Genomic DNA, 288,358 nt, shown 5'->3' with positions numbered 1-288,358 from the left:
GTGATATAACACGTTAGTTTCGCGTAATAACGCGTAAGTTTCGCGTTATTACGCGATAGTTTCGCGTAATTACGCGAAAGTTTCGCGATATAACGCGTTAGTTTCGCGTAATAACGCGTTAGTTTCGCGTAATAACGCGTTAGTTTCGCGTAATAACGCGTTAGTTTCGCGTAATTACGCGAAAGTTTCGCGATATAACGCGTTAGTTTCGCGTAATAACGCGAACATTTTTTTATTTTCTTCTACGAAAATGGTCTCAACCGGCTTTCGTATAAATTCTATACGAATTTTCATGAACAAAATAATACCGATATATATTAATCACACTATATAGCCAGGAATAACAGTTTCCGACTTGTATATCATTCGTATAACTAACATATCGTTCGTCGCTTTGCTATTTGTTTGATGTCAAAAAGATTGATTCATATAATTCAATGGGGACCTATTTATCCGAATGTCAGCAAATGGTTCATGCGTTTCTTTCCGTTTTCTCCTCAAGGGTCATACCAATTATATAATAATCATCTGGGCGCGGTTGTTCAAAAGGTGATTAGCTTAATCACTTAATTAGTGAAAATCGCATTTTCCTTTACTTCAAATTATATGTATGTATACACTTCAAAAGCAGCAGGTATGAAGATACTGGTAGGTGTTATAGTTTCAGAAATTTTGTCAAATACGTTTTACCAGAAATTATTGTATCAAGATTAGCCTAATCACCTTTTGAACAACCGGGCCCTGGTCGAATATGAATCAAGAAAATTCAACCGAAATTCAAATTACCATTTCTCATTAACAGATGGTTTCCATTGTTATGACATTAGAAATGAGTATCTCCTTACAACCGAATCCAGTTTTATTTACAACATTAATTGGCATATCTAGATCTATCTATGAAATCAGGTACACATTGTAGTTTATTTTCTGGATTAATCACTTTCTTTTACGGACATTGCCATATATGCGAGCATTTTATTGCTATCTTGAACAAGTGTGAAGTTGTCTGTAGGAATATATTTATCTTGCATCAAATACGGACGCATTGCAAACATTATATAACTAATGCCATACATACCTGTACAATATCCACTAGCCTTATCACATACATTACTTCCACAGGTATTTGAACATTCTGATTCACATCTGTTTCCGTAGTAACCGTCTTGGCAGTCTGTAGTGTAATGACCAGTGATGAATATGCAACAAAAGGAAAATAAATACACTTGAAAAAAGTAAAAGATGAGTGTTTCGTAAATGGAGGAATGTTTTGAGTCATCAATAATACCCGCCTTGTTCGCTAGATATCGAATAAAATAACATAGCGAGATTAAATTTGTTAGTTTTTTTAATGTCATATTTACCCATTAGTACGATGTTAGGGAGCAGATCATAACAATAATCAGTGTTTAACAGATTGATCACATGAAACATTTCATCAAGTCCCAATGTGACACAGGATTCATCATGTTCCTTCGCTCTTAGGAGGAAGAAGTATGCGTGCTAACCAAATTACTTTATTATCAATACGTTTTTATTTTTCGATATTTGCTGAATAAACGGTATGTTTATAGCCCTAACAATACAGAAACACATTGGTAGAATACCTAATATGATCCCATAATCCAGCAGGGTTTTCTACGTTCTACTGTTACCTCAATGATATTTATCTTTATCATGATAGTGTAGATTTTTTTTTTCGATATCATTAGATAAAAGTTGAATATCACAACAGAATTAAATCGAATATCTGCATATAATACCTAAACAATGTCCAGAACTGGGGTTACACAGGCCGCCCCGACAACTGGAGGGACAGGTTTGGTCACAGTTTCCAGATCCGTATTTCCCTACTTCACATCCTGTAACATAATTAGCAATATTATAGTTTTCTTATGATATATCTAACTTCGTTTATGATACATTTAACTTACTTTATGTGTTTATGTGCTATCTATACTTTGTAAAGATTATACATTGTTTAACCAGGGGAAACATTTCTCTCGGACATGATATTAATTCAAGAAGGATTAACGGGACTTTCCATGTGATATCTATACTTTGTAAAGACAATACATTGTTTAACCCGGTAAAATACATAGAAGGATTCTCTATAAATTTTATAATATCCAGTTATGAATGCATCAAATGCTGGCGTTTCCCCCCAACCCATTTGGAAAAAAATTAATGGTAAAAAGGGCGTTGGTTTTCCCCCTTTTAGTGGGGGGAAACTTTTCGAATTCCTTTGGGTAAACCCCCCCGGGGAAACGGCCCCGGTTTTGGGGGGGATAAGGCGCCGGGAATTTAAAGTTTTAGCCCCTAAAATCTAACAAAAAGTTAAAAAAACCCAAAAGGTTAAATAGGGAAAATTTTTTTCCCCCCCTTTTTGGGGAAAAAACGATTTTTTTTGAAAGGTTTTTAAACCCCTGGAAGAGGGGGGTTTTTTTAAATTTTTTTTTGGGGATTAAAATGACCCAAAAAAAATTAAAAATTTTCCCCCGGCCGGCCCCTTTTTAAATTTTTAAAGTTTTCTCGAGGTTTTACCGGAGCCGCCGCGCCAAAAATTAAAAGGTGCCCTAGGGCCCCCAAGAAACCCAAGCGCCAAACACGGGGGAAGGGGCGGGAAACCCGGGGGAAAAAGGCCCGGTAAGGGGCCCCAAAAAAGGTTTTTCAAAAGGAAAACTTGGGGAAACCCGGGGCCCCGGGCGGGGAGTTTAAAACTGTTGGGGGTTTTTCCCAAAAAGAACGGCAAAATTTTTTTTATTTTAATTTTTAAGGGAAAGAAAAACCGGGGGTTCTAAAACGGGTAAAAAAAACCCCACCAAAAACGGGGGAAAGGGTCAAAGGGGGAAAACGAAATACTTTTGTTTTTATAATAATTGGGGGTTTTAAATGTTATTCAAAGTTCCCGGAGGGGTCCGGTTTCAAAACGGGTGGTTGGGGGACGCCCGGGTGAAAGGGGACGAAGGGAATTAACCCCGGGGGTAATTTTTTGGGGTGTCGGGAACACCTTTTTTGAACTCGTGGGGAAAAAAAGGGCCCCGGCCGGGCCCCCGGGTTTTAAAAATACACCCGGGGGCCCTGTTTTTCCCCAAAGTGGGAAATAAAAAAAACTTTTTTTAGAACTCTAAACCCCGGGGAAAAAGGGGGGGGTGTTGGGAAAGGGGGGTGGAAAACAATTTAAAAACAAACCAAACAAGGGGGTTTTGGGGGCCACGCCTCAGGAAGGTTGAATGAGGTCAAAAAGCAAGGGGGGCGAGGTATTAAAAAAAAAGGGGAAAAAAAATTATTCCAAGTAAGGCATTAAAGGGGGCCGGGATTTAAGGAACTGAGAGGGAATTGGAAACAAAAAAAACAAAATAAAACCCCGAAATTCTGGGAATTCCCAACCCCTTGGTTTTTAATTTTAACCTTTAAAGGGGGGAAAAAAAGGTTTTTGGTTATTTTTTTTTTAAAAACAAATCCCCTTGTTTAATTTCTTGTATAGAACCCCTAAGTTTAAAACCGGGAAAAGGTTTTTGGGTTTTAAATCAAAAGGGAAAAAAAAAAATCCCTTTTTAAAATTTTTTTTTTTTATTAATATAAAAAAACCCTCCGACGTTTTCCTTAAAAAAAAAGGGGGACTTTTTCTTGTAGGGGGGGGGAAAACCCAACAAAAAAACCTTTTTTGTTTGGGTTTTCCCAAAAGCCTGAAAGTAACACACGGGGGCTTCTGGTCCCAACTTTTTTTTTTGGGGGTTTGGGTTTTTGGGGCCCAAAAATTCCAACCGGGGGGGGGGAAATTTTTCCCAAAATGGTGGGGGAAACCAAAATTGGAGGGAAGGGGTTTTTTTCCCCTTTAAAAACCTATAAAAAAATTGGGGCCTTGCTTTGGGTTTTGGGGGTTGGGTTTGGGGGGTTAAGGAAAGGAAATTTTCCCCTGAAAAAAAAAATAAAATTTTAACATTCCGAAAATTTTGGCCAAAAATTTTAACCGAAAAGGGGGGGAACAAAAAAATTAAAAAGTTTTCGGCAAACCCAAAAATTTCCGCAAAACAAAACCGGGGAAAAACAAAAAAAAAAGCAAAACTTTTCCCTGCAAAGGGGGTTTCACAATTTAAAAAAAAATCTTTGGGGGTTTTAAAAACCTTTTTAAAATAGTCCCGGAATTTTAATCAAGAGGTATAAGAAAAACCTATTTTACTTTGGTACCCAAAAGTAAAAAAAAATAATTGGGGGGGGGTTTTTTAAAAAAAAATTGGGGTGGGATTAAGGCAATTTCCCCCGGGTTTAATTTATTAAAAAGAAAACCTTGGGGGGTTTAAAAAAGGGAAAATAAAAAACTTTTTTTTTTTAATTTGGGAAAAAAACTTGGTTTTTTTCCAAGCCCCCCTTTCTGGGTTAAACTTTTTCTTTTAATTTTTAAAAAATGAAAAAGGTTAAAAATTTATGGGAACCCGGAAACGGGGTAACTCCAAGGGGGAAAAGGGGTTTTTTCGGGGGGAAAAAACGAATTTTTTCGGGGGGTTTACCACTTTGCGGGAAAGGGAAAATTGGGGGGGAAAAAAACCCCTTGGGTTAAAAAGATTGGGGGGTTAAAGTAAAAAAATAAATTAAAAACAATTTTTAATTCCTTTTTAAAATGTCCGACCATCTTATCATATACGCTACTTCCACACTTTGGTTAAGTTTATTTATTTAACGTCCTATTTACAGCCAGAGTCATTTAAGGACATGCCTGGATTTGGAGGTGGAGGAAAGTCGGCGTACCAAGAGAAAAAAACCACCGGCCTACGGTCAGTACCAGGCAACTACCCCACTCGCAACCCAAAGGTAGAGCTAGTGTTAAAGTGTTGGGGCACCTTAACTAATCGGCCATCTTTGTCCCAATTCCACACTCAGAAGTGCATGACTAGTTTTAGTCACATATTTAATCATTAAAATAATTAACAAAAAATCAGAAGTGAATTTGAACGCAATACCTGAGCTTGAACGAAGTATATCTATATTTTCATCAACCATTTAGGTATCTGAATTGATAATGAAATAAAGAGGCGTGTTTATATTTGATACTATGATAAGTTCATGGCTAGATAGTAAAACTTCGCCGAATGTTCTACTCTCAAACTGCTGCAAATATATATATGTGTACCATGGATACAAAGTTTGTAATTATTTGTTTAGATATTCGCAGTATCAATGTATGATATGTATAGGGGCTCTATATTTTAGTATATTTTATCAATACCATAATAATAGTATAAATGTATCTAATGTATCTCTAACTGTAAACTTGGCTATTTGGAATTAATAGGCTGGCAGGCATTGTAAACACAGTATCGGTCATATTTGGTACAAACCTATATAAGTTCTGTTTTGCGGGTCACCTTGGTCTTTATTTAGATATATGAAGTACACTCATCATTAATCTAGTATGACTGGCAAAAATTCCAGGAATTTTCGACTGTCGTGGATTATTACGTATATATAATTAAAACACACACACACACACACACACACACACACACGGTTTTTTGTATAAAATGCCCAAACGTTTTTTTCTTTTTCCTTTTTTTTTTTTTTTTTTTGTTGTTGTAATATTTTGATTACTATTGTAATATATTGCAATGGTGAATAATAAGTATTACAACATCCGTGTGAGTGCGGTTGATAATAAAACAAATAATATGTCATTTTCCCTTCATTAAACACTATAAATCCCTCTGCCTGATCCAGAAACATCGCTAAAAGGGGATTCGTTTATAAACGACATACCGGTGTTAAGGTTGGGATCGATGTCGATTTATTTCTCTACCTGTCAACAGTACATTTTAAACATTTGTGTGCGTTAAACTGCTAATATTGGTAATGAAGCTTGATACGAGTATTATGAAAATACATGTAGTATATTAGTCCCCTGACCAAAATATAATGATTTTATATTGTTGGTATAATCACTATGCTTAACACCTGTTGTTCATAAAAATTGATTAAGAAGTTATCTTCATTATTTGGAGGGATGACAGCTAGCATTGTCTATATTAGTAATGTCTTATCACTGTGAGCCTTATCGTAATAAAAAAAATTCTCACCACCTACCCTGTTTGTCATGATAACAGCTTCTCATTCCTAGCTTTGCTTACTTAACTCTAGTTTCTCATATCTAGCCTTGCCTTCCAAACATTTCTTCATGACCAATTTTTTCGTAATAAAACATTCTCATCGTTATTTTTCGCTTGTGATAATAAAAAGCTTCTCATTTCTGATAAAAAGCCTTGTTTGTTGTAATACTATCTTCTCAAAGCGAGCAATACTTATCGTAATACTAACTGCTTATACCTTGCTAAGTCTATCGTAACGACAGCCTCTCATACTGTAGCGGGCGTTGTTTATCGTAATGCTAACAACTCATAACTGGTCCTATTTATGGTGGTAACAAATTCCTATAGCTGTCCTTCTTTTGAGTAATCATGAAATCTGTACATAGCTAGCCTAATTTCGTAATGATAGTTTCCCATCGATGGTGTTATTAATCATAATTGATACTTTTTATATTCAAACTAGTTTAACTTGATTATCGCTTCTCATAACAAGCCTTATTTATCTTAACAATACGTAATACATAGCCTTGTTTATTTTAACAATATATCTTCAAAAGCCTTGTTTATCATCACAATACACCATAAAGAGTCTGGTTCATCCTTACAATACATCATACTAAGCCGTGTTTATCCTAACAACAATACATCCTAACTTGCCTTGTTTATCATAACAATGTATCATAGCTTTCCTTAGTTATCGCATGTTAAGTTTGTCACAATTGCTAGCCAATATATAACAAAACTAGCCGTACTTTTACAGTAATTAGCATTGATTATCCTAACGATATATCATAGCTAGCCTTGTTTATCTTAACGATATATCATAACTAGCCTTGTTTTTCGTGGCAATGCACCAAAACTAGCCTTGTTTATTTCTACAATACATCATAAATAACCTTGTTAATCCTAACAATACATCATAACTAGCCTTGTTTATCTTAACAATACACCATAACTAGCCTTGTTTTCCTAACATTACATCATAACACGTCTTGTTGTTGTTTACAATACCCAAATAACTACCTTTGTTTATCCTAACAATACCCCAATAACTAACTTTGTTTATCCTAACAATACCCACATCACTAGCCTTCTTTATCCTGACAATACCCCCATAGCTAGCCTTCTTTATCCTCGTATTACAGCATAACTTGTCTTCTTTATCATAATGGTACACCATAGCTTGTCTTGTTTTTCCTTACAATACCCTTATAACTAGCCTTGTTTATCATAATAATACATCATAACTTTCCTTGTTTGTCGCATGTAAAGTTTATCAAAACTGCCAGTCAATATATACCAAAATTAACCTTAGTTGAACATTACACCGTTCAAATTTAAAATAACTTGTTACATTATTTTGAGTTCAAAACCGATTCCGTTTAGGAACAAATATCAAACGAATACTACTAGTAATGGATATCTAACACAAGTTCAAAGGATAGACATGAACCTGTTGACGGTATAATGAACTAAATATACATACACTGCGGCAAAGACAAGGCAGGAAACATCGTGGAATATTTGGATTAAGGAATGTTATATACTTACTTGATAACTCAACAACTCTAACAAGACTGACGAAGACACAGATCGCTGTTAGGAAAATGTACCTACATCCAGCCATTTAGAATGTCACAGAAGTTTCATTCAAGCCATGACGTCCAGGAAAAAAGTTAAAAACTTATACTCGGAAAGCACAGACAGTCCAGACATACAAGGAAGTTGAATCAACGACGGGATAGCTCAGGGAGACGTGTGATATACACATACGAGCTACACATCAGTGGACAGTGTGTATAGACAATATACAGTGTAGTGTGGATGTGTGCCATGAGTGGGTATTTTAATTTACATTAGAGTTCAAACATGATTGTTGGCTTCAAGACTTTGACCTAGAACGATGTATGTAACCGCAAAATAACCAATGTACTATTAACATAATGAAGTTACAAGAAACAGTTAAAATCTGGTGTCTTATATGTAGTTATAACAATATCCAGAAGGAACATAAAAATGCTTAATTTGAACATGTAGTTATTGTTCATACCATCTAACATTTAATAATTATAGATTTAATGTATAACCTATGTGCCATATGAGAGCTACATCACCTGGATACACAGTAATGTTAGAGATCTATGTCATTCCCTTGTGTGTCCTATGTGCGTGTTTGTATATGTGTACTCTATATAGATAATGTACCCACGTTTGTTTCAGGCCTACTACCTTGAACTCCATTTCGAAAGTGTTTCAGTGTTAAATACTTTGATTTATCAAACGCTTTTTGAATAATTGGTTCTTGATTGGACATTAATTGTGATGTTTCATTTTTTGTTTTCTTCTTTCCATCTAAGGTTTGACAAGAATTTATTTATCAAGAAAAGTGAACATTTTCGTACGAACCACATATGTTTTGCCTGAGAGAGAGATTCTAATAAACTTTACGGTTTAGAGGACACATAGTTTGTTTGGTTGTTGATTCAAACATTTACAGCTGTAAGATACAAGTAGGGACTATAAGGACGTATTAATTATCTAAAAATGATGTGATATAGATACGTTGATATGATTCGCTGGAACAAAAGATAACAACAACAATGTTTATAATTTATAGTTCTATCAAAATTAAGATAAAATCCGGAAACTTAAAATCTTACTTAATACTATTACTTTGTTAAAAATTCTAGGTGGTGGTAACAAAGTGCTTAAAACAACGCATTTAAAGTTATGATGTTCCAGGTTGTCAGCTAACGCATTTGATGTGAATATTACGATAGGGTTTTAATTCTAGTGAGAAAGTATGTAAACACACCGGAGGGTTCCCTCTCTCTATACGAAGTTATATTGTCTAAGATACAAACGGGATAATGTTTCTTCCTGTTTAAACAATTACATTGGTATACCCTTTATCTGTCACGTTTAAAACGCAGATATATTAAGTTATTTAAAAGTATCCGAATGAAATCAATCAAGTTATTGAGTTGACGCGTCTCCCCTTTACATTCAAAGTCACAAGGGCATTGCTATGATATAAACAATAACACACTTAGATTACATCCTCTGACTAACGTAAAGTACATCGTACAATTCCCTTCTTAACTTAATGAGGTAAAGCTAGGCTACGTTTTTTAATTGATAGGTCGACTTTGTTTGATAATTCTGATAACTTTTACTGATATTTGGTCCAGAATAAAAAGGGAAAAAGAGAAAAATTAAAACAAATTAAAAAGTATAAAAGGAAATTGAATCTCAAAGACATTAAACTCATGCCAGCTTGATCAACTCTGAAGGTCAAAGGTCAAAATGTTATAACATGTTATAATATAACATGTTTTCGATCAGTATCAAATAACGGCCAATTGGGTCTCTTACTCTATCATTTGATTTATTATAAGGAAGTACTTAAACCCAGTTTTAGATTAGATAATCAGACTAGTAACATCGAAAGATGAACTAAGATAGGGTGCTACTTGAAGACTAGGATGCACGTGGTCGGGTGGCACAGTGGTAACACACTTTCCTTTCACCTAAGCGGCCGGGGTTAAATTCCCCGATCGGACGTGAAAAGGTTAGGGGTCACATGCCCGACCACGTTGGTTCTCCGGTTTCCTCCCACAGTAATGACCCTCGCGCGCTGCCCTCCGGGCTAACAGGCGTGATTGAGATACGTTCATATAACTTGTTTCGCAATTGTTGTAAAATAAATAAAGTTTACTTGAAAGCTGAGAAAAGAAGGATGGTCGTTTTCCGCTTATCCTGACCTAGGCCAAGTACATCTGGGTTCAAAATACAGGTAAAATATCACGTGATCCCCAGAGACTCCTACGGTACCTAAATAGTTCGCCATAGTCGGTTGGCGCGCTGTGCGTTATCATCAAGCAATACAATATGAAATAAAGTTAAATTGTTAATGTTGAAAATATCTTTCAAAATGATGTCAACAAATATTTAAATGCGGGGGAAAAAAGACCTCGAGAGTTGCGCGATGATGTAATTTTACGGCCATTTAATGAAATTTCCCTTACAACTAACAAACACAATTTCAGCAACTAAGAACATTGGTGTTATATAGGTTTTAGCTTTGTATTTAAAACCTCAATTTTTAACATTTAGTTTTTATTTATTTTCATTTTTAAAACGATTACCGTTGGGTCGAAACAGGCCAATAAGAGCCATACACCTTTCGTTTATTGCGAGGTTTGTACTTTGTATCACGGTTTTATTAACAACATCTATGCAGACCGCACGGTTGGAAACCGATATCAAAACCCAGATGTTAGGATAATTGATCTAATTTATAAATAGAATCAATGATTTTGTTCTTATATGTAAAATAAAACTGAACTATACCACCTAATATCGCTCTTGTAGGCCATTGTACATTGTTAATGTTACATTGTTTTAAACATTATCTTTATCTTCTCTATGTACACTCTTAACCTGATGCTGTATCCCCGTCGCCACGATGCAGGAAGTAAATGGATATCCATTTAAGTGTTTAAGATTGTTTTGAAGTGCTGACGTACCATGATGACGTTTGTAATTAATCAGAGTTTAACGTGCAGTGTAAAATGTACAATATGAAGACGATAAAAGTCTTTTTTTTAAATGTTTATTAGAACATTTTATATTTGTAAAAGTTAATAGCAATGGTACAGCAGGTGTGTCACGATAGTCTAACAACCGAGAGATACATTTGAATGATGTATAGCTTACATACCATAATCATTTCATTCAAACTAACGTTACTGAAACACGATGACCGATACTAATATATTTACTCTCCAATAACAGTTAATTTGGTGGACAAGTAATATACATACTACGTCAAGTGTCTATGTATCAATGGATCAATGCAGATCCACTATTGAATTCACTTTTCTAACTAAACAACGAGTGTGGCTCCAACGGGGCCGGATGGGCGGGCTATAGGGGTATTTGGATTAATCTTTTAAATCGCTACTTGTCCTGAACAACTAAAAGGATGTTGATGAAATGCAGTCAGGAGCATTATTGGTCAAGGGAGCTTAGTGTTTTCCGTGGCTATACTGGCGATGAGAACATGACATTTGGTTTGAACTCTCGACCGATTGTTTTACATCACAACAAGTACGCTGTAAAGCACTATGTGGCCTCCGCTAGTGACGTGTCATACTGTACCGGACTGACCAATCAGAAAGAATCTTTCAAAGTCGGTCACTTGGCCACGCCCATGCTTGCGAGAGTTCGATCTGTATGTTGCAGAAGCGATGTATTTGGATTGTTGTGAATGTCGTGTTAACGACATATATTCGGATATATTTTGCAGTATGAAAAGCAATATATGCGTTTTGGCAAAATCAGTGTTGATTTGTTTTTATACGCCCCGCCGCTATGTGAAGTTTCGTGCACTTGACAATGTGAACAAATAACTGGCCTAGAAATAAACCAGGCATGATAAAGGGGTAACTTCTGGTGAATTAACCTAGTATAGGGTATCCTTTCTTAACAGATGAATATTTCACCAATAATATTTATAAATACTGCCATTTAAAACTATGAATTGCAAAGTATAATTTTGAGAATTCTGAGACTGATAATTATGTTGACTGCTGAGTGACGTCAGACGCTAAAAGGCGAAACTGACGCCATAGTGTTTTGATTAGAAAGGAGCGTGGCTTAACACGATGTATTTGATCATGGTTCTATCGCAGATAAGAACATGGTCCGTATCCAATCAAAAAACGCGTTGCAAACGAATCGTGTTAGAATGTTGTATAAACAGAAGATGCTCATCCCTTGGTAATGGTGTGGTGGGGCCAATAGGGAAAATTACAGGTAAATCTTTGAAACGCTACTAGTCCTGAACGACTGAATTAATTTTGATGACATTTGATCTAGATCATAATTTGGGAAATTTACTGTTGTATAAGCAAATGGTGTGGCTACTTTGGGGCCAGAGGGGCGGGGCCAAATAGAGAAAATCCTTTATAAAACCTTTAAATCGCTACTTGTCCAGAACGACTAAATAGATTTTAGGCCAGGAGCATCATTGAGCAAGGAAGATTTAATGTTGTGTAAATGGATGATGTTTCCTTCGGGACTGTGGGTGATACAAATATACGAAATTCGGGCGAATCTTTTAAATCGATGACTACAGGCTGCATAGATTATGATGAAATTTTGTTTGGAGCACTACTAGGAAAAGGATATATGAACAGGAGGTATGGCTCCCTTGTGGCCGGAGAGAAGAATTTAATATGGGAATTATTGAAAAAAAATCAATAGAAAATAAAAAATAAAGATAAAATAAACAGGATTTGGTCCTCATTTAAGTCAAATCATAGGCGCGGCAGCAGGAAATAGTAGGGAAATAGTGTTAATATAACCTCGACGAACGTACTTTTCCACGATTACTAAAATATCCAGTTGAGCGAGGTGGGCTTATTTATTTTTTAGTTAGTGATACGAACGAAATCACAACTCCTGATGCTAATTATAGGTATTCTATCACTGATTTTTAACTAAAAATAGCATTATCTGAACCGGGAAGTATCAAACGGATGTCAGTTTTACCGTGGGAACATCTCAACAACTCAATATATGCACGTTTAAAATATAAAGCAGGTGTTGCGTTCACGTCTTTGTAAGACATTGTATAACAAAAGCCATTAACTTCGGGATGCAATATTGGTCTCCACTACCCGGAAGTGATAACAGTCAGGCGTGAAATATCTAACACTATAGTCGTGATAATGTTTTACAGGAAGACCTGATCACATTGAATGAACGTGCTTCTCATAAAACATTTTACATAATCTTTCATTCAATAAACATATCGGTTCAGTCATCCGTTAAATGTTTTATATCGTAATCCGTACAGACAGTAGAATTCCGTACTGATTGTGTTCAATGTCGGTTGACTGGAGACGATAACGTGTCTATACTACGGAGGCATTCTATATAAACAAAACCATTAATCACATACCTATAGAGATTTAAATCGAACCCTATATTCACGACAGGTAATTGTCTATTGATATGCTACTTTTGAATTTGTTCCCGAAATCTTTGAAACGAGTACGAGCAGGGTCCTAAACTAAACTGTTACAGACATGTATTCTTATATTTAAACGTACATGTTTAAAGTCATAGGAATTGCGATATTCATGTATAAAGTGTACACTGAATTGCGCTTTTTTTTTACATCATTCAAGCTAGCGAGAAGGATGAACATTGTTCTTGCCATTTTGATCGCCAGAGGAACACAGTCGAGAAAGGGGCATCAGAAAAATTATTAAAATGAGAAAATCACATGTGACTTACCAGACGCCAGTATTTTCCCTCGTCAATGCTGTCTCTGATATTTGTTCAGATTATAAATCCTGCAATGGGAAAGTTTAAACCATGATAAGGGAACTCATATCTGAAGTTCCAACAAGTTAGTTCGATTCGTTATGTCCAGCCATAATAAAAACATGTATCTCTTAAGTCAAAGTAAAAAAAAGGCTACTGGTAGCACTGTTCTACACCCCCGTGAGCCTGTAGTACAGCTATCAAATGTATCTCTGAGTAATTTGGTTAATCATTGTTTAAATACAACTAGTTCCTATTTTTAAGAATAAAGACATGGTAGCTTTTACATTGCCTGAGATTCTGTGAAGAACCGTGTGTGACTAGTCAGCAATGTTTACTGATAAGTCTTATTCTGCCATTGCAGCCTTCAGGCTTGGATTAGGATGTCAGTTATGTCGCGGACTGACGTATGTCTCTGGATAACCATAGGTATGTCATAGCTTTACTGATGGACCTCGTGTCAAAGGCCTTCCATATATAACCTTCTGATCTGGAACTCGGTGATCAATACTTGGCCCTATGCTGTTTAATGTGCTTGTAAATGATATGTTCTATGTACGTTTATTTGAACTGTTCAACTAAGTAGATGACAACACAATTGTGGGTTCAAATAGAGACCCTTTAATTTTAACAATCCTATAAAAACTACTGCAGTAATTGGTTAGATTGATTTCAAACAAACCAAAGCAGCTCAATTCTGACAAACTTATGGCCGTTTATGCAGGGATGATATTCAATCTTACCGTTGCAGGTGTAGTCGATACAAAAAAAGAGTATTACGATGACATGACATTTAAGGTTCTATGATAATAAATCAGCTAACAACTGATTATATGCAATACTTCGCCAGGGTCAGTATTTCCAAATATGACACCAGGAAGGAATGATATCAGAAGCGAACGAGCAAACACTTAATTATAGCTAAAGGTAACTTTGTTTCGAGGCCTCCCAAGTAGTGGAACAGTCTTCCAAATAACTTTTGAGGCCTCCAGGGGGTGGAACAGTCTCCCAAATAACGGTCGAGGCCTCCAGAGGGCATAAACAGTCTTCCAAATAACTTTTGAGGCCTCCAGGGGGTGGAACAGTCTCCCAAATAACTGTCGAGGCCTCCAGAGGGCATAAACAGTCTTCCAAATAACTTTCGAGGTCTCCAAATAACGTTCGAGGCCTCCAGAGGGGAGAAACAGTCTTCCAAATAACTTTTGAGGCCTCCAGGGGGTGGAACAGTCTCCCAAATAACTGTCGAGGCCTCCAGAGGGCATAAACAGTCTTCCAAATAACTTTCGAGGCCTCCAGGGGGTGGAACAGTCTCCCAAATAAATTTCGAGGCCTCCAGAGGGCAGAAACAGTCTCCCAAATAACGTTCGAGGCCTCCAGAGGGATAGAACAGTCTCTCAAATACTCTCCCAAATAGCTTTCAAGGCATCCAGAGGGGCGGAACAGTTCCCCAAATAACTTTCAAAGGATTGAAAACGTTAGCGATTTGTTCATGTACTAGACTCAAAGAGCTTGTTAAATCGGGGCTCATTTTATAATCTGTGGTTTGTAAGAGCCTTTGATAATTTAGTTTAACATAGTTCAATGTATAACTGCTTTTATTAATTGTTTCTTGTTCTATATACTCTGACATATTATTTGATCGTTTCTTGTTCTATATAGTCTGATATATTATTTGATCGTTTCTTGTTCGATACAGTCTGATAAACCATTTGATCGTTTCTTGTTTTACATAGTCTGAAATATTGTCTGATCGTTTCTTGCGATATATGATTTGATCGTTTCTTGTTCTATATAGTCTGATATACCATTTAATCGTTTCTTGTTCTATATAGTTTGAAATATTATTTGATCGTTTCTTGTTCTATATAGTCTGATATATTATTTTATTATTTCTTGTTCTATATAGTCTGATGTATTATTTGATAACTTTTTGTTCTATATGAGTCTGATGTATTATTTGATAACTTTTTTTGTTCTATATTGTCTGAAATATTATTTGCTCGTTTCTTGTTCTATATAGTCTGAAATATTATTTGATCATTTCTTTTTCTATATAGTCTGGTGTATTATTTGAATCGTGTACATTTACTGATAGTCGCATAGGATAAAGCAGAATTTCTATCGCTTCCCTGTGTCCAGAAGGAAGTAACACCAGACATCTACATTGTATTTAGTTCAAAATGAAGAGGTATATCTAATGCCACTTCCGATCGTGGATTGTACCATTGAACCGAAACACTCAACACTAACATACAGGGTAAGTGTTACTGGAGTATAACAGTGATATGTTGGAAAATAACAAATAAATCAGCAAAACCAGGAAATATTTTGTTTTAAAATACATAAAATTATTCCGGGAACGGAAAGCTTATACATGTCATTTTTAGAGGAAAAATAATTTTAAGATGTACGAACGAGATAAACATGAGTATTAACGAGTTAAAATGTCGAACGAACTGATTTTTTTACCCTAACCCTAACCCTTTTCTCTAAAAATAGCAAGAACACGGTTTCTTTCTTACTACACCTTCCCGTCTTATTTTATTTTACAATGAATTAGTGTCAATTTTCACTCTTTTGCTATCTTAACATGTATGATAGCGAAACCTGTATTACTTACAATGTCATTTTAGTAGAGTATTTTGAATTTAAAGCAATTGGTATATTAATATATATGCTGCTATGTTATTGTATGTTTTATTCGCTGCTTGCTTTCTGATTATGTGTTAAATCTCTGTGATAATGTATACTTTGTATGTCAGGAATTGGACTAGACTAATTTGGATACGTTAACTTATATTTTTCAAACAACTAAAGTGAGCTAATCAATAGATATAAAGATAAACAACTTGTAATTAAATCAATATTTTTCTTGATCTCATGACATCACAACTGGGTGTGCACACGGGTATTGTTAGATAGCAGATTACATTGCAATATGCCTCTCCGTAATCGATCAAATTAAACATTTTAACGTTAATGGGCCATCAAATATCATAACATCTTTAAGTTTAAGATTTTATCTATATTATATGTAGCATTACATCTACTTACATATGTATGTAGTACATGTATGTTTCAAAAAGAATTCACTGTACTTTATGCATTCTAACAAAAAACTCTACATGCCAAAACAGGATTAATGATATCTCTGGACAAATTTTGAAAGCTGACATAGAAACATTTATATCCGTCATCACATGCCGTTTATCACTTCGCTAACTAAAGGTTTATCCCTTATGTTTTGAAAAAGTCTAATGTTTATCGATTTTAAGATTATGTATATCTTGGGGGAAAAAACTTCAGACCTTTAACAATAAAACGCAATTATGCATTATGCAGTTAGGTGTTACACTGTGTCATTCTGTGGAGGTACCTTCCAAAGCTATGTGGGTGAATGACAGCAGCAGTGGGGGTACCTTCCAAATCTATGTGGGTGTATGACAGCAGCAGTGGAGGTACCTTCCAAAGCTATGTGGATGAATGACAGCATTAGTTGAGGTACCTTCCAAAGCTATGTGGGTGAATGACAGCAGCAGTGGAGGTACCTTCCAAAGATATGTGGGTGAATGACAGCAACAGTGGAGGTACCTTCCAAAGCTATGTGGGTGTATTACAGCAGCAGTGGAGGTACCTTCCAAAGCTATGTGGGTAAATGACAGCAGCAGTGGGGGTACCTTCCAAAGATATGTGGGTGTATTACAGCAGCAGTGGAGGTACCTTCCAAAGCTATGTGGGTGTATTACAGCAGCAGTGGAGGTACCTTCCAAAGATATGTGGGTGTATTACAGCATTAGTTGAGGTACCTTCCAAGGCTATGTGGGTGTATTACAGCAGCAGTGGGGGTACCTTCCAAAGCTATGTGGGTGTATTACAGCAGCAGTGGAGGTACCTTCCAAAGATATGTGGGTGTATTACAGCAGCAGTGGAGGTACCTTCCAAAGCTATGTGGGTGAATGACAGCAGCAGTGGAGGTACCTTCCAAAGCTATGTGGGTGAATTGACAGCAGCAGTGGAGGTACCTTCCAGAGATATGTGGGTGAATTACAGCAGCAGTGGAGGTACCTTCCAAAGATATGTGGGTGAATTACAGCAGCAGTAGAGGTACCTTCCAAAGATATGAGGGTGAATGAGAGCAGCAGTGGAGGTACCTTCCAAAGCTATGTGTGTAAATGACAGCAGCAGTGGAGGTACCTTCCAAATCTATGTGGGTGTATTACAGCAGCAGTGGAGGTACCTTCCAAAGCTATGTGGGTAAATGACAGCAGCAGTGGAGGTACCTTCCAATGCTATGTGGGTGTATGACAGCAGCAGTGGAGGTACCTTCCAAAGCTATGTGGGTGTATGACAGCAGCAGTGGAGGTACCTTCCAAGGCTATGTGGGTGTATGACAGCAGCAGTGGAGGTACCTTCCAAGGCTATGTGGGTAAATGACAGCAGCAGTGGAGGTACCTTCCAAAGCTATGTGGGTGTATGACAGCAGCAGTGGAGGTACCTTCCAAGGCTATGTGGGTAAATGACAGCAGCAGTGGAGGTACCTTCCAAGGCTATGTGGATGAATTGACAGCAGCAGTGGAGGTACCTTCCAAGGCTATGTGGGTGTATGACAGCAGCAGTGGAGGTACCTTCCAAGGCTATGTGGGTAAATGACAGCAGCAGTGGAGGTACCTTCCAAAGCTATGTGGATGAATTACAGCAGCAGTGGAGGTACCTTCCAAGGCTATGTGGATGTATTACAGCAGCAGTGGAGGTACCTTCCAAAGCTATGTGGGTGAATTACAGCAGCAGTGGGGGTACCTTCCAAAGCTATGTGGGTAAATGACAGCAGCAGTGGAGGTACCTTCCAAGGCTATGTGGGTGTATTACAGCAGCAGTGGAGGTACCTTCCAAAGCTATGTGGGTGTATTACAGCAGCAGTGGAGGTACCTTCCAAAGCTATGTGGGTGTATTTACAGCAGCAGTGGAGGTACCTTCCAAAGATTTGTGGGTGAATTACAGCAGCAGTGGAGGTACCTTCCAAAGCTATGAGGGTGTATTACAGCAGCAGTGGAGGTACCTTTCAAAGCTATGTGGGTGTATTACAGCAGCAGTGGAGGTACCTTTCAAAGCTATGTGGGTGTATTACAGCAGCAGTGGGGGTGCCTTCCAAAGATATGTGGGTGAATGACAGCAGCAGTGGAGGTACCTTCCAAAGCTATGTGGGTGTATTACAGCAGTAGGTCAGACTGTCATCAGACACAAGCAGCTCTGCTGATGTGAAGTTAAATGGCATCAATAGGTATATTCAAGGCCCCGATTTTCAATAGTTTTACATTTTTGGTTGTTTGGACAATCCTTTATATTGTGAAAGTGCATATTGCTATATGCTGTATCTCTTTTGCGAAAGATTTTTTAATGAAACAAATTTCTTAAAAGGCTATGTACGGCTACCTAAATAAATTCCATGCACCATTTAATTCCAAATAAATCTTAAAACGTTACAGACTTACAGATGTTGAGACTACAATGGGATCATTTAAGTGTTGGTATTGAATTTTTGCATATCTCCCGCCTTTCCAGAACTGCCTTTATCATGCTTGTTGTTGGGTAAGACTCATAATTTAACAAACGGAATGAAAAATACAATATAAGTCATTTGAGTTGTTCTGTCTGATTCAACTATTACTTTCAAAGAAATTACGTTGATTGATAAATACAAGCAAAATAGAAGTGTTACTAAGCGATCACTTGAAATATATCGTTGTTGAACACATCATCTAGTTCCACGTTCATTAATATCAATTCACTTAGGGATATAAGTTAACATTAGTGATGTAATGCTTGCCTTTCTTAATCCTAAGTTAGGTAAAGTTGATGAAGCTGGGACTAGATATCTCATAAGCATTTATTTTGTTTAATCAAAATATACATTGACAATATCTTTTAGCTTCATTAATTATTCTAAATATTAAATCATTTTACAGCAATAAACTATTTAGATTATGCATAAGTTCTGTATCTACTGCTGGCTTCAATTACCTCATTTTATACACATAGCATTTCACGTATATACACATGTACCATGATGTTTATCTTGGTGTATATACCGTAGTGTTTTAGCCTGGTGTAGTACTAGTTTATGTGTATATCTCGCTAATACATTGTAATAATGATTGCACAAATGAAAAACGAGTCAATAACACATTTAAATACCAATTTAACAAAAACCAAAAATTGAATATAAATCTACATCGGTAAACAGTGTCGCCGTTGGAGTCATCAGTGATATTAGGCGTCACCGTGTGGAATTCAAAGTAAAGTTAGGAAAATGGACAAACACGTGTTAAATTAAAGAGAGTTACACTACGTTTTGTAGTTTCATAATCTAATCGATGAGATATTATTAGGTTGTTGGATAATTTCAATAGAACAAGGAATTCGTGCGTAAATTCTGACTGTTTGTATATTTTATTTTTGTTACACTTGTGTGATAAAAAATCGTTATTAGATAAACCTTTATTTTTTGTAACACGTATGTGATAAAACATGCGTTATTATGAATGCTTATTATCTTTATGTCGTTGTTGCTACGTAGTTTCAAACCAAAATCAAAACACGGAAAACTTTTTTATATTTCTTGATGTCAAAAGCGCACTAAAATATTTACTTGACACGTTGTGTTGTTGTTGTTGTTGGTGTTGTTGTTGGTTTTGTTGTTTTTTTCTTGTTGTTTTTTTTTTGAAAAAAAAAACAACAACAATTAGGCCTGCTTGATAACCAGGGTAACCCTTCCTGTACAATGTTCGGTCTTCTTTAGACAAACTTTTTACAAAGCTTTCATACTTATTTCATTCTTTCAAAATACCGGATATTGAGAAGAATGCGGATACACCTCGTCTATACTTCATACGACTGTGAATCTTGAATAATCTATTGATAATTGTTTAATATCTACTTCTAAAAACGTTTTTTTTTTTCAATCAAACCGTTATATTTTCCTACATTTTACACTACAATTCCCAATTCAAACCTAAGGAACGCCTTCGTTCCATACAAAAGAGTATTCTGATAAACGTACGAATATAGTCAATAGAAAACGCACCAAAGGTGAAATCATGAGAATGATTGAATTTCTTATCGTTGTTGAGATTGAGCTATATTGAAGATGTATTGCCTTTAACAACGAACTTTTTGACCATATCAACGGGATATACCCTGTAATACTTGAAAACAGGGAAAAATACAAAACCTTTAACGTCAAACCGCTTACCTTGACCTTTATTAGCATCATACCTAGAACGGACAGCTTCAAAATAAACCGTATGATGAACATGAAGATTTCCATATCCCATTTGATAATTTTCCATTTCCGAATTAATTTACCTGCTTTCCCTACCTGCGGTGTTTACATGTTTCTTTTGATTTGGTATTCAAGGACTTCCTGTTATCACGATTTCCTTGACAGATGTCGTCTCCAGGTGGATATGCAGGTTAATGAAGACAACCGGGACGTTATATAGGAACCACAGAACCAAACCAAAAACATGTGCAGAAGATTAAATAGGAAGGCGAATGCCTCGGGGCCTACTGATTGGATATTCAGGTGAGAGAAGTTTCCAAAGGTTTATGTGTGGGCTGGGCAATACATGTAGATGTAAAATTTATGAGGGAAAAATTTATTTAATTAAGTGTGTAATTCGCTGTAAATCAAAGTAGATTTTTGGTGCTGAATTCAATACAAGATGGTTGTGACCCCTACATATAAAAGTTCAAATTTTTAAGTATTGTATTTACAGGTTGGCGAGATTACATTCTTCAAAATTATGGCTAGTTGACCAGTGTTGTAAACATTATCGTCTATTGGAAATCATTTGGTTCCATGGTTTAAGGCAACCTCATGATCTCATATACTCTATTGTTCGAAATGATTTTTTTTTTTTTTTTTAAATGTTAGACTAATGTCGTCAATGATGCAGAAGAAGTTTACACACCTAGAACGCCTGATCTACTCAACCTTGTAATTCTTCAAGGGTCACCATACGGATCAATATTTTTGTTCATAGTTTACCCTAGTTTTAGCGTCTCTGAATTACTGTTTCGTAATTATGTCGCTATTTTCTTTTGTTGTTTTTGTATGATTGTATATTTTTTTCTGCATCCCTGGAATATGTCAAGACAAAATCGAATGCACAACTAGCTGTTCGATTGGTTTCGCTAAAACAAATCCTGACCAATCGCTTAGATAATGCATTTCTTTGAATGAAGTCCGTGACTCTAAGGTATGGCGACCCGGATATTCGAAGTGTGAAAATGAAAGTAACCTCTGGAGTTTGAAGGATGTATCGCCATGCTGCAGACACTCAACCTAATATGAAAATATAGTGCACCCTTGCTTTAGCGACCTCAAACACACAAACCAGGTCAAGGTTCTATATTAGTTCCTGGTGCACATTGGACTAACGCTAGATACGTTCTAATTGACTACTAGTGGTAGCAGTCAGAGGTTGTAACAACGCTTATTAATTAAAATAAATCCGGGTTAGTATGCCCTTTGTATTTATAATCATCATAGCATATGGCGGTAAATTTGTATTGCTCTAAGCAAAAAGACAGTTGCCTATCTCTATAATTCCTTAAATTAAATACATCTCATCACCGATGTATTATTTGCTTTAATGGAATCTAAATATCAACAAATATAGCTTGGAATAATGATAATACGAAACACTTATTATACGGTTGCAGTTTAAAATGTGACAGGGTCATAATACACTGAACAACCGTGTACTCGTTTTTAAAGTGTACTTTAAACAAAGTACGATGTGCTATACCGTGTACTCTGAATAAACAACGACGTGTTATACAGTGTACTCTTAATAAACAACGACGTGTTATACAGTGTACTCTTAATAATCAAAAAAACAAATAGTTACTCGACAAGACCCTTATGAGAGCTTCTTGTGTGCGCGGAAACACACTCATTGGTTGGATAATGAGCCAATAATATTGTATTACTTTTAAGATGCCCGTATGATGCGTTACCTTATATAACGGTAAATCATAGCTGACAAGACAGCTTCCAAATGAGAACTAAAAGGTAAGATTTTTTTTATTACATCTTTGTTATGATATATTAGATTCAAAAATTGAATAGCTTCCTGTATTAGTCTGAAAACATTATTATGTATAATTGATTAATTAGAACATACATTTTATTTACTACAATCTCTCTCTTTAAAAGAACAACTGTGTTCTGACTTCGTTTTTAATTGAATCCCGAACCTGTGGTTCACTCGTCTGGCACTCTTAGTTATTGTACTGTGTTTCTTGAATATAGGTATCTTTTGCTGCAAAATGTATAACGATTCAGTTGTTGTCCATATATAGAAACTAATCAAAATGAGAATGTTGTAATTTGGACCCAACCAAACTCTTTTAAGAACCCTCTATGGCGATCATAGATGAGAAAGGGAGAAACTAGAATCTCCTTGAATTCCAACATGCAATTTCCTAATCTTCAGGAGATCTTTAATCAACTGATATGGTTCAACATTTTGTTTTCTTTTGTATTAGGCCATTCATCTCTTGAAGTACTATATGGTCACAAAAGTGATACGGTAGTGACTTTTCTGTTATACACCAAATACACCATGGTAATAATCTGGAGTGTTGCTGTATGAGGTAAAAAGAGGAATTCTCAATCGTGCTTGATACGCGAGTGAAACATCGTCTATTGCATACTTAGATTTATGTCTGGTCTTTAATTGGAAAGCATTAGACGGATGCAAACATACTCTGTCTATTTATATATCTTCTATCGATATAGAAATGAAAATGTTACATTACTAAGATAGATAATAAAAACCTAAAATGTATGTAATGATATCGTTTTCAAGGTTTAAAAACAATATTTTCAGAGGAAAGATTTTTAATTTCGAAGATTATAGCTTAAGTTTTTTCTCAGCATGAAAGCTAATCACGGACCTAATAACTGTCTAATATCAATGTTATACTTAAAACCTAAAAACCTAGAAATGTATTTGTCATATTTGAAATAGAATATAATTTAATCTGCAGGAGGCACATATATTGCATATTAAGTCAATTAACATTTGTTGTCAAGCGTCTCGTATGGACGATATATTGATTTTGATTTTAAAGTTTATTTGTTCAATGTAACAAATGATTGATATAATAAAAATCGGTATATATTTTTGTAATCTTGTAATTTACAATTGTTAAAAAACGTCTGTAAATAATACTTAATGCACAGCTGTTCATTATGTTTTAATGCTTTAATTCTTTTGATATTTCTTCATTTATTTTATACACAGAAGACAAACATGATCGACTATTTTGGTTCCCTCGTTCTTATTCAATCATCTAGCTCATTTTCAACTTGTTCGTATTATAATAACGCGGAATAACTATATACACTAAACGCTTTTCATCAACAGCAAGAATTTAACATTTCGTCGCTGAGATGTATTTTCTATCGGTCACATAATTTTGTCTTATATAACAACGTAAAAAAAACAGCTTGGGTATAACATTTATTATTTATTCTCTATTTCAATCTAGTTCATGTTTTCCATGGAAGCTACTGTCCAGGGTATCGTTTCACAAAGCTTCGTAACTTACGAACGTTAGTAAATATTTACGAAAAAGTTACGCAAAACTTACGAAGCTGCTGTCATGGTAACTATTTTCCACTTCTTTTTTTTCAATGGAAACTAAGTCAGTTAAGTTTTTTCCATGGACGTTACTGTCCAGTTAAGTTTTTCCATGAAGTGTAGCTTGATTATTATGATTTCCTTTATCTCTTTCAGAAAATGAAAATTTACAAATAAAAATTACACTATATTTACATTTCAAACACACTTGTAATCTCACACTCATACTCACACACTCATAATCACCCACTCATACTCACACTCTTAATTACACTTATAATCTCAAACTTATAGCCATACCCTCATACTCATACTCACACACTCTTAATTAAACTCTCATACTCACACTCTCATACTCACACTCTCATACTCCCACACTCAAACTCACACACTCATACTCACTCATACTCACACTCTTAATTAAACTTATAATCTCAAACTTATAGTCATACCCTCATACTCACACACTCATACTCACACACTCATACTCACACTCTCATACTCACACTCTTAATTACACTTATAATCTCAAACTTATAGCCATACCCTCATACTCATACTCACACACTCTTAATTAAACTCTCATACTCACACTCTCATACTCACACTCTCATACTCACACTCTCATACTCCCACACTCAAACTCACACACTCATACTCACTCATACTCACACTCTTAATTAAACTTATAATCTCAAACTTATAGCCATACCCTCATACTCACACACTCATACTTACACACTCATACTCACACTCATACTTACACACTCATACTCACACTTCATAATTACACTAATAATCTCAAACTTATAGCCATACCCTCATACTCACACAATTATACTCACACACTCATACTCACACACTCATACTCACACACTCATACTCACACACTCATACTCACACTCTCATACTCACACTCTTAATTACACTTATAATCTCAAACTTATAGCCAAACCCTCATACTCACACACTCATACACACACACTCTTAATTATACTTTCAAACTCACTCTCATACGCACACACTCATACTCACACACTCATACTCACACTCTTAATTACACTTATAATCTCAAACTTATAGCCATACCCTCATAATCACACACTCACACTCACACACCCCTAATTATACTCTCATACTCAGACACTCATACTTACACACTCATACCCACACTCATACTCACACACTCATACTCACACACTCATACTCACACTCTTAATTACACTTATAATCTCAAACTTATAGCCATACCCTCATACTCCCACACTCATACTCACACACTCATACTCCCACACTCATACTCACACACTCATACTCCCACACTCATACTCCCACACTCATACTCACACACTCATACTCACACACTCTATCCAACACTCATACCACCACTCATACTCCACACTCACTACATACCCTCCCACCACTCATACTCACACACTCATACTCACACACTCATACTACACACTCATACTCACAACACTATACTCAATTACACTAATATACTCCACACTCTTATAGCCACTACACCACCTCATACCCAACTCAACTCTATACTAACTCATACCCACACTCATACTCCCACACTCATACTCACACACTCATACTCACACACTCATACTCACACACTCATACTCACACTCTTAACTACACTTATAATCTCAAACTTATAGCCAAACCCTCATACTCCCACACTCATACTCACACACTCATACCACAACCACTCTAATACCTCTCCACATACTCACACTCATACTCACACCATACACTCATAACTCAACTATAGCCAACCCTCATACTCCACCCCTCTAATCAACCACCTTACTAATCTCAACTTCATAAGCCATACCCTCATAATCAACCACTCACACTCACACACTCACCATATTCACACTCTCATACTCAACACTCATACTTACACCTCATACCACACCCATACTCAACTCATACCAACACTCATATACTCACACACTCTCATACTCACACTCTTAATTACACTTATAATCTCAACTTAAGCCATTATACCCATACTCACACTCATACTCCACACTCTTATTACTCAACCACTCCCTACCCCACACTCATACTCACACACACCAACTCAACTCACCACACTCATACTCACACTCAACCACTCATACTCACACCCATACTCACACTCATACCCTCTACCACCCTACACTATATCTCACTATACACCCTCATACTCCACACACTCATACCCACACTCTAATCATTAACTTTACAACTCATACTCACACACTCATACTCCCACACTCACTCACACACTCATACTCACACACTCATACTCACACACTCATACTCACACACTCATACTCCCACACTCATACTCACACACTCATACTCACACACTCATACTCCCACACTCATACTCCCACACTCATACTCACACACTCATACTCACACACTCATACTCACACACTCTTAACTACACTTATAATCTCAAACTTATAGCCATACCCTCATACTCCCACACTCATACTCACACACTCATACTCCCACACTCATACTCACACACTCATACTCCCACACTTATACTCACACACTCATACTCACACACTCATACTCACACACTCATACTCACACACTCATACTCACACACTCTTAACTACACTTATAATCTCAAACTTATAGCCAAACCCTCATACTCACACACTCATACACACACACTCTTAATTATACTCTCAAACTCACTCTCATACGCACACACTCATACTCACACACTCATACTCACACTCTTAATTACACTTATAATCTCAAACTTATAGCCATACCCTCATAATCACACACTCATACTCACCGCCCCTAATTATACTCTCATACTCAGACACTCATACTTACACACTCATACTCACACACTCATATTCACACACTCATACTCCCACACTCATACTCACACACTCATACTCACACACTCATACTCACACACTCTTAACTACACTCATAATCTCAAACTTATAGTCATACCCTCATAATCTCACATACTCATAATCTCACGTTTATTATCGCACACTCATAATCTCAAACATACATAGTGACACATTTACAAGGTCAAACACATACAACATAATAATAGTACACTCACCATGACATACCATACACATGGCGCCATCATTGTAATAATTATGAGGAAAGCCAGTTTAACACTCTTCACACATAAACGCTTACACTGATATACTAGCACGTACTAAAGTATTATTCAAAGGAAATGCATTTTTACTCTTAACCTGATCAAGGACTTAGGCACTTTATCATGGTCCTTATGACACTTATCATGGTCTCAGATTCTTTGAAACACATCCTACAGGGAAATATTATATATACATATAGTATATACATGACTGTAAATCTCAAATGATAGCTGTAAGTTTATACGTTGTATATGTGAAGGGCCGATGGTATCATCGAGCAACAGCTACTCGCTTAGTCAGATCAACTTCATCATCTAGAGCAAGATAAGTGTTGATATCCCTGTTTCGTACACCGCTTTGAGTAAACGGGGACTTCCGTATCAACCCCTGTTTCGTACACCGCTTTGAGTAAACGGGGACTTCCGTATCAACACATGTCAACAGAAAGATGTTATCCTTTTTCTTTTAAATGACAGATGAAACACACCAAAACCTTTAAATTTCAATACAATCCAATTCAATACGATTCTTCGATGGTAATTTAATTTTCATTTCTTTGTTGTTCAAAAACAAATTACAAAATATAGGCACCAAAATGGCATGCATCAAATGATGGCTATGGTTATATAGGAACCACGGAGCCAAATGATTTCCCATAGACGATAATGTTAACGTTTACCACTGTCCTGCTTAAATGGAGTTTTCAACACTGGTCAACTAGCCATAGTTTTGAAGAATGTCATCTCGGAAACCTGTAGATAGAATGTTTAAAAATTCTACCAATTTGAACTTTTTTTCTTGTATTGAATTCAGCACTAAAAATTCACCCAAATTTACAACAAAATACCCACTTAATTAATGCCCCCTGGCAAAAACAGGCTAGAAAAAAAATCTATATATTTTACATCTACATGTATTGCCCAGGCCACACATACATATATAATCAGTAGGCCCCGATGCATTCACCTTCCTATTAAATCTTCTTTCCAAACGGGCAAAATCCACAATCTATTTTTCGGCATAGCCGTATAATTTTCTTTTGTTCCCGGATATGACGCAACAAGTGGCGTTATTGGTCAAGATGAAGTATTTTGTTGGTCAATGTAGCGGTAAATGCAAAATGCAGACATGGAGTTAAATACGAAACAAAATTAAGATTGAATGCAAGCTGAATAAGTGGATATATCTATTCAAATGACACATTAATAAAATCATATTTCTGATTCAAATGCAGTCTTATTATCACCAAAATGATTCAAACTGATATAATTTTGTTATCCGTGCTGAAACTGCGCATTAATTGATTAGTTCGTTAATTTATTTCACAAGCAGTTTTACATTATAACCACCAGCATTAAAACTATGCCGTTTATCTTATTAAAGATATTTCTTGTTGATTTGGTTCTGTGGTCCCTCTGTGTGTACGATTTGCTACATGTGTACAATCACGATAACCAGAAGAAATTATTTCATGATATGTACAAAGCATAAGCTTTCAGCTTTGTTAGAGAGTTCCGCTTTCGTAATCATTTCATATTGGTGCTACCATAATATATATTATGGATTGTGTATCGATATAACATTGGCACAGTAACAGATTTGTCTTCACCAGCCAAGGCTTCTGATTACGTTACACTCCAAGAACGTGTAGAGCTACCAAAGATGTGACAGATTTGGCCTACCACAAATTCTATTGTAGTTTGTATAATAAAATAATACTGGCACAGTTCAATATATAGTTTATGTACGAATAAACGTACAGAATAATACCAACATATGGAAAGTTGTCTGGTGTAATATGTTTATCTAATATACTGTTTATTTTCAGATTGACAACTCAACAATAAATCATTGTTCATCGTCAAGTGGGCCGCAAAAGAAAATGGCTAAGAAGCTTTATGTTTCCAAGCTTAGCATTGCGATAGCTGCGTCCTTGCTTGGAGCCATCGTCTGGATTGTGTTGTATCGGTTGTCATCTGACGACATACAACCAAGTATCTTATTCAGCGTTTCAATAAGCGCATCGTTTGACATTGAAACAAAAGAGCGGAAAGAAAATGATTCCGGGAAAAGTCATCTGAAAATCGAATGGAATCCGACTACAGAGAAAATTAATTTTCATCAAACAGAAATAATTTCCTCAGACATCAATTTCGAATCATTTGCCATCAAGGCAGATGGTAGACAGACTATCGGTTTCTCCCACATGAATATTACCGAAGCATTCTGTGTTGAAGACGTTTCACCGCCACAATGGGTTGGCATTATAGAACATATTGCGTCAACGAACAACTGGCGTAGGGGTGTACCAGTAGATCGCTGTCACGGAAACGTCTGGTATACATATTACAAAGGTAACATCACTGAAATATGTAGCAATGCAAATCAGTTACAGTATGTTACCCACCAAAACAGTCGCGCCGAGGTAGCCACTTGGACCAAAACCGAAAAGCAAAATATACATATCAGATCCGATGTCCTAAATGGCCAGTGCCGCAATATCAGTCAAGCAAATTACAAAAAACAACATAAACCTAGAAAAATTAAAAGAGATTCTGAAGTTTTGCCGATCACGTGCTTGTTTGTACACGGATCAGGTAATGTGAATTCTGGCAACACGATCCTTCCGGATCTGACCGAATATTGGGGAGACGTACGGGATTACACACCAAAATGTTCCACGCATAAATTTCTTAATTACAACAGTAGAGACTATGGCTGGGATGCGGACAATCTCCACCAAACATTTTGTGATGCTGCTGCCCCTAATGGAACCATTCACAATACCGTAATATTTTCACACTCCATGGGAAATTTGGTGGTCGCAGCCGCCCTGCACAGAAATAATTGTACCTTTAATCAGACAACAAGTCGTTGGTTCTCAGTGCAGGGTTTGTGGTCAGGAACTGCTGCAGCCAACTATATTTCAGAAATTTGCAGAAGCTATCCGGTTCTAGGATACGTATTTCAGAAGTTAGGCTGGTACTGTAAGGAAACCGAAGGCAGTGTATTCAATGTGTACAGTACTTTGAGTACCGATTACATATCACCTACTGGTGTCACCTTTGCCAATCTAACAGACGTCGGAAGGAGGTTTGTTTCGGGAGTGATGTGCGGCATGAGCAGTTGGGGTCAGATGGAGTATTTCTTCGAGAGTTGGTTTTTATCTAAAGTGCAGGATAGTAGTCACTTAGGGGAGCCCAATGATGGAATGGTATCTTTCGATTCCTGTAACCTTAAGAATGAATCATTCGATAAAAGAACCTCGCAGCCGTATTACGCAGCTAAAATCAACCACGCCGACGGCACTTGTAAAAATGGCGGCGATCCATGCATGTGGTACCATTACATGCAGGATTATATGCTTTGATATCCTCGATACCAAGGCGGTTATGGTCACTTTCGATACCCTAGAAGGTAGATCGAGGTGAAGTTCAACTATGAAGTAGCGAGGACGTCTCCTTGTAGAGGGAGAGAATAGTCGCCGACTCAGGAAGCAGATGGTTTTTTTTACGATAAATGTATCATCTAATTTAGTAATTTAGTAAAAATACTGCTCATTGTGAATGTATGCAACGCAGAATGCAATGTGAAGTTATTATCACTTTCAATGAATTTACACGTCTGGCATGTGTTATTGCCTTATTTAGATATATAATTATATATATATAACTATTTGTCTCAACCAACCAAAAATGTGCTATATTACTGAAATCCATTGCTTTACCAAGTGAGAATCAATATTGAAATGCAAGGTTGATTGTCTAATCACAATAAGTACAATTTCACGTTATAGCAAAATCTACAACGTTTGAAAGGAATGGGTTGAAAATTGGGGGCACAGATCAACATATATCAACATGAAAGGCAATAGTTTTGTTTTGCAATAAGTGAACTCAGGGACACACAACATAGCTGGTAATTAAGTCAACTAGGATTCAAAGAGATTTGTTAAAAACCGTAAGTGAAGATCTATGGAATACTTAAATAAACAAAAGGCGTTGACTTTTGAAAAATATTGTCGAATCAAAATGCTTCTCGGGGAAACACAACTATATCAATCTGATTAGAAGCACCTGTTCATGACTTCGTCACTGTGTTGCTATGTCTGTAGTGCAAGCCATAAGCAGTGATTGTCTTTGTTATATTTACATTATAAATTACATGTTAATCTCTTATTCTGGACTGGTTGGGGTTAACAAGCAGAAGAATGTAACAGAATGAGTTTTTAAGCAAAGAAAGTGGCTGAAAGCCAGTCTATAGTTATACTAGTGTATGTATTTTCATAAGGGAATGCTGACAATACATTTTGGGATGAATTGTATTTATTTTAAATGGAATTTATCAATATTATCATTGTAAAATAATAAAATTATTTGTTGGAAAATTAACTTGTAGCCACTGTTAAATCATCGGCGTGCTAGAACGCGATGTAATGTCACAACGCTAACACGGCACATTTACCGGTGTACCATTACATATTATAGCATCTTGTCGCCTTCACAAGTACGTGTCACTTAAGAACAGTTTAACATCGCCGAACCTGTTAAGGAATCATCGTGGTATGGAACAAGTGTACCATATACATGTATCTCATTTTTAACCTTGTTTTTATCCGATCCGACCTTCCTAATGATTACGGTGAATTTCAATATGAACTGCATAATTATTGCAATTACGAAGAAAGTCTTCAAAAGAAATTTTTAGCATACTTTAACTGTTCTTAATATAGCAAAGTTAATACACTCACATCTAAAGTGAATTGCGACAGTGGGTGTATTTCATGTACAAAAAACAAACAAAAAACAAAAACTTATCAACGAAATATGGATTCTTGTCGTTATTATAGAATAAAAATATCAGAAGAAAAAAATTGAATAGGTGACTTTGCTGTTTTTTATGAAAAACTACGAGTAGATATGTTAAACATTTGTCTATGATGGTTGTCCTTCCTACAGTTATAACTCTATATCAATATATTTATGTTTTCTTTTAAGAGTTAATCTTTAGTTGATCATATTACGGCTGTACAAGGCCTGTGTTTCATTATACAATCTATTTTGTTCACAAAATTTTAGATAGATTTTTTTAGAAATAATGAAGCTAAAACGATTTAGAATTCTTCCATTTAACAGTTTTATGTAATAATTGCGAATCCCTAATTATGTGTTTGTAGTATTCGATGAAATAAAACTTGAGCTAGGACGTATTTCTGATCCAATATAACAAACACTCCGCGAGGGATTACTGGGGCTGGTGTCTATAGTATCTAACACATGATGCTGCCCACCTAGATATCATTGAAATAAATGTATACAATGAAATATCTGCCCCGCCTTCTAAACATATTTAGAACATAACAAAAAGTGTTGCCAACAGCAGATGACCCTGGCAACATCAAACATTAGCTACAGGTTTAATAACAGGTTATTTTATTATCAACCATAACTATCATTATGGGCGATATTTTCTTTCAGTACCCGGCTAATTCCAACGGGAATTAAAAAAAAACAGAAAAAAGTACTAACTTCACTCATCTACCACACTTGTGGCCCAAGAAGTTCAAGAGGGATTTCCTTCTGTAAGGCAACCCGATTTCCCGGGTAACACCTCACCTGACATTTGATTTTGATATCATTAAAAGGAATATTGTTTTGATGCAATAATCTTCCCCTTGTATTTCAATGTACATAAATGATTTTTATTGCTATGCTTCTTTAAAAAATGTATACCAGTGACAATTCTCTCTCGGTGAGATTCATGTCACTCTATTACATTTTTTGTTTGTTTTGAATTATGTGCATCATGTAAGTCATGTACGCTTGCTTTCTGAATAAACATTAAAAACAGTCCCTTTATCAAACTCACGTTTTGAATATGGATTTTTTTTAACCAAGGCCTATAAACGCAATCCCGGTCGTCAAAATAAAAACATCATTACCTTCAATACATTATAGTGGTACGGTTATGTATTCCTTCTTCGGACTGGATGCGAATCTCATTTCTGAATTAGTTTCGGAATCTTACAAAATATTTAACGTAAAATACTGGCACGAAGTACTATTATATAATTTATATATACAGTAATCGAGTTCTACGACAACAAAGTCATTTTACCAGAAAGTCTCTTAAAGTGAATTAAACGAGGACAATTATAGTGTACTACAAGAGTGACAATGTCTATGGTACCGGCCAGGTTTGTATTTCCCCTTTGGTACTACGACTTCCACAAGATCTGAAGTCTATGGTGGCATGGATCTGCCATCACATAACGAGATGATTTTGTCAACATAGCGAGATAAAACAACCGACATAGCGAGATAATTTAATGCGTTTACGAAGTCGCTATCTCGACATCTCGCCGCATTAGATGCTACTACTGACATGGATATTTTTCTTGTCAACGTCACGTGACCCCCATTCGGAAGTTCAAATAGGGAAGCTTTGCTATTGTTCAAACATTTATTATACACTCCAAAAGATTCTAGAGTCACTGATACACGTCAAACATCACATTCTTATAATGTGTGCTTTTTATATGCGCAATATCTATACGTACCGAAAACACCATACCATACCACGGACCTGGTTACCGATATATATAAGGTTGTAAGGTTGTAATTATTTCGGTCTTGCGGTCTTGCATAATACATGTGCAAATATACTTATATATATATATTATCAAAATAATCCTATCGGTAAATCCATGTAACAGTTTCCTCTTCTCAACCCCACACACTGACCTCCCCTCCCCCGCACCCCCTCGCTATCTGTAGTCCACTTATTTTGCCAATATCTTACAACTTATGGAGACAGATTGATATAAGTATACTGTACTTGTTTCTGAATCCGACCATTTTCATTAATGTTGCTGTACTACATGTTGTATTGAATCACAAATAAAATAGAATTTAAACTAAACAGGGGAGCTGAACGGCCCAACACCTACAACAAACAGGTAGCCTCGCGTGCACTGGCGCGCTGAACTACCGAATGGGGGTCACGTGACGTTGACAAGAAAATAATCCATGTCAGAGGTAGCATCTAATGCGGCGAGATGTCGAGATAGCGACTTCATAAACGCATTAAATTATCTCGCTATGTCGGTTGTTTTATCTCGCTATGTCGTTTTATTATCTAGCTATATGGTATATTTATCTCGCTATGTTGACAAAATTATCTCGTTATGTGATGGCAGATCCATACCACCATAGAAGTCTACACCGATATGAGTGTAAAATGTAAAGGACATATTAAATTACGTCCTCGGAGATACCATCAATTCACGCATTACATATTCGCCATTCAAATAAAACACACTATATAACCTTACAAGATAACAACTAACATATTATGGCGAGGGAAGGATGTCATAATTAAATATTTTTGCCTAGGCAAAAATAAAATATTGCCTAGGCAAAATTATTTCTGCCTAGGCAAAAATCGAATATTGCTTAGGCAAAAATATTTCAGTCTAGGCAATATTCGATTTATGCTTAGGCAAAATTATTTCCGCCTAGGCAAAAATTGAATTTTGCCTAGGCAGAAATCGATTTTCGCCTAGGCAATATTCTACTTTTGCCTAGGCAAAATTCGATTTCTGTCTAGGCAAAAATATTTAATTATGACATCCTTCCCGCGCCATAACATATTGTATGCCTATGGTATAGAAGTTAGGCTTTACGATTTTCCGTACCAATTTGTTCAAACATGACGAAGATTTTTTTCTGTAAATCTATTAGAGCCCAACTTTATTTACCTACTTAACTAGTTTTCCTAATGGTAACAGCCTAATTTAGATTTGGTAGCCTAGGCTATAGGGCCCTACATTCTTTCAAACTTAGTTAGGGTCATAATGGAGCTAAGTTCACTTTTAGTATGAGCCAAGAGAGTAGACATTAAATATTTGTAAAACAACAAATACAAAAAAAATAATAGTTTTTTTATATTTTACTTGAAAGAATCACTGTTGATAGATTATTTAACATCATACAAAACAAGGTATTGACATTTTAACATTCGGATGAATGATATAGCTGGTCAAGCCAGACTGTAGGCCTATATAACAAGCAATCCCGTGCACATAACAACAAGATATTATCATTTGCATTTGATTTATTGGTCATTTTCGTCAAAGGAAAATGGTATATGGAAATCGATGACAACGTTAACGCTATGACCAGTCACCCTGACCACAAATGCCACCTAATTGTATGCCTATACATATGTGTACAGTTCTTTCTCGCAAACACGTACAGTAACCTATAGTATGATACAATGTATCGTCTCGTATGCCGTTATTGATATATTTCTTTCTCTAAATTATAGAAATACACACCTAGTTGATAATGATGTAACATTCTAGAATATACATATTACACATTTAAGTAAATCGCGGACATATTTGCAGACCTATGCTATAATGTCAGCCGTTTTGGAATGAACACAGAAGAGCAAAACTTTCTAAACATCCGGAGACGAATGCGCCTGCGCAATAGTTGTTTACATAAATATATTGACCTGGAGTTATTCGCAAAGTTCAGGTTCATTTAGTCTTCACATTTGGCCAGCGTTATGCATTTCTCAAATCGTATGCATCTTGAAAACATCTACTGAATACATTTGAACATTTTCGGTAAAACTTCTATATAAAACGAAGATGTTTTTGCAAGTAAATTATTTGAAGCTTAAGGCAATAGGGGCAGAAACAGACAGTAGATGGCGTATTGGTGAATGTGGTTACCAAATATGGTCATATTTCTCAGTCCAGTTCTTGATTGCAATAACCGAACATTAATGTTCGTTTAAAAACACAAACACACATACAATTCAGTCAAAGTCGTTTGATTCCAAACTTTCATCCAGTATTCCAGCACATGCGCACAAGTTTATCCTTAATACCCAGGTGAACTGTATCCATAGAGATCGTGATGTCACCAACAAAGTCAATGCTTCCAAGTATCTTTTGAATTTACTACCATTCAAAGGCACACATTCTCCTCTGCCTTGTGTGTTCCTCGAGTTGTCTCCCTTTACACACAAAATGACTCTCACACCGGCATTACAAACAATTTCGTCATGAAGCAGCAACATTTATGTCTTCACATGTTTTGTTGAGTTGATTAAGTAGCTTCTTTTTCTTCCATTGTAAATACCTGAGTCTATAAGTCTTGACCTTGTATCCCACAAACACACCCAATCCGAATGTAAGTCCAGCTATGATCAGAGCGTTTCTAGCGGGTATTGTGTCACTCGCCATGATTGTTTGCAATTTCCTGTTTGGCGGGAAGGGAGGTAACTCTAGAAAAAGTGGACTTAAGGTTGCTAGGTTTATCAACTTAATTGTTACTGCTGATTGAAATATATGTTGTATTTCATCTTTTTTATTTATATCAAAGTTATGGGGGAAAAAAATATTCAATATATTTTTACAAAGAAATAAAATCAGGTGCGCTGTTTATACATATGTCCCAATATGCCATATTTTGTATTTTTGGAACTATGAATATTTAAGATTGATCATTATGGAAAGCAAATTAGAAAAAAAAGATAATGAAAAAAGCGATATAAAAATGAAGTGAACAACAATGAATCCCGAAAATGCTACAGTTAGCGGTTGCCGTGTAACTTTGCAATACTATTTGGTATAAAAGTAATATCAGAGATTTTTTAATCTGTATTCTGTAAGGCATGTGAAGAAATTGCATCTTACTTTGTTTAATGATTTAATTTCAGAATTTGTTACATGTTGAGATCTCACGGGACATTTATTAGCATCAATTTGTTTCGATATCCTTATAAGGAAATTGACCTTGACATTTTATCAAACATGACGGTTTTTATTTAAACGGATTTTTGTTTTGTATTTTACCATTCATTGTCAAAGAGTTGACGTTATGTGAAGGTTTGTGAATTGAATTTTGACCACGAGTAGAAAAAACATATCAATTTCTATAAAATTAGTTTTAATCCGAGAAAACTACATTATAATCGTAGACATAATCACCCGGTGTGAATCACATCCGGGCTTTTTACACTATCGCTAATGGGACCGGTTATACCCTGTCGGAGAGCAAGGCCACGTCAACAATATATCGTATCGTTTTGTAAACAGGTTATGAGTCATATAGTAACCATACATATCAAGTGTTACAAAACGTGGTCCTGTGGCCGGAGCGTAGTCTGGACATGGTATGAATATTCTTTCTAAACGGCAAATGTAGTCTTACTTGGATTGTAATTTTTGCGACAAATCTTAATTCTTATACCGAGCAACCACCATGGCAAGTTTGTAAGACTTTTTGCAAACATAACCAATAATAATAAAGTCAATCCGTTTATTCTATTAAACGACAACTGTTTAGGAAAATACTTTCATCTTCAAAAAGTCTTAGATGGGGGTCGAAGCCCACCATATCACAACCATTACATCAACCATGTAAAGGATTCAAATTTAAGAAATCAATCACAATTATGAACAACGAAGCATTAGACATTGTGCTAAACGACTTCAGAAAGGAGGCTGTAAGGGAAGGCGGTGGACAAAGCTGAAAATTGTAACTACATTTTAAACAACAATGCAAAAGTACAATTAATGAAGTTGGCCTTGGCCGTACGAACCTTGTTCCGCCATGTTTGTTGTGGTCAGCTTCTGAGTTAAACAACAGCGTAATTGATATTTATAGTGGTCTAAAGTAATTCGTGATACGATTGATCGCATCACTCTTCTCTAAAAGATCCCTCCTTCCATAATTGATAGAATATTTATTTCTATTTTACAAGAAAAATAGTCTGTCTCCATCAATTACATTACAATAAGTTTAAATTAGTATATATACTTTGGCAGGAGTGGATACTTGCTCAGGGATTCGAAAATTTGAACATTTTTTTTATTGATTCCGATAGTTATGATGGTATATCCTACAGTGGAATAACCATTTGTCGGCTAATAATGTCATACAAAAAATACTAAATTATCACTCGCCACATATTCATAGTGATATTCTTTAAAGTTGAGTTACCATTTATTTTCGCTCATTTTTGCTCCCGATAAAAAAAATGTTAGTCAGAAATAAAATTGAAAATACGCTAGAGTCTGTATTTAAACTGAAGTTGTGATGATATCATTCATAAAACCATGTCAACACCACATCAAGCACCACTATATCGATCATATATCTGTATCAATAATGAACTACCCATCATAGATCAAAGTCAATAATTACAGATGAAGGGAGAATGTGATCTATAACCGTGACGAATGACATAACCAGATGGGCGCGAGTGGTCGGCGTGTAGTCCTAGTATTAATGGCGACACTGCATTGGTCAGTACCGGGAATGTCAAATGGGTGATATAGAAAGAGGCCACTGGGGATTTTATAGAAGCGAATTTCCATGTTGTGGGTTTCTACAGCTTTAATGATTTTTATCGATTACCAAAAGACAGACCAGCATGTGTAAGAACCAGCAGGACTCATATCTATTGTGGAATACCTGGACAACATTACCAATAAAGTAAGTACTGTGGTGTATAAATTGTGTTTCTAGAATGCATTGTTATGTAGATGATTTGTATTTCCCACCTGGTATTTGAAATATTTCGTATGGAGAGACATATTGTCTGATAGGAATAGTACCGTAATGAAGTAGAATCGGAGTATATACATACGAAATATTTCAAATACCAGGTGGGAAATACAAATCATCTACATAACAACTTCAAAACTTCAAAAGCTAAACAGTAGTTTAATTTGAGTTTGTCTTTAATGTTTCTAACTTTTAATTAAATTGAAAGCTGCTAATATGTTACGTGTATTTTCGTTCAATCCTTGGAAGCTTTACACATTTTAACAAGTATATTACTGACATTAACACGTAGTTATTTGTTTACAGGTTGTGTCGGATATTGACCTATGGAAAATAATGTATATTCGGAAAATTACATTATTTTAAACGATGGAAAAACACACATCAACTCAAATATTTCTCCGACTTATCTTTATTTACGGTGCTGTACAATTCCAAGGCAAGTACAATTAAAGAACATATTAAAACAAACATTATTATTTGTTGTTAGACCATATCCCCTTCAACAACTAAATGTCCAAATCATGACTTATTAATGATTTATTCCTGCTTGCAACAGGCTTTTCCGCTGACTTAAAAAAAATCATGTTAAGTTCCAAAACGTAGGATATGACGTCGCCGTTCTTAACGTCACTTGTGATTGGTTGAAAAAGCGACGTAATAATTTCTCAAAGAAAAGAGTCTATCAATTCGAAGGGATTGTGTGCTGTATATCAAATTATAGGATTACCTTGAATATGTTTTATGTTATGGAGCTATAGCTTAAAAACCGGAGTGTTTATATTTTACACCCCAGTTTTGTGTTATGGCTCCAGATAATATTGTAAAACAAATAATACACAATAGTTTATCATAAGTTGGTTATATTTCCCCATGTATATAGAAGTTACGACTCGTAGATCTTGTATTCAGATACTTATCTAGGTGATAATCATATGATCATAAAATCTATTTAGAACGTCCATTCTGTGTGCTGGACATGGTTGCCATTATTAACGCGTGTTGATATTTTATACTGAAACAGGTGCAATACTACATGTACTTTCAGTAAAAAAAACACGTAGAAAGGTATAGTTAAAATTGTGTGGTAACCTAAACTATCTGTTCCAAATGATATCAAGTACTGTAATAACTATGTGTCTGTTGCGTTGTTACGATGATTCACATGTATATCATCTATACCTGGGATTTAATTGTGTGACTTGGTAAAGCTTTTAATCTGTACGTTACTTTTTCAAACGATTGCCAATCTCCAGCATATGTGTGTATATATTCCCACCTAGCAGAGCAGTATATGATTTTACAGTTTTAATGTTAACTAGCTGAATCCCATTTGAACTGATCATCACGAAAAGGTTTAAAACTGAATGAAATTCATTCGTTTAACATCAAGAGCGGTTGTACGTATATTTTCTTACTTTACACTTTTAGCAATATCTTCGAGTACACTGGCATCCTACATCTACTCTGATTCAGCATCAACCACAAGTCAATCACAGGAACAGATCACTCACACGACGTCTGATCAAAGTACTAAACTTCATAGCGCAACATCAATGGTACTGACAGGAGGCTCCTCACATAGCCCGACAAGGGACACCACCTGGTCAGGTACTGTTACAGTCACGACTTTCCTACCAACTAATGAAGACATGTCTACGTCTAGCGCTGAAAGTGCCCCGTCTTCTAGAAATATAGACACCACAACCGAGGCCGATACACAAACCTTTACTACTATAATGAAAAGAACAATTTCCGACAGCAAGTTTGACGTTACTACTTTTGAAGGAAGAGAAGAGCAGACCAAAGTTAAAAGCAATATCGATACCAATAGGTATGCCGACAATGTGCGTACCGGCACCTCTCCTACCAATGTAGACACTCAAGGGTCGTCTCAAGTCAATGTGATTACTGACCCATCTACTACCAATACTGACACCCAAGGGTCGTCCCAAGACAATGTGAGTACCGGCACCTCTGCTACCAATGTAGACACTCAAGGGTCGTCTCAAATCAATGTGATTTCTGACCCATCTACTACCAATACTGACACCCAAGGGTCGTCTCAAATCAATGTAATTACTGACCCATCTACTACCAATACTGACACCCAAGGGTCGTCTCAAAACAATGTGATTACTGACCCATCTACTACCAATACTGACACCCAAGGGTCGTCTCAAATCAATGTAATTACTGACCCATCTACTACCAATACTGACACCCAAGGGTCGTCTCAAATCAATGTGATTACTGACCCATCTACTACCAATACTGACACCCAAGGGTCGTCTCAAATCAATGTAATTACTGACCCATCTACTACCAATACTGACACCCAAGGGTCGTCTCAAATCAATGTGATTACTGACCCATCTACTACCAATACTGACACCCAAGGGTCGTCCCAAGATAATGTGATTACTGACCCATCTACTACCAATACTGACACCCAAGGGTCGTCTCAAATCAATGTGATTACTGACCCATCTACTACCAATACTGACACCCAAGGGTCGTCCCAAGACAATGTGATTACTGACCCATCTACTACCAATACTGACACCCAAGGGTCGTCTCAAGTCAATGTGATTACTGACCCATCTACTACCAATACTGACACCCAAGGGTCGTCTCAAATCAATGTGATTACTGGCCCATCTACTACCAATACTGACACCCAAGGGTCGTCTCAAATCAATGTGATTACTGACCAATCTACTACCAATACTGACACCCAAGGGTCGTCCCAAGACAATGTGATTACTGACCCATCTACTACCAATACTGACACCCAAGGGTCGTCTCAAATCAATGTAATTACTGACCCATCTACTACCAATACTGACACCCAAGGGTCGTCTCAAATCAATGTGATTACTGACCCATCTACTACCAATACTGACACCCAAGGGTCGTCTCAAAACAATGTAATTACTGGCCCATCTACTACCAATACTGACACCCAAGGGTCGTCTCAAATCAATGTGATTACTGACCCATCAACTACCAATACTGACACCCAAGGGTCGTCCCAAGACAATGTAATTACTGACCCATCTACTACCAATACTGACACCCAAGGGTCGTCTCAAATCAATGTGATTACTGACCCATCAACTACCAATACTGACACCCAAGGGTCGTCTCAAAACAATGTAATTACTGACCCATCTACTACCAATACTGACACCCAAGGGTCGTCTCAAAACAGTGTAATTACTGACCCATCTACTACCAATACTGACATCCAAGGGTCGTCTCAAAACAATGTAATTACTGACCCATCTACTACCAATACTTACACCCAAGGGTCGTCTCAAAACAATGTAATTACTGGCCCATCTACTACCAATACTGACACCCAAGGGTCGTCTCAAATCAATGTGATTACTGACCCATCTACTACCAATACTGACACCCAAGGGTCGTCTCAAAACAGTGTAATTACTGACCCATCTACTACCAATACTGACATCCAAGGGTCGTCTCAAAACAATGTAATTACTGACCCATCTACTACCAATACTGACACCCAAGGGTCGTCTCAAAACAATGTAATTACTGGCCCATCTACTACCAATACTGACACCCAAGGGTCGTCTCAAAACAGTGTAATTACTGACCCATCTACTACCAATACTGACATCCAAGGGTCGTCTCAAAACAATGTAATTACTGGCCCATCTACTATCAATACTGACACCCAAGGGTCGTCTCAAATCAATGTGATTACTGACCCATCTACTACCAATACTGACACCCAAGGGTCGTCTCAAATCAATGTGATTACTGACCCATCTACTACCAATACTGACACCCAAGGGTCGTCTCAAAACAGTGTGATTACTGACCCATCTACTACCAATACTGACATCCAAGGGTCGTCTCAAAACAATGTAATTACTGACCCATCTACTACCAATACTGACACCCAAGGGTCGTCTCAAAACAATGTAATTACTGGCCCATCTACTACCAATACTGACACCCAAGGGTCGTCTCAAATCAATGTGATTACTGACCCATCTACTACCAATACTGACACCCAAGGGTCGTCTCAAAACAGTGTAATTACTGACCCATCTACTACCAATACTGACACCCAAGGGTCGTCCCAAGACAATGTGAGTACCGGCACCTCTGCTACCAATGTAGACACTCAAGGGTCGTCCCAAGACAATGTGAGTACCGGCACCTCTGCTACCAATGTAGACATCAACGAGTCGTCTCAAGACAATGTGAATACTGACCCGTCTATTACCAATGCAGACATGCATGGGTCGTCTCTAGATACTTTGAATACCGACATATCTACTACCAACCTGGATATTAATGAGGCGATTACTGACAGTGTGAATACTAGCAACTCTACAATCAGTGGTGCTTTAAATGGCTCGTCTACTGATGTTAAGGATACTGGTAAATCTACTAATGGTGGTAATGGATATGATGACAATATGACTACCGTCACCTCTACTACCGATGTGGACATTAGATCCTTTAGTGGCACTTTGACAACATTAACTAATGACAACATCCAGGCAACGGCAAGTGGTGGTAATGTACACACGATGACAACGCATGTTCAAACACCAATAACGACAACTAATGATAACGATCACACGACTGTAACCAATAACAATATTCCCACGACTAAACCCTCAGCTAATGATAATGTTCACTTGACAACAGCTGACGACAATATTCCCACGACTGCAATATTTATTCATGATAATGTTCCCATTACTAAATCCACTGATAATATTCTCACGACTACAACGTCGACCACTGGTAATGGTCATACGACTGTATCTGATGAAAATGTTCCCACGACCAAAACTGATAACAATGTTCCCATGACTGCAAGCTCAACCTATGATAATGTTCCCATCACTGCTACTGAAAATGTTCCTAAGACTATAACTGCTGGGAATGGTCCTACGACTGCATCTGAGGAAAATGTCCCCACGACCAAAACTGATGTCAATGTTCCCACGACTGCAATCTTAACTTATAATAATGTCTCCATGGATACAACTCCTGACAGTGATCCTATAGTTCAGGCTGGTGATGACGTTCCCACGACAACTGCTGACAATCGTCCTACGACTACAGTTGATGACAAGTTCAAGACTACAACCTCAACGTATGGTAATGTTCCAATATCAACACCTACTGAAAATGTGTACACGACTGCAACTGATGACAATGTCCCCACGACTGCAACATCAACTAAAGATAATGTTCTAATGACTACAACCGTTGACAATATTCTCACGAGTACAACTGATGACAATGGTCCATTAACTGCAATCTCAACGTATAATGATGTTCCCATGGCTATTTTTACTGACAATGTTCCCACGACTGCAACTGCTAACAATGATCCAATGACTACAGCTGATGACAATGTTTCCTTGACTGCATCATCAACGCATAATAATGTTCCCATGACAACAACTGCTGACAATGATCCTAAGAATAAAACCTCAACTGAATACAATGTTCCCATAACCACAGCTACTAGGAATGTTCCCACGACTGCAACTGCTGACCATGATCCTGCGACTATAACTAGTGACACTGTTCCTACAACTTCAACTGATAACTATGTTCCAACGAGTGCAACCACAACTAATAATAATGTTCCCATGATTACAGCTACTAACAATATTCATACGACCACAACTGCTGTCAATAATCCTACTGTTACAGCTGATGACAATATTCACACGACTTCAACTGATGATAGTGTTCTCTCTACTACTACTCATGTTGGTAATGTTCACATGACTACAACTAATGACAATGCCTCTGAGACTACCACTGATGATGAAATTCCCACAACTACAGCTATTAATAATTTCCCTACAACTGTTACTGATGACAATTTTCCCTCGAAAACCTCTAGCAATAGTATTCACACGACTACAACATATAATCTTGAAACAACTTTAGCCGATATTGATATTCACATTACTACCACGGATAACAATATCTCCACGACTACCACTGATAACAATGTCTCCACGACTACCACTGATGACAATGTCTCCATGCCTACAACTGATGGCAATGTCTACACGACTACAACTGATAACAATCTATCCACAACTACAACTGATGACAATCTCTCCACGACTACAACTGATGACAATATATCCACGATTACCACTGATGACAATGTCTCCACGACTACCACTGATGACAATGTCTCCACGATTACCACTGATGACAATGTCTCCACGATTACCACTGATGACAATGTCTCCACGATTACCACTGATGACAATGTCTCCACGACTACAACTGATGACAATGTTCTCACGACTACCACTGATGACAATGTACCCAGGGCTACAACTGATGACAGTGTCTCCACGACTACCACTGATGGCAATGTATCTACGACTACAACTAATGACAATGTATCCACGACTACAACTGATGACAATGTCTCCACGACTACAACTGATGACAATGTCTCCACGACTACCACTGATGACAATGTCTCTACGACTACAACTGATGACAATGTCTCCACGACTAAACTGATGACAATGTCTCCACGACTACAACTGATGACAATGTATCCACGACTCCCACTGATGACAATGTCTCCACGACTACCACTGATGACAATGTCTTCACGACTACAACTGATGACAATGTCGCCACGACTACCACTGATGACAATGTATCCACGACTACCACTGATGACAATGTATCCACGACTACCACTGATGACAATGTCTCCACGACTACAACTGATGACAATGTCTCCACGACTACAACTGATAACAATGTCTCCACGACTACAACTGATGACAATGTCTCCACGACTACAACTGATGACAATGTCTCCACGACTACAACTGATGACAATGTCTCCACGACTACAACTGATGACAATGTCGCCACGACTAAACTGATGACAATGTCACCAGGACTCCCACTGATGACAATGTCTCCAGGACTACCACTGATGACAATGGTTCAACGATTACCACTGCTGACAATGTATCCACGACTACTACTAATGACAATGTCTTCACGACTACAACAGATGACAATGTATCCACGACTACCACTGATGACAATGTCTCTACGACTAAAACTGATGACAATGTCTCCACGACTACCACTGATGAAAACGTCTCTACGACTACAACTGATGACAATGTCGCCACGACTACAACTGATGACAAAGTATCCACGACTACAACTGATAACAATATCACCACGACTACAACTGATGACCATGTCTCTACGACTACAACTGATAACAATATCTCCACGACTACAACTGATGACAATGTCACCACGACTACCACTGATGACAATGTCTCCACGACTACCACTGATGACAATGTATCCACGATTACAACTGATAACAATGTTTCCACGACTACAACTGATGACAATGTCTCCACGACTACCACTGATGACAATGTATCCACGACTACCACTGATAACAAAGTATCTACAACTACCACTGATGACAATATCTTCACGACTACAACTGATTACAATGTCTTCACGACTAAAACTGATGACAATGTATCCACGACTACCACTGATGACAAAGTATCTACAACTACCATTGATGACAATGTCTTCACGACTACAACTGATGACAATGTTTTCACGACTACCAATGATGACAATATATCCACGACTACCACTGATGACAATGTCTCCACGACTACCACTAATGAACACGTCTCAACGACTACAACTGATGACTATGTCGCCACGACTACAACTGATGACAATGGTTCAACAATTACCACTGCTGACAATGTATCCACGACTACTACTAATGACAATGTCTTCACGACTACAACAGATGACAATGTCTCTACGACTAAAACTGATGACAATGTCTCCACGACTACCACTGATGACAACGTCTCTACGACTACAACTGATGACAATGTCGCCACGACTACAACTGATGACAAAGTATCCACGACTACAACTGATAACAATATCACCACGACTACAACTGATAACAATGTCTCCACGACTACAACTGATAACAATGTCTCCACGATTACCACTGATGACAATGTCTCCACGACTACAACTGATGACAATGTTCTCACGACTACCACTGATGACAATGTACCCAGGGCTACAACTGATGACAGTGTCTCCACGACTACATGATGGCAAGGTATTCTAGACACAACTAATGACAATGTATCCACGACTACAACTGATAACAATGTCTCTACGAATACAACTGATGACAAAGTATCCAGGGCTACAACTGATGACAATGTTCACACGACTACCACTGATGACAATGACTCCACGACTATAACTGATGACAATGTATCCACGACTATAACTGATGACAACGTATCCACGACTACCACTGATGACAAAGTATCTACAACTACCACTGATGACAAAACAAAATTTTTTCCACGACTACAAACTGATGACATGTCTCCACGACTACCACTGATGACAATGTATCCACGACTACCACTGATCACAAAGTATCTACAACTACCACTGATCACAATATCTTCACGACTACAACTGATTACAATGTCTTCACGACTAAAACTGATGACAATGTATCCACGACTACCACTGATACAAAGTATCTACAAACTACCATTGATGACAATGTCTTCACGACTACAACTGATGACAATGTTTTCACGACTACCAATGATGACAATATATCCACGACTACCACTGATGACAATGTCTCCACGACTACACCTAATGACACGTCTCAACGACTACAACTGATGACTATGTCGCCACGACTACAACTGATGACAATGGTTCAACGATTACCACTGCTGACAATGTATCCACGACTACTACTAATGACAATGTCTCCACGACTACCACTGATGACAATGTCTCCACGATTACCACTGATAACAATGTCGCCAAGATTACCACTGATGACAATTTCTCCACGACTACCACTGATGACAATGTATCCACAACTACAACTGATAACAATATCTCCATGACTACAACTGATTACAATGTCTCGACGATTACCACTGATTACAATGTCTCCACGACTGGAACTGGTAACAATGCCTCCACGACTACAACTGATTTCAATGTCTCCACGACTCCCACTAATGACAATGTCTCCACGACTACAACTGATAACAATGTCTCTTCGACTAAAACTGATGACAATGTCTTCACGACTACAACTGATGACAATGTCACCACGACTACCACTGATGACAATGTATCCACGACTACCACTAATGACAATGTAACCACGACTACCACTGATGGCAATGTAACCACGACTACAACCGATAACAATGTCTCCACGATTACAACTGATGACAATGTCTCCACGACTACAACTGATGACAACTTCTTCACGACTACAACTGATGACAACGTCTCTACGACTACAACTGATGACAATGTCGCCACGACTACAACTGATGACAATGTCGCAACGACTACAACTGATGACAATGTCTCCAGGACTACCACTGATGACAATGTCTCAACGATTACCACTGCTGACAATGTCTCCACGACTACTACTAATGACAATGTCTTCACGACTACAACAGATGACATTGTCTCCACGACTACCACTGATGACAATGTCTCTACGACTAAAACTGATGACAATGTCTCCACGACTACCACTGATGACAACGTCTCTACGACTACAACTGATGACAATGTCGCCACGACTACAACTGATGACAAAGTATCCACGACTACAACTGATAATAATATCACCACGACTACAACTGATGACCATGTCTCTACGACTACAACTGATGACAATGTCTCCACAACTACAGCTGATGACAATGTCTCCACGATTACCACTGATGACAATGTCTCCGCGATTACCACTGATGACAATGTCTCCACGACTCCCACTAATGACAATGTCTCCACGACTACAACTGATGACAATCTCTACACGACTACAACCGATGACAATGTCTCCACGACTACCACTGATAAAAATATCTCCAAGACTACCACTGATAACAATATCTCCACGACTACAACTGATAACAATGTCTCCACGATTACCACTGATAACAATATATCCACGACTACAACTGATGACAATGTCACCACGACTACAACTGATGACAATGTCTCCACGACTATAACTGATGACAATATATCCACGACTACCACTGATAACAAAGTATCTACAACTACCACTGATGACAATATCTTCACGACTACAACTGATTACAATGTCTTCACGACTAAAACTGATGACAATGTTTTCACGACTACCACTGATGACAGAGTATCTACAACTACCATTGATGACAATGTCTCCACGACTACCACTAATGAACACGTCTCTACGACTACAACTGATGACAATGTCGCCACGACTACAACTGATGACAAAGTATCCAGAGCTACAAATGATGACAATGTTCCCCCGACTACCACTGATGACAATGTATCCACGACTACCACTGATGACAATGTAACCACGACTACAACCGATAACAATGTCTCCACGATTACAACTGTTGACAATGTCTCCACGACTACAACTGATGACAACTTCTTCACGACTACAACTGATGACAACGTCTCTACGACTACAACTGATGACAATGTCGCCACGACTACAACTGATGACAATGTCACCAGGACTCCCACTGATGACAATGTCTCAACGATTACCACTGCTGACAATGTTTCCACGGCTTCTACTAATGACAATGTCTTCACGACTACAACAGATGACAATGTCTCCACGACTACCACTGATGACAATGTCTCTACGACTAAAACTGATGACAATGTCTCTACGACTACCACTGATGACAACGTCTCTATGACTACAACTGATGACAATGTCGCCACGACTACAACTGATGACAAAGTATCCACGACTACAACTGATAATTATATCACCACGACTACAACTGATGACCATGTCTCTACGACTACAACTGATGACAATGTCTCCACAACTAAAACTGATGACAATATCTTCACGACTACAACTGAACATGTCTCACACGATAAACTGATACAATGTTTCAGCTTAAAGTACTGTTGTACCACTGATACAAAGTATCTACAACTACCATTGATGACAAGTATCCACGACTAACAAATATACCAGTTTCCACCCACAACTGATGACAATGCGCCCGACTAACACTGATGACAAGTATTCCAACTAACAAATTAACAATTTTCACACTACCCTGATCTTTCACGACCACCAATGATGACAAATTATCCACGACTACCACTGATGACAATGATTACCACGTAAGTATCCCCTTACAACGATAACAATGTTCCACGATTTCAACTGTGACATGTCTCCACGACTCAACTGGGACAATTCTTTACGACAAACTGATGACAAGTCCACGACTCCACTGAACAAAGTTCACCACCATGGACAATACCAATCCACTGATTACAATGTCTTTACGATAAAACGGAAAAAAAACTACGGAACCACGTGAAAAAATTTCAACTAAACCATTTATGACAATGTCCACGACACAACTGAAAAAAATCCAGGCTACAAATGATGCAATTCCCCCGACTCCACTGATACAAAATATCCCGACTACACTGAAATTTTCACACTCAACGATACTTCTTTCCACGACTCAATGAACATGTCCACCAAAAAAAGTGACAATTCTCCACGATACCACTGATGACAAGTCTCCAGTACCCCGATGCAATGTCTCACGACTCCTGTGACATGTCTCCCCCCGACTACCAGATCCGTCTCTCAAAAAAACTGATGACAGTCCCCACGATAAACTGATCAAGATCCACATAACATGACAATGCCCCCCGAACCCCTGAGACAATTATCCCGCACCCCTGATGACAATGCCCGATCAAAAGTAACATGTCCCACTTTCCCTGATGACAATTCCCCACTACCACATACAAGTCTCCCCGAACCACTGATACAATTCCGATTTAAAGAGAAAAATTCCCACGATACCACTGATGACAAGTAAACCCCCAACTAAACTGATAAAATACCCTCCAGACTAAAATGATTACAAGTCCACGATTACCCTGATACAATTTCCACGATAACTGGAAAAGCCCACACTAAAACGATTTTTAAAGTCTCCCAAAAGACTCCCCCTATGACAATGTTCCACGAAAAACTGAAAACGTTTCCGACAAAAATGAGACAATGTCTTCACGCAAATGAGAAACCCACCCAACTGAGACAAAAGATCCACGACCCACTGAGGCCCAAAACCACCAAAACCAAGATAAAAAGTCCACAAAATATGACAATTTCCCGACTAACTATGAAAATTCTTACACTACCAAAAGAAAACAAGTCTTACGACTACATTAGACAATGTTTTAACCCCCGACACAAAGATAAAAAAGTCCCCGTTTCCCCTGATGACAATGTTCCACGAAAATATAACAAGTTTCACGACAAACGATGCAGCTCCAGACTAACTGATGACAATGTTCCCCTACACTTAAAACAAGACATTGGTCCCCCACACACCACTGATTTCAATTCTCCGCAAAATGTAAATTCCCCCAAAAAATACATGTGACAATTTTCTCGACTACAATAGCAAGTCCCCCCGACTCCAAATGAGCAAGTACCCCTACAAAGATAAATTCCCACGACTACACATACCTGTCCTTCGACTAAACGATGACAATTCCACAAATCCCTGATACAATGTCTCCCGAACCCACTGTGAAAAAGGCTCCGCGATTACCACTGATGACAATTCCCACGACTCCCACATAAGGGCTCCCACTACAACTGTGACTGCCCCCAAAAAAACCAGACAATGTCCCAAACCACGATAAAATATCTCCAAGACAAACCCCCCGATAAAATAAACAATTTTCCCCCAGCTTTACAACCAAAAAAAAGAAAAACAATTCTCCACCAAAAAGATACCCGATAAAAAACAAAATCCACACACAGATGACAATTCCACGACTACAAAATATTCAATTGCCACGTAAAAAAATGAAATTTTTCCCCCGAACCACTGATACAAAGTCAACTACCATGTGAAAATCTACGCTACCAAAATATAAAATTTTTCCCCCTAAACTGATGAAAGTTTCCACACTACACGTACAAAGATCCAACTACCATGGGTGACAATGTCCCCACTACCAAAAATTTTTAACACCCGTCTTTCCCCGCTAAACGATAAAAATGTCCCACGATTAAATGGAAAAGTTCCCCAACCCCAAAAGAGAAAGTTCCCCCCAAAATGGCAAGGTCCCAAACCACTGATACTGTCCCCCGACTCCCAAAAACAAGTTCCAGATTTCACGTACAATTTTCCACGTTTAAAATATGACAAGTCTTTACGACTACAACGTAAATGTCCCACGACTACCTGAACAATGTTTCCCCCTAAAATTGACAATGCCCAAAGATACCCCGGGAAAAAAGTTCCAGTTTTAATATGACAATGTCCAAAACACACGATGGCCCCAAAAATGTTTTTTTTCCCCCCCTTTCCCGACTACAAGATACAAGTCTCCACATAAAACTGTACAATTTCCACGATACCCCTGAGCAAGTCCCAGATCCAAATATACAATGTCCCACGACTAAATACAATTCCACGACTACACTGATAAAATTTCTTACAAATAAAATGATGACAAATTTTTCACCCTACAATTTAAAAATGCTTTACAATAAAAAAAATGACAAGCCAGACTACCACTGATACAAGTCCCACGTTTCCTGAGACAAGCCCACACTCAAATGACCAATTTTCACACTACAAATAACAACTTTTCCACGACTAAACTGAGACAATTTCCCCGATACACTGAAAAATGTCCCAACTCCCATGAAAAATTAACAAAAATTAATTTCCCCACAACTGATACAATGTCCCCCACATCCCCTAACCAAACCCCCCGATTTCAAATGATACAAAAGTCCACGACTAAAACTGAGCAATTTTCTCAAAAACAAAGTACAATTTTCCCCCCCATACAAGAAAAATGTCCCCGACCAAATGATGACAATGCCACGACCCCACAATGGAAAAAAGGGGGTCCCCAGAAAAATCAATTCCCGCACAATGATAAAAAGTTCACATCCAAATGATAAATTTCCCCCGACTAAATGATTTCAATCCACCCAAATAAAACTGATACAAATTTCCACAACTACCAAATATACAATTTAAACCCGATACAAACGTAACAAATTTTCCCCGAACAACTGATGACAATTTCCCGACTACAACTGTGCAATTCCCCACGACTAACGATGACAGTTCCCGATAAAAGATAAAAAGCCCCCCCCTACACTGTGAAATTCCAGACCAAACTGATACAAGTCTCCACACAAAATAGACAATTGCCACGACTTACCCCGGTACAAAATTTCACAATACAATGATACAATGTCCCTTTTACGACAAAAGAGGGCCATTTTCCGACCCAAAATGATGACAATTCCCAATACCATGATGACAATGTTCCCCCAAATCCCCCTGATACAAAAAATTTCCCGGTACCAAAAGATCATGTTTCCACACTACCACTATGAAAAATTTTTCCAACGACCAACAAGACAAAGTCTACGACCGATAATGCTTTACATGTACAAGTTTTAAACCAAAAAATGATAAAAAGTTCCACACACCACTGATGACAACCTCCACCTTTAAAGTACAAATTTCCCCCGACTAAACTGATGAAATTTCCCCAATACCAGAGACAAGGTACCACGAACAATGATGACATGACCCACACAAAGTACAAATTTCCAGGGTAAATGATGAAAAGTTCCCCGACTACATGATGACAAACCCCCGAACAAAATGACCCGTCTTTACACTCAACGAACAATGTCCCACACTACACTGTAAGTCCAGAAAAACTGATACAAAGTCTCCACACCAACGAGCACGTTTTACGAACCCGGGGCAAAGCCCTTCACAAACTTTTTATGGGGCTGTTCCCCACAACCCGGGGTACAAAGTTTTTAATCGTCGGGCCCACTACAATGTGTTGTTAAAGAAAATGCCCACTCCCCGAGACAAGGGAAACATAACTGAGACTGTTCCCCCCCCCGAACATGTTTTGCCCCAAGATCAAATTTCCCGGGGCACCACGATGAAAGGGCCCCCGTACCAAGAAAAAACCCCGAGACAAAGGGCTGTCCCCCGACTACCCTGGGAAAAGTTAAAAATAAAAATGAAAAAATGCTAGACAAAATTTTTAAAATGTCTCCCCTCCCCTGAACAAGCCCACGACTTTTAAAAACGATATACCTTCTCCCACGACCCCACTATGACAATGCCCAGAAAACGAACAACTCCATAAACGATACAAGCCACGCTAAACTGATGACAATTTCCCCGCTTAATGATGACAATTCCCGACTACCACTGATGAAAAGTCCCCACGAACACGATACAATGTTCCCCCCGATTACCATGCAATTTCCCACATACAAATGATGAAATTCTTCAGACCACGTCATTCCCACGATTTTCCACGGGTAAATTCCCAAAGATTAAAAATGATGACAATTCTCCACATACCTATACCCAGTTCCAACACAACGTACAATTTCCCCGACTACCACTGATTACAAGTTAAAAGAGAAATTAAAACCACTGATACATTTCCACGACTGGGGAAAAATGTTTTAAACATACCTCCTCCCTACACTGATCAATTCCCAACCCCAAATATGCAAATGTCCCGATCCCCCGAAAATGTTCCCAAATAAAATGATACATTCCAAAAACTCATGATGAAATTCCCAAAAAACCCCCTAGACAAGTCTCCACATAAATGATCAATGTTCCCCTACAAAGATACAAAGTCTCCACGATCCCCCCTGAACAATTCTCCACGACTAACTGTACAATCTCACGACACAAAGATACAAGTCTCCCGACTCATTATAAAATTCCCCCGCTCAAAGATAACAATTTCCACCTACAAAATGATACAATTCCCCGATACAAGATAATTTTTACGACTACAAAGATGACTGTCCCACGACTACCAAAATGAAACAATGTCCCACGACTAAAACATGACAATTTTCCACCTCCCCTATACAAAATTTTTCACTAACTGAACAATTCCCGACTCCACGATTAAAAAGTTCCAGATAAAAACAAAGCTTCAACTACCAAAATGCAAGTTCCCACACTCCCCCTAAAGACAAAGGCTCCACACACACATACAGTCTCACGACTACAATGATGACAAAGTCCCAACACACTGATGACAAGGGTTCCCCCGTACCATGAAACAAGTCCCCGGGGTAAAAAAAAATTTTCACACTGGACAATTCCACGCTCCCCCCATACTGCTCCACGAACAATGTGACAGCTACCCTACAACCTTTAAATTTTCCCCACTAAACCCCGATAAATCTCAACACCCTGAAACAATTCCCCCCAAAACTGATACAATGGCCCAGGGTCCCCACTGTACAAATTTCCCCAGAACCAGTACAATGTTTTAACCCAACAACCCCACTACCCCGATGAAATGTTCCACGACTAACTATGAAAATTTTATTCCACGCTAACCCCGATAAAGTTCAACTAAAATTGACAATTTTCCCCCATACAACTGAACAAAATTTACGACTAAACGTAATTTTCCACGCTACCCTGATGACAGTTCTCAAATAACAGATACAAATTTCCACACTAAAAAGATGAAAGTTCAACATCCACGATACAAAGTCCCACATACATTGAAAGTTCCAGAACTAAACAAATTTGACAATGTTCCCCAAACCAATATGACAATTTTACCACCAAAAAAACCACACCCAAAAGACATGTCCACGCACAAAAGATAAAATGTTTCCCCCGATACAACGATACAATTTCCCCCCGATCAACTGTTTAAATCTTCCCCCCCCGAATAACTGATCAATTTTCACGACTTTCAAAAAAAAAACCAAAAATGAAAATGTCCCCACACAAACTAAGCAAAAGCCCCCGGGGCTCAAAGATACATTCCACGATAAAATTACAAATTTCCCCGCCCTTCAAACTAAACCAATTCTTCCCCGACTCAAGATCAATTCCCCCCCACACCAGAGAAATGTCTATACAAAACCTATACAATGTTCCCGATAAAATTTATAAAATTTTTAGACTAAAAATAACAAAGCCCACGATACAAGAGACAAAGTTCCAACCAAATATTACAACCACGACTACCACTGATACAAAATTCACACACCCTAACAATTCTCCCCAAATAAATGATTACATGTTTTCCCAATACACTGTACATTTCCACGATTCCACTGAGGCAAGCCCCCCATAAGGGGCAATGCCACAAAAACGATACAATTTTTGACACCAAGACAAATTTTCACACTCCCTAACAATGTTTCCACGATACCACGGACAAAGTACCCGAAAAAGAAACAATTTTCCCGATTTTCAAGATACAAGACCCATACAACGATGAAATTCTCCACGCAAACTGATCAATTTTCACATACCACGTACAAAGGCCCGACTACTACAACTGATACAATGTCCCCCGGGCTAAAGAACAATTTCCCCGACCCAAACTTTAAACATTTTCTTTCTTACGATAAAAATACAAGTTTCCAGCTACACTGATCTGTCCCCGTAAAACGATACAATTTTCCACGACCCCTAAAGACAATGTACCACCACTACAATGTGACAAGGCTCAACGACTAAAAAAAATGTAGACCCCCTAGAAAACCCACGATACACGAAACAATGTCCACGACTAAAAACTGATACAAGGCTCCACGACACACTGATACAAGTCCCACGATAAACCCGAGACAAGGTTTCCCCGTCCACTAGACAAGAAAAAACCCCCAAAGTGACAATTCCGACTCAATGATACAATTCACACTAAAACTGATGACAAATCTCCACTTCCATTCACTATACAAGTTCACACTACCCCTGAGACAATGCTCACGATACATGATACAATTTTTCCCAAAAACCAAAAGATGAAAAATTTCCCGATACCACTGATACAAATTTCCAAAAACTAAACCATGCAATGTTAAAAACCCCATCAAATGTACATGTTCCCCCACGAACTGATACAATGCCCCCCCACGACTACAACTGATCAATTTTTTCCCCGACTCCCTATGACAATGTTTCCCCGACACTTTAAAAAAATTTTACTTGATGACAAATCACACACACCGATACAATGTCCCACACTAAAACTGTGACAATTTTCCACGATACCATATGCAAGTTAAACTCAGTACAATGTCCCACATACAACGTAAAAATTTTAAGACTACATGATCAATTTTCACAACCATGTACAAGTTCCCGAAAATACATAGACAATTTTTACGACTACGTAAAAATGCCCCACATACACTATGACAATTCTTTACGACTAAACTGATCAATTCCCACGACTACCCTGATCAAAACCACGCTCCCAAAAGGACTTTAAAACCAACTGATACAATTTCCCGGGCTAAACTTACAAGTCTCCAAAACTGATAAAAAACTCCACGGCTTTAAACTATAAAATTTCCCCGATACAATTTAACAATTTTCCAACTTAAAGATACCAAAGCTCCCCCCGAAAAAACTGATACATGCTAAAAACCACTGTGAAAATTTTTCCCAAACTGTAACAATGTTTTACTTTTCAACGATGCAATGTCTCCCCGATAACGATGACAATTCCCCCTTTCCCCGTAAATGTCCCCCCCAAGATTTCCACGTCAATTTCTTTTTTCCCCACTACAAAGATCAATCCCCCAACTAACGAAAAATTTCCCCGAAACCTGATTCAAAATTTAATACCATGATACAAGTCTTCCCAAAAACTAAACTTACAATGTTTTACGACCCCAATGTTTCAAAAGCCCCCCCCAAACCCCGACTCCCCCAGAAAAGTTCCACGACTCCCCCCCAACAAGTTCCCGACAAAATGATGACAATTCCCAAAAACTAAACTTGACATGTCCCACGACAAAACGAAGACCCAATTTTTCCCGCTACCCCTGAAACAATTTCACACTAAAAGAGACAATTCTTTCCCTCCCAAAACACAAAACAAAAAGGAAAAGAAAGGTCCCCAACTCATGATGACATTTTTTCAGACTAAAAACTGATGACAAGTCCAGATACATGATGCAATGTCCACGACTAACCGATACTGTTTCCCCACGATACAAATGACAATTTCAGACTCAAAATGCAATTTTTCCCAACTCAATGATGAAAGTCCCGATCAAATGTACAATTCCCCCGACTCCAAACCTACAAGTCCCAGACACACTGATACAAAGTCCCAACAAAAACTATCATGCCCCCGATACCCTGAGAAATTCCCACGATACACTGTACAAATTTCCACCAAAGGGGGCAGTCCCCCGATAAAACGATACAAATTCCCCGACTAAAATGATACAATTTCCACAACAAAAATACAGTTTCCCGTACAATATACAATTCTCCACGAAAAACCAACCCCATACAAATATGACAAAGTCTCCCCTACAAAATATAAAAAGTCCCCCCATAGCTTTCCACGTAAAACAAGATCACAAATACCCCTGATAAAAAATTTCCACTGATCACAATGTCTCCACGACTACAACGATGACATGTCTCCACGACTACAACTGATGACAATGCCTCCAGACACCACTTAGACAATGTTCTCCACGACACCAATGATGACAATGTCTCCACGACACAACCGAAGACAAGTCCTCCCACACTACAACTGATGCAATGTCTCCACGACTACCACGAGACAATTTCGCCAACGACTACAACTAAAGACAATGTCTCCACGACTACAACTGTTAACAATATCTCCACGACTACCACTGATGACAATGCCTCCACGACTGCCACTGATAACAATGTATCCACGACTACCACGGATAACAATGTCTCCACGACTACCACTGATGACAATGTCTCCACGACTACAACTGATGACAATGTCTCCACGACTACCACTGATGACAATGTCTCTCAACTCATGATGACAATTTTTCTCACAAAAAACTATGAATGCCCAGAACACCCCTTCTTTCCAGCTACCCTGTGAAAATTTTCCGTCCCTTTGGTTTTCCCCACGCTCCCTTCAATTTATCCACGTTTTCCTTAAAAATTCCACCACTCCCGTCTTTCTCCACCCCCCCCTTCTGCCCCAAAACCCACCCCCTAAAAAGGGTATCCACGACTCCCACTGATGACAATGTCTCAACGACTACCACGGATAACAAGGTCTCCACGACTACCACTGATGACAATGTATCCACGACTAACACTGATAACAATGTGTCGACGACTACAACTGATGACAATTTATCCAGAACTACCACTGATAACAGTATCTCGACGACTACCACTGATGACAATGTCTCCAGGACTACCACTGATGACAGTATCTCCACGACTACCACTGATGACAATGCCTCCACGACTACAACTGATGACAATGTCGCCACGACTACAACTAATGACAATGTCTCCACGACTACAACTGATGACAATGTCTCCACGCCTACAACTGATGACAATGCCTCCACGACTGCCACTAATAACAATGTATCCACGACTACAACTGATGACAATCTCTCCACGAATACAACTGATCACAATTTCTCCACGACTACAACTGATGACAATGTATCTAGAACTACCATTGATAACAATATCTCGACGACTACCACTGATGACAATACCTCCACGACTGCCACTGATGACAATGTCTCCACGACTACAACGGATAACACTGTCTCCACGTCTACAACTGATGACAATGTCTCCACGACTACAACTGATGACAGTGTATCAACGCCTACAAGTGATGACAATGTTTTCACGACTACAACTGATGACAATGTTTTCACGACTACAACTGATGACAATGTCTTCACGACTACCACTGATGACAATGTCTCGACGACTACAACTGATGACAATGTCTCCAGAAATACCACTGATAACACTGTCTCCATGACTACAACTGATGACAATGTCTCCACGACTACAACTGATGACAATGTCTTCACGACTACCACTGATGACAATGTCTCTACGACTAACATTAATAACAATGTCTCGACGACTACAACTGATGACAATGTCTCCACGACTACAACTAATGGCAGTGTCTTCACGACTACCACTGATGACAATGTCTCTACGACTAACACTGATAACAATGTCTCCATGACTACAACTGATAACAATGTATCCAGAACTACCACGACAACCACGGATAACAATGTATCCACGACTACAACTTATGTCAAATTCTCCACGACTACAACTGATGACAATGTCTCCACGACTACAACTGATGACAATGTCTCCACGACTACAACTGATAACAATGTCTCCACGACTACCACTGATGACAATGTCTCCACGACTACAACTGATGACAATGTCTCAACGACTACAACTGATGACAATGTCTTCACGACTACCACTGATGACAATGTCTTCACGACTACCACTGATAACAATTTATCCACGACTACAAGTGATGACAATGTCTCCACGACTACAACTGATGGCAGTGTCTTCACGACTACCACTGATGACAATGTCTCTACGACTAACACTGATAACAATGTCTCCATGACTACAACTGATAACAATGTATCCAGAACTACCACGACAACCACGGATAACAATATATCCACGACTACAACTTATGTCAAATTCTCCACGACTACAACTGATAACAATGTCTCCACGACTACCACTGATGACAATGTCTCCACGACTACAACTGATGACAATGTCTCCACGACTACAACTGATGACAATGTCTCCACGACTACAACTGATAACAATGTCTCCACGACTACCACTGATGACAATGTCTCCACGACTACAACTGATGACAATGTCTCAACGACTACAACTGATGACAATGTCTTCACGACTACCACTGATGACAATGTCTTCACGACTACCACTGATAACAATGTCTCGACGACTACAACTGATGACAATGTCTCCGGAACTACCACTGATAACAATTTATCCACGACTACAAGTGATGACAACTTATCCACGACTACAACTGATGACAATTTATCCACGACAACAACTGATGACAATGTCCACAAGACTACACCTGATAATTCACACACATTTAGTGAGAGTTTTTCACCTACAACTACAAAAAATAGTGACACAAAAACGATATTACCATTAGCTACTACGAGCCTACCTGCACCACCGCACATATCTTCCCATCCACTTGTGGCCACCACGATTTCATCACGGCAAGCTTACCCAGCAGGTTGGTTCATTATCTTGAAAAAACGTGCAAAGGATCAGAACCGTTTATAATCAAGTATATATGTATATCATCAGATACTTGTATCATTGTGATCATTGTTAATTAGAACGTAGTGATTTATTGTATATGGCAGTGGTATCTATATCATGGTGCATGCCTTCATGTGCGACTACTTCTGAATTTAACAGTGTAATTGTTATCTAGGCTATCGAAGTGTCCGGACTAACGGAGACCTGTATAGTAAGGTTTTATTTCTTTTTGACCATCTTATATCCTTTTCAGGTGGATCGGTATTAGTCTGTGAGAACGACACAAAGAAAATCATCTGTACCCTGCCGTTTGTGATAAATATCGTGGAGGCGTGGTATGGCAGAAATGACACAATGACATGCCATACAGCATCACCGTCAATGATGTGTTATTCCGACGTCAGCGTGACGTATTCAGTCACGGAAAAGACTTGTCAGAATAAGAATACATGCATATTATCAACAGTTCGACAGATATATGGAAATGCTTGCGTTGGTAAACACGCTTACCTCATGCTTACGTACGAGTGTACCCTACCAGGTAATATGATTGTCTTCATCACAATCTTGAGCACCAACTGTATTAACGTCATATCATTTTTCAGTAAAGGAACGCACCGTAAACTGCTCGTATTTTGGTGTCAGGAAGCGACCTTTATATAATCATATTATTAGAAATTATATAACACAAACGCATGTTTTGTGTCTTATGGTTGTTGATATACCTAGTGGTTTCGATGTCACCATACTAACTCTCGTTTGATAGTGGGACTTAACCCGGATTTTACCTAGCATTGTATGGCGGGCGTCGTCTATAAAGTAGGAGACCCTTATTCTTCCGGAACACCTGGTCGTATTCTCCTTATCCTTTTTTCCGAAATATTTTTTAAGGTAAATCGATTTTGAGATCGAATTATGGCTTCGTTGTTATGTCATTTTCGTTGTTGTTTTGTATCCACTTTTCCTCTCCATTGATCTAGGCAATGCAATTTTTCCGCGCGTCTTTGTAAATTTCCGTTTACATATAATAAGTTTTAATTGACAACCTCGATCTGTTTTATCTGAAACATGTTTGTTGTCTTAACGCAGACTCGGGTGCACAACAGAAGCCAAAGGTCCAGCTTAGCTTCCATGCTCGATACACAAACATCAATATGACGGCAGACATTTTGTGGAGAGTACCGGTGCAGAACGTGGGGCTATGTGGCATCCATTGTCGGAATGACCGCACGTGCTTGTCTTTTGCATTTGACCCAAAGTATCAGATATGTCAAGGCCACAAATCCGCGATTTCAAACGAGGTTAAAGATCAAGGTTCTCCTGGAAATTCTATGTTCTATTTTGAATGTAAGTGGTTTAACATTCCCTCCGTAAGCCTGACAGAATGAACAATTTACTTCAATAACATATTCTAACGTGGACAATTCGTTCTAGTTTGAAGCTATATAGTTTATACTATATGGGTAGATAGTGTATTTTAGTTTAAACAATTCAAGCTTATCATATTTTAGATTCCATCAATTAATCCAATCTGAATAAAATTCAACTTTCATACACATGTATTATCTCTGATTACACTAGAATGTTTAATGAGATATATGCTTTTAATTAGATTGGTACATTAGCTCGATGAATGCATCGCCAAATATTCCAAGACATATATATATTGCAGTTAAATGGTGCGAGAGTGCCGGTTTCCTGTATGACATTACGGGTGTATGTTATGGGATATATGGTGTTCATCAGACTCCGGCTGACTGTCAGAGAGAATGTTCGCAACACAGCAGCGGAGATGAAAAAGTGGTGGGAGGTTTAATGGTCCTAGACACCCCGCAAAAACTACAAGAAATGTGGCTCAAGACGCGACAGGATTCCTGGTTAGGTTAGTTTCTATATGTGGTGGTAAGATATGATGTATTTTCATTTGTAGTTAATTGTCAAACTGTTAGAAAATTGAGGAAGTAATATGTAACTTATCTCGCATTGTCTTTAAGATGATCATGACCTACTAGTCTGATCTTAATCTGCAATGAAATGGTGAGCTCTATGAGAGCAGATCTGGAAGTCAATCCTTTCCTGGTAAATATCTCCAGTACTTCCTAGCATATTCATGATGAACTTCCATTATGTTCTTTTTCGAATTCCTAAATCTGTGTTATTTGAAAACTTTTCGGAATCAGAAATCAATGTTTGCCACGCGTTGACCGGTACAGGAAGTCAGTTTTTTTCATGTTTTGACAATACCGGAAGTCTATCTTTACACCTCAATTTGATAACAGGCGTTGTATTTCCAGTCTGTCAACATCTTTCCAGAAAGCACTGCCATCCGATACCAAACTATGACATAACTCTTACATTCATATATGAATTAATATAAAGCAATTTTGTGTTGTAGAACAAGAAAGTTCATTTATTGTATCCGGAAGAAGAGATGAGGCAGGTAGTTGGACATTTTTAGACGGAAATATCATTCCGAACAATGTATGGGATCCAGGAGCGTTCGGAACACGCCCTGGAGACTGTGTTTCACTGACTCGTGACGGACTAGTTCCGATTAATTGTGCTACCACCGGGTTCTTTATGTGTGAAAAGGTCTTATTCAAACCTTCATCGTGATGTATAGCGTATGTATGTAGTGACCTAAATTTGTATTGTTCACGCGAAAAAAATATTTTTTAAATAGAATTTCTAATATAATTGAAGAATCGCACAAGTTTTATGCATGATAATAAAACAGCTGCTACCAGACAGCTGATTTTGTATAATATACGGTCTTTTCTCTCAGAAGCAGGAAGTGGACTAACACCCTGCATCTCCGAATGGTAAAAGTTTGGTTTAACAGATGAATCGATATTCACATAAGCCAACAAATTGTGTGGAAACCTTAAATCAGGGAATGAGAAGAGAACACAAACGCGGTCTTCTGTGCCCTATACTCCGTGACTATGACTACGGAGGTTTATCTTTGTCAGTATGTGACCGGATGGAGCGTTTTGCTACTAACCGGGTCTATGACTTCTGTTTGATGCCATTTCTGTGCCTTATGTGGCCCAGTCACCAGTGTGCTCGGACGCCTATTGCGAGGACACCGGCAAACACACCGACGTGTAATTTCAATCCAAAATCGCTGATTACAACAGAGACGTATTCATCACATGACACGTACGTTTCTGATTAAAAGTGGGCCAAACTATGATGAAATGAAAGACCTACACGGACACTATGAGATTAAGACCGGTTGTTCCGGAAGGGTAGGCGTCTCCACTTCACCAATGACACAGGACAGGAAGCTATCTAGCTCAAATCAAATTAATACCACGTTCTGAAATTATCGCGATATTGAAAACAGGAAATGATGAAAAGTATCGCGGTAATGAAAACTTCATAATGAAACTTAACCAGTAATCAAAACGAAACAATAACAAGAGGCCCATGGGGCCTGTATCGCTCACCTGGTTGGATTAGACCAAATGTCGAAATAATGTTCATATTCAATTTGTTTTATTTGTAAAACTCTAACAATGCTATATATGGTTATAGTGTGGGAATCCGAACTGCTTTAAAGATTAATGAAGTCCAGACTCTCTAAGGTCTGAAAGACCTCAAGAATTGTTTATAGAACATGCATTCATCACTTTATGACTAGTAGCGATTTAAAAGGAATTACCTCTATTTCACCTATTGGGCCCCGCCCCTGTGGCCATTCGGGGGTCAGAGTCACCATTTATGCAAAATCTGTTCCCCTGTTTCAGACCAAATTGGGTTCAAATCCATTCATAACTTGATGACTAGTAGCGATTCAAAGGAATTACCTCTATTTCCCCCACTGGGTCCCGCCCTTTTGGCCCCTTTAGGGTCAGAGCCACCATTTATGCAAAATCTCTTCCCCTTCCCCCAAGGATGTTTCTGACCGAATTGGGTTCAAATCCATTCATAACTTTATGACCAGTAGCGATTCAAAGGAATTACCTCTACTTCCCCCCACTGGGCCCCGCCCTTTTGGCCCCTTTAGGGTCAGAGTCACCGTTTATGCAAAATCTGTTCCCCTTCCCTCAAGGATGTTTCTGATCAAATTGGGTTCAAATCCATTCATAACTTTATGACAAGTAGTGATTTAAAGGAATTACCTCTATTATCCCTATTGGGCCCCGCCCCTTTGGCCCCTCGGGGGTCAGAATCACCATTTATGCAAAATCTGTTCCCCTTTTCCCAAGGATGTTTCAGACCAAATTGGGTTCAAATCCATTCATAACTTGATGACTAGTAGCGATTCAAAGGAATTACCTCTATTTTCCCCCACTGGGCCCCGCCCTTTTGGCCCCTTTAGGGTCAGAGCCACCATTTATGCAAAATCTCTTCCCCTTCCCCCAAGGATGTTTCTGACCGAATTGGGTTCAAATCCATTCATAACTTGATGACTAGTAGCGATTCAAAGGAATTACCTCTACTTCCCCCCACTGGGTCCCGCCCCTTTGGCCCCTCGGGGGTCAGAGCCACATTTATGCAAAATCTCTTCCCCTTCCCCCAAGGATGTTTCTGACCAAATTTGGTTCAAATCCATTCATAACTTGATGACTAGTAGTGATTTAAAGGAATTACCTTTATTTCCATTATTGGGCCCCGTCCTTTGGCCCCTCGGGGGTCAGAGCCACCATTTATGCAAAATCTGTTCCCCTTCACCCAAAGACATCTCTGACCAAATTGGGTTCAAATCCATTCATAACTTTATGACAAGTAGCGATTTAAAGGAATTACTTTTATTTCCCCTATTGGGCCCCACCCCTTTGGTCCCTTTGGGGTAAGAGCCACAATTTATGCAAAATCTTTTCCCCTTCCCCCAAGGATGTTTCTGACCAAATTGGGTTCAAATCCATTCATAACTTTATGACTAGTAGAGATTTAGAGGAATTACCTCTATTTCCCATATTTGGCCCCGCCCCTTTGGCCCCTCGGGGGTCAGAGCCACCATTTATGCAAAATCTGTTCCCCTTTACCCAAGGATGTTTCTGACCAAATTGGGTTCAAATCCATTCAAAACTTTATGACTAGTAGAGATTTAGAGGAATTACCTCTATTTCCCATATTTGGCCCGGCCCCTTTGGCCCCTCGGGGGTCAGAGCCACTATTTATGCAAAATCTCTTCCCCTTCCCCCAAGGATGTTTCTGACCAAATTGGGTTCAAATCCATTCATAACTTTATGACTAGTAGAGATTTAGAGGAATTACCTCTATTTCCCATATTTGGCCCCGCTCCTTTGGCCCCTCGGGGGTCAGAATCACCATTGATGCAAAATCTGTTCCCATGCTACCAAGGATGTTTCTGGCCAAATTTGGTTCAAAATCCAATAAGAACTTTATGACTAGTAGCGATTTGAAGCAAATGTTGACGGACTGACGACGGACGCCGCGCCATGGCATAAGCTCACCGGACCTTCGGTCCAGGTGAGCTAAAAAGTATTGCGGTAATAAAATTGAAACTACTAACTATACAAATGAGAACTGAACACATAAACAAATCTTCTCATATTGCTAAATTTTATTAGATTCAATGACAAAGTTTAACACATTAACAACAACAACAACTTGTAGGCATAGTGTTTCGCCCTGAGATAGTATGGGCACAGTTCAACATATGATCTGGATATCTTTCTTCTGAAAGCCGATGAGAAAAGTCTCTAGTTAACCCTCCAGTAGTGTGTGGTAATAACCATAAGTTATTGAACTGTATAGAATCTCAAAAATAGCCCAGTTTTATGTTTGAATATGAACATTCTTCTTTGATCAAAGAATTTCCAGAAAACCCTTATTATTACTAATGGATGTTTTAGTTTAAACAATATTCTTTATTCAATACTCAAAATACAAATATTTCATATGGGATGATTAACAAGCTTAGAGCTTATATCATTTCCTATCCAATGATTAAGATTGTTATAAGTTTGCTTCTCCTAGCACCTGTTGTAAAATTACTGTTTAAGATATGATTCAGCCATGTGTAGCCTTAGGTTTTATTTGACAGACCAGTTAAGAGATCGTTATACAATTTAAAGTGAATGAAAAAAACAACAGTATATGTAGTCTAGGTGAAACTAACTCATCTGGTTGGATGGCACCTGAATCCTAACTCGTATTTGATGCATCTTTACATGTATGGCAGAACTACATAACACGGGGATCTTCACAATTTGTTTTGATACCACACTCAAACCAAAAAACCCTATCATAAAGCGATTGTGGTACATTTGTAACTTACAATGTAAAAAAGATAACCCTTGGAGGGACAGAGATCAAAAGAGTCATGTGACATGTAGTCACTAATACAAGAGTCAACAAACTGATCAAATTCCGGATACGATTTTCTTTACTATAACAATCATAGGATTTGTATACAAGTGTTGTTCTGGTGTAGGTATATTGCTTTGGTAAAAAATTAATAAAGTATTTCAAAAATTGTAAATCATATGAACCATTTAAACAAAGGCACAAGTTTGGACATTACCTAATGTGTTCATTTTTTTGTTTTTAAATATTTATCAAATTTTAATGAAATGATCAAACTTCTGACAAACTTAATTTGATATGAAAACTAAGAAGTCAACATTTCGGTTTCCATATCCATTGTCACATCAATAACGTGCATTAACAGTATCTAATATACAACATCGATATACAGCATGGTGTAAATGTTTCATTAAGTATTTTACCTCATTAACCTTCAGGAAGGACAATATTACAATAAAAATTCACTTGAGTAATACTCTCGAGTCTTGACAAACATAGCAGCATAATTTATACCAAAGCAATTATTTTAGAAAAAGACAAATTCAATTTGATTTTTTTTTCACAGTGTAAAATTTAACTGTAGGGAAAATGTTAAAAACCAAACATTTACAAGTTCTGTTTATCTTTACTGTTGTGTATTTAAAAAAATATCAAAAGGGTTTAGGACAAATTCAGATGGCAGTATCCATGCTTAAAGCCATTTTGGTACTAGGGACTTTGTCAGTCCTGGATTTAGTCATATACATGCACATTGGTAATAAACCTGTGTTAACCATTTTGTTTTAAAATTAAATTTATTTCTCGATTTTGGACATAAGAATATTTGTCAGCCATTTCCAACATATAATGATCGCTTTTTAGCCTCATTTCAGCACATGGGCAGTTGATTGATTTTTTGAGACTGAAATCATTGCTCGGTCAATAATTAACACTTAGCCAGATGATTACCTCAACATATTACATTACAGTGTAGATATTACATTTTATAACTTTGATATAAACACTAATGAAACAAATATACACTTTTTGAACTTGATATTTGGCACGTGGAATCAAATAAAAAACATCATCCTTTGAGAACAATAAGATAGAAGATAAAATAAAATATGAATTTGTAAATTATAATAATTCATAAGTGAACATGGATTTGTTTTTATGATCGATGTCCCATAAATATATTACAGGTAGTGTTGCACACATTCCTATTTTCAAAAACTGAATAGGAAAATTCTTGTGAAGAATAAACAAAAAATGGCTATTTATTTCCTTCAGCAAAAATAGTACGTCTCAAATTATGGCAGTATTGATACACAGGATATTTCTTATGAAGTTAGAGGTAGCTACACTCCATAATTTGGACTCACAATAATAGCATTAAAATATATCAACCATTCTATCACATACTGGCTTATTTATTCAAGGTCATGCTAATCAAGTATCAGTACTTATAAACTATGAAGAGTTTGGTCCGTTCACACATCTAGATCTGTCATAATGCAGAATGTAGCATTGGCATATTTGACATCAGTTTAGTTTCTGATTTGATGATAATTGTGCAAAGCATAGGCATCTGTTTATAACATTTCATGCATACAAAATATAAATTCAACAATGAATTCATTTTTTTCTAAAGAAAACCTGCATTTGCAAATTTTTTTTCTGATGGACCCACAACTTAATTTTAATGGGCAATATTCTTTTTATTAGCAAAAACAATTACAGAACTTAAATGTAATGATTTAGAATACATTTCAATTCATAAGCAGAAAATGCCATACAAGCAAAATTCTGTTTAAGAAAAACCTAGTACGAAATATTCAAGAATTTACAATAAATCTATATATGAAAATACCTAATTTGCTTACAAAGATAAGCTTTTCAAAATTTTTTAAAATTATTTTTTTACAGTGCTGTTGTATTAAATATAGAATGTGCTTCAAATTGATAAACGATATAAAAATTATCTTAAAAGCCTTACAGCATAAAGAAAACATGTCTGTAGAATAGCAGTGCTATTAAAAAATGGCTTCAATATTATAGATACTAGAAGAAAACTACAAAATGACTGATGTCATCTTTTGTCAGAAGGTGTAGGCCCTCTGAAGAAGGATACAAGGGAGGCTGCAGCTGAGGTGACAAATGCACTGGCAGTGAGATGAGCTGGGTCAGAGGTCGGAGGGCAGTATGATGTAGATTGCAGGGTTGAACTGAACACTGTACGATTTCCTATTTCACTCTCATCAATATTATGTGGTACTTCCTCCCAGTCTGGTGGCAGTCCAATCTCACCTTCACGTGTGAAGAGCTCTGCCTGACATTCATCTTCTTCTCGCTCTTCATCTGTTGACACAGTTATCTCCCCTACAGACTGGAGCAGTTCTTGATTCACAATAAAGGACTGCACTCTGTTGGATTGTAAAATAAAACTTAAATAATATGACACTAAAATGGATAATCATCCAAAACATATTCCTTTTCTAGTTGTAGTTCATCTTAAATAGAATAAATATTTCAATGATATTTATAACTGCAATGAAATTATCCATAACTATTTATTTGTGATTCTGTTAATCAATAACATACAATGTACTCATAATTATTCACAAAAAAAAGTAAAATGACAGATATTCTCTCATAAGGATACCAGTGCTACATAAATTTCTATTTACTTTATACAGATATACATGTACCCTCGGTAAAGTAAAAGATGTCAAACTTGACATATTCATAATGAATTACAAAAAGTAAATTTAATGTACTACACTCTTATTAAGATTTGTCTGAACCAATAATTAAAGAAGTCATGCATAACCTTATCAAGCATCAGCTCTACATTATTTGTCATGTTCTTTTTACATGTATGCCCTCGGTAAAATACAAGACATCAAAATGGATACTAGACCACTCTTTTTTTTTTTAATTCAGCATCATAAGAATTTACCTTCCCAGACTTGTATGCCGGACAAGGAGGCAGATGTTTCCTAATGTATTCCTTGGATCGATGAGAGGGCAGTCTGCCAGTCCTTGAGAGAAGCAGAGGTATAGCACATTTTGGTTGAGGCAAGCAACAGAGTTCCGAAAGTTCTTCTCTGTCACCTCGGCACCACAAAATATACTGAAATACACAGGTGTAAAATCAGGCTACCATACAGTAGCTAAATGTTTATCTTTAAAGGTTTGACATTCAGAACATTAAAAGTAAAAATCATAAATAGCTATATGCATTCGTGTAGGTGTAGTGCTTGGAACATGATAATATAGAGTGATATGATTATAAGACATGATGAGCTGGTACTACCTGTAATTCTATGATCATAACACAGATGACGTACCGGTATTCTTACCTGTAATTCTGTGATCATAACACAGATGACTTACCGGTATTCCTACCTGTAATTCTGTGATCATAACACAGATGACTTGTTCCTACCTGTAATTATGTGATTATAACATATGACTTGTTCTTACCGGTAATACTGTTATCAAAACACAGATGATTTGTTTCTACATGTAATTCTGTGATCGTAACACAGATGGCATGCTCTAACCTGTAATTCTGTGATCATAACACAGATGACTTGCTCTTACCTGTAATTATGTAATCATAACACAGATGACTTGTTCCTACCTGTAATTCTGTTATCAAAACACAGATGATTTGTTTCTACATGTTATACTATTATCATACCACAGATGATTTGTTCCTACCTGTAATTCTGTGATCATATCATATGATTTGCTCTTACCTGTAATTCTGTGATCATATCATATGACTTGCTCTTACCTGTAATTCTGTCGATGAACTAAAGGTACGTCTAACAGAGATGAGAGAATGGACACCAACTGACTGGCATAGCACAGCGCTGCACTGATCCTGTGACCAGGGTTACGTAGGCTGTTGTCAGGATCACCATTGTTCTCACGGCTTGTGGCCACTGCAAAACAGATTATATTTTATATTATGGTATTTCTTGTTTACATGCTAACAATGAAAAAACAGTGATTGATTTCCAAAAAAAGTATCTGTATAAAACTCTCCTTAAAACTTTCTAAATATGTCTTTGTTAAAGGAGCATTCTGTCACTGATATGAGTTTATAATAATAAAAATTAAACGGTAATCTTGCATTTTTCTAAAATAGTAAAAGTTATGAAATTTACCACCAAAAAGTCCAAAGATAACCAAAGTTCTTGAACATCAAATTTTTTGAAAAGGTAACTTCTACCTGAAGTGCGACAATCACCGCCAATGGCTATAAATAAGAGCATGGGCAGACAAGTTCACGAATAAAAAGGAAAATGATGAACTCAGCTCCATGAGCTAGCAATTAACTAATGGGTCACTGAAATCGGAATCAGTTAGAAAATGCGGACAAGACAATACAGCGAACATCCTAAAATATTTACATTCTGTGTTGCATTTGCCTATATGTCGTTAGTAAACCAAATTGTATTCATGAGACTGTATACTACAATTTACAGTGATTCGATCTGTGTAGGAATACAGCTTCAGGTATAGGTTAAAACAATGGTCCACAGTTACATTCGGTATAGAGAGCTTTCGAATGCTGGCATTTATCTACATAAACCACTACAAAAAAGCAACGCAAGTTATGAGAGTAAAATTTAATAATAAAAAAAATGACACAAAATTATTATAAGCTCTATATTCCTGATCTAGGCCTATAGGAAGGAATCAAATTGTCACTGTCATCACACAGGGGCTCGTTGTCGAATTGTCGGAAATGCTAGACACGACAACATTTTAAGTCCAGCATTTATAAAAAAAATCTTGTGAAAAATCGACAGTATTGACATGGTTTCTGGTTGTGTATGCATACTGAATTATAGTTATGTGGTTATTCACTGATGTCAAAGGCCTTCCTTACTCCAAAATCGAGCCCATGTGAAGTTGAACATCGTCTGCTAAGTTAGCGACACTGATGTGGCCGGTTAGACTGGATTCTGTTTCTAATGAAATATCCTTAGAAACGTTTTCACCTACTGTCAAGACGACGTACATTTAGAATTTAAGAGATGATATTCCTCTGAAAATAACGCTAATCCAGTCGATGAAACATAAGTGTTTCCGAGGAATCAAGTCTGTCCTGTGCAATACCCGTTCAACGCCGCATCACTTCTAAATGTTAACCGTATATCATTGCGCCGAAAAAAGGCTTTATTTTTAAACAATCAGATATTATGCAAATGTGAACAATTTGAAGATATCTACAAACGTTTATAAAATATAATATAAAGCCAAATTGTGCAAAAAACATTTCATGTGATTGCTATTGATAGCGACATGAGGGACTATATTATTCCTTCTGGAAATTTCGGCTGTTCCGGTATTTGAACTTGATGACGTCAGTGATGGGAGAAGCGTCAAATTTAAATGCGTCTTAAGCTACAGTAAATAAGATAAAATTATGAATGTAAATATAAGCATTGAACTGTTACCAAATGGTAGTATACAGTCGATATGAATACAATTTGGGTGACAAATAAATATTTCATGTCGTCCTAACGGGCGACATTCTATTTATCTGTCACCCAAATTGTATTCATATCGACTGTATACTACCATTTGGTAACAGTTCAATGCTTAAATGTCATATAAATATCGGAAACAGATGGGAAGATGGAAGAGGAGCAATGGAGTCTGTGTCAGTCGAGTCAAACAAGGAATTTACATTGTTTTTGCAGGATTCTTGACTTAACAGTCTGACACAGTTCATAACGAAGTTATGTTTCAAGTTACACCTGCTACGTTGCTGTCAAATAACAGACATTAAAACTAAATATTAGCTCATTGAACCACAATAAAAGATTTTTCAAGTATACTGTGTATTTGTCTTATCTTGGTACGAAGTCTATTGCCATTTCCTTCATTTACATGCATGTTATATGTTTTGTTTACAAGTGAAAGTTCGTTTTTTTATGTAATATCTTTGATGTGTTTTGTTATTCTTAACTCATTTACTAAGTATGCATATTACCCTTACATAAGTAATCAGGGAGGAACGAATTAATATTGGGGCTTATCATCACCAAAAACAATACACATACATCACTCGCCATGCTGTGATCTGTTTACGGTGGTCTGTTGTGTCATGTGATATCTAAAAGAAGCGAAGGAGGCATGACAGAAAATTGCAGTGTAGGTGCTCATTGGCAGAGTTATGTGGATGTTCTGTACACATTCCATCACAGTTAGTCACAAATATGAGTGTAAGTTTCTTTCATTTATAAATCTTATAAAATTACTGTGTAACTCATATCTGCTGATGGAAGAAAAATGCCCTTTTAAACAAATGTTTAAGTTTTCAAATGTCAGGAAATGTAATCTTATCCTTTATTGTGTGGACAAATCTCCTTGACCTTACCCCATATATTGTAGGGTGAGTAGTCGCCTGTAGAGGGAAGTGTTGGTTCTACAATCCTGAAATCACCATTGTTACCATCTGTGTACACCCATTGGCCGCGGATGTATGTCGTATGGGTAGCATCCCGTAGAGCCTTTTCTGTACTGGCAGAGTTTGCACTTTCCTCAACCATACTGTAACACAGGATGACACATTTATTCTCTGTTTGTGGAAGATGAAGACAGTAAATACTTTCTTTTATAATTTCCATAATTTTTCATACATGCATTTGTTAATTTTATATTGACTTTATATAAGCTTTTCATAACATATCAATTGCATTTTTCAGTAAATAAAGGAAATGATATCCTCACAGATAGATAATAAACAACTACTGCACTGTAGAGATATTCTAGGAAATCCCCATGGACTTTAGATGATGCTTTATCAAATGCATAATACAAAAAAGATTAAGTGAAAAGCAAACTTGATGAAATTAAATATCACCTGTCACGTCTGACTTCCAGTACTGGAAATATATAATGTGTCAGGTCAGCTACATGTTTCTTCCTCTCCTTTGAAAGGTTCTCCAGGACATCTCCTAGAGTATTAAATTTCACTCCATTGGATGTCCTTATAAGCTTGATATAATCCTTTATTCTCTGCTTTTTCTCCTGGTGATTGCGACCCTTTACACGCCTTGCATGGTTTTCTCTGCTGATCACATCTAATGCTTGCCTTTCTAAAGAAAATAATTGTTGATGTGTTTTAAAGGTTCATTTGTTCTTTATATAATTTTTGATAGTTATGTGATAAATAGACGGCCTATATAACTTTGTCACTTATGTCCTGAGGGTCTGAATGTTGCTATAAGGTATCATCTCTTATCCTATTTTTCACAGCAAAAGAGAAATATTTCATATCAGAAAAACTGTTACTTTTCACCATCGCTTTATCATGAATTTGATATGTATTTGCAGTTTAATCAATTAATTTTCGATGCTTGTACTTGTTTGAAGAGGTTTCAGGTATTAAAAGAAAATGTACTAATTGCAACACTGGTGACATTTAATGGTGAAGCTTCAGCACTGACAAAGATTTTCTATAGATAGAAATAGTGACCTTATCCCCCGAAAACAGAAAATCATTCAAGGTTTATATTCTCACCATTGTATGAGATTTTATCCAAATCTGTTTAAATGAAGCTCCTAGAGCAGTGATAAAACATGTCCCTAGGAGCCTACATATGAATGCAATGTTATACATCCCCTGTAGCTAATTGAAGCCTACTGTTCATGTCACCATTTTAACAATGACTTGTTTCATAATTTGATTACTATACATCTACCAGCTGGTAATATACATTATGCTTTTTCACCATTTTATCTACTTTTAAACATACTTTGAAGACAAGATATGCAAAAACAAAATCATTAATTATAGCAATCAATAATACCACATATCTACAAATAGGTACATACATTTTGAGGTTGAAAATGACAAAGCATGGAACTAAAATTAAAATTATCACCACTAGTAAGATTTCAACAGAAGCCACACATGTACATCTACAACTAAAATAACTTGGTTTATATAGTAAAATACCTGCTGATTTCATCTCCTTAGAAGCAGACAGTGTTAGTTTGAGCAATGTGATCTTTCTTTTACATTCCTGGATTTCTTGTTTCTGAAAATATCAAACTTCAGCTGTCAAACCTTTTTTCTATCAAGAAAATAAAAACAAAGATAAATCATTCAATACAGATGTCCTGATTTACTTTCACTAGTATGATTGATGTCACTTGGATGCACTCCCAAAGGTCTTCCTATATCGAGACTTTTGAGTAGAATTTCACTTAAGAAACAGGGGGAAAGTTTACCAATTATCTTTGATTTATTTCCATACTTTTTTAATTTGTTTCAAAGAGTGATTGAATCATGAATAATAAAATATGGGAAAAAAGTAACAGATTAAGTTGATACATGTGATTACCTTTTGATCAATGACGTGCTTCTTGTATACTGATTGTTTCACTCTAAAATAAAAGATTGCATGTACTGTCTTTTTCGTTTGGTGTATGGTTGATAATAATTACAGATAGTCATTTATTATTATCTGAATAATTTATCATATTGTTGCTTAATAAGATCAGAAGCAGTATTTCATATCGTTCTGCGAAAATCATTAAAAATTTTGATAAAAAAAAACTAAAAGGAAAAGGTATAATTTAACCTAATTTCAATATGCAATTTTTCATGTTTGAAAATATAACATTGATGGATTTTTTTCCTGTTAAAACATGGAACTTAAACTGAATCTTACTGCTGTAGCACCGAGTCTCTCTCCTTTGTAAGGATTTCTAACTTGTGACTTTTATCTGTAAACCTGAAAGTTCAAAACAACATTTAAATTTTAAGTTAATTCCAATGGTTATCTAAAATATCATTGCTATAGTTGGGAATTTAAAGACACGTTTTAAATATTACCTTGTCCAGCTGGGTCCAAGGTGAAAAGACTGTAGAAGTTAAGTATTCCTATAATATATACAGTACTGAAGACACCACGGGCTCGGTTTCGGGATTCTAAATACAACATATGTGTCGTAGGGTCAATCGTCATCTTATTGTATTGTCAAGTGTATTTATATGCGTTACTGGTTACAGAGAGTGTTCTCTGTTTACCTGTGTGTCTATTTATAGTGTCCATGTGCGTTCAGTGGTCATGTAATATTGTGTCTATATTTGTAACCTGTTTGTCCGGTTGTGTCCAGGTATGTCAAAGTGTGAAGCGCATGCAAGTGAGTGTGAACGTGTAAAAAAGGCGTGTTTGTGGGTGTATTTAAGTGGAGTGTTTGGGGGGAGCGGCGCACTAGCCATGTTATCGACGGACAAGTACGTTCTACGGGACCACGTCGAAATACAAGATATATACCAGTTACGATTGACTGACATTATCCTGACTACATGTCACCACGATAGTTAAAGGTATGTAATTCCTGTAATTGCCTAATATTGCGCGGACAAATGTTGAATAACAATTTTACGCGACTATTTGTCATGCTGGTACAGAATGTCTGTTCATGTAATTATAACTTGGTAGCATTTTAGATAATGGCTTTTATTTTCCAGGGTTTTTTTCCCTATCTCCTGAAATATATATGTGGCGACGCTCCTGTCAACTGAGAAATAAACTGATAGAAAGAAGCAAGGTTTTTGGTTGTTTCTGCCACCTATCACATATGACATCAGTTAACAGCCACAACACTATAAATTATAAGTATTCAAATATTCCGAAACCTCATAAAAATTGAGATTATCGATGTATGCGTTTTAACAAGGTTTCAGAATATGTTATATGAATCCTTGATTTATAGCGTTGTTTTTGTTAACTGATTTCATATGTTACTTAAAATATCGAGCCCCTGTGTATATATATGACTCACACTCGCCTTTAATTTGATTGTATAAATTAGAACCTTTTTCATAAACAATAACTTTCCAGAAAAAAGAACAGTTATCTCAATTGCACAATACAAAATCAAAAGCATATTGACAAAACGGGAAGTGACCGTATGTTGTACTGTACTTTCTTTTTGTTTACATTGTACCTGAGATATTATTGGCACCATCTGTCAAACTACGCACCTTTCTGGGTATGTGCCTTTGGAGTGCACAAACAGGCCCTGGTTCACGCATATTTTACAATAAAATGGTCTTTTGCTGTATTCACACACTGGACAACGTTCTATAGCGATTTTGAGTCCGGATGAACTGCCAAATGACGACGATAATTCAAACTCTGTAGGCGCCTCTTGTTCTTCTAAGCTCGAGGCAGCCATGTTTACTAATAGAGAATTCTAATTTTGCATGCGGAAAAGCGGTGACGAAAATCCGGAAAATATTTATTTCTGTGATTACAGTTCATGTAAATTATCCTTTTAATGATACTTTTAAATTAATTTAAAATAAAAGTATAACAATAATAAGACTTAAATGCAAGAGTATCATGGGACAAAATAATATACGCCCATTGAATATCATTAATCTTACAGATGTTTTAATTATGTGGTTTTTGTTGTTGTTTTTCTGCCTTGATTACTTTTGAATTGATGGAACTTGATGTTCGTCCTGAATGGCATTTTTATTTATTCATTTAATTTTATTTTCATTGTTGTTTTTCTTCAAAAAAAAACAAAACAAAACAAACCAGTCTCTTTAAATCATGGTATAATTTGATAAACTCTGGATCTGCAATGTAGATTGTATTGCTCCATTTGCAATTATGCATTGTTTGTACAGATGTTTTTCTTTGTTTTTAAACACTTTTCGAAATCTTATTTGATGTGTACAGTGTGTGAAATGCCTCCTGCTTGTAAAGACAAAAACCTTGTGTGTGCGCCGAATCAGGACCGGGCCGGTCTGACTACACGCGCCAAACCAACGTTTATCGAAATGTGAACGTCAATTTCGTACGTGTAAGGCCAAACAGAGAATACATACAGGAAATCTAAATACAGTGTGTATAGTTACAGGCACTCGACTTGTCTGTCAATACACCCAATATATATACAGGAAATTTAAATACATTGTGTAATCACAGGCACTCGACTCGTAATACACCCAATATATACAGGAAATCTAAATACATTGTGTAATCACAGGCACTCGACTCGTCTTTCAATACACCCAATATATACAGGAAATCTAAATACAGTGTAGTTTAAACAATATTTATTCATATTCAAGACAAGTGTACATATACATTGCAAATTATACATTGGTGAGGGATTTAGAAACAAGCTTAAAGCTTATATTAATCCATTTCCCTCTAAGGTTCGGCATATTGGTGATTAGTATGGTGGTACAAATACTGTTTCATAATAATAAACAGAAAATAATTATTTTGAAAAGAAAGGTAAATTATGGTGAAAAGTGATGAACAGTGGCGGAATACAAATAAATCTATGTTATAGCAATCTAATTGGAGAATGAAATACTTGGATACATGTATATAATTATGTAAATTATTTATGTTAATTAATGATGTCGATGGGGATGTGGATAAATTACGATTAAGCTAAGTAGTTCATAAATATTTAGTCGAACCTTTTGGAATGTAATATAAAATTATGTACAGCTTCAATATTATTTCATTTTCTTCATTTGACAAGTCTGGGTTTCCTGATAATAGAATATCAGTATTCAGATCAAAATTTAAACTAAATACAAACTGATTACGCTGATTAATAAATTTTTCACACATGCATAAAAAGTGAAAATTATCTTCAATATATCCACATGAACAGAAAGGGCTATCCGTTAGATTTCTGTTAAATAAATGTTCTTTCAAGTTACTGCAATTTAAACGAAGTCTAGTATGTAGTATTTGTAAGTTACGTGTGCCAAAATTTCTATAACATGGTGGGGTTTAATGTCTTTATTTAGGTAATTTTTTTTATGATAATCAGAGAGGGGTTGTTTCTGATGTCTGCCGGTATAGAATTCCAAAGTTCGATTGTTGAAGGTAAAAAGGATGTTTTATAATAATTTGATTTAGAATGAACAGTTAATAATTGATTGCCTTGTCTGCTTCTGTAATCATGCAAATCTGAATGTTGGGAAGGAACAAGTGAGCAGAGATATTCTGGTGTTATTTTGTGAAACATTTTGTGAAACTGAATAATTTTATGTTTTTTCCTTCTATCCGATAATTTTTCCCAGCATAGATCGTTGTATAATAATTGTATATTTACAAGTTTAGTGGCCCCCGTTACTATTCTACCGGCCTCTATTTGAACATGTTCTAGTCTCTCAATTAAATATAGTGGTAAAGAATTCCCAGACGACATCCGCATATTCTAAGATTGGTCGTATAAAAGATGTATATAGAGTTTGTAAAGAGTGTCTGTCGAGAGAGAATTTTAATTTCCTGAGTATTCCTAGACGCTTGGAAGTTTTACCTAGAATATAATTAATGTGCTTAGTCCAGCTAAAATCAGCAGAAAGATATACACCAAGATGTTTATGAGAGGTTACGTTTAATACAACTGTATTGTTCATTAATACTGGAGGATGGTTTGGCCTGTTTAATTTTTTACTGACTAACAAAGACTCTGTTTTAGTAGGATTAAAGGTAACCAGCCAATTGTTAGCCCAATTATCTATTTTCGCTAAATCGTTGTTTATCAACTGATTTGTTATTATGGGATTATCTATCATCATATAAAGAGTGGTGTCGTCCGCAAAGAGTTTAATTGTGCTGTTAATGTCGTTAGCAATGTCATTAATGTAAACAAGAAATAATAGTGGTCCTAGAATGGATCCCTGGGGAACTCCTGCTGTAATTGTTTTGTAAGATGATGATTTCCTGTTTATAACAACCCTTTGATGTCTGTTTGATAGATAATTTTTGAACCAATCGATTAGCTTACCAGAAATTCCCGCCCGTTGCAATTTGTAAAGTAGCCCTTTGTGCCAAACTCTATCGAAAGCTTTACTTATATCACAAAATATAACCTGAATTTCTTTACCATTATCAAGAGCCTTACCGATATCATTAGTGATAGAAATTAATTGATTTACAGCAGAATCTCCAGGGATAAAACCGGACTGTGACTTCGTGAAAAAATTATTTCTGTGCAGAAAGTTATATACATATTTAAAAACACATCGTTCCATCAACTTGCCCAGAATACTGATAAGTGATATCGGCCTATAGTTGGCAGTATTACTTTTGTCACCTTTTTTTTTTAAAAATAGGGGTTATATTAGCATTTTTCCATTTGTCAGGATAGTAAGACGATTGGAGAGATTTAATTAAACAGCAAACATAATGGTTCAGCAAGCTGGTTTACACCTTCAGTTAGAAACTTAACACTTATCAAATCTGGACCAGAAGACTTAGAGGAATCTAAAACACTAATTGCATCTTTGTACAGTGTAATCATAGGCACTCGTCTGTTAATACACTATATATACCATGCTTACATCATCTTTCACAACAAAGTCAATGTTTAATTTTCTAACCGTTTGATGAATACTGGAGTAATCGGAGATTAGTCTCCAGCTCATAACGCACAACTACATAGCATGATTATAAAGCGTATAAAATAATTTTCAAAGATATCAGTAGACAACCGTAGAACATCTCGATGGACAAGACTAAAGTAAAAAAAAAAAAAAAGTAAGGGCACTGTCTCTTGCAAAATTGGTAGAATTAAAATGCCTCTTAAGGAAACAGAACATTATTTATTACATTTTTACCAGTGAAATATCAAAAATTATTCATTCTATAAAAGTTATATTTTTCACTAGTAATTAATGATTAGAAAATACCAAAATAATTGACCAATCAGAAAGCCCGACATATATGTCAGCACCTGGACAGGGGGAACTACTTTTTTTGTTTATATTAGGCCTAGTTAGCATACGGGGTAGGTTTTTCGTTGATAAAAAATGTAATAAACAGAATATCTAACAGTGTCTTCAGTAATACCAAATATATTTCACTCGTGTGGCTAATATTTTGATATGTTTCACTCGTGCTGCGCACTCGTGAAAAATATCAAAATATTAGCCCCACTCGTGAAATATATTTGGTATTACTGAAGACACTGTTAGATATCCTCTATATCATAATGATAAAATTATCATAATCATATTACAAAGCCTATCATTTTTGATAAAGAAACAGTAGAAAACTGTTTGAGAGATATCCAGTTACCATGCTAGACAAAGAATGGAGTGCAGTTCTTGAAAACTCTACATGTATCTACGATTTCTTGTCTGTATTTCTTCACCTACAGTGAAAAAGGTAACACAAAATGTTCCATTTTTTCATTTCATTTTTTAGAGATATAAGACATTATCATTTTAATAAATTCCAACTGACTTTGTCATAGTCGCATAAACTTTCTGCCTCCCTGCTATATATAATCGAAATCATTGCGATTAATCTCACTGGTATAGGGAACTATTCTATTTGCATATCTTCTCTAGTGTTCAGTCTAGCGTATCAAGTGGGATGATCGTTTAAATCGTTAAAAACTTTTACCGACGAACATTTTTACCTCATTCACAGACATATATGTAATTGATAACCCTTTTCTCGAATTGTTGACTCTTTCAGTGTTTTGGTAAATGCCGTATACCAAGCCCTTACTAGCTGCTTCCTGCCAACTCGGCCAAGGAGAATTTCCGTTCGCCTCATTCAGTAGGGTATTAGCTTAGTAAACCGTGGTCCTAGGTTCGATTCCCAGTGGAGATATTAGACGCAAATCCTAATCCTATATAACCTCTGAAACAAATGTGGACAGTAGACCAAACCCTGAATCATCAACCATGGGGTTCTAATGTAGATATGTATAATGACTTTTTCTTAAATTCAAATCAAAATTCAAGCATGTGCCTTTCATAGATAAGTCGTTATTTTCTTTGTGATCATTTGCATCACTAAACCCTTTCTAATGTGTTCAACTTTATTTCTTGTGTAAATGCTGTACATTTTAATCATGTCATGATAGATATTGTGTTTTTACAATAACACCAAGTCAACAAATATGAAAACATAGTTTATTGTAACGAGCAAAAACGCATTGCAGTCAAAGAGGTTGGACATCAATGTTTTTATCAACTCTGTCCGAAACATTACTAGGATACATTCAGCTGCGGAAAACAAATTAATGATCGAAATAAGGTGTTAATCTAAGACAGCACGTCTCAAACAAGGTTAACATCAAATCATTATCCTCGGAAATCAGCTTTCTAACTTTCGTCGGCAAGGAGTAATATTTTCCATGGCTAGAAACACTACTCTTATTGATCAACATGTTCAACGGATTGATGGCTGAAGAAATGACAATCAACGCCATTTGCATCAGCGTTCATCATCATTCTATGGTGGGTTGGAAAGGACAAGCAAGCGAAATATTATTGTGTGTGAACGAATCATCATCGCGTGAGAACGCATGGGAACGCAATGATCACGTATCTATCATGTAATTCCCGAAGGTTGAATTCGGAAGTTCTTTAGAAAGAAATCTACGATACATCCACGATGTACTGTATTTTGATAATGTTTCTTTAACCTGTACTGTCAGGATTTGAAACAGCCTTTTAATAATGTTCCCACAAAACAACGTTTAATTTGAGGGAAAATCAGGGAATCAGATAAATCTGCAACGGCAATTTATCATTTGTATAAAATCTGCAAATGTGTTTGAATCATTACTGATTTGTATTTTTGTAATGCTTATTTATTTGTAATACTTATTCATATTTTTTTAAATGCTTATTTGTATTTTTGTAATGCTTATTTGTGTGTCTATACATTAATTTCATGTTAACATCGATATTAGCTGTATCTTGCGCGTTAATGCATTATGTATTCTGAAATGAGAATTATGTTAGAGAGAAGAGTGTACGATTTTGCATTTGAAGTTTGCGGAATGAAATGATATCAGTAAGGATGAGTACCCGAACTTCTATGAAAATGTTTGAATGTTTGCATTGAATGTTTCGACATTATATTTGAGGCGTGGGTAATGTATTAATTACGCCTTCATACAACACCTACGCCAAGTGAAGCTCGAACGCTAGAAAGGGATAGCAACGGTCAGAGAACACTATGGTAAACACAAAGTTATTTTTAATTGGGAGGTTATGCGCTCCCATTAGTGATATAAATACGTTCCAACGCAATAATAAATCGTTCGCATGTAACATTATTGTGTTAATAACATTCCGTTTGCATGCAATACTATTTTTTTACGCAATAGCATTGCGTTCCGACAAAGTGATATTATGTTCGCACGCAACAATTTCATTTTGATTAACATTACGTCCGTTTCCAGCCACCGTACTATTCTAAAAGGTCTGATGATAATAAACAGTTTATTTTTTAAGGACGTCCTCTCGAATGCGCGATGCATGTGCGAAGTGTTTTTGTGTGTTTTGTTCATGTTTGTCTCCTAGTGATAGCACGAATTAAGCTGATGTCGACTCAAAGGGGGTATAAGCTTGTTTCACATAGATAATATACACTTGATACATTATAGACAAACCAATTGTAAGACTTTAAAAGGTTATCTGACTATTTATACAGTATAAGTCACAATCTAGTTGATTCATCCTTTTTGAAATTGTCCAATTTTGCAGCAACTGACGGGACTGCATTAGTTGTGTCTTCAATCGCAGGGGGAACATAAACCTTGTATGCAATCGTGGCAAATATGACGCCCATAAGTTTAATTGCTGCAAACCACACCATCAGACGAATACCCAGATCGGACTTCCGGTACGTCCAACAGGATCCGGTCTTTCCACAGCTTTCCTGCCACACGGAGCATGCGCTGTCTATTATGGCTCCTAGCAAAATAGGACCAGGCGTTGTACCTGTGAACGTTCATTAAAAGGTCTGATATACTGCAACAAAACTATTTGATCATAATTCATTTCGTTTTAGGTTTGAAGAAGTGCACGAAACAGTCAATATACTTTATATATTTTTTCATGTTACGTTTCAGTTAGGCTTGAATTTTAAGAACACTGTTTGGATTTTCTAATATTACAAATCTTCAGGGTATGTAAAACTCGATGGATTTTGATTATCTCTAAAATCCTAGGGTTGGTAAATTTATCTGATATAATCCTGGACATACGTATACAAACAACCATGAGCTATCTATTAGTCTGTGGAAACTACACTGAAAATAAGAACTATTTATCAAGAGCTCCAAGACAATGCACAAAATGTCTGTAAAATGGCGCCACATACCACATACATACGGTACATTATTCGGTCATTGGATAAATTACCTAACAATCTAACAACCAACAGCTCCACCCCTATGGCGAGAGATCTCTGTTTCGGTGGAACGCATCTGAAAACAAAACAAAGTCAGTGAAATATGACACAAACACCGACAAAGTTTGAAATTTTGTGTAAATTATTCTTGATATGGTTGATCCGATTTGAAACGAGTCTTTCACTCTATATGCAACAAAGTTCAGCTAAACACTGTTGCTGTTATTATTAATTGATATGATATACAATATGATTTAAAGTTATGAATTGCGTCATTGTCAAAACGCAAAGTGGAATCGACACTTTGTGATAGGACAACTTACCTGAATGTTGCCGTTGTACTTGCAGGCATAGTCATAAATGTAAAGAGCATGTTGAAAAATAACAGTATACAGAATACGTAGAACCAAATACATTGGTCAGCACACGAGCCTCCTACAGCATCAGTGTGTACTTCCACCGACGATAGAGTACTCATCTCTCCCGATATACAGCTACAGTTGAAGTATTCCTGATTGACAAAATAGGATTATATCATTAAGATATTGGCCTATCATATGATCAGCATTCGCTGATAACACATCACGAAATTATGGTTGTATGAAAAATTGCACAGCACAAGCAATATATTTTCAACAATTGTCGTTTATATTTGCAGTTTCTGACATTGAAATATTGAGAATGCCTATTTTGATACCTTTTGAAATTTGCTTGAGTGCGTTGTAAGGTAATTATCAGGACAAACAGAACCACTTTTCACCGCGTATTACCAAACAGTGCCAGAATATCTGAGCATGGCTACAGTATGATAAGTCTGTCATGGGCGTTGGTTAATATACCTTGACGTCACCGTTGATGCTGAACCCCGTACACCCTGCGTGACAGGGCGTAAAGTAGACGGTATGGTTACCATCACAGACAGGTTCGTACCCGGACGTGGCACAGTGACAGTCCTGGTTACAGTTAGCCGATAGGCCTGTATGGGAGCTAAATTGACACCAGCATAAATAAATAAAAGAATATATATTTATTTACATTAACATGTAAGTACATGAAAATTGACAAATTATACTATTTGTCCTCCATTTATATATACATGTAGATAACACTATTCAGAACTATAAAAGATCCGTTTAACATCACCTTTCCTCATTCTTCTTTCTAAGCAAAATACATTTTAGCAGATTCTTAAATAGCGGCCCTATCATTTGCTTACATCGTCTTTATATGACGTCATCCATTGAGCAGATCAATACTTTTTCACATCTAAAACAGTTCTTATCACTGTGAATGTATCTCATTTTAAACATTTCTTCTCCAACAATTTCTGTTTGTAACCCACAAACTATTATGAAATATTAAGAACTAACATACAACTGGAACGACCAGTTATATGTATTTATGATGTACCTAATATACCTCTCATATTTGTAGGTTCCTGTTATTCCAGCTAACGGTTGGCTAGGACAGCTGGCGAGGAACGAAGGAGCAATCAGCATGCATACGAACATACATATAGCACAGTAGCGTATTATTCCTGGAAACTTCCAATCAAATTTCTTCACGAGATATCCACCAAGTAACATTCCGCCACCAGATCCAGGAATGGTGATGAGACCTATTTAGTCACCAAAGAAAATGATTTGATATCTGTAGATGTAAGCTATTACCGATAGCATTAGCATAACCATGAAATGACTGTTGCTGGCCATGATAACGAATGCGAAAACAAAATAATAGTTAACAGAACCATGCAACCAAAGAAGCCAGACTTATGACAGTATTGCTTTAGCGATCCAGAATGACTTTAATTATATGCATTTAAAATAGAAACATCAGTTAATTTAAAAAACCGTTAAATATGCTCCATACTCTGTATACTCAATATGCGACATCATAATTGAATTTTGATATCAGTATGTGATTGTCCCTGGTACCACATAGAAAAGTAGCATAATAATGTGACCATATATTTGCTTTTTTCAATTTTGTCAGAGAATGGAATGAATATCTTACCCATTATTAGACCAGCCTTTGTTAGGTCCACGTGGTAGAATTCCTGCAACAATTTGGCGCCAAAGGTCGCTAAACCACCAATTATAAGGGCCTCCGCTGTTGCGGATAGGCATGTGAAAAGGAAAGCAGGATTCCGAACCTGTCATTGTTCAATGAATTGTAAACAAGTCAATGTAGACAAAATAATAAATACAAGACCGCATCATACAGCTGTTTCGTCCTTCAAAGACTCGGAAGCTTCGGACAAGCATGTGGAATTTCAGAATGGAAATCAATCAAAATGAACCTAAAATGATTACATTATCGAAGGACGGTTGCACTAGAATTGTAATTGCTCAAGGGGTATACTGGGTTTGTAATTATGTTTGAAAGTGTAAATTCATTTCATAAAAGCATTATTTTCGAAATACATCAGGTTTCCAAGCGTGTTGCAAAGCAAGTTCCAAGCAATAATACCTTGTACATGTATATCAGTATTCCTAATATTCTATTAAAAAAATGCCAAAAGAACAAACATATACAAAAGTGAACCAATGCTTACCAATAAATAGACAGATTTTGGGAAGTCCTTCCAAGATTTGCCGAAATTAGGTCTCGTGGTCATTTCATTAGCATTGACGTTGTGGGCTTCAGACCTGCGGAGTTTCTGAAGTTGTTCTTGGCCTGGTAACAAGTCATACATGTTTTCTTAAGATAACTCTTTAAAATACTTCACTGTCATAAAATGTGCTCTTCATTTTTTTTAAGAACCGTCGGTATCATTGATCAATGGATAAAAACCGGAGTCCACAGAAATTTTTAATTGGAAACACAAAACAAATTTTAAAAAAGGAGGGGGGGGGGGGGGCAAAACATATGAACAGAATATAGATTTACATTAATGACTTGACAAAATACAAGAAGAAAGCGATAGGATGTTCCTGAAGTGTTAGCGTCTTCAGCTTCATCGACACCAACCCAAGCCATTTCCACATAATTATAAAAAAAAATCTGGTTATGGCTTATCTTCAAAACGACAAACAGGCATATCAACGAGCAACGAGCGTCTAACTTCATATTGAATTAGGAAATAAAATATTTCCTAATAAATCATGATGTCGCCCATACAACTTCCCATGTGATCTTTAGCAACGAACATCTAGGAATGTGCTGTTAAGTATTTAACAAACCATATAAGCATGTCTCTCACACCAAAGTAGATCTACCTTATGTAAATTATCTTTGAATATGTCTAAGAAATATTACGTATACATACCTGGAAGTTCCTTGGGATATCCGAGGAGTGGGAAACCGATCAACAGGAAAGAAAGGAAGGATACAAGTATCCCAATCCACCACGCCCCCACCCACTGGGGATCAGCCGGAGTGAGAGGGATGCTGTGGAAAGCAGTTAGTATGAGTCATACACACAACCAAAAATAGAGCGCTAAATCAATTATGACAACATGATAATGAAAATAGGCAAAAGCGCAATATCAATTTGACCTCCTTTGTGAAAAAATGTTTATACGGGTTCTCTAAGGTAGGTATTATGCCATTACAGACGTGTGTACAATGACTTACATAATACCTAAACCATTATGTTATATATGAGTGCTCTCAGAGTGGTAACTAAACCATTAGTACTGTGTTACCACGGATATTCTGTTGAATTCAAAAGATAAATGATTTTAGAAATATGTAATATAGATCATATCTCAAACAATACTGGTGAATCAGTAATACGAACATCTCTTGATACTTACGAAGAAATATCTACTTTGTCAGCATCTACGAAATATGATAGTGTCTGTCCTCCGACAATATACCCTACAGCAACACCGACAGCCGCCGAGCTAAATGTACACCCTAGAACAAATCCACACAAAAGCCTTATTATTCTTAATAGCTGAATGGCAAAAACATTAACTAACACTATTGATTCAGCTATGACATTGACATACATGTATGTGGTATTATAAAATCGCAAAACGTATAAGAAACTAATTTATGAATGAAATTATTAGTGAAGTGATATGACTATGAATTGCTTTAGTATTGGCTAAACACATCACTAATCAATATTGATCTATGTATTATTAGATATTCAGAAATCTTTACAAATAAGGTGGGAACAAAATTGTACTGAATACATTGTAGTAAGAGGACAATTTGTATTCCCTTTCATGTGTTTCATTCCATTTTTAGTGTGAATCGCATATTATCTATAAAGGATTTTTTTTTTATTTTGGCAGTTAGGTGCGAGAGCATTTTCCCTTCTAAAGGAACATTCGAATGACAGCTAACATGTACCCCGGTACATTATTTATTCTATCTTGAAGTTCTTAATATCCCGAGACCCGAAAAGCAGCATCGAGGTACTAGAGATAAATTCCCCAATTCTTACCAATAAAGAAAGACGTCAATTTCGGTTTACAGTTGTCATCGATATAGGTGAGCGCGACTGTAAACATGGGGACAGCTCCGATTCCAAGAAACGCTTGACCAACTAAAAAGCACGCGTAATAGCTATTATATCCAGAATTGTTGGAACTTTCATTTCCACAAGCGTCACTGGAAGTGTTGCCATTTTCCGGCATACATAAATTTTGTGTTCCATTGGTTCCCCCTGTAATGTATATTGCAACAGGCTAAGTAAAATATTATTTCAAAAATATAATACTTAAGTCTTTCATTTTTAATGATGTATATAGTACATTGTATGTGTTTGTTAGGAAACGCAGGTGAGCATACGATTCCGTTCGTCCGTTTACGCATTATTAGTAGAGCACAGGTGTCCGTGGTCACATGGTTTTTGATAAAATACTGATTACCTGAGACAGTGTACTGGTACTCGTCTCCTAGGAACTGTGGTAGAGAGAATATAAGACTCCCTATTGACATGAGAAACACTCCTGCTGCCATGATACGCGGTTTGTTCCTCTGGCCCCCATAGTAGCTGATGAAAATGAGTACAACTAATGCACCAAAATCATTAGCACTGGCGATAATGGAGGATCGGGAGCTGGACATCTCGTACCGTTTCTCCAGGGACGGAATGATGACGTTGATAACACCGTTTACGACGAATCCCTCGAAGAAGTTAAACACACACTGCCAAAACACGTGCCATCGGATGCTATTAAACACCTGTAAAACTCTGTGAAAAGTAACAGAAAATTATTTTCTCTTACCTAGTCAGGAATATCCACAATGTTACCCTAGGGTTGAGACAAGATACACCTGTTCTTTGAATGTTTTCAACAATTGTATGACGGCGTGACAAAAATACGCAAAAGCTAAAGTAATACAATGACGTCACTTCAGCAGTGTCTTGCATTGATGTAACGTCAAAATTAGATACATAAGAGGCTAAAAAGCGTAAGAAACTTTTTTTGTAGTTTAATCAAGTTTGCCAATCTCGATGGCTTCTGCACAAAAATAATAAATATTACAAACTATTTAATATACCATAGCCACTTGCCTTGGTCTACATGTCCAGCATCCATATTGATCCTCAATTCTTACTGCCTTCGTAGGTAGTTCACAACGGTCAGCCATTTCGTGTGCCATCCTTCCCTGTAGCGGCTGAAGGATCGAACTCTACGAAACCAAGTAAAGAATTTAATTTATGATAAAAAACAATGTGAAACAATTTACATTTTAACTATTTGTATTGTAATATTTGTGCTTACGCGAGAGGGTTGCATCTACACAAAAGTGAATAAATCAACTGCTCAATCCTAATACATTTCATTAAAACTGCAAAGTCACCATAACATTGATTATTAAGCATGCAGTATGAAATTAATGTGAATAAGAAAATGCCTTTGCTAAACAAATCTTATCTTAATACTAAATTATTATTGCATTGTTACAACATAATTACAATATGATAATCTATTTACAATATGAAACAGTTATATATGAGAGCATTTTACCTCGGCATAATCAGCCATTTTGGTAGTGACGTATCGTTCACAGGTAACTGTAAACAAGGTCCCCTGTCCTGGTGGTACTTGTGAATTACAATCTTAACTGCTTGTTTACAGCGTTTGCGTGATATTGTTATCATCTTTTGTGAAACGAGCTTTAAGTGACAAGATCAGATAAGATAGGTAGAGACACAGCCTTATCTAGTTTTACGATTCCATCTACTTAGTGACTGAAGTGATAATACCGAGCAATAAGGAAATACATGTAAACCGTTTTTCTAGATATCCAGAGTGCATTGCCCTATGAGCACGTTTCAATAACCATTGTTTCTTGCGCTAAATCAAAAGCATGTTTTATGCTCCATGACTGTATTTAAGATATTTGACACTTGACCTTAAAAATGAATAGTGTTTTTTTTATAAGAATATAACGATAAGAACAGGGTTTAATATGTATAATGCAAACAACATACTACATGTACCTGATTCCTGGTTTACTCTTTGTCCTATTTGTGAGTTAACATTTCCATGTTTTTTCTTCTGTTATTGGTGTAATTAATTAATGCAAAGATAGTGCAATTACAATGTATATATATGCATGTGTTTTGGTAGTGAAGGTATCATTTAATATGATATGATTTAAAGCCATTTGCAGGAAATTTATCATAATGTTCTTTAATCCTACCTGTGGTATTTATCGTGAAAATAAACAATTATTTCGGAACTGCTTCAACACAGCATGGATAACCAATATAATTTATAATAAGTAAAATGCAAATCCAATATAACTCGATAAGTGATAGGCACTATGCACAATACAATATATGAGGCAATATACAGTGATAAATGTAACAAACGATAAAACCTATACATATTTCAACAAGCATTAACTAAATAATGAAACGATATGATAATTAACAGACAAACTAAATCACTACTTGATGAGTCATAAACAATTTTTTTCCATCACGATATGTTGAAATATATGATGAATCGTTACCTTATCCGCATGTGGTTACTTGTGTTGTCATTGAAACATGTGTGGCATTGATTAGGTCTATTGATAACGTATTTGCAGTTAAGTCACGGATAGAGCTCACTCGTGTTACAGTAAAATTACGAAGGAATACGTTTATAGAAGAAAATGGTCATGTATACAGTGTTTTACATTAGGATTCAGTAACGAACTAATTGCAGATTTATACAGATATCTTAAAATTTTGTGAGTACTATAAGTGTCCATATAGAAATGATCTTATATCATTAGATTACTCTCATCAAAAGTAAATCTTCAAGATAAGCAGTAGTAATTTCAAGAAATTGGGTGAAAATTGGTGGTCGGGTGGCACAGAGTTAACACACTTGCCTTGTACCTAGGCGCTTTCCTCCCACGGCAAGATCCTCAGTGCGCTTCCATCCGGACCAATACGCATGGTTGTTATTTATGATATGTACTTGTTTACCACTTGTTGTAAAATGATTTTTTTTCATTTTACTTTCAAGAACACGCCTTCTATTTCCTGTATTAAAGAGTATAGCGTTTAATACTTATTTGTCAATTGTTGAAAAATAAATTAAGCTTGGGTTAAAAAAACAAAACAAAAAAACCACTTTCCATCTCCCGTATTAAATAGTAGAGTTTAATATACTGTAGTAGAGTGCAATATCTTTAGGCTGTACTCAATACTCGGTTAATTTGGTTACTTGTTTGTCGCATTCAAATTATATCAGATAGTATTTTAATCAATATATCCTTTAATATCGTTAATCGGTGAATACCACCTTAAAATGAATTCAGTTATATGCAGTATACGTCTAAAACAATAACAAATTGCATCCAACAGCTGTCCTTCTAGGTCTAGTCAGACAGAAAAATTCCTAAACCACTATTTAGTTACCTGTTCATCGTATGATATTTACTAATGGCATTGAAATCTTTTCTTGCAATTTAGTCTCTACTATTACGAATGTTACTCTTTACTATTACTAAAAATTCCTAGAAGCAGGAAACTTGAAGCAGTTGCTTGATGCATAAAATCATATTTCAACTCGCAAAAAAACATGAAGCAGTTGCTTGAATGCATTGATCTCTACAACTAAAATCATATTTCAACATTGAAATCAAATGTGTATTTCATAAAATCAATTAAGAATCACTTTAATTGAAAAGATGATTAAAATAATCAAATAAAAACAAAATCAATCGAAAACAAAAACAATACACACCATTTGACTACATGTATTTATTTTATATTAAATTTTATATTGATGAGTGTATGAGGTTGAGGTAAAAAAGACAAAGTTAAAACAAGAAATGATTAATTCCCTTCCCTTTCCTAACTAGGCATTCAAATTTATCTCCAGGGTGTTATAGCTTGGTGGAATGATTTATTTTGTTTTTATCAACATTTGCAGCGATAGACGGAATTTCGTCAAATTTGTCAGCTGCGGGAGACTTATACATGTTGTAAGCAATTAAAGTGAATATAACACCCATAATCTTCAGTGTTGCCATCCAAGCCATGAGACGCAGGCTCAGATCAGACTTCCGATATGTCCAACAGGATCCGGTTTGTCCACAAGTTTCCTGCCACACGGAGCATGTGCTGTCTATTAATGCTCCTAGTAATATTGGTCCAGGCGTCGTTCCTGATAAAAAATGTGATACCATTTACCATGTTTTTGTCAATTCGTCAAACAGTACAAATTTGAATATCGTTGGTAATCCACTGTTCTGACGCTCGCGGACAGAACCGTGTGACGATTGGTACAGAAAACGTTTTAAATCTTACCATAGCAACCAATCAAATACCACTATATCAATCAAATGTTTTAACAAGTCCGCCGTTATTAGAAATAGTAGAACCGAAATCCTGAAGAAAGCGGTCTCCTGATTGGTTAAGATTCCTGAAGAAGCGCCGAAAAGTGTACCAATCGTCCTGCAGTTAGCGTCAAGACCATTAAATTTTGGTTAACAAGGTTGATATTTAAATGAAAATAACATATCTTTGACTCCGAGAACTATTATTTTTACATACAATATATGATTGAACAGAAATGTTCTTTACCTAAAAGTCTAGTGACTAGCAACTGCACTCCGAGGGCGAGGGATCTCTGTTGTGACGCAACACATCTGTTGATTAACAAAATGTCAGAATTAAAAAATCAAATAAGTCTAAAATGAGAATAATTATTATGGGCGATGAAATAGATTGGTTAATTACAGGACTTAATACATGTTTTCTTTCTTGGATCCATCGCTCTGTGAACAGACAGAGTTCTTGTGAAGTGAATTCACCTTGCCACAGCTGGGGGCTGACTACCTCACTCAACAACATATGGGATCAAAGCTCTCTGCGTAATATCTAGAGTAATTGCGGTAAAGTGTCTTCTTACCAAAGGACACACCATCAGCAGTGCACGACAGTTATAATCTGGGCAACAACAACTGGGGAATATGTGGATTCAACTCTCACTTCGGGTCATTACCCGAGGTTACATTGTCAGATATTCTAATGTCTTGCCTATTGCGGCCAGTAGGTAGTAGACGTTGCAAATACAAGTGAAACGTTTACGTCATCGTGTTTTAAATTATATTACTATAATGCAGCAATCTTAGCTGAATATACAAGAATACCGACATAGTAACGAAATTTTGACTCGATAAACCGACGACAAAGTATGAACAAAAATGATGACCCTTAAAAGGTACAAGAATAAGACCAGATGTTTCGGGAAGAGTAAGCTTCGTCTACTACAATCCTCAATAAGCGAGATTTTATGCAATTTATGAAAAAAATTAAGCATTACATAAACCTTGTGTCGTACCTTGTGACTTGATTATTTCCTTAACATTATTTTCAACAGTAATTAATCTATAAGTAATTCGCCATATATCATATTTCACTCCTAATAAAAAACATTACCTTTAAATCAAATGAACGAGTAAGGATATATGGATGACTCACCTAAAGGTAGATGTCGTTAAGGAAGGTACGGTCATGAAAGTGAACAACATGATACACAATAAGAGTAAACAGAATACGTAGAACCAAGGACACTGATCCACACACAAGCCTCCTATAGCGTCTCTCTGTAAATCATCTTGAGCATTTGTCCCTCCCGATATACAGCTACAGTTGCCGTACTCCTGAAAACATATATAATACCAACAGACAGCGCCAAAGGAAATTTTACTATAATAAAGATTTCAAATACATAACGATTCAAATATTAGCAGCGCATGCATACCTTGGCGTCACCGTTGACGTTGACGGTCGTACAACCGGCATGACAGGGCGTAAAGTAGACGGTATGGTTACCATCACAGACAGGTTCGTATCCCGAGGTGGTACAGTGACAGTCCTGGTTACACTCAGCTGACAGTCCAGTTTGGACGCTAAATAATACAGATGTTAATTCCATGGAAGCAAGGGAAAATGGTGACCTCTTTGTCATGCATACATTACAGCGGTTATTGGGATATTCAAGTTGCCCTTTTTAGCATCTTACATGATATGTTATGAAGTTGAATGTTCCTACCTTAGAGTGTGAAAACGAAATCTTAACACGCAGGGTGCGATTATGTACTGTCCAGTCCGAGGCTCCACCGAGAGATAGATATTCAAGATATTTCACCCCAACACAGTTTGTGATTTCTTTATCAAACCTTAAGGTATGGAAAATATACCGATTTCCATCAAGTTCCGACTTTGCGCCGGCGGTCCTCGTCTTTTATAATCAAATATATATCATGAGTGACCTTTGAATATCACCTGCAAACGCAGTTTCACATTTTAAAGTTTGCATGTGTACGAATAGAAATAATCAAGTTGGCAAGCGTCTCGGTAGCAATAAAACGTTATTCCAAATATGTAACAATGTTTGGCAAATGTGTTTTTGACACTTTCTTTCTTTTCCAGTTCAGAAGATCAGCGCATGAAAAATGTTTCTATCTCGGAGTTGATATTTTCAGAGCTTTAAAGGTAAAAAAAATCAGCAAATAATATAAAAGTAAAAATTATCAGACGTCATATTTAACATCCAGAAGTCGAAATTCCCTCCATATATGACTCCTTTTTTCTATTACTTTTATCTCACCTCTCATATTTGTAGTTTCCGGTTATTCCAGCTAATGGTCGACTAGGACAGTTTGCAATGAATGTCGGCGCGAACAACATGCATACAAACATACAGGTTCCACAGAAGCGGACAATTCCCCTGAATTCCCAACGGAACCTTTTCACAAGATATCCACCAAGGAACATTCCCCCACCAGATCCGGGAATGGTTATTAAGCCTGCCAGTTAGACAATAACCCCATGATAGCATTGCATTAAGCTATTGCAGTAAATGATAAAAATACATGCTGAAATCAAATTAAACAAGCATGATGTGACATATTTCAGTAGAAAAACAAGCTTGGGTTTATTGCTAATATAACTTTTTTCGTGAGAATCTCACCCACCCATTATAAGCCCGGCACTAGTGAGATCAACATGATACATTTCTTGTAGTAGTTTGGATCCAAATGTCGCTAGTCCACCTACAAAGAGAGCTTCTGTAGTGGAAGCCAGGCATACAAACAGAAACGCCGGATTCTTAATCTGGAAAATAATAATGATATATTAAAAAGTATTGATAATAATGCTTATATACACATATTGTTTTCTTCTATTTTATCAAAATAATCATCATTTTCAAATAAAAATATATGTACACTTGAATGAGGCTTACCAATAACACGAATGACCTTGGGAAGTCTCTCCAGGATTTTCCAAAATTTGGTCTGGTGGTCACCTCGTCGTCGCCCACGTTGTGAGCCTCCAATTTGCGTAGTTTCTGTAGCTGAGTATAGCCTACAAATGATTAAATTATGAAAACGAAGCCTTTAGTAAATAACATAGAAACTAAACTCTTCACTTCAAGAACTTCTGTTTTTGACTAAAATCTTATTACCAGTGGTACCAGATCATGCATTTCATGTACCTCCAAAATGATGATCAAATATCTACAATTTACCAAACTGATTAAATCACGGCGTTAGTGCTAACCTGGAAGCTGTTTTGGATATCCAAGTATTGGGAGGCCGATCAGCAGGAAGGAGAGGAAAGATACAAGAATCCCGATCCACCAGGCTCCCACCCACTGCGGATCAGCCGGAGTAAGGGGGACGCTGTGGATAAATTGTATCATATATATTAGCAACCTTGCTCGTTAACCATACTTAAAATTCCCTGTTTCTATGTAGTAGAAATTAATCTTATCTGGTTATCTGGTGAACAACCTATTTTTCAATGACCGGATTTTCTTCTGTAAATGTATAACTACAGACAATCTCATTGCGAAACAAGTTATATCAAACAAGTTATATCAAACAGGTTATATCTTGTTTGAGGTATCAAACAAGTTATATCACATGGTCAGGCAGGTGAATACACATAATGGTTGAGCAGGACTTTCGTTAATTATCCAGTCGAAACTTTTGCTTGAACATGGAACACATGGTGTTGTTTCAAAAATGCGTCATCTAAGAAACTAAAACGGGACTGTTTCGCTTTTCTTCCCCCACCCCTTCCAAAAAACAACAACAAACAAAAAAAACAAAAATAAATAAATAACAAAATAAAAAATTGAAGTCTTTTTCATATTTTTACCTTTACACGTCCGATCGTGCCTATTAAAAAGCGGAACATGAAAGTGTCCGACTAAGCTTATCCAATTTGGTGGATGATTTGCTAAAAAATGAGATAGTAGTAGGGCAATGGTGACGATCAGACTAATAGAAAAATGTAAAATATAACCTTGTCACAAGATTATTTCTCACTGTTATCGATATACATGTATGTATCTTACGAGGAAGGGTCCACTTTATTTGCATCTACGAAGTACGACAGCGTCTGGCCCCCGACTATGTATCCAATGGCGACGCCAACGGCTGCTGAACACATCGTGCATCCTGTTAGGAGACAATGCAAGTTGATTGATATCATCAGTAGTACCTGTGTAAATAATGATGTCCAATTATTATCATATGTGGATACAATAAGTTCATGTCCAATGATCAGCATTTTAATTATAATAGTATCAGTTGGGGAGAATTTTCAATATTAATATTTGTACAGAAGCATATCGATACTGATTTAGAAGTATATTTATACTCTTCTATAAACATATATTGATTGTTCATGCAGAACCGTATTAGCATCTAGGTAGAAGCATATATTCTTCTATAAACATATATTGATTGTTCATGCAGAACCGTATTAGCATCTAGGTAGAAGCATATAAGTATTTATGTGGAAGCATAATATTAATTAGTATTTGTATAGGGGCAAATTAGTATTTAGGTGGAAGCATATCGGTATTTACGTAGAAGCAGATTAGCATGCAATATATATATAGAATCATAATTTATTAGCATTTAATAAGAAATAGCAAGCAGCTCATTAGTATTTATGTAGAAGTATATACTTGTTTGTGCAGCAGGATATATACGTTTGTATTGTATGGTATTACGTATATGTTGTATAATACATAGATAACTATTCTTTCAAAGCCAATGATTGCCGAATTTTATACCTAAGAAGAACGACGTCATTTTGGGTTTACAGTTGTCGTCAATATAGGTTAAACCAATAGTAAACATAGGGACAGCTCCGATTCCTAGAAACGCTTGTCCAATCAAAAAGCATGCGTAGTACCCATCATATACGGAATTGTCCGGTATTTCACCTTGGCATACATTGGTAATATCGTCACTGCTGTCTTTCAAACACAAATTTTGCGTCCCATTCAATCCGTCTGCAAAGCACCAAACAATTTACTATTAACTGACAGTTACCAAAAGTGGAGATTTTCACTTGCAATAAAGTTGTTTCAATTTCATTAATTACACCTATTTCATTTTTTAAAGAGGCTTACCCGCAGACGGACCGGTAAACGGCACATCTCCGATCACTAAATAAACTTCAGTACACGTTTCTATGTGACAAAATTAGAGGCTTTCCGACATTATTTCTTGAAAACAATTACAGAATATGTATTTAAAAGACGTTTTAAAACTCAACCTGAGAGGGAAATGTATGGAATATAACGGCAAATCTTCTTTGTAAATCGCCGCTGCCTTTGAAGTTGTCACTGTGCGGCACTGTGCACGTGCTTGTTTCTTTGATGTGTCAATCGAATTAGACTTATTGCGGGTTGTGATTAAATAAATAATATTTAAAAATGAGGTTTTAATATCACTTTTCAGCGTTTTATAAAGAAAATAAAATGAAAAACTCAACAATTCCAACAATCTGTCATGTGTAAAAAAATATTTTTCTATTAGCCAATGTTTCTGATCTCTCTGCGGGCAAGCCTCTTTAAATATATGTATACGTCTTCTTAAAGTTATTTTCTTTCGTAATACAACCAGGCGCGGATCAGGATTTTCGAAAGGGGGGGGACAGTAATTTAGTAATAAAGCGAGCGCCGTAGGCGCGAGACGAATTCTTTTTTTCTTTTTTTAGCGATGGGTCTGGGGGCCCCAGCGAGTCCAGGGCAGCGCCCTGGTAGGGGGTTTCAGGGGGGCAAAGCCCACATGCGGAAAATGAATATAGCAAATTTGCAATCATTCGGGATCGTTTTCTAGAGAGTAAGTTGCACGAATTCATCGATGCATTCAAAGTTATATCTGACGTGACTTTCATGTGCGAGAATAATATCGAAAGTTTGTAACTTGCTCGACTCGTGTAGAGAAAGTTATTGACTTTTCGTTAATACGCCATATTTATAAAGTCAACATGGACTAAAACAAAAATAAAAGAGTTTTAAAACATTTGTTTTCGCTAACGGATCAGAAATCGGAAATCGCAGTCAGTGTGTAACGCGTTCGTGACCGTTGATATATACATGTACTAAGCTTCAACTTTCGGTCATATTTTTTTTCGATTTGATTAAAACATGTTTCATTTGCATTAATATATACAAAAGGATTGGGCAAAGGCTTTCAAACTGATATGAAGCCATTTCCCAATTATATATATGTTTTTATATCTATCCACAAATGACAATCACAACATGGGATCATCGCGAGCATACATTAGAGAAAATTAATTTCATTACTTTCTGTGAAATTAAGATATGAACAGCATCCATTTTCAATTTGTTTTCTTGTTTAGGCAGCCGCAGATATCCTCAAGAAATATGACAAAACCATCTTTCCCAGGCGCGGATCCAGGATTTTCGATTTTATGACCCCCAGCACCCCCTCGTCCTTGGAATTGAAACATTAGTATTATTCTCTTCTAAATGTCCAACCTTTATTTACACATTTAGTAAAAGTCATATTTAATATTTTATAAATTGATCAATTGGGACATGATGAATACGAATACATAAGTTTATAAAGCAGATAAATTCTTTCTATAATGGCGGGGTAACCAATGCACTCTCTTCTTTAAAGAAGTCATAGTTTATACTCATTGAACAATATCAAGCTGAAGCAAAAGTGCATTGTGGCTGAAATCAGCCATCTCGCGTTGTCGCCTTCGCCATTGCGATTGCGCGACAGTGCGACAAAGTCAACAGCAGACGTGCTTAGAGTACCTCGCCAATGAGGCAAAAGTAAAATGATGTATTTGCAGGGTTGACAATGCAAGATGGCCGAAATCAGACACCAAAAAGTCCACCTTACCTGATGAGGTATACGTGTATTTGTCGCCAACGAAATGTGGTAGAGAGAATATAAGACTCCCTATTGACATGAGAAACACTCCTGCTGCCATGATACGCGGTTTGTTCCTCTGGCCCCCATAGTAGCTGATGAAAATGAGTACAACTAATGCACCAAAATCATTAGCACTGGCGATAATGGAGGATCGGGAGCTGGACATCTCGTACCGTTTCTCCAGGGACGGAATGATGACGTTGATAACACCGTTTACAACGAATCCCTCGAAGAAGTTAAACACACACTGCCAAAACACGTGCCATCGGATGCTATTGAACGCTTGTAAGAACCTGTTGAATGATAAGCAGTACATTCGATTAGAGTATGCACGAGCCGAGTTATATATATTGCAATGTTACATTTAACGCAAAACCAAAGCACGTGACAGTTCTATTGAAAAAACTTACGTTGGCCTGAAAGTTCTACAGCCATACCGCTCGTCCTCATCAAGGGTCTTCCCAGGCGCCGTCGTCTGTCCCTTAAAATCATTGACCATGTCTGTAGCAGCAACACTGATACCCGATATCCACGGATATAACTATAACATGGAAAAAAGTACACTGAAATGGTGAAATAGCTTACAGATTACCTAGGTTCAAACAACACTGAATATAGGCACTGACTACTGTCTCAGCTGTCCCCGATACCAAATCGTTTGGTAACCTGTACCTTTGACTCCAGGCAATAGCGTCGTCTACCTGTGAACGCCCTAAATGTTTATTCAAAACCGTACACAATAGGGGCCTCCTCGAAAGTAGGTATTGATGTTGTAATGGTCAACAGTCCCTTCCCAACCTGTTGTAGATGCGGTACTTCGATAGGTGACATAAACTGAGTGACAAAGGATAGTTTGACATTGGACAATAGAATGTATTTGTATTTAATCAATTGTATACTCCCGAAATCTTTGTAAAAGCTTTAAATGACCTATGTCCTCTAAATACTTACTGACTTACAAACAGGGAAATGACCTCGGGCACTATACGTGGACAAACAATTCTCCATCACGCAGCAAGAAATAAATATGTTTATGCTAAAAGATGTTTATCTTAACTGGACATGTGTACCGGTGTACTTTTATCATGGGCCGTATGTACTCAAAGATTTGACTGACTATTGCAAAATCACTTTGATCTCATTCATCGTTTTTTCTTTAAGAAAAAAATATTTCATTTTATCTTTTTATGTATCTTTGACAAATATAAAAAAAATACTACAAGTACCCTGTAAATTTACAACTAACATTACTACTTGGAAACCACAATACAAATGGCTGTTTTTAGTAGCTGCTAGTTAGTAAGTGTTCGTTTTAAGGTAGGGTGTCTCCTTTAAATTGGACATAGCTGGATATCAAAATCATATTTTTTATTGCAATATCGACATCATTTGCACGCATTCTAGTCTCTAGAGGGGGGGGGGGGGGGGGGGGGGGGGGGGGGCATGGCACCAGTTGAAACCGAAGGCACGCGATTGAACAGTAAAACCTAAAGGTAATGGTAAGGACGACCTGAAGCAATATTTCGCTCTGTCGCGTTATATGCACATAGTTTCACAATAGGTGGGTTGAAAAAGGCAAGGCTGGTACAAAAGTCCAGAGGTACTTGCACTAGTTATTTTCCATAACGATGAATGTTCAAGTATGTTTCATGTAGCTTCGATATAGACTTAAGCCTACTGTACACTTTACTTTTAGTAGTGGCATTAGGTATATTGTATTGTAAAGAAGATGAGTACATTGTGTATTATAATAGTACACAAAGGGGCGATAACTTTCCCCAGATTTCCACCAGTCTATAGGACAAATAAGTTATTCTTAGTGAGATAAAGAATTACAATGAATCTCTGTATAATCTATTAAGCTTGGTGCTATCTACTTGTGAATATTAAAAACATAACTTTCTATAAGTATGAATTTACATGCTATAGTGTAGAAGTTGCCAGTTATTATCAATTAATATTCTACTACATTAATATTTTCCAGATTTTCACACTTCATTATATGGAAAAGTAAGAAACAAACAATTATGTCCATACATATGATCTGCTCACATTGTCATGTTATAATTGTAACATTGCTGTACACTTGTTTGACCTCTTGTTACACACACTCAAGTGTGTCAGAGAGTAATAAAAAATCTTGAATCTTGAATCTTGGTACATGTGCATGGTGTTTTGGTCATAAAACATTTCACTGACATTTTGATTTGTTTTATAGTTACAGGGATGTCACACAAAAAGTTGAATTGTCCACACCAATATTCAAGCGTAGGATTGGTATTAAACATAATCTGAAGCTATATGTACAATTATTATATACGGTAAAAACAAAGCATTTTCATAATCTTTAGCAATTAAGCAATTCATAAAGTAAACTATTTAATGTAAACATTTCTGATAATTTGAAAAAGTTCGGGGCGAACAGGGTATGGATGACTGAACTTACCCGAAAGTTTGGATAACGTGTTCGAGGATGTTTCCCTTCGCTTTGGTGCTGTTTAGTTTTCCCACTTACACAGTTGTGTTTGTCCATGTAATCTGTAACATGACTTAATCGTATATGGCGGGTGTCCGAGGTAAGAAGAGAGTAGTTTTAGGTTCCTTAACCTATTACGGCCCCCGTTTGATTGATTGGAATATCATTATTGGTCGGGAAAAATAGAATGTCTGTTAGATCATAACTACACTGCTATCATTATACTTCGATGTCCTATATATACAGAGACGTATATAGATATGTATCTATATATGTCTCTGTATATATGCATGTGATCGATGGTCCGTCCATTGACATAGTTAATAACGACACTAGAAAGATGACAGGCCTAACAATGAACCACATGGCCCAGGGGCGGTCTGAAAAACAATGTTCTGTGTAGACGATGGTAAAAGTATATTTATTTTTATTAAGAGAAAGAAATATTATACATGACAGACATAAATGTGTTTTGTATTATATATTGTTTATATTCAACTTTTATCTGGCAAAGTCCATTCTATATTGGGTCTTAAAGCCAGTGATGACTATGTGATAAATGTATTTGATATTTTAAAGCTCAATATATTGCCATATTAACCCTACACTTTGCACACCTAGCTAGTTCAGTTATCTATTGATATCTGTCACGCTGTAAAGAGTACAGTAATTTATGTCATTTAAAATACGTTCAAGATACTTAATGTGTACAAGCCACTTCATTTAACGTAACACATATATGTCAAACAGAGAAACATTAGTGCTGTAAAGCACCAGAAAAAAAACAATATGCTTTATCACAAAAAGTTAGCATATAAACATACAACAACAAATCGGCATATAATTAGATATGTCACTTGCCTTAAATTTAAAATAGTCTATCAAACTGATGTAATGATATCTAGTGAACACTTAACACACATGTGTTATATATATCGTGGATGGGGCGTCAAAAGCAGTTTTAGAAACACTAAATTGAATAAGAAATAGCACCGATCTGTATCGTTTATTTTTTGCATTTATCGATATCCGTTTGAAGTTTAATATCGACAAAAAACAACAACATTGAGTGACTTTTTCTCGGAATTGTTTAAATTGTTCAGCGTTAATTAACAATACGGATTTTAATCTCGGTCGGTTTGGATTCTTTTTCGCTACCTTATCTCCGTTGTTTCGGCGCTTTGAAGGAATTGCCTTTAATTCAAACACCCATTTGATTCAGACGGATTAAAAATGTCCGACCAAGGAAAACAAGGCGGTGATTATACTTTATAGTTTCAATATATTTTCTTAGTATTTGATATCATCGCTATATTTTCAATATACAATAGTTGTATGTTTTACTTAGACTGATGAGTGAATCTTACTTTGGTAAATCAGCATGACGTTCCATTATTTCTATGGAAACTGCATGTGAACTCGAGTCTTGCTAAAAGTCGTAACACTAAAAGTTTATGATGTTTTATGATGTATCAGTCTTTAAAAAAGTAATTTTCATTGGTTAATAGGCGCACAACATATTTTTAAAAGACGTTAAATCATCTTAAACCTTCGGATTAATCATACCCCAGCTAAATCATAATAATTCCACTGTAGTAGTATATACTATCAGACTATCTGACTAAATTATATACTGGCGCTTTGTACTGTATTGTAGAGCCTCTGCAAAACATAGCATAGGTTTAATATCACCGGCTGGTCTACCATAGAAGTCTGAAACTCATGAACTCATCACGACAGCATTCAAATGATAGTTTATGTTAACAGTGTTTTTCTAACTATATAACTTTGTGAGCAAAACGACCTCATTTCTAGTGTATTCTAGCCTTATTATTCCCAAGAGGAAATTGAATATTCCCAATTACATCAATAATACCAAAAATCTGAAAAACAAAGAAAAACATAACAGTAAATAATACACTCAATAGATCTAAAAAAAAAAGGACTGTCAAGGGTTTTATTTGGAGTGTGCCATCATTTAAAGCTAAAATTAACACTGCATTATAAAAATGCAGAAAGTGTGCCACTCAAAAAACAATTAAAATCATGTATATTTTTTTAACATAATTTATGTGCAAATTTTCTCAGTTTGTCAATTTGATTCTCCCAAAGTAACCAAGAAAAACACTGTTTAATATATATATCTTGATGAATACTTACCTGTAAAGTAATATTTTTTTCTGTACAGTAATTATATTTTCAGACATTTACATCAGAATTTTCAACATCATATTTTTTACTATTATTTCCAGTGAAGCGTTCCAGAAAGGGAGAACCTAAAGTACCGGTGAATGAGAATTCTCCAGTTATCAAGGCGTTTAGAGTGTACCAGTCAGAGCTTGACGCAAGACATGACAAACATGAACGTCTTGTCAAGGTCAGCAGGGACATAACTATAGACAGCAAAAGGACAATCTTCTTACTACAGAGAGTTGCAGGGTAATCAGTTTAGACTTTAGATCCTAGTTATCTTGATTTATCTCTAAGTGAAAATTTTCTAAGGTTTCAATACTTGCGCTTGTGTTAATTTAAAGTAAACAGAACAGACACTGGGTAATTTTTAATTGCAAAATAAAAATTAATGTGAACTTTAAAGTCTTTAATACATGCAATTTATATATACGGTAAACCTCCGATTAATTCGAACAGGCGGATAGTTCGAACACACATTTTTTTCTAGAAAAACAATAATTTTTTAGCTAGTAATAGTTCGACCTCTGGCTGTTTATAACTGACACCATTTCGGATAGTTCAAACTTGTCAAATGAAGAACGTAAAGTAAGATTTTTTCCCCCGTAAACTCCATTGAAAGCTCACGACGACTCAGCCCCGATGACCGGACCAATGTCAACATTTAAATTTGATCAGCAAGCACGTTTAGCGCTAGGTTATTAGATTGTATGCGTGATCATTAGAATGCGTCTGTGATTTAATATATGCCACATATTTTAGTGTTAATTCAGGTTTTTTTTTACATTCCAAAATACACCACGCACGAGACAGCTGATTGCAAATTTTGGCCCCGACAATGTATAAATAACATGCGATATTTGTATTCGTGCTGTATAGCAAACTAAGAAATCGTCCGTGTATTTTCACATATAACTAGTGTTAACTTAGCATTATGATTATCTAATTGTGACTGGACATATCTTAAGTATTGCCAATCAAAGTATTACCTAAAAACCTGCGACCTCACGCTAGGTAAGCAGGCCACGCGAGGTGTCGCTTGCGGTAAAGTTGAAAGGATCGGCTGCCCGATCGTGCTGAGTGACGTGAAGAGCATTCATATCAAGTCAAAACAATCCACAGGTGTCCCAATTAGTGATGGATAATTTTGCAGGTATCAACTATGTTTGGTAGATGATACGACTGGGCATATTTAAAAGCAGACATGTTAATGTTCTGACCTAATTTTACCAACATATATCGCCTATTTTTACAGTAGTGCTTTCATAAACGCAACAGGTTATGTAGACTGCTTTAGATGTATTAAAGAGACCATTTATCACAATAATATAGCGATAGTTTTTGATTCAGATAAAAAATATAACCGTGCAAAGATTATACTGTACAAATGTTTAAAGAGGCTTGCCCGCAGAGAGATCAGAAAAATTGGCTAATAGAAAAAGATTTTTTACACATGACAGATTGTTGGAATTGTTGAGTTTTTCATTTAATTTTCCTTATAAAACGCTGAAAAGTGATATTAAAACCTCATTTTTAAATATTATTTATTAAATCGCAACCCGCAATAAGTCTAATTTGATTGACACATCAAAGAAACAAGTACGTGCACAGTGCCGCACAGTGATAACTTCAAAGGCAGCGGCGATTTACAAAGAAGATTTGTCGTTATATTCCATACATTTCCCTCTCAGGTTGGGTTTTAAAACGTCTTTTAAATACATATTCTGTAAGTGTTTTCAAGAAATAAAGTCGGAAAGCCTCTAATTTTGTCACATAGAAACGTGTACTGAAGTTTATTTAGTGATCGGAGATGTGCCGTTTACCGGTCCGTCTGCGGATAAGCCTCTTTAACTTTTGTGTCACAACGAAACGTGTACGGTACTGTTTTGGGGTCTACTGTATCTACGCATTAACCGAGCGGCTTCGCGCAATAACCATCATAATTATCGTGAAATGAGGAACGTTTAACGATCAATTAACATTGAATTAAATAAAATACTATCATTTACTAACTTATAAATGTGCCATTGTTCAGACCGCCGTTGTTACGTATCAGATTTACGATGGATGTGTTTGTGTCTAATGATTTCACTCTGCCGAGATTTTCGCCGATATAGACTCGAATAGTTCGAACTCACACTTATTTTCTGAAGCATAATTTCGAATAATTCGAACTGGTTCGTCAATATTTATTTAATTTTGTTCGAACTAACTGGAGGTTTACCGTATATATCTACCTTATTCTTGAGAAATGAAAACAGTTATCAGTACATATGGTGAAGTTCTCTTATGATTTCATCAGTATTCTCCTTTTCAAGATTATAGAGTACAATGACATTGAACACAAGTATATATATATTCATTTACTTTTTATTGTTAGGAACACCTGTTTATTATGATTTCAGGTCAGACTCGGAATGTGCAGTGCTGGAGGAAGCTTCAGAGAAACTCAAGCAGATACAAAACACAAAATTCTCCTTAATAGCTAAGGAATTACAGGATGAAGACCCATACCGATTTATTCGGGCATATTCACCGGGTATGAGACCAAACTAGCAAATAGTTTGTGCTGTTAGACTATAATTTATATGTGCAGTAAAAAGAATTGTTTAAGTCTGATCTCCTGCACTTCTTGTCACTCTAACTTTTTACTTTGGGCATGGGTTCATCTTCCTTGAGTCATATATACGTTCACAGTTACTTGCATTGAACTTCTGATATTGCCAACTGAAATTAGTGATATTACTGAATTAATTCACATTCATACCACCAAATACTATTGATTGCGGTCAGTTTGTCAAACAGTGAGAAGTCTAGAAGTATTTCTCACACAAATTCATCATCTTCTTGGGATGTAATCTTACTTCAGATTCAGTGGTGAGCTTTAATGAGCCAAATTGTCTTGTTTTTCATTTACAGAATATTTAACAAATGTTTTATCAATGATACCATTGGTGATTTGAAATGTTATAAATAATAGTTTGTTTATGAATATGAATTTGAAATTTGATTTTACTGATTTTGATAAACAGCTTAAATATGTTACGTTTACACATTGACAGGTCTTCAGGAATATATTGAAGCAGTCTCGTTCTTCAACTACATCAAGTGCAAGGAGCTGGTATCACTAGACACAATCCAGCAGGATCTGATTTTTCCTGAAAATATTGATATTGGACAAACATATGATCCAAAGAACCAAGCAGAAATGGTCGAGTCGCAGGCATCAAGCACGGCTGTTAACCAATCTGAACAAAAAGGCACAATTGAAGTTCATGTTCCTCCTATTGAATACATGCTGGGCGTGGCTGACCTCACTGGGGAACTGATGCGATTGGCAATTAATAGTGTGGGGGCAGGAAACCTTGACATTCCGTTTGAAGTTTGTACATTCTTGAGAAAAATGCAGTTAGGATTTCAATCGTTCAGTTATGTATCCAGGGAAGTGAAAAAGAAACTACACACACTGAATCAGAGTCTGCAGAAGGTAGAGACAGCCTGTTATACCCTACAGGTTCGTGGCTCGGAGATTCCTAAACACATGCTAGTAGATGTCCTCAGCTCCCCCATGAGGGAGATCCATATGTACACTGATGATCAGTCCATGGATGAGTAGGCTCAACAAAGCTTTTCTATTACGTGTAACCAGTCTTAAATTGTGTATTAAAATTTTCACTTAATACCCCAAAATGGTATTTACTTTATTTTTAACTTGGGCCACAGCCTGTAATCATGAATAAGGTTTGACCCATCTTTATTTCCAGCATTGACCCGTTAGACAGATGACATTTTCAAGGTTTTAAAATGAGAAGTTATGTTGGCCAGCATTTCTCGAGTTTTATTTAATGCAGTGTAAAGATGTGACAATTATAGGAAACCAGTTCATGGTAATTCATGTATAATAGGTCAGTCAAGTGTTGTTACTCTAGACCTTGCCTATCAATTTTTAGTGCCTATCACTATTCTTTACAAACTCAGATTACCATGACTGAAATGGTTCAATTTAAAGATACTTGAATGATTGTTAGACTTTAAATTGTGAGATATCATATTACGTAGTATTTTCAGAGGCCTTGATAATGATTACCAGGAGTTAAAACTTTTTTCAGCATAATCTACTGATTTGTAATGCGAGTTAAGTAAAATCAATTTGTACAAATGTAGCCCTCTATACTCCAGCAAAGTAAAGGTGTCATATGCTATGCTTTATACATTTTAAACCTTCCTATAAAATAAAACTGCCAAAAGCATTAATTTCACATGCATTTTATACTTGGCAAGCGATATAAAATATGTTACTTCAATTCAAAATGAGCATCAAAACAAGCTTCTGATTTTAAAACTTAAATTGGTTTCTATTTTGTATTGTGTTGATTTTAATTTTTGTTGCAAACTTCTGCATGAAATTTTAGGCTACAAAATTAAGTAGGTAAAATTTGTCATCGTTCTCAAGCATGCTTTTACTCCACTATTCATTTAGTTTTCTCATTAAAGAATTTCATTTTAATTTGAAAGGGTGTCCATGTAATAATTCTACATGTAAATCTTTTTAAATCAGTACGTTTTGGTGGAGTGTGCTTTAGAATTTAAAGAGTTATTTCCCTTTGTCCAAAAGGTCCCAACATCACCCACAATTCTTTGTGACACAAATATTTTAATTAAAATACTTATTTGTATTAGGTTAAAAGTATACTCCTTAATATTATTGTACTTAAATTCTGCTTAAGCTAGAATACAAATAGAATTCTGCCTTCAATGCTCTTTTGTGATAAATTGTTGGTCCATCGTCCAGGGCTGTTATCGCAGCTAGAATATGTTATATCTTGCAGAGAAAAAATAAACAAAGTGAGTGAGGACTCACAGATATATCACCAAATACACCCCATAATTAGTAAATGGTTTAATCATTTATGTAATACTTGACCCTAAAACCTTGATCAGTGGCTGCCAAAATCGAATCAGGGTGTAGACCTTGACGTTATGACACAAGTACTATCATTGGGATTTATATAAACTAAATCTGTTGAGCACAAGACATATCTTTAACAAAAACTGATTTCAGAAGTGTTCAAATGAACTTTGATTTTTTACCTCGACTCATGTTTACCAAAATGTAGTTTGTTGATGTTGATGTTATGACACTATGGCATGAATAGGACCTCACTCTGTTGAGCGGTATAATGAGATATTTTGTACTCAACCTTTTCTATCCAGAGAAGGATGCAGACAAAATGATTATATACATTGCAGCCCGTCAGGGTTATAAAACACCTGATACAGTTGGCAGGCAATGGTGATTACTGCTGGGAAAACATGGTCAAATCTTTTTAAAATACCAAGCAAACAAATAAGAAAGGCGCTTACATATTTTTCATTGCTGTAATATTTTCATCAACTTGTACAACAATTTGTTCATTGAGATAAATACACATTAAAGACAAAAATAACAGATGGATTTAAAGAGGACCAACATGCAAAAGTGCTCATGATTTCATTCAATAAACCAGTGCAAATGTGATGCAGTCCTTTCTTTTAAAATACATTATTGCTATTACTCACCCAAAAGGTATCGATTTTGAAATAAATAGTTTTCAATAGATATTCATGCTATTTCAATCAACTGCATGTCTTAAATAAGATATAAATAGTTCTTGCATTACCACTCAACCCTTACCCAAGTATATAGTGTATAAAATACTTTCAGAACTTGTTGGAGATACCCCGGTACATGTAACGGTATTTTGTTGTAGAAACAAAAAACAAATCATTTAAAGTTGCATCCATATGCATTTGCTTTTGATTATTTCATTATTTGATAACATTTGTGACATATACAACCAATCTATTTGTCTTCCGAGATAGAAACCTCATTATTACAGAAAAAGACTGCAGCAAGTTGATATTGTATATAATATTAAACAAAAAAAAAGTCTTTGTGTAAATTTGTTTTGTGTTTGTATATATCATGAAATCTACTTGTGTACATAATAGAGTTTCTCCTCTACAGAAAATTTGTAAACTATTCATAGAATTTTTTTTTATTATTGTATCACAAAAATCAGTTGATTTCGCTGATCATGGGAGTGGATTAGATAAAAAGTATGTTTATATATATGTACGTGTATATCATGATACCAATTTTTTTGGTGAAACAAATTTCTCCCATAATTTAAAACTGGATTGGAAATAAATTTCTGAAGCGAAATGTCAAATAGTTCACGACATTGTGTAGTGTATGTGGCATTTTTTTTTAGCTTTTACAGAAAATTTCAAAAAAAAATACTTACCATACTGAACATTCTGTGAACATTTTACAACATTACAGTGCTTTGATGAGGGTGACACTTATAATTAACATAGATATATGTATATCTTATTATTAACAAATATGGCAATTCACAAATATTTCACTGTATATTGCACAAATAAAAACCTTAATCAGACCATAGTAAGCACCACTATATTGCAACAACAAAATTTTAAGTATCTATCGTTAATAAAGGGGTAAATAAATAATATCTCTACAGAATAACAATCAATATAACATATGAATTCATTCATGCACTTAAATTCTGTTTCTCTCCAAACATGTCTACACAAAAACTAAGATACACTTTCATGCATTTTAAATATAGGTAGTCTACTGGTAATGTAAACCTACATGTTCTAGTGCCTAAGAGTATCTTTTAATAAAGATAAAACTCAACTGTACGGGAAATGGATGTCATGATGCATTACCTTGATGTATCCTTATTTTAGAAGTCAAATATAAAATCTCCTAATTGAATGTTTAAAAATATGATCAGATCACAAATGTATACATATATTTCAATTACATATACATGTAGATGTACCATGAAATCATCATATATCCAACTATATCTAAAATGGCAAGGAGAAGTAATGGTAGAAAAGATAATCACAAAAAAAGGTAAAAGAATCATTTTTAAATACAGCACTTGATATGATGTAAAGAATTTGAACTTAAGCTTTGCAATTGATCTCATACAGTCTACAGTGCTACCACTGACATCAGTGTTGAAATCATTGGTAATATAAGCTGCCAATTTAAACCCAACAAGTTTGTATTTAGATTTCTACAGCAAACTACCAGCATACAAAATGTAACCAGCTCACACAATACTTGACACCAATGTATGATTTAGAAATTACAAGTAAAATGGTTACAGCAGAATAAAGATAATTTCAGATAATACTATCGCTGACAAAAAAGAAATCCCTAAGAAATGCAGTCAAAAATGATTGAAAATGCCCATCTATTACTACAAGTTGACATCGAAATCCACAATATATAACCTGTACTAATCTTTTCACTGGGCGAAAATAAAAATATTTCATTGTAATTAGGTCCTAAAATAAAAATATTGATGCAAATTTGCAACTTTTTTTTTTAAACTATTGGTAATAAAATCACATCAAAGGGAAACTTAACTCCCAATGATGGCCAGCTTGCATTTTGTAACAATATGTTCCTTGGGTCTCATGATCAGATCTTCATGTAAATGTAAACTTCAACCTTAATTATGAAACTCACAATCAAATAAATTGCAACATATAGCTAAAATACCAAATAAACAGAACTAGTCAATATATACCAATATGTTTTAAATTGGCAACCTACAACAATGCCTCAGTTTAAACAATACATATATACTCTTAAATGCTACACCAGTCTTTATTACTGTTACCACCTTCAAAATCTAGTGGCTCCGCCTTCACATGATATATACATGTACATTACACCATCTCTGTATTCTTCTAAGTGTTGTGTCAAAATCCAAGTCTCCTTGCAAATGCGGATGACAAAAATTGACTAGTCTGGAAACTTATAATTATTGGAAACATATAGTAATAGCATGTGAATTTGTTATGAGAATTATATGAAAGTATATGTATACGTATGTGTCAACATATGGCAAAACTGACTTCCACCTTTCAAAGATGTTCAGAAGAATGATTTCAGCCTTGTAATTGGTCATTTTTTTTTATATCGGGACCCAATCAAAAAGCTAATCAAGACTTTGGATATTTTCTTTAATGACTTCTTGCATGGTATAAGAGTCAGTGAAGATAGGTACATATTGATGTCAAGCAAAACACTTTGATTTTGAAGATACATGTATGTATTACCTGATAAACTAAGTAGTACTTGTATATATAGTTTCAGATAATATAATACAGTAGCAAGCTTAAGTGAAAACACACAATTTAAGGTCTTTGATACAAAAAGGCCCACTTTCTCAGAAAAAGATTATTTGCATTTGATGTGTTTTAAAATATACCACAAGACAAACAAACGTTAAAACATGTACGTACTATGTATATGTAGCAAAAACCTTTGCATTTTAACTACTGTATTGGGATTTGGAATCATTTGCATTTTAAGCGCTAAAACCAAGGATTACAAATTTAAATGTTAACTTTTTATTTGCACTGGCAATTTAATTAATTCTAAATATCATTTGAATGTACATTTGTATATGATTCACTGTTTTACACAATGTTTACACATACATTTTCCTGTTGTTTTGTGAATTCATAAACAATATTAACACATGTACAAATAAGTTATAAATATTTCAAAGGTATATTAAATATGTGACATTGGGTCTGGTAGAAGTGTGATATCTATGTCCACTCTGTCAGGTCTAAACATCGGCTAGGATGCCATATCAAACCTTCGCACACGAACCTTTTGTTTGTAATGATAGTACATGAGATATTCCTTCAGAGATCGAGGAAGTGGCAGATTATGTACTCCATCATATGTTGTATTGTCACAGATGCTAGACCGACACATATGCTGGAGTGAGAATGTGAAGTTCCTGTGTAAAGGAGAGGTTAGCATTGGCTCAAAGAACATACAGCAGCTTGGATCTTTATAGTGTTCAATTAGACCACAAACTGTATCAGAAGCAAACACACCCGGGTCGTGAGAATCAAAACTGAATTTATGATTCCATTGTTCAATTCTGGCATGCAGAGACCGTCCATATCGTCTGAAACTAACAGAGAAAAGGAATTCCTCCTGTGCACTATCTCGTAATAGAAACGTTCCCTCTGGTTTGTTCTCTAGCAGTTTTTCAGCCTGGTATCGGTCCATGACACCCCAGTAGAAGCTGCACTTGGTGATCTGTAGGATGTCTGGCACCAGGCAATGCATGTAGTCGACTTGAGAGTGAGCGCCATAGTGACGACCGAGCAGTGGGACGCGTGGTACTGCTGATGTTGGTGAAGGGGGTGCCTGGACTAAGTGGATACGTGTAGGACTTTCCCCACCTCCTTCACTTGCCCCAAACTGTGGAACCAAGATGTTTTGTCTTAGTTCAATCCCTTCCTTCATTTCCCTTGCTCTCTCGGCAATCCTTCTCTCGTCCACATCCTCCGTAGGGTACAATTCATCGAAGTTTATGGAGTTTAGGGGCCTGAACATTACAAATACTTCAGAAGTGGTTCGTTGCAAGTCTGGGGCACTGAACCTTTGAGCTCTGCCACGGGGTACACGACTAGTATCTGCCATAAGTCCTTCCGATACAAGACTCTCTGTCATAAGGCTCTCTGGAATAAAACCGCCTTCAGCTCCACCAACATGACTACCTGACCTGTAATCATCTTCTGTTAAACTTATGGTGTCTGCAGATGATGGCTCAATTTCTTCAAAAGTTATCTCCCCTTTTGAACTCTCTAGTGTCCTCCTATATGATGTACACATGATGCTTTCATTGGATTTGGCCCCCTGCACTAACTCCTGGTCAGTTGTATTTAACCTTGAGCTTTTGGATATTAATTTTCCTCTGAATTTTATTGTCCAAAACTTTTTTCTCATATTTTTGTCCTGCATATCACATTTTTTCCTTCTTGAATTTGAAATCCTGCGGGTTGATGACTTTTTTGACATGTTTCTTTCAACACTCATGTCAGACATTAAATCTACCATTTCATCTGAATCTGACAAGTCTGTCAAGTCACTCTCTTCCTTCTCACAGGAAGATTGGTCAACAAAATCAGTGATACTATTAAGAGAAATTTGACTACCACAACAAAAGAATGGTCGAACTGCAGACCTGTGCATCCTATGGTGGGTAAGGGTATTGATAGAGAATGTTGACTTTGGACTGCGCTTGTTGTTTACAGGGTTCCCTTCTCCAGACTTTTCAGAACAGCCTTGAACCATTGTTCTCTTGTGTGGAATATCTGACTCATCCAAACTCAATTCCTCTTTTACTATTTTATCTGTATCATCATCTACAACAGACAGATAGGTAAAGGAAACATTAGAATAGGTATGATATATATATTTATAGTAACATATTTTGTCAAGTAGGATTCATTTAAAAATGATCCTAGCTCATCATGTAACGAACTGGTAAATCTCTGAAAAGCCTGAGTACCCCTCATTATATATACTTGTATCTACACCCACTTATATACAGCATATACAGTATCTTATATATGTATGTACGCTCATTATACATACACAAAGCCAAGCGACATGTGCTTTAAATAATTAACCAATCAACTCTTATGCCAAGACAACACTTTAACATCAAATAATCTATAACGCTGAAGATATTTTTTGAAATCTGTATTGCTAATTACACAAATTATACATAATGATAAAATTTTCTATAAGAGAAGCAGCATCCTTTGTCTTAAAGAACAAATAAAACCTTTTTGCTAATGCAGAAGACTTCCTTTTGTCTAGGAGGAAAAAGGAAGGGGGTCTGGAATAGGATTGGAATGGGGGGGGGGGGGGGGGGGGGGGGGGTAGTTGCCTGAAGATGGAGGAATGCAGACTGCTACAAGTAGGAATATCAACGACAGGCCATTTATAAAATTTAGTAACCTTCAAGTTTAAGATCAGGCTTGTATGTATCCCTGAGCACTGATGAAGATTAAATTCTTGAACACTATCATCATCACCTCATGCCTTTAAATAGTGTACATTATACATATTTAGTATCTACAAAGGTTTAGTTTTATATCCTTAACAACTGATAAAATATTCCAGAAATATTACCACTGCATATTTTCTTTTATTCCACCATTTTTTTTCTGGGATTTACTTGTAAAAATATATGATAAATGAGGATTTAAAAAAAACAAATTCCTTATAATACATTTAAATGCTGGAAATAAATATCATAAATCAAATGTAACTTGTAAAAGCTTGTATGCAAATTGTAATTGTAATTATAAATTATGATTATAATACTACATGTAGGTTATTTTGATGCCTTAATTGCAATTGTAATAAAACAAAATTCCTTATCTTATATCTTAATTTCAAAGGACTAGACTGCTGAAAGGCATTTGAAAAAATATATACATGTATAAGTCAGAAAGGAAAAAACTTTCATTTTCAAATAGTTTTATTTTCACAATTAGGTTAATGTAATTAAGTATCTTGCCTTGTATGCATGTACAGTGATGTGCCGTAACTATTCGGTCACATATTTTTTTTTATATTTCATGCATTTCAACAAATTTTCAAAGATTATTCTTTAAATTCCAAACACTAGTAGACAATTGTAGGTTTTTTAGCCTGATATTTTTAACATATTTTTCAGTGCTTTATTTTCCAGAAGAAAATATATGTTTACACTGCAACAAAATGTGACATTTTGTTCTTACATATATGTATTTGTACTTTATACTACATTGCAAAAAATTTAAACCTGTAGCATGATTGGCTGCGTATTAATTAAACAAATATATTATCAGAAGAATGAGCAAAAAAAATATCTACATGTTACTGAAAATCCAATAAATCCCACTGAAAAACAAAGTCATAAAAAATCATGGAGAATTAATCAAAATGCATCAAATGTATGGTAAACATATCGTGCGACCAAATACTTATGTGACATCACTGTAGTCCTTCCTTGAAAATGGTAACAATTTATTTTAAACACACAGGTAATTTTAAATTGCACACTTTTGTCATACAATGATATGTATATATACTCTACATGTTAATTGTTAGTAAGTGACACTCATCAGGTTCATTAATGCCTGAAATCAGATAGGAAAGAATTCAGGGAACTGAACCCATGCACAATGATCTGAATCCAATATGAACTGCAGGATAGACCTGCAGATACAATATTTAATTTTACTTGGAAATATGTGCAGATGATATGTGCATATGGTATTGCATATGTTTACTTGCCTAGAGCACATATAGCTATTATTGATTTTCCGATACATTATTAGGCAAAATAAAGGCAAAAGTGCAGCAACATGTTTTAAATTAGTAGTGATTCCTCTTGGATTCTGAAGTTATTATACTCCATCCTTCCTTGTCTTTATGACAAAATAGAGAACAGATGGCAGAAAAATACATGGAAATCTAATAAAAAAAATCTTAACCTCTGCAGCTGTCTCCAGTCATAACATTTCAAGTATATTTACACAGGAACAGATGTACCTATAAATGGTAGATATGAAAGACTACGACCCTAATATACAACCCTGTTTACTTTGGCTTTGAAAGAATTCATCATCTCATGGTCCCTCCTTCCCCTTTCTCTTTCTTATCTCTCTTTCAATTCTTTACCATATTCTGTATCTATTTTTGCAAGTGAATTACTGTTTATATTATATGATATATAATAATAGTATGTAGACTTTATTGAAAGCAAGTATGTGTATGTACATGCATGTGTGACTGTGTGTAAGGGTGTATGTTGAGCACATGTGTGGTGTATGTGTGTGATGATGATGTAAAAAACTTGGCAAAAATAAAACAAATTAAAAGTAATTTACACAGGAACAGATGAACCTATAAATGGTAGGCATCAAAGATGTACATGTATAGTATAAATTCCGTTCTCAACAAATGACATTTCTGTATACATAACAGAAGGGCCTTTTTTTAAATACAAAATTGAATTAGTATATTGACATTTAAATCATAGTACAACATAATGTCAGTATACACAAACTTAGTCAGATAATTAATCCCTGCGATTACTTGACTGAGTTAAGTACTTATATAGAAACATTTTGATAATACTTGAAACGAGAACAAAATATACTATACTACAATGGTTGCCAAGCTGTAACTAATTGATCTACGTATACTTACAAATGATAACGAGGTTTTACTGTGGTCTACAATGTTATCATTCAATGATATATTATTAGAATACAACATCAAATTCACTCAGGAAGTTATGAAATAAAATACTTCAGTTTGTTGGAGTCTTCTTTTAGGTTTAGTTCTCTATAAGCATTGCAAGCTTCCGGTAAATTAATTTCTTCAATGCTTTTACATTTGACAGCCTCTCTGAAATCAAGCTGTTGGGTGCTTATTATCAAGATGTTTCTACTCAACACTGTGCTGTGAACTTAATTTGCAGGCAACAATTCCATCACATAATGTACTGTGATAAATACTCCACTACCCCACACAAACAAAGAATTCCAAGCGGAAATTATTTTGACACAAACCTCCAACACCGGAAATGAGAGCTTGTGGAATTAGCAAGAACATCTGTGGTTTATTTGTATACATACAGCGTGATAGGGACAGGCATCAGGCACTTACGTCTGAAGAAAATGTTCTGTTCTGCAATGTTTTCCTTAATTATCATATACAAGTTTTCGCAATATTATGTCTATATTTTTTATATACAAGAATGTTACACTTGTCCTATTTACGTACTTACACTAATAAATGCCCCCCTTCCTCCAAATGTTTAATCAGTGCAGAGACGTCCAGAACAAGGTAACAAGTAAAATTAGTCTATAATTTAAAACCTACTCCATTTTAGCTACCCATACCACCATTAAAATTTTTGAAAAAAGTGTAAATTTAAGTCGTTCTTCCAGAATAGCCTGGCGACATGCTGTTTTCAAACTGCAGTAACATTTTCATATAAATCAGATAAGATGATGGAGAGATTCAGGTATCACTGCTATTCAATACACTGATACCTGAACGGTAGTGCAATGATACATCCTTTCTAACTCATAAGTAATACCACAAATTGCAATCGAACAGCAGTACCGAAAATGATATACATGTACCAGTTATGTTTCTCAGGGTTCTGAAATCAATTAGTTCTTGAAGGTGTAGAGTGAGTATCACTTCAGTCAGTGTGCATGTATTGATGTAATGATATAACTAGTTGGTCCTCTGATGAATCATCATCCAATACCTGGTCTGGTTCCAACAATGCTTTGTTAGGTTATTTTTTCAAAAACAAATTTCCATTTATTTTTCTATTCCATGTTTGTTTAATTGTTTGTTTGTTTTTGTTTAACTCCTATTAACAGCCAGGGTCATTTAAGCACGTGCCAGGTTTTGGAGGTATGAAAATCACTTACATCATATCCAACTTCCTGATTGTCGCAATCAATTAGGGACTGTGTCAATAAATGATGAAAGAATCAAGATCAAGGTGCTTAATGAGAATTCAGTTGTCAGATACACACACTAACAAATAAACACTGTCACATATATGATCCTGAGAGTAACCCACCATAGACATCTGTATCAGTTTGTATCAGTTTCTTGCATATCCTTTTCACCTTCCTTCCATCCCTAAATTCATCATAATCAAGCCTTCATGATCAGTATTCCATTGATCCCAACCGACCATATACAGATGGCTGGGAGTGGGCTGGATGGCTGTGTGGGCGGATTTGATGGGTTATATTGATTATGAAGCCTGCAACACTCATACTCCAGGTGTTGATAAATAATACAACACACAGGAATTTCATTGACTAGTATTGAGCCAGGTAAAATACTGGGATTACAGTGAAGTATGTTTTACCACTATAGCTATACAGTATTCATGTACAAGGCAACATATTGTTTTTGGTGGCCCATCCCCTTTCTAGATCTACAGCCCATCCATTTCATTTCCACTGATATCAAGGTACATGTACATGTATGTACATTGAAATATGATATGTTCTGGTTAATGAATTTAGATCTATACATTTCCTACATAATTTCCATCAAAAAACAATTGCTGTCAAATACAATATAATTGTAATATAAAATATACTTTACAATAATGTAATGCTCTAGGTCATGTACATAACTACTAACTAGAAGAAATTGACTATGGATTTGAAGCAAAAACAAAAAACAAACTTGTAACCAAATTTATTCACAGGGACACAACACAGCCTATATGTGGATTGTGGGTTGCATTGGGATGTATTTGGTATATATACCATGTCTCTTAAAGTCTATTACTCTTTCTGGTATCCACGTTGTTTTGTATATTTACCTTTTGTACACATAAACGTTCCCAGAGATGACCTGAAGAATCTGAATGTGGGAACTTTTGTTTTATTTAATTTTATACCCTCAGCTGTCCAGTGAACTATTCCAACATATACTTTCTGTGAACATTTGATATTGTATTGTGACTTTTTAAAATAGGACAACAGTTAGCTCACTTGTCTATTAAGTAGCCAGAAACTATTGATTTGTTCACTTATGTATCGAACAAATAAATTATCATTTAGTTTGTAAACCAAATCAACATCAACTAGGCATCTTTCAATTTTCTTTTTTACAATATTATTATGTTACATTTTCAAGACACGTACAAGACACTTTGATAATCAAGTATATAATTGATGTATGACGTTAGTAGACTTTTTTCAAACTTGTTAAATATGACGGATATACACTATGATCATATTACATAATGAAAGAGAAAGACACACCCTGGCATTTGGAACATAAATACTAAACTCAAAATATACAGAATGTATTAATCTATATTATATCATAGAGCTGATTTTAAAAGAGCAACATTGATTGATTTTGATCAAAACAACTTCATTATCATATATACATACAGTACATGCATGATGACGTGGCATCATATTTATACTGTTATCAATATTACAACATTTTTGATAAACTGAATCACTGTTTCAGTCCTGTCTTTGTGAGAAAGAAGTGTAGGACTAGTCACCTCTTCAGATTTTCTTCAAAACTGTTTTCAATTATAAAATTACTTACCAAAAATGAGCAAATCCTAATACATGGACAGTTCTGATGAAAACAAGAGTGATATATGCATGTCCTTAGTATTACCTCCAACAGAAATACTGATAGCCTTAGTGAACAGCTATATATATATATATATTTAGTGGGGGTGTGTTTACAATTTGCCTGGACTTCCGGCTAAGTATCCGCCCCCTGGGGAGGAGAGAGAGTGAAGGATGGTGCACACATGTAATCAGCATGTCTGCTGTGTAGATCACACCACATCATCACCATGTGACTTCCAATTAGCGGTGGATTTTTTTTCTGTACATTTCATCACAATTAAAGATACACATGCACATAAGCATATGAATGTATCGCAGACCAGACATAATATTTACAAAGTCCTTTTATTACACACTTTTATTACTTAACATACTAGTACATTTATTATATAATGGATTAATGTATGACACATGTAATCATGAGCTATTATGAAGTATTTACATGCCAGCAATATTTTGGTTGTTTTACAATCTAAGTTTCCCCTAGCTGCAAAATGTAGCTAAAAATGGTACTTTCTCTAAAGGAAGATTAAAGTTCTATCAGCTTTAAAATCAACAATCAGACAGTTTCTGTAATTTAACTAAAGTTCAAATCAGGGATTTTTAATTTTTTAGATACATTAATTTTTGTCTCCATACTTTTCTACATTTTTTATAATGATGCCTTTTTGATTTTAAAAGTTAGAAAATTTTCATTATGGTAATTTTGGTGCACAGTGTCTAATTAACCCCAAAATCTACCAGAAAAAAAGCCCTGTAACACCAAGTGTAAAAAGCTGCATTCATTTTAACCATGGTTTGATTAGACAGAGCTAGCACTGCCTAAGATGTAACTCACAAAGTCCAATTTACTAACTTGATTCTACATTATGCTGAAAACCATAAAGGTGCACATCCTTTATTTATTCATGTAGAGCAATTTGACACATCCTTTTGTTTACAGTTGTCCCAACACTTCTGAGGCCTTTAGTGATTACAGACTTCCAGGAGATCACACATTTCCACTGCGTTCAATGAAATAATGTAGGAATACCACACTTTGCTGCGCTATTTTTTACTCCCAGGAACATTAGGCCTTGACTAAGACAGGATGGGCAATGCACAGCAAATGGGACTAATGTACAAGGAAATCGCCCACAAACAATACCAACTTTATTCAGGGATGAATATGTTGGGTAGGATGGGCTTCACACATTTGCTCCTAAGTATCATAAAAAACTTATAAAAAACTTAGAACTCTCACTTAAAGTTACAACAAGAGACCCAGGACTGAGCTGCGGTTATTGATATCTCACTTGTTACTTATTGTCAAATATCATAAGGAAAATTTATATTATTGAGTAAGTGAAATGTTTAATGTTTATGTTTTGTTATCCCTATACATGTATTGTAATATAGGTATCAAATTCATTTAATTAAATCAAACCACATTGTATAACATACAATTCTACTTCAATGTAAACATGTACAAAACAATTACGACTGTAACTCAGTCTGCCTGCCTAAAATAAAACACTTCACATACCGATAGGATGCTAAAACCCATCAGCTCCCACCCCACTTACCATTTAGTGAAATTTCCAAATGGCAGATATTTGGATTTTTTGTGCAGTTAAATGTAGAATTAGGGAAAATAGAAACATACCTTGGTAGATTAACTGGTCTAGTGTTCCTACTTATAAAATATAAACTTATAATATAAATACTTCTTAGAATTTGATGACTTACACTTATAACATATAAACTTATAATATAAATACTTCTTAGAATTTGATGACTAACACAGAGTTTTCACTGGGAAAAATAAAAAACATATATACATGTATATATACATTTGTACATGTATACACAATTGAGAATTAATGGGGCCTAAACTCAGACCCAACGTGGGCAAGAAAAACACTAACATCGGTGATAAATTTAGTAGCTTCTGATCATGATCACCAATGACCACGGATGGACTATCACAGACATATGCACCAGCGCAAAAACCGCTATTATAGCATTACGTTTGATGTTGTTTGTAAATAAGCATGTGCATGCATTTTGCAAATAATGACTTCAGTTAGTTTTGACTCAAATGATTTACTCACTCTATTCCAGGACCTAATCATTTGGTCCCAACAGCATCCATATCTTCTTTTGTAAATTATTCTCTAATTACAGTGTAATTCACATTTCCTCGAATTCTTAGCTGCTTTCCTTGAACTATGATATTTACCCCTTCCATTCATATTCATTTAAGCATTGAACGGCTTTCAGTTGGCATTCATATTGACTATGAATGCCAATTGAAAGCCGTTAAATGCTTATATTTACCATCTGCGATTTTTTATTTGTCATGCGATATTTTTTTGAAATTTTCAAATTCAAATTTCAGTTGGCAGTTCATAAGTTGGTGAACTCGCAACTGAATTGGTAGGGTTATATAGTGGCAGTGCCATACAATGGTAAATATAGTATATTATTTAACATTTCGCCAAACACTAAACAAACCTGACAGATTTACTGGTGTCCAACACTTGACTACAATGGATCAATTCAAATGGTAGTGATTTTGATCTTGCTCGTGTGTATATATGTTCTACCCCAAAACCATTTTGTCAGACTCAAAATTTGATTCACAATGTCCCAATTTTAAATCTCTTTGTAATGCATCCCTGTAGATACACTGCCTCCTCTTTTATGCAAACATTTCTCCAGTGCCTATTAGTTATAGTAATGAATTGGTATCTTCATCTGATGCTATTCCATGGAACCATTTATACTAGATGGTGACACCTGAAGGATGTCACAGATGGAATGAAGTGTAGTAAGGGGCGATAACTCTGTGTGAGCATGTTTTGTCAAAATCGCTCAATATCTAAGTTTCGACCAATAAAAAGACTGTTGTTCGTAAAGGCAACAAAACCCATCAAGTTGAATTTGCAGTTCCCTTAAAACCCCCATATATCAAATCTAATTGAAATTGAACATTATCTACATTTCGACCAATCAGAGGCCAGGAATTGGCGACGATTTTGTTTAAATGTGAAAGTGAGGCTACGAGAGCGACCGGTGATCAATGATGTATCTACATATCAAATTTCATCAAAATCAGACAATATCTAAATTTAAACCAAGCAGAGCTCAGTTGATGGCGGCCATTTTGTTAAAATGTGAAAATCAGGTTACGAAAGTGGCTGATTTCCCATGATGTACATAAAAATAAACAAGGACCCATTGGAGGGCCAGAACATACGCCCGGGCAATATTTGACACTTGGAAGGGGATAGTTTCACAGCTAGGTTGTAGTGCTCCGGCTCATCAAGATGTATATTTGTGTCAAGTATGGAGAGCCTGGGTCGGGAAGTATTGGAGTTATAGTCCGGACAAGTAAAATCATCAAAGGGGAATTACTCCGCAAATACGGGGAAAAGGGCATGATTTTGGTATGCGACACTCCGAGTCATCAAGATGTATATTTGTGTCAAGTATGGAGAGCCTGGGTTGAGTAGTATTGGTGTTTTGGTCCGCACAAGTAAAATCATCAAAAGTGAATAACTCCAATACGGGGGTAAGGGGCATGATTTTCATATGTGACACTCCGGCTCATCAAGATGTGTATTTCTGTTAAGTATAGAGAGCCTGGGTCGAGAGTTATGGTCCGGACCACCCGCCAACATGATAACATTATAATGTACGTCGGGTCGGGCGTATAAAAATCATTAAAACAGGACAATATCTTAATTTGGAACAATTTCCTCACAACATAGGGATTAACTCAATTTCCTCACAATATAATCATTAACTCAATCAAATGTAAATTTTCATGATTTTACAGGAATTAGCTCGCACCAATTTCAATCTTGGAGGATAAGTTAATAATTCATACTTGCGTGAGGAAAATCCAAATTTTTAGTACCGGTATGTATGATAGAAGGAAATTTGTTTGTTTTTTTGCCTAAGCTATTTTAATAATATCCTATTTCGAGAATTTCCCTGAAGTTCAAAGTCATGATCAGTGTCAGTCGTCCATATCAAGCAAATAAGGAAATGTCTATTACATTTGTTTTAAACAGTTTGCAACTTCTTATAGTGTTTGGAATCACTATAAAGTTCTTGATCGATCGATCATCAACAATTCTTAAACAATCCATGATCAATTATTGATCGATCATGAATAGAAAGAGAAATATCAATAATCACTACATTATAATTTATAATAAATTGATATCATGACCAGATAAGCGAGTTAATTCCTTTTATCTTTCCCTGATGAAAATTAGGTAATTAGCAAGTTTTGAATTTTTCTAAGTGAATTAGAATTCTCAATATCTAAATAGCTTGAAATTGAGAGAATAATTCTACAATATGAAACTAAAACCAGAATTCTGGCAAAATTTCAGAATATTTCAATTATTAGAACAAAGAGGGAAGTTGATTGCAGTCAGAGGCCTACAAAGTAGAATGTGTCTCCTGATGTAAATATATTTTCCATGGCAGTGTGGGCCTTAAAACAGAAACATACATTGCGAACTGTTTACACAAGTCCCTGTGCAAGTCACAGTATTCTACCTGTGTGCAGATGGCATTTTTAAGACTATTCTGAACAATTTTACTAATTAAATCAAGTTATCTAATTCTTTGATATTGTCAAATAATCTCTATACCTTTTGTAGTAAGTTAAAATAAATCTTTTAGATATGGTACATATTACTTCAATGTAATTTTTTTTAGTTTAAATTTGTCAGAATTGGTTTCTCGCACCTTTTTTCCTTTGTTGTATGTGAGCGAAATGTTTAATAAAATATGTTACAGGAAATATGGTATTTGAGGCAAAGATATTTCAAAATTTACTGATTTTTACCTGTGCGCATATGACATTTCCAGGGAGAATATTTTGTAAACTTATGATTACTAGGTAACTTCTATTAATACTTTAATATGGTTGTTTTCTAAAATACCTTTGGTATGAAGATGAAATTACTTTAAAATCAAAATATCAAAACATATTATGTTAAATTGATGACATGATTTTAAACATGAAATTACTGAATTTAACTGAATGTGACATAATAATTAAGTTGTTTTAGTATAAATTTGTTACACCAGGTTGCTCGCAATCCTTATCAATTGCAAACGCAATAAATTAATTAATAACCAACATTCTAGGATAATTTTGTCAGAACATGTTGTCCACACATTGTTTTCTTTGGCACATGTAAAGAAATGTTGAAATATGTTGATATAGTATTTTAGGTAAAGACATTTGAAAATTTACTTATTTCTACCTGTGTGCAGATGACATTTTGAAGAAAAACTATCTTATATATGTTTAGTAATTTTCTTTAATACATTTTTTAATATGTTGATACTGATTTGAATTCAAAATATAAAAAAATCCAACATGGTTCTTAAATAAGTTAATTTAACTTAATGTGACATAATAATTGACAATATTTTAGCATAAATTTATCAGAACAGGTTTGTCACAAATTGTTTTCTTCGGCACAAGTAAGCGAAAGGTTTATATATGTTGTAGGGTATTTGTGGCAAAGAATTGGAAAATTTACTACAATTGTTTTTAACATTTACATGCATGCAAAAGATTATATGATTTAACCCTGTTCAAAGGCACAGTCTCAATAAAGGGCATGTAACAGCCTTTTTAATTTCAAGTTATAGGCATTTGAATATAATAGACCAGAATACTATTTCATTAAAAATTTCAAAAATGAATATGATGTAGGCCTGCTGTAGTGTAGTGAGGAAGTTTCCAGCTCGCAGTGTAGGTGGTTCAATTTAAATAGTTCTACAAAATTAAATGAAATCTTAGCCATATTTAAGTCGCCCGCGTTCTACATATGCTTGTAATGATTTTTATAATGTTCATTGATAATATACTAGTCTCTCTCGTGCGAGTAGGTAGCAAGACAAACATGCACGACTCGAGTAAGGCATCGCTTCACCGCGGGTTAGTAAGTCGACTGTATGTCAGAATATGATCGGTAAAAATTAAAATTTATTTCATTTCTCCTTTCACAAGGTAATTCATATATCAGAGAAGTTGCAAAGTAGTAGTCTTGTGTGTGTGTTCGTTCACGAGATAGTGTCCGAGAGAACACGGTTCTGTGTACATTGTCACCTCAATCTGGAGATTCCCGTTGTTATTTTTAGACGTAAACAATCACAGAGTCGAAGCTAGTCGCAAACAAATACACAGACTATCGAAATAGTTCTATCAATCAATTACCTAAAGTTGGAGACAAAGCAGGCCTATCACTACAGTAAATATCAAATAAACAGGAACTATTCTTCGTGCATATTTACCGTCGTCTGTTTACATCAACGTTAAACAAGTTTACTTACCGTCAGCGTTAGGCCTACGAGGCTTCGGGAATTTGCTTGACATTCTGAACGCTGGGTTGATTTTTCGCATGCATGTTTGTGAAAAGCGACATACAATGATCGTGACAAAGTATCTATATTCTGGAGCATTGCCTCTGATGTTGAAAAAATAGCAATATATACTGGCAGTGACAGTAAAATACAACGGAACCCAGCTCACCGAGCAGTTCAATCAACAGCCGGCTTACACAACAAACTTTCGTGACGAGTTCAGGATGGGCGTTACGTCATCAAAACATGCGATCGTCTGCTATCAAAATACCCCTGTCGAGTGGAAAAATACTGAGAGGGTCGAAAAAATAGGCCATTTTCAAAACAATATTGTGACCGTTCTGATAAAGATATCGAAAAACTAAACAGACGGTTTTCTTCAGGAAACATTTATCTACTTATATATGCATTGTATATGTTTCTGGATTTTTTTTTCGAATATTGAGGGCGGTTTAAACAGAAACTCTTAGTCAAAATGACGATTTTGGCGTGTTTGGCCCCAGATATCTCCATAACTAGATTTTTCCCAGACATACCGAATATGTCAGGACGTAGATCACACCGAGTTTTACAAGTGTGGATAGTTTTTATCAAAATGTATCGAGCCGTTTTCTTTGCGCCCAAAGTGCGACTATATGCTGCTAAGTAGGCAGAATTAGCCGTATCTACATTACGTTCCGTAAGGAACGATAACTCTGTTATCGCCTCCTTACTGCACTTCATTCCATATGGTGGTGGTTTCATCGTCATGCTGACTGCTGTCAATTTTTCTTTTTAATTGTTTCAAGTGTTTTCAAAAGAACATTATCAATTCTAAAAGGGCTTCTGATGTTAGTTAAGCTACTGACTAATTATAAACTAACCTTCAGACATCCTTACTGTTGGTGCCAAGTACCATAGACCTGTACATTCAATCAACTGAATTTCTAATAAAATGGAACTTCCCTAAACTGATCATGCATACATGAATATTTGTTATTAGTTTAGAGATGGCCATGGTTCAATTTGGAGAAGTGATCCATTATGACTGGTCAGGATCTTGGGATAAGGTGGTTGAATGGGCAAAGTTTTGTATCTTCGAAGCAGTGTTTATATTATTAATACATGGAATTAATGTACGTGTACATGTAGAAGTGATATAAGTTTAACTAAATAAGTTCTAATACTGACTGCAAATTTATGCTTAATAATTACAACATTTCACAATGCTGTCATAGCTGCTGACTAGCACCCTGCCTGTCACTTAACACTTCTGTCCTTATGGGCCACGTTAAGGAGGGTACAAAATGTATGTATTTCTTTCAAAACTAGAATAGTTAAAAAAAATTGAAGTAGTAGAAGTACTGTAAACAAACATTATTGTTTAATGCATCAGCAGTAATCTTCTAAGTTTAAAGTTGATAAATTGACTGATATTGATTTAGGAATTAATTACAAATAATTTGAATTATTAGGCTACTCTGTTCCATCGATAATTGCATATTTCAAATTTGATGTTAAAATAAATCTTTATATGAGAAGATATACTCCTGGTATAATTATTGTAAACAATGTGATAAAGGATAACAACCAGATAGAGACTGTATGAAGCACGTATAAAGAATTACTGAAAACCAAAACTAAAGCTGCTAATCAAGGCCTGAAACTGTACTCAAGCATGTATGGTACTTCAAAATAAAAACTTGAGTACTTTTGTTCAGGAAAATTTGATGTTAATAAATCCTTACATGAGAAGATTAAATCCTTACATGAGAAGATATACTCCTGGTATAATTATTGTAAACAATGTGATAAAGGATAACAACCAGAGAGGGACTGTATCTTCATAGAATAATTCAGCTAACAGGAAAAGAAAACTTCAAGCTTCGTTTTCAACTTCAAACCTAATCACAAAGATTACAGAAGTCCATCCGATGGGACAACACATTCCGTGTTTATTGTCCCTTTCCAATATTGATCATCCAATCATACTGAACCACACAGTTCAGCAATGTAACTGCACAAATCAGATGTTTATGTGGAGAGAACATGTTTTGGGGGTGTTATAAGATTCCATAACTGTACGCAAATTTGTGAAGCATTCCATATATCTATACATATTTACAAGAGGAGATTTGCAACTTTAAGTTCACCTGCGGTCATGGGAGATTTATGTAAAATGTTGTATTTAATTAGTAATCTATCCTTTTTTTTGAGAACTTTCTACCATGATAATAAAATTAAAAAAATAGGTTGGAGGAAGAGACTTATATTGACTTGGAATTACCAAAACGGAGAATAGTAGGGCTTAAATTGGCATTATTTTCAGAGAATGGACCCAATTATAAGTTCTCCAATGTCCAAATGTATCATATGTAAATTATTAGGGGATTATTGAACAGAGAAGTATCTTAAATTTTTTAATCATTCGCGATTCATGGCACGATTACCATCATAGTTGAATTACCGAAACGGACCCGAAATCAATATTTTTAAAAGAGAATGATCTATGACTTGAATATTTCATAAAAATAATTTAATACATCGTTTATTTGTTTCATTCCGTTCTTCAGTCACCGCATAATTTGTGAAGTCAATAGAAATATATGAACCATTTTGTTATTGTTTTATTGTTCATACAAGTAAGCACTAGATGTAGGCAATAAGTATATGTACCGCTATCTACTGGCATGACTTTGAGTACAGTAGATTACACTTGCTTTGTGGATATTGACAGGCAAGCATATATTTACATACTAATTCAATTTAAGAATTTCAATTAAATCTTGTGACAGCATGGCACAAAAAGTCATCTGAACATTTGTTGAATATATTAACTCATTGCCTTGACTTCAATTTTCAATTGATCAATTCATTGATTACTCCGTGTTTGAAGTATGGAGTAGTGTGAAATTCAAGTCTTTATCATGACTTGATGAAAATTCAAAATTTACAAATTATTAAAATGAATTGGTTTAAGAAATAACACAAGTTCCACAGCAATAATATATCTATAGAGAATCAATCACAATATTTCAGAAGTTATAAAACTACAAATAACAATTGACCGGGCCGTGAATAATTGACCTGGAGTTGATTCGCAAAGTTCAGGTTCATTTAGTCTTCACATTTCGTTGAGTTATGCATTTCTCAAATTGTATGCATGTTGAAAACATCTACGGAATAATATATTTCAACATTTTCAATGAAACTACAAATGTACTAAATAAAAGGAAGATATTTTTGCAAGTAAATTATTTGATGCGTAAGGCCATGGCGGCAGCCATATTTCATTGAAAAAGAAAGTAGGTGGCGTTTGGTGAATGTGGTTACCAAATATGGTTATATTTCTCAGTCTAGTTCTTGAATGCGATAATGATTTGTGAAACTCTGGCTCTCTAGCTCTACTTGTTTTTAAGGTAAACAGACAGTACCACTTCGATGATGCATGGTAATTTGGTTTCATCTTGAATGTAGTATTAGTACACAATTAAATATTATAATGCTCCTATTATATATAATAATTACTATTAGGTGTTAAATTAAGATCGTCTGGACATGAAATCTGTTCGGTATTCAGAATTTTTTATTACTATAATAAAGAAGATTTGATTCTGTACAACACCATTTTGATCTGTATAATGGGATTATTGGTTAAGAGAATTGAAGGATCAGTTTTGGGAAGTTGCACCGTACCAATACTTTCTGGTAAAACCGTTCCTTAATTTGCTATCGTTTAAAAGTGTTCTTACAATGTACAGAGATAGAATATCTCCAGATTAACAAACTCATCAGTAACTGCTATGGTCGTGCACCAAATGTTATGCCTCAAATCATTTGAAAACACAGGGCTTTTTTTCACTACTTTGGGAATAGGGCCTATGGCTTTGAGATTGGGGAAAAAATGTGTGGCAACAGGTAAATTGGGAAAAATGGACATAACAAGTAGACACAAATATGGATCTATGCTATATTTATTTAGACTCTAGAGCATTATCTCCCTTTATCAGGCCAGAATAACCAATAAAACGTAGAGGGGACGGCACCATCCGGATTTTTAAAGACATAATTTTTTTATAAATCATTTGATTGGGAATTTTAATTGGTCGGATTGGGAAAAATTTCCAATTTTGCCGTGGGGAATGGGGCCGAACTTCGGCCACAAATCAGGTCCCAAATAAAACCTGAAACATCAACAATTACTTCTAGGACATCCTCCGAAAGACCAATCAACAAGCCTGTCCCCACAAACCATACGCTTGGCAGGTACAAACTCGCACCAATGGATAACAACAAAACTACGCCGTCTCAGAAAGCAAGAGCAGAAAGCATCTTCACAGGCAAAGCATACCAGAGATCCAAGGGAACCCAAAAATAAAACTGGTTGAAAGCAGAGTTACAGAGGGAGTCAAGGCAAGCAGAGGTGAACTACCTACAGGAGGATATATAGTCAGAAGCAACCTTGGGGCCATGGTAGCTGAATGGTTAAAGTGTCCCGACACTTTATCACTAGCCCTCCACCTCTGGGTTGCGAGTTCGAAACCCATGTTCAGTGCTCCAGATAGCCTGCGTGAATGCGTATTTACGCACAATTCTTTTCAAACAATGCAAGCAAAACACTCATACTTGCGTCAATCACGCAGGCAAAATAATGGATATTATAATAAATTCATTTCACAGTGACGCTTGTCAGATAAGCGTGATATTGTAAAGCGTTTATATGATCATGAATAGTAACAAAAAAAAATGGCACTTTCCAAGCAAAAACCACTGTGGTTATAAATTTCTGCATGCGGTTTTCGCAGAAGGGAATAAATCTGAAAAGGAGTCAAAACATATATCAAAGAAATAACATGGTATAGGTAGGAACAATCACAGAACTTTATTTAAACATGAAAAGATTGATTCATGGACCTAATGTTACCCGAACATGGACGAGAAGTAGTATTACTGTGAGGTCATTTTTTTAGATGGGCCTTAAATGACCCTGGCTGTTAAATAAGGATGTTACATGTAAACCAAATAAACCAAACCAAGCCACCTTGCCAATAATCCCTAGGAATTCTTGTCCCATAAAAAGCAGTAAGCAGGACTCGAGTTTCATCACATTCCTCAAGAACAAGGACATATTTCTCCAGTGAAACCCGAACTAAAGCTTACAAACCAACATTTCCAGCTGGTGTACACCAGAGAGGACACTGAGATGCCAGATAGAAAGAAGAAAAACACATTGCCCACAATAACAGACCAGTCTCGATCAATAGCAATATTAAAGCATGAGTTAATCTAGGATTTTGGGAATTATGAATTGAATTATGAAATTTAGGAGAAAAGAATGGCTGCAGTGTCTTGAATTATTCTTTAAATTTTAACATTTTACAGCTTTTCTTTGCTATAATTCTTCCATATTTCATCAACATTTGGGGGGTTCCCCTGTTTTGGAGAATTTTCCCCAGTTTTATGTGATTTTTTCTTGATGGGGAATTTGTTTTTGTTCAAAGGGGAAAACACCATCAGTGGGGAATACTACCTAGTTTCGGTAGTAAAATCAGTCTAGATTAAAAATAATATAACCTCTGTAAAGGGATTGAGAAAAGCATAAACAGCACCATCATGAACACTTTCACATGAACCAAAACCTTTGAGAGGAATGACAGCTTCAGTTCTTGATGCTCCTGTGATACTCAACTACACATCATCATGGGTGCTTTGGCACATAAGTAATATTAATGTACCAGTGAAGCCAAACTGATGTGATCCTCACAAAGTTCCCTGTTAACAAATACACAATCTGGACTACTATATATGGAGTAAGAGGCACTTCCCTGCAGTTGATCAAGGATTTCCTGTCTGAGCAGACATGTATGCAGTCTGTTGTCCTTGATGGACACTTTTCTGACCCAACTGATATCAATGTCATCTCAGTGATCCCTAGATCTGGGGACATTCCTTAACACAGTCTTCTTTTTGGTTTATATTAATGACCTCCAAGAATATTTGTCATCATCCGACACTAGGTTATTCATGGATAACTGTCTAATTACAGGAGCATAAGATCCTGTGTTATGCACAGACCCTGAAACAGGACCTAGTTTATCAGGAAGAATTAATTGTAGAGATGGCAGATGCATTTCCAACCGGAAAAGTGCACAGTCATCAGGATCACTGGAAGGAGATAACCAATACCATCAAATTTAAAGTACACTCCCAACAGACTGCCACCAGCTTGAGGAAGTCAACAGTAGGAAATACCTAGGCATGCTCAACAAGAACATGGAACCATAACATACATCAGAGCATCGGCAAGGCAGCACAGACTCTTGGCTTCCTCAGGAGGATCATCTGATGGATCAAGTACCATTCCCTTGTCTGGCCAATCCTTGCGTAGCACCAATATAGGATCTCAATCAAGCTTTGCTTATCACTGGGATCAAACAGTTACAACAAAGTGCAGCCAGCTTTCATTACAGCAACTATTATATCAGAATCCCTGGATGTTATATTTAACAGCCTTAGAAACAACTAGAGTGGGATTCTCTAAAACATTGGAGATATATAAGCACAGACATGTTCACTGTGTGCTTTATGATCATGTTAACATTCCATTTAGTTGAAATCTACCATGCTAAATAGTAAATAATACCAGGCAGGAGACTCATAAACCAGAAGAGACACCAGCCACATTGGAGGAAGTAAATGACAAGCTCAACGGCGGCACTCAAGCTTGGCTACTCAACTGGTATAAACTAAAAAAAATAAATTAGTCCATGCAGTCCTCTCATGTACAGTTTAAACTTTTTATCTGTTTAAAGCCTTGTTTTCATCAAATATGCACAATTTACTTACAATTGTACAACATTACAATGGAGTTTAGCTTGGGACAAGGAAGAAAATCATTATACGTTATGCCACCACGATTTTGGGTTGTTTTTTTGTTGTTTTTTTTTTGCTGTTGGTTGTGTTTGTTGTATTTTTTTTTTATTATTCCTCTTACTTAAATCAAATGGGCCCTTAGGCTAGAACTGTGTGGGTTTCTGTGCGTGATGTTGCTCAGTGCAAACGATACAATGTAAAGGTGTAACAACATTTGTGTTACAAAAATAGTTACTGGTGCCAATGGGTATCGAAATATTCCGGTAGGACCTACCGAAGACGTCAATCAAAAGTACCAAAACGCTTCGGTGCCAAAACAAACATGATCCTAATTTTTGGGGAGTGTTAGGGTGGTGTATTACAGCACACCCATATATATACCTATACGGTATTCCTGGTCGGGATGATGTCTGTATAAAGACAGAGTGACCTTCCCTATGGCTAATGAACAAATACACATGTATCCAGTTACGTGTGTAATTTTCTAATCAAATGTTACAGGGTCGATCTTGATGTTTGACAATGGCCAGCAACTTGGAAAAGGTCGACCTTATTTACATGACAGATCGTACTTGTATGTTTGTCAACTCAGCATTAAGGATATTTACAGAATTATGATGTTATATAATTACCTGAAGGCATGATTGTAAAGTTTTCTGGTCAATTTCTTCATTAAACTTCCTTTAACTTCGTGTCCTCCCAGTGTGGTTGACCAAATGAATACAGTTTTATGAATGAAAATGGCAGGAAATACGATGTGTAGGCGGATATGTGACGTCACGATCAATATTTTTAGTCGGTCATATTTACCCCACATTATTTTGCCATGCATTAATTGCAAAACATATTTCAACGATATCCATTTCTTTTTTATTTGTCTATTTTGAATAAGTACCTCAATTTCTGAACTTTCAATAATTATTCATTAAACTATAGCATTTAGTGCGGGACGGTACTGGCGCCAAAAACAACTTTTATTTTGCGGGAACTGAAAGGTACTCAAGATGCCGACAGTCCAACCTCTCCGATATGCACACAGCGATGGACACACTGACGTGTGTTTTGATGAAAGTGGAAAGTAATGAAATTATGCTTTCTTTATATTTAGTATTTTCTTCATTCGTGTTCGTCTTTACGATGTTTGCGTATACATGTCATGCATTGTTTACATTTTACATCGGTCCATGATTTGATGTTCATATTCACAGTCTTTTCTAAACTAGAATCCAATTTTAACCAAAGGGCTTACCCCCATTTCCAACACTTGAGGTAATCCCAAACCATTCATAGCTCTTCAATGTTTCAGTTCTTTCATAAGCCCCCTTCCCCTCCCCCTCCCCAATATATACGTGATACACAAAAGTCAAATAAATGTATTCAAAATTTGCTGGTGCCGATTTATTGTGCATGTGCAGTCTATAATTTGCCTGTCAATATTCTCTCGTCGTGTAATCATGTAACACTTAGGTCGTATTAAACAAACATTTATTATCAACACATGTTCAATTCAAAGAAACTCGGTTTAACATGCCCCCGTGGCTGTGGATCACAGGGGCATGTCTAGAACGAATATTCATACCCTGCCTACACTGCTCTCCGGCAGGGTTTGAAGTCCCTCCCATTGGCGATAGTGTAGCAAGCCCCGATGTGATTCACATCGGGCAGTATTTAGCTGTGGTTATAATTTTCTCGGATAAAAAAAACACATGTAAATTGATGATTCTGGTATCTATATATTATCAATATTCAAGCCACAAACCTGCACATTACGTCAATCCTTTGACAATAAATAGTAAAATCCAAAACAAGCAAGACACACAGAGATATCAGTTCAAACATAACGCCATCTTTGATACAAGCGTAAAGGTCAGTTTTCTTATAAGGAAATCAAAATAAATTGATGCTAATGAGATTTCCCACAAGATTTTAACAGATATACAGATTCGGAGTTATATACCTTGGTGAGGATGGTCAATTCATTCTGAAATTCTTTAATTAAGCAAAGTAAGATTCACTTTCTTCACAAGAGTTGCAAAAGACTGGTTAAATATCTCTGATTATATATTTATTTATGGTAGTAGCTTCATCCATATATGGTCACAGGTACCATATTTGGGTCAGCATCCTCGCGAGAGTTCTTCGAGAAGCATCATGGTGGATCACAGAGACAACTCCGAGCAGTATGATATCAGAATATGCGAATTAAAGATTAATTCCAGATTAGACGGTAGGCTAATACATTGCAAAATTGTATTAGAAATGTTTAATTATAGGAACTATTACTCCAAAGTTACACGATATCCGCTATTTGTAGCATTTTCGAGGTTCACTGTTTTGCAATACTACCGTCAATGGAAGGGAATCGTAACTCTGACGACGACCATCTGTCAAAAAATTGTCCGCCCGTCGTCCAGAGCTACGTTATCGCAGCTAGGGCATGTCTAGTCTTATATTAAAAGAAGAAGCCAGAAATACCTATATATTTCTAGCTATTTTCTTAATATAGGACTGGACCCGTGTATGAATCAATAGAAGTTGAAAAGGAATACTTGATAGTTTCAGTTATTTTTTTCTACCTATAAGTCTTTGAATGGTCTTTTAGGGCTGTTTGCCTCAAATCACCACCAGCAAATATATGTTACATGTTATTTTTCTCATGAAAATTTCATGGTGAATATATTTCCCACATTATGTATGTTTACTTTGAGATATAATATATTAGTAAAGACTGCTATACTACAGTCAATCTATTTTATTCCTTAATTGTCACATAAAATTCAGGAATTAATATGGAAATTGTACAGGCAGCAAGCTCTGGGTTGTTGTTGGTGAAAACAGACTGTAAAACCAAAAATCACTGCTGGAATCGAATCAAACGTTGAGCTACGTAATTGGTAAATTATTTTAGGTCGAGATCTGGGCAAAGTTGGGTTTTTTTTCACTAGATAGTTGATGCCTAAATGTCTTATGTACGTACATGTATATGTGATTGAGTCAAATGCTGTGTTTATTTCTAACAATCATAGCATATGATTTTGGCTAAAAAAAAACTTTTAAATTTGGAAATTGAAAACATTTTTTGAAAGAAAAAACAACAAATGTTGAAGGTTAATCTTGTATGATGATGTTTTAAAGGCATATGCTGACATGTGGAACAGATGGAGATGTGCGAGTTTGGGCTGGCATAGATGATGACGATGCAGTCTCTCACAGAGTTGGTGACCGTGTGTATGGTATTATATATAAGGTAGGATTTTGGTAATCTATATCACAATCATTATCATTTAAAAGAAATGTAGATTTTCACAATGATTGTATAGCTCCAAGATGTTCATGCTGAATATTTTTTTAAGGTGTCCTTTCTTTTGCAAGTTTAATTGTTTCAATCAATAATCATATAAATGCTTTTGTATTTGGTGCATATAATTATTTCAATCATGTGAATGCTGTGTTCCTTATTTATTTATTTAATAATTTTCAGAATAGCCGATTCTTTACATCCTCTGATACCAACACTATCCAAGCTCACACCTTCCCTGATGGAGGACCTGATGGCATCCTGACACGTTTCACGGCTCCTGTCAACCACATGGTGATAAATCAGTCCGGCAAGACCATGGTGGCATGCTCAAGGTACTAAGTCATAAGATTCCATATAGATCTGTTAAAAGAAATAAGATGTATTTTACCATTTATACAATCCAATTGTGTGGTTATCTGATGAGAGGATATATTTTGTTCAAAATTTTATACACTTTAAATTTGTAAACATTGATGATGACCCGCTTCAAGGTTGCAATAAAATCTATGAAACTGGAAATTGGAATTTAAAATTATAACTACTTTGAGAAATGAAGTTTTGCGTAAAAATCAGATTCCTGATGAAGAGAAGACCACAATTTATTGAGCAATAATGAGAAATTATGATGGATTAGAAAACAAATTGGTTGTATGATAGGCAGATTTTTTGTAAAGTGTCTTGAGCTAGAGATTAACTTCCATTTCCAGTGACTTCACTATTAAGGCAGTAGAGGTGGAAACATGTAGTCATAAGACTATGCAAGGTCATGAAGCCCCTGTTCTCAGTGTTGCACTGGACCCAAAGGAGGAGTTTGTGGTAGGTACATCTATGTATAATATATTGAGTCCCTGTTGTTTTAAGATTTGATGAAAGTTAATATGCTACATTACTTGTCACAACAATACGTAAAATAGCACCAACAGTATAGAAGTACCATATATAAAATGAACATTAACAAATGAGTAAATACAGAACAAGACTTCTTAAAATGATCCCTAATAAGACAATACATAATTCATATGATTGATATAGTCTGAGCACTATATGATTTCTTTGGGATGCGCTCAATTATTTACTCACTCTAGGTTTAAAAGATGCCAAGAGAGGCTCAAACCTTCGAGGGATGGTAATTGCATATAGTATGCAACTTTTGGTATTTTATAAAAATTTGATGATCACTCTTTTTTCCTATTTATCATATATTTACTTTTTGTTCGAGATTTTGTTGGAGCATTTTTAATTAAATGCATCTCAGTATTGGTAAAAAAAAATAGGAATATTAATGTTAGAGAAAGTATGTGTGTTTTAAAAAGTAATTGCAGATGAATTAAGTCAATTCTTTGGGTATAAAATAATGATCAAATGCAAGTGATACTTTGATCACTTTTATGCAAAAAAACCCACTTATTTTATAATGCAGAATGCACAAGTTGGAACTATGTAGCATTGAATTGTTTTATTCCCCAGGCCTCGTCAAGCTGTGATGGTACTGTTAGGATATGGCAACACACTGACCACTCTCAAGTCACATCCATGAGTATTCTTCCCAAAACAAATGATGTCAGGTAAAATTTAGATTATTATAACTTGGAAAATTGTCAAATCATGCTGCATCTGTGGTCCGTCCAACCAGGTGGCTATATTGGATTTTGACAGTTTTATAGAAGTTTGTTAACTTTTCTTGAGAAATACTTGAATGATATTTCTGAAACTTATTTGGTAGGTGTCTCTTAGTCATTAGCATCCTCCATCCTCACATTATGTAAGAGAGCGTATGTGAATGTTGCCCCTGGAGTATCAAGGATGGGTCCATATAGCCCCAGTGGCCTGAGGGGCAAGGCCCAAATTGGTAAAATATTGACTAAAATTAAAAAAAAAATGTTCTTCACAACTAATAGATATGGTAAAATCAAATGCTCTTCAAAGATAGAAAGGTCTTGAGGTCCTTTACCAAAATTGAGAATTTCATGACCCTGGGCTCTCATGTTTGCCCCTGAGGATGGGGTAAGCTTTATTATAGTTGGTATGGGGAAATCACATTTTTGACTACTATTTGTTTGATTTTAACTGGAATTCATTCTAATTTGCTAACATTATCAGCTTTGCATGACAGCTTGATGGTATGCACATGTTCGCCCTGATTGACCCCCAGGGTCTTATGGGCGGGGCCAAAAATGGTAAAATTAACTGTAATATTTCAAAGCTCAGTTGACCAATAAGGTCCATGGGACTCTTGTCCTCAGATAGCATAATTAGGTACCACTTATTTTCTACTTAAAATTAAAAGAATAAAGATGAGAAAAGTAGAGAAAAAAATCAGTCTTGCATAGACCTAATATTAAAAGATTATTCTATAGTGTCTTGTTTTAACTAATGTGTGATCGAATTATTTCCATTTGCTTGTAAGTTAAAAGTACCTCTGGTGAGCTTCACATTTTGGTTTATTATTGTTTAACGTCCTATCAATAGCTAAGGTTATTTCAGGACTTCACAATCATTTAGTTATTCTATGCATATGGTGAGTGTGGGAGAAAATGTGTCTTACAATTATGTATTTTTATTGTAATCAAATTAATTCTGTTGGTTATTCCCATTTGACAAACCAGTAGACCTCCTGTTGGGTAGCTGTTTTACCGAAAGCCCTTACTGTGCTTGTAATAATTATTGGTGACAATTTCAAAATTTTGTTCCAGTTTATCCAAAACAATGTGTCGGTTATGCTGGGATTTGAAAGGAGAAGTATGTATCCCTGATAATTCAATATGAATATCTGTCGCCAGAAAGTCACTACAAGAATTTATTATGACTTGGCAATTGTACTCTTAAATTAAAAAAATAGAGAAATATCTATTTGATAGATTATTTATTTCTCAGATAATAGATAAAGAATATGTTTAAAATACTGGGAAATAAAACAAAAAATATTTCACTATATTTTAATACCCAATAAAACAACAAATAACTTCGATATTGACTTTCATAGTTTTAGGAAATACCAGGATTAAATTTTTACGTCTATCATTCATATCTGTTTAAGATGCACTTTTTGTATTATGTTTCTTGCAGAACCTTTTTGTTCCTGTGGAAAAGGAAATTCACATTTATGAAAGATCCAGCTGGAAAAAAGTAGGAGCCTTTCAAGATGAAGATATAGCAGGGGTAAGTCTACATCTGGGATTACCTTGAGCTGAAACATTACAAATTTTACTGCTCTTCTAAAGGAGGATTATACACTTACTCATGTCAGACAGGAAATTTGATACCCAATATCAAAGTTTACTTTCTATTGAACAAGCTTATTTCCAAAGTCTGATTGATCAGAATTTCCATAAAAAATCATCAAGATATTAAGCTATTGTGTATTAAAGTGTTACTAGTAGCAGCAGAAGGGCCAATGGAATGAAACAGACTAGACTAAAACCCTTAGACTTTGGTTGTATCTTTGATAAGATTAGAAAAAAAATGTTGTTGATTTGAAATATGGTATTCATAATTAATTCTGAAACAACATTTGTTTAACATAATAAGTTTGTCATATCTCACCCAATTGGATAGTCGCCTGTTATCTAAACTACTTTCATCCGAGTCTTCCCCCTTTACAAAGATTCCTACCTAGACTGACAGTTACATATTTACAAAACCAATATTATAATAAAAAGATTTTGAAATAAACCTTGATATCCACGGGAAGGACCTTGATTTGAAATACAACCATTTGGCGGGTTATAAAACAACATCCGGAAGAAACACTAACATTTTAATTGAATAATTGCGATATGGCATGGATATAGTAGCATATTGCCTGCATCCATTATTTATCATATCATATCGTAATACACTGATGATGTCTGTTTTGTTTGAGAGTAGGTATTGTCTATCCTGGCACTCTCTCCTGACGGTAAGACTCTTGCTGCAGCATCATCAGAAGGAAGTATCCTGGTGTTGGATATAAAGACAAAGAAATGTGTGGATAGGTATGTGTGCACTCGTCCTGTACATTTTATTTGGAATTTTTTTATTTTCTTCTGAAAGTGATCGTGTTTTATTGATCAAATCCATGGTACTGAAATATATAAAAGCTTGGAAAAGACAAGGTAGGACAAAAAAGAGATAATTTGATAAATCTTGTCCTTGTTCCATCCTCTCAATGTTAAACTTAATAACACCACAGGTCTCTTTGTTTCATGCTGACAAACAGGCTGGCTTTTTTTAAATGTAATATTTCATGCATAAATCTTGATGGACCTGCAGGTGTTAATGTAGACTTGGAAAATCTTTGTCAAGGCTTGTCTGAACACAACATAAAATCACCAGGTCTGTCCTTACTTCATAATGAGCGACTCTGGTCCAACCGTTTGGATTTGGACTGCAGTAAACATAAAGCAACCTATATGATCGTTATGAATAATGAAAATAACAAATATCGAAAAGAAAAGAAAAAAAAAATCTAGTTATATACTTAAAACAAATTGATATTAATCTTCAAACAGGTATAGACACCCAAAGAAATTTTCGGTGACTTCCCTAGCATGGAATCCGAAAAAGGCAACAGAGCTAGCCTTTTGTGATCAAGAGGTATGTAAAAAAAAAAAAATACATGTTGGAGGAATTGCTGGCCACTTATAATTATGATCATTATGTTTGAAAAAGTTCTAGGTGCACTTGTGGCAAAAATTAAAAAAAGATAATAATAGAAAAAATACGATGTTTAGTTTCTGTCATTGATCACCTTGCATGCTTATAGAATATCTTATCTGTTTTTACGAGGCAAGAAAGCAGATGTAGATCATAATATGATGTAATGTTTATGATATTTAATTCTTATGAAGGGTGGGAAATGGTATAATGGTGTATTGATTGATGTTAAATGTGATCTTGATACGACAGGGCCAGCTAGGGATGATGGAGAACATCACGCTGTCTTTAGACACCAAGGTTTGTTCAATTTTACCAAAACTTCTACCTTTTGTGTGTCAGTTATATCTAGGTATATATCGGATTGAAGTAAATTCAAACTGGCGCGAGGAAATAAATGTTTTGGGGTTACCAGTGTAGGTTTATATCGGATTGAAGTACCTTGTTTTATGAACATGATGATTATTTATACTAAGGATCAAGAGTGGTAATAATAAATTGTAAGTTTAGCTACCTTTCCAAGTTTCTTAAAAAAAGATGTTTCTTCCTGTATATAAGCATTAAGATAATATAAAAAGCAAAGTGTTAACAGTATATCATTAGAATTACAAATGAGCATGCTCACTTACAAAAGATATCTCCAAATCCTGATTGATACTGGTTTTGAAAAATACCAAGTAACTGTCACCAGCAATTAAAACAACTCTTTAGTAAACAATCAAATGCTTGATTGCAGCAGAGTGTTCCTGTACAGGAGACAAGAGCAAAGGAGACTCTTGGAATATTTGACGATGATGATGACGATGACATGCTGATACAGGCGACAAATGACGAGAAGAAAATGGGAATAGACTTAGGAGCAGATAACTCTGGTGATGACGACCAGATTCCAGTCATAAAACCTTTAGGAGATCTTGATGGTAACTGACCGATGCAATACTGTGTAACATCATTGAGCATTTTGTGTCAATATCATACATATAGAAGAAGTCCGAAATTTTGGCACATTTTTCAGATACAATCTTGCTATAAAATTTCCTCTCTTTTTTTGTGTTATGCATTACAAAAACTTTTTAATAAGATCGAAACAAGACTTAAACGTGACTGAAACCATTGAAGAGCAAATCCTTAAAATGAGATTTGTGTAATGGAAAGTATAAAGGTTAATCGTCTAGGACAGAAACCAATACAGAAACTATACAAATGTAATAAGAACATCATGGTATTGGTAGCAAATGTGTCGGATTGCATCAACCTTTTTGAATCAGTGAATTAAGTTCAAGAGTATGTAGGACTAAACTTATTGTCTGTTTGATAACAAAAGCCTGTTATCTGTATAAATTTACCAGCGAGTTCTTGTTGAATTTGTGTCAAAACTAACTCATTCATCAGCCTATCCGATTGATAAAGCGATGTATATCCGGTCCTTACATTTCAATTCAACATACTTTAACTGGATCATACTTCACATGTCTTTCATTCATGAGTAGATGTTGGTACTTGTGCAAGTCTATATTTACAAAAATGTAGTTAGTCATTGAATTGTCGTCATTTTCATACAAATTATTAGGTCTGAATATAGCATGTATATTTCATGAAAACATTAATTCCTCAATATTTTCTAATGTAGAACAATATGCCTAATTATTTCAACTGATGGTGTATCATTAATGTTTTTATGGTGTAAAATTAAGTATAGTATGTATTTATACAGCAGGTAATGAAATATTACATTGACTATACATTATCCTGATCTTGTGGTGAACCCATGTGTAGATGATGAACTATATAATAAGATGTATATTTGGTTGGTGTATCAGATGATGCTATGTCTAAGAAGTCGGACCAAGACGACAGTGCCAGTGTAATATCGGATGCCCCGCTGGTGTTGCCACCTGCTCCTGTGGTGGTAGAAGGGTTCAAGCCTACACCACTCCAGAATCCCATTCCAGCCAGGGAGTACGCCAATTCACCTCTCCAGCAGATTCATGGTATATTGACATAGGATAATACTCTAGTTTTTCAAAGAATAATTTATTAATCACATTTTCTGTCATGACAAGTGTCAACATTACCTCTGAAGAAAATAATTTCTGATTTTGGAACTTGGCATTATGGTACATAGCGAAAATACTTGATTCATTGTCTGTCGGCTTTTCCTGCTTAGTTTGTACACATAATGACAAGAGCTGGAATTTGTGATCAGTGTTGGTAAAATGCTTGAAATGCTCACAAGTGATTAAAAAGCATTAGTATTCATACTTACGTGCTGTAAAATAGATAAAAAAATGATTGCAATTTCTTAACTGGTAAATTGAGAAAAAGTCCTGGAAAAGCGTTTAAATTTTGGTATGAAAAACCTGTAAAAACCATGTGCTCTGAGATTTTCTCGCAATGGAGAAGATCAGCATTTATGAAAATTTACATATTTATGAGCTGATTTGTCGATGTGCAGGAGGGTATTTCAAGTTGATTCAACTTCCTAATGATTGATGGCGTCTAATGTCAAGTTCACATTTGGCTCTCTTTTAGAGTTGAATGCTTAGTGGGTTCTTTTTTGAGTTGTTAGTTTACTAGCTTAATTAAAAGAGCAATGCAGCTGGAAAGCATTCCACTTGTAATCTTTGTTGACCTGATTTCTGCCCAGGTTTGGAACTCCATTGGAATCATCAAGCAGTACAACACAGAAGAAGAGAACAGCATTGATATAGAGTTCCACAATACATCAGTTCACCATGCCATGCACATCAGCAACTCAAGTAACTACACACTGGCGGACATGTCCTCTGAAGCTGTCGTTCTTGCTGCTGAGAGTGAGGATGGCAACTCCAGCAAACTCACATGCATGCATTTTGGGTCCTGGGACAGCTGCAAAGAGTGGACCACATCCATGCCAGAGGGGGAGGAGATAACGGTTAGTACATATGACCACCTATTTAAAACCTCGTTATATTATAAGAAGTGTTTTCAAAATCAGGGCACTCAGTTGAATTGACTTCAGAAATTTGAAGAGTTAAAAGATGTATCTTAAGCATGCACTGTCACACCCAAAAGTCTGGATGCCTTGAAATTATTTTCCTTTTGTGTATTTTCCATTTTAATTGATGTAAGATGTCTGTGTACTATCTAGGCTGTAACACTGGGTGAGGACTGGGTCGCTGTAGCTACAGACAAGAGAAACATTAGGTTGTTCAGTTTGGGTGGCATACAGCGGGAGATATTTTCCATACCAGGGCCTGTTGTGTGTATGGCAGGTCACACAAATCAGCTGATGCTAGTATACCACAGAGGCATGGGTAAGTCAAAATCTCATTGGCTTATAAACATTTCTCTGTTATTATCTTAAATATCTATATTAACCAAGTGTAAGGAACAACAAGAATTGTAATTGAAAATTTAAAATCCTTTATGAAAATCAATGACATTTTCATACAGACATTTTTCAGAAATATGTGTTATGCATAAAGAGTTACTGTTAGCTTATTACCTATATTATAAATAGATGTACATCAATAGTGAGCTGTTAGAGGAATCTGTGGGTGGGGACATGACCCATAATTTAACAAGGCCCTATTTTAGTTGGTGTGTTTAGGTAAACTAACCCTTTGGCTTTATGATATGTTTCTTGTCTCTTGTTTCTTGATACATTTGTATTATGTGTAATTGATTGATTATTTCATTTTGGAAGTTTGGTTATCTACTCTTGTAAGTCAGAAGGGATATATAGAGGTACTCCTGTATGTAATGCCCAACTTATTCAGTGGTTCCTTTCCTTGACAGATTTAGATCAGCTTCACACAATTATAAAGGACCATGATATCTTGAATGAGTTTGTGTTTCAGGGTAATAGGATCAAATTAAAGGTCATGATTATGTACTATTTCATGAAAAATCCTTATCCTATACCCTCAATTTTAAAGGCGATATAATGTTTGTTGTTTTCTATTTGCAGCCATTCCTGGTGACCAGTGTCTGGGTGTGACATTGATGTATGTGGAAGGAAAACAGAGCACTGTGTTGGGAGGACAACCCCTACCTCTCTCCCCAAAGACTGCACTGGCTTGGACTGGGTAATACACCTTATTGACAGTGTGTACAGACCAACAGTTCTATATGTTTAAATATTGGGGATCATTGTCGCATGAAAATATTGAAATTACTTGGATAGTGTCATGTTTGTCAATTCCTTTTAAATTATCATTAGTTTTCTGAAATTGTTGTTAGTTTTGACCTGATGGGCATTATTTCTGTTGATTTTAACAGTTCTTAAACCAGTCGAAATACAGTCAAACTTGTAATAGCGGACACCCTTATATAGCGGACACCTGTCCATAACGGACACTTCCAGGAATCCCCAATGAAAATCACTATATAAATATCATGTATATAGCGGACACCTTCCTAATGCGGACAGCGGACACTTATTTTTGTCCGTAAAGTTGTTAAAAATTCTGTATAACGGACACGTGAAACCATAGCCGTGTTGATTTTTGTGTGTAAAACGTTTCTAAATAACAAGCAAAGCCTTAATTACTCAACTCCCCTGGCAGCAATGCTAACTTAGGAAGCCACTTCATCAGTCACTAATTGTCCTGTTACCTGTAAGTTGCTGTAACAATGGGCAGTAATTACAAGCGAGTGACCGATCGCCATCGGCAGAGGTGTTTGTTTACTCAACCGGTGACAGCTAAGCTTAGCCATTCAACCATAGCCTAGACAACAAGAATGGTCAGGGGGTAATTAAATCAATATCAAGACCAACAAAAGAGGGACAAAGCAATAGTTATGTCTGTCATAATTGTTTTACTTACAAAATCCACCGTATGCAAATCTGACAGGGCAGGCACATGGTTGTCAGCCGCCATTTTCTCACACTCGGAACTCCTCGGAATACGACTACGTAACATATTAAGAACAGCTGAAGAGTTCCGAGTGTCTTTGTATACACTATACTAATTTACTGAACCAGAAAACGGTATTTATTAAATTAAATCCCTACATGGATTTCAGAAAATATGTCTCAAAATAAATGCTTAGGGATTATAATTATCAGAGGAAAATGCACTTTCGTTTATAAAGAGTTAATGCTGTAATAGAAAAGATATTTCAAACATATTTATTTTCCAAAATATTGAGGATTAATGAAAATTGTTTTACTATGATAAGAATTACCTTTACATTTTTTACTATGTTGAGTATTTGTCTGAATAGATATTGTGTATAGTATGATATTGTGAAGATTGGTTTAAAAACTATAGGCTTAATATAAATTATTAAAAATATCAACTTCAATTTTTGTGTCAGATGAATGGTTGAAAATTAATTAAGCATTTATCTTTAATTATTTGTCTTTTATTCATTTGTTTAAGTGTTGAAATATAATAAATCAGGTGACATATAGTGTACTTTAAACAGACTTTGGTTTGTTTCTTCATTTATAAGGGACATAACTCGTTGAACCTCTATATAAAGGACACCTCTCTATAAAGGACACTTTTGTCTTGTCCCTTAGGTGTCCTTTATAGACAGGTTCGACTGTACATAATAGCTGTTGTTTCTTTTCTTCTTCAGTTTTTCAGCTGAAGGGACACCTTTCTACATGGAGTCTTCTGGCATTGTCAGGATGTTAAATCGGAAGTTTGGTCCAAGCTGGATTCAAGTGGCCAACACAAAATCACATGTATGTATGATGTAGATTTCTTTTATCAGTGTTTGTTCAAAATAGAAATAACAAGCATAAGGAGGCTGTAATATGTCTATATAGGAACATTTATCATGTATGGTATTACAATGTTAAAAGATGTTTCCAAATTACAACCTAATTATGCCATAAATTGATTGTCGATGTCATTATTTTAACATCCTACATGCTGAGGACTGCATGTTTTATAATATTCAACAAATAAACCCAATACATAATCTAACTTAACATACCAATTTATAAGACACCGACATCAACAGTATGCCTTTAACAGGTTTTTTTACACATCAGACACTAAAGCAATTTACCCTTGCACATTTTAACTCATTCACATGAATTAGGATGTAAAAAACTGTGTTAATACCATACATTTAACAGGGCTGTTAAATGTTGAATAATTGTTCTTTGTGCCATTTAATCACAAGATCGATAAAATAAATAGGGAAAACTTGTACTTTACAAAAGGGGGAAAAAAATCAAAATAACCAATTCAGAGAAATATGACAGTAAATGACAGTTGTTTAATCCAGAAATATTTGGCCTGGACTTTTATGTAAATTATCAATGAATTTATCGTTTTAATCATCAATATTTTTTTAAGGCAAAGGGGAAATCTGATCACTACTGGATTGTAGGGGTGAATGAGAACCCCCAACAGTTACGCTGTATCCCCTGTAAGGGGTCCAGATACCCTCCGGTCCTGCCCCGTCCTGCCGTGTCTATACTACCGTTTCACGTGCCTTTCTGTGAGATGAATACTGAGAAGAGTCAGTATGAGGTATGTTTCCCCTAGTAATGAGTTAATGAAAGAAAAAAGTATTAATTAAAATACCATATATATGTATACATGAATTTTTTTTTGTAATTATTGAGAAAGAAAGAAAGAAAGAAAGAAAGATTATGCATATCTTGTTCTTTGTACCAGAATACTGTGTCCAAAATTTCCAATACTATAGACATAGGTACAAATATTGCGTACAGGAATCTAATATCCAATCAAATCTGACAAACAAGAATAAACTGGGTGTAGACCGAACATCTGATTGAATTTTAATAATGTTTTATGTGTTTGAAGGAAACCTTGTGGAGGACTCGACTGTTTGGCCAACACTTTGACCAGTGGATGGCCCAAGGATTTGAGTTTGAATCTTCAAGGAAAGTTGATAACCTGAAACCTGCTCAGGAAGCCCTAATGAAACTCTTTGCTGTATGTTTTACTATTACTATACTGTACGCCCAAATAAATGATTATGTTTATTAGCCGCTTAAAGAAAAATTACACTACTGCCCACAATTCTGTGATGCTGAATTTGTATTTTTTTTTATAGGGAAATATGTGATTGTCATATAAATTGTTTCTGTTATGTTGCATTGGGAAATAGCATGTTGCCTAAAACATTCAGTAAGCTATCAAAAACAAAGTTGCTGGACTATCTCAAACCTCCTGATCAGCTTACAAAATAAGTGACTTTGTATACAGAATGTTTGATCTGTTACAGTTGTCAGCACGATCCGACCGTGAGTTCCGAGCCCTAGAGGTTTGTGAGATGATGCCAGAACAGCACACACTTCAACTAGCCATTAAATATGCCAGTCGTATCAAACATATGCATCTGGCTGAGCGAATCAGTGAGTTGGCTCAACAGAAAGAGGAAGAGGCAGAACAAGAGGAGGAGGAGGAGGAGGAGGATGTACAGCAAGCTAGGTAGACTTGTGGAGATAATATGTAGTGAAAGTTTCATAAAATATTTTCAAAATTTATGAAGGTCGTATAATTTTAGCTTCCTTATTTTAGTACAAATTGTCCAAGGCACCTAGAGTTTGCTCTGTTGCTATCAACTCAGTCAAGAAATTCATCATTATTGACTGAAAATAGATTATAAGAATATGATTTGTAACTAGATCTATGTTTAATAGGTCATTGCCTAACACATCTTTTGAAGAACTTTGACCTGTTATTGTTATTTATAGTTATTGAACATATTTATAAATTTGAATGTATCATTAGAATAATCTGTTGTTTGTGTATCTAAATGATTTCTTCTATCAAGTGTGAAGTTTTTTAGATGTATTGTACCTTCATTGGGAGATATTATGAATTTCTTAAATCGAAAAAAAAACCAACATATTTTTGTCTCATTTATAAGCCATATTGTCTTGCATTTAATAACGTGAGATTTATTTCAGTTATAATCCTGCCCCGGCCTGGACTGGTAGAAATGGCCATATGGGAGTACAACCAAGGGGTCACTCAATACAGGACGAAGAGGTGATGGATGAAGGTGATGAGGAAATCAATATGGATGAAGAAGAGGAAGATGAGGAGAGACCATCAGGTACTGTATTGCACAAGGACTTAAAATAAACCCTCAACATCCTAGTGCCTGAAATAATTAAGTAAGCATGAAGTTGAATGAGAAACCATTTGTGTTTAAATGAATTTAGTCATGAAGAGAATTGTATGTATTTTGTGGGATTTTTTCTATTTTGATTTTTGCATCTTAAAAATGAAAATTATCTATGTCAATTTAAAACAATTGTAGTTCACTGTTAACTGGGTTTTCATTCTTTGATATCACAAACTGCCAAAATTTTCATTCTAATTTATATTTGTATCTTGATTAGGTCCTATGTTAAATTTTAAATCAAAATCGGAGAAACCAACCCGACCCCAATTTATTTCATCGGCAAGGTCATCTAACCCTTTCAAGGTAAGCAAATGACGTTTTATATTCCTATAACTGATTACTTGTCTAAGCTTGTTTTTGTTATTTGGGAGAGTTTACATACCTTTGTCATGATGCACACGTAATGTAGATTGTAATAGTTTACATCTAGCTATATTGACACATATATATATGTAGTTATTTGTATTTAAATCAAAGGTTCGTTTATACAAGATTACTTAGATATTGAAATTAGACAAACTGTATAGTTAATCATGAGGTCTTGTTACAGGATTGTACAAGTATTCTGCTTTATCACTAACATGACTGTTCTTCTCACTATTATTTAGGGTACAACAATCATATGTCTTAGCAGGCAATAAGCACTATACCTGAGTATAAGCCCACCCATATCTTTTGTAATAAGGTAAAAATACTACAAACTATTTCCATGCAGTAGCTCAATGCTAATTTCAAAGTTGGTGTTGAACCACAGAGATTATTAAAAATAAATATCAAAACTTCTGATGACATGGATATCCCCACATAGATACATTATTATCTGCAAGCACTTGATCCCAAAACTAGAAATACTGAAATTCTTGTATGTTCATCACGTATGAAATATTGACACAGATGTCCCAGGGATCACAGAAGACAACCCCAAGTGGAGGTGCAAAGGGAACACAGGTGTTTGACAGTATGAATCGAAAAAAAGTAGATAAAAGTAAGGCAGCAGATCCCATCATCATTGGCAAGCCAGGAAAGATACTTGTTAAACCCAAAAAGGTATTGATCCAACACCTGATTTGGTATTACACAGGTACACTTGTACCGAAATGTTTCTATGCATGTGAAATTAATAATTATGTTTTTATGGGCAATAGGTTTTGAGATAAGATGTACATCTTGGTGTTGCAATGATAGGAATGTCTGACGATTTTTACATATGGGCTGTTCCAGGAAAACATATGGGACCGGTAAAAGGCACTGAAATATATAATTATATGTGGCAGGGTGGTCTCAAATGAAGATCACATCTATCGGTTGGTGGGATTAGAAATGAATTGATTTTGTTGTTTGGTGTATTTGATGTGTTTGTACCATTTTTACGTTAAAATTGCTTCTATACCAGAGTACCGTTCACAAAAGAGGTGAATATGTGGAAGGGTCATTAAAATTTTTAAAATTGCTTTTATTGGTGGGTCCCCTAATGTGCCTTCCCCCCTCCCATATCTGTTTTCCTGGAACTAGAATTTGACGTGGAAATGAATGTTACCAATGCACCATACAAACATCATCTTTACATGTAGTATTCTTTAATGTTGCAGTCCACACAGGGAAATTTATTTGCAACAAAACCTAAAACAGATACACCAAAGTCTGATACTCCTTGTGAGACTCCTACCCCTCAGCAAAGGTGAGAAAATTGTTGTAGACTTTTAAAGGCGTGTCTAAATTAATACCTGCTTTGAAAAGCGGTTAACTTTAATTCATTCCTTATGAATAATATAAAGTAAGAACCAAGAAAGGTCATATTAACAATCAGAAAATAATTTATGGATTTAAATGGCAAAAAAAAAGAGGTTCATGAAGGAATTGACTTGTTTTGACATATACATAGCTGAATTATTATGCTATTACCTTAGAATATATATCTTGAGGAGAATTCCAGAATTCAAGAAATTCTATGGATTAGATGCTGGAGAAAATGCATCTTATTACATGGTAACATTTAAATCAGATATCTCCTTTCAGTGGTTCTGTTTGACAAATAAGTAATCCTGCTACTAAGTAGATATTTTATTGGAATAGTCCTAAACTGGACTTGTTTCACAACTGATATGGCACGTGATAAAATTCTTAACATGTGATTTTTTTGTTTGTTTACACACAGTAGTGAGTAACCATTTTCAAAGCCTCTGATTGATCATTTCTCACCCCCAACAAATCTGATAGGCTAACCTCTGACCTTTGACCACATACTACTTTTATTATCGCTCATTATTTTTGTTGTTGTCTGTCAATCAAAAATGTCAACATGGCCACGTTAGTTGATTTTCAGATTTAGAAAAGACTCCCTAAAGCCTGTGTCTTTTTTAAATTTGAAAATTTACTTACTCGAGTTAGATAAACATTACTTGTTGGGGAACCCCTTACCATCCTCGACCGGCAGGCAATAAAGTCTTAAAGAAACTAAACGAAAGAAATTTAAAGTTTTATTGTGTCATCTAACATGGGTTATTCTAATTTCTATATATACATATATACAGGGATATTTGAATAAAAGATTTAAATTGAAATTCAATGGGAGTATTATGGTATAGCGTCTGCACCTGTTTGTTAAAATTTTGATGCATGTTTCTTCAGTGGTCTACAGTTCAGTTAATGTGTAATTGTCCTCATTTTTGGCATAGATGATTTTGTAGGTCTAGCAATGACACTGGATTTGATTTCTGAAATAGTTTCTATGATGGGCATATTATGCATTCATATGCAGTGCTCTTGTTTATGTGTTTCAACCACATAGTTTTTTTAAATAAAAAGAATTAAGTTTGGCCTTGGTTTGATAATGACATTGTTGATTATTATATAGAATGGCAAGCTGAATAATGGCTAGTTCCTGTTATCGGTGGTGAGAAACAGTCTAGGTTTTATAAACTATCCCTTGTTGATTGTTGATGTTTGTTGTGTAGTACACCGTCAGCATTCGACCTGTGGCTAGAGAAGAATCGAATAGAACTGGAAGAGGAACATCCTGACCTGGGAGATGCAGATCTGGTACAAACCGCTGCAGAGCGTTTCCGGGACGTCCCTAGAGAGGAAAAACAGGTGAGTGAAAGGAGAAGCACTTTACTGGTACAGTTGGAATAGAGAAGTACTCATATGTTAGACATACTAATAAATTTAGAAGGAATAGATATTCTGGTAGAATAATATCTATAGACGATACACATAAAATTCACACAAGATGAATTAATTGGCATATGCCATTCAAGATAACATGCGTCAAATATACTTAAACATTTAAATTATTTCTTCTTAATAACCAAAAGGCCCACAGGCCCAATATTGGGTCTGTAGCATGCTAGGATGAAGGGCTACCAACTTTTTTCAAATGGATGACCTTGACCTTCATTCAAGGTCACAGGTCAAATATGCTAAAATCTTTAAATGACGTCTTTTTGATAATCAAAAGGCTCACTGACCCAATATTAAGTCTGTAGCATGCTGGGATGAAGGGTTACCAAATCTGTAAGGGTCTTCTGGTCAAACTTCAATCATACGGAATTTGTGGAGAGTTACATTCTTGGTTACAAAATTATCTATGTCACAGACGACAAAAAGTCTTTTTAAACAATTCATATTCTCAATTGGGTTTAAATTTAGCAGGGGTTCCCCAAGGTTCAATCCTAGGTCCACTTTTGTTTTTAATATATATAAATGATATTGCCGATGTTCTTGAGTCAGCTGCTCGTCTTTTTGCAGATGATACCTCTATGCTAATGTCTTCGTCATCCTGTCTTGAAATTGAAACTGTTTTAAATAGGGATCTAAATTCTTTAAATCTTTGGTCTAAAACTTGGCTAGTTACATTTAATCCAGACAAAACTGATGTAATATTTATTTCTAATTCTAATGACTTAGACGAAGACCTAGAATTGAACTTTGATGGGAAAAATTTGATTTTTACTGACAACCATAAACATCTCGGAGTATATTTTAATTCGAATGCCAAATGGGGAGATCACATTAACGCAATATACAGTTCTGTTATGAAGAAAATTAACGTTTTAAGAAAATTGAAGTTTTTACTAAGCCGTGAATGTCTTTTAAGAATTTACAAATCATTCATCTTACCAGTTTTAGAATATGCATGTGAGGTATGGGATGGTTGCACCAAAGCCGAATCAGAATTGTTGGAGAAAGCCCAAAGGGAGGCCATTCGTATCATAACAGGCCTTCCGTCTTATGCAAATATCGAATATTTATATTTTGAATCAGGTTTAGATACCCTATCAAATCGTAGAAATCGAAGAAAACTCCAACTTTTATATAAAATGCAAAATAACTTAACACCAATTTATTTGAATGATCTCCTACCATCTACAGTAGCAGAAAATAACCGATATCCTCTTAGAAATGATAATAATTACAGAGTTCCTCCATTTCAGCTTTCTCTTACAAATAGTTCTTTTATACCATCTACTATTCGTAGTTGGAATTCATTAGATTTATCCGGACGATCATTACCTTCTTTACCTTTATTTGTAAATTCTTTGGCTTTAAACGTGCAACCATCCCCACCTATCTATTTCGGTTTGGGTGAAAGAAAATTCAATATTATGCACACCAGACTAAGACACCAGTGTAGTCCACTTAAGTACGATTTGTATCGTGTAAATCTTGTTGATGATCCAGCTTGCTCATGTGGATATCCATGTGAGAATGCCTTTCACTTTTTATTTGAATGTCGCCTTTATGCTCAGGAAAGACGTATTATGCTACAACATATAAATGCCTTTGGAACAGAACCTAGTTTAAAACTTCTATTGTATGGTAATACTCAATTTTCCGTAGATCTAAATTGTCGTATTTTTAGACTTGTGCATTTATTCATAAAATCCAGCAACAGATTTTAAAATATTTATAAAGTTCTTGTGAACTATTGTGTTTGTATTAAATTTTCATAGTCATTCAAACTTTATGCCTATTTCTATATGTAATATACATGTGTTTATATGTGTAATGGGAGAAGGCCTTAGTAAGTTGCAATAACTTGTGCCTAATCCCTTTTCCTTTATTGAAATAAAATATGTTTAAAGTAAAGTAAAGTAAAGTACCAAATCTGTTCAAATGGATGACATTGAGCTTCATACAAGGTCGTAGGGGTCAAATATGCTAAAATCTTTAAATGATGTCTTCTTGATAACCAAAAGGCCCAGATACCCAATATTAGGTCTGTAGCATGCTTGGATGAAGGGCTACCAAGTCTGTTCAAATGTATGACATTGACCTTCATTCAAGGTCGCAGGGGCCAAATATGCTAAAATATATCAAAACTCAGGTGACCGTTCAACCTTGTTAACTACATTCTCCATTGTGGTTTTATTAGCCAGGATTATAGAATTGAAACCTGAAGTAAAAGTTGATAAAAAGAACAGTTATCCTAACATTTCATCGACAAATCTTTGGCCTCAAGATTAATTGTTAGAACATAACAAAAAAAATGGAACACTTTTATGCTGGCATACCTAACCATTATGATACAAAGAAACCTGAAAAAAATATTGAGATTGATATTCCTCTGTCTATGAATTGTTTATCTTTAAATCACACCATATTCACCAACACAATTCCAGTTTTAGATATTTATACAAGCCAATACTTAACCAATTAACTGCCTTCTATGGGAAGTTATTGTCCTCTAATTCTCACAGGATTAGAGCTAAATTGATAAGTTTTTCTTAAATTATCCTGTATTGTGTTATCAGATTCCAAAGTCAAATATCACACTGTCAATGGAACCTGCTCTTGTGGTGTCTCGAGTACAAGTGACCATTTTCTGCAAAAAAATACAGGTTTTTGAAATCCTAATTTAATTTCAACATTTTAATCAATATATTTGACCATGAGTATATTCACCTTGCATGCAAAATAAGACATAAATCGTTGTAACATTTATTATTAGGGATCTTTAAAATGTTAGACTCGATAGTGAAGTGAAAAATACACCTAATACAGTAACGTCAGACAAAATAAGTCATTTAGGGACATCACAAACATGTCCTTCATATCACTGCATCAAGGGGAGTTATGTGAGAATTGTGATATAACTTTCTATTTTGTTAGGTAAGTTTATATAGTGACAATTCAGAGGAAATGGAAATAGTGAAGTATGCACAAGTTTATCAGTTATTACATATATAGTATAATTTTTATACCCCCGCAACGAAGTTAGGGGGTATACTGGAATCAGGTTGTCTGTCTCTCCGTCTGTCTGTAGACGCATTTTGTCCAGACAACTCCTCCTAAACCGATGGGCCAATTCCAATGAAACTTCACACAAATATTAATGATCATGTGTAGATGTGCATGCCACTTTATTTTTTCAAAATTATGGTTGCTATGGCAACTGGTCACTATAAACAGGTTTTCCGATAAGGACCATAACTTTAAGGTTGTCCAGACAACTGTACCGAAACATGTTTTAGTCAAAAATATTGGCGTGTATATGTATCAGACAGCCAGATATTTACCACACACTTGTAGTAAACTAGGCTATCTAATTTATATTGACCACATGTCTGTTGACCATCTCAGGGGCATAAGATTAATTACCTGGTGCTAGCATGTATTATCTAACAATATTACGTAAATGTTTATATCACCATGCAACGTAGACTACTGGACATGTGTATCTTTGGTATTTAAGAACCAGATAGTAAGCAGTTCGGGGCAGTAGTCGGGAGGCGGTCAACGAGCCACTCCAAGACAATGTCCTGGGCGGCAGCCCAGGATAAGTCATTACACTACTGTGTGAAATATGTTTGTACATAAACCATAATAAAAAGGTTGGCCAACGAACGAGTGTACACTTATGCCTTTTATCATCTGACACCAACAACATCACGGAACAAACTATTAAATATTATACAACTCCTCCTAAACCGAAGGGCCAATTTAAATGAAACTTCACACAAATATAGAGGACCATGTGTAGATGTGCATCTCACTTTTTTTCCCCTCAAAATTATGGTTGCTATGGCAACTGGTCACTATAAACAGGTTTTCCGATAAGAACCATAACTTTATGCTTGTCCGGACAACTCCTCCTAAACCGAAGGGCCAATTTCAATGAAACTTCACACAAATATAGAGGACCATGGGTAGATGTGCATGCCACTTTCTTTTTCTCAAAATTATGGTTGTTATGGCAACTGGTCACTATATTACTGGGTTATCTTTGTTAGCCTCTAATTAACAGTTCCAATTCACCATTGACTCGTGCAGATTGCGGGGTATTAGTCAGCCATCCTGGCGACAGTTCTAGTTTTTTTTTTGCATCAATTCGAAAGAAGATCCAATGTCTGTGTAGGGGCCACAATAGGTCAATTGATTAGAGTGCCGGCCACGTAATCTCAGATGAAGATCTGACATGCCTGGTTTGATGCTCCCTACCTGTGTCAGTTTATGTTTCTGAGGATGCTGAGAAACGGGCTGGTCTGTGCTGTTGTGGTATTGCCCTTGGTCAAGACACTTTACAGTAATTGATCTGGATGGCATGCAACGGGCCTTCTGTATATGTTGTTCAGTGAGGCAGTCACTAACTACTACAAGGAGACCCTGGCTGTTCATGGGGGCGATAAACCTAGCAAGCATATAAATAAACCAATGTCTGTGAGAGGCAGGTGAATGAATCTTTTCTGAGATGAAATTTTAAGCATGTATATGAGTGTTTATCAGAAACATTGTATACCTGGTACTATCACGATGTTGTTTTGATGGAATTGTAATGAATGTTTTTGTTTTGATTGTAGGTTTGGATCACCAAAGCAAAACAACTTAAGTCAGAAAATTCAGAAAATGTACAAAACACAGAAAATACAAGTGCAGAAATTTCAGCTGAAAACAAGAAACGAAAACGAGATGAAATGGACCCTAAAGGAATAAAAGACATTGCTAATAAAAAGAAAAAAGAAAGTTTTTTAGATAGTAATAAGAAACCATTGTCACAAAGCACCAACTCTAAACTTGCTGGATTTGCTTTTCAAAAAGATTGAATTATACGTACTTTAGTAATTTAAGATGTTATGGACTTTTAATGCAATGTTGATATCTTCCATTTAAATGACTATATAGAAAGATAAATATTAAGATTGGCATTGAAATAATTAACAAGCCAGCTTGGCTGAACCATTTAAGTGTGTGTCATAGTGTTAGGTTGCCATCATGTTGAATCGTACTGTACCACTGAAGTTAAGTGTTTTGTTTATGGCTGTGTAGTACCTGATCATGTTTTTGTACAAGATGTCTTCTCAGATTTTATTTGGCGTGATAAATAAGTTCCTATCATGAGGTCATAAAACTATCTGTAACTCGATATGGCAATGTTTAATGACGGAATATAATTTTGAAGTTCACTATGACTACATGATAAGGGTATGGCAATGTTGATTCATTTATCCATGAAATATATCTTCAACCTGTATGTGTACTATACGGGTTGTTTAAGGTGATATTTGAATGGTTGAAAACTTACCGCTGTTTTCCCCCCAGATTGAATAGTTATAAAACCTACCTCTATTTTCCTGGAAACATTACTTAACTAAAGTAATTGTTAAATGTACATGGTCTGTCAATGTATATGTCTTGAGGTGTTCTCATTGTAGTCAGTTGACTAAACAAACCAGCAGGTTTATATTTATTGTACAGAGTAGGAGGATTTCACTAATTTCTTCGATTATGTGTGAAAGAAAAGTATATTTTTAATATGTGTATGAAATTAAAGTGCTATTGCTAAACAACCGAGTCTGTTTTACGATGTTTCTTTTTGCTCAATTAAATAGCACAACAGCCCCTATCAGACCTGGGGAGGTGCTGTAGGCCTACGTTTACTTTATGCCTGGCCATCTTTCCGGGTCTATCTCCTATACTGTCACTAGAACTTCCTCTTTGATGCTTTCACTTTTCCCAACATTTTGACATTTGACAAAAAAAAAAAAGAGCTAATGATGATGGTACATTTTTAGGTCATTCGAGAGGAATTCTCAAATGACTTGTACTTATCACTTTTTGACTGTCATGCGTTCTTTACTTTACATTTTTGATCTCTCATTAGTTATAAGCAAGAGGCCCTGGGGGCGAGTCAGGGGTTTTTGGGACCGTTTTGTCATAAAAATGTTTCTTTTCTCACTAATTTTTGATGTTACTACCAAATGCAAATTATGCGAGAAAATAACCAAGACCTGTTCAAAACAGCAGATAACTTTGCATAACAAAAAAAACTCCATGGCACAAACAGAATCATTCAAGGCCACCAGGCTGAAATATGCAACACACTTGGAAACCTTATATTTGGTCTGTAGCATTCTGGGGTGAACGACATTGACCTCAAATTCAATGTCATGGGAATTTGATATACCAAAATATAATTATCAAAACTCAGGTGACCGTTTTCTTGTATTATTTCATTTTCAAATCATCTTCGGAAACCAAAAATGAGACATTCCGTACAAGCCTGTTCGGTTATGTAGAAATATGTATTCCATTTACCAGAGCGACTTACTAGTAACGTCACGCCATATCATTCATTAATATAACCTTGGACACCACAGGGGCTTGGCACGATTTTCCAAATGATGGTCCATATATATATATATATATATATATGTATATATGTATTATAGTGTCTATAATACATATATATATATGGACCATCATTTGGAAAATCGTGCCAAGCCCCTGTGTTGGACACCACAGGGTAGAACAAGCCGCGTTCGTCGGGTACCAAGTGACACTGACTCTTGTAAAATACTAATAATATGGAGCAGAAACAAGAACAATTTTCAAATTAACATACTGCTTTGAAATTGTCAGGCAAAGGTAAATACGCCGAACGTGCCTATAATTAGGCTAGATTTACAAACGATATACATTTTAAAGGTCGGACTTCCTGGTTTCTGTTAAGATTATTTGATCGTCAGTACATTTTAAAGCTGAAGCTACTTCTCAGGTAGATCTTAATATCAACCGCTCTAGTTGACGTGCTGTATATCTAATAATTTTGTCGCACTCAAATTTCAGCGCATTGCCGAATTTGAACAGATTTGAGTGCACCAATACTATTTTGACAAAATGTGTAATGATCGCAATTTTAGCTTACATGAATTATAGTCTCTGTGAAATTAGCTCAACATACGACATTCAACATTCAACATTCAAAAAATTCATATGTGTTTTCACTGTCCACCGAGGGAACTTTTGAATGTTCAGCGGCTCAACATACGGCATACGATATTCAGATTTTGAATGTTCAGCCGCTCAACATACGGCATTCAGATTTTGAATGTTCAGCCTCTCATCATACGACATTCAAATTTTGAATGTTCAGCGGCTCAACATACGACATTCAAAAAAATCATATCGTGTGTTTTCACTAGCCAACGAGGGAACTTTTGAATGTTCAGCGGCTAGACATACGACATACACCATTCAGATTTGACATACGACATACAACATTCACAGACCTGCCAACTACTACTATTTTATAGTAATCTTTACTATTTTGTGGTGGTCGTTACTCTTTTTTCTTTCGAAATAGTAGCAAATTACTCTTTTTGATGCAATAGATTTGGCAAGAATTGTTAAGAATTACTCTTTTTTTGCTCAAAAATGGGCCAAATTACTATTTTTGAATTTGAAAGGTTGGCAGGTCTGCATTCAGATTTTGAATGTTATGGAGGTGTAGGGTTCAATCCAACTTTCATACCAATGGTAAAAATGAGGTATTAAGGAGTTTTTTGAAATTTAACGTTTACGAACTTTGCAACTACAACGTACGAAGGACGACTTCTTTAGGGTAACCTGGTCCTTTTAGACAGGTGACTTAAAAACGCATATTTATAATTATTTCCGGGGGCATTTAGGAAATGTCATACACGTTTGATTAAGCATTGATCAGGCTATTTTACATACGTCTAAATCATGTTAACATATATGTATACCATAGGAAATTAACAAAGGAATTCGCAAAATAAGCCCATAAGAGTGATCATGTGACTATTTAACTGTATTGCCATTGCTTTAAATAAATTGACCACTTCCACATTCCAATGGCAGTACGGTCAGACGCGAAGCTATTTTGACTCTCAGTTTATTTTAAAATGAAAATATTTTACACATGGTCCTAATGATTAACTTTTGTCAATAATAGTGTGACGTAAAAGCTCAGTTTAACGGTAACAGCGATTATGTAAACTTCACCAAATGGAAACAACATGCTCTTGTATTCTTGTATTTGCCGATTATTTCAAGTATGAAATCCAAAGTCAGTTCAGAAGAGCAAAAAATGGATATCCGTGCACAGAGAGTAATATAAGCAAATCACTTTAGTTAATGACATACTTCCGCAACATCACACACGATTTATGAAAACGAAGAGTGGTTCTTAATATTGTTTCACAAGGAAGACATGCGGCGGAAACCAAGTGTCCACATCTCGTGGGAGAGGTTAAAGCTCTCCAATCAACCATATTTTTAGAATTTGTATGCACTTTCGAAGATATGTTTTGATGTTCAAACTGTTGAAAGTGTGGAGGCATGCTTATATTAAGGCTAAACTGAATCTGTTTTTATTTATCTATTTATTAATTTTTTTTTTTTTTGTAACTTTAAGACTTTACCCGCAACGTAAGGGACATTTTATCTGCGAGAGGAATAACTGGATCCGTGGTAGCTGGTAGCAACACTAGGGAAAAGATGACAGTGAAAACGTGGGTGACGGATTTTAAGCGCGGCCAATAGAGCCTTGAGAATGGCCTCCGTCCTGGAAGGCCTGTCAATGTTGCAACCTCCGAAATGGCCAATAAAGTTCATGCTATTATTTTGACTGGCAGACTAGTCACAGAAAGATATATAGCCAATAGAGTTGGCATTTCACAGGAAAGAGTACACTCCATTCTGACCGGGGATCTTGCAATGAGAAAGCTTTCGGCCCGATGGGTATCAATACTTTTGACAGTTGATCAGAAGCATACCAGTTATAAAAAGAAGATTGGAATTGGAGAGAGATGATATTGAATTACTCTGGCTTGAGGTTCGTGTAGATATTCATACATTTCTTTTTGGTTGTATTTATAGACCTGATAATAATGTTGATTACTGGGTCAAATTAGATGACTCATTAACTAGAGCTACTGATACTTCATTGGATGTTATACTAACTGGTGATATTATATAGACATGTTGAATATTCCATTAAACGATCACTTGTCAAGACTACTTATAAAACATAACTTATCCAGCCTTATTAGTGAACCTACAAGAATAACGCCCGGTAGTGCCACATCCATTGATGTAATCTTTACTAGTAATCTGAACCGAATTAAAAACACTCGCGTATCTCCACCATTCTGCAGTGACCACTCTCCAGTCCATGCTCAAATTTCTTTTACTTTATTCAAACAAGTAAGCCATAGAAAAACTATACTAAAATATGATGAGGCTGACTTTGACAGTATAAATAATGCTCTCCTCAATATTGATTGGTTGAACATTTCATCAAATCAAGACTCTAACACATTCAACTCATTTATACTTGATTCAATTACTAAGCAAGTCAATACTTTCATTCCTTCAAAAGTTATAACCATACGTCCAAATGATAAGCCTTCGACGAATAAAATTATTAGACTGAAAATGAGACAACGTAATAGAATCCATAAAAAAGCAAAACTAACAAATAACCCCCACTTTTGGGAGAGATTTAGATTTTTAAGGAATGAAACGATCGACTTAATTCGTGAAGCAAAAGGGAATTATATTAAAAATCTTGAAAACTCTAAATGAAAACACAGTTCCTTCAGAAAAGTGGTGGAAGATAGCAAAGTTCCTCCTCTTGAATCTGATGATCAACTTATCTATCACCCTATTGACAAAGCAGCTAGCTCCTCAACAATCACTTGACAAATATTTCAACATCATCACCTGATCTTGAGTTGCCCTAGACAGCACAACCATAATATATTCTCCCCACTCCTTAACTAATATTCACATCACTGAGCAATATGTAATGGACCAAATTAGCAATATAAATAAACAACCTGGCCCTGATGGTATTGTTCCTAAAATTGTAAAAAAAAAAAAAAAAAAAAAAGCCGAGTAACTCTCTTATTTTACCTCTTAGAATTCTTTTCAACAAAACCCTAGAAACAGGAGTACTGCCATATAGTTGGAAACAATCAAACATAAATGCTATATACAAAGGAAGTGGGTCATCTAATGATGTTTTGAACTATAGGCCAATATCTATAACTTCATGTTTTAGTAAAAAAAAATAATTCTCTTGATGCTGAAATTATATTCTAATTTGCCATCAATTATTACAAAGGAACGAATTTGCCGAACAATGGCTTTATTTATGATTTCAAAAATAGCATTTAATTAAATTTGTTAGCCCAGTTATTAGACAGACCGTGTCACTGTGTCAGCTATTAAGTTAGAGTACGTAACCATGTATTTACCAGACATGTTATGTAAGATTAGTGGCCTACGGGATTATTTAACAATAGATATGTAGCTTCAATTAGCAATCTCGTCTAAGATGATGTGAAGTATGCCATGTATAGGTATTATGTATAACTGTCTATTGTAATGGTTGATGTGTAGTAAATTGTCCATCGGTGTATTTAAGTCCTGTATTGATTAACGTGCCCTCTCTACAATCAAAAGCGATGTTTATGTCGGTATTAAAGATACGATAGGTAATTGCCTTATTCTGGTTACTATTTTGTTTTTGGCTTCTGTCACTATAGGGAATGTAATCTGTACACTAGAATATCTTTCTTCCTTTCTTTCGTGAATACGCTATCCGTAGTTGTTTAAGGGATCTCAAAATTCCGTTTCATCAATAATAGAATTAAACGAAAATAACAAAAAAAAAAAAAAAAAAAAAAACGAAACGTCATAATGTGAATTGTATTAGATTTTACAAAATCGACACCGTGAAGAAGCAGAAAAACATACCAGAAATGATGTCTATTGGAACAGGGACAACTGTGAACCGTTTTATATGTTAGTATTTGCTAATCCGTATGTAATGAGCACGACATGAAAACAAACAAACAAACTGGTGTAGCAGAAACTGCAGTAGCATTTTAAATTCGCATGATTATGTTAAATATTATCTACAAAATGCGTTTGAACATGATTTATTTTAAATACCAAGCAAGCAGAATTCACATTGCTAAATAACTACATGTATAAGGTCCATAGTATGTGCGATGACATTGCGAGGGTGTCGGGTGTACGAGAAATATACATACCCGTGTGTAATCCTATAGAATATATAGTACCCAACGGTTGTGAATGGCTCTGCTAGTGACCACGTGATCGTATGTCAAAGGTCACGGAGAAACAAACAATGAGTATGTGAATGAATATATTAGATCAGTATCAAACCTGTCATTAACTGAGACTAGCCTTCACGGGGAGAAGTTTGCTCATTCGTTAGTTCGTCAGTATTGTCTATTTTACAAGCGGTTCACATTGACTAGATTGTTAACAGGGCTCCGACACCACTTTGACAAACAGCTTATACTACACCTAATCGTGTCATACCAAGAAACACTTACCGTGTCCACTGAACGTGTGGTGATTTACCTGAGTTGCTTACCTGGTCGATAATAGTATTGATTATTGGTTTTTAAATCATGGTTTGTAGCGCAGAGTACGTCAGAAGACTACACACGTACATGTACCCGATATAGACCTGATGTGAACCGTGGCGAGGAATGAAGACATTTCACCGTAATATAATTCATACATAGGAGAGAATTGACGTACCCTAACTAAGATAATCAAGATGACAGAAGAGTAAGTATTCTCACAATTGTTTTGGTTGTATCACATATACTCTTGTTTTAGTACATATGTCCTCATGTATATTCATTTTAGGACATGTATATAGTGTACAGAAGGGAGGTAAATCTGACCACGTTTATTTTATAATTAAATATCGAACAATCGTAGATATGTAGGTTTGATGACGTCATGACATTCAAAATGATATTTCCTGTCATAGTATCTTATTGAACACTGAGAATGAATACATCCCATTCAACGATATTCATGTAGTTTATAATGAAATATCGAACAATCATAGATATGTAAGGTTGATGACGTCATGCCATTCAAAATGATATTTCCTGTCATAGTGTCTTATTGAACAGTGAGAATGAATACATCTAATTAACGATATTCATGTACATAAGACAAGTGCCATGGTCATACATTATCTAGTTTCTATACCTTTACAGCTAAAGACATTCCTTAGAACATTGTGAGACAGTATGTATATAGGTGTAGACAGCATCTAATTATAAAGGGTGCCCATAAAACAATAAGGCTTTTTGTTTTAACAAGCAACCTGAAGATATCAACATTCATACTTGAAACAAAAACATTCTCCTTAAATATGGAATAAATATTTCCATCTATCTTGAATTCGTCAACAACAAAGAGCCTTATTGTTTTATGGCTACCCTTTCTAATAACAATACGGGAGTATTTTCAATTGTAATACATATTTCATTAGACTCACTGAGGCCATCAAAATAAAAGAACCACAGCAGAAAACTCACCCGGTTGAATCCACTGAGAAGCCTTTTGTGTGTAAAATCTTATTAATTGGAGATGCAGGAGTTGGAAAAACATGCCTATTACTACGATTTGCGGTAAGTGTATGCTAAGTATACACTTTCAACAATTAAATGTTTATAGCTGTAGAAAATATATCTCCTCACAATTGTTGAACGTTCAATTCAAACATTCCTCTATTTGAAAAGTTCACAGATGACTGTCATTTACAGTCATTCCATTGCTCATGTCTCATTGCGTGTATTTCAGTGTTTCATTTCCTTCTAATTTGTTGTAAAATTAATGAAAATAAAATGTATCAATAGAATATTTTTAAACTTTAACTTTAATGTGTTCATTGTAGAATGATTCATTCTCGGAAACGTATGTTACAACAATTGGAATAGACTTCGTAAGTATATAATCATACAAGTTTCTAATTTTCTTTTAAACCTTTCAATGTATTACATGTCTTTTATTCGAATACAGCAATGTAACATTTTTACAAGATATTAACCTACTCGGTACATAATGTACATAATGTTTTCTTCTGAGTTAAGTAAATACAAGGATATATAAAGGATCTCTTGGAAGCGGACCTCCCTTTCGTCCCATTTTTCTTCTGAAGTTTAATTACTAATGATATTATCCCCACAAACCACAGCAGATCAAATCTACATTGCATGCAAGAGTTATTGAATAGTTTCTCATTTATATCTACCAAAAACTGATTTCGTCAATCCGGTTTTACGTCATAGTCATCGGGTTTATCACTGTCCACAGACATAGTAGATTCCTACATCTATATAATTGTTTATTTTCGCCGTGATAAAATATTTAGTGTAGGATCACTTACATGACAAAACGGAATCACCCCAAAATACCTACCTAAAATACCACGTGACGTATCGCCTGGATTATCGCGAGATAAGATTTTATTCATTATAAGCACAATTGTGCGATTTAACAATATATCTGAATTATACATTAGTACTAGCTAGTACAAAAGGCCTAAAAAATGAAAGTAAAAAGTCTGTGTGATTCTTTAATATATTTTGATATATATGCTACATGTCAGTTATAATATATTCTACAGAAAATCAAGACGATATCTTTGCCAAACGGTGTGAGAGTGAAGCTCCAAGTCGTAAGTATAGATGAAATCTTTTGTCGATATCATCTAACATTCCAGTGTCTACTGTATTACTGTATTAGCCACATGGTGCGTACTTAGAATGGCTACTTAATCTATTTTGTGAAATGGCAGTTAAATAATTACTTTCATTTACAGAATATCATCCAGATTGTATGTTAGAGTGACTGGAGATGGGTGATGATGAAAATCTGGACATTAAAAGTGGTGTTTTTTAAGCTCAGCCAGAAAAAGTATCGATTTTTTCCCAACCAAAGCACACCACATACATGTAGATCAAGTTTATTTGTGTGTTGTATTCTTGGGTTAAACTCGAATAAGTTTAGAAATCAATAAAGCATCCCAAATTACATTAAAATTAGTTTACGATCAAATTGGAATAAGTTCTATAAGATAGAGTATTTTTCTTAGGTTCCAGAAAGAGTGCTTTTTGTGTTAAAATAACATATTTGATAGGTGAAGCTTGAGATTTAGAGTCTTGGCAACATATTATTTTTGCAATGCATCAATATTTACTGATAATTCCATACAATCATGGAGATTATTGGTAGGGGCGTTAGGTTTGAAAAAAGTAGGAAGTTTTCCTTAAAACTTAAAATACTGACAAAACAGGACATTAGAGACACATACTTACGCGTAATTCTTGTATTATTTCCTTTTTTATCTAGTGGGATACAGCGGGACAAGAAAGATTTAGAAACATAACAAAAGCTTATGTCAGAGGATCATCAGCGATCTGCATCGTGTATGACGTCACTTCATCGGTAAAGCATTCATCTCTAGATCTGCACGATTTCTCTTCTGGTCCCTAGAAAATTAATGTGTCCTGATGCAGTTTACTCTTTTGCAAGTTTTATGTATTTGCAAGTTTATAAAGTTTACAACGGTGTTAGAGAATTCAATCGCCAATACTAAATATGTTTTTTGATTTCCTTGCATGACGAAAATAGAATGCATACTGACGAAAACAGAAAAAAAAATCATATGAATGATCTTTTTTAATCCTCCAGCTTCACGGTTATGTCATACATGACGTATTTCTATCAACGTATTGATTTTGATTTTTTCTTTTCTATTTCAGAGTTCATTTAAAAACCTAACAAATCATATAAACCCTGATGTTGAAAATCCGGAAGTAGTCAAATTTGTTGTTGGAAATAAAATTGAAATGGAGGACGACCGACAAGTTACATTTGAGGAAGCAAAGGTACAAAGTTAATGAACATATTTATCATTATTTTCTGAATGTCACAATCTTCTGTATTACAGAATATCCAAAATAAAAACATTTAGTTTAATTCCAGTATGAAAGCAACATCTTCTGGCTATTTAAAATCCTTTGAATCTTTTATATCATGAAATATAGCCGATTATACGATTTTAATTTTGTTATTAATTATGATGAAAGTGAACGAAATCTATAGATATTTTTGCTGTTATCATTTTTCAGAAACTTGCTGATGAAAAGGGATATGAGTTTAGAGAGGTTAGTGCTGCCAACGATAAGGGTGTCAGCGAGTTATTTATGTCCTTAGCGAAGGCAGTTTACCGGAAGAAGAATCCGGGATCTGCGATTGGTTGGTCAGGTTCTGCGACGAAATTCTTTAGGAAGTAATACGGAGAATGCATTAAAATATTAATAGATTATTCGCGAGAAATACTCCACAGTGATAAACACACAACGTACAATGCACAGTCACCTGTGGGAAACGGAACACACCCTTAGATTTACACGTTAATTACGACATCAATGGACAATACAACGTTGGTGTCTTTTCCTTTACCGCAAAAATCCATTCAATCATATGCAAAATTATGTTGGAGAAATAATTTTGTTTGATTCTTGCTTTTTCAGTAAAGGACATAATTTAATTTATACTACTGTGTAGTAAAACTGCAACGTCATTTATTTGTGTTGTAACATCATTAAAACTGAGTATACAAACACGAAACCGAAATTGATTTATAATTCAGAGAGGTAGGGCTGTTTAGTTAGTTGCCGAGGTAAGTGATAAGTTGTATTTTCTACATTTCCGAAGATTAATCAATTACTTATATACATATTTTGAATGCTAAATAACCAAAATAAGATTTGTGAGTATGAAGATACAACATTTGTGATTTCGATATGTCTGCATAAATTAGTGCAGTTGTTCTAAAACGTACACGCCTGAAATGCGAAAAAAACTGTAGTAACAGCACAATAGTATAAGACTAGTGACGCAATAGTATATATTTCTACAGTTCCGGTTAAAACCACGAACACTTCTTTGATAGTTTCATGTTTAGTGGAATATGTATATTCAGCTAAGTAGTGTTGTTATCAAATTTCGTTGAAATATACTCGAACAATACTTATAACATCTAATTTGAATAATTGTTATTATATTAGATATTAGATTTACCTTAAGTCTATTAAGTAAGGTCCATGTAAATTGAATGGGAAATAAATGATGCTTTTTGTTCTGTATCAGAGGTATTCTCCATGTGAGCTCTGATACATATTGCTAATGTAGTCGGGAGTTATGTTGGTCTGTGAAATCAGGAAAACGACAGAATTACGGGATGAAATATCAAGGTGATTCACTCCTCTTTATGCGATAAAAAAGAGAAGACGATAATAATTTCATCCTTATTTTGAGATAATCGCTTTTTTGAAAAAAAAAAAAAAAAAAAAAATCTCTCCAAAACGTCTTGATATCAAGATAATCAGTAACAGAAAAGCATGGTACTTTTTGCAGCATAGAATATGGTGACATTGATATCACTGATGTCATTTTTTTAATGAAATTTGGTTCATTATTTTCTTACTGTGTCGTATCCCCTTAAGACTTTATATTCCTGAAGAAGAGACAGAGATAATTCGATTTTAACTATATAATTGAGGATATTAAAGCATTACCATGGTAATTGATTATTTGCAAATCGGGTAAAAAGCTTATCTCTGAACACGGGTATTAATGTTTAATTTAATGGTGCACTTTCCCGAGTATACAAGTTTGATATTGACGGTGTCGACGCAGCTATTAGGTTATAATTATGAGTATTAATTAAGATTCTACGTACAGCGACACAAGGTCAAAATATCCGCTATTATTTCATGTTTTTACAAAAAAAAATACCTCTAAGAAACCAAAACATATTGACACCAATGCTGATGATTAATTTCTGAAACTGTACTTCAAATTTAAAGCGCGTTTTGTTACATTTTAATTTATTTGATAAGGGATCCTTTTGAATAAATCAATACGTAACATCAATGGTCGTATTTTGACTCAACCAATCAGCTACATTCTGCATACAAACAATTGAAAATTAATAATTATCAAAATAATTCGAACAATGTTATTTACTTGCTCTTACAATCATAAACGATGATTGTTATGGCTGATACCAACGATGGCGAATGTGTCTTGAAATATAGCGACAGTAAAAAAAGCAATAAAGTAATGTCTTTTTTTTCACTATCGGCAATAGAATCTGCACACTAAGAAATATTCATCTTCCTTGTAAATTATTCATTTACGCGTAAACGATTTCGGATTTTTATTTCATTCGACCTTTGCTATACCACGTAACTTGCATATCATGAACATATAATGAGCATACAATAGCAGTTAACATGGGCTCAAAAATGAATAAGTTTGAACATGATTTATTTAAATACCAGGCGTGTACAATTTATACTGATAAATAACGAGGTGGCACGGAGTATGTGTGTATGACATAGAAATGTATCGGTGTACGAGAAATATTTTGTTAGCTTATCCATGTGTAACCTTAATCGAATATATTTCTCAACGGTTGTAATGGGTTCTTCTACATGTAATGACCACGTGATCGTATGTCAAGGGTCACGGAGAAACACATATGCAATTGTGTATGAATGAATATAGAGGATCAGTATCCAGCCTCTCATTATTCGAGACTGTTTGATAGGGAGAATTTGCTTTAGTTCATTCGTAAGTTCGTCAGTATTGGTAATGTAACAATAGGTACAGACTGCCTAGATAGTTAAAATAACCCCAGCACTAATGGGACAAACATTTCATACCTAAACAGAATCGTCTTATACTCATACCTAGAAATAACTTTCTACCTGGTCGAAATAAGTATTGATTATTGGTTTTTAAATCATGGATTGTAGCGCCGCATACGTTAGAAGGCTACACACGTACAGGTATCCGATAGAGACCTGATTTGAACCGTGGCGAGGAATGAAGACTTATCACCGTAACTTCATTCAAATATGAGAGAATCCACATACCCCAAGTAAGATAATCAAGATGACAGAAAAGTAAGTAGTGACACAATTGTTTAGTTGTCTCATATATACTCAGTACACATCTGTAAATGTATGTTATTGTCGTTGTAGGTATACACTGTATAAAAGGGAGGTAATTCTGTCAACATATTGTTTATTTTTAGCCTTGATGATGTTATATCAACCTTGGTTTATTTTGTTTAACGTCCTATTAACAGACAGGGACATTTAAGGACATGCCAGGTTTGCAGGTGGAAGAGAGACGGAGCACCCGGAGAAAAACCACCGGCCTACGGTCAGTACCTGGCAACTGCCCCGCGTAGGTTTCGAACTCGCAAACCAGTGGTGGAAGGCTAGTGATGAAGTGTCGGGACACCTTAACCACTTGGCCACCAAAATGATACTTCCTGTCATACCATTCTAGTGGACAGTGATAATGTTGTTTAGCTGTACGGTTTACACTCTTAAGGTATCTATCACAAGATACTAAGATAATATGTAGTATACAATAATGTAGGTATAGAGATTATCTGATTCAAATACAATTTCACATAATGTTGATGAATTAACGGTAAATTTGACTAAACATCTTCATTTAAGATAATGCTTTTGTTTCACGAATGAATATTGGTGTCTATTTATGTTGTGGGGTCAAACAAAAAGAAGAAAAAGTCTCATCGTTTTGGGATATACCCTTTCTTATAACAATATGGGTGTATTTTCAGTTGTAGTAACTATTTTATCAGACTCACTGTGGACGTCACAATGAATGAATCACAACCGAAAACTTAACCGGTTGAATTCACTGTCTAGCCAACTGTGTGTAAAATGGCATTTCCCAGAGATGCAGAGTTCGGGAAAACATGTATATTGCTACGATTTGCGGTAAGTGTATGCTAAGTATACACTTTCAACAATTTAATGTGTACAGAAGACATGTCTCCTTACAATCGTTGAATTTGAGAATTATTGACTATTTTATTGACTATTCAACCACTCCTCCATTTGATATGTACACATGTACAAAGATGGGAGTAAATCATTTTTATCGCCTCAATGCCAATAAGTTATATCTCGTTGAAAACTAACAAAAGTTAAGTCTGGGTATACATATATCAATGAGGTAATCAACCCATATTAACACAATAATGACCACATTGATATGCCAAAATATACCACAAACATTTCTTTAAAACTGCTTGTTCAGATTCCTAGTATAAAAATGCGCACAATTTATTGTTATGAGCCTGTGCATATAGGAGACCCGCATATGAATATAACATTTTCGCTGTTCCATTCATCTGCCTGTCGAGAAACATTGGGCAGCAGTTTATCTGTTAAGCGTTTCAAATAATAATAATAATAAGGGGCTGGGTCTAGTAACAAAAGGTCAACTATACTTATATATCTATCTCAATATACTTACTTTTTCACCACCATGTCAGTAAAATCGCTAAAACTCTCTCTCCCATCCCGCTTCCCTCCAATGTCATCATTTTTGCGCTCCTTCCCCTTTGATGTTGGTTTGTACACGGTGGTTATGCTGTAAGCGCTACTCACTCTATCTTGTCTATTTCTGTCTGTATGGTGTTGTAGCTAGGATGTAGATTTGAAGGAAAGAGGAAAAACGTGTTTCACCGGATAACGACAGAAATTTGTCACATGACAAATACAGATTTGGGTATGATTATGCAGCTGTATTTATGGTCGTATGTAATTGAAATAGCCAAGGAGATGTTATGACGATAGACACTGACATACATATAATGTTTGTTTGCAAACGTTTTTATAGTGGTTTATATTTTTATATAATCACATATATACAAAATGTAATGGTTGCAATATGTAATACATATACATATATCCAAATTCAATAAGAGTTAAGTAATTAGAAAATGACAAACAAGTATTATTTATTATGTGATATATATCAAACAATACACTTTTACGATATAGTACATTTGTCTTGAGGTAGATGTTTCATAATTTGTATATATTGAATTATAATTAATTTCTAATTAATCATTGCATAAGTGACATTCCATTTACTTTTAATTTTGTCCTTTTTTTCTTAGTACGCGCACACTTCTATTTTATTATAACAGGATAGATACAAATTGCCCGTCGAAATTGAATGAATAGTCTCCCTTTATTACTTAATTTCGAATTCAATGTAACGAAACGACAAAAGGATCTAATTCGTGAAGACAAGATTTACATACCATGTTTGGAATGCGGTCGATTTATAATATATTTGAAGGATCCTGATATATTTCTAAATGTCTTTTATATTCAAATGACTTTGTTTTGTTCATTGCAGAAGCATGGATTCGCGGAATCGTGTCCTTCAACGATTGGAGTAGACTTTGTAAGTACATAATCATACGACTTTATCATTTTCTGTTTTGTTTAACGCTATCAAAGTATCACATATACTTTGTTCAATTGAAACATTTGGCAAGAAATTACCATATTTCTATATAGCGTTGTTTTCTTCATATTCTGAGCTCAGCATATAAACGACGATCCCATAAAAGCGGACTTCCCTTACTTCCAACCTTTCTTTTTGCGTTTAATATCTTTTAATATTATACATTGTACTTCTTTTGCTTTATCTGTTAAACGCGATATAAGTGTTTTGTAACCGATACATATTTTATTTTATTAATAAAATGCTTAGGTATAATAAACGAAAAGAATTTTATATTTTGTTGTGTTTGAGGTATAAATTAACTAAACGTTTCGATGTGAGCCTGACAGGCGACGATCAACACGAAGACACTGAGGACATGTAACGTTAACAGATATGGTCATTATCAAGAAAACATCGATCTATTGTCAACCATGAATAATTCGAAGTCCCGCTGTTTCGAAGTTTTTCTGTTAGTCCCTTGAACTTCGAAACATCGAAGTTTGACTGTACCTCAAAACCACTGCAGAAGAAGTCTACATTACATTCAAGCGTTACAAACATATTTAGTAGATTCACTTTTCTCGCTACCAAAAACTAATTTGTTCAAACCGGTTTTTACGTCACAATTCCAGGGGTTTATCACTGTTCATTAGGCTAGTTCGCGGGGATTAGATTTCGCAGCGCATGTTGGTTGTTGTACTTTGTTGCAACTTGTACATTCCGATGACGTCACATTGTTACAGGCCCCGCGTTGTGTCCTCACGGCCTGAGGCTTCATTCTGTGTTTTTTCTGTGTTTTTGTTAGTTTTCTTATGTTTATATTGATTAGATATGATATTTCAACATCAATCAATACGACGTATGAATGTAGTTTTATGAAAAACGACATAATGCGCATAAAATTTCAACTTTCACTTCGTCAGTGCATTCGTGATCCCAGCTTTAATCGGCTGTCATGGCAACGATTATTACGGCGGTTTTGCCATAGTGTTGAGTCTGCAAACGTGTTATGCACAACAGAAAACTTTCAACACGATACCCTATGCCTTTGGACATGTTGTGTAAATGATGAGTTTACGTGAATCAACGTTTGTTCGTTTCTATATGCCGGCTTCGATAACACTGCAAAGTTCCAATACCGAAGCATGAACATTAACACTTGCCCTATAAATCGTCATAGAAACACCCCGTTACCCAGAATCAATATTTATAAAAGAGTTAGGAGCATGAAAGTTTTTGTACTTGAACAACGAAAAGTGCTATATATTCTTACGAAAATGTCAAAATTATTGAAAAACAAGTAAATAAATAAGCACTCCATCCATTAAAGCCATTTTCTAACGCCGTTGAATAAGTGTACGTAAATAAATAGAAGAATGAACAGCACTTTTCTTCAGTTGCTATATACGGTGAACAATTGTATGACATTTTTTGTTCGAAAAAATACGTTAATGAGGTGTCCCGGCCATATTTACAGACCAAGTGTTAATGTAGTGCAGGTCACGTGACAGGAGGACCGAAAAAAACATATTGATAAGGATAACTAACTTTACAGTATCACCAATCGTACATGACGAAACAAAATCACACCAAACTACCTTAGAAAAGACTTTGTGACGTATCGATTGAAAGTTCAATGCCATTAAGATAAATATTAACAGATAATGGATGGTAATTACACTTGTGCATTCAACAACATATCTGAATTGCACATTAGCACTAGATATAAAAGGTATAGAATTTTTTATTTAGACCTTTCATAAATAAACTGAAAGTGAAAAGTGTGTATGATTTGGGAATATAGCATATATATACCGACTAACAAAATCCAATATGCTGTATATCAGTTAAAATTTATTCTGCAGAGAGGCAACACGATATCGTTGCCGAACAGTGCGTCAGTGAACATAAAAATCGTAAGTATAGGTCAAATATGTTGTCACTATTATCTCAGATTTCATCTTTATGTCTAAGGCATTAACGAAATAGTGCGTACTCAGAATGTGTTATGATTACATTTTGTGAAATTGTTTTAAAAAGAGTGCTTTCTGTGTTAAAATGCCATATTCAATAGATGAAGTTTGAAAATTAGGGATTTTGCTCAAGTTTATATCATTTTTGTAATGCATCAATATTTACTCATGTCTATGAAGTCATGATACATGGTATATACTGAATTTTTATCGAAATTTGCAGTTGCGATATTTACATAGCATAACATTAGAGACATATACTTATGCGTAATTCTTGTAATACTTTCTTTTTATCTAGTGGGATACAGCGGGACAAGAACGATTTAGAAACATAGCTAAAGGTTATATGTCAAAGGATCATCAGCGATCTGCATCGTGTATGACGTCACGTCAATGGTAAGGCATTCAACTCTGGATTCCCCACGTGGTTCCCTAATACTACTAATGTGTCTTGGAATTGATAAATTGATGAACGCTGCATGATGCAGTCTACTTTTATTATGTTTCATATCTTTACAAGTGACATGAGGTGTTAGTTGAATGAATCGTTAATATAAGATATGTTTATTTATCTATTAGCACGAAGAAAACAGAATGCATACTGACAAAAAGAGAAAGCATTTCATATGAATAACATTTTTTTAATCCTCCGGCTTTACGCTTTGGTCCTATATGGCGTATTTTTATCGACATTATTTAGATTTTTCTTCTCTGTTTCAGAATTCATTTTAAAACATAACAAATCACATAAACCCTGATATTGAAAATCCAGAAATAGTCAAATTTATTGTTGGAAATAAAATTGAAATGGAAGACGAGCGACAGGTGACATTTGATGAAGGAAAGGTACAAAGTTTAATCATTTCTTACTGAATATCCAAATTAGTGTCAAAGCCGCATACTCTCAAATAACCAAAAATTGTAGTTACACATATGTATTTATGGCAATCCGAAGTGCTCATTAACGCTCATGTTCGACGTATACGGAATACGGCTATCCAGAATTCCGATAGACGTTCGGCAAAATCGGACATCGAGTGTATTCCTTTTTCTTCTCTTGCTAAGTTCGAACGCATTAATTTGTTCCCTAAGGGAATCCTGGGGCTTTGGTGATTCCGGTCCCTTTCACGTTTCTTTTTGGTAGGATCTGTCTGCGCTTTGGCAGGCCCACGCTTTCGGTGTTCCGCCCATTTGTGTTGACCGTATACTTTCATAAATACACATTTTCCTTCAGTTTTTTATTCGCCATAATTTGTTGGGTGTATATGAAAACTGTGAAGAGATAAAAATGCATATATTTTAAAATATTTCTTTGAGAGTATGGGGCTTTAAGCAACAATCCAGGTTCAATTGGGAACACAAACATTTAGTTTTAGTTTCAGTACATATATAAGCAACGTTTTGTAATTTGTGGCTATTAAAAAATCCTAGGAAGTTGAAAATACTTACCATTCTTCTATGTCATATGGAATATACCTGGTTAAACCCGTGTAACAATTGATAAAAAAGAACACAATATCAATATATTGTTGCTGCTATTACCTTTTTTTTCAGAAATTTGCCGATGAAAATGGATTGGAGTTTAGGGAAGTTAGTGCTGCCAATGCTAAGGGTGTCAACGAGTTATTTATGTCCTTGGCGGAAGCAGTTTACCGGAAGAAAAACCCAGGATCTACCGTTGATTGGACAGGTTCTGCGACGAATTGTTTTAGGAAATGATACGGAGAATGCATTTGAAGTATCAATATAGACTATTTGCAAGAAGTACTCGGTGACAGTGGATACACAACGTGCAATACACAGTCACCTGTGGGAAACGGAACACACCCTTTTATTTACACCTTTATTACGGCAACAATGGACAATACAACTCTTGGTGTCTATTCCGTCCCCAGAAAAATCCATTTAATCCTATAATTATGCTGGAGAAATGGTTGTGTTGAATTCTTGCTTTTGCAGTTAAGGGCATTGTTTTATTTTAACTAAGTGTGTACTAAAACGACAACGTCATTAACATATACAGTAATATCATTAAAACCGAGTATAAAAACACAAAACTCGACTTGATTTATAATTCAGCGAGGAAGGACTTTCGTGAAGTTGTATTTGCTATATGTCCAACGATCAAACAAGCTGAACATTACTTATATACATATGTTTGAAGCTAAACCAATGTGGAGCAGTTGCCTGGTACTGACCGTAGGTAGGTGGTTTTTCACCGGGTACTCCGGCTTTCCTCCACCTTCAAACCAGGCACGTTCTTAGATGACCCTGGCTGTTAATAACGACGTTAAACAAAATAAACCAAACGTAACCAACTGGATGCTAAATTACGACAGTAAATTGGCATTGAAGACAACAAATCTCTGAACTCAGAATGTCTCCATAAAATAGTACAGTTGTTCAAAACCTTACACGATTGAAATACGATAAAACCGCAGTAACAACTCAATAATTTAATTAGAGACTTAGTGACTATTATCATTATACATGTATTTAGTTCTGGTTATAACGGCCAACACTTTACTGGTCTCATGTTTGGTGAAATATGAATACTCAGTATGATGATACCGCTAGACAAGTCTGCTTATTTTATTCGATTTTGCTAGGACACGTGTAACGTGCATATCTTAAACATGCACTTGCTGACAGTTACAGAATTTTCAATAACTGACATGTAAATAAAAAGTAATAAATAGTCGATTGAAACTTGAAAATATGGACATGAACATGAAAACGTTTGAATATGATTTATAAAATATGAATGCAAAACAAAGACATCATAAATAGGTTTGATTGGATTTATTAGTCACAACTTTACTAGAATTGGCAGTCGTCCCAGCATGGGTATAAATGACATGCCACAAATCAATATAAATACAAACAATGATAATTAACGGTTTCTGGGTGTACAGCTCCCCGTTAATTATAAAGCAAATTCAATGAAAAATCAAGTAATCAAATCAATCAACGGTTCATGGGTGACAACTCCCCGTTAATCAATAGTTTACAAATAATCAATATTTAACAGATTCTGGGTGCCAGCTCCCTGTTAATCAAGATGCCAAATCATTGAAATCAATATTCAACAAATCAATATGCAGCTGCAACTGCATTCAATATAAACAGATCAGCAGAACAATGTTCACAATGAATAAAATGTCCAAAATATTGTAAATTAGACAAATCAGTTAATAAACTGTATCCTGGGCAGCAGCTCTCCAAAGATATATAGCGAAAGTTCAATAAAACCTACCTAAAGTAAGTTGTACCGCGAACTATGCCGCGAATTTGAAATCTTATTTCCTGCTAACAAACAGTTTCTGATACTTAATTGGACGAATTTGTTCCACTGCCAAATTGATTTCATCTTCTTGTTGAAACCGGAAAGAGCTTACAGACAAAGGAGGTAACTCAGTAATGTATCCTATGTTTTATATTAAAGCGTCGTGCTCCAAACTTTTTTCGTTAATACATGCAAGTACAAGATTTCTTATCTAAACAGAAACAAGCAGTATCTGCATCCAATTTTATAACGTGAATTGCGGGTTATTCCGCAATACGTATTATTTAAAATATCCATTGAGCACACTTGACATTTATAAATAAACAGAAGTGCTCCCCGGTATATGACTTCGTGAATGTGCCGGTATATGAGCATGCATGGTTAGTATTACAATGTCCGCATGGACAAGACATCAATTACAATGACTCAACAAAGCTGTGACGTATTTATTTACACATAAACATACATACATTATGGAGAAGCTAGAATCATACTGAACGTGCTGAACATTTCATTTCGGTCGTAACGCTGGTCTTCTAAAGTTTTGAATATTGGTTATTAAAGCAAGGAGTACTAGTATATAGCAGTACACTTGGGCAGGCTACACACGTACAGGAACCGAGGGCAGAGGACTTCTCACCGTAACATCATTCAAACATGTAAGATAATCGTCGTACCCTTACTAAGATAATCGTCGTACCCTAAGATAATCGTCGTACCCTAACTAAGATAATCGTCGTACCCTAACTAAGATAATCGTCGTACCCTAACTAAGATAATCGTCGTACCCTAACTAAGATAATCGTCGTACCCTAACTAAGATAATCGTCGTACCCTAACTAAGATAATCGTCGTACCCTAACTAAGATAATCGTCGTACCCTAACTAAGATAATCGTCGTATCCTAACTAAGATAATCGTCGTACCCTAACTAAGATAATCGACGTACCCTAACTAAGATAATCGTCGTACCCTAACTAAGATAATCGTCGTACCCTTACTAAGATAATCGTCGTACCCTAACTAAGATAATCGTCGTACCCTAACTAAGATAATCGACGTACCCTAACTAAGATAATCGTCGTACTCTAACTAAGATAATCGTTGTACCCTAACTAAGATAATCGTCGTACCCTAACTAAGATAATCGACTTACCCTAACTAAGATAATCGTCGTACCCTAACTAAGATAATCGTCGTACCCTAACTAAGATAATCGACGTACCCTAACTAAGATAATCGTCGTACCCTTACTAAGATAATCGACGTGCCCTAACTAAGATAATCGTCGCATCCTAACTAAGATAATTGACGTACCCTAACTAAGATAATCGTCGTACCCTAACTAAGATAATCGACGTACTCTTACTAATATAATCGTCATACCCTAACTAAGATAATCGACGTACCCTTACTAAGATAAAATAACGGAAGAGTAAGTATTCACACAATTGTTTACCATTAAGTTTACCCGTGTAGTAATGCGTCTAATATTCATCTAGCAGATAAAATGATATTTATTGTATATTATCTATTTTCTCGAGGGAGATTATCCCGACCAAGATTGTTTATTTCAACTTTAACACTACCATTCCAGTGAAAAGCGAAAACAATCATTGATATTCACGTAGACAGGAAGTGTGTTTTGGTATTAACCGAGAGAAATGTTTTGGTACTAAACAAGACGGTTGTTTTTGGATTAATGGTTTTATGCAATTGTACGCATTATCAGGTTCTTAGATGCTAAGGCTTCAAGCAGCTTTAAAATCTACTGCGGCAATTATTTTGATAAAGCATCAAGTGCTAGTGAACATCTTAGTCATGTCCATGTTTGTTTACGAATTACGAAAATGTAAAACAAAATCCCATTTATGCAGGGAAAACGATGCCCGCACAGGACAAGACTTAAATAGCAGCCTTCCATTGTTATTGTTGGAACTTTGTCTAATAACAATATATGGACTTATTATCAGTCATATTTACTGACTCAATAAATACCTTAAAGTAAAGTAATCACTCGAGAAAACTAAACGAGATCTTATAATGTGCAAGGTCGTATTACTTTGAAAATATTTTCTTTAAAACTTTGGAGTCAGTGACAATCATCTGGCGAATACTATGAAAAATCATCAGAGAACCTGCTCCCAAAGCCCACACGACAATTAAATACAGACAATTCAAGATGTCAGCATAGAAAACTTAGCTGCTGACATACAGTAGGTACAATGAAGCCCGATTGGAGTTTTTTATGATGCTCATCATGCTTGGGCTTCCTTTAAGAAACCTTTGATTAATGACATTGACAAGAGCTGACCGTTTCATGTAAAACGGGTAAAAGCATATTCAGAAAAAAAGGATCAATGACGATACACGAAATGAGATACACAATCCTGACTAATACGTAGTGGATACTATATAACTGGTAGTACGTCGTTAATGCTATATTTCTGAAAGTACATGGTGGATACTTTATAACTGACAGTACGTAGTGGATATTATATAGCTGACAGACGTAGTGGATATTATATAGCTGACAGTACGTAGTGGATATTATATAGCTGACAGTACGTAGTGGATATTATATAGCTGAAAGTACGGAGTGGATATTATATAGCTGACAGTACGTAGTTGATACTATATAGCTGACTGTTCAAAGTGGATACTATATAGCTGACAGCACGTAGTGGATATCATATAGCTGACAGTACGTAGTGGATATTATATAGCTGACAGTACGTAGTGGATACTATATAGCTGACAGTACGTAGTGGATTTTATAATGCTGACAGTAGGGAGTGGATACTATATAGCTATAGCTGGTAGTACGTAATGGATACTATAAAGCTGACAGAACGTAGTGGATACCATATACCTGACAGTACGCAATGGATACAATATAGCTGACACAAAGTGGTGGATATAATAAAGGGAGCGGTACGAGTACATACTATATAATTTGTAGTAGGTAGTAGATAATATATAGTTGGTATTACGTGGCGGATACTTTATAACTGACATAACGTAGTGGATATTATAAAGGGAGCAGTACGGCTAGATACTATATAACTTGTAGTACGTAGTGGATACTATATAACGTGTAGTACGTAGTGGATACTATATAGCTGACAGTACGTAGTGAATATTTTATAGCTGACAGTACGAAGTGGATACTATAGGGCTGGTAGTACGTAGTTGACAGTATATAGCTGACAGTACGGAGTGGATACTATATAGCTGGCAGTACGTAGAGGATATTATATAGCTGACAATACGTAGTGAATATTTTATAGCTGACAGTACGAAGTGGATATTATATAGCTGACAGTACGTAGTGGATACTATATAGCTGACAGTACGTAGTGGATATTATATAGCTGACAATACGGAGTGGATATTATATAGCTGACAGTACGAAGTGGATATTATATAGCTGACAGTACGAAGTGGATATTATATAGCTGACAGTACGTAGTGGATACTATATAGCTGAGAGTACGTAGTGGATACTATAAAGCTGACAGTACGAAGTGGATATTATATAGCTGACAGTACGTAGTGGATACTATATAGCTGGTAGTACGTAGTGGATACTATATAGCTGACAGTACGTAGTGGATATTATATAGCTTGTAGTACGTAGTGGATATTATATAGCTAACAGTACGTAGTGGATATTATATAGCTTGTAGTACGTAGTGAATATTATATAGCTGACAATGCGTAGTGGATATCATATAGCTGACAGTACGTAGTGGATACTATATAGCTGACAGTACGAAGTGGATACTATATAGCTGACACTACGTAGTGAATATTTTTATAGCTGACAGTACGGAGTGGCTATTATATAGCTGACAGTACGTAGTGGATATTATATAGCTGACAGTACGTAGTGGATACTATATAGCTGACACATTGTAGTGGATATTATATAGCTGACAGTACGTAGTGGATATTATAAAACTGACAGTACGTAGTGGATACTATAAAGCTAACAGTACGTAGTGGATACTATATAGCTGACAGTACGAAGTGGATTTTATAAAGCTGATAGTACGGAGTGGATATTTTATAGCTGACAGTACGAAGTGGATATTATATAGCTGACAGTACGTAGTGAATATTTTATAGCTGACAGTACGAAGTGGATTTTATAAAGATGATAGTACGAAGTGGATATTATATAGCTGACAGTACGAAGTGGATATTATATAACTGAGAGTACGGAGTGGATATTATATAGCTGACAATACGAAGTGGATATTATATAGCTGACAGTACGTAGTGAATATTTTATAGCTGACAGTACGAAGCGGATACTATAGGGCTGGTAGTATGTAGAGGATATTATATAGCTGACACTACGTAGTGAATATTTTAATAGCTGATAGTATGAAGTGGATACTAAATAGCTGACAGTACGTAGTGGATATTATATAGCTGACAGTACGTAGTGGATATTATATAGCCGACAGTACGTAGTGGATATTATATAGCTAACAGTACGTAGTTGATATTATATAGCTAACAGTACGTAGTGGGTATTATATAGATGACAGTACGTAGTGGATATTATATAGCTGACAGTACGGAGTGGATATTATATAGCTGACAGTACGTAGTGGATATTATATAGCTAACAGTACGTAGTGGATATTATATAGCTGACAGTACGTAGTGGATATTATATAGCTGACAGTATGTAGTGGATACTATATAGTTGACAGTACGTAGTGGGTATTATATAGCTGACAGTACGAAGTGGATATTATATAACTGAGAGTACGGAGTGGATATTATATAGCTGACAGTACGGAGTGGATATTATATAGCTGACAGTACGGAGTGGATATTATATAGCTGACACTTCGTAGTGGATATTATATAGCTGACAGTACGTAGTGGATAATATATAGCTGACAGTACGTAGTGGATACTATATAGCTGACAGTACGTAGTGGATAATATATAGCTGACAGTACGTAGTGGATACTATATAGCTGACAGTACGTAGTGAATATTATATAGCTTGCAGTACGTAGTGGATACTATATAGCTGACAGTACGTAGTGGATAATATATAGCTGACAGTACGTAGTGGATACTATATAGCTGACAGTACGTAGTGAATATTATATAGCTTGCAGTACGTAGTGGATACTATATAGCTGACAGTACGTAGTGGATATTATATAGTCGACAGTACGTAGTGGATATTATATAGCTTGCAGTACGTAGTGGATACTATATAGCTGACAGTACGTATTGGATATTATATAGCTGACAGTACGGAGTGAATACTATATAGCTAACAGTACGCAATATGTAGTAAGTATTGAATATAGTTGGCAAGCAAGATGTCAATTGATACTTATTTCGGCTAACGTGGTATTTCCCGAAGCGGTTTATTTTAGCATTACGAATTATCAAACTGTATTTGTATAAGTACATGTATTACCCAATATAACGTTTACAGGTGTGACATGTTTGTATTTCACAGGTGGTGTACTCGGTTTTCATGCTCAGTTTGTTATCGTATTTGTTGAACTGGTATGTAAGTACTAATTCTCTCTTACTAAAAAGCAACGGCGATCAACTTTTATGTTTCTCTATAGCGGAACACTTTGGGAAAGCTGATAATGTTCTTATATAAGTATACGAAGTCTTCAGTGACCAAAATGAAAGGGACTGTTTCTTTCTTTTATCTTAGTACTGGGAAGTTGAAAAGATATATATATCGTATATAAACGGCATTCTTATCACTGGAATATATCTTAATAGGGCCAACATCGCATAGTAGCACTTGAAAAAATGTGGCTTGTTCAAAAGAATGATGAAAGTGGTGTATATATATATTGCGTTTTTGAGTCGATTTGTATTACCTGTCGGCCCTCGAAATATCTACCTTTTATTCCCTGCCTTTTAATTAAAATGTCACAATTATTTCAACGATAAACAAACTTGTTCTTTATTGGTTCCATTTTAGAGTTTAATTTATAGTACTTGGTATGTATCAATTACCATGTAAGTCAAGATGTACTCTACCTTACCGTCTATTCAGGTAGGTTTCGATAAGTTTTTATATGTATATAAATAATCCCATCAAATCCTGAAAAGACATGGATTCAGTGTCAATACACTCGCCAGTTGACACTGTAACACTCGTACAATAAATAAATATATTGATCACTTAGAGGTATATTTATGACGGGGTGATTACAGCGACAATTATGTTGACCTTTTCAAGCTTTAAGCTCACTCCTTATACATACGATTGTGCGTACCTTATCAATAGCGGTCTTGTCTCTACCCCGATACCTGCTCTCCCCTCGCCCGTCGTGGGCCGATCCCTTTACACAATAGTTGCTACGACGCTTTGTCCCCGGGATTACCCACTTGAAGGGTTGTTTCGTACCTGGCGACGACAACATGGCCGTACCTGGATAACATACAGACTTCTGTGTGCAGGTGTAAAAGTCCCGCTGTGGCAATGAACACTGTATTACTACAAAATATGTGCTTTTTCCATCGGATCTGTATTGCTTGTGTTAGCTCTGAACACTAAAATGGGATTTAACCGAACTCCGGGATATTAAGACACCGGTAGCAATAGGGGTATATATATATTTATGTGTGTTGTTTATGTGTGTTTTGAATCACGGCTCTCTACACTAACAATGCTGACTATTTATCGTCAATTTGTGTGATTTTTTTAAATTTGGATTACGGAACCGGGACAAAATGTCCGAGCTGGAACAAGGTGAAAGCCTGGCCAGGCCCTATACCGTGGGTACCTTTCAGACCAGACTCAACGAGTTCCAACATTTTATTAAGGAAATCACGTTCCAGGATGTAGAGGCGACACCTGAAGAAAGGCGACAGATGATCACAGGTAAAAATGTTTATATTAACAGTTAATCAGTTCAAGTAAATAGAACTGACAGACCAAACTGATAACGCCGAAACTATGACTTAATGACGGGTTTAACTATAATTACGTCAGTCTGTTAAATCTGTAAGTAGACAAGTACATCTATCAACAGTTGATCACAGAAAAACCATAAATGATCCAAGTACGTTATAAATCAAAACCCAAATAAAAGAGTGGTGAAACTGATTGGATAATAATGTTGCCAGGAAATGTTCCAACTTGACATATTAAAAATACATATATTTACGTTCATTACCATTGTCATTTGGGAACCACACATCCTCAAACCCGAATCGGCACCAAAGCCCTCGACGCAACACTGCAGTCTCCTCCCACCTCCTGACTTTGGCCGTATCCATGCGTTCTATTTTAAACAGTGCTAAACGCCAGAACATATATCGTTTAGCTCCCCAAGTGGTCATAAAGACATGTTCTTGAAGACTTGAAGACTATAGTAAATTTCCCAGTGGCTGTACCTGTCAAGTGTTGGTGATAGAGGACTAGTAACATAATCGGGTCGATTGTTGTTTTGAAGGATTTCCTTTTTCGTAACGTCAAGCATAACTTATAAAAGTCACACTTCCAAGTTGAAAGAGATTACTTGTAACTTGACATCGAATTCCTCGTTTTAGGCTTGAATGGCTCTGTGAACAATGCATTTTGTCGTCTTGTGCTTTCCAAAGTCAATGGAACTGCTTTTACTATATTTGACAGTTTGTTGTATGTATAACTTGAATACTAATATTACCATCCCACCATTATCGACTGTAATCACAATAAAATGTCACCTACCCAGACGTTGAAATATAGAAAGTGTTTCATACATGTTAATAAGGTGCTATGTTTTATCATTAGTATTCAGGCGAGAATCCCATACAATTGAAAGAAGTCTTTTACTGTCAGTAAACAACTCATTTGTGTCTTAAATTTTGTCTGTATCCACATGTGCCTGACTCGTTTTATAAATAATAACATATAAGAGTCTCATTTATATGTACTCTTATATATGTTATTATTTTATAAAACGAGTCAGGCACTTGTGCTGTATCCAAACATTTCGTCACTGCCGCTATATCCGGGATATTGTTGTGTACAATCTGATTACAATGCAGTGTATCATAGAGGATCGTAGAGGATCGTAGAGGTCTAAGTTTGATTGATGTTCCGTGTTGTAGTGTAGAGGTAAGCTGTGTATATTGTCTAATACTTCCACCATTCTTTATAGTTATACCAGCTCGTACTTGCATTGTCTATCAGTTTCAGTCTCCGACTAGCCCGAGTTTCCTCTGGCTCTGAAACCACACCAGGCATGGTGTCAGGGCCAGAGGAAACTCGGGCTAATCTACGAGGGGAAATATATTGTCTCGTGGCAGCATCAATTGCTGATACATATATATAGTAATTGACAATCCAAGGCGTTTCTTGATTTATTCAAAATAATTCTATATTAGCTTCATATCACCGGGATATCCCGTATTGTCACAACCTCATTCGCTCGTACATTGTAGATATTCTCTATTAGTTTTCATATCTTGGGGATATCTTACGTCGTAACTACCTCATTCGCCTGTACATTGTAAATTATCTAATATTTATTATCTCGTAGCTCTATACCCGGGGTATCTATAGTTTAGTAGCTATCGTCCCCGGACTGAGAGTCTTATTGACAGCGCTCCTTGACGTTATCAAGTGCTTCCAGATCGTTAAATCCGATTTATTCTAAATAATAATATGGTCCTCCTCCCTCACCAGAATGAACGATTCTGCCAGACTTGGGGAAGAACAACCTTATCTAACTATGTCGACCGCTTTATCTTATAGATACCGCTTTAAATGATTGCTTTATTGAGATACAAATGATTTATCTTTTCACAACTACAAACAGGCACCTATGTGTCGCCATTGGGGGCGATCATCCGATGTGCTCCTGCCTATGTGGAGTCTAGTTACACTTCCGGTTCCTTTCTAAACCCACATTTGAACAAGGCGCCCTCTCTATGTTCATTTCTATTGATATCGCTTCAGCAATGGTCATTAAGAGTACACAAAAAACATACGTAAAAAACGGACCGTGTTTATGAATAGAATTGTATACGATAAAACATGTATACAAATGAGCTGGTTTTCAGCAATACGCGTTCTAAATAGTGTAGGATCTTGCCGACAGCATTCAGCAATGACTAACTAATATATGGATGCTTATAATGATCATGAAATTAATTCAAACGATTAGGAGATATTTCATTCTCTGGATGAATGGCTTGCAAATACCAATTAATTTTGGCAATATAATAAGTCAATCCATAGAAAGTGCACTCCATCCACTGCTTTCTGATTACTACATACAGTACCTTAATATACAGGACTGCTAGTTTTACTCACTGGGAATGTTTATTTGTGTGGAAGCAGGCAGCGCCAATCGGTACTTCTACCAGTAGACATTACCTGTCACCAGTCAACGTGGGTCTTCAGTGCGAAACACTTTCCCTAATAGGTTTTGACTGATCGGAGAGAAAGGGTTCAACAGGCGTGTAACGTTTAGAAAACTGACACTGTATTGTCACAAAGGGGTAGTAAAAAGGACAATGGAATATAGAAAACGGCACGGATCATTAAAGCACGTGTCTATAGTATTAACGGTAAATGTTCCTGTCGCCCGTCACAAGTATTGACACTTAAAAGTCCGGAGGAATTCTACCGCCAGTCGAGATGAAATCTATACACTGTCTATAACAATGCGTGTAAGAATTGTCTACAAATCTGTGCACACAGACTATGTTTTGTGTACATTTTTATGTGTTTACGTTGAAACTGTTTCACAATACAACAATAAAAAGACGGCTATACATTTTGACAAATTGCCATCAATTGGTAAAAAGGCCGTTTGGTTTTTTAAACATGATGAAGTAATTATTGTCTGGAAGGGAGAATATCAATGTTCAATACACAATCAGAGTTTGTATACATCAGCCATTGACAATGGGACCCAAACTGGCCGATTTTTAACATGAAATGTTTTAGTAATTTATTGCGATATTTGAGACCGAGATGTTTTTCCCCTGCAATAAAAGCACACACAGCGGTCTGGCACACAGTTAGCTGTCCGCATGAATAGTATATTGTACTGCCAACAGTATCAAATTGTTTGCATTATTTTGATTTGATACGTATGAAGCATAAAAAATGGTTGTCCCTACTGAGTAAATTTTATTCAAATGAAAAAGTATACACGTTTAGAATAAGTATATCACAGATTAGCGTTGTGATGAAAATGCGCATTTGCTATCACTATCAATCAGAAACTGTTACCTTAGATTTACGCAATGCTTTCACTGAAAAAACAACAACAACAAAAAACAAACGAAAAACAAAAACAAAAACAAACAAAAAACAAAAAAAACAAAAAAACGCGACAATATTTATTCTGTAAAATTGTGTACGTTTACTTCGTGAAAACTATTTTTCGTGGAAAAGTCTCGATTTTACAAAAAACAAGGAACAGCAAAATTAAAAAGCAAACATTTGAAAGACACGGAAGAACCCTTTATACATAACATCTGTCTGCAATTGATTTCAATTGAGTCTAATGCTTCAAGTATGTTAGTGCTACAATCATCAACTACACCATGTACCTGGAAACACGACAACGACAAGAGTAAATCAATTCTGTATTGTTTTCAGAGAACTATGTTTTGTTAAAGCGTAGTGATATTAATTATGCGTTATACATTGCATGGTGATTCACTAGAAGATTTCTCACAGGCGGGATATATACAATGTCCAACCTTGTCCACACTTTGGGAGCAAGAAGGTCACCCAATGCCAAGTTCAGTGCTCTGATGTGATGAATTATATCCTTCGGGTCAATACTTATTCATATTATTATAATATTATGTTGTAAGTAAAATCGAATACACACTTTGGAGATGTGAATATTCTGTGTCGTCTATATCACATTCATCAGCGTATAATCCATACAGTATATCTAACTGTTTAACCGAGACAGCTGACCTACAGTTATACTCGCATGGATTACATCCATGAAAGACGTGATTTCCAAGGCTCTTCACGTGTAACACTCGGAATACATTCCCCTTTCATGTGTACTTCCGGTGGACTGCCTCCATACAACGGTCCTTCTAACGGTATGATGTGGGGAGAGTGTTTATGAATGTAATGTGTCGATATTAGCTCAATATAACGTCCACTGTGGTACTTACGAACGTTCACATACCTATATAGCCGGTCTGTTGTATTGATATAGGATACAAGAAAAACATGACAAATTGACGAGGAAGATTTAAACAGAACCCGGTATCACTTTCGTCCCTCCAATGTGTGTTTTGCATGCCGTATGAGTATTCCTTATGTTATACCTGTCGTGTAAATTAAATATTTAATACAATGTCGGTCAGACTAAAGAGCTGCTGGTGTTTAAGTACAGCTACACTGGAGCGGATCGATGGATTTCAAAGACGCTGGTGTCATTTATCGTTTATTCATTAAAGAAGAAATGTTTTCTTTGTTACTTGTTATAGATCTACCACAAACATTTTAGTCTGATATTAACAGTGTTATGGCACTGTGAGTAAACTTATCACGAGAAAACAGTTTGCTACCATTCAGAAATGGTAGCATTATATATATATTTGATTGGTCGTTGTAGTAGCCTATTTTGTGGGGATTGCACTTGGATATAAATAGACTGTCTACTTCTACACAGTGATTGGTCACTTGCCTATACGGTCTATGCGTTGTAAACATTAATATATTAATACATCAGTAAAAGTCTTACAGCGTATAAAATACCACCCAGGTTGCATAAAGTAATGTATCGGTAACTTCTAGCTATGGACATGTCTAACGGAATTAAAATTCCTAGTCGAGCTGTCCAAACCACCATGGCGCTCCACGTTACACATTACGGGGGTTTAACCCGGGCCATACTGACATCAACATTAGACTCGCGGGTGCTTAAAATCCTGTTGTATTTCTAGCCGGGGGACTTGTTTAATCAAACACTTTTTATTTCTGACAGTTTAATGTTCGGATAATGCGTGTTTAGGTTGAATGTTTTCTGAGGCATGGTGTCATTCACCAATAGAATATCTACAGGGAATGTGAGTTGAGAACATACCGTTTATATCGTACTCAATATTATCATTCTACACGTAATCAAAGCTTTCATGAAATTGAGTGATTTTGATTTGGAAATATTAGTTTGCGTTATTCAAACTTTGAAAAAAGATTATGTTAAACAAACACGAACTTTATGAAACGATTACAGGAAAATTAAGTTGAGCGAAATTCTGAAACAAAAATGGAATCTTGACGAAATCCAAAAATGTCTGATCAAATGGGAGCTCGTGAAGGATTCCGTTCATCACAAACCTAAGGATTTTTGAAAATTTTCGGAAATGCATTTTCAATGCTGATTTGAAAACTAATATACACTGTATTTCTGTCTTCTTAATATGGGCGTGGTTCTTTCTCTTATGACGTCACAATGCCATTAGCCAAAATTATGCACGGTCATGAAGATTTACAGCAAAATTGAAAACATGAGTTGGAATACCGGTAACACAAAACCAACCGCAGCTCCAATAGTTGTTTATGAAACGTGTACTCACGACAGGGTAGTTACAAGGGGAACAAATTAGATATTAACATAACAGCTGGATTGGGACGGGATCTAGATACCAGTTTCCGACTAGAAAGGGGCGTTTTGTCGCCGAGTTAGAGTTGTCAAATAATTAATGTGATTAAAAGGGTAACTAGTATAATGTAAGATACAGTATACCCAAGGTGTTGATATATACAATGTACTTGTCTTGAACAGCGCAAGCCTATCTTAACTGAAATATCTTCATTGTCAGACAGCCACAATAAGGCAAAGAGGAGTACATAGCGAAGCTATCATTTTATTATACTATACAAGTGTAAGTCTGTCTGATATAAACCATTTAAATGTTCATCGACATATAGCTGTGAGATGGCAGGAGATCATGGCCTACAGGATTCTATATACTTACCAAAATACATGTAGATTCATTTAATGGCGTCAACTTAATGCCGCTGTCTTGTATTCCCTAGATTACGGTTTTTCTGGAGTGCCATGTGTGGCTGTATAATGGACCGATATAACTGATAATGTCAACATGCTTTGTCTTATTCCATACTTTTGACCTCCCAAACGATGACTGTTGTGAGTCCTGTGCTGAATAAGACAAACTTTCAAATAGCCGCGGTCACTATAATGAGACCGTGCGCGTGTCATGCTACCGTGTCCTGTTAATGACATTTCGGAGTGCCAACACTTTATAGATTGTCTTTGAGGGGTCAAAGATCTGTATACTCAGTCTTTGTAAGTCTTTGCTATATCAAGACAAAGACAGAAAATTGTCTGTCTCGTTAAGTGCACTTTGTCAAGTTCAGAGCGCTTAGCGTTCTATCAAATAGTTTAAATTAAACTTAAGGAAATTATTCATAATCACGAGAAACCGTTCAGAGATAAAGAGATAAAAATTTCTAATATATACTGCGGATATTACATACAAACGCAACATATTACGGTCCTTGAGAAGAATGGCATGTATAATGATGTCAGTATTAGTGTGGACTAGTTTCCAACGTTGTAAACCCAGAGGAGGTAGGCCGAGTGGGTTGTGTTGGCCGAATATCCTACACAAGGTTACTGGGCTGTCACGGAGGGGTACTGTGGCTCATCATGAGAGCCATTCTCCTACCTGTGTTATATATCTAAACTTCTTTAATATCGCAGTGCGTGAGGAAGTTGATTGGCATATGACTTTCTGTGTTGCAACTCCTTCAATTGAGATCAACTAATTGGTTTATGCTAATATCTGTATTTTTTGTGGATGAGGTTAGGGGATGGTGTATCCATTGTGATATAACTTTCTGTGTTCTCGTCGGTAAGCTTTTATCTGGTGATACTGATACCATTGTCTGTAAGAGCAACACTAGATGTTAATTTAGTGATCAGGCTGTTTGTGTCACTTCGTATGTTTGGGTTCTCCTTATGTAGATTTGGGTCACATTTCCAAGATAATTTTACACGCCGACCATAGGTTCCGGACGACGAAGACCATTTTAATCCACTATATACATCAATGAAACACAAACAAATGTATCGATAACGGTGAGGGAATTGACACATGTTCCGTGCGTCACGCTCAATCTAATTAAAATTAGACTTGTAATATTTCCGCCCCTCTACGATTTACCGCAGCGTATCTTACAAGGGAGTGTAACGTACAGAAGCGGGAGTGTGTCGTACAGGAGCGGGAGTATAACGTACAGGAGCGGGAGTGTAACGTACAGGAGCGGGAGTATAACGTACAGGAGCGGGAGTGTAACGTACAGGAGCGGGAGTGTAACGTACAGGAACGGGAGTATAACGCACAGTAGCGGGAGTGTATCGTACAGGAGCGGGAGTATAACGTACAGGAGCGGGAGTGTATCGTGCAGGAGCGGGAGCATAACGTACGTACAGGAGCGAGAGTGTAACGTACAGGAGCGGGAGTGTAACGTACAGGAGCGGGAGTATAACGTACAGGAGCTGGAGTGTAACGTACAGGAACGGGAGTATAACGCATAGTAGCGGGAGTGTATTGTACAGTAGCGGGAGTGTATCGTACAGGAGCGGGAGTGTATCGTACAGGAGCGGGAGTGTATCGTACAGGAGCGGGAGTGTAACGTACAGGAGAGGGAGTGTAACGTACAGGAACGGGAGTATAACGCACAGTAGCGGGAATGTATCGTACAGGAGAGTGAGTGTAACGTACAGGAGCGGGATTATAACATACAGGAGCGGGAGTATAACGTACAGGAGCGGGAGTGTAACGTACAGTAGCGGGAGTGTATCGTACAGGAGAGGGAGTGTAATGTACAGGAGAGGGAGTGTAACGTACAGTAGCGGGAGTGTATCGTACAGTAGCGGGAGTGTATCGTACAGGAGCGGGAGTGTATCGTACAGTAGCGGGAGTGTATCGTACAGGAGCGGGAGTGTAACGTACAGGAGCTGGAGTATAACGTACAGGAGCGGGAGTTATTATACCGGTGCAGGAGAGTATCGTACAGGAGTGGAAATTACAAACACGATTTTAAAGGGATTGCATCACTATTGACATCTAACATGTTTTAACACTACACGTTGTCATCTGCGGGAACTCTACTTTGTTCGACAGTGTCTGTTGGGAATCTTTGTAAGGTCTTTTTGGTCAAAGATCAAGATCCCTTTTGCAAATGGTAACATTCGGTGTTGATGGCTATGGTATTCTTAATTTACCCAGCACACAATAACTACAAAGATGTGTATTACTTAATCATTGCTATCACCACTGACTTCAGTAAACATCATGTTTAGTGCTTATGAAAAAGCACGTAATAAATACATTTAGCATGTGTATTTACAATCTTTGATCAACGCTGTGATTTCCCCCCGATAATCGTCCTCTGCCTTGAATAACCCCTGATCACATCCGGCCTTTTGTTCTTAATTAATGACCAGAGGTGTTCTGCATGTGCACAACGTAACAACCGGAAATAGGAATTAATCTGTTATAACAACCGCCACAGTGACCTAGATCACTTTAAAATATAAAATAGAATGTACACAATAACAGCTAGTCAGATGCTTCAAGACTTCCCATTTTACAGAAATACTGACATTGGAGGACACCCTAATTTAACATAATGAAGGAATTAATATACTTCGAAAATTGATTATAGCGTCGTTTTATTATTGCCACGGGGCCGTTTTATTCAGACTAATATCAGATATGAATGGCTTATTGAATGTGTTATGTACACAGTCTAATAACAATCTACCTGGCTTTGTGTAATGTGTGAATTTAAAAACCAATTTATATGCATTGTGACGCCGGAATGCAGACTGTTTTGGGTATATGAGAAATCAATAACTGTGTGTACATATGGATCGAGTACTCTATAAATCTAGTAGTCAACAGTTCTCAACAGTGATCCCACTGGCTACCGATACTCGGGTCGTAGACTCCAATCTCTGTTGATTCTCCTACTCAGAAGTCTTCAGAGATACAAGCTACTCAGAAATATATGTACATTGTACATTCCATAAAGAATTATCAGATATAGACAAAGGGGACACAAGGGTAAGATAAATATAAAATCACAGACTACTTAAGGGAACATGCTACTCAGATTGAGTCAGATATATATGTACATGCTACTTAAGGGAACATGCTACACAGATTGAGTCAGATATATATATATATATATAAACATATGCTACTTAAGGGAACATGTTACACAGATTCAGTCAGATGGATGTAAAGACATAGGCTTCTTAAAGGAACATGTTACTCAGATTGAGTCAGATATATATAAAATCACAGGCTACTTAAGGGAACATATTACTTAGATATGAAACACAGACTACTTAAGGAAACATGTTACTCAGATTGAGTCAGATCGATATAAAATCACAGGTTACTTAAGGGAACATGTTACTCAGATTGAGTCAAATCGATATCAAAACATATGCTACTTAGGGGAACATGTTACTCAGATTGAGTCAGATAGATATAAATTCACACGTTACTAAAGCTTTAAGGGAAAACGTTACTCAGTTTGAGCCAGATAGATATGAAACACAGAATACCTAAGGGAACATGTTACTCAGATTGAGTCAGATAGATAAAAATCCACAGGCTACTTAAGGAAACATGTCACTCAGATTGAGTCACATCGATATAAAACATATGCTACTTAGGGAACATGTTACTGAGATTGAGTCAGATAGACATAAATTCACACGTTACTAAAGCTTTAAGGGAAAATGTTACTCAGTTTGAGTCTGATAGATATAAAACACAGACTACTTAAGGGAACGTGTTACTCAGATTGAGTAAGATAGACGAAAAAACATAGGCTACTTATAAGGACATATTACTCAGATTGAATCAGATAGATATACAAAACACAGCTTACTAAAGCTCTAAGGGAACATGTTTCTCAGATTAAGTCAGATAGATATAAAATCACAGGTTACTTAAAGGGAACATGTAACTCAGATTGGGTCAGATAGATATAAAATATGCTACTTTAAGGAACATGTTACTCAGATTGAGTCAAATCTATATAAAAAAAATATGCTACTTAAAGCAACATGTTACTCAGCTGGAGTAATATATATATAAAACACAAGTTACTAAAGCTTGAAGGGAACATGTTTCTCAGATTGAGTCTGATAGATATAAAACACAGGTTACTTAAGGGAACATGTTACTAAGATTGAGTCAGATATATATAAAATCACATGTTACTAAAGCTTTAAGGGAACATATTACTGCGATTCAGTCAGATGGATGTAAAAACATAGGATACTTAAAGGAACATGTTACTCAGATTGAGTCAAATCTATATAAAAAAAATATGCTACTTAAGATAACATGTTACTCAGATTGAGTCAGATAGATAAAAAAATCACACGTTACTTAAGGGAACATGTTACCCAGATTGGGTCAGATAGATATAAATTCACACGTTACTAAATATTTAAGGGAAAATGTTTCTCAGTTTGAGCCAGACAGATATAAAACACAGACTACTTAAGGGAACATGTTGCTCAGATTAAGTCAGATAGATGTAAAAACACAGGCTACATAAGGAAACATGTTACTCAGATTGAGTCAGATAGATGTAAAAACACAGGCTACATAAGGAAACATGTTACTCAGATTGAGTCAGATATATATAAGATCACATGTTACTAAAGCTTTAAGGGAACATGTTTCTCAGATTGAGTCAGATCGATATAAAAATATGCTACTTAAAGGAACATGTTTCTCAGATTGAGTCAGATATATATAAAATCACAAGTTACTAAAGCTTTAAGGGAACATGTTACTCAGATTCAGTCAGATAGATGTAAAAGCACAGGCTACTTAAGGGAACCATTTACTCAGATTGAGTGAAATCGATATAAAAAATAGGCTACTTAAAGGAACATTTTACTTAGATTGAGTCAGATAGATATAAAACCACAGGCTACTTAAGGGAACATGTTACTAAGATACATATAAAAAAAACTATGGAGACGGGCTACATCCGCTGTGACTACCCAGGTAAATCATGATTTACAATATGTACATATATTTGTATACGAAAATCATGAGGACAAAAGTATGCGAAGATTATTGTGACCTCATGACTGAGCTTGATAATGGTGTCGCGATTAAAGTGACGTCATCTAGGGTATGCCAACCTGCTCGGTTAAGAAGTTACATCATGATAATACTCACACCTATTTAGTCAATAAATGCGAATTATGTAATCAGGTAATGCACACACTGCCATACAGTCTATTTGCAAGTTCTCTGTCACATAACCTTTGTGACATTATATTTGTGAAAATCGTCACAGAATATGTTGAATGTCAAAACTGATGACGTTTTCTTCAAGTAAGCCTCGTTCCCGTGATACCATAAATGGAATCAAATATGGTGCTCATACGATTGGTGCATATCTTACACGACAAAGAATGTGACATTGTGTGTTAATTGAAGCGGACACGTGATTATATTAATATAACCAGCGATCGGTATATATAGTCAACCCCTTGTAAATATAGTTATCAAGTAGAGTCGGATTGTATCTCTGTATACCCGATACCTTTGATTACAATTTTACAACAATAGTTGTACGGTCAAAAGGCATGTTTATGATATTCCCATGATGAAACAACTAAATAAAAACACATACTGACAAGCTTAGCGATCGTTTTATTAAACTGTACGATTTGAATCTGAAATCATATTAGAATAATGCTGCATGAACTCCATATTTAAACAACATTATGTTTTTTTAAACATTTAATTTAGTTATTCTTCATTCTCTTCCACCCAAATCATAATTCTTATCTTCAGAACCTAGAATATCGACAAGGCAACAGTAGGTTGACCTGACAGCTACACGCACCTGTGTGGACTAGACCCCGCTTTCCATGGGGCGTGGTCTATCGTCACTATGTCGTGTCCCCCACGGCGCATCTCCGTAGGGGCTTTTGTCGGCAACCTGGTTAGGACAGATTGTTTATCATAAGACCCCCACCCGTCTCCGCTATCACTCCGATAGACAGTTTGCAGGGGGTCATGTCTTTGTGTTCGAGTGCCAACCCTCTACGTTTAGCCGTGTCGCATGCTCGAGAGGTCTTCCAAAGTTTGTACACAGAACTTTAATTCAATTCAATCGGCGTATGTATAACACTATTCCCGACGGAGTAATGCCGTACTTATCATTGTCTACATGTGCTGTACGAACAAACACCATTCAATTACTCAATACATGAGAATCGCTACTAGAGGAGCGCGATCATGTGGTGGGTCTCATATTAAATAGAGCACCCCCTACAGTATATTAATGCATATTGAATTAGAGAGATGGATAAACAACGACCTTGAGTGAATAGCTTTATAGATTCTTACGATCCTGGGGAGCTCCCCTCGAACCATGGCCGGATGGATAGGATCAGAGTATACGTACAGACACGTGCAGTATTTCTAATTAAGGTACGATTCGTCACTACGTACGGTACCATCCTCCGGATTGGACATTTCGTCCGACGATGCAGATGGTGTGGATGGACCCCGTCCCATTCCACAGTCCTCGGAAAAGGGAACGCCGAGAACGTCGTCAAAGAGGACATGCTCTGCGAGAGCATTTGGACTCCATCAGTAAGATTCACTTCCGGTTCACGTGCTTGGGATGTATCCCGTTTGATATGTTTTCATTGGTTCTGGTGGATATACTGTTTTTATTTCTGATTGAACGGATCTTTTTGTTGATGGTCCCCGCTGGATAATCTGCTATATTAGTTTTACGACAGCTCTTCCTGTATTAGACCAGTTTGTGGGTCTCTTTACAGTGTTATTCCACTTAAATGTCATGTCACAGTGGCATTTGGATTGTACCTCTCGCGGTCCATTATCCTGTCCGAGATGATATTGTTTTCATTGTTTGAAAACAATACCTCATGTCACAGTTTTATTATGCTGATAGTGAGTAAATGCATGTTTAAGCCGAAGGTAAGGGTTCTGATCCTGATGTTGATGTTGGATACCGAACCACATCGCACTATGCAGTTTATTGCGATAAATGTGTATTTTGATGTATGTAAAACCTGTAAAGGAAGGTTTATGTTAAGTAAGGTGGCATTGATGAAATCCGATTGTTAAGGGGGAGAGGGTATATCGTGAAAAAACATTGCTGACGGGATCATATCTCGTCTCTATCACCTTGACTTGTTTGGTCGGTGTTTTCTTTCCGCTTTTTGCTCCTTTGTCTCTTGGCGTCATTTTGCGGGAAAAACAACATTATTAGCAGTGGTTTATAATGGAATCTGACATTTTTCACAACTTAGGTCTGGTATGTAACAGGTTTTTTTTTTATATAAAATACATGTACATGTATTCTCTTATTTTGTTGTTAAGTATGACACTTTGTAGAGCAAGTACATGGATAACCACGTAAAACAACACCGTGTATCCTTTCTACATGTATTTAAATTTTAATCCAGTTTAATTTAAAAGAAGTAATTATATCAATGTTGATCAAGATAGGGTAGGTAAAAAGTTACTTCTTCATGTCTAAAACTATATACATAAATGTATTAGAAAAATCCATTACTTTTTCTCAGACCTTCCTGTCTTTATAGGTTTTTTATCAGGAGGACTAGTGTTTAGGTGGACCAGTCCCTCTGAAGAAGCCTATGAATGCTGATATGCCTTGCGGAAATTTTTATTTTTTCATATAATGTTTTTGTAGTTTTTTTTTCTTTTTGTTTATGCCCAACCATAAAGTGGGCAGGGGGTGAGGCATATAGTGTTACCCATGTTCGTCGCATCCCGTCGCGTCGCACAACCAATGCAATGTAACTAGCTAACCTCAGGAACTGCTGATGTGATCCTCACCAAACTGTGTTTCGGGGTGTCAAGTGGCAGGGAAAATGTACATAAACCATAGCACACCAAGGTCAATACATTACTTTAACAACTTATCATGCGTTAATTCATGTAAACATATAACATTATTCAGAAAATGTGATTATGGTATGTTGATAAGATGATAAAACTCCATAAATTTGTCTCGCCTTGGAGTTTTGTTGTATATTTTTATGTAGATATTTACCTCCCAAGTCTGGATATATTAGTGAGGGCAGGGGAGGAGTCTTCATTCTCTTCATAACTGTAAAAATCTATACACACTCAATACAATGTATAATATATGCATATCTAGTTTACATTTACATAATATCCACGGAAATGAGAGACAACTTTTCATTTTAGTGCATATTTATGATAAGGGACGTCGTAACAATTCTCAACCACTGGCACCTGGTTACAGGGAGTCGGTCTACACAGCGTCGTGTACATCACGCGGGCTTAGTCTACAGCAGGTGATGCTGTTTGTGTCGCCTAGCGGTAAAAACGACATTTTACCTCTCTGGGCCGTAATACAAACTAGTAAATCTTATTGTAATGCTTGCAGCTGGTAGCATGCCGATTAGGGACTAAAAGCATTATTGTGAGAGGCAGATTAGCTCATAACGTCACCCACGTCGCCGGATCATCGACTTATACGAGGGCATATCAGTTCATACAGTTATCACGGAACACTGCCAAGTCTTAAAATAGACTGGACAGTGCTTATATAGATTAACACGATTCTGTTTTTTTGTTGTTAAAATTTGGTAAAAATTATACCCTCAGTGCCCTCCCCCTCTCCAAAGTCTGAAAATGTGCTTTACACACAAGAGAAAACTCCATTACACTTTGACTGTAACAATGTCTCATGTCCCTGTGGTCTGTGTAAAGTGAACTTGGACAGTTTCACATTGTCTCAAACTTTAGACTTCCCGTGCACATTGAATGAACTGCTTTTTAGGCCTCAAATTGAAGATTACTTTGACCAGATCGATTGTGTTCGAAATATAGACACTTTCCAATATATATTTGATGTGTTCTGTTGTGTTCCAGAGAGCCTCCGATTTGACCAGTTCTGTGATGCTATCCGTTCGCTGTTCGGAACTGATGTGAAGAACACGGACTTGAAAGCTATTTACCGTAAGATCTCTACCAACCCAGACGCAAAAGTCGACTGGAGCGAGGTAAGCATATCCTGTTATAAAATTTTAACTGGCATTATCTTACACGGAAGCCGCCATGAACATATGTTGATCAGTTGCGCCATGTTGCACATCCGGGTATAATCTTAGGGACTTAGTTGTCTCCCCTGTGTAATACGAATTTTTTCGCCTGTTTTAATGTTTACCTTGGTTCGGCTTTACGAGCCAATGTCGTCTACGATAACATTAAAATTGATTCTGATATCATTATTGTATTAACAAAGTTTGATATACATCATGTGGTACAATAAATTGAGTTGCGTCCTTGTTTTGCAGCTGTTCGGATATTTCCAGTCGAGCGCCGAAGAGAGCGAGGAAATCGTTCTAGGGGAAGAAGTTAGCGTTTTCACTGTCTCAAAACGCCGACGGGTCGGCGAGGCGGCCGGTAAGTTTAAATACATTTATCACGTCGGCCTACTGACCACGATGGATTTCTGAGATGTTCAGCATTCAATTTTCTGATGATATGTCACCAATTTCCTGATGATATGTCACCAACTTTTTTTTTATATGTCACCAACTTTTTAACGTCTGGTACTTCTAACACGTACAGGTGACAAGACACGACGGGACACTGTGCAATGTATCCGATATATACCGTCTCTGGACAGCTACATCACGGCCTCACAGAAAGGCGCCATAGCTGTGTGGAGTAGTAAGGTAGGTATCGGGCCTGGGACATAGGGTTGGGAATTATATACCGTCTCCGAAAAACCACGTCAGCGCTTCGCAGAAACACATTAAACAAGGTTGGGTATTGGCAGATCCGGGCTATGCTAGCGCTGTACTGAAAAGAAGCTAATATCTAGAATATCAAAATCAATCTCAAATCTACACCTCCTCCCCAACCCTCTTTTCCTCCTCCTCTCACAGGAAAAAATATGTTTGTGACATTTATTACTTTTCCTGATTCACTTATTATGCTCATATCTTTTTACTATGATCTAGATATTGTAGTGAATTATACTGTAAACTTCATTAAACATATCCATTGAAACATGTGCTGTTATATTTTCAGCTACGACTGGTGAGCTGTATAGACATAAATGTGAGTATACTTGTTTGGGAAAAATATTGTACTCTCGAATTCCTATCTACAGTCATTTAGGGTACAATATTGAGGTACACTAACATAAATGTGATTCATTTCTCTAGTTCATCCTGAAGTCAATCTGCGGAGAGAATTTCAAAACCATGTTCTCTGTGGGTGATGTGAAAGAGAGAGAATGCACGAGAAAAAAAATCCTTTTTTAAGGTCTAGGCTCGGAAAACTCCTCTGGAATAGCGACTGAATTTCTGACGTGATGGCATTGTGTCGTATTTTTTTGTGTGACGTCAGCGATATATTTGCATTATGACGTCATAAATAAATGTCCTTAGCGATCGGTTTGGGAAAGGTATTAGCCTGAATAACTCGGGTTCGTTTCCGTGCTAAAAATGTTTGCATAGCGCCGCGGTTGGTTACCGGCAGGGTTAAGGTGGGGACCCAGGTCTTGGCGAAGTCATGGCGACGGCAGAAGAAAACTGCTACGGTCCAACCGCCGAAACTGATGATGAAATCCTTTTAGCGGAACTCGACAAACTCAAGAACGAAGTGGAACGAATAAAACCGAGTAGTAAGCTTTTGGGGCAGACCGAAGAAGGTGCCCGGAAGCTCACATACCGCGCTGTTCTGGCTCAAAGAGGGTTCCTCGTGAAGAAAACACTCGGTTCCGGTAGTTACTCCACAGTCAAACTGGCTTTTAGTCTACATCGTCAGGAAAAGCGTGTAGCCGTGAAAGTTCTGAATCAGAAAGTCGCCCCTAAAGACTACTTATTGAGGTTTTTACCGAAGGAGAAAACAGTATGGCCTCGACTGGATCATCCGCACATCATTAAGATTTATGAGATGTTTGAGGACACCTCCCGTACATATTTCATCCTGGAATACGCTGCACGTGGAGACTTGTTACGCTATGTTCAGAAGTATGGCCCCCTGCATGAAGTGTTAGCCCGTCATTGGTTTGAACAAGCTTGTTCAGCTGTGGAGTATCTACATTCGAAAGCCATTGCACATCGGGATCTTAAGCTTGAGAACATACTGCTGGACTCCAACTACAGCGTTAAAATCGGTGACCTCGGGTTTGTGAAGGACAACCTTGGTCCAAACCACCTAAGCAAAACATTTTGTGGATCTAAGTCTTACGTTGCCCCCGAGATACTTAAAGGGCGGCCGTACGACCCCCGCAAATCGGACGTTTGGGCTATGGGCGCAGTCCTCTTCATTATGGTTACTGGGACAATGCCATTTGACGAAGCACGCGGAAACAAGGCCATGCTAGCGGAGCACAAGAAGATGGAGTTCTGCTGGAAAGGTGCAACCGAAAAATGTCAGGATCTTATCTTATTTCTCTTTACGTACATGTTTGAAGATCGGCCGTCAATATCTGAGGTGAAGTATCAGCCGTGGATGACAATATCAGATGCGGAACTTGAGGAGACAGCACCGAAACCGAAGCGGAAAAAGGACAGTGTGGAACCCCCCGTAGAGACTTCCGGCTGACATCCAATATTACCGTGGAACAATATCTTCCAGCATAATGTTGTAAATGCAATAGTTTATGTTTTATTCTGGATATCAGTGTTCTATATAATGGATAAGTTTAATTTATAAAACGTATCATACCTATATATGTACATCATACTTTAAGAATTGATCCCGGACTGTCTATGTATGAAGAACGTTCTGTTTTAATCTGGTCATTTATTGATATTAAACTTGATTGATTTTTACTTTTTTTTTTTTTTTAATTTTTAATTCTTCATTCAAATGTATCACAGTTTAAAGAATTATTCACACTGGCCACAGGTACATTACACATTATTAGGCAATATCCGGGTTACATAGCGGTCATACTCTGCCATTGCCCTTAAGTTAATAACGTGTTAGCGTACCAAAATGTTTAATCGATAGATCTGTACGTTTAATCTTTGTCTTCTCGCCAATCCTTCAATGCGTCAGCAACACTCGTTCATAACTGGCCAAGATATATAATACCTTATAATTCCTTTCATATCAATTTTAATTAGATATACAAAGTTCTTTCATGTAGTCCCTATATATATACATGTATGTAAATTATTGCGGCATTTGCACTGATATATGTACTGATATTTGTACTGATAATTGTACTGATATTTATCCTGATATTTGTACTCATATTTGCACTGATATATTTGCACTGGTATCTGCACTGATATATGTGTACTGATATTTGTCCTGGTATATTTGCACTGGTATTTGTACTGATATATATGTACTGATATTTTTCCTGATATTTGTATTCATATTTGTACTGATATTTGTCCTGATATTTATATTCATATTTGTACTGATATTTGTACTCACATTTATCCTGATATTTGTATTCATATTTGTACTGATATTTGCACTGATAAATTTGTACTGATATTGGTACTGCTATTTGTCCTGATTTTTGTACTCATATTTGTTCTGATATTTGTACTGATATTTGTCCTGATTTTTGTACTCATATTTGTACTGATATTTGTCCTGATATTTGTACTCATTTTTGTACTGAAAAAGTCTATCACCCGGAAACTGAACTTATGTACAAATCGTGTGAATAACATTATACTCTCCGTTGTGTCGTCGGATAACGTCATAACGAGGTTAATTTAGCTATGGATTTCATCGATAGTTCTCCAGTTTTATAAATCGCATACGTTTTTTACGACATCTATCTGGGGGGGTCTATAAAACTATATTGTTTGTGGTGTTGCTGCTGTAACACTTTTTTCGCAAACAAGTAATTTGAAATGATAGCGCAAAATTTACATTCAAGTTAATCGAGAGGTATATATACTGGATTTTCACAGCATGTTCAGTACAAATATTAGTACAAAAATGAGTACAAATATCAGGGTGATAGACTTTTTCAATAAAAAAAGTCTTTAAATGACTTTCCCTTGACGCCTCAAAACGCCTTTGGAATCGACAACCAGGGGCCATATAGACCGTGTGTTATTTCAAAACTAATAATCCTACAATATTTGTGACCAATTAAAGGATTTGATGTGATGGTATAGAAGTGCCATGACCAGACCGGGACTCGAACTCGAGGCCTCCGAAATCTAAACGGACATCGTCACCATTTGAGCTACGTGATCGCTGGTGTTCAACACAGATCATTTCCACTGCATTTACTTCCTAAGTAGACAATGAATTGAAAGCAATCAAATAAAGCATTGTTGTTGTATCTATATCAAGATTCTCGAAAACATGTCTTCTCAGTAAATACGTATGTGTCGCGTTATCGTCAACACATTCTACATTCAGTATAGAATAAACCCCCATTCCCAGGGAGATAGTTTGCGATTGTCATTGTTGAAATTATGACGTCACAAAGGTTATTACGTCATCAGCACACACTTCCGATCCTATTCCGACAGGGAAACGAGAAATACTAACATCACTGACTCTGTTTTGATACGCGGTGAACAGATAGATACATTTGTACCATCATGTTGTATACGTTCTACTGAATAGATCGCAATCGGGATTCAGACAGAGATGTAAAACACAAAGGAAAGAAGACTGTTATTGTTTGTACTTGTGTAATAGAAAAGATAATTAATACTATCCTGTCCAGCATAGCGACTTCTTGTTCAGGGAACGCCATATTACTGATCCCACAGGTTGAACTGGATATTTTCCTGTAACGTTATGTTACTGATCCCGTGGGTTGAAATAAATATTTTTCTGTAACGTTATGTTACTGATCCCGTGGGTTGAACTGGACATTTTCCTGTAACGTCATGCTAGCATGTGATCCCGTGGGTTGAACTGGATATTTTCCTGTGACGTCATGCTAGTGATCCCGTGGGTTGAACTGGATATTTTCCTGTGACGTTATGTTACTAATCCCGTGGGTTGAACCGGATATTTTCCTGTAACGTCATGCTAGTGATCCCGTGGGTTGAACTGGATATTTCCCTGTAACTGTATGTGCTATGTTGCAGGAGCCAGCATGGGTGACAGGGTGTGACTATCTCCCGGGAATACGACGGACAGTCACGTGTACAGAACGAAGCATCCTAATCTGGGACAGTAGATCAAAGGGCAAAAATCAGGTAGGTTCTTATCAAGGGGTATAGACAAAAGGTATATGTTGATGTAGACAGCAATAGCGCACTATATGATTTTTGGAGACGTTTGAAATGTGCCGTTAGTGATGTATATATATATATATACTATGTTGGCATTGGAGGCCACTATGTGTATTCTAATAAAGTATACGCAGTCAAAATTAAGCAGTCAATGCATACATCAGGAAACTGAGGAATGTTTTTCAACTAAGATATCTCGTAAATTAAATTAGATTGAATCATAATGCAATTTCTTTAACATGTTTTGTGCATTACACGACAAAATAACATTAAGATTTATGTCCAAATTGATTTTTCAGCAAATATACTCAATAAAACCTTTTGAAAATTCTCCTCAATGCATAACCCACGTGACAAACACTTCCCCTGCGCACGAGGACCTAATCCTCTTCGGCGACGACCAGGGTTACGTAAACGCTATGAGACTTGTGGCCAAGGACCTCAATACCAAGAGTTCTAAGAACGACAAACGGGGCAACATCAACCTACCACAGAACTACCCGATCGACCCAGAAAAACTCACACAGTCAGTATAACGTGTTAGTCATTATAACGAAGTAAACAATATAATGAAGAGTAAATCAAGTCAGTTACTGTCCCATTACAGTATGTTGTGTGTTTTTTTTCTTGAAGAATTTTACGAGTAAGCAACAAATATGAAGTACATGTACGGTTTAATATGACATGTATGGTAAATTCCGCAGGATGTCATTTTAAATAAGTTTGTGAATATAAAGAATACAATTGTTAATAAAATTCTTCAACTAAATGTTCATTATTTTAAAAAATGCATTGTTTCTCAGTAATATCCGGCGATGTCTGGGTAAGTAAAGTGTGTTTTGATTGGTTGCAGTCCCATAGCAAAGAGAAAGCTTCACCACGATTGGGTACTAAGCATAAAGTACTTCCCGGAGTTACGATGTTTTGGTTCCTGCTCTCCCCACAGTCGACAATCGTTTGTGTTGGAGGAGGTTGAGCGGTTGTATGATGATCAGTAAGTATAGAAAGTGTTAGAACCACACAATCCCCACGGACACACACCTCTACACATACACCCCACCCCACATACACACATCTCTACACATACACACAACCCCCACATACACACACTCTACACATACACAATCCCACATACACACATCTCTACACATACACACAACACCCACATACACACACCTCTACACACACACACACACAACCCCACATACACACACCTCTACACACACACCATACCCTACATACACACACCTCTACACATACATACAACCCCCACATACACACATCTCTACACATACACACATCCCCACAGACACACGCCTCTACATATACACACAACCCAACAGATACACACCACTACACATACACACAACCCCCACAGACACACGCATCTACACATACACACATCCCCACAGACACACGCCTCTACATATACACACAACCCCAACAGATACACACCACTACACATACACACAACCCCCACAGACACACGCATCTACACATTCACACAACCCCACAGACGCACACCTCTACACACTCTACACAACCCCACATACACACACCTCTACACATACACACAACCCCCACAGACACACACCTCTACACATACACACAACCCCCAAGGACACACACCTCTACACATACACACAACCCCCACATACACACGCCTCTACACCTCTACACAACCCCACATACACACAACTCTACACATACACACAACCCCCACATACACACACCTCTACACATACACACAACCCCACAGACACACGCCTCTACATATACACACAACCCAACAGATACACACCACTACACATACACACAACCCCCACAGACACACGCATCTACACATACACACATCCCCACAGACACACGCCTCTACATATACACACAACCCCAACAGATACACACCACTACACATACACACAACCCCCACAGACACACGCATCTACACATTCACACAACCCCACAGACGCACACCTCTACACATACACACAGCCCCCACAGACCCACACCTCTACACCTCTACACAACCCCACATACACACACCTCTACACATACACACAACCCCCACAGACACACACCTCTACACATACACACAACCCCCACAGACACACACCTCTACACATACACACAACCCCCACATACACACGCCTCTACACCTCTACACAACCCCACATACACACAACTCTACACATACACACAACCCCCACATACACACACCTCTACACATTCACACAACCCCCACATACACACGCCTCTACACATACACACATCCCCACAGACACAGTACACCTCTACACACACTCACAGCCCCACAGACACACGCCTCTACACATACACACAACCCCACATACACACACCTCTATACATACACACATCCCCACAGACACAGTACACCTCTACACACACACACAACCCCACATACACACACCTCTATACATACACACATCCCCACAGACACAGTACACCTCTACACACACTCACAGCCCCACAGACACACGCCTCTACACATACACACAACCCCACATACACACACCTCTATACATACACACATCCCCACAGACACAGTACACCTCTACACACACTCACAGCCCCACAGACACACGCCTCTACACATACACACAACCCCACATACACACACCTCTACACACACACCATACCCTACATACACACACCTCTACACATACATACAACCCCCCATACACACACTCTACACATTCACACAACCCCACATACATACACTCTACACATACACACAACCCCACATACACACGCCTCTACACATACACACATCCCCACAGAAACAGTACACCTCTACACACACTCACAGCCCCACAGACACACGCCTCTACATATACACACAACCCCACATACAGACACCTCTATACATACACACAACCCCACATACATACACTCTACACATACACATAACCCAACATACACACACCTCTACTCATACACACATCCCCACAGACACAGTACACCTCTACACACACTCACAGCCCCACAGATACACACCTCTACACATTCACACAGCCCCAACATGCACACACCTCTACACATACACACAACCCCACAGACACATACCTCTACACGTACACACAACCCCCACATACACACACCTCTACACCTATACACAACCCCACATACACACACCTCTACACGTACACACAACCCCCACATACACACATCTCTACACATACACACAACCCCAACATACACACACCTCTACACATTCACACAACCCCACATAGACACACTATACACATACACCCAACCCCCACATACACACGCCTCTACACCTATACACAATCCCCACATACACACGCCTCTACACCTCTACACAACCCCACAGACACACACCTCTACACATACACACAACCCCATACATACACACACCTCTACACATTCACACAACCCCACATACACACACCTCTACACATACACACAACCCCCACATACACATGCCTATACACATACACACAACCCCCACATACACACACTCTACACATTCACACAACCCCACATACACACACTCTACACATACACACAATCCCACATACACACGCCTCTACACATACACACATCCCCACAGACACAGTACACCTCTACACACACTCACAGCCCCACAGACACACGCCTCTACACATACACACAACCCCACATACAGACACCTCTATACATCCCCACATCCCCACAGACACAGTACACCTCTACACACACTCACAGCCTCACAGACACACGCCTCTACACATACACACAACCCCACATACACACAGCCCCACATACACACGCCTCTACACATACACACAACCCCACATACACACGCCTCTATACATTCACACAACCCCACATACACACACTCTACACATACCCAACCCCCACAGACACACGCCTCTACACATACACAACCCCCACAGACACACACCTCTACACATACCCAACCCCCACAGACACACGCCTCTACACATACACAACCCCCACAGACACACACGCCTCTACACAAAATATCTACATTTATCGGAAATAATGCTCTACGTAACAGTGCTTTACTCTTTCACTCCATTATTAAAATTTACTTTCCGTCTAAAATGATATTATTGACTTTAAAATGCTGTTGATATTCGCAAACTTATCCATTAAATACCGACAGTCCTTACGAGTACATGTACCACTCACAGATCGTACCGTCATTATAGGTAACTAACGTCGTTCTTGTTGTCGCGTGGGAAGTTAACCTATTTCAATTTATTATTGATTTATTTTTTTCACTTATTCATTTTGCAGAGAAATCAGGGGTGTTAACATACACAAGGGGGTTAACTGCTTCTCGTACTGTGCCAAGGCTAACATCATAGCAACCGGAGGAGTGGACAAGGTGATCAGGGTCTGGCACCCCCACATCTTCTCACGTCCTACAGGTAGGTATATCCTAATGACCTACAGGTATGTTCTCACGTCCTACAGGTAGGTACATCATTACCTCCTACATGTATATCCTCACATCCTACAGTATTGTTATCATATCCTACAGATAGACACATCCTTACGTACTACTGGTATGTTCTCACGTCCTATAGGTATATCCTTACGTCCTACAGGTAGGTATATCATCACGCCCTACATGTAGGTATGTCCTTACGCCCTACAGGCAGGTATATCCTCACGTCCTACAGGTAGGTATATCCTTACGTCCTACAGGTAGGTATATCCTCACGCCTTACAGGTAGGTATATCCTCACGCCCTACAGGCAGGTATATCCTCACGTCCTACAGGTAGGTTTATCCTTACGTCCTACAGGTAGATATATCCTCACGCCCTACAGGTAGGTATATCCTCACGCCCTACAGGTAGGTATATCCTCATGCCCTACAGGCAGGTATATCCTCACGTCCTACAGGTAGGTTTATCCTTACGTCCTACAGGTAGGTATATCCTCACGCCCTACAGGTAGGTATATCCTCACGCCCTACAGGCAGGTATATCCTCACGTCCTACAGGTAGGTTTATCCTTACGTCCTACAGGTAGATATATCCTCACGCCCTACAGGTAGGTATATCCTCACGCCCTACAGGTAGGTATATCCTCACGCCCTACAGGTAGGTATATCATCACGACCTACAATCAAGAACAGAAGTATTTAATTTTTAAGGATAACTATTTGTCATTCCTAACTTATTATTGCTATTTATTTATATTCCAGGAAAACTGATGGGACATTTATTTACAATAGTAGATATTTGTTGTAATGAACGAGATCAGCACCTAATTAGTCTGTCAACAGCGAGGGTATTCCGAGTGTGGGATATCCACACTTTAACCTGTTTACAGGTAAATATTAAAGGTGTTACGTGCATGCAAGTTGTATCAACACATAGATTAATCCAGTTTCCGCATTGAGAAAAACAGATAACATCTGATTAAGTTTAACTATCGTAAAGGAAAACATCATCTAGGGAGAACAGTACATGTAGTTGAACTATGGAGGAGTTATTTCCCTTCGTAGTAATCTATGCATTAGACTTTCTTATAGAAATGCATTGAGATGTGTACGAATGCACCCTATGGTGTATACCTTATAAAATGATCATTTTCTACCTTGAATTGCTTCACTTCAAAAGTTCGTACGTTGCTCTGTGACTAGATTCCATCTAACTATAACTAGATTCTATCTAACTATAACTAGATTCCATCTAACTATAACTAGATTCCATCTAACTATAACTAGATTCCATCTAACTATATAACTAGATTCTATCTAACTATAACTAGATTCTATCTAACTATAACTAGATTTTATCTAACTATAACTAGATTCTATCTAACTATAACTAGATTCCATCTAACTATAACTAGATTCCATCTAACTATAACTAGATTCCATCTAACTATAACTAGATTCCATCTAACTATAACTAGGTTTCCATCTGTCTATGACTTGACTTCCATCTATCTATGATATTTTGATATAAGTGTACTATAAAATATTGTCTTGTGCAATCTTTAATAAAAAGTATTATCAAATTTTAACTTAAAAACAAAGTGGTGAATTGGATAATCCAGAAAAGTATCCTAAAAACTAATGGACTTGATATGTAATTTTGGCGGTCTTAAGTCAAGTAATGCTTTCATTGAGAGGATAAAACCACAGAAATTGTATTCACCTTTTGTTTAATATCGAGAACACAGGAAATATTTTCGGTATGTCCTAGTGACGAGTTTTTCAATATTTTATTTAATTTCAGGTATTCACAGATAACGAAGAGCGACCAGGAGAGAAGAGGATATATTCGATGATATTTGATAGTAAACACGAACGATTAATAACAGGTAATGGAACCATTCCAAACAAACTTCACCAATCACCAATTGTGTCTATAAAATGTCAACACTCATTAGTATTGAATTCCATCACTTGTACATGTGTAATAATTAAACTGGCTTGTCCACCGCTGTTTTGTATGCCGTTGTCAGGTTCATTCGGACGGATTTTATAATAAAATACTTCGAGACATTTTAGTTCGTGTGATGTGATTGATGCTTTTTTAATCCTTCAAGGTTCAAGTGTAATAGACGCATGGCCTTTGACCCGAGCTGTTCAGGATACCATGCAGGTGCCTCACTCCCATGACAGACCAATCAGCCAGATCGTGCTCAACCTTGACCTCAACCAGGTCATCACCGTCTGTTCGGAATCCGTCATTAAGGTAACATCACCAGCCAAAGCAATTATGAAAATGCACAGTTTTGACTTTTGCGAGCTACTAGTATTTGATACTAATACGTAGGGTATTCAGATGAGAAAAGTTAATGTACAATGTAGTTTCATATTAGTAAAGAAAGGAATAACGCTGAAATATTTATGTGAGCTAACTCTTGCATTCCAAATTTAGGTATGGGAAATGGAGACTGGAAAGCGAGTGTATATGATAGCGGATGCACACGGCCCCAATATAGAAGTGACGGCCTTGTGTCTGGACAGGTCTGGCTATAGACTGGCGACTGGTGCTTTTGATGGTGAGATCACAAGCTTAATTGTGTCCTTTTTCGGCATAGCCGAATAATATTCGTTTAGCCCCGGATATGACGCAACAGGTGGCGTTACTGGTTAAGATGAAGTATGTGATTGGTCAATGTAGCGGTAGATGCAAAATGCAGATATGCAGTTAAAAACGAAACAAAGTTAAGATTGAATGCAAGCTGAATAAGTGGATGTAACTTTACAAATGACACATTAATAAGATTATATTCCAGATTCAAATGCAGTCTTATTATCACCAAAAATGATTCAAACTGATATAATTTTGTTATCCATGCTGAAACGCATTAGTTCGTTGATTTATTTCACCAGCACTTTCACATTATAACTACCAGCATTAAAACTATGCCGTTTATCGTTTTTAAAGATATTTCTTGTTTAAATTAATATGGGGTGGGGATACCAAGAGAATGTGGTTTGTCATTAATCAAATACTCCTTTCGAAAATTGGTAGGAATTGTACACGTTGTTCGCCCTGAATCATTCGTAAAAGGCGACCAAATGCCGAATCATCTTTTCTTTATAAGCTACCTGTTCTTCTAACGTCTTCACCGTCTTCGTTTTGTCTCCAGGGCGTGACAAATCAAAGTCATTAAAATGGTATATAGGGATTGATGCTTCGCGATTGTGTTTAAAACTAGATTATTTTTGTGTATCAAATTTCACACAACACTGCCTGGTCAAAATTCTGCGATAAATAGGTAAACATGTCTAGAAATGTGTGTGTATATATACAATGTATATATATACATCTTAAAATGTATTGTAATTAACGGTACAATTATTTGAGGGGCATTTATTTTCGTATATAACATTGACTGCAAGAAAGCAAATTTGTTGAAAATTTCGCATTAATAAATAAATACCTTTAAATGAATCAACAACCGCAGTAAAATCACTGTCTGCATAAAAGGTTGGGTAACTATTTATACCAGGCTTCTCATTTTATCTTGTTCCTGTTTTAGATACACATCATTTAATAACCTTATTGTGTAGATAGGTCGTTAAACAAACTCTACCAGTCACTTGTCGATAAGTTTAATTTTCTAAACGAGAGTAATTAATTAATTATATACAAACCTATTAAAGATGACTACAAAAAAGAGCATACATAAATCTGAAAACGCTTTCTAATAAGTTATGATTATGTGAACATTCACTCGAAATAGCTTAAGATATATTTAAAACATTCCTAAAATTCACTTGATGACGAATTACATTTCTTTAGCCATTGCTCCATTAACCGATCGGTTAGATCCAAGTTTTATCTCCAGATTGCGGAAGCTTTGAACCCAGCATTAAGATATCACACACATTTTACAAACATTATGTCGTCTTCTAATACGAAGATCATACTTCAGACCAGATTTTTTCTTTATTAAACAGTCATCATAACAGTGGAAGTTATTCATCCTGTATTCAGTCTGATTTAGTATTATGATAACATTATCTTGGTATTTTTGCTATCAAATATATTTGTTATTGTAATAGTGCCGTAATATTTTGAATGCAATTGACCTGAATTTTAAGCTGGAGCTATTGATTTAGTTAGTCCCTATTGCGTGAACCGTTTTGAAGTACTGCTCTAAAGTTACTGAAGATGCAGCCGCCTGCAACATTATTTTGACTTTTTCGGACTTGTTCTAATAAAGATTGTTCTAAAAAGAATTATTTTTTGTAAGCAATACTTAACCATGCTCAGGTCTACATTAACAATTATGGGGTGATTAAATAACGTTTATATCTGTAGTGGATGCCTATACGATTATGTCTCTGATCACAGGTTCTGTGAAGGTGTGGGACTTTGGTTCCGGACAGGAGATAAAATGTCGGCCTGGTCGTGTCTCAGACGAGGACTACAGTATAACAGGGATGATGTATACTCACCTGACTGGGGACAGGGTCATCCTGGCGGCGGGCTGGAACAACAAGATCAAACTCATACTAGTAAGTACCGTTATAAAGTGACATTATGATACACTCGATAAATCTTATACGAATTTTACTATTTACACAAGTTGTTGCAAATTTTGTTTTCATTCAGTTACACTGAAGTTAGATGTGGTGCTATCAAACGTTTGGCAAACTAAATGAACATTTGATAGAAACGTAAATACACTCTAGTTACCTACCTCCCTGATTTCTTTAAACCTCGCTATGACTTCAAACGAATATGAACAAACTAGGAACTTTCAACTTTCACTGCCTATAATAACAATCTTGGAAATCATCAGAGTTCTTGCATAGTTTTGCAGTGTTTACATGAATCGCAGCACCCGAAGTCGATCTGAAAGGTTTGTTTAGAATATTTGATTATGAGCGACTCTGGACGGTTGTAGGTTCGTGTCACATATTACATGGTACAACGCAATGATTTGTCGTACCTATGGCAACCTGGAGGTCGAGGTAGCTTGAAGGCCAGAAGGATATCGACATTTTCATGTTAATAATCTATTACGTTTTTCTTAAATATCACGCGATAAATCAATATTTTATTTAGATGGCATGTCCATATCAAAAAAGTCAATGTCTCCTTATTCATTTTTTTCGTTAACAGGATACAAATGAGAATTACGATCTACCAATTGTTCGGGAGTTCTCTGACGTATACTACTGGACACAAGAGATGAAGCTGACCCCTTCCAATTCCTCCGCTGATCCTTTCAAAGCAAGTCCGCTTCCTGATATCGGCCAGCCGTCACATACATCGTTAGGATCCAAACGTCACTCGACGATGTCCGATAATAACGCTCAAATCACAAATGTGTTCAAAAAAGTAAGTATGCTATTTTCTATTATTGTTTTTTCATGTTATTTTCTACAGAATATTGCTGTTTGATGTTGTTATATAACGATGTAAAAACTAATATTACATTATGGTTAATTGGTTATCCACAAGTATTCTGCAACTACAATTGTATCACTATTTTATAAGGAACACGTGCCCCCGTGATTCAGCGCCTGTAGTACTTCCTTTGACTACCTCATATGTTATTTAGACTTCATGTCAGTAAATGCTAAGATATGTTATTGTGATAACTGCGTCCTAGGAATATATCAATAACAGATGTAATTTCGAACTCTATTTTATCGAAGAGTATTTGGGCGTACGTTGTCCGACTTCGTTGCAGTTTGATAGCGCGTGCAAAGCAGACGAAACGTAAAACAGATTTAACACAAAATATCAATGTTTAAGTTGCTTCCATTTCAAGTAGCAGAATAAATGGTTACGTGGGAGGTGTCTTCAAAAACAGTATTGTTTAGGTCCGGGCGAAAGTGGTTCGCCAATGTTGGTCTCTCTTTACCGCTGCCAACTTAAAAGTCATAATCAAATTTGATCATGTATAACCGCGATGTAAATGTTATTTAATGGTTTATATATGGTTGTGATAGTGTCCTATATATAATGTACATTTGGACGTTATGACATCAGTATCACCGTTAATATTATTGGTAAAATTTATCACAATTTTATACATGTGTACCACCGTACATGGTGTCAAATATTTGCACGGCCTCACAGTAACGGTTTGCTACACTTATCTTTGATATTGCATGTTTATGACGTCATGGTTTCATTTTGTGTTGTAGGATTATATTCTGATGTCACATGAGGTAACATGTATAGATAGTCTCCTGCCAAATACCTTACTGACCGGCTGTTCAAACGGCAACATTGTTCTCTGGGATATTGAGAGGTCTATGATCGACAAAATGTACGTGTAATTTAATAGATTATTCACTGTATGCTTCATATTTAAGTAAATGAAGCTGCTGATATTTTAAATCAGCAAGAAATACATTTTTCTTGTATCAGTAAATCTTTTTCAAAGTAGTCTGCATCATAATAATGCATATAATTTAAGAAGTAATATAAAACATTTTCTTAACGAAATCATTGTTAAATCACACAATGCTTTATTTTGGAATACTATAGATAAAATATGCAATAATTTTCTATTTAACCAGATTTGAGATTCCCGCTCCTGACGGAACAACGCCAACTCCTTCACGACAGAAACAAAAACAGAACCAGGAAAGAAAAGTCAACATGATCAAAGTGCTCATTCACAAAGAGAGGAAACTTGATCCGGCTTACCTAAAGTATGTATCTTATCCTACTTGATATATAACTAGAAGTTACAAATGAGACGTGGAAATTACACACATATTGCCGACACTAAATCAGTCTGTATTGGCTTAAAACACCATTGTAGAGTACCTGATGAGTCGATTATTGTTGTATTATCATATTTCAATAGAGATAGAATTTGTTATACTTTACATACTTAAATTCACATTTATTTCTGGACATGCCTGTAATAGAACTATGATATTGATTTCCAAAATCTCTGCAGGCGTGTTGTAGAAGATAACGATGAGAAAATGGAGACTGGTTCCGTCATGTCACGGAAATCCCGAATGAGTAAAAAGGTGTCGCGGGCGAATTCCAGGTTATCTCGAACTTCAAATGTTCATCAACAGGTAAGCAGTTGTAATTTGATGATGGGTATATCAGGTTGTCTAACTTGAATGGAATGCGAACATGCATGTTAAATGAAATCTGCTTGAAAACATTGATTAAACCACAAGACATATAATTATGTATGTTGATTTCTTTTACAATCACTAAACTACTCGTCACAATGGTTACAGGGTGATATCAAGGTAGACGAAAAAGAACAGAAAGAGCTGATGGACAAACTAACGGCGAGGATCGAAGGGACGGAAGAGGACGGTGGAGATACGACAGACGGTAAGTTCTACGTAATGATATATTGGAACTGAAGAGTACGTTTGTAGGAGGGGAAGGTATTTCACATTTACTGTTGCTGAACTTTTCAGGAAAATAGAATTAATTGGTGCAAAACAATTTTGCATCAAAAATCCATATTCTTACCAAATTATCTGCAATCGTTGCGTCGTTATTGCTCAGTTTGAAGCTAAACGAACAATGTTCTGATGATTTCAGCAAAAAAAGAAGAAACAGGTGAAGAGGAAAAGAAAGATCCGGAAAAAGAGGAAGAAGAAGACAACGAAAAGGAAAAAGAAGAGGAAAGGGATGAGGATGAGGAGGAAGAAGAAGAGGATGACATTGAAAGTCGATACATAACGGAAGAGTATGATCCCATCATCGTCAGCGTTCATCAAGACTCATATATCCGCTTCTGGACATTGGCCGTATGTATATCCCGGGGATAAAATAATCAATTATAGAATAATAAAAAAACGATGAAAGATGATAGCGCATTAAAGTATGTATCCTTTACCTTCATTATACAACAACAAGACGTATGTATATCGATATAACAACAAGGTGCAAACAAATTATCACTGGTTACTGACCTTTACAATATCACATTTTTTTTCTACTTTTGCCAGCGAAATCTCTGTCTGTAAAGCTATATCATATTGTACAACGTTGGGAACACTGAACTAATGGTTAATAACATAGATACTATTCCCTAGGTGACGTTGATATTGAGTAATAAATGGCCAATCATTTGTTATTTTATTTTAGGGACAATTGATACGGGAGGTGTCGGCTATCACTCGGCGACAGGGGACGCCAGTGACGGCAGTATGTCACGATGAAAACTGTAATATACTCGTCACAGGAGACCAGAGTAAGTCTAATACAATCTATTATCTGAGTATTTGATTAAAACATGTCCCATCCCATTCTTTGCAACAAATATCATCAGAATGTGAAATGAGGTTAGGAATTGAGTTTCATTTCTGAGTGATTTTCGAGTTTCCCCTCATTTAAAAGTGATCATGGAGTTGTGTTATATATGATACTGTTAGCTAAATATACAATTCCCTTATCCAAATAACGCTATGATCATTGAGCTATATTTTGATATAGGAATACTGTAGGGCATATAAGATCATTTATTTGTGTCTGTAACAGAGGGATACCTCACGCTGTGGGATGTTGCAAAGTTTCTGAAGAATCCCACTTCTACTGACCAGGTAAGTTAAGATAATTCCATACTGTGCTAGCAGCATGTAACTGTTAGAATTTTCTTTTATTGCATTTTATATACTTTATTGCATTTTATATACTTAAAAACAAAATTAATACATCGAAAAATTAATAGTCAAAAATTGTGGGAATCACTAACATAATTCATGACGTCATCTCTTTGTTACGTTACTCCACGTCAACTTGATGGCGCCATTTTGAAAGGACTGATCAACGCAATTTAAGTGTTTTCTGCTGTTATCCTGAATATGTGCATAAATAGCTAACGACAAGTGAATGTTTTGTCAAAAACTAGTGTATTATTTCAGAAATACAGCAAAAAAACAAAAAAAAAAAAAAAAAAAACAACAATTTATCGATCTTCGCTTCGATTGGAAAAATCGCTAAGTTTCAATGACGTGAATGAAAAATTTACGGTGATCGGTCAAAAACGGAAAACCTATATTTTCACTGTAAAATCCTATATTTTTACTGCAAAATCTTGTATTTTCACTGCTCATCGTTGCAGTGAAAATATAAGTTTTACTAATTTGATAAGTTTCGATATTTCACTGGCAAAAGAGTATTTTGATGTAAAGAAGATTACAGAAGTGTGATAACATTGATGCTCATTGAAATACCAGCAACAATCTTTGCAAAAAATACTTTGTTTTATTTAAACAAATTTGACATTTCTTACAATCTGCAACAAAAATATTTGGCTACATTTTTCAGTCGCTATTAAAGCAAGTGATTTATTGGCGAGCTCATTTGATGAAAGTGGTGTCCCTTCGATACGTAAACTCCCTGAAGGCGATATTTTCAGGATCTATGGACGGATCCGTAAGGTACGTTTTCCTAATCGTTTTGTAGACAGTACTTTTATCAGCATGCAAATGAAGATAATCTCAGAGAAACTTCTACCTGCTTCAAGACCTTTTAACCCTCTTATAAAAAAAAATGGTCGGAGTATTTAACCATCTAAAGAAGAATATAGTTGCTACATTAATATCTGTCTGAAAATGAAGCTGAGAGATATAGAATTACAGCGGTACGTATTTGAACTGATATATAATACTAATTAGGAATAACGACACATTTTGTACATTTACAGGGTGTGGTGGGGCTCAAAGGGGCGTTTTATTGGCTTCTTCAGTCAGCATAGAGCCTTCATCTGGCCAGAGTCTGAGGAGAAGGCAGGGCAGGCTGTACTACCGTACGACATCACTGAGGTACTAAAACAATATATGTGTCCGTTCATAGTCGGCCATACAACCAAAATAAAGCTTATCTTAGTGAATTGGCCCACTTTCTTATGAAAAACGGTACATGAAATGTATCAACATTGTTTGTTTTTTGACAAAAGCTATATAATTGCATTACCATTGATAGATAAATATTAATTTAGAAAAAAACATAAACAAACATAAAAAGTAGCTAGTCAACTGTATCCCTGACAATATTGTTAACTTAACAGGAGAAAAAAGCCATTTAATGCCAAAAACTCGCAACGTTTAATTAAACGATCAAATTTTAATATCTTTATGCAGAATAAAGAAAACGTATACGTAGTATTCAGTTTTTCAAAATAAATTATATTCGGGTATATTTCAACTAATGAAATAATCCAGCAAAATCAAACAGTTTGTCAATGTGTTAAATCTCCAAATGGTAAAGAGAAAGTGAGGGTAAGAATGATGTATAATGTTGGGGGGAGTTTCAGTAGTAGTAATACATTACATTACTGTTTGTATAGGCTCCTCTGGCGCCGGTCAAGAACAAAGGTGCTAAACAGACTGTGCGGACAGTGGAGATGTACGAATATCCACTTATATTTGACAACAACAGGTAAGAAATACACCACGTTACCAACTCATTGTATGACTTAACACAACGTCGTCAGCAGGTTAGGAGATGATCTCAACTAGTAATGGTTACTAATATATCACACCAGGGTATATGAGGAACTTAAGGAAGAGAAACTAAACTTTCAGAATCCATGCTATACATACAGAAATGTAAACGTGCATGTTGCACATCGTCTATCAGTCGATGCAATATCTCTGCTCCACTGAAACAGTACAAATGTAAATGGTTTAAAATTCTAGAGCGATATTGCAACGTATCGGTTGGAAATGAGGACATGGCAACGACCGAATATCACTTCATCAGAACGACCATTAAATTGATTGTGAACGTACTTTCCAGTATATTTTTTTTTATAATTCATATACACATTGATCAGTTGACACATTCAAAATATATGTGTGAATGATTAGCGCAATCATAATTTAGAACAATGATTGTGGCGCGAAAATCGCTAAAAGATAAGCGTTAATGTACACAGTCACAAGATATAAAGCATTAAAATTATTCACTTGTGTATATAATATGTACGAAATTTATATTATATCAACATTTTCAGGTGGGAACCTTTTCGTCGTTCCGCGTACATGAGAGAGAAAGAAAATACAATTCCCCAGACAAAGAAGAATAATCTTCTGGAGGACAAGAAGTTCTTCACTGCTCTGATGAAGCCAAGGGTATGCCACTATTTATCTCGTTTGCTTAAACACATTTTATAAACCGTCAGCAGTTTTCATGTTGCCCTCGTTCCATGCACGCCCTATCAACCTCACTTTCGATGTAAAATCAGGACACATCAATTCGATGACTTATACATGTTTATACCTTTCCTGAAATAGCTTGCTCTTGTAAATCATAGTAAATATATTCAATCAGTATACGTATTATAGCAACTGTATCTACGTACTTATCACCATTGTTTCCGTTATTTTATTTATCTAACTTTAACGAGTTGCATACACTTATCTACATGTAGAATTTATACATGTACGTCATTGAATGCAATTTCAACATCTCCAAACCTTAGTCAGGAGAAAAAATCTCCAGGTGGTAGTTATGAAGATTAATAGTCTTCGGTATATCACAAAGTAAACAGTATTTGATTTTAATCAAATCGCCTTGTCTTTTCGAATATATATCATACTGCTATGTACACTGAGGTGGTAGACAGTGATTAAACATGTACATTTGGCTACAATTCCGTACACTTAATGCATCAATGTACATACTGACGTTTATTCACAACTCCAAACATATTTATATATTTATATACATATATAGTGTTATATATTATTATAAAAGTGAAAGTAGAATATACACTTGTTTATCACCTTATTCACCGTATAATTTATAAGTCTGTTTATATTTCTAAACAGAAAGTGTCTGAAAGCTTGAAAATTCATCTTTTGTAGACAAAAACCCCCCATAATATTTCTACATAGAATACATGATGTTACATTCTAAAGAGAAAAAAAACTTCATATGCACAGGCGTTGATCCATAATTTGTCTTACTTTACATGCCGACTTTTACAGGGCAGCTTAGACCGAAAGCTTGGAATCAGGAACTCGAATGAAATAGAAGGGGTAATGAGTCGTGGCATGGTTGCTGTAGGGAGATCAAACAAATGATATACTAATGAATTGCATGGCTGCTATCTTAAAACTATATAATACACTTACACGTTAACGTAGTTGCAAACACCATTAGGCACTCAAATATTACTTGACGATTTCACAACTACTTTTATATCTATGAAGATGTACACGTATATGTAATGGTTTAGGATTCTAACTGTGATAGGAAATAACATGACTTATTGTGCTTTATTTACCACAATTGACTTGTTTGGTTGGTAATAAAAACATAGGAAATAGAGTGGGCGTTGCTTTTCTGACACCACTTTACTGCAACTAAGCGGTGATGGCGTAGCATGGCATGTAAGGCGGCTTTGTTATCAAATTGATCTGGTGGAATTTGCTGCTGATTTGGGAAAGGGAAGAGTGAAGCTTTTATTTTATTACAGCAATTTATATGAATTTCTCATCCATCACCCGTTATGGAATTATCGCCCTTTACCCACAGATGGGAAACTCCTATGATCTTAGTGCTTACAGTATTTCTTTGAAACCTTGACATGTAAAACATACTAATTGATAGAGTCTTTACCTCTACATCTCCAAGACTGAAAATTGAATATTGTAAGGGCTAGATCCGTTTATACATGTTTGTCGTTGTTTACATCTAAACGTATATTGGTACAATGAATTGTTGAAAGGTTTTCAATATACAAATGTTTCTAATACAACAGATAATGCCGAAATATTGAAAAAAACATAATTCTAACTTTAATCCAATTTGTGACCTAGGTTGGAATCAATGAAACTATTACAATGTGGTCTGTTTCATTTATTTATTTTGTATTCTTTGTAATCATCAGATTGACTTTGTCAACCGTATAAATCAGTCTTTATATATAATTGATTGATTAAGATTCAGTATAATGCATTTAAATGCTACCCCCCCCCCCCCCCCGCCCTTTAAAAAAATGAAACTGCATTTAGATAATGCCCAAATATAGTATTTGTTGTTCATTTTAAGCTTGTGTTTTTATTTTAGGCATACAACCATCACCTTGAGAGTTTCACTCCTGGCGACAGAAACCAGGGAGCTATCTATCGCGCACTGCCAGTCTATCGGGTATGTAAGAGTTATCTTCCCTTACATTTCTGTATAAACTGTTTATTTTGGAAAATGAATGATTTCAGAGTAATTTGTATGATATAATCAATCTATTTTCGCATGATTTAACATTATAAAGGGAAATATGCCAACTGTCGGAATATTTAATGAGGAATTAAAGTGTCACATGATGAGGAAACAGTAGACAGAATTAGAATAACTTCCCAATTTAGATATCAGCAATTGATTACCATTGCCTCCAATTTGACCTCGTCATTACTAGCTAATCCTCTGTTTTATTAATGCTAATATCTAAAATTTATTTAGTTTTAAATCTAAATATGACAATTGGCTAAACTGACAAATTCAAATAACGCTATTTCTGGCAACTTTGTCTGTCAAAATCATGTTAATGAGGTATTTGACGTTAGCGTGGTTGGTTTTAGTTTTGTTTACTGTCTGTTAAAATCATAATCTAATTGACTGCCGAATAATAGAATCTAACAGAATAGTCCCATGTTTGATTATTTTTCTCACATTCTTGCAAGCAACTTTCATCGCGTCATCTGCAATACTCATTTGAATGCGCGTCAAAATTAATGACGTCATCATTGTCGACATGGTTACTCAAAATGATGGCGTTACGTTATTGTGAACATAGCGTAATATAGCTCGTGCTAACTGTCTTTACTCCCCTGTATGAGATAGATTTATTGATCTTTTCCCCGGCAACCGCGGGATAACCCTGTTAAGTATGTTAGAATGATATTTTCTTACATGGGTCTGTTTCGTGGATAGGGATATCTCAACCAGAGTGTAAGCGGTTGGCTGGTCAACACGATGCTCGAGATATTACCTATCTAAAGAACAGACCATGCGTGATATTGTTTTTCTGTTTGCCCATGTAAAATAGCACTATAACAAAATCGATCGTACATTCACATGCGCGGAGTAATCTGCGTTCAAGTGGAACAACTTTTACAACGTCGTAAGGTTAAAAGCTGGACTTAACTAAACAATATAAATATATATGCAGTTAAAACATGCATCATATGAGCAATAAACCGATGAGACTACAAGGTAAACAGATTAGACATCTCATTTGAACTAAAATATCCCTCCATTACTATACAGGCCTCGTGTAACAGTACAGTAGACATAGAATTAACGCCATAGTCGATATCAAATACAAATGAGGATAAAAAGGGTTAGTGGAAAAGAATAACTCATCCCCTTGGGAGTGACTAATGAGGATCCCATTCCTCGTGGTAAGATACTTCAGCTGCGGAACACGCCTTGTGTTGCTCGACAACTCAAGAACCTGTGTTCCCCTGATATCCCCAAGTCTCACCCCAGAAAGGTAAACTATTGTATTAGATCCATCCCTAGCAACCAAGAAATTACCTTTTGAAGTATCTGAGAATTTATAGAAATGACTGTTTACTACTACTCTGAGGATACATGTATATTGTCTGCAAAACATATCCATTATTGTTAACATTTTTGTTTTTTTCCTTATTGTAATCTTTATAATTTACTTTTTACCTGTTAAAAGATTCGAACACCAAAACGGATGAAAACCCCCGAGGCCAGTTATCATGTTCCAACAGACAATGAGTCCAACTTTCTCTTCGGTACAAATAAAGTGAGTATCGTAAAGAAATTCATGTCGTATCTGGCATCACCCGCATTGTATACCTTGAACCATTGCAATATTGATATCACCGCAAACTATTGATTTGATCACCATAATACTGTACCCAGGGTAATATAAGATGTGATTTTGATCACCATAATACCATATATTCTTTTATAATTGAAATGATACAGGTATGATTGTTTTTTAATGATTGGTACACTTGGATGACTAAAACAAAATGCATGCACTCCGGTTTTTGTTTTCACCATTTATAGATAACACATTACTCTAAATGACACTACGTAAACTATAGGTTCTAATATGTGCCTGGCAAAGGTCGTGGACTCTTAATTATTTATTATTATTGATCCTGTTATATCTTTGTTGGCCATCAGATATGCACCTTCCCTTTCTTTCTTGTTTACCATTTTGCCTTTATTTTTGGATCCTGTTATTCTTGTCCGATTGACACTCGTCCTAATGTGAAATACACAGATGTTATTTCAAGTAAAATGACATATGCCGTGATATTGATATCCTCATTTGTTCTCTATTCTTCATTTCCATAAATACCTATAAAATCTAAAGTAGCATTGCCTAGAATTAGACGAAAGTAGAAATATAGGTGTGTTTAAAATAGGAAACTGAATACGTAGGGAAAAGACAACTTTGATGCATATGTTTTGTGTTAAGCGAATGGCAAATATCAACTTAAGTTCTATTTTAGAAAATATGACAGAAATGATTAAGCGACGACTGTTTCAAATGCAAAATTAACCCATATCTCATTGTCGTCCTGATTTCGAGATAGATATTCTTACAATTTGCATTTTGTAACACGGGAAGGACTATGATTGAGTTAATCTGTTTCGAATATAAGTTGTGTGTACTGTACAAAAGTATTAATCTGTATAATAATAAGTATAAAAAATTTTAAAATCCAATTTATTTGTAGGATTAACGTTTAACAGGATGATTTCAATTATGGTAATTGTTTCATGTAATTGTCCTGTCTATATGTTCTGGTGGAAGGCTGTGTTTAAAATGGTTATAATAACATGGTGTCAAAATGTCATATTTATAGGAGTTATGAAATTGATTTACATTTGGTTTTATGTGTGTTTGAGATGATTCGTATTGTTCCGGTTTGCTCGTGCATGTCAAACTGCTGTATGATTCTCATATTTAATTCATGCTTGCAGTTTTTATGATTGAGATTGGGCGCTATGCTTGCTATGTTCGTTGACAAATTAAACATGACAACAATGGCGCTAATGGTTTGTTAACAATTATTAAAATTGACATATTGATTAAAATGAAGTAATTTAAATGGCGGTAAATGTTTCAGAAACCCCCGTCTGAACAGGTAATTTAAATGGCGATGAGTTATCCTCTAAAATCGAACTCTGTATTCATTGAAATAGATTTTTAACCATAATCTAATTTATCATTACAATCTAAACACTAATTATAATCAGTTGTATTAATCTTTAAATGTTTACTACAGATGTATTAGAGCAACAAGAAACATTTAACATAGATAATGTTAATCCATGTCGTTAGCAAGTGATGTAAAGTTTAATATTTTTGTGAGGTAAACCGTACATCAATGTTTAGATTTTGTTATTTAAATGGTAACATCTTTTTAAGTATAACCACTCGTTATTTTCATTTCGATTGTAGACATCGTGGTAGGATTGCCAATAGCATTGTGGAATAGACAGTCTTGTTAGTCATCCATGCAATTAACGTTATCAATATCTCACCTGTATAACATCTCATTACGATAATGCAATGTCATATAAACCTCCAGTAAGAAACTATCAGCAAAATCAATTTTTACAGACGCGAACTTATGCCATCAACCATGTTGCTATTGATTTTTCCCAGGTCGTCTAGGTGACAAATGATTCTTTTTAAAGCCTACAGGTAAACTCGTTGTTTACCGTCCATTGGGTGTCACATCGTATACACTGCAGGGGACACTGAAATAGATCATATCTGAAACACGTAACAGCTTGAAATAAATGTTGTTTCGTTAAAAAACTAATTTTAACTTCGACGTTTTGGTTTGTTAAAAGTGTTCTTGTAACACAATACTAATGTAACGTTAACATGATTTAACTTATTACACAATATCTGATGTATGCATATTTGTTAACTGTTATTTACTGAAGACAATGTCTATTACCTAGGCTACATAAAATTGGAGGAGGACTTTTCTGTTTCTACCTGATTATTTCTTACTTTGTTGCTGTAGATCTGTGTATTTTTCTGTGAACAACGGGGTATTGAGTAGATAACTAAAGTAAATTAACACACCGTCAGGATGTTAAGTGTGAATTAGTTTCGACATCATTGGCTGCTTGCAATGCGCCTGTGTCAATGATTTCGAGATAAAATTCAACATAATGAAGTTATAATAAATTTGAGGTTAATTGATCTTTGCTACTCATTCCATGTCTTTTTTTTCTGGATTGATTTTGGCCGTTGGTGCATGCAGGGGTTTGTCCTGCCACTCAACAATATAAAAATCGAATGATATACAGTGTATATATGACCCATAAATATGCGATATTATGATAACATTTATGTAACAATATACAGGTTTACCATTACAAAACAGCTGTTTCTCTTTTACATGGTATGTATTCCGTCATTATGCAGTTTATCAGAAAACACTGTAACATGCAGATTAAATGACAAGAGATGCAAATGTTAACTTTGTTTATTTCAAAACAATTGAGAAACAAGTTGCATTCCTGTCAACTTAAATTGAACACTCTTGTTGTCCCTGATGGAAGATCGTGAAAAAGAAAAACGTAGTGACTAGGGAAAGCCCATTTGGTCGGGCTGGTAAACCATTACCTTTTCATTGAAAGAATCTAATAAACTTTACTCCCCAGGTAACAAATAAGTTTAGTTTCGTGCGATCACCAAACTGTTATTTTCCAATTTCGTAACCTATTTCCATTCTCGCTATATACTGCTTTCTGCATTAATCTCAAATGTGTCTACGCAAGAATTAGACATGATATGCAGATTTATAACTACGTTCCAAAGAATTTATATTTCTTGTTCACCGTTTACAACACTTTAGCCTATTCCAATAGAGAACATTATAAATTACGTTTTACCATGAGAATTACAGTGCGAACAATCACGCAATGAGTTAAATATGGGATTCAGAGCCCAATATTTCTTGTTTTATTGACAGGACTTAGTACACTCTAACACAGAAAGCACCCCGGACCGTGCAGATAATGGGGTAGCATTTAAGATTTGTGAAAATTTATTTGTGTGTTGACATTTTATCTGCAGAAAGTCATCGAAAAACTTAAAACAGTTTGTTATATGACTAAAAGAATTAGGCAACTTCACTGTTTGCGAGGAAATGTACTGAGGCATGATAACATGCATTTAGATTTATCAAAGTTAAAATAGAATGGTCTTCGCTTTGCCTTTCTTTGCATTTTGTTTCTAAAGAATCATTTTGTCATAAAGTGGTATGATCCTTTTCATAGTATTACTGAATTGTAACAACCGAATTTTACTAACATTTTGCTAATGTTAAAGGCAACCAAACGGAATCTTTTCATAAATGTCTAAACTTTTTTGTCACGAATCTCTGCTAATCTAAGGTTTTGTTTATAATTTGCCCTGTCTTAATTCTTTTTTAATTTGAATAATGGTTTAGTTATTATGTCGGTATTGTTAGTTCTTTATATAGGTGACAGATTTTAGGGTCCATCCGTCACCGAGGTCGTGGTCTCTGTTCCATATATGAGTCAAACGATGTTTTACAAAGATATCAAATACTAAAATCAGTATTGTTAATGTTTATGAAACTTTAGCAGTGTCATATGCTGTCTGCTACTGAACAGTGACAGGTGTAAATGAATGATGTACACACGAAGTCTGCACGCTGTATGCGCCATATAATCAGTGCATTCGAATGTGCGCATAATGAACGATCGAAACGAAGTGTGTTCGATAGCATTCATGGTTGATATAATTTTGGGAATTAATTACGAATAATGTAAAAATATTCAGAACGATTTTGATAAAGAGATGATATATCCATCGTTTCTGTAATATCTTACATGGAATTACATATGTGGTATTTGCAGATAATTTCCAAGAGTATAAAGTAACGTGTAAAACGATTTCGGTATGCATGCAAGTTGGTAGATTCAACACTTTGGTTAAACCACTGTTTTCATCGTTGCTTTGCCAGCCGATTGTAGCTGTGAACGTGAACGAACTTGCAAAGTTAAAGTTTAAGTATAATACCCAACATGTCATTTTTTTGTGTAAAGCTCTATTTTTATCATATATTATTTTAATTATATCCCATCAATTTAAACATAAGAAAACTAACAAAAGCACAAAACGCAATATTCGTGTAAACAATGTGACGTCATCGGAAAATTGCAATGTATAATAATGTATGTTTTACATACATACACTAATGAGCAATAGAACGGGGCGCAACATTAACCCACATGCGTATTAAATGCTCTTTAAATGTTGCAGACATCGTTATATTGTCAATTAACCTGATGTGTTGATTAGCTTGTGCTTATCTTTATGAATCAATCAATGCACACGGAGCAAACTTTCATTAAGTCGTTGTTTAACAAAATCGGAAGGTTTCTGTTATTTCGTACACATTAACATAGGCAGACATATCAAAACCGATGTATATCTAAAACACATACACCTACTCCGGTCATGATAACATATAACCAGGTTAACATGCTTCATAAACTCGTATATAGACATAAACAATTCTCATCAACACATAACTATCCTTAACAATATACTGTCTTCCAATGAAAACTATTTGTTGTCGATCTCGTGTATTTGATTTCGTTTATTTCCACTTCTTTTAGTCCATGTCTATTTTAATTACTGAATAACCCATTTTTGTTTATACCTCTATAAAAGATTCACATACATGTCCATCGTCAAGTGACGAAGGCATGTGCTATTTCCAGTAATACTGTTGAGGAAATGGGTTTATCTTATAATCCTTAACGGTTCCTATCGCCAAAGGAATTAACATTCTAGTAATGGCATACATCAAACCCTCTTTGACGGGTATTGTCAATGTTTGCAGTAGGCTTTGGTAAATTTAAATCAGTGTCAAATTGCATAATACATTTTATGGTCGTTCATATCTAGAAAATGCAAAGAAAAGTATCAGATATTATATCAGAATTACTATAAATATGTATACATGTACTATGAAAACAATGCCATATTTGAAAAAAAATGATCACAAGAGAAACGTTTGGTAATTAATATATGTTAAACTTCATACTTTTACATGTACAGATCAGCAGATTAATTAATATCACATGTCGTTTTTTTAGCTACGAATCTCAATTGCAGAATTTCTAAATTAATACACAAACATCAGGAAAATGTAAATAAATTAAAGAAAATAAAGTTGAAAAGACTGTATATGTGTTTGTGAACTTGTATATGTATGATTATGAGTATATATATATGTGTGTGAGGGGTGAAGGTGCATGTGTAGGTTCATAGTATGTGAGGGTGTATGTGTATGTACACGCGGGCACATATATATGTACATGTATTGATATCAAAATGTATGTTTAGCATTAAACATTCTCACACTGTGGGGAATATTTCTAAGATAAAAGAGAGCGTTGAAAAAGAGCCCTACTGTGCGAGGACATCTATTGTACAAGGGCTAACCCCAACGCTCACCAACCCTGGCAGCCCATCGATCTTTACTTGGGAAAAAGAAATAGTTTAAACTGCAAGTTCGTGTGCGACAATTTGAATATAAAAAACAGGTTTAATATCTCGAATTGCCGTTACATAACCGCAAAGCCATTGACTATCCCAAAGCCTTTTCCATGAAATCTACTTTCAATTTCGTTAATTCTGAGGTTCTATTCGTATTATATTGCAATTTTTAAACATGCATTATACACAAACAGATGAGAGGAATGTATTTTGGTGAATCTACTTTGGAACGTACTTTGTACACTCATTTACAACATGAGACCATGTAGATTTATTAATTGAAGTTAAGGAACTAAAATAAATATATACCAATTGATTTAAATTTTGTTAATCATTTTCCTTTACTTCAAATCCTCAGTGTGTTTATATACTTTAAAATAGGCAGAACGGAAGAGACTGGTGAAGTTTGGGGGCCGCGGTGGCCGAGTGGTTAAGGTGTCCCGACACTTTAGCGCTAGCCTTCCACCTCTGGGTTGCGAGTTCGAAACCTACGTGGGGCTGTTGCCAGGTACTGACCGTAGGCCGGCGGTTTTTCTCCGAGTACTCCGGTTTTCCTCCACCTCCAAACCCTGCACGTCCTTAAATGACCCTGGCTGTTAATAGGACGTTAAACAAAAACAAACCAAACAAACCAAACCTCCACCTCCAAACCTGGCGCGTCCTTAAATGACCCTGGCTGTTAATAGGACGTTAAACAAAAACAAATCAAACTAACCAAACCTCCACCTCCAAACCTGGCGCGTCCTTAAATGACCCTGGCTGTTAATAGGACGTTAAACAAAAACAAACCTGGCACGTCCTTAAATGACCCTGGCTGTTAATAGGACGTTAAACAAAAACAAACCTGGCGCGTCCTTAAATGACCCTGGCTGTTAATAGGACGTTAAACAAAAACAAACCTGGCACGTCCTTAAATGACCCTGGCTGTTAATAGGACGGTAAACAAATACAAACAAATCAAACCAAGCTGGTGAAGTTAGTTTTACAAGAAATTATTTTATCATGATTTAAAAATTGTTGCTGGTCCCTGGTGTATATATGTTTTACCAGTTTTTTTCAGTTTTTAATTGAGCAGACCGTACATTTGTTGGTATATCTGTCATTTCACTCTTTACTTACTTTAATTACAGGGGAATTAGGTACCAGGTTTTGGTGATGTGTTTATTCATACTCTCGAGGACAATATTTGCCTGTTTTTCGTACACGGATGATGATCGTCACCGGAGATTATATTGAAATATAAATCTCCTCATTACTTAATACAAATATAGATACAGTAATAATTCTCTCACGGGTAAACACTGCCTTGTATTTTCTCTACAGGTGTTAAATGTCTTTATTATGTGTACCATTGGTGTCTCTCAGTTTTAGTTTCCTTGTTATAGTATACGGATGAAATAGCATGTGACGATATTATTGTTATGTTGATTTACTTTAGCGAGGTATCATTGTACCTGCTTAAAAGAGGCAAACTTGTTCCTTATTTCTTTACTTCCCTATTGCATAAAAGTAGAACAAGTACATTGCGATAACGCCCTACTGAAGGTCAGACTCACTGGTAAAGATAATTTGTGTCCAACTTCCTCATTTTTAACTTTTTTTCTATACAAACTTTAACAGACATCACCACAGAGACAGTGTTAACTGCCAATAGGAATTAATTTTGCAACTCTGATAACCTGAAGCACACTTTGATCGGTGCTATCAATATTTGTTTGCAGAAGGCTTTTGCAGACTTAAATCAGTGTCCAATCGTATAACACGATCTATGATTGGTTACTCTTAACATGCAAATTGCTTTAAACTACGATATCCTGAGCGACATTTTTAGTTCATGACATGTTCCAAAAAATTCGATATCTAGCATTTCCTCTAATTTAATATCTTATCCAAAAGTCTCAATAATAAAATGTATTTTCTATCAGTTTTGTTATTTCAAATTAAGCTTTCCTTAATGTTATTATTTCTCACATGGCATTCTTTATTTATAATTAGATTCATATCTTTTAGAAATGATTTAAACACGTGTTAGAGAACCCATGTGCTCGAATGTGATTGGTATTAACATTTTGCTGAGAAAACAAACACATATTTGTCACGATAACTTAAAAAGAAAAGGATGATATCGGTAATGTAGAGCTAATTATTATCCCCTCGTGACGAAAGTCGGGGAGGGGATATAGCGTGCCGTATGTTCACTTTTTGTCAGCGCTCTTGCGACTTCATTTTTTAACGGATTCTGACCAAACTTCATATATGGTCCAGCATGGGAATACCTCAAACGAGTTCGTGTTTCAGGGTGCCAAGGTCAAGGTCAAGGTCAGCGTTACTATTTATAGAAAATCTTTGTCAGCGCTCTTGCGACTTCATTTTCGAACGGATCCTGACCAAACTTCATATATTGGTCCAGCATGGGAATACCTCGAACGAGTTCGTGTTTCAGGGTGCCAAGGTCAAGGTTAAGGTCACCGTTACTATTTAAAGAAAATCTTTGTCAGCACTCTTGCGACTTCATTTCTGAACGAATCCTGATCAAACTTCATATATGGGTCCAGCATGGGAATACCTCGAACGAGTTCGTGTTTTAGGGCGCCAAGGTCAAGGCCAATGTCACCGTTACTATTTATAGAAAATCTTTGTCAGCGCTGTAATGCGACTTCATTTTTGAACGGATCCTGACCAAACTTCATATATGGGTCAATTAAACCTTCTGAACAAAGGAAAATGCTTATATATGCATTTAGATATACACATAATTATAATAACTATCAGGAAATGAAGTTGCTAGTGTGATGCATAACCAGATACTGTTGAATGCATACCAATATATATCATATGTATCAGGCAATGAGCCCATGCCTGATAATAAGCCCATCCATGTCTATTGCAGTTCAGTGCAAATGACAACTGATGTTATTTCAATGTCTTGTAATAACCCCACCCCCCATTTTGCGTCAGAGTTCATGTGTTAGCACGCGAGGGGATTTGTATCGTTTGCGATGCCTTGTTGGAATTTGTAATTAAAATGAATTAATATTAAACACGAATAATTTACATTGTAACCGTGTGCAACTTGAGGGGGCTATTTCATATAAATTATAATGAAGTTGTATGTATCGCACAATTGCATGATGTAATATTGCATTAGTGATATAATACGTAAAATACAAGAATAAAAAACAAACGAAAAACGCACGTGATGTGTCAGCAACTGGATGTAGATTAAATTTCTTGACACCGTGGCGTCAAAATTATGATAACTTTATGCTCTCAGAATTTTTATATATAAACAAATGGCTATAGTTTAATGTAATTAACATATTCTTACATTATTTTTTATTTCACATGAATATAAGAAATCGCAAAATAAAAATATAAAAAATTATTTAATTCATCCCAAAAACTTCGATTTGTGCCTAAACATGTATATCTTTACTTGTGTTTTATATAAGTGTTTGTTGCTGTAACCTTCCTCTGTTACCAAGCTGTTGTATACTTGTGTTGATTTATTATGTACATTGTCTGTGTTGGTTGATGTAACCTTTAAACTTTCAGTTGTTACTAGAACAATACAAAGTTTGAATGTTTGATTTATGTGTTTGTTGACTTGTTGCGATTAATACCTAGCCACCGCCACCCATAAAGATGACAAGACGAGAATCCAAGGCCAGAAGGATGAGCTCCTTCAAGGTGTCGGCTAGTACCTCATCTACTAGCAGTCGACGAACAGAGAGAGTCCCTCGTATGACGTCTGTTTATAAGTCTCTACAATCCAACTCATATGATGTTCGCAAATCGTCTAAAAAGTCTTGATGATTTTTCGGTAAATGGAGTAGACGGATGTAGATAACATATATCGAACCTATAACGTACTTATACACTGTAGACACAGTTGCATGTATTATAAACCCATTGTGCATGTGAGTCATATCACCCATAAAACAGTTATTTCCCTCATCCCTCTCTGGTATTAATACATTGTATTGGTGAAAGATCCTTTTGCGTTCCCTGGTGACGGTTTACATGTATGCAATCAGTTGCTAGTCAACCTCAAACCATATTGAACTACCTGCACGATGTGTTTTTGCTAGTAAAATGTAGTGATGTATGTACACGTTTACACTGACTAAAGTTATCAAATCTTAATTATGGTTTAGCTTTTGTAGATGCATATCTGGGGTAAGGATATGAGTCCAGTACAACATTAGGTCTTTTTTGTCCTTTTGTAGAGTTATGTTATCATGCTTGCCCTATAATACGTAGTCCGCATCCACACTAATTCTGTCCATGGTTGCAGGCATGTCAAATACATGTATGAACATATCATTCCATATGCTAATAAATATTACAATAGGTAAACGTATGCAAATTGTATGTCCTATAACGTTATATCTCCACGCGTCGAGTCGGGGTGGGATATAGCGTTCAGATTGAGCGTGCGTGCGTGCATGTATATATATATACTTGCGTGTGTACCTACACTCATACATTGTCGCCGCTAACAAGTTACCTAATGTTTAACGGAGTTTGATCATGCTTCTTTAACTTTGGAGCATGATAATACCTCGAACGAGTTTGCTTTTCAGGATGTCAATATAAAAGAGTAAAGTCATTGTTTCTATTATTAGAAGATATTTGTCATCGCCGTAGCGATTTGCATTTTTATTATCAATTGCAGAATAATTCAGAGGAAACACGAAGAGGATTTGTAATTTGTATTTTGTTTCAAATGCTGTTCATCTACCTTTTTATGACAGCTACAAAGACCTTGTATTAACCAATATGAAAAAAGGAACTAATATATATTAACACATTTACAAATAGTTCACGTATAGGTTGATGTTTTCTCTCCTTCATCTGACTAATAAACATCATAATTGCAATTTAATGGTAAATATATTTAGCACAGAACTTCTTTTAAATTAATTGACGCCTACCCATTTCCATTGCTACTTTGATCATTCATATAATACTTTAATTAAGAGGCAAACAATTTACAAATGATGTGTAATACCCATATAGTAAAGTGTGCTTACCTTAATCATACGATAAACATTAATGTGATACATTTCATTCTGGAATGTTCATTATTAAAATGTTCTTCATGCAGCTACTCGGAACATTTACATCATTAGCATTAAATTGTACATATTAAATAAAGTGTAATAGCTAACTATTTTAAACGACTGTATATTATGATAGCTTCGATGGTGACAAATATAGTGTAACAGTCAAATCTCCAATAATACATATTTTAAAGTAATTTGTGACTAAAACATATCTGCCATAATAACTATCCTATTGACGTTTGTAATTTCATATGAACGTTTATTCAAACAGTATAATTTGCATCTTTCGTCCACAGGATGCTGCCCAACCTGCGCCTGTAAACAAGGTGAAAATGGCACAGCGCCGGAGTACGATATTTAAGACTGGGACCAGCACCAGTTTTGCCTTGTCCCGGCATTCGGAACAAAGTTCTAACGACGCTACATCGTTACCAAAAAGGCGGTGACACCTTTTGTTGCCGAATATAGTTATACGTTAAACGAACCGATTGTCTATTTGGAGGCCTAGTTGTAAGGAACTTAGGAATCTCCTTTCTCGGGTTAAGATTCTCCTATCATATCCCCAAAGAGGTGATGAGGCCTATTTTTACTTACATGGTCATGATTATGCGTTTCGTGCTGGGCAACCAAAATGATACTCATGATATGACATATGACCTGAATAAGAATCCAAGTTGTATATCTCCTTAAGTCACTTTACTGTAAAACATGATAATTATGGTCGACGACAACTGGAGTTTATTGACGAAATCTGAGTTGTATTTAGATTAGATGCATAAGTAAACACCACTATGACCTTTTTGACTGATATAAACGCATGTTAAAATTGTCATTGTATAATGGGATTGATTTTAGAATGTGTATATACATAAGATGTTGATATACATATATGCAGTGCTTTTTGTGGTTTCTTATGGAACAAGCAGACGATGTTTACTTGTTTAATTATTGACATGGTTGTTTCTTTTCCTAGGGAAATAAAATGTGTAGTATGTGTTGGGAACAGGTTCTAAATAATATTCAGGAAAAAAAATGATTCAAACCATTTTTAATTCAAGGGTTTGACAATGTAGTTTATATCTGCTAAAACGGAAATTGTTTTAGAGATGTACTAAGTCGGTAGCGTCGGTGTCCGTTTCCTAGTTCCGTTCTAAGTCTACCTCGATCTCAGAGCTGTATATATCGCATAGTACTACTATATATGTAAAATGCAGCGCCAGAATTTTCTTCTTGCTCACAAAAATCTTTGCTTAAATGCATAAAGATATGTCAAATATGTACATAAAGCACTCTCTACATAAATTATTATGATATGCTTTTTTATGTAAGTACGGTATGTCTTTTTTGTATGTAAGGCGGTTTGTATATTTTGAATGTAAATAATTTTATCTGTTCATGCACAAGATATATTTAAAGAGAATAACAAAATAATTTATGTTTACCTATGCCATATCTGGTCCATGTATACATGTAGTTATAATTGACATGTATATATTGAAAAGTGTAGATATTTTATAATTTATAATTTGATGCAAAAGCAAACTGTGATATATTCATAACTACGTCGGTGAAAATTAAAAATAAAATGTTTCATGTCTTCAGTACCATAAACTGACAACACCCAACATCTAGCTAGTAATGACTTCAGTACGATAAAGTGACAAAGCACACTATCTAGCTATTACATCAGTTCACAACGATAAACTGACAACACACTACATATAATATTAGATTATTTCTGTACAATGAAGTGACAACCCTCCACATCTGCTATTTAAGGATTTCTGTACCATTCACTGACCCAAACAGACCCAGCAAACAAACAAGTCCACTGCTTGGTTTCGTCTCTGTTCTGTTGGGGTCTAAGGTACACAATTAGCTATGAGAGGTACATATTTATATATAGTATATATTTTCTCTTGATATTTAACAAAACTGCCATTCTAACACCAAGAGCGTTGACTGTTTAAAACCTTATCAAGTCTATTAATTTATTACAGCTTGCTAGATTGTTATCAGTTGCCTCACATCTTGATGATATTTTTCTTAAGTATCGAGAATTCCTCAGGTTTTCCTAAGTGAAGTGTATACGAATCATTGTTTTTAAACTGTCGTTTGGAGGGGTCATCTTGACTGTCACAGATCAGGAGCTATTACAGTGATATTCTTTCTAAGAGGCCCATCCCAATATAGAACAGAGAGAAAACCATATTAACTATTGTCAATAAAGCTACCGGAGTTGTAAAAACAATCCTATTTTAAATATATTTTTGTATTAACTTGTAAGCATAACTCTTTGTATATGCATGTTATTTGATCATATGAAAGAACAGCACGTATTTTTATTATTATTGTTATTTCTATAAGAATGAGAAATATTTTAAATTTTCATCGGAAGCTTAATCAACCTAATATACATTTTATTGTTATCAAAACCATCTCAATATCGTCTTGACCGTTTCTCTTACTACTTCCATAGCACGTGACATGGACTTGTATTTAATGTTTTTATTTTGACAAAGAAATCATCTTTCTGTTCCCTTAGAATGTTACACTAACATGTCATGTATGCCTTTAATCCAAAACGTTGCATTCATTTAATCAAAAAGCTGTTTTATCCTGTAGCATTATGTTTGACGATGTAACGTCCATTTGCTATTTAAGAAACTTTAATCTCGTTAAAGATGACCTGTTTCCTCAGACAGATATTGATCTTTAATCATGTATTCACGGCCCTATGTATCGGTCATTGCATTGTTATTCCTGATTGAAATAATACTTTTCATTGTAAACAATTTAACAATTGTTTATATGATTTGAATGATAATGTCAAAATTGATACATCCATATGATGAATAAAGACAAAACCGTTTACATGTGTTGATTCTTGATATGTTGATCTTAAATTTGAAATATTTCACCAAACGTTAAACCGTTTAGGTTAACCAGAATCCGTGTGTCTTGAAGTTTGTGATTTATGGGGGTAAAACAAATCCAATTGCTAAACGAATAAACACGCAGTTGAATAAAAGGACTCTATTAACTGTATGAGAGAGTTAGAAATCTTAATTCTCGTGATCCTGTAAGAAATTCATAAAAGTGTTTAAGCTAAAGTTTGATATAAACTTTGTAAACACCGTTTCTTTCTCTCGGAATCGGTCATCGTCAGCTTAAATTTTCCAACGGAAATGCACTCTTCAAAATTTGGATGATTTTGTCATTTGGACACTTATTTTACTACGAATAACAATGACGAATAAGACACATGGAATCAATCTGTTTTTATGCATTTTAAGATGAAACTGTCGGTAACTGTGCTATGTATGTCAGGGAAACAGTGTCGAGGTCCGTTAACTCTACTTTATGTTTGAGAGGGAACAGTGTCGAGGTCCATTAACTGTTCTATATGTGTGAGAGGGAACAGTGTCGAGGTCCGTTAACTGTACTATATGTGTGAGAGGTAACAGTGTCGAGGTCCGTTAACTGTACTATATGTGTGAGAGGGAACAATGTCGAGGTCCGTTAACTGTACTATATGTGTGAGAGGGAACAATGTCGAGGTCCGTTAACTGTACTATATGTGTGAGAGGTAACGGTGTCGAGGTCCGTTAACTGTACTATATGTGTGAGAGGGAACAATGTCGAGGTCCGTTAACTGTACTATAGGTGTGAGAGGGAACAGTGTCGAGGTCTGTTAACTGTACTATATGTGTGAGAGGGAACAGTGTCGAGGTCCGTTAACTGTACTATATGTGTGAGAGGGAACAATGTCGAGGTCCGTTAACTGTACTATATGTGTGAGAGGGAACAGTGTCGAGGTCCGTTAACTGTGCTATATGTGTGAGAGGGAACAGTGTCGAGGTCCGTTAACTGTACTATATGTTTGAGAGGTAACAATGTCGAGGTCCGTTAACTGTACTATATGTGTGAGAGGGAACAGTGTCGAGGTCCGTTAACTGTACTATTGTGTGAGAGGGAACAGTGTCGAGGTCCATTAACTCTACTTTATGTGTGAGAGGGAACAGTGTCGAGGTCCGTTAACTGTACTATAGGTGTGAGAGGGAACAGTGTCGAGGTCCGTTAACTGTACTATATGTGTGAGAGGGAACAATGTCGAGGTCCGTTAACTGTACTATATGTGTGAGAGGGAACAGTGTCGAGGTCCGTTAACTGTACTATATGTGTGAGAGGGAACAATGTCGAGGTCCGTTAACTGTGCTATATGTGTGAGTGGGGACAATGTCGAGGTCCGTCAACTGTACTATATGTGTGAGAGGGAACAATGTCGAGGTCCGTTAACTCTACTATATGAGTGAGAGGGAACAGTGTCGAGGTCCGTTAACTGTACTATATGTGTGAGAGGGAACAGTGTCGAGGTCCGTTAACTGTACTATATGTGTGAGAGGGAACAGTGTCGAGGTCCGTTAACTGTACTATATGTGTGAGAGGGAACAGTGTCGAGGTCCGTTAACTGTACTATATGTGTGAGAGGGAACAGTGTCGAGGGCCGTTAACTGTACTATATGTGTGAGAGGGAACAGTGTCGAGGTCCGTTAACTGTACTATATGTGTGGAGAGGGAACAGTGTCGAGGGCCCGTTAACTGTACTATATGTGTGAGAGGGAACAGTGTCGAGGTCCGTTAACTGTACTATATGTGTGAGAGGGAACAGTGTCGAGGTCCGTTAACTGTACTATATGTGTGAGAGGGAACAGTGTCGAGGTCCGTTAACTGTACTATATGTGTGAGAGGGAACAGTGTCGAGGTACGTTAACTGTACTATATGTGTGAGAGGGAACAGTGTCGAGGTCCGTTAACTGTACTATATGTGTGAACGGTAACAGTGTCGAGGTCCGTTAACTGTACTATATCTGTCAGAGGTAACAGTGTCGAGGTCCGTTAACTGTACTATATGTGTGAGAGGGAACAGTGTCGAGGTCCGTTAACTGTACTATATGTGTGAGAGGTAACAGTGTCGAGGTCCGTTAACTGTACTATATGTGTGAGAGGTAACAGTGTCGAGGTCCGTTAACTGTACTATATGTGTGAGAGGTAACAGTGTCGAGGTCCGTTAACTGTACTATATGTGTGAGAGGTAACAGTGTCGAGGTCCGTTAACTGTACTATATGTGTGAGAGGTAACAGTGTCGAGGTCCGTTAACTGTACTATATGTGTGAGAGGTAACAGCGTCGAGGTCCGTTAACTGTACTATATGTGTCAGATGTAACAGTGTCGAGGTCCGTTAACTGTACTATATGTGTCAGAGGTAACAGTGTCTAGGTCTGTTAACTGTACTATATGTGTGAGAGGGAACAGTGTCGAGGTCCGTTAACTGTACTATATGTGTGAGAGGTAACAGTGTCCAGGTCCGTTAACTGTATTATATGTGTGAGAGGTAACAGTGTCGAGGTCCGTTAACTGTACTATATGTGTGAGAGGGAACAGTGTCGAGGTCTGTTAACTCTACTATATGTGTGAGAGGGAACAATGTCGAGGTCCATTAACTGTACTATATGTGTGAGAGGGAACAGTGTCGGGGTTCGTTAACTGTATTATATGTGTGAGAGGTAACAGTGTCGAGGTCCGTTAACTGTACTATATGTGAGAGAGGTAACAGTGTCGAGGTCTGTTAACTGTACCATATGTGTGAGAGGGAACAATGTCGAGGTCCGTTAACTGTACTATATGTGTCAGAGGGAACAGTGTCGGGGTCCGTTAACTGTACTATATGTGTGAGAGGGAACAGTGTCGAGGTCCGTTAGCTGTACTATATGTGTAAGAGGGAACAGTGTCGAGGTCCGTTAACTGTACTATATGTGTGAGAGGGAACAATGTCGAGGTCCGTTAACTGTATTATATGTGTGAGAGGGAACAATGTCGAGGTCCGTTAACTGTACTATAGGTGCGAAAGGGAACAGTGTCGAGGTCTGTTAACTCTACTATATGTGTGAGAGGGAACAGTGTCGAGGTCCGTTAACTGTACTATATGTGTGAGAGGGAACAGTGTCGAGGTCCGTTAACTGTACTATATGTGTAAGAGGGAACAGTGTCGAGGTCCGTTAACTGTATTATATGTGTGAGAGGGAACAATGTCGAGGTCCGTTAACTGTACTATATGTGTGAGAGGGAACAATGTCGAGGTCTGTTAACTCTACTATATGAGTGAGAGGGAACAGTGTCGAGGTCCGTTAACTGTACTATATGTGTGAGAGGGAACAGTGTCGAGGTCCGTTAACTCTACTATATGTGTGAGAGGGAACAATGTCGAGGTCCGTTAACTGTACTATATGTGTGAGAGGGAACAGTGTCGGGGTCCGTTAACTGTACTATAGGTGCGAAAGGGAACAGTGTCGAGGTCCGTTAACTGTACTATATGTGTGAGAGGGAACAATGTCGAGGTCCGTTAACTGTACTATATGTGTGAGAGGGAACAGTGTCGGGGTCCGTTAACTGTACTATAGGTGTGAGAGGGAACAGTGTCGAGGTCCGTTAACTCTACTATATGTGTGAAAGAGAACAGTGTCGAGGTCCGTTAACTGTACTATATGTTTGAGAGGGAACAGTATCGAGGTCCGTTAACTGTACTATATGTGTGAGAGGGAACAGTGTCGAGGTCCGTTAACTGTACTATATTTGTGAGAGGGAACAGTGTCGAGGTCTGTTAACTGTACTATATCTGTGAGAGGTAACAGTGTCGAGGTCCGTTAACTGTACTATATGTGTGAGAGGGAACAGTGTCGAGGTCCGTTAACTCTACTATATGTGTGAGAGAGAACAGTGTCGAGGTATATTAACTGTACTATATGTGTGAGAGGGAACAGTGTCGAGGTCTGTTAACTGTACTATATGTGTGAGAGGGAACAGTGTCGAGGTCCGTTAACTGTACTATATCTGTGAGAGGTAACAGTGTCGAGGTCCGTTAACTGTACTATATGTGTGAGAGGTAACAGTGTCGAGGTCCGTTAACTGTACTATGTGTGTGAGAGGGAACAGTGTCGAGGCCCGTTAACTCTACTATATGTGTGAGAGGGAACAGTGTCGAGGTCCGTTAACTGTACTATATATGTGTGAGAGGGAACAGTGTCGAGGTCCGTTAACTGTACTATATTTGTGAGATGGAACAATGTCGAGGCCCATTTACTGTACTATATGTGTGAGAGGGAACAATGTCGAGGTCCGTTAACTGTACTATATGTGTGAGAGGGAATATCATTGATACCCGTTTACTGTACTATATGTGTGAGAGGGAATATCATTGATACCCGTTTACTGTTCTATATGTGAAAAAATATGAAGTTGCGATATGGTTTCGCCACGTTAGATTGATTTCCCCGTGCATTTTACGAAAAGTGTGAGAAAAATAGTCTATCATATGAAGGTATGTGGGATAGGGAAGTTCTACCCTCGGATTTAGAATTTGGGGTCAGAACTTGCCAAAGTTCTGACCCCAAATTCCACACTCTCGGATAGAGTTTCTCTATCCCACATACCTACATATGATTGACTCTATCAATCCCACATGGGTATTCCACGTTGGACAAATGTATCTTACATGTGCAAAGTTATGAGAATAGTTATCCCCACATGAATCCATGCAATATAGATGTCACCAGTTTGTGATAACAACAGCAGGAATACACGAACGGATCCTCACATTTTTTCAATAGCATATTGATTGAAGCATTGATCGAAAAGCCGGGTTATTCATTCATTTGGTTTTCAATGCAAATATACTGAGAGCTAAACGTACAATCGATGCGGCTTGTAGCCTTTAGTTTGATATGGAGAATCAGCATCGCATGCTAGATGGTGATGATGAACGCCGCGGAAATGATGCCACGTTTCAGACTAACATCCTATAAATACCGAACGATGCTTATTGATTACGTGTATACTAACATGTCGATTGGTATCTAAGTACAGAACACAATCCATTTACCAGGATCAGTCAGAATCGTTCACAAAACCGGAGTTTCTACTCTCTAATAATCCCGAGCGTAATTCGCGTAGTGAAATAACTGTTTTATTTGCTAATATTTATCTTTTTGATTCTCAAAATGGAGCCATAAATCAGAAACAAATCGAACTGCTTACCGATGAATTGGCATTAATTGAATGCTGATTTTGATACAGTGTCTTCATACCATTAACACACTCATGTTCGTTCTGGCTTTTAACACTTTTGAAATGTTCAGTTTTGTAAAATGTATTCTCTGCGGATTACAAACGCACATGAACTCGCTCGTCATCCAAACATATATCAATGTTTCAATGTAAACCATTTATAAAGTGACTCTAAAACATGACACGTCGTCAGCTCCCGCTGTTTACATTTGTTTTATATCATCATACTATATAGTCAATATTTTTCCGGTGGAAAATATGTCATCAAAATATTTTCCGACACATAGCGAGAGTAATAATAGAAATGCTTCGGATTATATCGATGAGAAATGAACACCAGAGAAAAATAAGCTATATTTGTAGTTGTCAAATCAAGGAGCGATATGATATCGAGTTCCACCATAGATCGACGAATGGGGAGCAGTGGTGTAGAATAATTTAATTAACGGCCATACAGGATAATCGACTTTTATATTTTCAAGGACCCATTACAGGGAAAAAATACCACGAACCAATTTGACCAAAATCTTGGCAACAACAAATGAGGCATTTCAAAAAAATAAAAAAAAGGTCCAAGAGGCATGTACTGTGACCTACTTAGCGCTGTCCACCAGAGTTATACTAGATTCACGCTTTTATTTATACAAAGAAAATTTTCAAAACAATGTTGTATGCTGTTGAATAATCCTATATCAAGAATAAAATTTGATTCTAATCATGAGCTCAAATATGTAGGTAAATATCGGACAATGAATATCTAAAACAATCTTGACATAAAAATGTTCAAATTTTGAAGTACATAATTTGTCATCACATATGGAAGTGACACACCCTCTGTCTGTTCTGGTACACCAATTTATTTATTTTTGTGTGTGTAATAATTTGGCATTCTGTGTTGATAAATGAACCGGTAAATAAGTCATCTAAAATGTCAAATTAGAGGAAGAACAATCTTTACTTAGATCTAATCTAAGATTAAAAAAACAGTCATTTTCAAATCTATTAACAGAATCATCACTTGAGCTAGATGTAGTTTTTTAGTTCATTTATGTAACAAAATATTTTAAAATAATAGACTTCTGTATCCTCAAAAATAGATATACAAAACAAAACAAAAATAAAACAGATTTCTTGTGGACATTTCACCCTTTTCAAGTCTTCATGGAAGATGTTGCATATCGACAATAACGTGATGTCACGGTCATAATAACATGATGTCGGGGTCACAATAACATAATGTCGCGGTCACAATAATATGATGTCGGGGTCGCAATAACATGATGTCGCGGTCACATTAACATGATGTCGGGGTCACAATAATATTGTGTCGCGGTCACAAAAACACGATGTCGCGGTCACAGTAACATGTCCTGGTCATAATAATATGATGTCGTGGTCACAATAACATGATGTCGGGGTCACAATAACATGATGTCGGGGTCACAATAACATGATGTCGCGGTCACAGTAACATGATGTCGGGGTCACAATAACATGATGTCGCGGTCACAATAACATGATGTCGGGGTCACAATAACATGATGTCGGGGTCACACTAACATGATGTCGGGGTCACAATAACATGTCGGGGTCACAATAACATGATGTCGGGGTCACAATAACATGATGTCGTGATCACAATAACATGATGTCGCGGTCACAGTACCATGATGTCACTGTCACAAAAACATGATGTCGAGGTCACGATAACATGTTGTCGCGGTCACAATAACACGATGTCGCGGTCACAGTAACATGTCGGGGTCACAGTAACATGTCGCGGTAACACTAACATAATGTCGCGGTCACATTAACACGATGTCGCGGTCACAATAACACGATGTCACGGTCACAGTAACATGATGTCGCGGTCACAATAACATGATGTCGGGGTCACAATAACACGATGTCACGGTCACAGTAACATGATGTCGCGGTCACAGTAACATGATGTCGGGGTCACAATAACACGATGTCGCGGTCAAAGTAACATGTCGGGGTCACAATAACATGATGTCGGGGTCACAATAACATGATGTCGGGGTCACAATAATATGATGTCGCGGTCACAGTAACATGTCGGGGTCACAATAACATGATGTCGGGGTCACAATAACATGATGTCGGGGTCACAATAACATGAATTCGAGGTCACAATAACATGATGTCACGTTCACAAAAACATGATGTCGTGGTCACAGTAACTTGTCGTGGTCACAATGATATGATGTCGCGGTCACAATAACATGATGTCGCGATCATAATAGCATGATGTCGCGGTCACAGTAACATGATGTCGGGGTCACAATAACATGATGTCGTGGTCACAATAACTTGATGTCGCAGTCACAATAATATGATGTCGCAATCACAGTAATATGATGTCGCAGTCACAGTAATATGATGTCGCAATCACAGTAATATGATGTCGCAGTCACAGTAATATGATGTCGCAGTCACAGTAATATGATGTCGCGGTCACAATAATATGATGTCGCGGTCACAATAGCACGATGTCACGGTCACAGTAACATGATGTCCGGGTCACAATAACATGATGTCGGGGTCACAATAACATAATGTCGCGGTCACAGTAACATGATGTCACGGTCACAATAACATGTCGTGGTCATAATGATATGATGTCGTGGTCACAATAACATGATGTCGGTGTCACATTAACATGATGTCGCAGTCACAATAACATGATGTCGCAGTCACAATAACACGATGTCACGGTCACAATAATATGATGTCGCGGTCACAATAAGATGATGTCGGGGTCACAATAACATGATGTCGGGGTCACAGTACCATGATGTCACTGTCACAAAAACATGATGTCGAGGTCACGATAACACGATGTCGGGGTCACAATAACATGATGTCGGGGTCACAATAACATGATGTCACGTTCACAAAAACATGATGTCGTGGTCACAGTAACTTGTCGCGGTCATAATAATATGATGTCGTGGTCCCAATAACACGAAGTCGGGGTCACAATAACATGATGTCGGGGTCACAATAACATGATGTCACGTTCACAAAAACATGATGTCGTGGTCACAGTAACTTGTCGCGGTCATAATAATATGATGTCGCGGTCTCAGTAGCATGTCGAGGTCACAATAATATGATGTCGCGGTCTCAGTAATATGATGTCGCGGTCTCAGTAATATGATGTCGTGGTCACAATAACACGATGTCACGGTCACAATAATATGATGTCGCGGTCACAATAACATGATGTCACGGTCACAATAACACGATGTCACGGTCACAGTAACATGATGTCCGGGTCACAATAACATGATGTCGGGGTCACAATAACATAATGTCGCGGTCACAGTAACATGATGTCACGGTCACAATAACATTATGTCGAGGTCACAATAACACGATGTCGCGGTCTCAGTAGCATGTCGAGGTCACAATAATATGATGTCGCGATCACAGTAATATGATGTCGCGGTCACAATAATATGATGTCGCGGTCACAATAACATGATGTCGCGGTCACAATAACACGATGTCACGGTCACAGTAACATGATGTCCGGGTCACAATAACATGATGTCGGGGTCACAATAACATAATGTCGCGGTCACAGTAACATGATGTCACGGTCACAATAACATGTCGTGGTCATAATGATATGATGTCGTGGTCACAATAACATGATGTCGGTGTCACATTAACATGATGTCGCAGTCACAATAACATGATGTCGCAGTCACAATAACACGATGTCACGGTCACAATAATATGATGTCGCGGTCACAATAACATTATGTTGCGGTCACAATAACACGAGGTCGGGGTCACAATAACACGATGTCGCGGTCACAATAAGATGATGTCGGGTCACAGTAACATGATGTCGCGGTCACAATAACATGTTGTCGCGGTCACAATAAGATGATGTCTCTGTCACAATAACATGATGTCGTTGTCACATAACATGATGTCGCGGTCACAATAATATGATGTCGTGGTCGCAATAACATGATGTCGGGGTCACAATAATACGATGTCACGGTCACAATAACATGATGTCGCGGTCACAATAACACGATGTCACGGTCACAATAACATGATGTCGAGGTCACGATAACATGTTGTCGCGGTCACAATAACATGATGTCGTGGTCACAATAACACGATGTCGGGGTCACAGTAATACGATGTCGTGGTCACAATAACATGATGTCGGGGTCACAATAACACGATGTCGGGGTCACAATAATATGATGTCGTGATCACAATAACATGATGTCGCGGTCACAATAACATGATGTCACGGTCATAATAACATGATGTCACGTTCACAATAACATGATGTCGTGGTCACAATAACACGATGTCACGGTCACAATAACATGATGTCGAGGTCACGATAACACGATGTCACGGTCACAATAATATGATGTCGCGGTCACAATAACATTATGTTGCGGTCACAATAACACGAGGTCGGGGTCACAATAACACGATGTCGCGGTCACAATAAGATGATGTCGGGTCACAGTAACATGATGTCGCGGTCACAATAACATGTTGTCGCGGTCACAATAAGATGATGTCGCGGTCACAATAACATGTTGTCGCGGTCACATAGCATGATGTCGCGATCACAATAATATGATGTCGTGGTCGCAATAACATGATGTCGGGGTCACAATAATACGATGTCACGGTCACAATAACATGATGTCGCGGTCACAATAACACGATGTCACGGTCACAATAACATGATGTCGAGGTCACGATAACATGTTGTCGCGGTCACAATAACATGATGTCGTGGTCACAATAACACGATGTCGGGGTCACAGTAATACGATGTCGTGGTCACAATAACATGATGTCGGGGTCACAATAATATGATGTCGTGATCACAATAACATGATGTCGCGGTCACAATAACATGATGTCACGGTCATAATAACATGATGTCACGGTCACAATAACATGATGTCGCGGTCACAATAACACGATGTCACGGTCACAATAACATGATGTCGAGGTCACGATAACATGATGTCGTGGTCACAATAACATGATGTCGCGGTCACAGTAACATGATGTCGCGGTCACAGTAACATGATGTCGAGGTCACAATAACACGATGTCGGGGTCACATAACATGATGTCGGGGTCACAATAATATGATGTCGTGATCACAATAACATGATGTCGAGGTCACAATAACACGATGTCGGGGTCACATAACATGATGTCGGGGTCACAATAATATGATGTCGTGATCACAATAACATGATGTCGGGGTCACAATAACACGATGTCGGGGTCACATAACATGATGTCGGGGTCACAATAACATGATGTCGTGGTCACAATAACATGATGTCGGGGTCACAATAACACGATGTCGGGTCACATAACATGATGTCGGGGTCACAATAATATGATGTCGTGATCACAATAACATGATGTCGGGGTCACAATAACACGATGTCGGGGTCACATAACATGATGTCGGGGTCACAATAACACGATGTCGGGGTCACATAACATGATGTCGGGGTCACAGTAACATGATGTCGGGGTCACTATAATATGATGTCGCGGTCACAATAACATGATGTCGGGGTCACAATAACATGATGTCGCGGTCACAATAACATGATTTCGCGGTCACAGTAACATGATGTCGCTGTCACATTAACATGATGTCGGGGTCACAATAACATGATGTCCTTGTAAGAATATCATGATGTTGCGGTCACAATAACATGATGTCGCGGTCACAGTGACATGTCGGGATCATAGTACTAAGATATCGCTGTCACAATAGCATGCTGTCGCGGTCACAATAACATAATGTCTTCGTCACAATAACATAATGTCTTCGTCACAATAACATGATGTCGCGGTCACATTAACATGATGTCGCGGTCACAATAACATAATGTCTTCGTCACAATAACATAATGTCTTCGTCACAATAACATGATGTCGCGGTCACATTAACATGATGTCGCGGTCACAATAACATAATGTCTTCGTCACAATAACATGATGTCGCGGTCACATTAACATGATGTCGGGGTCACAATAACATAATGTCTTCGTCACAATAACATGATGTCGCAGTAGCAATGACATGCGTCACTTTTCGTGACGGTTTCTGTTTTTGAATAAGAGACTATTGTCGGCTTAAGGTTTAAGCAATGTAGCTCTTGGGAAAAAGTTTATCACTTGTGCTCAAACATTGTTACTTCATTATTGTGAAAACGCCGCCACTGTAACAATATCATTGTTCTTATATACATGTACAGCATACATTTACAATCAACATTCACTATTTATTACTAAATATACCATTGCAATTTTGATATAACAAAAATATATATCGAATCTTAAATCGAACCATCACCTTATTAATTTTAATTGTGCTCACAAAAATGACCTCTAATAGCTGAAATCAAAGAAAAGTTATAACGAAATCGAAGTGGAATAGGGTAGTAATATATCATGTGTGGCTCCTTCATGAACCTTGTCATGTTCTCGTGACGGAGGATATACATTTAGACATTCGAACTTTACTACATGAATAGGTGTAATTAAGTCGTATTAGGTATATTATATATATTCTTTGTTTTCGTTATTTTTCAGCTTTAGCCAGCTTACACATACATATGATATAGTATTACATATTTTGGTTAAGAGGAAAAGGACGAACTACTTTCCTATGTACATTCATGAATGCTAATTATCTCGTTTAATGCTTCTTGAAGAGCGAATTGACAAAAATAAAGTGGTGATATCTGCAATTTTAGGAGAGATCGGCAGGGTCTATATGCTTACCATGCCACACATGCTTAAAGTGTACCTGTTGACATTTTATACACATGTGTCATGATGAGACAATGAATTATTTACATGGATATGTCCCTTGATCTGGAACCAAAGATAATGTAATCTAATCAATAACTGTTCTAAATGATTAAATACCTGATGGGGTATCCTAGACGATATTCATTGAGTTGGAACACACGAAACATCAGAACTGTTACAGAAGTATTATCATAAGACATGATAAACGTAAAATGTAACTTATTTTACAATAGTATTCAAACAAATATCAATTCATAAAAACTTCTCTTATTAGCCGGGATCGAGCTGAATTTTGATATGCGAGACAACTAAAGAAGACGACAAAAAATGTGTCGGTCGGGTGACTTCATAACAGCTCACGCGGAACCGAAACATTAATCGACGGTTGTCTTTGTTAAAAGGCGACAAGTGACATGTAATCATCCATTGATCGTGTAACCTGCTAAGCTAAAATAAGCGACACATACTACAGTAGTAAAACAAGTTTGACAATTTCGGTACAACTCGGGATATGTAAAGATAAAACAAAATTAAGATGCCTGACAGAAAACAAATTTCTTTGCAGAATAAGGTCTTTTTACCATTAATTGGTTCAACCTTGTAAGCGGTATTAATTCGATTGAGTTAAACTTACGGATTGTATCGTAGAGCCGCATAGCTGTTGATTCATCGGTAATTATCGACAGGCTCCTACCTGTTGACACGTTAGTGTGCTTGAATTTAATATTTATTAAACAAGAAATATTAAACTTACGTTTTGATAACGCAGAGCTGGTTGTGACATGTTAGCGAAGCCGAACTCCTTTGTACGTCTCTGAACATATATCATTTTGTAAGATTTATTAATTGTGATTTGCTGAAGTAATAGAAGCAGTCATCAATTCGATTTATTAAATTTATCACCATTTTGGATGTATTAAATTTTCAATCTCAAGCTGCATTTTTCATTCCTAACGCAGCATTTATAGATAATTAACATTTGAAAGTTGAGAGAATTTAACATATACAAATGTACTTCAGGTTACATCCTCAGCTTAATCAGCACCACACAGCGTAACAGTTCTACCTCCCAAATTTGAATATCACGTTAACCTCCTCTAGCATTGCACGAATGTTGAATCTCACATATGATACATCATCAGGTCTTTCATATTACTACACGAATATTGTATGTATATATGAAAACAATTGGAAATATCCAATGCAGATCATATTTGGTCATACGTGCACAACATACCCTTGCAATTCTCATTTGCCATCAGAAATCTATGCACCGCAAAAACTTCTATTTTTTTTTCAAAATCTTAACTGTATTCACTAAAAGTGTCGGGACTTACAGCTTTAAAACTTTTTGACACATGAAGTGGACATACAACTTTATATTATCGAAATGTTCCGCCACAAGCAAACATATATGTCTGTTTTATGGCTGGCATAGATTTACAACATTAATTTATGGTATTCCCCGGTTTTTCCGTGTACTCTGATTTTTGGATTCATTTAGAGGTCATTCAAGCGGCCATTTTTTATCAATTTACACGGTCAGTTGACAGAAGAGTTCCACAAGTCATGATTTATATAATACTTAGAATGCATGTTTATTTGATTATTTCAAATTTTCATTGACTCTATTGAATGAGGGAAAATTTCTGAAGTGATTTCGATGTTTTTAAGTTAATACAACGAACATACAGTGTAGTCAGTTGCAATTTTAATACCATAATATGCTTATAGATGTTTATACTCAATAATATATTGAAGCGACCATGAGTACTTTTTGACTATCACGAGTACTTAGATTGTTTAGTGGATGCATGCATGTTTGCTTATTTTTTTCAAATATTCTCAGAAACTTCATAACAAAAGATCTGGTTTAGCAATATTTTATCTCAATTTCGTACATGATAATTGTACTTCAATTCCATGTCCTTACTTCGATACGTGTTAAGCTTGCGATTTATACCAAACAATACTTTGATAATACATACTATGCTGTGTTTTTTGTCAAGTAGCAACTCAAGGGCATACAATGTATATTGTCGGAAAAGAGCATTTATTTTATCAAATGCCAGCAATCAATATGTTCAAAATCATAGCAGAATCATGTAGATGTTATGGCAAAAAATTGGGGGATCTTGAATATAAAAATGTCCATACCTAAAATTATGTATGCAGTGTCAGAACAATAACATAAACACTTTAAAGCATGATAGTAGTCATATGACACAACCAATATGATAATTAAGAGTGTGACATTTCGATGACTACACTGTCACCTTCATCAGACTAATGACCAACGTGAAGCGTACTAGCGGAGGCCGGTATAGGAAGTATGTATGGTTTTAGGAATATCCAGTATGCTTTTTTGACATATTGCTATCTAAATTATCAAATTTCTTAAAATTCTTATGCTGATTTCTGGATAAACATTCTTAAGGCTTGCTAAACAAAATTATGAAAATACATATTGCAACATCATGATGAAAAACATTGTCCTGTTACTGGGTGGTGATGTACATTCAGTGTTACTCCATTGTGATGACTTTTTATAAACAAAAACAAAACATAGAAAAAACATTGTAAGAAGATGTTTCCGGGTATCAAATTAATACATACAAATATATATACATTCATATTTAATCTTAGGTGAACCTGATCAGGGCTAGATGTTCGTCAACAATGAGCCGGTTGATTGTGACAACTGGCAGTTTTGATAATATCTTCGACAATTATTCATGAAAAAATTCCAGTTTGAAACTAAACTGACATTTAATATGAGTACATCATTTCAAAAACATAATATGACGTAAATAAGAATACTCGAATCATATCACCATGCATGACTCCAGCGGTCGTGAAATAATAGACAATAAATAAATAAAACATTTTAAGCCCAAGCGTAATGGTTGGGGAGATATTTTTTTTACTTTCTTTACCCTCGCCAAAATACAGCTTGTATCTTAAGACACTGACAATGTATTCTACTAGTATTTATCCTACAAGACTCATAGAAAATAAACACATTCTAGTCAGAGATATCAACTATGTTACTGATATGTTTGCCTTGAACATCACCTTAGGGCGCATGGAGATATTAGATGTCAAAGCGGAATTACATTGTAGGTCAGATAATGTACACCTTCATGTATTCCAAAAATTTAGGTTCCATTATTTTCATCTAAATCTAAGGCGTCTTTACTTTATTGATATAAACGTTTATTTTATTTAGTGTTACGCACAATGTGCATCGTCATGTACGACATGTTTGTGAAGTGGGTTTGTTTACATGGAGACCAAAGATCAAAGTGCGCAGGTCACTCAGAAAGGAGTGCCGTCGAATTCATGCACGTGCTAAAAACAGCTGTTTTGTGTCACTGACGAATACAGTCAAAATATATGTTGTAGGTATTCCGATAATGCCAACGTCATTGCAGGATAAACGATTCTTTTAGCATCACTGTGACGATATATGAGTAATGATATTTTTTATTTTTTATTTTTTTTATACTGCTTTAAGTAAAACTCTGATGAATATTCCAATTTGATGTATTGTGCATTACGTATATATGGCCATCAATAGGTTTCACCAGTCTACAAAATTCTGCTTCAACGACGTAATCATTTGGTCAATATCTACGTCGGTGATGTAGCAACCATTTTTTTATTTCAAAATCAATTAACTAATAGACTGTACGACTTCCATGAGATGCGCATAGTATTTATTGATTCTAAAGAGAATATAGAATATAGAAAACATGTTTAACCTGTCTTCCGACGAACAAAGGATAGGATTCAAATTTTGTATATTTTATTATAATTATTTTTTGTACATGATTTAATTTCTTATACATATGTTTTGATAATAAAAACCTGTAGTGAGTATATTCCATTAAGCTCCAACTTTGACTGCATAGTCGGATATAAAAGTAATATTTTAGCTATATTTGCTTTTCTATTAAGCTCCCAAAAGGAATTTACTCACCACAAGCATATATTATTGTTTTATATGCAATTGCTTTGCTACACCTAAATAAAGTTCTAAAGACAAGTATCACCGTAATCGTACGTTTAAAGTCTTTTGTTTAGTTCATTAATGCATTAAGCAATTATCTTTGGTATTAGTACAACAGCTTTGTGGATTTATAGCTTACCTATATGTGCTTGTGTGTGTATATATATATGTACCATTTATAAATATATATATAAATCAATGTGTATATAATGAATTGTTTGTCATTCTCATGTGTGCCTTTATCTGCTTCAATGTATCTCATAATTCCTGATTGTAATCACGAATTGTTTTATACAAAGGCTATTTCTTATCAGATTAAGTGTATTTATACTGTTCAAGTTGACAATTGAGGTTACAATATGAAGATTTTGTTTAACGCTGAAATGTGTCATTCACTATGAAGGACACAAACTTACCTTTCTTTGTATGACAGCTAGTATAAAAATACACACGGTTATGGTCCTGAAGTGCAGGTGTTTCCTGTGACACTGTGACACTGCTATCACATGTATGATTATGCATACACTTCTAAACAGCGTTTAACAGCAGATTACTACCAAATGTTAAAACTCATTTTGCTCTTGTATAACATGGCGATACGGAGTTTATGGGGTTATCTGAGTTAAGTATGTACTGGGATGGTGGTGGGACTACAAACATTTTCGTTACTGGAAAAGACATCGTCCATGTACATGTATATTGGATTTGTTTGTGAACAGCAAGGAGGATGTTGAGGCGGGATCTCCTTGTAGAAGTAGTTGGTAGTGACTACCTCATCAACTACACACGGAAGGCCCGTTGCATGTCCTCCAGAGTAATTAGGCTAAAGTGTCCTTCCTGGAAAGAGACGCAACCACGAAACTACAGACCTGCCCGTTAGAATAAATATACTGTCGCAAAAAATATGAATGCTGTATCATGAATACCATTATGTTTCGCAACAAATAGACTACGTTCTGTAGCGAAAATGTAAACAAGGTTTCTAATCAAATAGAGTAAGTTTCACTTGATGCAGACCAAATTCGGAAGAATACATTATGTCTCTCTTTATACAGACCAGGTTCGGAAGAATACATTATGTCTCTCTTTATACAGACCAGGTTCGGTAGAATACATAATGTCTCACTTTATACAGACCAGGTTCGGTAGAATACATAATGTCTCACTTTATACACACCAGGTTCGGTAGAATACATAATGTCTCACTTTATACACACCAGGTTCGGTAGAATACACAATGTCTCACTTTATACAGACCAGGTTCGGTAGAATACATAATGTCTCACTTTATACAGACCAGGTTCGGTAGAATACATAATGTCTCACTTTATACAGACCAGGTTCGGTAGAATACACAATGTCTCACTTTATACAGACCAGGTTCGGTAGAATACATAATGTCTCACTTTATACAGACCAGGTTCGGTAGAATACATAATGTCTCACTTTATACAGACCAGGTTCGGTAGAATACATAATGTCTCACTTTATATAGACCATGTTCGGTAGAATACATAATGTCTCACTTTATATAGACTAGGTTTGGTAGAATACATAATGTCTCACTTTATACAGACCAGGTTCGGTAGAATACATAATGTCTCACTTTATACAGACCATGTTCGGTAGAATACATAATGTCTCACTTTATACAGACAAGGTTCGGTAGAATACATAATGTCTCACTTTATACAGACCATGTTCGGTAGAATACATAATGTCTCACTTTATATAGACTAGGTTTGGTAGAATACATAATGTCTCACTTTATACAGACCAGGTTCGGTAGAATACATAATGTCTCACTTTATACAGACCATGTTCGGTAGAATACATAATGTCTCACTTTATACAGACCAGGTTCGGTAGAATACATAATGTCTCACTTTATATAGACCATGTTCGGTAGAATACTTAATGTCTCACTTTATACAGACCAGGTTCGGTAGAATACATAATGTCTCACTTTATACAGACCATGTTCGGTAGAATACATAATGTCTCACTTTATACAGACCAGGTTCGGTAGAATACATAATGTCTCACTTTATACAGACCATGTTCGGTAGAATACTTAATATCGCACTTTATACAGACCAGGTTCGGTAGAATACATATTGTAATATGACTTGAGTGTTTGCTTTATTCTCATTGGCCCACTTCATGTTTTCCTCTCCAGCACCTGTTTGTGAGTAGACCTGTTCGTGCTAAAAATAACTCGACTGGGAAATTCCCTTCACATTGCCGACCGGTTCGTGGTATCTTTAGCACGAACAGGTCTGCAATCTTTGCTTCCCTGTTGTCCAATCGCGCAACGCGTTAAATTTGACAACAGCCAATCAGAATGCTTGATACAAGCGATCGTTTGGAACCACTTTGTTTACAATATGGAAGACGGTCAACCCACAGAACGCTTTGCTACAATAAACGAAGAAGAACTTAATGATCTATTGAAGAAAAAAGATGCAAAGAACACACGCAAGAACACTGCTGTCGCTGCGAAATTATTTAGGCAATATTTGGGTGCCAAATGTCAGTCAACGGACTTCGAACATTATAGTAAATTAATAATTAATTGTTATTCATTTGCTTTATTTGGTCATATTACAAAGCAGTTATTGCATTTTGTTTTCGGTGTACACGAGACTATACGGACCTGGGCAATCTCGTGTACACCTCAACAAAATGCAATAATTGTATAATGTCTCACTTTATACAGACCATGTTCGGTAGAATACTTAATATCGCATTTTATACAGACAAGGTTCGGTAGAATACATAATGTCTCACTTTATACAGACCAGGTTTGATAAAATACATAATGTCTCACTTTATACAGACTAGGTTTGATAAAATACATAATGTCTCACTTTATACAGACAAGGTTCGGTAGAATACTTAATGTCTCACTTTATACAGACCAGGTTTGGTAAAATACATAATATCGCACTTTATACAGACCAGGTTTGGTAGAATACATAATGTCTCACTTTATACAGACCAGGTTTGGTAGAATACTTAATGTCTCACTTTATACAGACCAGGTTTGGTAAAATACATAATATCGCACTTTATACAGACCAGGTTTGGTAGAATACTTAATGTCTCACTTTATACAGACCAGGTTTGGTAGAATACTTAATGTCTCACTTTATACAGACCAGGTTTGGTAAAATACATAATATCGCACTTTATACAGACCAGGTTCGGTAGAATACATAATGTCTCACTTTATACAGACCAGGTTTGGTAGAATAGTTAATGTCTCACTTTATACAGACCAGTTTCGGTAGAATACATAATATCTCACTTTATACAGACCAGGTTTGGTAGAATAGTTAATGTCTCACTTTATACAGACCAGGTTTGGTAAAATACAGATTCTAACACGATTCGTTTGCAACGCGTGTTTTGATTTGTTGCGGACGGTCTTCTAATCTGCGATAGAACCATGATCTATCCTGTTAAGCCACGCCCCGTTTCTAATCAAAACAATATGGCGTCAAGTTCGACTCGTATCGAAATTCAACACTCTGCACCATTTATGATTGAAAACCCATGAAATTGGAATCGAAAGTGAAGAAATCGAATAGAATGAATTAACTAAATAAATTCAACAAAAATCGTTAACATCATTCTTACCGTCATTTATTGATTGAAACGTTCATTTCGTCCGTGTGTAGGCATCTAAGGTCAAGTAAAATCCGAAATGAAATGGAACAAGTGCACACAACTTCACATAACGGTTGAGCCCGTAGAAACACATCAACTCTGACTTCGTTAAAATGCACATGTCGTTATACATACTGCGTATATCCAAATATGTCTTTAAATCTTCGGAAACAATACTTTCACAACTATCCAAATACACCGCTTCGTCAACATACAGACCGAACTCTCGCCAGTATGGGCGTGGCCAATTGACCGACTTTGATAGCTTCTCTCTGATTGGTCAATCTGCCACAGTATAATACATAAAAAAATGGTAAAACATGGTAAAATACATAATGTCTCACTTTATACAGACCAGGTTTGTTAAAATACATAATGTCTCACTTCATACAGGCCAGGTTTGGTAGAATACATAATGTATCTCTACAGAAAAACCAGGTTCGGTAAGATGTGTTTGGTAGCTTACTTAATGTATCACGACATAAAGAGTGGGCTCGGTGGCATATATAATTTCCTTTTCTTATCGACCTACTACCAATGTATATTGGCAACATAGCTCCTTATAATTTACGAAATGCAGATTTATTTAGGGAACAACACTTTCGTCTACAACTATCAAATAACTCCTTCTTTCCTTCTACTTCAAAACTTTGGAATGATTTACATAACACTATCAGAAACTCGCCTACCTTAAGTTCCTTCAAATCTAATCTAAAAAAATCTATGACAGTAAACAATATATATGACAAGCATTTTATCAGTTATGGTCCTCGAAAACTAAATATTCTACACAACAGAATAAGAAATCGAGCAAGTGCACTAAGCTATCTTTTTAGAGCCAATCTCGTTGATTCACCTGCTTGTCAATGTGGACATCCCTGTGAAGATTCCTATCATTTTTTCTTTAACTGTCCCCTGTATAACAACTTAAGAGGAACTCTTATTGCTGATTTAACCTGGTACGGTACTGTTAATGTAAATATACTTTGCAATGGTGACACGAATATCTCCTCAACTGACAATATAAAAATCGCCAAAGTTGTGCAAAACTTCTTGAGTAGGTCGGGAAGATTCGACTAATCATCACTTCCTACCCCCCCCCCCCCCCCTTCTTTTCATACTATTTTCCTATAATAAAAAAACTTAATCCAAAACGCTCCATTTATCCATATAATATATAAATGTTTTTTCTTCTTATCGATTAAGTATATTTGAATTCATTCCAAACATTTATATGTCGTGATCTTTCCCGATGCAGTCATTTAACTTTATATGTACCTATCTCCTCCTCCTTCCCGCCCCCCCCTCTCTCTCTCTCTCTCTCTCTCTCTCTCTCTCTCTCTCCTCTCTCTCTCTCCTCATTATATTTTCGTTTCTTTATCGAATTTCGGAATATTTGTATATGCCATCATGTGACTATGTTATTGTTTATTATTTTGTTATTATTATGGGAGAAGTCGTTTATAAGTTGGAAAAACTTGCTGACTAATCCCTTTGTCATTATTATATGCCAATAAAATATGTTTAAACTAAACTAAATATATAATTTCCCACACACTTCACAAATACAGTGTACGCTGCTCATAATATCGTAACATTTTACATTGTTATAATGTCGGTAATGATAGTGTCATCAATTTGACGAGCATTCCAAGTAGCATTAAAGATTATCTCACTCTTTGGTTGAGATATCCCTGTTTACGGAACAGATCCATACTATATACTATTAGTCTCACTATATACGGACGAGGTTGCTAAGCATACACAACGACTCACTGCTTCCAGACCAGGTTCAGAGGCATCAATAATGTCTCACTACAGAAAAAAAAACATGTTCATATGATATTTACCGGGTTTCTATCTCTCATACTGTATTAAGTGTTCTTTTATCATCAGTTTTTGTTTTGTCTAATTTGAGTTTAGTTCCAACTCGTTTCGACTTTAAATACATTATTACATTATGTCTACACTTGTCGCATTGGTAGCCGTTCAAATATTCATACGGGTAGCTTTAACATAACGCCTCACTGATCTCACCTTGGTATACCTTGAATGACATAAACTACTTCACTGCACACAGTACTGGCCATTGATTTGACACGAGCGGAGGACTCCCAATGTCTGTGATCCCGTCAATGGTTTGTTTACCAGAATTGCTCAAAGCGTACCCAGAGAAATGCAACTGCAATTCATAACATACAGGAATTCACATTTAAATGTTTATCCTTTTAAGCGACTCTGTCTTCAATTGGAATCCAGGTAAGTTGATATTTTTATTACATACAAAGATGATTTATATGTGGTAATCATATCTTGATCATATATCTCATACTGTTCAATAGTCAAACACCATCAACAATTAATGACGGATACTTGTTATACAGTCATACAGGCTATCAGTGTGTAGTTGATGGTATACAGTCAGACAGGCTATCAGTGTGTAGTTGATGTTATAGAGTCAGACAGGCTATCAGTGTGTAGTTAATGTTATAGAGTGAGAGAGTCTGTCAGTGTGTAGTTGATGTTATACAGTCAGACAGGCTATCAGGGTGTAGTGGATGTTATACAGTCAGACAGGCTATCAGTGTGTAGTTAATGTTATAGAGTCAGAGAGTCTGTCAGTGTGTAGTGGATGTTATACAGTCAGACAGGCTATCAGTGTGTAGTGGATGTTATACAGTCAGACAGGCTATCAGTGTGTAGTGGATGTTATACAGTCAGACAGGCTATCAGTGTGTAGTTAATGTTAGAGAGTCAGAGAGTCTGTCAGTGTGTAGTTGATGTTATACAGTCAGACAGGCTATCAGTGTGTAGTTAATGTTATACAGTCAGACAGGCTATCAGTGTGTAGTTAATGTTATACAGTCAGACAGGCTATCAGTGTGTAGTTGGTGTTATACAGTCAGACAGGCTATCAGGGTGTAGTGGATGGTATAGAGTCAGACAGGCTATCAGAGTGTAGTTGATGTTATACAGTCAGACAGGCTATCAGTGTGTAGTTGGTGTTATACAGTCAGACAGGCTATCAGTGTGTAGTTGATGTTATACAGTCAGACAGGCTATCAGTGTGTAGTGGATGTTATAGAGTCAGACAGGCTATCAGTGTGTAGTTGGTGTTATAGAGTCAGACAGGCTATCAGGGTGTAGTGGATGTTATACAGTCAGACAGGCTATCAGGGTGTAGTTAATGTTATAGTCAGACAGGCTATCAGTGTGTAGTGGATGTTATACAGTCAGACCGGCTATCAGTGTGTAGTGGATGTTATACAGTCAGACAGGCTATCAGGGTGTAGTTAATGTTATAGTCAGACAGGCTATCAGTGTGTAGTGGATGTTATACAGTCAGACCGGCTATCAGTGTGTAGTGGACGTTATACAGTCAGACCGGCTATCAGTGTGTAGTGGATGTTATACAGTCAGACCGGCTATCAGTGTGTAGTGGACGTTATACAGTCAGACCGGCTATCAGTGTGTAGTTGATGTTATACAGTCAGACAGGCTATCAGAGTGTAGTTGATGTTATAGAGTCAGACAGACTATCGGTGTGTGATGGATGTTATAGAGTCAGCCAGGCTATCATTGTGTAGTTAATGTTATAGAGTCATTCATTCTGAAAGTGGAAAGTCAGTGTTTTATAGTTAGTCAAACTGTAAACATGATGTCGCAATGTGATAGGGTCAGACACGTTGTAAGTGTGATATACATGTTATAGAGTCAGACACGCTGTAGGTGTGTTGTTAACGTGATAAGGCCAGACATGTTGTATGTGTGATGTCAATGTTATACAGTCAGACAGTTTTATGTTAATGTGATAGGGTCAGACACGTTGTAAGTATGATATCAATGTTATACAGTCAGACATACTGTAAGTGTGATGTCAGTGTTATAGAGTTAAACACGCTGTAAGTGTGATATCCATGTTATAGCGTCAGACACACTGTAGGTGTGATGTTAACGTGATAGGGTCAGACATGTTGTAGGTATGATGTTCATGTGATAGGGTCAGACACGTTGTAAGTGTGATGTCAATGTTATACAGTCAGACACGTTGTAAGTGTAGGTCCAATCTTACAGATTCAGACAGGCTGTACTCGTGATATCAATGTAAAATAGTCAGGCAGGCTGAGAATGTGATGGCAATGTTATAGATTCAGTGATGCTGCTATTAATGTTATACCGTCAGACTGATATAGTAAACTTGTTATGTTATCTACGGTTGGTAAACTTGTCATTACTCTTTATTTATGTAACGCATACAGGTGCGCTAAGTTATATACACATGGGCTATCATATATATATACATATACATGTGTGCTACGTCATATAAAACACATGTGCGCTATGTTATATACAAAGGTACGCTATGTTATATACAACGGTGCGCTATGTTATATACATAGGTGGGCTCTGTTATATACAACGGTGGGCTATGTTATATACATAGGTGGGCTATGTTATATACAAAGGTACGATATGTTATATACAAAGGTACGATATGTTATATACAAAGGTACGATATGTAATATACAAAGGTACGATATGTTATATACAAAGGTACGATATGTAATATACAAAGGTACGCTTTGTTATATACAAAGGTACGCTATGTTATATACAACGGTGGGCTATGTTATATACAAAGGTGGGCTATGTTATATACAACGGTGGGCTATGTTATATACAAAGGTACGCTTTGTTTATTTATCTATTTATCTATTTATTTCATTTATTTATTTATGTGTTATGGTAAAAGTGTTTTGTTACCATTATAGCGGTAGACGTGTTGTAGTATACAGTACAAGTTTCTGATAATCTTCACATGTCCCTGCCCGCGTCAAATGTGCTACATATAATCTACATCATCTATTCTAAGTTATTGTAAATAATTAATATCGATGTTCCTCGTCAAATATTTATTCCGGTCATGCTATTGTTTCATGTGTTGAAATACGCTTTTATCTCGTTGACGACAGAAAGGGAATTGATTTGCTGTTGTTGATATCCTATAATCCATTTCCTGCTGTCTCGAATGCAAAACCTAGTATTCGATAGATTTCAGCGTTCTGTTGGAATTAGGATACACATCCAGCCTAGTCGTTCTAGCAATGAACAGGAGAATGTCATTCAGTTTTCCAGGTAAATTCTATCACAGATATTTCGTTATCATACTACGATCGATATGATATGGATCCACTTTAAAAGTACTGTCTGGATGAATTGCGAAACTGGTTTTGGTAGGTTAAGTAATATTGACTGACGTTAAATGTATTGTGTTAGTTGGTTTACAGGGAGAAACACTGGCCAGGTGTTATTTATGTTTAGCAGACGGTGTTAATATAATATACAAAATAATTGATAATCAAAATCACTGGTCATGAATAACGATGCCAATGTTCATTTAAAAAGCTTAAGGTGGTATGAATATTAAGCTGGCATCTAAATTGTATACATATCGACTGTATACTGGCATTCGATCTTCAGGCTTATATTTTCATTTGCATAATCTAAACAAAAATGATGTAAAATTTATTCCCCACTTTAAACACAATATCACTGCAAGTTATATACGGGAACGGCCGGGAACTCCGTAAGGAAATAACATATATCACTCGTTATGAAAACTGTAAAACAACCTATAAAGACAACATATGATAGTAAAAAAAAAAATGTTTTTGAAAGTTTATCGCAAAATTGGCAAGTATAATAAGTTTTCTAAGCTTTTTCATTTCTGTGAAAAACGACGTTTATTGTACTTTTTATGATACTAATAAGATATAGCGTGTCGTTTTAAAACAAAATGCGGCCCCGTGCAGAACGTCACAAAAACTTTAAAAAAAAACAAAAAAAACGAGAATGATATTTTACAAGGTTACTTGATTGTTAATTTTATAAGGTACTCATCCATTTTGAGTCGATTTCTTTAAACGGTTAAGGCTGTAGACCATGTTTCTACGGTCCGATATACTGCAGTTTACTAGACAAGACAAAGTGATGTTATGTGTATCTCTATGTTTCAGCTATCGTTAAAGTATAAAAGATCATTTTAAATCGTTTAACTCTCAACCATACACATTTATTTACACTTGCAAAGTTTTCTCACTATATAACAATACCAGACCGATTTGTTTACCATTCTTGCATGGAAACATTGACCTTTGAACTTGCGTATGAACATATGACAGGGTACGGGAACTACTTTCGCCAAGCACATGGCTTTGTTTACATTTACAATTTAAGTTACAAAGGGTTATTTTTTTTAAATAACATGTTTGACAATATTAAATATGATAATCTATCAAAATGTTTTTGTTATATACAAAAAATGTATGTTAATATCATAATAAAAAACAGAACTATTTTTTACCGCGGAAAAAAAGTTTCAATTTGTTGTGAAGCGTCACCATTGGCTGCTCCCACCGTGTCCGACTTTTATATGATTTTTTTTTTTCTTTTCCAAGAAAAAATATTGTAATCACAAAGACTTATAGAAACAACATCCGTAAGTGTAAATATAGGGATTGGATTTCACTTTTATGTTAACCATGCTTTTATGGAGTAATTCCTCTAAGAATATATTCTATGGGGCGCGCTATGTGTCCCTTAATGTCCAGAGTGTTACGCCCACCGATACATATCCCGCGGCATGCAGACATGGCATTCATATATCCCAAAGGTTAAATCCATAAATGTAATTTGTTTATGTATGTTAACCTATTGAACGTTGTATTTTTATTGTTTCATGTCCGCGAGGAGTGAACAATATAGATAGTATTTCTTCTTTTTTTTTTTTTATTAATTTATAAAAAAAAATATCTATAAGTTCACAGATATATAACGGCAGATAGCCTGCAATAGCTAGCTTCAGATGTTAATAAAAGTGTATAAACCTCGGACTAAACATAAGAAATTACGCTATATCATAACCATTCCATCATCCAACTTTCCTTTACGCATTGGTCGTTCTTTTAGTGTCTTCATTTGCTAACAGAAGAGACTTATCCTTTAGAAGATATAAAACAGAAATAACACCAGTGAGTGTCAACGCGACAAATTGAAATAGTTATTTTACTTACGTCCAAGGGACAATATCGGTTTTCATTGTCACATCACCAATTAGCCTATAGCTTAACGAGTTTCTATCGACAATATGACACTAAGATAAACAACTTTCCACGATACTGTTGAATTGCAATATCAATAAAAAATGTGTTATACTTTGAAAACGGCTGGTTATGTTTACATACACCTAAACAATTTGTATTAAGGCTATCCGTATTACTTGGTCCCGTCTCGTTCGAGCTATAACAAAAATAACTAGATATCGTTCACGTGATACATCCAACCAATAGGAAAAAGGTTCATTTTTTTCAATATCTATAATCCGTTGTATTCTGCACCAACCAGAAATTTGCTTCGGACCACCCTAAATGTAACAGGCAGATTTTGCACGCCTTTCTTTCTTATATGGCTATTCGGTGTTGTACCATTGCAGGCAGGTGACGTGTTGACTGGTAATAGGGAAACATTTACGACAGGTTCGGGAAATGGATTAAAATAAATACAGCAAAACAGGTAAGGCTAAAATATCTAACTACCATCGCAAGGTCCTGTTTAACATAAGATGAGACTAGAAGATTTGATCTGTCAAAGAGGTCAGTCAACCTCACAGACAGTGATATCGGCCAGGAGTTTTGAGGGATTCTCCCGGTGTTGCGCGGTAAGGGTGCCATGATTTTGTGTAAAAACACTTCGCTACAGGAGTCGCGGCTTGTGGCGATCTCGTCATGCTTTCATCCTCAGTATGCATCTATCAGAAACTCCAGACAGTGTATAAATACGCAAAATCATATCACACTCACTGCAAAGCGCCGTAGGAACCCCTCAAAAAGTGTGCCGTTATATCACCTCGTTCCAAGTCGATTGAACACATTTATCTATACACTATGAAAAATAATATTCAACATATTATTATTCTAAGGTGGATTGTTTATGATAAACTGTGATTTGCATTGCATATGGCATGTTTTGTAGTTTATTATTAATACCTATTTTTCATACGATTAAAATTAAAATTGACAGTGGTTTACTGTTTCCTATCTTCGTCATATTGTTGTCAAACAAAGTCAAAGGGAACAGCAGTTACTTCGCGCTTTCTCTGTAATCTGATTCACACTGTTCACTGAAAGTGAACAAAGGAAGAAGGATATCATATGCATGATGTTATAGATTCATTGATTAATACATAATAACAAAATAAATAAAATTAAATGAATGAATAAATCAAACGAAAATAATAGAAATAGCAAAAATGATTGATTGATGAATTTATGGTTTATTTATAATGGACATGGATACACTAAAACGATATGCTAAGTTTCCATTTCGGCTCGGTTGTTAAATGTGAATAATACGAAACGAATGGTTACATGTATTGTGAATAGTGAAGTATTGGTTTCATGCTAAAATCATTCTTATTTCTATATCTTTTATTGTAATAAAATATAGATATAAATCAACTAGAAAAAAAAGAAAAGAAGAAGATGCATATCGCTGAGAACTCAATAAAAGAAAGACTAATTGTGGATCCTAAAATGTGCTGATATTTTCATTTTTTCTATAGCTGATAGTTGTGACAGGAATAATCAAATCCGTGATGGATCCTACAACAGTATAGACATGACAATGTTTTCCTGTTTACGTTTTCGTTACTTCGCTCCTTTAATCGTCTTTTTTTCTACAAGAGAACGAAATAACTAAAACATCGTGTGCCATTTTTGCAAAATTATTACTTAGGAGCTTAACAGTCAGGTTAATTTGAACTCAAAAGGATGTAAAGGAATATTCGAAGAATAATTGTTATTCGACTCAACAGTCCGTATCTAATTTAATTCGCACTTGCAGAAATAGTGAGTATTCGAGGAACTACTGTTCGATTATTTGAAATTCTTTTTTTTTAGCTCACCTGGCCCGAAGGGCCGGTGAGCTTATGGCATGGCGCGGCGTCCGTCGTCCGTCGTCCGTCCGTCAACTTTTCCTTTAAATCGCTACTAGTCCTAATTAAACTGCTCTGTGGATTTTGACCAAATTTGGTCTGAAGCATCCTTGTGTGAAGGGGAACCAATTTTTGTATAAACGGTGGGTCTGGCTCCCCAGGGGCCTTAGGGGCGGGGCCCAATAGGGGAAATATAGCAAATTCTTTAAAATCCTTCTTCTTCTGTAGAAATGAAGGGATTTGATTCATATTTGGTCTGAAGCATCCTTGGGTGAAGGGGAACCAATTTTGTATAAACGGTGGGTCTGGCCCCCAGGGGCCTTAGGGGCGGGGCCCAATAGGGGAAATATAGCAAATTCTTTGAAATCCTTCTTCTTCTGTAGAAATGAAAGATTTGATTCATATTTGGTCTGAGGCATCCTTGGGTGAAGGGGAACCGATTTTGTATAAACGGTGGGTCTGGCCCCACAGGGGCCTTAGGGGCGGGGCCCAATAGGGGAAATATAGCAAATTCTTTGAAATCCTTCTTCTTCTGTAGAAATGAAGGGATTTGATTCATATTTGGTCTGAAGCATCCTTGGGTGAAGGGGAACCAATTTTGTATAAACGGTTGGTCTGACCCCCCAGGGGCCTGAGGGGCGGGGCCCAATAGGGGAAATAGGGTTAATCCTTTAAATCGCTACTAGTCATAAAGTTTTTAATGAATTTGAACCAAATTTGGACAGGAACATTCTTGGGAGAAGGGGAACAGAGTTTGTATAAATTTTTACTCTGAACCCCAGGGGCCTGAGGAGCGGGGCCAAATAGGGGAAATAGGGTTAATCTTTTAAATCACTACTAATCATAAAGTTATGAATGAATTAGAAGCAAATGTGGTCAGGAACATCCTTGGGAGAAGGGGAACAGAGTTTGTATACATTTTTATTCTGAACCCCCAGGGGCCTGAGGGGCGGAGCCAAATAGGGGAAATAGAGATTAGTCTTTAAATCGCTGCTGGTCATAAAATTTTTCATGGATTTTAATTATATTTGGTCAGGAACATCCTTGGGGGAAGGGGAACCGAGTTTGTATAATTTTTTACTCTGAATCCCCAGGGGCCTGAGGGGCGGGGCCAAATAGAGGAAATAGGGTTAATCCTTTAAATCGCTACTAGTCATAAAGTTATGAATGAATTTGAACCGAATTTGGTCAGGAGCATCCTTGGGGGTGGGGAACAGAGTTTGTATAAATTTTACTTTGAACCCCCATGGGCCTGAGGGGCGGAGTCTAAGGGGGGGAAATAGGGGTAAATCCTTTAAATTGCTACTTGTCGTAAAGTTATGAATGAATTTGAACCAAATGTAGTCAGGAACATCCTTGGAAGAAGGGGAACCGTGTTTGTATATATTTTTACTCTGAACCCCCAGGGGCATTAGGGGCGGGGCCCAATATGGAAAATAGGGGTTTATCCTATGAATCGCCATTTATCATAAAGTTATGTATGGATTTTAACCAAATTTGGTCTGGAATATCCTTGGGGGAAGAGGGGAAAGAAAGTTTATGTAAATATTGACTCTGACCCCCAAGGGGCCTGTAGAGATCTGACTTTATATCGCTCCTAGTCATAAAGTTTTAAATGGATTTGAACCCAATTTGGTCAGAAACATCCTTGGTGAAAGGGGAACAGATTTTGCATAAATGATTACTGTGACCCTCCATCCCATAACTATGTATAACATCGCTGGACATTAAGGGATAAACACAATTCTGATGTAAAAATAGGCCCAATGGTCTTTTCCCACCCTAAGGGACTAAGTGTTTTCAAACACAATTAGGTTGTAAAAATAATCCATAGGTTCTTTCAGTCCCTTAGAGAGTATGTGTATTAACAAATTGAACATAACCATTATTTTGACATTTGGTCAAATCCAACCAGGTGAGTGATACAGGCCCCTTGGGCCTCTTGTTTTAAATATTTTGGTCATTTCGTAATGACAAGCTTTACCAGCAAAGTGTGGATAACACTGACATGCTATTGATAGTGTTACCCATTACACACATACCCCGACATTGTGTAACCAACATTGAATATATATCTATGTCTGAACCTATCAGTTACATCATCAATTAAAAAGTACCGCTAACACTCTATTTATCTGCAAAACATATCTAGATCTGTTAAGCAGTAAACATGGTCGTACGTCTAGTAATTTCCTTCTATACACGTATGGCCTGGGTAATGGCGGGTCGAGAGTTGGAGAACGGAGATTGGTCATTAGAAGGGCCGACAGAAACATTTTAAAATTCCATATGTATATGCATTAATCCAAATCAAAGTAATATAACTTTTCGCAAAATCCTCTATGCGACCCCTGTATACCATCCACCAATATCATATTGATTATGTTGATAAACTTAAAGATGTGACATTCATTGTTGTAGATATACTTATCAATTATTGGAAAATTAAATTTGGTAAATGATTTTGCTGTTATTAATGCAATATTGACTCGGTGTCTCTAAAAAGGGAGACTTCAGGTCAATCTCTCAAAATTTCATCCTCAGCATGACCGTATTTTAGGCAATGAGAATTATTTTATTGAATGACATTGCTTATGAAGATTATGTATACTTATTAAGATAGTATATGCATGATATGACATTAATGCCCCCCCACCCCTTTTTTTTGCAAACAAATATTGTAAATAAATATTTTGTGATACCAGTCATAGGGTACGTTCATATATACAAAATATATAAAATTGAAAGCAAACAAAACCTTTAAACGTTGTATTTCATTGTGTGAATTAATAAATACAAATGTTTTATCAACATTTGTAATAGTCAAAAATAGGGCTTATTATTTCATAATACTAAAAATTATACATAGCGTTAAGGTATTGGAGGTTACTAAGGCGCCATTACCTAAGGGTAAGAGTGTTTGATTTGCGATTCAGACCTCTCAGCTCACTCTATGGCACACCCATAAGCTAGGTTAAAGTAGTGTTTAGGCATATTTATGACCTTGTCGTATTTTTTCCAGCCGTCTCTCATGCATGTCGCTAGGTTTCAGAGTATTTGAGTTGCGTAACATATAAGGAACCTAATACGGATCATACGTGCAACTAACGTTGTATGATAGAAACAAATGACGAAAGACTAGCCGATCGATATATTTGTGTTAAATCCCCAACGTATTAAAGAAATTACTAGCAGGCGGTAAATGAAATGCTCGTTCATTTAAACGACATCCAATAATCATTTCTAAATCGAAGGATAGATGCTACATCAAAATTTTCAATCTATTACCCAAGCGCAATACGCGCAAGGACAATTCTGTTTTGTAGCGTTTTCATATAGTGTTTCGGATGCTAAAGAGTCTGAAATGGTATAGCCTTTCATATGGAAGACTTTCTCACATGGTATAACGTTTCAAATTGTACAGTGTCTCACATGATATAGCATTTCACACTGTACAGTGTCTCACATGGTAAAGTGTTTAACATGGTATATATAGTTTTAAATGGTAAAGTGTTTAACATGTTATAGTTTATCACATGGTATATCGAATCACATACTAACGTGTCTCACAAGATATAGCCTTTCACATTCTATAGTGTTTCACATAGTTTGGTGTTTGATATGGTACAGTGTTTCACATGGTAAAGTGTTTCACCTGATATAGCCTTTCACATATTTCATATGGTATAGCGTTTCACATTGCAGTGCTTCACATTGTATAGTGTTTCATATAGTATACGGATTCACATGGGTTTTGGATAGTTCACTCTTTGCGTTTTACTGTTTCTATTTCGTTCATTTCTTGCGTTTCGTGTCACCTTCGGTGTTGTTCCTAACTTTAGGTCCCCTGAACATCTCGCCATTAACATTTAGCTTACATTGAAATAGACGATGATATCGACAAAAGTAGAAACCATTCCTGAGTTGTATATAAAATAAACATAATTCCTGCATCACAGGCATTCATTTCAGCTTCAGATGCTGTGATGCTGACATCCCCTGATGTATCCTAAATGTTGCGTCAATGTACTGTTTCTTGTGCGTTGCTAGAATGACGTTTATTTTGTTATATTTAACATGCAATACCTTGCTTCTCCTTTCAGAAAACAGCTTGAAGTGGTACTCCCTAACACTGCGAGGAACAATTCTCACTAAAGAACAACAAGATGCATAGATTGATATCATATATAAAATTCATTTCAATTGGCATGATAGTTGCCACAACTCTATTCACTGTTACGGTCATTCACGAATTGTACCGACCGAGAGCGATAATGGACTATCGTGATGTCTCCAAAGGACAGCAATCATCGGTGCGTTGGGTCCTTGGCAACGATGATGATGATAATCATAACGATCACGTGGTTCGTCGCCGGATAATGGCAAAGACGAAATATTCAATCATGGTAGACGCACCGTATAATATCAACAACAACAAAATATGTCGTGGAGTAGATAAGGTTTCTGTCCTTGTGATGGTGCATACCGCCCCAAACCATTTCTTTATCCGTTCTGAAATGCGACGGACTTGGCTTAACACGACATTCTACAGTCCTGAGAGTGTTCGTGTAGTTTTCCTGCTCGGCCTGGTAACAGATGTCACTTTGCAAGTGAAGCTAGAGATGGAATCCAACAAATATCAAGACATTATACAAGGAAAGTTTATAGATTCTTATCGGAATTTAACCAATAAAGGTGTAATGGGATACCGCTGGATTACCGAGAACTGTATGAATGCAGAGATGGTTGTTAAAGTCGATGATGATTCTTTGATCAATTTCTTTAAATATTTCGAGGAAACTCGTAATAAGTTAGCACACAAAAAGAAAAATATATTCTGTAATCGTATTGAGCCAAATACAATGCCGATTATCCGAAAACGCAACAGTAAGTGGTATGTCCATGCCGACGAATATAGGTATTTCTCATTGTATCCCCACATGTACTGCAGTGGCTTTGTTGTATTTATATCAACGGATCTGGTACCAGCTTTATTCCACGCAGCTATCGGTGCACCTTTCTTCTGGGTGGATGACTTTTTCTTGTTTGGTTTGCTCCCGTCCCGGGTGAAAAATGTAAATTTTGATAATTATGGTAAAAATTTAACTTTTAGTCATCCAGAAGGCCTTAAATGCTACAAAGAAAAACATTCCAATTGTACATATTTAGTGATGCCTGCAAAAAACAAAGAAATCGACGTTATGTGGAAAGCTGTGATAGAGGATCGTAAACAAAGCAGTTATGGTTACTATTACATGCGGTTAAATCCATAAAACCAAGACTCGCTTACGCCAGGTTGAATTCGGCTTATCGTCTTTACTATATCGTATGCATGCACACTGAAAGTAATCTGGATATTTATTGGCTACTGCGATTCGGATTTGGAAATTACGTTCCTCGCGGCAGCCATTTCTGAAATTTTCATGCCTAGAATTTTCCCGTTTAATTTCGTTATGTATGTCGTTCTATAAACGGCATCAAAAAATGTCAGATTTTCTACGAAATCTTCTTAACTATGCATTGTTAATCTATTAAACTTCGAATACAGATATAACGGTTCTTTGTCCTGAAGTCGTCGATTTGCAGATGTAAGTTATGCTTTACCCCATGAACTATAATACTATTGTATATAAGAACACTTACCACGTTGCAAGTTTAAATTATCCCTTGAAATAATTAAGTTTGACCTACCCCTGGCACATATATTAGGACTTATATGCTAAAGTCATCAACACACGATTCCATATCGACAAAAAAAAAAACATTCGGAGGACGACTCTAGTCTGATTTATAATCAATTAAAAGTAAATATCAGACCATTTACTGGGAGCTATGAGGCAATACTGGCTTTCCATATATTACACACATGGTAATTATGAGGTGATAATAGATAATACACATAAGAACTATGAGGCGATACTGACTTCCCATTGGCTATGCACATAAGAACTATGAGGCAATACTGACTTCCCATTGGCTACGCACATAAGAATCATGAGGCGATGCTGACTTCCCATTGGCTACTCACATAAAAATTATGAAGCGATACTGACTTCCCATTGGCTACGCACATAGAAACTGTGAGGCGATCCTGCCCGTTCCCCCAGAAAGATCCGATAATGTTCGCTTCCTCTGGCAATTACAAGTTTTTTTTTGCGCGAGATTGAACGTGAATCTATTTTAGTGTGATGACGAAAATGTTTGAAGTTGACAGGCCATTCGGTGGTGAAATATTTTTGAAGACATTTTTCTTAAGTACCAGAAATAAACAAAGGACAATAACTTCTGCTGAAAATGCTAAATCATTTTGTTCAGGGAAACATATCTTAAAATCGCCATCTCTTCTTATCTGTTGTGAAAAAAATGTAATCATTCTTGGAATGTTGATAAAAAAATATGAAGGCATGAAAGAAACTGGTAAAATGTCATTGTATAATACACATTACCCATTATGCAGATGGCACTAGAGTAGCATTGGAGGGTTCTTGAAAAAACTTTAAGATGCATTCTTCTTAACCCAACCCAATTAGTAAAATTCCCTGGACCAGATATTGATTTAATATGTAACTGGATTGGGGTTAAATCATGTACTATGTAATACCAAACAAAACAGACAATATACTATGGCTCTTCCACAATGCTTTAAATATATCTACTATACCATACAAAACAGATTCTATACTGTGATTTTACCACACTGTCTAAGATATATTTACTATGTAGTTCCAATCAAAACAGACATGATACTGTGTCTCTACTATGTAATTCCATACATATCAGACATTCAACTGTGGCAGTATCATACCGATATTTCTACTTTGCAATAACAAATGTACACAGAGGGATCTGACTTAATAACTCATGTATTAACCAATTAAAAGTAAATACCTGACAAAAATATCTGAAGAGCTAGAATTCATAAAACATGCCAAATGCTGGAAATCACTCATACAATTTGTTTTAAGCAACATCATATTGTAAACATCAATGGTTCCAATATAGAATCAGTCACAACAAATATGTAACCACAAAACAAATAAAAAGAAAATAACCTCTCAACTCTGTTTTGCAAATGATATCCATTAGGGAGTGTCAAGTAGTAAAACAATTCGAGAGGAAACTTAACTTCGGTAATACAATCAAGCAAATAAGATTAACGGTATTCAAAATATTGACATTTATTTTCAGCAAGCATAGAAAATCACAAGAAATAGCATATCTTAATATTTTCCTTGATAAAAATATTCTATAATTATAAACAAAAATAACAGAAGGCTTTCTGAACATAGCAAATTTGAAGAACAATTTTGAAATTGTCACTCAATATAATGCATGAATCATTATTCTTTATCAAATTAATATTTATCATGTGTGAATGTATGTATGTATGAAAGAAAATATTTGTTTTCTTTCTTCATCCCTTTATTTGGAGTAGTTATGTAATCAAAATAGTCTCCATAGAAAAATTCAATATAGTATAAACAATATCCTGATTAATTGCTATCTACTTTATCCAGCTATATGTATATTTTTTGGAAAAATAAATAACGAAAGTGAAATCAATACCAACAACAGCATATTTGTACGACCTATTTCTACCACAATAGAAAAGCTATTTGGAAGATGAATTGACAAAGTGTATTCTTTTCACAATATCAAGTTGGATGTAAGCATGCGACCTTAAGTGAAATGCCATTAATTGATATGCAAAAAAGAAAAACAAACAAAAACAAAACAAAGACATATTTATTTATCAATATTAATTTATTTTGTTTCATATTACATATTATTCCGAGTCTTAAGTAACTACGCCGGGGAAAGATGAATGGGAAATCACGGTAATATATACAGTGTAGACACAGTTTCGAGATAGGCAGTAATACATTACATCAGGCAGTAACCACGACCACTAAAATTCAAATTCCTATACACATTGAAAAACCTTACAAAACTCGGTGTTATGCCATTTTAGATGAGTAAAAGAAATACTGTCGCCATCTTAAATAATGAGGGGGGGGGGGGGGGGGGTACTACGATTTAAATTAGGATAAATATGCACCGATAATCGTTCGACATAAAGACAGGATCATTGTGTCTTATTTATGTGTTATATCAATTTTATTTCTATATTATCGTTTCCCGTGATCAGTAATCATATTGGCAAATGTAGGCGACATTGTCTAAACAATAGAAACGACAGTCTGAATACATGTACATATCTGTTGACGTAAAATCGAGATTTGAAATATGTGTCAAAATCGATACAAATAATTAAAAGAAACTGTGTCTGCTAAAACTCATGATTATCAAATACATATAGTAGACAAATGAATTCAGAGCATTTGAAAACATGGCCAAAGTGACATAGGTATGACACATACGATAATCAATGATGTTGATTCACTTAGCTCTACAGCATATATACGTCTCTGTAGACCTAGGAATGAAATGTAGTATTTGCTCATATACGACACTCGACGAAAATGGAATCAAAGGTATGTGTAAACAATTTCCCGTATCGCGCATGCGTAAAGGCATTGTTAACACTCGCCTAAAGATAATGATATAAAAATGTGACTACATGTAGGTCGTTCTACGGAGCCCCTTGACTGACATGCTACACACTTATTCTATTTCGTTATAGCGAAATGTTATTTCGTTTTATCGAAATATTATTTCGTTTTATCGAAGTAATAATTCGTTTTATCGAAATATTAATTCGTTTTATCGAAATGCTATTTCGTTATATCGAAATATTATTTCGTTTTATCGAAATATTAATTCGTTTTATCGAAATGTTATTTCGTTATATCGAAATATTATTTCGTTTTATTGAAATGTTATTTCGTTTTATCGAAATGTTATTTCGTTTTATCGAAATAATAATTCGTTATATCGAAATATTATTTCGTTTTTTCGAAATGTTATTTCGTTATATCGAAATATTATTTCGTTTTATCGAAATATTAATTCGTTTTATCGAAATGTTATTTCGTTATATCGAAATATTATTTCGTTTTATTGAAATGTTATTTCGTTTTATCGAAATGTTATTTCGTTATATCGAAATATTATTTCGTTTTATTGAAATGTTATTTCGTTTTATCGAAATGTTATTTCGTTTTATCGAAATAATAATTCGTTTTATCGAAATGTTATTTCGTTATATCGAAATATTATTTCGTTTTATCGAAATATTATTTCGTTTTATCGAAATATTAATTCGTTTTATCGAAATGTTATTTCGTTATATCGAAATATTATTTCGTTTTATTGAAATGTTATTTCGTTTTATCGAAATGTTATTTCGTTTTATCGAAATAATAATTCGTTTAATCGAAATATTATTTCGTTTTTTCGAAATGTTATTTCGTTATATCGAAATATTATTTCGTTTTATCGAAATGTTATTTCGTTTTATCGAAATAATAATTCGTTTTATCGAAATACCATTTTGTCCTGAAGTCTACATGTTTTGTCATGACAGATTCTGGTTTGGAGCTGTTGATAAATTATTTCTCATTAGGGTTGGTTAAAGTATGTAAAATTGGTTTGATCTTAAAGCATTAACATGGATTTAGCCTCAGTAGTAGAAAGCTGATACGGATATTGCACATTGAAGGTTTGTACAGGTATAAACATGGACCAGACGTTATGAACATAAGGGATCAGGAATAATGCATGAATATCACCGGATGTATCAAAAAATGGAGTCATAGGATCAATGCAAGGAAGGAGGAAGTAATAATTTTGATGAGTGTTTTTGACCAAGAAGGAACAGAACTTCGCCCAAAACATTAACTCAGGAGACGACTTTGTTGTTCAAAAGGGTCAAATGCATATGGCATTTTGATTCTTATGACAAGCTGCGTCAATATGGAATTTGCATCAACCGATGCAATTATTACTTTATAAATGGATTTTAGCGCAAAATAATTTGGGTTAAAGTACTTTAGAACCGTAGGTCAAAGTCAAAATGATCATTTGATCAAACTGTGAGGCCATTTATCCCATCATGCTACAGGCCTAATATCAGTTCTCTTGTTCTCTTGGATATTGAGAGGAAGTTAGATATTTTAGCCTATTTGGCCAAAATGATCTTGAATAAATGTCAATGACAAATTTGATAGCCGCTTCTTCAAGAATGGTACGGTTCAATATAAGCTTCAGAGCTTTACATATATTGAGAAGTCGAATGTAAATTGTTTAAGTACGCACGACGGACGGACAAAGGACGATTCGATCAGGAAACGATGTTTTACTCCAAGATAGCAGTCACTCGGATTTCAAAACAGTTTGATAAAATACCAACACTTGGGAAGGACCATTGCAGGATCATTTCCAAATAGGTTCAAGATAAATTTCTCTGGTAGAACTCAAAACGAATTTTCATCGGTGGTAACATTGATTACGCAACCATGTTATAAGATAATTTTTGGATTCTGCTTGTATTGCTATTTGCTATTAGATCTTTTTTTTATCATTAACACACCGCAAAAAATCATTCCAGTATAATAAGAAGTCCCGGGATGAAAAGACAAAATCAGCTGATTTCGTTAAATCACAAGTATAGACAAACAGGATTGATTTCCATTTTTTATTAATACAGATCAGTTTTGAAATTTGAAATACAACATCTACTTGAAGCAGGTTGGAAAAAGACTATCATACTTTCTGTTCTCTTAAAATGATACAATGTCTAATGTACCTATACAATTTAGGTCAATCATTAAAATTTACATGCATGTAAAGCTATGTTATGGTAATTTATGAAACTTTGTGTCACTGACTTCCTCTAAAAGTGTCCTTATGTATAGTGTGTACTTCCAAGTCACGTTATTTCTTTTGCAATTAAATATCAATCAGAACACCACCATTTATTTTTATATATAAACACTGTCGAAATATAACATGATTTTACAGTGTAAAAAACAATACGCACTGCGAAAAGTACATAAAGTAAAACATTATTAAAACTATAGTTGGTGACTCTAAAACACCCAACAACATAAAAGCTTGAATGAAAAATTGATAACATATACAAAATAATTGACATGCAATGACTGTTGAGAGGACCAGACTTATATTATTTATACCCCTGATCATATCATACCATGTGTAGTATGTAATATACATGTAATAGATGATCATGCCTTTTAGACAGAGTGGTAGTATCCATGTTCTTCACGGCTCTGTGACAAGATGATCAAACAGCAACAACACTTGCGATCATTTGTTGACACTCAGAAAGGAACACAGATAAAACATTAATGCAAAAAATAACATATCCAAACAGATATTGGAGGAGGACAAACTAATTGGCTCTGGTTTCATCAATATTTCTGAACTTCAGGAAAGTCCTTTACTTAGAATTCTCCAAAGAAAAGCATTACAGGATTTAGGGAAACTCTTAAGGAAAAATCCTTCACGTCTGTAGTGTTTTCCTAAGGACAATTTTCAGTTAAGAAACTTTCTTACATAAGTATTTAAGGAATATTGATGAAACTGGGCCAATATTATAACAGAGTTACAATGTTAAATGTGATCACAGTTCAATTTTTTCAACAATTACCCTTTATAAGATCAATTTTCAACACAATTACTAAACTTTTACTTCTGTTGGTTGCATTTAATATGCAGCACTATACAACTTAACAAGCAAATGAAGGAGGACAAGGACAGTTGTCAAGATCCCACGCCCATTCAAATATTGCATTACATGAAAATAAATTGGCAACATGCATAAAAACATAAAACACATGACATAGCATTTAGAATCATTACATATTGCGATACTCGAACTATAGGGACTTAGGCAATGAGTCTACTAAGCAAGTTTCATTGAAATCTAAACATTCCCTCAAAAGATATTGTGCCTAAAGCCAATCAGGTCAAAGCAGCCTCATTGAATATGTGCGCAATATGACGATAATCTACTAGTTTCATCAAAATCTTATCATTCCTTCAAAAGATATCATGCGGAAAGACAGACGGAAGGACAGATCAACAACGGAACCCATTTGTATATAACATTTCGATAAAACGAATTATTATTTCGATAAAACGAAATAGCATTTCGATAAAACGAATTGATATTTCGATATAACGAAATAACATTTCGATAAAACGAAATAGCATTTCGATTAAACGGAATAACATTTCGATATAACGAAATAAAATAAGTGTGTAGCATGTCAGTCAAAGGGCTCCGTATCGTTCCTATTTTAGTTTAATTTTTCATGATTCTTAAAACAAATCTTGTGGACACTTTAACTTTATATAATTAACCAAGTGCATATTTTTATATACTTCTCATTCTTGTACCTTTTTTTATATGCTATAAAATGAAAATCTAATCATTCAGTCCCTTTAAGCATGAATGTTGAATTATTGATGTGGACATTTTACGAGAACCTTACCAAAGGATGAAGATGATACATATTGCTAAATAAACTCATTTCTAAAAAAAAAAAAAAAAAAAAATAGGAATTTTTCTTTATCTAGCTCATTAATGTGAAATCAATTCCAATTGATCGAAACACATTTAAGTGTTAATTAGTAATTGATACATTACGTAAAAAGGTGAGATAAAAGGCTAGGTTTAAGAAGTACCGTCTATAAATCTCTAAAAAAAATATCAATCTATAACTTCATATTAGGAAATAATGGGGTTGAGAAGTGATTTGATCTGGTTATCAAGTGCACATGGTGCCACCATGTAACAGTTTGATGTTAATTGTGTAACTTTAACATTAGCCCTAAAGGCATAAACGTTTTTGTACGTTTGCTGCCAAGAACGTATTGATAATTCATACAAATGTATAGAAGTTAATATGTCGACGTACATGATGGCTTGTACCGAATGACAGACGATCTGATATCAAAGAACGCCTTACTAAACAACTACCAAGGGAACTGGATTATTAAAGTTAAACTAAAATAAGATACAAGATAAACCTGTGTCTTCTTAGCCATATTCTTTGGGTTTGTTGTAAAGCTGTAGAGACCAAGACTGCAGCTACTACTGTATCGGCGAGCGGCGGTCTGTTTATGCTATGTTAAGCGATTCGAATATCGTGTGGCATAAGTTGTGAACGCTGGCAAATATGCTAAATGTTTAAGAGAGTCTCAGTATCTGTGATCTGTCATCAAATTTACTTTCCAACACAAATTGCTTAATGTTAGATGTTCAAACTTAACCTACCCATAAAGTCATATTGTAAAATTACAAACAGTTAATTAGTCATACGATAGCACTTTAAATAGTTCATTATAGAAAATTATATACAAAGTCCTTTAGACAATGTTACTGCTTATTACGAATTGATAAATGACAAAACAACTACATAAGACCGCAATCAAATTCTACATCTAAATCGAAAATAAAATCTACCTTAAGGCTAAGAACTAGAACTAGGTCTGATATGGCTAATTCTTTAATTGGATGGACTTCTATTGAGGCTTACGTTGGTAAAGAAATCTTTCATATCTCGGAAGACTATAGAATGAATAGTAAATATTTTTTTCTCAAAAGCCGACTTATTTATCGACTACATGATTCAAGACGGGATTTATTTCCTGATATTGTGAGAATACAAGTATGATTTGTACAGCTATGTTCTGTACTGACACAATTTTCCCAAATTAGTCATCATGGAAGTAATTATTCCGTCGTGTTCTGTGACTATTCCGTCGTGTTCTGTGACTATTCCGTCTTGTTCTGTGACTATTCCGTCGTGTTCTGTGACTATTTCGTCGTGTTCTGTAATTATTCCGTCATGTTCTGTGACTATTCCGTCGTGATCTGTGGCTATTCCGTCGTGTTCTGTGACTATTCCGTCATGTTCTTGTAACAGAGCGCATGATAACTTAAATTTAAATCACTGCCTCCGCTAGGGATCGAACCCGTGACCTCTGGCTTACTAGTCTTACGCTCAACCGATCGAGCTAAAGAGAAGATCTCTCTAGCCGAGCGGTATATTGCGGCTAGTATTTAACAGGGTTACATTCTGAGACTATTCAATCATGTTCTGTGACTATTCCGTCGTGTTCTGTGACTATTCCATCCTGTTCTGTGACTATTCAATCGTGTTCTGTGACTATTCCGTCGTGTTCTGTGACTATTCCGTCATGGTCCGTGACTATTCCGTCGTGTTCTGTGACTATTCCGTCGTGTTCTGTGACTCTTCCGTCATGGTCCGTGACTATTCCGTCGTGTTCTGTGGCTATTCAATCATGTTCTGTGACTATTCCGTCATATTCTGTGACTATTCCGTCGTGTTCTGTGACTATTCCGTCGTGTTCTGTAACTATTCCGTCATGGTCCGTGACTATTCCGTCATGTTCTGTGACTATTCCGTCGTGTTCTGTGACTATTCCGTCATGTTCTGTGACTATTCCGTCATGTTCTGTGACTATTCTGTCGTTGTCCGTGACTATTCCGTCATGTTCTGTGACTATTCCGTCGTGTTCTGTGACTATTCCGTCGTGTTCTGTGACTATTCCGTCGTGTTCTGTGACTATTCCGTCATGTTCTGTGACTATTCCGTCGTGTTCTGTGACTATTCCGTCATGTTCTGTGACTATTCCGTCGTGTTCTGTGATTATTCCGTCGTGTTCTGTGACTATTCCGTCGTGTTCTGTGACTATTCCGTCGTGTTCTGTGACTATTCCGTCATGTTCTGTGACTATTCCGTCGTGTTCTGTGACTATTCCGTCATGTTCTGTGACTATTCCGTCATGTTCTGTGACTATTCCGTCGTGGTCTGTGACTATTCCGTCGTGTTCTGTGACTATTCCGTCATGTTCTGTGACTATTCCGTCATGCTTTCTCGTTTTAATTTCACATAGCACGATTTTCTGCTACCCCCTGTGATCTCCATATATACCATCTTCATCAAAACTGTCGTAATAATTCGATATATCTGACCTATATACTAGTATTCTTAATTAGTCATCAAAATGAACATGGTCAAATAACGGAACTGGGTGGTTAGATTTCGGTCAGCATCTGAGAATTAATTATAACGTTTTCCATTTATAAAAAATAATGTGATATTGTACATGATACAGTTTGTAATTTGATATGTATGTGTAGTATACAGCGTTTATACCATGTATGTTTGTCTTTGTCATGTTTAGCGATAACTTGTAAAACTTAATCCAATAAAGAAACCGATGCTGTCATGGCATATTGTTTTAAATTTAAGCTGAATTGGTCGATAGGTCCAAACTATCATCTCATTTATATCGGCACGGCCACCAGTATACCTTGCCGCAGGCCATACGATTTCTTTTTGCAAAATACAATACAATACAATACAATACAATATTTTATTTATTAGAGTGTCACACATTTTTACAACATGGTAAAAACACAGTCATGATAGATAAAAATACCAAATGTCCAGCCATATTTGGCTTACGAGACACTTAAAAAATTATACCTATTAAGAATATCAAGTATCTTCTTAAATTTATTTAGGATTTAAGAACACAACTTCGACTTATCTGAAATTGCAAGATTAGTAAAACTACCAGTGTAGTAACATAACCTCCGTATTTGGGTAAAGATACATGATAATGTACAAATTAAACAAAATTAAAACATAATCTTCGTCTGTACATGTTGTATAATGTCGATGCTAACGTGGATTGTAAGTTCGCATTTTGCATAAGAAATTGTAATTTGATTGAAGAATCAAGATTTGTGAAATTTGGTAAATAAAATAATGCTTTGCTGTATAAAGAAAGTTTCAAATCTGAGTAAAAGTCACAATCTATGAGAAAATGAGTTTCATCTTCTATAGAGTCTGAATGACATAAAGTACACTTTCTCTCCTGTAAAGGCGTAACAGGATGAGAAAACCGACCCGTCTCTCTACTTTAAGTTTCAAATTGCCACAACGAAATTTGGTTAGGGTTTGTCGATGTTTATAATTCATGATCAAAGTCACATAAGGTTCCGGAGCTAGACTATATTTATACGTTCGGTAGGTCCTAGGTTTATTACCGTTGTCTTTACCAGAATCGTTCCACATCTGTCTATACCATGTAGTTTCATCCTCTTATCGGAGCGATAGCTTTGCTTCATTGAGACATGATGTATAAGACGGGTTAGGTTCTAAAAGAGAGTTCAAGTTCCGTGCATTTAACAGAGATTCCACGCGTTTGTCCCAGCTTCTTCCTCGGGAGAGAGACCAGATATGAACTGTTGTTATAAGACGCCCGGGCTCACAACACTTGATTTTTAGGCAAAGCCTACACACTTCTATTTTTTGTTTCGTTGCGCACGAGTTCCACCCGAGGTCGCCTCTAGTCGCCACGTTCGAAGCATTTTTTCCGGAGCCCAAGAAGTAGCGCCCGGCCTTGTTTTGCACAGTTTGAACAAAACGATAAGAATTCACTCCCCATATACCGGCACAATAGAAAAGTACGGGCTCCACTAACGATTCATAAAGGTTCTTAAACACACCAAAAGACATGCAAAATATGACGGAGCCTCGTGTTATCTGTGGACTTATTTACGTTAATGTAGTAAAATAATGCGGCTGTACGGGGTCTTCCCCGAACACCAACTCTAGTTAAGGTGGGGTGTTTACATAGGGATTAAGGTGTGTTGATAGGTAGTTATAGAATTTAGACAACTATATCTGATTCATACACCTGCGCTGACCCTATTTTGTTTTTACTTGAGTTGGTATTTCATATTGAAACAGACTATAACTAAACTTTAAAGAACTTCCTACATAAACACCTTCCTTTGTCTTTACCAGAGTTGGTGTTCGGGGAATGGGCCGGCTGTACGTTCGGGGTCTTCCCCCGAACACCAACTCTGGTGAGGGTGAGGTGTTTACATAGGGGTGAAGGTGTGTTGATAGGGAGTTATAGTCTGTTACAGAAATATCCTCAGTGTAAGAACACAGGTAAATCAATTCACCTGTTTGGTGATAAGAAAATCATTAGCTGTTAATGATTGCCAAACTGTTTCACAAATAAAACTAAGCACACTTTGGAAAATCATCATATTTTGCTTTGATATTTGAATTATCAACATCACGGCAGACATATACATGTAAATACTTACTGAATCTTGAATTGTAAAACAGTTCTACGTTGAATACTTCTAAATAATATTTTCTGAAAAAAGTTTATCGAACTTCAACATTTTGTTAAATTTTGTGTCACATTGATTTAATTTGTGGTTGTTTTCAGATTTAGTGTAAATATTCAAACAATACGTTAATACCACTGTTTAATTTACATTCTTTTAAATTATTTCAGCAAATTCAGCCCGGTATCATTTTTCATTTATATTGTAAATATATATCTGATTATCATCATTTGATTTAGCATTTAAATTGGCATAATTACGGAATCTTAAATTCATACTATTTCACTGTAAAGCAATTGTATATTAGTTAGACATTGATTTTTTTCATATTGATTAGCTTTGTACGTTTTTCAGATTTGTATAGACAATTAAGAATTGTAAAATTCTTGTAAAGTTGTAGCTGTAATCAGGTTTGATTAGTACAGGTTTACTTCGAATACCTATACATAAATTGATTTTTCCAGATTTGTTTAGATTATCATATAATTACTGTATAGATCAGTTCTTGTAGAACAATTGTAACATTCTTGTGTGTATCTGTTTCAGGCTTAGTAGTAATAATTTTTGTTTATCATACACGGAATGGAGAACGCACAGGTCATTATTAATAGTAATATATATAATTAGTGCGTTGCATTTAGAAAACAATTTCTAATTTTATTTATCTTTTATCTATATGTTTTAATCTAAGATTGTCATTATCAAGAGTGAAATAGATAGTTAGGCATAGTGCTTTGAAAATTAGATTTTTTATTTTTCGTTTAGACCTATTTTATTTGTCAAAACAAAAATGAGTTTAGACACAAGTATAAAACTTATCATCCGTCTTGTCCCATATAACATACATGGTGAACTGAATATACATTACCAAAAATAATAATGACAATTGATGATGATGTGAACATGTCAAAAATATATATAAGATAAAATTTACCATATACATACATGTATGTCATATTTATTTTTTACTGATTTTATACTTATTTATTGATATGATATTGTCGTTTCATTCTTACTAGTAAAATAATCTATATGATAGTGATTGGAATTTAGAAAACTATTTCTGATTCATATACCTAAGTTGCCCTATTTTTTTTTACCTAAGTTGGTATTCCATATTGAAACAGACTATAACTGAACTTCAAAGAACTTCCTACAGAAACACATTCATTTGTCTTTACCAGAGTTGATGTTCGGGGAATGAGCCGTACGTTCATACATTTTAATGCAACATCATTATTCAGGCATCACTTTTAACGCAAATAAAAGCCGATGAAAATGAACCTGTATTACTTAAACTTTTGTCAGTCCGTCCATCTGTCTGTTTGTCTGTATGATACAAATTGATGATATTGTACAACATACGTTTATTAAACTTGTATTAAATAAAAGTGGTAACATTGGTGTAATTGAAGGTACCATTGCCATTGATTTAACTCGTGACTCTGTCGATAGATGCTTCTCAGTTGAGTTTACTTGTATTGTTATGTCTAAAATATATTGTATAACACATGTACATGTATTAGTTTATTATAAATCGTTCTCCAGATATATGTATGTACATGTACATTGTGATATGTCTTTTATTATATCCATGTATACAATGTATACTGATAAGCATTCTGCTGTTATGAAAAAAAAAAATAAGTAAAAGTAATTGTTATTGTTATATACCTCACGAATGTGCGGAATTTCGGGTATCATTTTGAATTCAAAGAAAGGCATGCCTTCCCTGAAAATGAATAATAATTACCTTTAAGGCTGGGTGTGTTAAGGTTTATTTGAGAGTGAAAGTAAGGGCCTGTCTACTTAGTTAACATTGGTGTAGAGTTACCTCCCATCTCTGCCAGTATATGTCTTTGTTAACAATTAAGTTTCCTTATATTGGTATGTTTAATACACCATGACCAACACTAATTGTCTGATGGTGATTGGCAAAATACTATTCTTCTGTCATTTCCTTATTCGTTAAAGAGCCATGTAGGTATGAACTCTTTATTTGGACGGGTAAGTAAATGTAGAATGCCAACGAGGAAGTGATAGGATCACAGGTGAAAATTCCCAACTTCCTGGTTCATATTTGCATCAAATATTTGCACACGCCCCTTTGTGTGCGAGAAGTAATGGACATTTATAGACAAACTGCAGGTAAAGCACGATCATATAATTAAATCATACAAAAAATTATATTAGCTTTGCCCAATATTTTACATTCTATAAACTTGCTAGCTGGAGTAAACACTCTCCTAAATATATTATGCGAAGCTTTGTTATAATAACTTGAAGAGGTATTGCACGGTCGGCCATTTTGGAATGGTAATCTACGACACCAAAAATTAAATACTGAAATATTTTGTGAAGCAGGAAAGCAATTTTCATTTTTGAAAAGTAATTGTGCATTTCTTAAAAGTTACAGATAAAAACTGTTTTTTTGTTGTTTTTTTTAATTAATTTTTTTTATTCATTTATTTATTTGTTTCAGAGTTTTGAACTTAACCTAATGCTGAGTATTAAATTTGTACTTTTTCATTGATTTATCGATCGTTCACTCAAAAGGATGCCTTTGTTACATGTATATCCTTCCGAAACTATCGAGAGAATTTGTGAATAAACTATTTTAATGTTGCCGTGCACTATCCCTTAATAAGATCTTCTGTTAAAACCCAGAAAAAAATGTCTTGAATATGAAAATGCTCTAGAAAGAATACAGCTTACTAGTATTAATTAAACAGAGTATACAGTACAGGCATATGAAGTTGAAAGTACAAACGGCACTAATAAGGTCAATAATTACTCATTTTGTAAACTTCGATCACGGTTACCTCCCCTCGCCCGCAGCAAACGTGATTTCTATGGTGAAATTACGTTTTAAATTCAGTTTTTTAGCACTTACAGGGAAATAACTGTTTATCTAATATGTCTCACACAACTAATTCAGCCAATCAGCTGGTGTTTCATCTGAACCAAGTCCAAGTCCCTGAAGAAAATGTGTTTCTTGGGTTTGTAGCTAAAGAGATTTCAAAAATATACACTCCTGGTATAAATAGTAAGATGTAGGAATCCAGGTGTAAAAAGGCGGGAATTCCCCAGGTGGGGGTTCCCGTGTGCACTGTAAATATCAGGGTTACTGTCTTCCAAGTACAGGTGTGCTCTTATATGCTATTAAACCTATCCAATAACATGATTTTTCTGGAAATCTTCAAACTTTAATTTGATATAAATTTCACAACATTTGAACTTCAAATGAGCGATTTAGGGGATTGAGTCATTGGTAATAACATAGAGTGAAATTATTAGTTGTGTGAGACCTATTACAAAA

At 36.0% G+C, this 288,358-nt stretch overlaps 14 protein-coding genes and 1 long non-coding RNA gene across 26 annotated transcripts in view; 10 read left to right on the top strand and 5 right to left on the bottom strand.

Moving 5' to 3' along the window:
• The window catches only part of LOC117322690 (scavenger receptor class F member 1-like), a 17,287-nt gene extending 11,116 nt beyond the window's left edge, over positions 1-6,171 (bottom strand). Inside the window, exons 1-3 of the mRNA XM_033877629.1 lie at positions 6,123-6,171; positions 1,764-1,892; positions 1,079-1,174 (exon numbers count right to left, since the gene is read on the bottom strand). Of these exons, the coding sequence (XP_033733520.1) occupies positions 1,079-1,174; positions 1,764-1,892; positions 6,123-6,171 (274 nt within the window). The remainder of the gene's footprint in view (positions 1-1,078; positions 1,175-1,763; positions 1,893-6,122) is intronic.
• An 11,505-nt stretch (positions 6,172-17,676) lies between these two features.
• LOC117322689 (uncharacterized threonine-rich GPI-anchored glycoprotein PJ4664.02-like) lies at positions 17,677-46,982 on the top strand. The gene is made up of 6 exons (XM_033877628.1): positions 17,677-17,737; positions 17,899-18,060; positions 18,287-18,573; positions 29,048-30,530; positions 40,239-45,507; positions 45,758-46,982. Exons 1-6 carry the CDS (start codon positions 17,677-17,679, stop codon positions 46,980-46,982), a joined length of 8,487 nt encoding a protein of 2,828 aa, XP_033733519.1.
• Positions 46,983-47,811: 829 nt separating this feature from the next.
• Positions 47,812-49,929, top strand: LOC117322688 (serine-rich adhesin for platelets-like). The gene has a single exon (XM_033877627.1). It carries the CDS (start codon positions 47,812-47,814, stop codon positions 49,927-49,929), a length of 2,118 nt encoding a protein of 705 aa, XP_033733518.1.
• Positions 49,930-58,568: 8,639 nt separating this feature from the next.
• LOC117322687 (serine-rich adhesin for platelets-like) lies at positions 58,569-63,904 on the top strand. Its single transcript, XM_033877626.1, has 6 exons — positions 58,569-58,817; positions 59,078-61,115; positions 61,398-61,685; positions 62,234-62,491; positions 62,817-63,026; positions 63,540-63,904. The coding sequence occupies exons 1-6, from the start codon at positions 58,569-58,571 to the stop codon at positions 63,758-63,760; spliced, it is 3,264 nt and encodes a 1,087-aa protein (XP_033733517.1). The 3' UTR covers positions 63,761-63,904.
• A 2,752-nt stretch (positions 63,905-66,656) lies between these two features.
• Positions 66,657-77,629, bottom strand: LOC117323742 (beclin 1-associated autophagy-related key regulator-like). Its single transcript, XM_033879170.1, has 9 exons — positions 77,436-77,629; positions 76,114-76,176; positions 75,784-75,826; positions 75,396-75,477; positions 74,298-74,532; positions 73,812-73,984; positions 71,211-71,361; positions 70,368-70,541; positions 66,657-69,831 (listed from the first exon to the last, which is right to left on the bottom strand). The coding sequence occupies exons 1-9, from the start codon at positions 77,627-77,629 to the stop codon at positions 69,498-69,500; spliced, it is 1,449 nt and encodes a 482-aa protein (XP_033735061.1). The 3' UTR covers positions 66,657-69,497.
• Positions 77,630-82,345: 4,716 nt separating this feature from the next.
• On the bottom strand, positions 82,346-92,629 carry LOC117323740 (solute carrier organic anion transporter family member 4A1-like). Of its 4 annotated transcripts, none has more exons than XM_033879169.1 (13): positions 90,531-92,629; positions 90,074-90,192; positions 89,424-89,749; positions 88,997-89,218; positions 88,356-88,458; positions 87,866-87,987; positions 87,152-87,273; positions 86,611-86,749; positions 86,014-86,212; positions 85,434-85,581; positions 84,918-85,105; positions 84,565-84,670; positions 82,346-84,182 (listed from the first exon to the last, which is right to left on the bottom strand). In XM_033879169.1, the coding sequence occupies exons 1-13, from the start codon at positions 90,546-90,548 to the stop codon at positions 84,156-84,158; spliced, it is 1,839 nt and encodes a 612-aa protein (XP_033735060.1). In that variant the 5' UTR covers positions 90,549-92,629; the 3' UTR covers positions 82,346-84,155. The 4 variants fall into 4 exon arrangements, with proteins under 4 accessions (XP_033735060.1, XP_033735057.1, XP_033735059.1 ...); XM_033879166.1 differs by having other exon boundaries at positions 84,606-84,670; XM_033879168.1 differs by having other exon boundaries at positions 83,863-84,182; positions 84,606-84,670; positions 91,525-92,629.
• Positions 92,630-92,749: 120 nt separating this feature from the next.
• LOC117323739 (solute carrier organic anion transporter family member 4A1-like) lies at positions 92,750-102,919 on the bottom strand. Of its 2 annotated transcripts, none has more exons than XM_033879164.1 (13): positions 102,683-102,919; positions 100,647-100,777; positions 100,204-100,529; positions 98,106-98,327; positions 97,380-97,482; positions 96,578-96,699; positions 96,261-96,382; positions 95,992-96,130; positions 95,625-95,823; positions 94,776-94,923; positions 94,493-94,674; positions 93,593-93,657; positions 92,750-93,173 (listed from the first exon to the last, which is right to left on the bottom strand). In XM_033879164.1, the coding sequence occupies exons 1-13, from the start codon at positions 102,767-102,769 to the stop codon at positions 92,893-92,895; spliced, it is 2,127 nt and encodes a 708-aa protein (XP_033735055.1). In that variant the 5' UTR covers positions 102,770-102,919; the 3' UTR covers positions 92,750-92,892. The 2 variants fall into 2 exon arrangements, with proteins under 2 accessions (XP_033735055.1, XP_033735056.1); XM_033879165.1 differs by lacking the exon at positions 102,683-102,919 and adding an exon at positions 100,909-100,998.
• A 70-nt stretch (positions 102,920-102,989) lies between these two features.
• LOC117323738 (translin-associated protein X-like) lies at positions 102,990-110,823 on the top strand. 2 transcript variants are annotated; one of them, XM_033879163.1, is made up of 4 exons: positions 102,990-103,121; positions 104,965-105,151; positions 107,308-107,441; positions 107,965-110,823. In XM_033879163.1, the coding sequence occupies exons 1-4, from the start codon at positions 103,103-103,105 to the stop codon at positions 108,516-108,518; spliced, it is 894 nt and encodes a 297-aa protein (XP_033735054.1). In that variant the 5' UTR covers positions 102,990-103,102; the 3' UTR covers positions 108,519-110,823. The 2 variants fall into 2 exon arrangements, with proteins under 2 accessions (XP_033735054.1, XP_033735053.1); XM_033879162.1 differs by lacking the exon at positions 102,990-103,121 and adding an exon at positions 103,900-103,970.
• A 2,025-nt stretch (positions 110,824-112,848) lies between these two features.
• On the bottom strand, positions 112,849-134,953 carry LOC117323737. Of its 2 annotated transcripts, none has more exons than XM_033879159.1 (2): positions 134,818-134,953; positions 112,849-115,168 (listed from the first exon to the last, which is right to left on the bottom strand). In XM_033879159.1, the coding sequence occupies exons 1-2, from the start codon at positions 134,825-134,827 to the stop codon at positions 113,583-113,585; spliced, it is 1,596 nt and encodes a 531-aa protein (XP_033735050.1). In that variant the 5' UTR covers positions 134,828-134,953; the 3' UTR covers positions 112,849-113,582. The 2 variants fall into 2 exon arrangements, with proteins under 2 accessions (XP_033735050.1, XP_033735052.1); XM_033879161.1 differs by lacking the exon at positions 134,818-134,953 and adding an exon at positions 120,921-121,298.
• Positions 134,954-135,136: 183 nt separating this feature from the next.
• Positions 135,137-159,020, top strand: LOC117323736 (WD repeat and HMG-box DNA-binding protein 1-like). Its single transcript, XM_033879158.1, is given in 26 exon segments — positions 135,137-135,263; positions 137,321-137,432; positions 137,667-137,818; positions 138,194-138,302; positions 138,954-139,051; positions 140,180-140,225; positions 140,553-140,645; positions 141,354-141,460; positions 141,977-142,061; positions 142,374-142,421; positions 142,858-143,041; positions 143,942-144,063; positions 144,065-144,112; positions 144,769-145,035; positions 145,252-145,417; positions 146,074-146,191; positions 147,693-147,801; positions 148,424-148,600; positions 148,898-149,029; positions 149,322-149,527; positions 150,010-150,158; positions 150,448-150,533; positions 151,125-151,277; positions 151,820-151,908; positions 153,185-153,320; positions 158,030-159,020. Coding segments are annotated over 26 exon segments (3,309 nt in total). The 5' UTR covers positions 135,137-135,189; the 3' UTR covers positions 158,273-159,020.
• Positions 159,021-164,647: 5,627 nt separating this feature from the next.
• LOC117323733 (GTP-binding protein ypt2-like) lies at positions 164,648-171,861 on the top strand. 2 transcript variants are annotated; one of them, XR_004531816.1, is made up of 8 exons: positions 164,648-165,083; positions 165,805-165,943; positions 166,210-166,257; positions 166,942-166,992; positions 167,667-167,762; positions 168,080-168,205; positions 168,449-171,295; positions 171,481-171,861. XR_004531816.1 is itself a non-coding variant. In XM_033879157.1 (7 exons), exons 1-7 carry the CDS (start codon positions 165,073-165,075, stop codon positions 168,611-168,613), a joined length of 636 nt encoding a protein of 211 aa, XP_033735048.1. In that variant the 5' UTR covers positions 164,648-165,072; the 3' UTR covers positions 168,614-171,861. The 2 variants fall into 2 exon arrangements, 1 of the variants encoding a protein (XP_033735048.1); XM_033879157.1 differs by having other exon boundaries at positions 168,449-171,861.
• A 293-nt stretch (positions 171,862-172,154) lies between these two features.
• LOC117323735 lies at positions 172,155-177,684 on the top strand. The gene is made up of 4 exons (XR_004531817.1): positions 172,155-173,630; positions 175,947-176,044; positions 176,369-176,494; positions 177,203-177,684. It is a non-coding gene; the product is annotated as an uncharacterized LOC117323735 (long non-coding RNA).
• A 7,671-nt stretch (positions 177,685-185,355) lies between these two features.
• LOC117323731 (WD repeat-containing protein 64-like) lies at positions 185,356-239,133 on the top strand. 4 transcript variants are annotated; one of them, XM_033879151.1, is made up of 32 exons: positions 185,356-185,826; positions 200,901-201,031; positions 201,326-201,434; positions 201,603-201,709; positions 202,068-202,097; positions 206,072-206,182; positions 206,518-206,744; positions 207,072-207,212; positions 210,503-210,636; positions 211,421-211,548; positions 212,463-212,547; positions 212,776-212,924; positions 213,111-213,234; positions 215,040-215,203; positions 215,814-216,032; positions 216,848-216,972; positions 217,226-217,360; positions 217,615-217,741; positions 217,913-218,012; positions 218,229-218,437; positions 218,778-218,883; positions 219,171-219,232; positions 219,960-220,072; positions 220,339-220,456; positions 220,981-221,072; positions 221,650-221,767; positions 222,626-222,676; positions 223,710-223,790; positions 225,328-225,417; positions 226,760-226,777; positions 234,820-235,015; positions 236,558-236,673. In XM_033879151.1, exons 1-31 carry the CDS (start codon positions 185,676-185,678, stop codon positions 235,003-235,005), a joined length of 3,741 nt encoding a protein of 1,246 aa, XP_033735042.1. In that variant the 5' UTR covers positions 185,356-185,675; the 3' UTR covers positions 235,006-235,015; positions 236,558-236,673. The 4 variants fall into 4 exon arrangements, with proteins under 4 accessions (XP_033735042.1, XP_033735045.1, XP_033735044.1 ...); XM_033879154.1 differs by lacking the exon at positions 222,626-222,676; XM_033879153.1 differs by lacking the exon at positions 226,760-226,777.
• Positions 202,402-204,509, top strand: LOC117323732 (testis-specific serine/threonine-protein kinase 3-like). The gene has a single exon (XM_033879156.1). The coding sequence runs from the start codon at positions 202,554-202,556 to the stop codon at positions 203,589-203,591; it is 1,038 nt and encodes a 345-aa protein (XP_033735047.1). The 5' UTR covers positions 202,402-202,553; the 3' UTR covers positions 203,592-204,509.
• Positions 239,134-261,008: 21,875 nt separating the features above from the next.
• On the top strand, positions 261,009-275,489 carry LOC117323730 (beta-1,3-galactosyltransferase 5-like). Of its 2 annotated transcripts, XM_033879149.1 has the most exons (3): positions 261,026-261,193; positions 266,427-266,506; positions 272,030-275,489. In XM_033879149.1, exon 3 carries the CDS (start codon positions 272,093-272,095, stop codon positions 273,197-273,199), a length of 1,107 nt encoding a protein of 368 aa, XP_033735040.1. In that variant the 5' UTR covers positions 261,026-261,193; positions 266,427-266,506; positions 272,030-272,092; the 3' UTR covers positions 273,200-275,489. The 2 variants fall into 2 exon arrangements, with proteins under 2 accessions (XP_033735041.1, XP_033735040.1); XM_033879150.1 differs by lacking the exon at positions 266,427-266,506 and having other exon boundaries at positions 261,009-261,193.
• Positions 275,490-288,358: the final 12,869 nt, after the last annotated feature.

This window comes from Pecten maximus, chromosome 3, assembly GCF_902652985.1.
Source record: "Pecten maximus chromosome 3, xPecMax1.1, whole genome shotgun sequence".
NCBI lineage: Eukaryota > Metazoa > Mollusca > Bivalvia > Pectinida > Pectinidae > Pecten > Pecten maximus.
Note: the sequence above shows the minus strand (reverse complement) of the source record. Positions and strands in the feature narration are given on the sequence as shown.

Bases quoted from the DNA above. Each gene is read 5' to 3' on its own strand.
- LOC117322689 (XM_033877628.1), top strand. From the start codon at position 17,677: ATGACAGCAGCAGTGGAGGTACCTTCCAATGCTATGTGGGTGTATGAC. The intron at 18,061-18,286 runs GTAAATGACAGC...GGTGTATTACAG, and splicing joins TACCTTCCAAGGCTATGTGG to CAGCAGTGGAGGTACCTTCC. The intron at 30,531-40,238 runs GTAAAAATGGCG...TTACACTTTTAG, and splicing joins CAACCACGCCGACGGCACTT to CAATATCTTCGAGTACACTG.
- LOC117322688 (XM_033877627.1), top strand. From the start codon at position 47,812: ATGACTACAACTGATTACAATGTCTCGACGATTACCACTGATTACAAT.
- LOC117322687 (XM_033877626.1), top strand. From the start codon at position 58,569: ATGCAATGTCTCCACGACTACCACGAGACAATTTCGCCAACGACTACA. The intron at 61,686-62,233 runs GTAATATGATTG...GTCTTAACGCAG, and splicing joins GTACGAGTGTACCCTACCAG to ACTCGGGTGCACAACAGAAG. The intron at 62,492-62,816 runs GTAAGTGGTTTA...TATATATTGCAG, and splicing joins TTCTATGTTCTATTTTGAAT to TTAAATGGTGCGAGAGTGCC.
- LOC117323742 (XM_033879170.1), bottom strand. From the start codon at position 77,629: ATGGCTGCCTCGAGCTTAGAAGAACAAGAGGCGCCTACAGAGTTTGAA. The intron at 70,542-71,210 runs GTAAGAGCAAGT...TGTGTATTTCAG, and splicing joins GTTCATCGACAGAATTACAG to TATATTTTGTGGTGCCGAGG. The intron at 69,832-70,367 runs GTAAATTCTTAT...ACAATCCAACAG, and splicing joins CGGCATACAAGTCTGGGAAG to AGTGCAGTCCTTTATTGTGA.
- LOC117323740 (XM_033879166.1), bottom strand. The intron at 87,988-88,355 runs GTAAGTATCAAG...TGCTTTCCACAG, and splicing joins GACAAAGTAGATATTTCTTC to CATCCCTCTCACTCCGGCTG. The intron at 84,671-84,917 runs GTAAGTTGTCCT...TTTTGTTTTCAG, and splicing joins AGTACAACGGCAACATTCAG to ATGCGTTCCACCGAAACAGA.
- LOC117323739 (XM_033879164.1), bottom strand. From the start codon at position 102,769: ATGGACAAACACAACTGTGTAAGTGGGAAAACTAAACAGCACCAAAGC. The intron at 96,131-96,260 runs GTAAGCCTCATT...ATTATTTTCCAG, and splicing joins CAAGGTCATTCGTGTTATTG to ATTAAGAATCCGGCGTTTCT. The intron at 93,174-93,592 runs GTAAAGAACATT...ATTTTTTATCAG, and splicing joins GCTAGTCACTAGACTTTTAG to GAACGACGCCTGGACCAATA.
- LOC117323738 (XM_033879162.1), top strand. From the start codon at position 103,946: ATGTCCGACCAAGGAAAACAAGGCG. The intron at 103,971-104,964 runs GTGATTATACTT...TATTATTTCCAG, and splicing joins CGACCAAGGAAAACAAGGCG to TGAAGCGTTCCAGAAAGGGA. The intron at 105,152-107,307 runs GTAATCAGTTTA...TTATGATTTCAG, and splicing joins TTACTACAGAGAGTTGCAGG to GTCAGACTCGGAATGTGCAG.
- LOC117323733 (XM_033879157.1), top strand. The intron at 165,944-166,209 runs GTAAGTGTATGC...TGTTCATTGTAG, and splicing joins GCCTATTACTACGATTTGCG to AATGATTCATTCTCGGAAAC. The intron at 166,993-167,666 runs GTAAGTATAGAT...TTTTTTATCTAG, and splicing joins TGAGAGTGAAGCTCCAAGTC to TGGGATACAGCGGGACAAGA.
- LOC117323731 (XM_033879151.1), top strand. From the start codon at position 185,676: ATGTCCGAGCTGGAACAAGGTGAAAGCCTGGCCAGGCCCTATACCGTG. The intron at 212,925-213,110 runs GTAACATCACCA...TTCCAAATTTAG, and splicing joins GTTCGGAATCCGTCATTAAG to GTATGGGAAATGGAGACTGG. The intron at 213,235-215,039 runs GTGAGATCACAA...CTCTGATCACAG, and splicing joins GGCGACTGGTGCTTTTGATG to GTTCTGTGAAGGTGTGGGAC.
- LOC117323732 (XM_033879156.1), top strand. From the start codon at position 202,554: ATGGCGACGGCAGAAGAAAACTGCTACGGTCCAACCGCCGAAACTGAT.
- LOC117323730 (XM_033879150.1), top strand. From the start codon at position 272,093: ATGCATAGATTGATATCATATATAAAATTCATTTCAATTGGCATGATA.